Genomic DNA, 244,284 nt, shown 5'->3' on the forward strand with positions numbered 1-244,284 from the left:
TCCTGGGGACATAGACACGGGAGGCAGCCATTCTCAGGGGCTCCTTCTACCGCATGGATGCTGGTGCTGGCAGGTGCCATTGTTGAATCCTCCCTCTACCTCATTAATGCCAAGATCTGGCCCACCCGACAGCCTGTAGACACCTTCCTACCAGAGGGCCCTGGACACAGCTCCACGAACCAGTGGGCAGGTACCAGTCCCAGAAACCCCTGGACCCTGGTCCCGCCCTGCAGGGAACCTGTTCTAGCCTTTGGACCAGCCTCACCCACCAGAGGGCAGATACTAGATGCAAGAAAACCACAGTCCCCCAGACGGGGGATCCAGCCCTCCAGAAGCAGGCCAGACCCTGCCCTGGGACTAGCTGGGCCCCAGCCCTGCCCACTAGCAGGCCAACACAAGCTTCAGGACACTCCAGACCCCACACTAAACTGTGTCAGGAACAACACCCCCGACCCCACCCCAAGGAATCTGACACTAGCTCTGGGATCCCTGGGCCCTGCAACCAGACTCCAGGATCTGGCTCTACCTGCCAGTAGACTGGCACTAACTACAGGACCTGGCTTCACCCACCAGTGAGACAGCACTAGCCCTGGGGCCCTCTGTGGTTCTGCAGTCAGCTGCCTTGTGACCTGTCCACACCAACCGGCAGCTAACAGCCTCTGCACAAGGCAGGGCCTGACAACCAACTGGACCAGGGGCCAACAAAGCCAAACAGACCACCCACATAATCAGCCTGCCACAACAGAAGGACCCACGCAGCCCACATAGGGGAGAGCCCCTAGAGCTTGGGTGATGAGAAGGAAGTGTGCTTCTGGGACAAAGAGGACATCTCCTCAGAAGGCCATTTCTCCAAGGTCAGGAAGTGTACACTCTCCCAAGACTGAACCAGGAAGAAATAGAAAATATGAACAGATCAATTGCCAGTAATAAAATTGAATCTGTAATTTAAAAACTCCCAACAAACAAAATTCCAGGACCAGTTGGTTTCACAGGTGAATTCTGCCAAATATTTAGAGAAGAGTTAACACCTACCTTTCTGAAACTATTCCAAAAAATTACAGAGGAAGGAACAGTCCCAAACTCATTCTTTGAGGCTTCCATCACCCTGATACCAAACCAGACAATGATATCACAAAAAAAATTATAGGTCAATATCACTGATGAAGATAGATTCAGAAATTCTCAACAAAATATTAGCAAACCAAATCCAACAATATATTAAAAGAATCATACACTGTGATCAAGTGGGATTTATCCCAGTGCAGTGATGCAAGGATTTTTCAATATTCGCAATTCAATCAATGTGATACACCACATTATTAAATCAAAGAATAAAAACTGTATGATCATTACAAGAGATGCAGAATAAGCTTTTGACAAAATGCAACATTCATTTACAATAAAAACTCTCCAAAAAGCATAGAGGGAACATACCTCAACATAATAAAGGTCATTTATGACAAACCCACAGCTAACAACATACTCACTGTGAAAAGCTGAAAGCATTTCCTCTAAGATCAGGAACAAAACAAGGATGCCCACTCTTGCCACTTTTATTCAATGTGGTATTGGAAGTTTTAGCCACAGCAATCAGAAGAGAAAAAGAAATAAAAGGAATCCAAATTGGAAAGGAAGAGGTAAAACTGTCACTGTTTGCAGATGACATGATACTATACATAGAAAACCCAGAAAACACCACCAGAAAACCACTATAGCTCATCAATGAATTAAGTAAAGTTGCAGGATATAAAATTAATATACAGAAATCTGTTGCATTTCTGTATACCAACAATGATCTATCATAAAGAGAAATTAAGGAAACAATCCCATTTACCATTGCATCAAAAAGAATAAAATACCTAGAAGAAATCTACCTAAGGATGTAAAAGACCTGTACTCAGAAAACTATAAGACACTGATGAAAGAAACTGAAGACAACACAAACATATGGAAAGATACACTATGTTCGTGGATTGGAAGAACTAATGCTGTTAAAATGACCATACTAACCAATCAGTCTACAGATTCAGTGCAATGACTATCAAAACACCAATGGTATTTTTCACAGAACTAGAACAAATAATTTAAAAATTTGTAGGGAAACACCCAAGACCCCAGCAGCCAAAGTAATCTTGAGAACAAAGAACAGAGCTGCAAGAATCTGGCTCCCTGACTTCACACTATATTACAAAGCTACAGTAATCAAAACAGTATGGTACTGGCACAAAAACGGAAATATAGTTCAATGGAACAGGATAGAAAGCCCAGAAATAAACTCACACAACTATGGTCAATTAATCTACAACAAATGAGGCAAGAATATACAATGGAGAAAAGACAATAAGCGGTGCTGGGAAAACTAGACAGCTACATGTAAAAGAATGAAATTAGAACATTCTCTACACCATATACTACAAAAAAAAAAAAAAAGCAACCCTCAAAGTGGAGTAAAGATCTAAATATAAGAACAGAAACCATAAAACTCCTAGAGAAAAACATAGGCAGATCACTCTTGACATCAATCATAGCAATATTTTTTTGGGTCTGTCTCCTTAAGCAAAGGAAATAAAAGCAAAAAGAAACAAATGGGACCTAATTAAACTTAAATCTTTTGCACGGCAAAGGAAACCATCAACAAAATGAAAAGACAGCCTACTGAATGGGAGAAAATATTTGCAAATGATATGACTAATAAGGGGTTAATATCCAAAATATACAAACAGCTCATACAACTCAATATCAAAAAAAACAACTCAACTGAAAAATTGGCCAAAGACCTGAAGAGACATTTTTCAGAAGACATCCAAATGGCCAACAGCTATATGAAAAGATGCTTAACATAGCTAATCATCAGCGAATGCAAATCAGGGAACGCAAATTGAAGCTAAAGTGAGACTTCACACCTGTTAGATTGGCTATTATCAAAAAGAGAAGAGATAAGTGTTGGCACAGATGTGGAGAAAAGGAAACACTTGCGCACTGTTGGTTAGAATGTAAATTGGTACAGCCACTATGGAAAATGGTATTAAGTTTCTTCAGAATATTAAAAATAGAACTACCATATGATCCATCCGTCTACCTCTGGGTATATACCCATATAAAAGGGAAACAGGATCTGGAAAAAATATCTGCCCTCCCATGTTCATTGCAGCATTATTCACAATAGGCAAGATATGGAAACAAATTGTGTCAATCAATGGATGAATGGGTAAAGAAGATGTGATTGAATGAATGTATACCACCCGCCCCCCACACCTTCAGGGAGGGGAGAGGAGCTGAAGATTGAGTTGAATCACCAGTGACCAATGATTTAATCAATTATGCTTATGTAATGAAGCCTCCATAATAACCCAAAAGGATGGGGTTCAGAGAGCTTCTGGGTTGGTGAACACCAGATACAACGGAGATACAATGAGAGTGGTGCACTTGGAGAAGGCAAGATGGCTTTTGACTTTTTCCCATACCTTGCCCTATTCATCTTTTCTAGCTGGCTGTTCCTGAGTTAAGTCCTTTCATAATAAATAGGTAATCTAATAAGTAATGTGTTATCTCTGAGTTCTGTGAGCCACTGTAGCAAACTCAAGGAGGGCATCGTGGGAACCTGCAGTTGACAGCTGGTTTGTCAGAAGCACAGGTGACAACGTGGATTTGGGATTGGTATCTGAAGTGTGAGGGGAGGGGGCAGTCTTTTGGGGTTGAACCCTTCATCTGTGGGGTCTGGCACTATCTCCACATAAACAGTGTTAGAATTGAGTTGAATAGTAGCACACGCAGCGGGTGTCAGAGAATTGCTTGCTGGTGTGGGTAAACTTCCCCCCTTCCCACATTGGAAATGGGTGCAGAAGCTTAGGTATCCAATTTTGTTTTAAAATGAAACCACCAAACGTATATGTAAATACACTAACCAGTTTTTAAGGAAGAGGAGAAAATTATTGTCAATCCATTTTCCTTAATTTCAGTGACGAAGAATTTATCTTGGAGCTTGGCACATTTGTAATATTCACTCTGAGGAGGACTGCGTTCTTTTCAATTGGCAAAGACTGCCGTGATAATTTCTTAAATGTAATAAGTATTGTAGAAGGATTTGCTTATTGTTTTCAGATCGCTGGAGATCTAGTAAGCTTTATAACTTCATAATATCCAAGATCTTGTCTTCTTTTCAAAAGTTCAAGCAAGGGCTTCATGGGCTTTTGGGATGCTTATGAGCAGGCTAGAAAAAGGATCAGGATCCTTTCTATTCTGTTTTCGGCTGGTCTCTCTAACCCCAGAAATGCTTTCTGTAAGAATCTGTCCAAGTATATATTTAAAAGATGAAAGTCTAAGGTAGGCTTTTTGAATCTTGGCCTGTTACATTTCTACCAGTTTTCTAATTATTTCTCTCTGTAATTAAACAGTGACAGAAAATTCTGCTTATAGGATCTGAGTATTTAACTAAGGTATTATGGAAGTAGCTTCTTCACAATCCTTAACTGAGTCATCATATTTGGTTTTAATTTTAACTTCTTTGGAGAAGTTCTGGAATATCCAATCGAATAGTTACGTGCATCTGTGTGAATGCGCAGGATGTGATATTTCACACAATACTCTTTCAAATGATTGAATCAGTTGAGTTCCATAGTCCTTAACCTGGCCATATTAGGTTACAGCACCGATGGCCTCTGTGAATCCTATAATTGGGAACACTACCACTTAATTACAAGGTGATTTTTAATTGAGGCTTTCTTTTAGCCAATTGGATGTAACAGTACCTTCTTGGGTTTTTGGTTCAGGGAATTGTTAAACACAAAAAATTCAATTAAATCCCTGTGCTCTTCTAGCTTCTCTGTGTCTTCTTTGGCCAAATGTGCCAACAGGAAATTTGCTCCTATTCCAATATTGAAGCTCACGTACAGTGGTTTATATGTTCTCCTTGATAAATTATATTGGAATATCCTCCATAATTCTGGGCTTACTGAACTTTTCCAGGGTTTGGGGGTCATTTCTTTTTTCTTTTTTTCTGTTTTCACCTGAAGTCTAGAAGAGATTTGGAGGCAGGAATGGTGCTTCTCCTATTTGGTTGCTCAAGGAAAAATTAATTTAAATTTCATGAAATAGGCCCACCACAAGTGTGATCTAAAAACTGTTTGGATACCTAGCCGACGTTTCCCAAGAAGCTGAGAGAAAAACTTTAACCTAGAAGGGAAAATTCTGACTACATAACTTTACTTCAAAGTTGAGAGAAACTTTGAGTACTGGGTGAAAGTTAGCATTTGGCTTTTGAGAGACACTTTTTCTCCTGTCTTGCCTGTGCCTACCAAGTCCCACCATTACAGAAAGCTTTATGTAGTTCTCTATGTAGTTCTCTTTGTATCCAGAAATGTTATCATTAGGAGGTTACAGTTTTTTGTTAGAAGGTGTCTTCAGATGCCAAATCACGTGGTTTGGGATCATTTTTGCCAACTCAAATACTTTCTTTTGATGGCAGGTGACTAAATTTGTACTGTACATATTATTTTCATTCTCATCCATAGAGATGTTTAAATTGGGCCTTCTCTAAACAGTCTTGTACTACAGGTTGTTCTCTTTGAAAAACAGACTACTGAAAGCTTGACTGAGCAGAAATAACTTGTGTGATACCTGCATGTTTTTCTTTGATTGTTTTGGGTATTTGGGCTTCTTGAGATTCCGAATGAACTTTAGGATGGGTTTTTTAATTTCTGCAAAAAATGCCATTAGGATAATGACTGCATTTAGCTGGTAGAAAGCTTTGGGTAGTATTGATCTTAACAGTAATAAATCTTCCAATTCACGAAAATGGGATATTTCCACTTATTTATATCTTCTTTATTTTCTTGCATGTCGCTCTGTGGATCCTGATGAAAGGATATTTCACAATCAATAATACAAGCGGCTAGTGCATGGCTATAACACAACAGATTTCAGCCAGAGTGACAACTACTTGCAGTAGGTCAGCTCCAGGAAGATCTGAAGAGAAGCGTTGTGGCTTTTCCAGCCACTACATTTGCAAATCTCCCTCTGCAGTTTATTGGCTTGTGGAATCGTTTCCTGAACCCAGCTGAGCTGCCTAGACCCTTGGTCCAGCCTTGCCAACCTCAGACATGGATATACCATGTGAAAGCTAGAGAGCAGGTGCAAAAACGTGTTTTCTGAACATGTACTATGGAATCAAGGATAATGTAGCTCCTGCAGAGTTGCCTGTAAATGGCAGAAATAGAGACACAGATGTAAAGAATAAACATATGGACACGAAGAGGGGGAAGGGGGGGCAGTGGGATGAATTGGGAGATTGGGATTGACATATATACACTACTATGGATAAAATAGATAATTAATGAGAACCTGCTGTATAGCACAGGGAACTCCACTTCGGTGTACAGTAGAAACTAGCACAACATTGGGAAACAACTATACCCGCCCCCAAAAAAATAAGAATTAGCTCAAGTGAAAATATACTTTTTCCTTAATGATTAGGTGAGTGAGTGACCCACTGCAATCTCTCTGCAAGTGACAGGCAGTGCCAATAGGAACAGTAGGTACCTTGGGCAAGAGCTACTTTGTAGCTAACTCCACACTCATGAGTTTCTTAAAGATATTCTTACACTGCTTTAGCCCAGACCCATACAAAGGCAATATCCTTTATCTGTGTCCATTTTAAGCACACACTTATTTGTTTTCAGGGTGTTCGATGTGTCAGAGAGGCTATAGGCTTTGCATGCACACCAACAGCATTGTCCAGTGTTAATGTACACTAGAAATCTGGTCGGTATCCACAGAGGAAATTAGTTTTGCAATAGTGACAGAACTGTCAGAAACTCAAGTGTACAATAATTTGACCAATTCAGTGGTCTGATTTTAGCTGTAGAGTCCAGGTAAATTCCAAGAGTACTGTCTTCAGTGATGCCCACTTGACTCAGTTCTTTGGCCCTCCTCTAAAAGTGTATGCAAGAGGCTGGCTTAGTGTGACTGCCATCCTTAGCTGTTTGGAAGTCAACACTTTAATAACCCACTGATTTCATGCACCTAGTATGGCTGTTAATGTCAATCTGACTCTTGTCCCTTGATAGGTGCTCTGTTCTTTTCCTCTGGAAGATTTCAGAATCTTTCCTGTCATTTAAAATTTCACATTTGTTTTTCCTCCAAAGCCCAGTTTTTAACACCTGGGTCCTTTCTTAAGTCATTCTCTTATTTTTCAAGTTAAGAGAAACTTTCCCCATTATCCCTTTAAATATTTCCTCCTAATTATTTAAATTTTTCTCTTTCTGGAAAATGCTATTATTAACAGTTCTACTTCTATTCTCCTTACCTCTTAATTTTATTTTGGTATTTTCTATTTTTAAAAATCCTTTCTCGTTCCTTCCTGGGAGAGTTTGTCGATCGGATATTCCAAACTGCAAATCCACAAAGCGATAAGTATCCATTCTACTATTTATTCCAACACTTGTGACTTTATTTCCTGCCACTTGATTCTTTTCAAAGATTGTTACTGTTCTATTCTGCTAATAACTTCTCTTGGTTTTTCAGGACTGCCAAGCAGTTTCAAAGTGAATTTATAGACATGATTTCAACATTTGTTAAAGCAAACTTAGAGTCAGGATCGAGTATGGCTGTATTTTAATGTATTTAATGTGATGTGGGCTAGGATCTGCGAAGGAAAGAACGCCTACAGACGTCAAGAAATCAAACTGTTCTTGGTCCTAATAGACGCAGAACGTACAAAGGGCTAGGTAAACACGTAAAAACTAGGGGCTGCAAGATTACAGAGTGTGGCAATAATAACTTAGGGTACTAAGGAAGATTTTTTGGAAGAGTCTATACTCGGACAAGGATCGTATATGGGGTCTTCTGCATTCCATGGCTGTCTAGCAATGGCATATCCAACCATGAAATGTAGAGAAGCCACCGTGTTCGCACCAGTCTTTGCAAATACACGCATTTTGCCGCCTCCTGCGGTAAGTAATGTACTAGGAGGAACCTTGTTTGCTGTCAGTAACTTGAGCATTTTCATCCTTGCTCCTTCTCTTCACTGGGATTAGAAATTACTTCAAAAACCGCCGGCCTGGGCTTCCCTGGTGGTGCAGTGGTTGAGAGTCCGCCTGCCGATGCAGGGGACATGGGTTCGTGCCCCGGTCCGGGAGGATCCCACATGCCGCGGAGCGGCTGGGCCCGTGAGCCATGGCCGTTGAGCCTGCGCGTCCGGAGCCTGTGCTCCGCAACGGGAGAGGCCACAACAGTGAGAGGCCCGCGTACCGCAAAAACAAAAACAAAAACCGCCGGCCTAAGGAAAAGACGCAAACAAAACCAGGCACCCGCTTCATCTGAGAACTGGAACTCGCGCGGCTTTTCCTTCCTTAACTAGGGAGCGAAAGTTTCCCCCACGCCCTACCGGCCCATCCGCGGCACGCTGGGCGCGCGCGCCCGCCGCGGCCCGAGGCCGCCGAGCGCTCCGCCGGCTCTTTCCTTCCGACGCTTTCCCCGTGCGCCCCCTGCTGGCGCGCGTCTTGCTCCCGCGCTCCGCCCTCAGCGCAACGGACGTCGCTGTTGCGCCAGGGCGGCTCCAAGTCAGCGGAGCAATGTTCCTCTTGCTGGTCCTGTTCACTGGCCTAGGCGGGCTGCACGGGGGCCGCAGTGAGTCCAGAGACCGTTCCCCTCGTTTTGTTCTGTCGGGGGGCTGCCCTCGTTGGTCCAGGATCCAGGCTCAGTACTCCCTCCCTCCCCTCGCCCCTCGCCTTCACCCCCCACAGCCTCCCGACCCTTGGCCTCGAGGTCTGCAGCTAAGGAGGCAGAGAGGCAGACTCCGGGGGAAATCTTTTCATTTCCGTGGGGTGGTTTCCTTGTCTGTAAAACGGACAGAAATGAAAGGTGTGGCCTTTTTCTCCCTACAGCAGTCTGACTTTGTGTGTGTGTGTGTGTGTGTGTGTGTGTGTGTGTGTGTGTGTGTGTGTAGCGAATAAAAAGTTAAGATTTGACAAGGCTTAAGAAATTTATCGGTAAGAATGACCGAAGGACAGCAGAAAGGAAAAGTAGATGCATAGATTATAAGAAAAACTTGGTAATGTAGAGAAACAAATGAATTGAGTTTAGAAATGAATAATGCAAGATTACAAGTATCACAGTAACTGCTTATTTTTTGTTTTAGATCCTCATAAAACCTTTCTGCAGACCACAGTTCCTGAAAAGATTTCAACATCCGAGGCAATAAAACATCCAGAAACTAATGTAATTGGGAAAAAATATTTTTATTTCTTAAATTGTGTTAAGTTGCTTTTAATATCAAGACCCTAGTAGCTGAAGGTGGGCTCCAGCTCTTGGAGGCACAGCTGACCACTCAGGCCAGGTTCACAGGGAGGAGCATTTTGATGTGTATTTGTGTGTGTGACCCTGTGTGTGTGTGTTTCTGTTGAGGATGAAGGATTCTAAGGAGGATCCACCGGGGCCAGCACTAGGGAAAGGCAAGCAAAGTGCTTGACTCAGGTGCAGAATTTAAGGGAGTGGCAAAGAACTGGGATTAGGATGAGGCTGAATGAGGTTAGACCAGGTCAGATCCTGTCTTCCTTGAAGGTATTGATATTTTTTTCCATCACGGAAGTTTTGCATTAATTTTGATTGTTTAAAGTATTGCATTGAAATAGTACTTATCTTGATTACTGAGTTTTCTGGGCCCCGCCCCAAGTCCTAGGCCTGCGGATTTGCCCGCAGCTACTTACCTCAACTTTCAGTTAGGGAAGAGCTGAAAGTGATCAGTGAGTGAAAGTGAGAAAGATGAGCTGATTTTTCAAGTTAAGAGACAGTCTGGGTCAGCTTTTCAGCCATAGCTTGGAGGGGAACAATTTTCTCCGTGTTGTGTTTAGAGGCTCTAGATACCAATTAAATAAGCTTCCCACTCATTTTGCCTAGTTGTTACACTTTTTTTTTTCCCAATTGCATGTGGAGATAAACTAATTTGGGAATGTCAAAAGTTCTTCATTTTGGCCAGTGTAATTTTAAATCATCTTGGGTAAAATGGACCCATTTAGATAGATATTTACAGGATGAGGGTCCACAGGTGTTAAACATAGGGCCAGCTGGTGTTACTTCTTTGATAGTGGCAGTGGATTTTAACTTGGCACTTGAAAATTTGCTTGCAATTTTGGAATCAAAAGGTATTTCTGGTAGTTGTGCATTCAGCTAGACGTTTGGGCAGAAAGACTGCTGATACACAGAGTGGAAAACCAGTACAGTGCCTGCTACAAGTCTTACATCTTCTTCCTCTGAATTTTTCTTAATCCCCCAAATTTGTTATATGACCTTCTTTGGTACTGTAGGAGGAAACCATTTATTTTTTTTGCCTAGCTGTTAGTATGTGCTGGTTTATATTTGACTTTCCACCATTTTTGATGTTTAGTGAACAATTGCAAACTGCACAAAGAGCTTCAAAAGGACTTTTTCCTCAGTTGAGGAGTTTCTACTGTTAGCAAATTCATTACAAAATTTGCACTTGCCTTTTGACATTTTGGGGTTTAAATATACACATATAAAAATATAGGTAGTAGTTCCAAAACATTTCAAAAAGAATTGAAAATATTGAATTTGAAAATCTTGCAGCTGTGTCAGTGAAACTCACATGTTCAAACTCATAACTAATCATAAATGAGCTGAACTGTTGAAAAGATTGTGAACCTGTGAACAAACTATAAACTGAACTTGATATGTTATTTTAAAAAATGGGGAACTTCCAATTTGCCTGTAAGGGCCAGTTGTAAACACAGTCTTTCTGAAGAAAGCCAGAGTTAATGTTATGTAAGGTTTTGGGAAGCCTGGTGTCAGGGAGCCATGGGCTTTCTGAAGTGAGAGTGTTTAGGTGCTGTCAGGCTTTCAGCTGTGTTAGTGCAGTTAGTACAGGAAGAGTACTTGCTGGCCTTCTCACTTTCAGAATCCTCATCAGTGCAGTGTCAGAGGAGAGAGGCACTTACTCCTATCTAGAAGCTGTGGCTGTCACTGATTGGCTGACTTTCAGAAACTTTGGGCTGTCATTGATTTGCTAACTTGCAGAAGCTAGTTATTTGAGTATGGCTCTTCTAGCCACATGCCATTGGTAGTTTGATAGGGATTGCACTGAATCTGTAGATTGCCTTGGGTAGTATGGTCATTTTAACAATATTAATTCCTGGAATCCATGAACACAGTGTATCTTTCCATCTGTTTGTGTCATCTTCAATTTCTCTCATCAGTGTCTTATGGTTTTCTGAGTACAGGTCTTTTACCTCCTTGGTTAGATTTATTCCTAGGTATTTTATTCTTTTTGATGCAATTGTAAATTGGATTGTTTTCTTAATTTTTATTTCTGATAGTTTATTGTCAGTGTATAGAATGCAACAGATTTCTGTGTATCAGTTTTGTATCCTGCAACTTTACTGAATTCATTTATTAGTTCTAATAGTTTTTTGGTGGCCTCTTGACGATATTCTATATATAGTATCATGTTGTATGAAACAGTGACTGTTGTAGTTCTAGCATTTCAATTTGATTTTCTTTTATTTATTTTTTGTCTGATTACTCTGGCTAGGCTTTCCAGTACTATGTTGAATAAAAGTGATGAGAGTGAGGATCCTTGTTTTTTTCCTAGTCTTAGAGGAAAAGCTTTCAGTTTTTCACCATTGAGTATGTTAGCTGTGGGCTTGTCCGATATGGACTTTATTATGTTGAGGTATCATAAATGATGTTGAGTTTTGTCAAAAGCTTTTTCTGCATCTATTGAGATGATCATATGATTTTTACTCTTGAATTTGTTGATGTGGTGTATTACAATATTTGATTTGTAGATATTGAAATATCCTTGTGTCTTTGACATAAATCCAATTTGATCATGGTGTATGGTCCTTTGAATATATTGTTTAATTTGGTTTGCTCATATTTTATTGAGGATTTTTGCCTCTATGTTCATCAGTGATGTTATCCTATAATTTTTTTTTGTGTGTGATGTCTTTGTCTGGTTTTGGTATCAGGCTGATGTTGGCTTCATAGAATAAGTTAGGGAGTGTTCCTTCCTCTTTAATTTTTGGGGATAGTTTGAGAAGGACAAGTGTTAACTCTTCTTTTAATGTTTGGTAGGATTCATCTGTGAAGCTATCTGGTCCTGGACTTTTGTTTGTTGGGAGTTTATTTAAATTACTGATTCAGTTCATTACAATTCTGTTCATATTTTGTATTTCTTCTTGATTTAGTCTTGGTAGATTGTACATTTATAAGAATTTATCCATTTCTTCTGGATTGTCCATTTTATTGGTGCATAATTGTTCACAGTACTCTCATGATTTTTTGTAGCTCTGGTGTGTTTGTTATAACTTCCTTTTTATTTCTGATTTTATATGGGCCCTCATTTTTCTTGATGAGTGTGGCTAAAGTTTTATTGATTTTATTTATCTTTTCAAAGCACCAGCTCTTAGTTTCATTTTTTTTTTTAAAGTCTCTATGTCATCTATTTCTGCTCTGATCTTTTCATTATCTTTCCTCATACTAACTTTGAGTTTTGTTTGTTCTTCTTTTTGTAGTTCCTTTAGGTGTAAGGTTAGGTTGCTTATTTGAGATTTTGTTTCCTGAGATAGGCTTGTATCACTAGAAACTTCCCTCTTAGAACTGCTTTTGCTGCATTCCATAGAATTTGGATCACTTTGTTTCCATTTTCATTTGTCTCCAGGTATTTTTTGATTTCCTATTTGATTTCCGCAGTGACACATCAGTTGTTTAGTAGCATATTGTTCAGACTCTACGTGTTTGTGTTTTTTGCAGTTATTTTCTAGTTTTGATTTCTAGTCTCATACCTCTGTGGTTGGGAAAAGAAATGCTTGATGTGATTTCAATTTTCTCAAATTCACTGAGACTTGTTTTTAGCATAATATGTGATCTATTCTGGAGAATGTTTCAAGTGCATTTGAAAAGAGCGTGTATTCTTTTGCTTTTGGATATAATGTTCTGTAAGTATCTCTGCAGTGCATTTTGTAATGTGTCATTTAAGGCCAGTGTTTCCTTATTAATTTTGTGTCTGTATTATTTGTCCGCTGATGTAAGTGGAGTGTTAAAAACCTTACTGTTATTGTGTTACTCTCAATTCTTCCTTTTGTGTTTGTTAGTATTTGCTTTATGCATTTAGGTGCTCCTGTGCTGAGTGCATATACATTTACAATTGTTATATCTTCTTGTTGGCTTGACCCTTTTATCATCTGTGCCATTGGACTGTTCTTCCTATTTTGACCCATATTCCACTGCCTTAATTACCGTAGCTTTATTAGAAGTCTTAATATAAGTTAGTATACGTACTCCTACTTTTCTTTCAAAACTTTAAAGGTGTCATTCCATTGCCTTCTGGTGTCCATTGTTTCAGTCGTAGAGTTACACATTATTTATTTATTTTTTAAATTTTATTTAATTTATTTTTTATACAGGAGGTTCTTATTAGTTATCCATTTTATATATATTGGTATATATATGTCAATCCCAGTCTCCCAGTTCATCCCACCACCACCCGCCCCCCGCCACTTTCCCCCCTTGGTGTCCATACGTATGTTCTCTACATCTGTCTCTATTTCTGTCTTGCAAACTGGTTCATCTGTACCATTTTTCTAGATTCCACATATATGCGTTAATATACAAAATTTGTTTTTCTCTTTCTGACTTAACTTCACTCTATATGACAGTCTCTAGATCCATCCACACATAATTTATTAAGAATTATTTTGAAAGTAATGGGTCATTTTTCTCTTACTGATTTTTGAGTATGTTCTCTTTGTCTTTTGTTTTAAATGTTTGAGCATGACATGCCTAGGTTTACTTTCTTTGTGTTCATCCTGATTTGGAATAATAGAATATTTTGAGCCTGTGGGTTGATACCTTTCATAAGCTTTGAAAATATCAGCCATGAATTTTTAAAATGTCATTTCTTTCCTAGTCTTATCTTTATCATATTTTTTGGACTATAATTACATGAGTGTTAGACATTTTTCATTGGTCACATTTCTCTTGTTTTCTTTTTCATATTTTTCTCTCTGTGTTGCAATCTGGATATTTTCTACTGACCTATATTCCTGTCACCAATCTTATCCCCTGCTATGTCTAATATTCTCTTATACCCTTTCATTGAATTTTTAATAATAGATATTGATTTTTTCTTCTATAAAATCAGAAATGTCTTTCTGATTTTAATTCCTTTATTAAAGATTCTATACTTCTACTGAAATTCTCCATCTTCTCATTTTAATCATGGTTATTTTATAGATATTACTGTGGCTTTGTTATTATTCTCTATTTTTTATTTGTATTTTTAAAAATTTGATCTTGTTCTTTAGCATTTGTTGTAATTTTTTAATGGAAAAAATGGTGTATTCATTTACTAGAGCTTCCATAACAAAGAAACATGAACAATGTGGCTTAAACAACAGAAACTTACTGTCTCATAGTTTTGGAGGCTAGAAGTCCAAGATCAAGGTGTTCGCAGGGTTGGTTCTTTTAGGGACTTTGAGGGGTGGTTCTGCTCCAGGCCTCTATTGTTAGCTTATAGATAGATGTCTTCGTATGAATCTTCATGTGGGATTCTCCTGTTGTGTATGTCTGTGTCCAGATTTACTTTTTTTTACAAGGATACTGCTCACATTGGATTAGGGCCCACACTAATGACCTCTCCTGAACTTGATTACCTCTGTTAAGGCCCTGTCTCTGAATAAGGTCACATTCTGAGGGACTGAGGTTAGGAATTCACATGTAAATTTGGATGGAGGGGGACACAATTCCAAACAGTTGGATGCTGTGTATGAAAAGTTGTAGAAGCTCTGGATGATGTCTTTTTTGAGTTTTTCTCTCCTGTCAGTTTTGTACATTTCTTGTTAATTGCATCCTAGTTTTGTTGTTGTTTTGCTTTGTAAGACATGTGGATTTAAAACTTTATTGGTGCTATCATATTCTCCTTTATTTTTTCATCATATTTATTTAATAAGAAGGCATTTTTAGAGGGTGCAATTTTCAGGTCCCCTCAAGAGTCCACTTAGACTTTGTAGAGTGCCATTCAAATGATTCTTCTCAGAACATTTATCTGCTGCAATGAATCTTGCTCTTTTCTAATAGAAAGTTAAAGAACTGAAAACTTTTAAATGGCTACTTCTCTTGCTAAAATAAGTTTTTTAAATTAACCAAATAAATAATTTAATGAATCTTATATTTTCTGTTATCTTCTAGAGGGTTCTCTAGACGTGTCTCTGCCCTTCCTCTATCCTCTCCTACCTTCTATTCCAGAGGAATTTCATTGTTTGCATTCGATAAACAAAGTGCAATGGTACTTATTGTGTTACCTTGCTAGAGATGTAGTAGGTTTCTTGTAGTTCTATCTTTTAGGAGTGTCTCTTCCAATGAGCAGGAAAATTTACTTCCCAGGAGGTCTGGGAGTAAGCAAGCAAAGGTTTCTCTCAAGTGAGGTGGGCATCTTGGCATTTGCCTTGGGCATGGTGAATTGGTGGTGTGTGTCTAAGCCAAAAGGTAATTATCAGCAAGCTTGTCCCTCAGATATGTGAGTAACGGTGAATAGGAGGCAATTCAATTCAGAATCCTGAAGATTCCAACATCCACATGGGAAGGGAAGCACATATGATAGTTATATATTGTTCCTAATTTTGTCAGTTTTAAGAGCATAACTTGAAGAAAACATTTTTTGCATATATTATTTACACGTGTTATTGAAATTTTTTTGGATGCTCATATACAGGTTGCTTATATCATTACAATAGAAGGAAAACCATATTTTATCCATCTCAAAAAGCAGTAAGTATTTTATCTTTTCAAATTTTAATTTTTTGGTTTCTTGATTTTTAAAAATAATTACAAATAGGATTATTTCAATTCAAATGTATATTTGATACATATGTACATTTGATACCTATTGTATATCAGTTATTGGGTAAAGTCATAGGCATACAAAAGGCAATAAAACATGGGCACAGGTAAATAATTTATAATATAGAAAGATATATTCAAACACATCAATAGAGAAATGGAGAACTGTTTTATAATGCATTATTAAGATAAATGTGTAGATAGTATTCTTTGGAAATCAGAGAAGGCTTTTTGGAAAGAGATGACTTGAGCGAAGATAGTTAGCTCTGTGAAGAAGTAAGGTAGTGTTGGGGGACATTCTGTTTCAAGGAAATCATGTGCAGGTGTGAGACAGACTGGATTTTTGTGGTGTGCAAAAAGTAGTGTGAATGACTGAAGGACATGTTTATTGAGGATAGAAGTAAAACATTTTGGAAAAGTAGGCAGGAGCCGGACTGTAGAAGATCTAGAATGCCATGATAAGGGTATTAGAAGCCAAAATGTTTTTAAGCATGTACTTATATAGGTCCGTTGAGTCTTTATAGGCTGTTTCTGAGGGGGTAAAAGTGGAGGTAAGGTGTCTAATTGTATGATTATATAATAGTTTGGGTGAGTGATGATAGTGGCTTGAACAATGATCATAGCGCTGGAAAGAAAAATTCAGTAAACCTTGAGGATAGATTTGGTAGAATGATTGGGAAACAGTGAGGAATCTGGGATAATTTAGTTGTTGCTTAAGAAAATTGGTAGGTTATAGTGTAATAAAATGAGGGATATTAATGAAGGAGATATTTATGTGAGGAAGGGATGAGTTTGGTTTGCATTGCTTATAAGATATTAAAGTGGGTTTTTTTTTCCCTTAGGTATATGAATGTAGAAATTTGAATCTCTAAGGAGAGATTGGCAATAGGGATATAGATTTAGCAGTAATCAGTAGTTTGGTGTAATTTTTTTTAAATGAGAGCTTACAGAGTGCTTACAAATATACTGTGGCTAGAGACAGAATCTTGGGAAAGACCAATATTTCTCTTTTCGTTTCTACCGAAAGAGATCAAGCTAGAAGGGTCAGGGAGGTAGGAAGAGAAGCAGAAGAGTGATGTGTGATGTAAATTAAGTGATTAGAGTGAGTGGTCACAGTTTTCAAAATAATGCTAGAAGTCCAGTGCAATGATAATTTTAAAACTGTCTCTTGGATTTGACATTCTGGTGGTTATGAATCTTTTCCAGAGCAGTTCAGGGTGAGTAAGAATTGACAAAGCAAAGAAACTGTGTGTAGACCACTCTTTTGGTAAAATCTGTTGAGAATTGAAAATATGTAGGGAATAGCTAGAGGAGGACACAGGGCCAAGGGAGAGTTATTTAGGATGATAATGACTTGACAATAAACTTTTCAATAGTGTTAAGATAAAAACGAGTAGAGAGGAAGAGTTTGAAATTACAGTACCAATAAAGTATGTATCTTCAATACATGGCGCAGAATAGGATGCATAGCACAAGTGTTTGCTTTGAGCAAAAGAAGTAGTCATTCTCTGGGAATAAATATAAGGAGTGAGGATGGGTACAGGTGATCTGATGAGGTGACATGGAAGTTATTGAGATGATTGACAGGAGCGGTGTCAAGTTTCTGAATAATTACTGAGGAGAATGAAAGAAAATTCAGACCCAGGTTATTGGGAAGAATTGGTACTTAGTTAAGCTTAGTGAATATGAATTTGTAGTGATGCTAAAAAATCTTTCAAAATTCTGTCCTAACCCTACATTTTAATTTTGAGATTCAAGTTTAAAATCTGGAATTAATGAGCAATAATGACAGAGAATTGAAAGTTCTTTGTTGGAAATTGAGACCTATGTTATTTCGCTATTTGATATTTCTAGCAATTTAGGCCGTTCATTATCATGCATTTTAGTATTATGTGTCACTATAATTAAAATGCCTCCCTCTGCCCCTAATTTATTGTAAATGACAAGCATTGGGGCAATAGGATATGCCAAGATAATGCACTACTTTAAATTTCTCCCTCAAAAGGAAAATTTGTATTATGAAGAATAATTTTTCTATGTCTTCTGTTCACAATTTGACCATGTTTTGGGGATTTCTTCCTAGATCATTTTTATCTTCAGCTTCTGTTGTTTATTCTTATGACAAAGATGACACCCAACATTTTCAGCCTTTGTTAGCTCAGGTAAGACTTAGGTATTTTGTTACAGATTTCTTATTCTGGATTTTCTTTAAAAATACAAATATTATGAAAGTTTAGAATATTATTTTACACATTCACTGAAATCGAATAAGTGGACTAGTTCTTATTTCTACCTGGCACAACTTCATTGGGTAATGGCCACTCATATTAAAGTACTAAGGTAGTGAAAGTAAAAAGTATAAGTGAGATATCTGGGATGTCCATTTCAAAAAGAACTTATCCATTTGTTTTTCTCTGTGTATTTTTTTCAGATGGATTGCAATTATCATGGATATGTTGCAGGTTTTCCAAATTCTCTTGTATCACTCAACATTTGTTCAGGACTCAGGTTGTAGCCTGTTTAAAGGCATTCCATTTGCCAGTACTAGATCTTGCTAGTCTATAAGTTGATCCTTTATGTATCTTTTCTAGTTTTACAGTCACCTTTGTTATTTCAATTCCCAAAGGCGTGAACCAGAATTACTGATAAAATAAAGTGTGTCACCCTGGCAGCATCCATTCCAGATGGGAGGCTACTTGTTGATTCTAACAGGATATGCTGCTTGAGGCTTTGAGCAATCTTGAGTGTGGGAGGTGCTGATTGGGTCTCTCCATACTAATCTAGTTTTCCCAAATTCCTTATGTTTTAACTCGTGTCTTAATTTCCTAGAATGGTTGACAGTGTGGAATGCCTGAGTCTGACAGGTACTTTGGCTCTGCTCATAGTCATTCTTAGGCGCATAGCACCTTTAACTCAGCCACACAGATAAATGATTTAAGACGTGAAGTGTCAGAGGAGAGGTAGAGATTTCAAAGAGAAGAAAGGGACCTAAGACCAAGGAAAAGAGTGTCTATGGCTCCTAAAGGTTGGCTTAGAAAATCAACACCCTAGGTAGAGGTCTTAACCCCTTTAGCACATGGATGCGTGCCACTGACCTTCTTTCTTTAAGATAATCAAAATACTTTTATTAGAATATTTGTAATAAAAAGCCATTCATATCCTGTGTTATTACTGGTCCAGTTCTGGAGCAACACCTCAAAGAATAAAGAGATAAGTAGAAAAATAAACTGACTTTAAATGTAAAAAAATTTTTGGCCAACATCAACATTTCTCATAGTTTCAGTAGAATCATATCAGATTTGTTTTGATTATTTTAACATTCAGGGGAATATTGCAGTTTAAAAACATCTCATATGGAATTGAACCAATGGAAGCTGTATCAGGATTCATGCACATGATTCATGAAGAAAAAAATGATATAACTAATACTCCTCTGTTATGGGAAAATGACACTTATATCTATGATAGCTCACAGTATCAAGTCAGAAAAAGTTCAGAAGTAAGTGTGGACTGTTTAATTTTAAATTTTTCAGTATAATTTTATGAAATGAAAAATACTTTCAGAGCAAAATTTGGTGATATGCAAATTTTAAATTTGTTTTACTTTTTCATGATGGCTCTACATGACTTTTCAAATGGATGGAGAAAGAAATTAAGTTCTTTGTTATGCTTGTTATTAGATGAAAGTTTAGCAAAAACTTAGGTAATTAACCTTGGAAACATATGTGAATATAAGATTAAATAAAGCAAAAAACTAATTTTCTTGTGTGGGCATTTGGATAATTAATGTAAATTATTCCTTTTCCTCAATTATTCTGGTAATTTAGGTGAAAATAATATGTGATCTAGATTTCTAAATGAGTCTTTGTTAATGTGAGAATTCAGAAATGAATAATATCAGTGGCTTACATAAGGTACATGTAAAGCAAACTGATGAATTCTTCCTCCACAAAGACCTGTAAGCTGCCATAAATAACTTTCCTGGCTCTAGTGAACTGCCTATGATTGTAAACTTTAGTAACATTTTTCTAAACTACATTGTTTGTCAAAAGTAGTTTCTAATAATTGGTGGCAGAAAATCTGCGCACATGGAAGATTACTATGAAAAATTATCACAAGGCTAAGGAAAGGAAACTTAATATTTCTAATTTCAGCTACTGCAAAAATCGAAATATACCTGGGTTCTTGTATAGCTTGGAGTCTCATTGAAAATTCTTATTAATCACAGCATGCTTTGGACTGGAATTTTCTGAATAGTACATAAATTTTGTAGTTAAAAATCACCTTAATATTTAATCAGTATCAACTCGTCTCTCAGTTTATCTCTGAACATAATTTCAACAGAAGGCAAATTTTTGGAAATTTCTCAAGACTCATGTTGTATGTTTTTCAGACACCTGGCTATTTCAAGTTATTTCCCCAATATCTTGATATGTATATTGTTGTGGATAAAAATCTGGTAGGTTCTTTTTTTTGCATTGTTATTTTTAAATGATTTAACAATCGTCTTTAAACTGATTTCAAGGATATAATAAAAATTTTAAAACCATTTTTTGATAAAAGTTTATTTTGCTTTTGCAATGAATGCTTAAAAATTATGAATACACCAAGTTTTTGTTAATTCATTTATTTTGTATTCTGGGCTCTCTAACTGCTTTTGTAAAGTGAACTATCATTTTCTGAAGCTTGCCAGCTATTTTTCTTGTTTTCAAAAGGACTACATCCTCAATGGAAGCATAGATTAGAACTCCTCCAAACCCTACCCCTACATACAATAATATCTAATTGCCTCAGCCTAATTGGAAGGGTAGTCTACAAAACAAATATGCCACTCCTTCTAAGCAAAGGGAGAAAGCAAGTTATATGTTTTGTTCTAGCTAAGTTCTAGGGAAACAAGTTATGTTTTGTTCTCCTAAGTTCAAGGTAAATGAAATGACAGAAAATGAACAAAATTCTCATATTGAGGATGCATGACTGTACTTCAGGTCTTGTATAGGTTTGGATTTTGAATTTATACAGCATGGGCAATTAGTAGATTCTAAGCTATGAGGCTACATTTGTCCCAGGTTGGTAGATCTGAGGGCAGCTGATGGAAGCAAGTAGTATTTCTCTCTGGAGGAATGCAACTTCAAGCAGGATTCCTGCAGATTCATATCAGCCATATATGAGCTCAAAATCCATAAGAGACTTAGCCACCATGTACAAGGGTTAGCAAAACAAAAACTCATAGATTAGACCCACAAAATTTTGAGATATTAAAATTTTAAGATATAAGTTATAAAATAAAGATATTTTTTCCCATAAGGAAGTCATTGGTTCTGAAGAGGTGAATATGAGGCAGGGAAGCTGAGCTAACTCTTGGCAGAGGTGACAAAAATTGAAGTGTATGACTCATTAAAGAGTTGATAGGTTTTTTAGTGTGGCTAAGCTGACCCAGTGCAAAGTCAACACATACACTAAAATCACATTCTTACAAAATTACAAGGCAATTAGAAGTAGGAAAGCAGAATTTTAAGCATAATCAACAAAAGGAAAGCAATAAAGGGAAAGAAAAACGTACATTAAACTTTTGTTTCATAAATGTGGAACAAATTAAAAGCTAATTAAGATAAAATATTTCAACTCAGATATGTAAGTAATTATATTAGATGCAGAGGGACTAAGTACAGCAGTTAAAATCCAAAGATAAAGTTTAATTAAAAGCAAAGACAGAGTGTGATGTAAGACACACACACGTACATACTCGCTCTGCTTACAACTGACGTCAAAAATATGTCATAAAAGTAAAAGATTATAAAAAATATACCATAAAAATATTCTAAAATCCTGTTTAGCTAGATTAATATCAAAGTAGACTTTAAGATAAGTGTAAGTTATCTCTTACTGTGTAGCATACCACTCCAAAATTTAGTGGCCTAAACCAATAACCATTTATTTATTTGGTTGGTAGCCCAGAGATGTTTTTGGACTTTTATCAATCTCAGACCCTTTTTATCTAATCTGGTGGCCTTTTATTGATACAGTATCTTAAAACCTTTGTAGTCTTCTTTCTTTTCTCTTCTCTTTTTTTTTTTCGTTTTACAGGATTACTTTTTAACCACCTGTTTTTCCTCACACAGAAAATGTTCTTTACTAAGATTTCAAAGGCATAGAAATACAGTTTAAAAGGTTTCAACAATTTTTTTTTTTTTTTTTTTTGCGGTTCGCGGGCCTCTCACTGCCGTGGCCTCTCCTGTCACGGAGCACAGGCTCCGGATGCACAGGCTCAGCGGCCATGGCTCACGGGCCCAGCCACTCCGTGGCATGCGGGATCCTCCCAGACCGGGGCACGAACCCGTGTCCCCTGCATCAGCAGGCCGACTCTCAACCACTGTGCCACCAGGGAAGCCCCTGAACAACTTCTTTTAAACAAAATATACGTTGCTATGTGGTTACCAGTGGCAGGTATGAGGATTAACTGCGACCTTTGTGAAGCCCAGTAGGGAGCTTGCAAAAGAAGTTCTCCTAGTGCCTTTCCTTGAAATAGCCCACCAGTGTGAAATCACCTGTTTCTTGAATTGTTTTCTAATGAAGGAGTACAGAGTATTATGTTTTCTTAGCATAATGTCCTAAAGTTTTATCCATGTTGTAGCATGTGACAGCATGCCCTTCTTTTTTAAGGCTGCATAATATCCCACTGTGTACCTATACAATATTTTCTTTATCCAGTCACCTGTTAATGGACCTTTAAGTTTCTTCACCTTTTGGCTATTGTGAATAATGATGCAAGGAACATGAATGTGTAAATATTTCTTTGGGATCTTTCTTTTTTAAATGTTTGATAGAATTTTTTAGTGAATCTACCTGGTCCAGGATTTTACTTTATTATGTGGTTTTTGATTACTGATTCATTTTCATTACTTACTCATTATTGATCTAGTAATATCTTTAATATTTTTGTATATTTCAGTCTTGGTAGGTTAGATTTCTAGGAATTTATGTTTTTTATGTTATCCAGTTAGTTAGCATATAATTATTCATAGTAGTCTCTTATAATCCTTTTTATTTTTGTGGTATCAGTTGTAATGTCCTCATTTCATTTCTAATTTTAGTTATTTGTATCTTCTGTTTAAATTTTTTTTTTTATTTTATACTGAAGTATAGTTAATTTACAATGTTGTGTTAGTTTCAGGTGTACAGCCAAGTGATTCAGTTATACATATACATATATCTGTTCGTTTCCAGATTCTTTTCCTATATAGGTTATTACAAGATACTGAATATAACTCCCTGTGCTATACAGTAGGTCCTTGTTGATTATCTACTTTATATATAGTAGTGTGTGTATGTTAATTCCAAACTCCTAATTTATCCCTCCCTACCTTTCCCTTTTGGTAACCATAAGTTTGTTTTCTAAGTCTATGATTCTGGTTCTGTTTTCTAAATAAGTTCATTGGTACCATTTTTTTTAGATTCCACATATGTGTGTTATCATATATTTGTGTTTCTCTGTCTGACTTCACTTAGAATAACAATTTCTTCATCTATCCATGTTGCTGCAAAGGGCATTATTTCATTCTTTTTATGGCTGAGTAATATTGCATTGTATATATGTACCACATCATCTTTATCCATTTATCTGTTGATGGACATTTAGGTTGCTTCCATGTCTTGACAATTGTAAATAGTGCTGCAGTGAACATTGTGGTGCATGTATCTTTTTGAATTATGGTTTTCTCTGGATATATACGCCCAGGAGTGGGATTGCTGGATCATACGTTAGCTCTCTTTTTAGTTTTTTAAGGAACCTCCATATGTTCTCCATAGTGGCTGCACCAATTTACATTCCCACCAGCGATGTAGGAGGGTTCCCTTTTCTCTACACCCTCTTCAGCATTTATTGTTTGTAGACCTTTTGATGATGGCCATTCTGACCAGTGTGAGGTGATACCTCATTGTAGTTTTGATTTACATTTCTCTAATAATTAGCGATGTTGACCATCTTTTCATGTACCTTTTGGCCATCTGTATGTCTTCTTTGGAGAAATGTCTATTTAGATCTTCTGCCCATTTTTGATTGTGTTGTTTATTGTTTTGATATTGAGCTGTGTGAAGTGTTTGTATATTTTGGAGATTAATCTCTTGTCGGTCACATCATTTGCAAAAATTTCCTCCCATTCTGTGGGCTGTCTTCATTTTGTTGATAGTTTCCTTTGCTACACAAAAGCTTTTAAGTTTAATTAGGTCCCAGTTGTTTATTTTTGTTTTTATTTTCATTACTCTAGGAAGTGGATCAAAAAAGATCTTGCTGCCATTTATGTCAAAGAGTGTTCTGCCTGTGTTTTCCTCTTACATTTTAGATCTTTAATCCATTTTGAGTTTATTTTGCTGTATGGTGTTAGAGAGTGTTCTTATTTCATTCTTTTACACGTGGCTGTCCACGTTTCCCAGCACCACTTATTGAAGAGGCTGTCTTTTCTCCGTTGTGTATTCTTGCCTTCTTTGTTGTAAATTAATTGACCATAGGTGTGTGGGTTTATTTCTGGGCTTTCTATCCTGTTCCATTGATCAATGTTTCTATTTTTGTGCCAGTACCATACTGTTTTGATTAGTATAGCTTTGTAGCATAGTATGAAGTCAGGGTGCCTGATTCCTCTAGCTCCATTTTTGTTTCTCAGTATTGATTTGACTATTCAGGGTTTTTTGTGTTTCCATACACATTTTAAGATTTTTTGTTCTAGATATGCCGAAAATGCCATTGGTAATTTGATAGGGATTGCATTAAATATGTAGATTGCCTTGGGTAGTATAGTCATTTTGACAATATTGATTCTTCCAATCCAAGAACATGGTATATGATTCCATCTGTTTGTGTCATCTTTGATTTCTTTCTTCAGCATCTTATAGTTTTCAGACTACAGGTCTTTTGCCTTTTTAGGTAGTTTTATACCTAGGTATTTTCTTTTTAATGAGATGGTAAATGGGATTGTTTCCTTAGCTTCTCTTTCTGATCTTTTGTTGTTAGTGTATGGAAATGCAGTAGATTTCTGTGTATTAGTTTTTTATCCTGCAACTTTACCACATTCATTGATGAGCTGTATTAGTATTCTGTTAGCATCATTAGGATATTCTATGTATAGTATCATGTCATCTGGAAACAGTGACAGTTTTACTTCTTCTTTTCCAGTTATGATTCCTTTTCGTTTCTTTTTCTTCTCTGATTCCCATGGCTAGCAACTATGTTGAATATAAATGGCAAGAGTGGACATCCTTGCCTTGTTCCTGGTCTTAAAGGAAATGCTTTCAGTTTTTCACTGTTGAGAATTGTGTTTGCTGTGGATCTGTCATATATGGCCTTTATTATGTTGAGGTATGTTCCCTCTATGCCCACTTTCTGGAGGGTTTTTGATCATAAATGGGTGTTGAATTTTGTCAAAAGCTTTCTCTGCCTCTATTGAGATGATCATATGTTTTTTATTTTCACTTTGTTGATGTGGTGTATAACATTGATTTGTGGATATTGAAGAATCCTTACATCCCCGAGATAAATCCCACTTGACCATGGTGTATGATCTTTTTAATGTATTGTTGGATTTGGTTTGCTAGTGTTTTGTTGAGGATTTTTGCATCTATGTTCATCAGTGATATTGGCCTGTAATTTTCTTTTTTTGTGGTATCTTTGTCTGATTTTGGTGATGATGGCCTCATGGAATGAGTTTCAGAGTGTTCATCCCTTTGCAATTTTTTGGGAATATTTTCAGAAGGATAGGTGTTAACTCTTCTCTAAATGTTTGATAGAATTCTCCTGTGAAGCCATCTAGTCCTGGACTTTTGTCTGTTGGGAGTTTTTAAATTACAGTTTCAATTTCGGTACTTGTGATTGGTCTGTTCATGTTTTCTATTTCTTCCTGCTTCAGTCTTAGAAGGTGGTACCTTGTCCATTATAGTGATATATACTTTCTTTTAGTAGTCTGTTATGATCCTTTGTATTTCTGTGTTGTCATTTGTAACTTCTCCTTTTTCATTTCTAATTTTATTGATTTGAGCCCTCTCCTTTTTTTCCTCATGAGTATGGCTAAAGCTTTATCAATTTTGTTTATCTTTTCAAAGAACCAGCTTTTAATTTCATTGACCTTTTATTGTTTTCTTTGTTTCTATTTCATTTATTTCTGCCTTGATCTTTGTGATTTCTTTCCTCCTATTAACTTTGGGTTTTGTTTGTTCTTCTTTCTCTAGTTGCTTTAGGTATAAAGTTAGGTTGTTTATTTGAGATTTTTCTTGTTCCCTGAGGTAAAATAGTATTGCTATAAATATGTCTCTTAGAACTGCTTTTGCTCTGTCCCATAGGTTTTGGATCATCGTGTTTTCGTTTTCATTTGTCTCTAGGTATTTTTTCATTTCATCTTTGATTTCTTCAACGAACCATTGGTTGTCTAGTAACATATTGTTTAGCCTCCACGTGTTTGTGGTTTTTGCAGTTTTTTTCTTGTAGTTGATTTCTAATCTCATAGTGTTGTATTCAGAAAAGATGTTTGATATGATTTCAGTTTTCTTAAATTTACTGAGGCTTGCCTTATGGCCCAAGATGTGACCTGTCCTCAAGAATGTTCCATGTGCACTTGAGAAGAATGTGTATTTGCTGCTTTTCGATGGAACACTGTATAGATATCAATTAAGTCCACCTGATCTAATGTGTCACTTAAGGGCTGTGTTTCCTCATTTATTTTTGTGTCTGGATGATCTCTCCATTGATGTAACTGGGGTGTTAAAGTCCCCCACTATTATTGTGTTACTATCAATTTCTCCTTTTATATCTTTTAACATTTGCCTTATATATTGAGGTGCTCCTGTGTTGTGTGCACATATATATATGTACAATTGTTATATCTTTCTCTTGGATTGATCCCTTGATCATTATGTAGTGTCCCTCTTTGTCTCCTGTAACAGTCTTTATTTTAAAGTCTATTTTGTCTGATATGAGTATTGCTATTGCAGCTTCCTTTTGATTTCCATCTGCACGGAATACCTTTCTCCATCCCCTCACTTTCATTCTGTACAGGTTTCTAGATCTGAAGTGAGTCTCTTGTAAACAGCATATACATGGGTCTTGGTTTTGTATCTGTTCAGCCAATCTGTGTCTTTTGGTTGGAGCATTTAATTCATTTACATTTAAGATAATTACCAATATGTATGTTTTTATTGCCATTTTAAAAATTGTTTTGGATTTTTTTGTAAGCTGTTTTTCTTCCTTTTCTGTTTTGTTCTCTTTTCTTGTGATTTGATGACTATGTTTAGTGTTGTGTTTGGATTCCTTTTTATTTTTTGTGTGTATATCTAATGTAGTTTTTTGGTTTATGGTTTCCATGAGGTTTTGATACAGTGGTCTATATATATAAAAGTTTGTTTTAAGTTGGTTGACTTAATTTCAAATGCATTTCCAATATCCTGAATTTGTATTCTCCTCTTCTCATGATTGCTTGTTTGGATATCATATTTTTGTGTGGATGATATCTTGACTATGCTACATGTTTGCCTTTACAGGTGAGCTTTCCCATTTGTTTTCTTTTTTCTAGTTGTTGCCTTTTCTTTTCCGCCTAGAGTTTTTCCTTTAGCATTTGTTGTAAAACTGGTTTGGTGGTGCTGAATTCTTTTGCTTGTCTGTAAAGCTGTTGATTTCTCTGTCAAGTCTGAATGAGAGCCTTGCTGGGTAGAGTATTCTTGGTTATAGGTTTTTCCCTTTCATCACTTTAAATACATTGTGCTATGCCCTTCTGGCCTGCAGAGTTTCTGCTGAAAAATCAGTTGATAATTTTATGGTGATTCCTTTGTATGTTTTTTGTTGCTTTTCCTTTGCTGCTTTTAAGATTTTCTCTTTGTCTTTAATTTTTGTCAGTTTGATTAATATGTGTCTCAGCATGTTCCTCCTTGGTTTTGTCCTGTATGAGACACTCTGCCCTTCCTGGACTTGGATGACTTCTTTTCCATATTAGGGAAGTTTTTGGCTCTTATCTCTTTGAATATTTTCTCAGGACCTTTCTCTCTTTTCTCCTTCTGGGACCCCTATAATGCGAATGCTGGTTTGTTTAATGTTGTCCCAGAGGTTTCTTAGACTGTCCTCATTTCTTTTCATTCTTTTTTTCTTTATTCTGTTTTGTGGCAGTGATTTCCACCATTCTGTCTTCCAGCTCACTTATCTGTTCTTCTGCGTCTTTTATCTTGCTATTGATTCCTTCTAGTGTATTTTTCTTTTCAATTATTGTATTGTTCAACTCTCTTCTTTAGATCTTCTTGATCTTTCTTAAACATTTCTTGTATCTTCTCATTCTGTGCCTCCATTCTTTTTTGAAATCTTGTATCATCTTTACTATCATTACTCTGAATTATTTTTTCAGGTAGATTGCCTATCTCCACTTCACTTAGTTGTTTTTCTGGGGTTTTATCTTGTTCCTTTGTCTGGAACATATTCCTCTGCCATCCCATTTTGTCTGACTTTATGTGTTTGTGGTCTCTGTTCCAGAGCCTACAGGATTGTAGTTCCGCTTCCTTCTGGGGTCTACTCCCTGGTGGGTGAGGCTGTTCTAAGAGGCTTGTGCAGGCTTCCTTGTGGGAGGGCCTGGTTCCTGCCTGCAGGTGTGTGGAGCTGGGTCTTTTCCCTCTGGTGGGCATGGACATGTCAAGGGGTGTTTAGAGCAGCTTTGGGCTCAACACTACTTTAGGAAGCCTGTTTGCTGATGGGTGGGCTGTGTTTCTGCTCTGTTGGTTGTTGGGCCTGAGGCATCCCAGCACTTGAGCCTACAGGCCATTGGGTGGGGCCAGGTCTTGCTGTCAAATGGCCGCTTCCAGGAGAGCTCACCCCAATGAGTATTCCCAGGTACCTCTCTCACCAGTGTCCATGTCACTGAAGTGAGCCAGAGCCATCCCCCACCTCCCCAGGAAATGCTCCAAGACCAGCAGGTAGGTCTTGCTCAGGCTCTTATGAAGTCACCGCTTTTTCTCTCAGTCCCAGTGCACACAAGAATCTGGGAGGAGAGGCTTCCTTTTCCTGATGAGTAACTCATTGAGACTGCTGGACTCATCCATCCATCATACTCCATGAGGGCCATGGGAGCCTTTCAAATCTGTATCTTCTCTTTTTTTTAAGTAAGTAAATGTGGCTGTTTTCTTAATTTCTCTTTCTGCTAGTTCATTGTTACTGCATAGAAAGACTATAGATTCCTGTATAATGATTGTGTACCTTGCAACTTTATTGAATAGTTATAACAGGTTTTGGTGGGGTCTTTCAGATTTTCTATATGTAAAATTATGCCATCTGCAAATAGGTCAGTTTTACTTCTTCTTTCTGATTTGGATGCCTTTTATTTCTTTTCCTTGCCTGATTGCTCTTCCGCAAACTGTGTTGAATAAGAGTGTGATAGTGGGCATCTTTGTCTTGTTCTCGATCCTGGAGGGATAGCATTCTATTCTTCAGCATTGAATATAGTGTTTGCTGTGGGTTTGTCATATACGGCCTTTATTATATACATTTTACTGATAGTTTTTATCATACGGATGTTAAATGTTGTCAGAAGCTTTTTCTGCATCTATCGAAATGATCATATGGTTTTTATTCTTCAGTTTGTTAATGTGGTGTATCATGCTAATTGATTTCTGGATGTTGAACCATTTTTGTGTCCCTGGAATAAATCTAACTTAATCATGGTGTATGATCCTTTTAACGTATTGTTGTATTTGGTTTACTAATGTTTTGTTGAGGATTTTTGCATCTATGTTCATCAGAGATATTAGGCTTTAATGTACTTTTTTGTGTGTTGTACTTCTCTAATTTTGGTAAAAGGGTAAGGTTGGCCTTGTAAAATAAGTTAAGAAGCATTTCTTCCTCCTTAATTTTTTGGGAACAGTTTGAAAAGATTGATACTAAAGCTTCTTTGACTGGTAGAATTCACCTATGTGGCCATTTCACCATGGACTTTTGTTTTTTGGGAGATTTTTAAAGTTACTGATTCAATCTCCTTACTAGTGATTAGTTTATTCAGATTTTCTATTTCTTCATGGTTCAGTCTTGAAATGTTGTATAATTCTGAGAATTTATCCACTTGTATGTTGTTAAAGTTCTTGGCATATAGCAGTTCATTGTATTCTCTCATAATCCTTGTATTTCTAAGGTATCTGTTGTAACTTCTCTTCTTTTGTTTCTGATTTTCTCTGAGTTTCTCTCTTTTTTCTTAGTCTAGCTAAAGGTTTTTCTTTTTTTCCAAGAACCAGCTCTTAGTTTCATCTATCTTCTCTATTGTTTTATTAGTCTCTTTCATTTATTTTTGCTCTGATCTTTATTAATTCCTTTTTTGTCTACTGACTTTTTGCTTCACTTTTTCTTCTTTTTCTAGTTACTTTAGCTATGCGTTAGGTTGGTTCTTTGAGATTTTTCTTAATTTCTTGAGGTAATCTGGTGTTGATATAAACTTTCCTTTTAGTACCGCATCCCACAGATTTTGATATGTGGCATTTTCATTTGTCTTCAGGTAATTTTTGACTACTCCTTTGATTTTTTCTTTGATCCAATAGTTGTTCAAAGAATGGTGTTTAGTCTACACACATTTGTGATTTTCAGAGCTTTCTTCTTGTAGTTGATTTCTTGTTTCATAACATTGTGGTTGGGATAGATGCTTGATATGATTTTAATTTTCTTACATTTATTGAGACTTGTTTTGTTTCTCAACATATGGTCTGTCCTTGAGAAAGTTCCATGTGCACTTGAGAAGAATGTGTATTCTGATGCATTTAGATGGAATGTTCTGTACAAACCTATCAAATCCATCTTGTCTAATGTTTCATTTAAGGCCACTGTTTCCTTTAGGTCTGTTAATAATTGCTTTATATATTTTGGTTCTCCTATGTTTGGTACATACATATTAAATAACTGTTATGTGTTCTTGATGAATTGCTCCTTTTATCATTATATACTGTCCATTTTTGTCTCTTGTTACTCTTTTTGGCTTGAAGTCTATTTTGTCTGTTATGTGTATGGCTACACTCATTTTCTTTTGGCTGCCATTGGAGTGTCCTCTTCCATCCCTTCACTTTGAGCCTGTGTTTGTCTTCAGAGCTAAGATGTATCTTCTGGAAGCAGCATATTATTGGGTCTTGTTTCTTAATCCATTCAGCCACTCTGTGTCTTTTGGTTGGTAAATTCAGTCCATTTACATTTAGGGAGGTTATTGATAAATGAGGTCTTCATAATGCTGCTTTTGTTTTCTGGCTGCTCTGTATCTCCATTGTTTCTTTTTTCTTGTATTTCTGTCTGGCATTTTGGTTTGGTGGTTTTCCATGTCTTTGAATTTTATATTTTCTGAAGGTTGAATTTTTTCAGAATATAAAGTAAGTGCTATTTTTCAAAATTAATGAATCCTTAAAATGGGGGAACTTAATTGTATATATATTATACCTCAATAAATTTGATCTAAAAATTTAAGAGTTGGGTAGCACTAAAAAACACACACTTCAAAACAATTATATATACCAACTTTATCACTAAGTCAGAAAGAAAGAGAAAGGCAGTGTATGCATTCAGTCAGTTGGCAGGATGTAGTAGTGCCTTATTTATATAACCATATTCAGCCTCGTCCTAGTAAGAGTTAATATGCATTTTGGAAAAAAGAGTTGAACCCTGATGAATCCTCAAAATTTTTGATTTTCACCTCATAAGGGGTTAAGGCCTTTTTATATAGGTGAGTCCAGTTGATAAAAATGGAGAAACTTGTTGCACAATGTTTAAACATCTCTGAATATAAAATCCTGAAGATATAACCTTGAAATATAGACCCTCCCCACTCCAAATATTCTCTTATAACATAGCAAAAATCAAAAGGAAATACCATGAAGACATGAATAGGAAAAATAGAAAACTGTAAGTCAGCTTCATTGATTACAATAATGGAATGGATTAAATATTCCCATTAAAATGTGCAAAGGATCTCAAATTAGATGACATTTATGACACAGCTTAACATAAAATGACACTGTTAGGTATAAAACATTTCTTAAAAGACCAGCAAAAATGTGCAAGATTTACCATAAAAAAAGAAAATCAGGGGCTTCCCTGGTGGCACAGTGGTTGAGAGTCCGCCTGCTGATGCAGGGGACGCGGGTTCGTGCCCTGGTCCGGGAAGATCCCACATGCCGTGGAGTGGCTGGGCCCGTGAGCCATGGCCGCTGAGCCTGCGCGTCTGGAGCCTGTGCTCCACAACGGGAGGGGCCACAACAGTGAGAGGCCCGCATACCGCAAAAAAAAACAAAACAAAACAAAAAAGAAAATCAGGATGATATTACTAATAGGTAAAGTTCAGGGTAAAAAAAATGTAGATAGAAGAATTAAAGAAGTATTTTATATTGAATGTTACAGTTCAAGTTAAAGATGAATTTCTAATAATAAGCATTTAGTGCTAAGTGAATTATGTTGAAAGTATAAAAAGAAAACCTTTGAAAGTGATCAGAAGAATTTAACAGAAACCAAAACTATACTGGAGTACATTCAATCATTTCTGTTAGCCTTTAACAGATAGAAAATAAGTGTTAACATATAAAGATCAAATTATTTATCAGCTTGTTTTACTAAACACTTATTGACCTTTGTATCTTATGAATGGGTACCACATACATTCAAATGTCTATAGATATATATAGAAAATACATGCAAATGTAGTCATCTATAGGTCACAAGGAAAACACCAATAGTTTTGTAAAAGCAGAAACCAATTTGCCAGGGGCTTCCCTAGTGGCGCAGTGGTTAAGAATCCACCTGCCAATGCAGGGGACATGGGTTTGAGCCCTGACCCGGGAAGATCCCACATACCGCAGAGCAACTAAGCACGTGTGCCACAACTACCAAGCCTGCGCTCTAGAGCCTGCAAGCCACAACTACCGAGCCCACGTGCCACAACTACTGAAGCCCGTGCACCTAGAGCCTGTGCTCCACAACAAGAGAGGCCACTGCAATGAGAAGCCCACACACCGCAACAAAGAGTAGCCCCTGCTCGCCGCAACCAGAGAAAGCCCATGCACAGCAGCGAAGACCCAACGCAGCCAAAAAGAAAATAAATAAATTTATTAAAAAAAAACATTTTGCCAGAGCTTTATCACAGTATATTAAAAAAAAGAATAAAAAGAGATAAGGCAAAAATAATAAAATTAAAAAATTAAATACAATTATGAGTAATTTTTCAAGGCAGAAAAGGAAAACTATAGTCTTTAGCTATTTAGAAATTAATGAATTGTATATAGTGTTTTAAAAATTAGGTGGATGTGTATTAATCAGAAGAGGCTAGGTTATGCTCTCATAAGAAACACTCCCCAAATCTTAGTGGCGAAACACAGTTTAAGTTTCATTGATTCAATCAATGCCAACCATGCTCCTGGCTGACTCTCCAGGGCAGCAGTCTTCCATGTGTTGGCTCAGCACTAGAGAATGCTTAGATTTTTTGGCACGTCTAGATTGATAGTTTCTTTTCCAATTGCCAAACCGATAGAAGTGCAGACCAGAGAGACGTGAGCTACAATAAGGAAATACTTCTCAGGAATGGCATGCATCACTTTTGCCCTCATTGCATTGGCCAAAGTGAATCACCTGCCCATGCCTGAGTTAGAAGAGAACTGAATATTGGTAAATACAGATACTACCTGTTGCAGAGGATAGTATAAAAACTAAGCAGAGAGGAAATTCATATTCTTCAAATAAGTTGATATTAGAAAAATAAGGAAAAATACTTGGTATTTGTTAAGTTGATGATAAACGGAAACATTAAAATGGATAAGTAAATTCACAAACTGTTGAAAAGGCAAATAAGTAGGTAGAAAGTGTAATTAAGCAAAAAGGAAGAAAACAAGTTATGGTGTGAAAAGGGTTAAGATGGTGTAACTGTGTCCTTGGGGGAGATTAAAACAAACAAACAAATGCAAATTTCATGATTTCTCCATTGGAGATAAGAATTTAAATGAAATCATCTCATTGTACACTTTAAAGTTAACGCAATCTTATATGTCAATTATATTTCAAAAAACTGGAAATAAAAAGAATTTGAATGGGTCAGTTGTCAGTGTTAAGTATAGATAGTTTTAAAGGAGAGTTTTAAAAAATGTTTCAGGAAGATATAATTCATAAGCTAATACAATTCTAGGATGTAGAAAAAACAAGCAACTTAATTTTAGGTAGTGCTTTAATATTTAGTAAGCAACACTCATTTGCTCAGTTATGACAAAGGATGCATGCATGCACATATGACCAACAGGCCCATCGTTCTGAAATCTACAAACTTCTAAACAAAATATTATATTAATTTTGATAGTATATTAATAGAATGTAATGTTTTGATCAAACAGTATAATGATGGTTTAATATTAAGTAAAGTATTAATGAAATGTATTCCATCAGTAGGTCAAAAGACAAAAGTCATTATCATTTTGGGTATGCTTCAAAAAGGCTTTGGATAAAAATTCAACTTCATTTTTAACAAAAGTTTTATAAGTAGGAAGATTTATAAGTAGGTGTTTCTCAACATGATCTAGAATACTCATCTTAAACTGAACACCACTTAATGGTGAAATATTTGAGATTTTCCAGTGAAAACTCAGGAGCAAAGCTCACATTCCTGATATCACCATTGTTTTTTAATATTGTCCTGGCATTTTTAAGCAGTTAGAAATAGAAAGAGCTTATTGGAATTAAGAAGCATGAGTAACATGAGTTAACGTGGTGATATCAGAGGATGTAACCTAACACAGTATCCATGATCACTTCAACAGTGAACCTTTTATTAAAGATTTTTCCCTCTTTATGCATATATTTTTTGGTTTGTGATTATATGTATTATTTTAGAAATAAGTATATTTTGAAATAACATTTAAAAAATTTATGATTCAATTTTTATAAATAATGCTACAAGTGCATTAAACATTTAAATATTTTAAATGTTATCAAATATTTTTATTTATCTCATATAAAGTTATACATTTAATTAATTTATTTAAATAAATTATTATTTATACATTTACACATACAAATGTAAATATGCATTTCCTGGATTTCAGTTGGAATGTAGCCCTCTGGCTAGTTTAGTATATAGCATATTATAGATATAAAGGCTGTGTGGTATATTAATGGTATCCACTATTTTTTAATAATAATTTATCTTTTTCAGTTTGATTACATGGGCTCTGATGTAAAAATTGTAACACAGAAGGTTATTCAGATCATTGGCTTTGTTAACACTGTAAGTATTTTAAAACTACTTTTTAAATATATTCTGTAAGAGTATAGGTAATATGTATTGATATATATAGTATTTTGCTGTGCTGTTGAGGAGTTTCCACATTCAAAATATTGAATTAAAACAAATTTTTAAAAATATTGAATTAAATGTTTTAAATATACCTTTACAAAAATTTAATATAATGTTCAAATTTATTTTTAAAATTTTATTTATTTTCTCCATTTAGATGCTTACCCAGTTAAAACTGACTGTTAGAATATCTTCCATAGAGATTTGGTCAAACAAAAACAAAATTTCTACTACAAGACATCCTAATCATATATTATATAAATTTTTAGAATGGAAAACCGAATTTCTCTCCCAACCTCATCATACTGCATACTTATTTGCGTGAGTATAGTATTTCATATTTGTATAAAGAAATAACCCAAAATGATTTTATATGTTAATTATGAAAAACAAGCATTTAATTAATGTATACTGAGTTCTGTAAATTTGGTAGACACCATGGGATGGGAAGAAAATGTAGGTTAACCTCTTTGTCCTCAAGTAGCTAATGTGAGGTAAGACTTAAAATCTTTTATCAAATGACATAAAATTACCTGAAAGAAGTAAAATTACATAAAAGTTTTGAAATAACTAAAGGAGGTTAATTATGAGTGATACAATTTTTTGATGTCTCTTAGCTAGTAAACTTTTACTACCTATTATCTCTACATTCTTGTGTCTGATCTGATTATCATTAATAATACCACTGAAATGTAATTATGAGGAAAATTGTTATTTTTTTTAGCTTCCAGAAAAGTCCTACTTTTATAGGAGCCACACATCCTGCAAAAATATGTGATAAGAATTTTGCTGGAGGAGTTGCTTTGGTATGTAATTACTATCAAATTTGCTCTCATTATTTTCATGTTTCAAAATTTCCTAAATATTTTAAAGCAAGAATATATATATATTACTTAGTTTATTCTTCCTTTAATAGTATTTTTATTACTAATTAAGAGTATAAAAATTAAACTGTATATATTTGCTTTAAAAATCAGAATATTTTTAAAGTCAACTGATCATAATTTCATATTGTTTTAAAAAAATTTGGCCTTTGTAAGTCTGTTTAATTGTTTTGAGCAGTGGTATGCTTGCATCAGTAGTTATTATATAATCAGTGTGATTTTAATTATTAAACATTTTCCTCAAAATAAATAAAAATAAACAACAATAAAAATAAATATCAAAATATTAAATAAATATCAAATAAAAAATAAATATCAAAAAAATAAAATCAGTATTTTCCTCAAAATTAATAATTGGTATACATTCATGTACTTTTTGTTAAGTGACGTTCATTGTATTATTGTTTCAAGGTAACTTTTATTATTGCATTCAATTCTTTATTATGTTTGTGAGGAGCAGACTGTTGTAGGAAGGAACAGCCATCAAATATTCATAATCTACTGTTTTCTGGAAAGTGGGAATGACCTTTTTCTACCGTTATGTTCTTTTTACAACAAGCTATATAAAATGTAGCAAGGGGAGCGAACTTGACAGTGTTTCAGAAAAATAAGGCTACACTATGATTTTTATACTGACCCATTTGTATATTTAGTTGACTTTTAGTAGCATGTACAGTGATTCAAATTGTCATTGATAGATTAGACAGAATTAAAATCTGTACTGGTGTGTACTTGCTACCATTAGTATAAAAGACATATTGATTGATTAGATAAATCTAAAACCATTTCTAGGGGTTATTTGTCACCATGGCTAAAGAAGAATCAGATATTCCCTAGGAATTTGTTTTATTCTCAGTCCTTGCTGTTGGTCCTCTTTCAGCCAAAGCCTCAGGAAAGACTGTCAGCAATTGTCCAGGTCTTTGTCACTATTGTGAATCCTCCTGAAAACAATGTTTCTTTGCTGAGAACTAATGTTTAGATCATGTGTGTGTGAAGAAAATAAAGCAGATGATAGGAATTATTGAATATAAGTGGTTAGTATGTGTTTTCCTGGTGCCATTCTTCAGACTTTAAGTTTGATTGGAATTTTTGTAATAAAAATTTGTAAAGGAAAAATATATAAAAAGCCAGTATAAAATTAAAATACAACTATCAATATAAAAATACATTTTTTGTTTATTCCAACAACAAAGAGTATGAAGATTAAATTTTAAAATGATAGACACCAATCATAATATTGTAAAATTTTCTTTTTAGGTTACGAATCAATTCCTTGAATATGGTAGCTTTGTTAAATATTTTGAAATCAGGTAGTTAAAGCTATCCAACTTTGTGCTTTGTCAATACTATGTATGTCTATATATAACTTTGCATTTTCTTATAGATTTTAGAATCAGGTTGTCTAGTTCTACACATACACAAAAGCTTACTTAGGTTTTGATTGGGATGGTGTGTAATTTATGAATCAATTAGGGGAGAATTGATATCTTAATAATGTTGGATCTTCCAGTCCACCAACATGATTTATCTCTCCGTTAATTCAGGTCTTTTAAAAATTCTCTGTGGAGGTTTAATACATATACTGCTAAAATTATTCTTAGGTATTTTATATGCTCTGATGCTATTGCAACTGGTCTTGATCATTTAAGTTCATCTTCCAGTTTCTCACTGCTAGTGTATATCAATATATGGCTAGTTTTTATATATTTTTGTAAATATCCAGTAACCTTGCTGAACTTACATTATGAGATTGTTGATCTAAAACAAATAGACTGCCAGATTTCTCCAGAAATGATGGGTTTACTCAGAATCAGCAGAGAATTATGATTTGGGGTCTGCAACCATGTTTAGCCAGGTGCAGATCCTCTCATGGCAAGGGAAACAACACTTTTATAAAGGGGAAAAAGAAAGTTGAAGGGAGCTATAGTAAACAAAGTGTCCATGGCTTTTTATTGGCTGAGTCCTTGCCAGGAAAGGAGAAGAGAAGTCTTTCTTTTTCCTGTTGGGTTCTGCTATCCTCCAGGCTGTGAGAGTTCCCCTTCTGGTAGCCCGACTCTAATTGAGGTTTCTGTTTATTATTTTTTACAAGACCCACTCTTTTTTCCAGTTTTACTGAGATACAACTGATACATAACATTGTGTAAGTTTAAGGTGTACAGTGTAATGATTTGATATATGTATATATTGCAGAATGATTGCCACAATAAGGTTATATATATATGTATATATTTGATAATCCGTCATCTCACATGGTTACCATTTGTGTGTGTGTTGAGAAACTTTAAGACCTACTCTTTTAGCAGCTTTCAAATATTCAATACAGTATTGTTAACTATAGTTACATTGTATCCCCAGGTTAGAAATTTGTACCATTTGACCACTTTCACTCATTCCCACCCCCAACTCTCGCCCTGGCAACCACCAATCTGTTCTCTGTTTCTATGAGTTCAGTTGTTTTAGATTCCACCTACTGAGATCATGTAGTATTTGTCTTTCTCTGTCTGACTTATTTCACTTAGAGTAATGCCCTCTGACTTCATCCATGTTGTGTCAAATGACAGGATTTCCTTCTTTTTTTTTATGACTGAATAATATTCATATATACATGATTATTAAACACACACATCTCACAATTTATCTGCTCATTAGTCAGTGGACACTTAGGTTGTTTCCATATCTTGGCTGTTGTGAATAATCTGCAGTGAACATGGGGTGCAAAGACCTATTTGAGACAGTGATTTCATTTCCTCAGATATATACTTAGAAGTGGAATTGCTGATTCATATGATAGTTCTATATTTAATTTTTTTCAGGAAACTCCACACTGTTTTCTATAGTGGTTGTACTGATTTACATTCCCACCAACAGTGCACATGGGTTCCAGTCTCTCCACATCCTTGCCAGCATTTGTTATCTCTTATCTTTTTGATGATAGCCATTCTAACAGGTGTGAGGTGATCTCACTTGTGGTTTTGATTTGCATTTCTCTGATGATTAGTGATGTTGAGCATCTTTTCATGTACCTGTTGGCCACTTGAATATCCTCTTTGGAGAAATAGGTCCTCTGACCATTTCTTAATAAGATAATTTAGTTCTTGCTAGTGAGTTATATGACTTCTTAATATACTTTGGATATTAACCTCTTATCATATATATAGTTTGTAAATACTTTCTCCCATTCTGTAGTTGCCTTTTCATTTTGATCAGTTCTTTTGCTGTGCAGAACCCTTATATTGCTGTAGTTCCACTTGTTTATTTTTGCCTTTGTTTGTGGTTTTGTTGTCATAGTTATAAAATCATTGCCAAGACCAATGTCAAGAAGATTTTTCACTGTTTTCTTCCAAGAATTTTATGATTTCACTTCTTACCTATAGGTGTTTAGTCCATGTTGAGTTAATTTTTGTGAATAGTGTAATACAAGGGTCCAGTTCATTATTTACGTGTGAATATCCAGTTTTCCCGACACTTGCTTTTATGCCAGGACCATACTTTTTGATTACTATAGCCTTTTAATATAGGTTGAAAACAGGAACTGCGATGCTTCCAGCTTTGTTTTTCTTTCTCAGGATTGCTTTGGCCACTTGGAGTCTTTTGTGGTTTCATACAAATTTTAAGATTGTTTTCTGTATTTTTATGAAAAAATGTCATTAGAATTTTGAGAGGGATTGCATTGAATCTATAGATGGCTTTGGGTAATATGCATATTTTAACAATATTAATTTTTCCAGTCCGTGGGATATCTTTCCATTTATTTGTGTCCTTTTCCCTTCCTTCCTTCCTTCCTTCCTTCCTTCCTTTCTTTCTTTCTTTTCTTTCTTTCTCCTTTCCTTCCTTCCTTATTTTCTTTCTTTCTTTCTTTCCCTCACGGCTCATGGGATCTTAGTTTCCTGACCAGGGATCGAACCCAGGCCCCCTGTAGTGGAAGCACAGAGTCCTAACCACTGGACCACCAGATAATTCCCTCTTTTTCACTTTCTTTCATCACAGTCTTATAGTTTTCTTTGTGCAAATCATTTTGTTGTTTTATTGCTGTTGTAAATGGGATTGATTTATTTCGTTATATTCTGTTAATTCATTGTTAATATATCAAAACACAGTATATCAGTTTGTAGGTTGGTATTGTATTGTGAAACTTTATTGAATTTATTTATTCTAATAGTTTTTTTGTGAAGTCTTTAGGATTTTCTCCATAAAAGATTATGTCATCAGCAAACAGAAATAATTTTACTTCTTCCTTTCTGATTTGGTTGCCTTTTAATACCCTTTTCTTTCCTGGTTGCTCTGGCTAACTATGTTGAATAAGAATGGTGAGAGTGGGCACCCTTGTCTTGATCTTTATCTTAGAGGAAAAGATTTACCTTTCACCTTTGAGTATGATGTTAGCCATAGGTTTGTTGTATATGATCTTTATTATGTTGAGGTACATTCCTTCTATTCCCAATGTTTATCATGAAGGAATGTTGAAATTTGTCAGATGCTTTTTTGGCATCTGTTGAGATGATCATATGATTCTCTTCTTTCATTCTATTCATGTGGTGCCTCATATTCATTTATTTTTATATGTTGAACCATTTTTGCATTGCTGGGATGCATCCCACTTGACCTTGGTATATGATCCTTTTAACATGCTTGAATTTGGTTTGCTAGTAGTTTGTTGATAATTTTTGCGTTTGTATTCATTAAGGATATTGGCCTATAGTTTTCTTTCCTTGTAGTGTCCTTATCTGGCTCTGGTATTAGGGTAGTAATAGACTCTTAAAATGAGTTTGGGGGTGTTATGTCATCTTCAATTTTTTGGAAGATTTTGAGAAGGATTAGCATTAATTATTCATTAAATGTTTGGTAGAATTAACCAGTGAAACAGTCTGGTCCTGGGCTTTTCTTTTTTTGGGGGGCGTTTGCTTACTGATTCAACTCATTAGTGGTCTGTTCAGATTTTCGAGTTATACAGGATTCAGTATTGGTAGATTGTATGTTTCTAAGAAGTTACCCATTTCTTCTGGGTCATCCAGTTTGTTGGTGTTTGATCATAGTAGTTTCTTATGATTACTTGTAATTTTGTATTATAAGCTGTAATTCTCCTCTTGCATTTATAATTTTATTTATTGAGTTCTCTTCAGCTAAAGTTTTGTCAATTTTGTTTATCTTTTCAAAGAAAAAATTGTTAATTTAAAATTTTTAAAATTGATTTCCTATTCTCTATCTCAGTTATTTCTGTGCTAATCTTTACTATGGTTTTGCTTTTGCTAATTCTGGGCTTGATTTGTTCTTTCTTCTACTTCCTTGAACAGTAGAATTAGGTTATTCAAGATCTTTCTCTTTTTTTAAAAATTAATTTTTATTGGAGTATAGTTGATTTACAGTCTTGTGTTTCTGCTGTACAGCAATGTGAATCAGCTACACGTATACATATATCCACTCTTTTTTAGATTCTATTCCCATATAGGTCATTACAGAGTATTGAGTAGAGTTCCCTGTGTTATACAGTAGGTTCTTATTAGTTATATATTCTATATATAGTAGTGTGTATATGCCAAGCACATATTCCCAGTTTGTCACACCCCCATTTCCTGCTTGGTAACCATAAGTTTCTTTTCTACATCTGTGACTCTCTTTCTGTTTTATAAACAAGTTAATTTTTACCATTTTTTTAGATTCCACATATAAGCGATATCATATGATATTTGTCTTTCTCTGTCTGACTTACTTCACTTAGTATAACAATCTCTAGGTCCATCCATGTCACTACAAATGGCATTATTTCATCCTTTTTATGGCTGAGTAGTATTTCGTTGTATATACGTACCAAATGTTCTTTATCCATTCCTCTGTTGGTGGACATTTAGGTTGTTTCCATGTCCTGGCTATTGTAAATAGTGTTGCAATGAACATCAGAGTGCATGTATCTTTTCGAATTATGGTTTTCTCTGGATAGATACCTAGGATTGGGATTGCTGGGTAGCTCTCTCTCTCTTTTTTTTTTTAAGGAACTTCCATACTCTTCTCCTTAGTGGTTTTACCAATTTGTATTCCCGCCAACAATGTAGGAGGGTTCCCTTTTCTCCAAACCCTCTCCTGCATTTACTGTTTGTAGACTTTTTAATGATGGCCATTCTGACTGGTGTGAAGTGATACCTCTTTGCAGTTTTGATTTGCATTTCTCTAATAATTTGCAACGTTGAGCGTCTCCTCATGTGCCTGTTGTGCCTGTATATCTTCTTTGGAGAACTGTCTACTTAGATCTTCTGCCAATTTTTTGATTGTGTTGTTTGTTTTTTTGATATTGAGCTGCCTGAGCTGTTTGTATATTTTGGAGATTAATCCCTTCTCAGTTGCTTCATTTGCAAATATTTTCTCTCATTCTGTGCATTGTCATTTAGTTTTGTATATGGTTTCCTTTGCTGTTTAAAAGCTTTTAAGTTTAATTAGGTCCCATATGTGTACTTTTGTTTTTATTTTCATTACGCCAGGAAGTGGATCAAAAAAGATCTTGCTGCGATTTGTGTCAGAGTGTGTTCTGCTTATGATTTCCTCCAAGAGTTTTATAGTATTTGTCCTTACATTTAGGTCTTTAACCCATTTTATTTTTGTGTATGATGTTAGGGAGTGTTCTAATTTCATTCTTTTACATGTAGCTGTCCAGTTTTCCCAGCACCACTTATTGAAGAGACTGTCTTTTCTCCATTGTATATTTTTGCCTCCTTTGTCATAGGTTAGGTGACCATAGGTGCATGGGTTTATCTGTGGACTTTCTATCCAGTTCCATTGATCTATATTTCTGTTTTTGTAGCAGTATCATTACTATAGCTTTTTTTGTATAGTCTGAAATCAGGGAGGCTGATTCCTCCAGCTCCATTTTTCTTTGTCAAGATTGCTTTGGCTATTCAGGGTCTTTTGTGTTTCCATATAAATTGTAAAATTTCTTGTTCTAGTTCTGTGAAAAATGCCACTGGTAATTTGTCTAAGTTTCTCTGTGGTCTCCTTTCCACAGGCTGCAGGACCCTAGTTTCTGTTGCTTCTGGTGTCTGCACCCTGTTGGGTGAGATTGGTCCAGGGGCTTTTGCAGGCTTCCTGGTGGGAGGGACTGTTGCCTGCCCTCTGGTGGGTGGAGCTGGGTCTTGTTTCTCTGACGGGCAGGGACATGTTAAGGGGTGTGTTTTGAGGTGGCTATGAGCTCAGTACAACTTTGGGCAGACTGTCTTCTGATGGGTGGAGCTGTGTTCCTATCTTGATAGTTGTTTGGCCTGAGGCTTTCCAGCACTGGAGCCTGCAATTTGTTGGATGGGGCTGGGTCTTGTTGCTGAAATGTGGACTTCCGAGAGAGCTCACTCCAGTCAGTATTCCCTGGGGCTTCCACTACCTGTGTCCTTGCCCTCACAGTGAACTATAGTCGACCTTGCCTCCCTAGGAGACCCTCCAAGACCCCTAGGTAGATGTAGCCCAGATTCCTGTGGAGGTACTGCTTTGTGCTGGGTCCCAGTGCACTTGAGACCTTGTGTGCCCCCTCCAAGAGTGGAGTCTCTCTTTCCCCCAGCCCTGTGGGGCTCCTGCACTCAAGCCCTGCTGGCCTTCAAGGCTAGAGGCTCTGGTGGTTCTTCCACCCGATGCCAGACCCTCAGACTGTGTTGGAGGGCTATTTTACATGGGAACGTCCCTGTGTAGCCTGTGTGGATTTAATATTTTTTGGTGCGAGGGTTGTTTTTCATATAGATGTCTTCCATCTCTTTCCTCAGTGTATGCTGGCCATGTTCCCCTTTACAGGAGGTGTGACTGGTGTTGTGGTGACCAGAGCCTGCACTGGATATTGTGCAGGGTCTCCCCTTTGCTCTGTGGTTGCCACTGCCCTGGTAGGGCAGGGTCTGCTCCCTAGTTGTTGGAGTAGAGCCCCCAGATCTGCTTCTTAGCTGTGTTTCTGATCCATGATGTGAGGTAGGCAGGTTTGGAGCACTCCTGCTGGGAGGGAAGCCACTGAGTATTCCTCCTCTGTAGCTGTTCACCTGCGGGTGTGATCTGTTGTGTCACCTTTCACCCGTTGTGCGAGCTCACGAGTTACACTGTTGTTGGCACTGCTCTCGGCCCCACCTTAACTGTGGGTGTGCCGGCAGTTGGCCCTGGTGTCTCTCGGACGTTGTTTTCACCAGGCCACCCGAGTAGATCCACTGAAGTCAGGCCCCAGGACTGCAGTAATCATGGATCTGGACCAGCTGTGGGTGCTACGGGGACAGGTCAGATTCTGGCCTGCCCCAGCCCCCCACGTGTACGTGCCCACAAAGCCTACAGCTGCTAAAGCTGGACCCGTCTTGGCTGCAGGAGCGCTCGTCCATTCAGATGTTCTGTAGGTACTGAGTTTGCAAAGCTGGTCACAGGAGAGTCAATTTGCAGTTTGCTCAGCTGCAAGGAGAGATTTCAGCTTTTCTTCCTTAGTTGCACAACCCCTGGGGTACAGCTGTGGTTTCAGCCCACCTCTATGTGTGGGCCACCCACAGGGGTCTGCTCCTGAGACTGCCCTGGAGCACACGAGTTCACCCCAGTGAGAAGGGGGCATGGAGGTGGCAGCAGCTGGGGTCCCAGGAGCCCTTGTGGGGTCCCTGCAGGGACGGGGCCAGCAGCGATGGGATGTGCGGGGGAGCCAGCGGCCGCAGGTGTGAGAGAGCTGGCCCTGGCAGGGGCCCTTCCTAGTGCCTGGTGCCTTCCTAGTGCCTAGTGCCTTCCTAGTGTCGGGGCCAGCACGTGGGTAGTGAGGCTGCAATGGCGGCCCTGCCCCTTGTGAGTCACTCAACAATGGCGCTTTGCTTCCACGGCCATTGGTGTTTTCTCCACAAGAATTACTGGTTGCAGACTTCCTCATTCCCACCGCTCAGGCTATTTACTCACAGCCGGAGCAGTGCCCTCCCCCGGTCTGCTCTCCAAACCCTGTGTTCCAGCACCTATCCCCCATCTGCACCAGCGGACACATGTCTCAGGCTGGCATGCGCAGGGCTGTGGCATGGACCATCTGTGTAGGTCTCACTCTGTCCTGCCTGCCACAGACTGGTTGCTGCACTCTCCTCCAGTAGCCCCCGAAGCTCCCCTTCTGTCCCAATGATGTCCCTGCTGAGGGGCTTCCCTTGGATGTGAGAACCTCTCCTCTCCTTCAGCTCCCCTCACAGGGGTTCAGGTCCCATCCTGCTTCCTCTCCTCTTCCTTTTTCCTTCTTTCTTTTGTCCTACCCGGTTACACGGGGATCTTTCTTGTCTTTTTAGGTGTCTGAGGTCCTCTGCTAGTGTGCAGCCAGTGCTCTGTGAGAATTGTTCCATTGGTAGATGTATTCTTGATGCATTTGCAGGGAGAGACGAATCCCACGTCCTACTGCTCCTCTACCATCTTGACTCTCTAGAGATCTTTATTTTTTCTTGATGTATGCATTTATTGCTATTAACATCCCTCCTATAATTGCTTTTGCTGCATCCCTTAAGTGTTGATATATTGTCTTTCCATTTGCATTTGTCTCAAGATTTAAAAAAAAATTCTCCTTTCTTTTTTTTTTTTTATCAATTTGTTATTTGGAGTGTGTTGCTCAGTTTCCATGTATTTATAAGTTTTCAAGCTTTCTTCCTGCTATTAATTTCTAGTTCATTTCCATTGTGTTCATAAAAGATACTTGATATAATTTTGATACTCTTGTTTTGTGGCCTAACATGTGATCTAATCTAGAAAATATTCTCTGTGCAATTGAGAAGAATGTGCATTCTGCTGCCAGATTGAATGTTCCATATATATGTCTCTTAGGTCGATGTGGTGTATAGTGTTGTTCCAGCCCACTGTTTCCTTCATGATTTTCTGTCTGGATGATCTGTCTACCATAGAAAGTGAGGTATTAAAATCCCTGACAGTTATTGTATTACTGTTTGTTACCCCTTTTAGTTTTTTGTATTTGCTTAATATATTTAGGTGCTATGATATTGGGTGCATAAATAATTACAATTTTAAAATCTCCTTGATGAATTGATACCTTTACCATTATATAATGACCTTCTTTGTCTATTTTGGCCATATTTAGCTTAAAGTCTATTTTGTGTATTATAAGTATAGCTCTCCCTCCATTCTTCTGCTTACCATTTCCTTGAATATTTTTTCCATCTCTTCACTTTATGTATATATTCTTAAAGCTAAGTGAGTTTCTTGTGGGCAGCATATCATTGGATTTTCAAAAATCCATTTAGCCATTACGTGTCTTTTGATTGGAGAATTTAATCCATTTATGCTTAAAGTAATTATTGATTGGTAAGAGCTTACTATTGCCATTTTGTTAATTGTTTTCTGACTGTTTTGCCTATTTCTTGTTTCTGCTCTTGCTGTCTTCCTTTGTGACTTGATGAGTTTTTGTAGTGGTATGGCTTGACCTCTTTTTCATAATATTTTGTGTACCCACTACAGATTTTCCCTTTTTGGTTACCATGAGGCTTACATAAAATACATTGATAGCATCTTATATTCAGCTGATAACAACTTAACTTTAATAGCAAGCAGAAACTTTATTCTTTTACTTTCCCGCAATCGCATTTTAAGTTTATTGGTGTTAAAATTTACATCTTTTTTATATTGTGTATACAATAATAAATTGTTTTAGTTATGGTTATTTTTAACATGTTTGTAAACTTTTAAATGAGAGTTGTAAGTGAATTATGTATTTCCATTACCATATTAGAGAATACTTTGACTCTATATTTACCATTACCACTGAGTTTTATACATTTGTATGTTTTTATGATGTTACTTAGCATCCTTTTATTTCTGCTTGAAGAATTCCTCTTTGCGTTTCTTGTGAGACAGGTCTAGTGGTGATGAAATCCCTCAGCTTTGGTTTTTGAGAAAATCTTAAATTTCTTAAGGACAGCTTTGGCTGGTGTAGTATCTTGGTTAACAGTCATCTTTTCTTTCAGTGTTTTGAATATATCATCCCACTCTCTGTGGACTTACGAAGTTTTTGCTGAGAAATCCAGTTATGGAGATTCCCTTTTCATGTGACAAGTTGCTTTTTGTTTGCTGCTTTCTTTTGACAATTTTATCATGATGTGCCTTGGTGTAACCCTTTTTGGATTCAACATATTTGGTCCTTTTGGGCCTCGTGAATCTAGATGTCTGTTTCTCTCCCAATGTTTGGGGAGTTTTTAGCCATTATTGCTTTAAATAGACTTCTATCCCTGGATTCCCGTAATACATATATTATTTATTTTGATCATGTCCCATAAAACCTGTAGGGTTTCTTCATCCTTTTTCATTCTTTTCTCCTTTTGCTCCTCTGACCAGATAATTTCAGATGACCTATCCTCCAGTTCTTTGATTCTTTTCTCTGCTTAGTTTAGTCTGATGTTGAAGCTCTTTGTTGAATTCTTCATTTCTGTCATCATATACTTCAGCTCTAGGATTTCTCTTTGATTATTTTTGGATGGATTTATGTCTTTGTTGAACTGCTCATGTTGTTCGTGCATTGTTTTCCTAATTTTGTGTAGTTGTCAGTTCTTGTAGTTCACTGAAATTCTTTGAGGATTATTCTAAATTCTTTCAGACATTTTATCCATCTCCTTTCCACTAGGTTCAATTATTGGAGCTTTATTAGTTTCCTTTGTGGTGTCATGTTTTCCTGATTCTTCATGATCCTTGATTCCTTGCGTTGGTATCTGTGCACTTTAGCAAGCACTCTCCTCTTCCACACTTTACAGATACACTTCAGCAGGCATAGACCTTCACCACATGGGTTATCGTATGGGTCAGCTGGTAGTGTCATGGATATGCGGGGCTTGCTACTATGCGGGGGTCTCTATTTGGGTGAGGGCACTACTTGTGCTCTGTGGTCAGCAGACTTGTCACTGGCTAGACACTGTGGCTGAGTGAGCCTGCTGGCTGGGCTCTGCATTCAAGCAGGTCTACTGGGTGTGCTCTCTGATTAGGTTGGGCTGCTGGCTCTGCTGCATGGTCAGGTGGGCCTTCACTAACTGTGCTCTGCAATCACATCTGGTCAGACGAGGTCATAGGCTGTGTTTCCTTTTAAGGTGGTGCCACTGTTTGGACTCTGCCATTGGATAGGGCCATGGCTGGGCTCCACAATCATTCCTGGTCTGATGAGTTGTAAGTGTCTGCTCAGTGATTGGATCGTGCCACTGGCAGTACTTTGTAGAGCTCTAGGCAGGGCTTTGTGGTTGACAAGGCCTTAGGCTGTGCTCTGAAATTAGGTGAGGCCCAAGCTATACCCCTAAGTTTGCAGGGCCCCAGGTTAGACCTCATGATCAGGTAGGTCTCTGGCTGTGCTGTGCTGTTGGACAAGGTCCCTGGGCAGGCACTCTTGTCAGGAGGGGCTTCCAGAGTGCAGCCTCTAGAGACTGCACTGCGCATCAGAGCAAGGTCATTGTCTAGGCTTCTGCATTGGGTGGGCCTGTAGGCTATGTTCCACAATTGGGCAGAGTCACTAGCTAGGCTCCCTGCCTGGTTGAATCTGCAGGCTTTGTTCAGCAGTCAGGCAAGACGATAGGCTGGAGCTGGCCATTAGGCTCTGCTTTGCTGCTAGCTGATACCATGGGCTGGGCTTCAAGGATATCTTTGGTCATTGTTCAGGCTCTCTTATTATACAGGGCCATAGGCTATACTTAACTGTTGGCAGGACGGCTGACTTGGCTCTCTGCTCAAGCATGGCTATAGGATGGGGTCCAGGGCTGGTATGGTTTGGCTTATTGCCTGGGCACTCAAATTAGGCAGAACTGCCAACCAAGCTCCCTGGCTAGACAGGGCCACTGGCTCAGCTCTAAAGATGGGCAGAGCCACTGGCTGGGATCTCTGCTCAGGCACTGCTGCAAGCAGAACTGTGATCTGCCAAGATCTGTGCACTGGTTGCTATACACCTGTCCCCCCTCTTCTCCCATCTCTAGCTAATTACCAGTGGTCAAGCCCCACAGATTCCCCCAGTGATCCTGTGAGGTTCGACCTCATTGAATCTCCTAGGAAGTGTTCCACAATGCTGTGGGAGCTGGATTTCCAGCTTGGGCTCTTGTTTCCTCATTGGAGGATTTGTAGGTCTGGGGGGCCCTCTTGGTGCAGTGCCTGGGGAAGGCAATGTAGTCAGAGTGGAGCCATTCCTCTTTTCTTTCTCATGCTCCTCTTACCCTTCTAATGTGGTCTTTCTTAGTCTGTGCTCCAGGGACATGCTTCAGCCTCACCCCCAGGTTCTGGGATTTTCACAGTGGTGTCTTATTTAAGGATAGTTGTTAGTTGGTCTTCTTGTGAGGGGGACTGAAGTCAGGGATGTCTCCATTTTGATGACATCACTGTCTTTCTGGGGGGCATATTCCTTTAGGTTTTCATTAAACGCCCTCATGTCTGTGAACAGTTTTACTGCTTCTTTCACATTCTTTATTTACCTTGCTTGGACTTCCAGGGCAGTGTTTAATAGAAATGATGAGAAAGGACATCCTTGTGTTGCTCCTGAACTCACCAGTGAAACAGTGTAGGAAAGGAGCTTTCTTTGTGGGAAATTTTTAAATTTAGAAATCAGTTTATTGCACGGTTATGGGTATATTCAATTTGTTTATATATTCCTGTGTAAGTGCTCGTGAGTTATGTTTTTCAAGGGATGTGTGTATTTCATCTGTGTAATCAACTTGATCGGTATACATTGCTCGTAGTATTCTCTTATTCTGTGGTTGGATCTGTAGTGATATTTCTCCTCTTCCTCATCCTACTTTTAGATTGGTTTCCTGGAGGTTTATCAACTCTTTAATTTTTTCAAAGGACCAAATTATGACTTTGTTGATTCTTTCTGATGTTTGTTTTCTACTTAATTGACTCTTTCTCTTTATTAATTTCTTTCTTCTAATTTGTTTGGATTTATAATGTTTTTTTTCCTGGCTTTTAAAAACAGAAATTTAGATTATAGATTTATTTTAAATCTTTAGAAACTATAGAGATTTAAAGCTATGAATTCTTTTTTGTGTAAAATTAGCTGTATTCTGGATATTTTGATGCTTTCTAATTGTTCAGAGTACTTTCTTATTTCCCTTTCATTTCTCATTTGGCTTATGAGATTTACATGTGTGTTGCTAAATTTCTAAATATTTGTGCATTATCTTTTTGCTGACTTTTCATACTTTAATTCACTTGTCAGAGAATATACTTTGTACTACTTTAATCCTTTTTCATTTATTCAGACTTCCTTTATGCCCTAGCATATAGTGTATGTTGACCTATTTTTTCAACTGTGCTTGAGAAAAATGTGTATTCATCCTGCAGTTGTTAGGTATAGTATTCTAGAAATATTTACTATGTCTAGTTGGTTGACAGTGTTTCTGACTTTTGTCAACTTGTTCTCTCAACTAGTGAGATATTAGTGTTAAAGGCTCTAATTAATGTGGATTTACCTGTTTTTCCAATTAGTTCTATCAATTTCTGATTCATACTTGGAAGCTTTAATTTTAAGTGTATACATATTTAGGATGGCTACATGTTCTTGATACATTGACTCTTTTTTTTCATTGTGAAATGTAACATCAGTACAACATCATCAACTTTATGATGCTTGCATGGTATATAAATATTTTCCACCTTTTTACTTCTAACTACCACTACCATTTACCACTTTATACTTAGAGTGCCTCTTCTATAATCAGTGCATCTGTTTTTATTGTTACATTTGTTTTGTCAAATCCATCCTGACAACCTTTGCTTTCAATTGGAATATTTAGCCCATTCACATTTAATATAATTATTAAGTTTGGGTATAGGGCTACCATCTTGTTATTTGTGTCCCATTTGTTGCTTCTGTTTTTCTCCTTTGATCTTCCTTTCCTACCTTCTCCCTTTTAGTCCTAGTAAAATAGATGTCTTTACCATATGACTGTCTATTGGATGTGCTCTTATATCACTAAATGTAAGGGTTCTACAGTACTATAATTCCATTTTACACCTTTCCTTTTTTTGTCGAATTTCCATATATTTACTACTACATATACATAATCCCTGTAATACAATTATGATTTTTCCCCCTTTATATTGTCAAATGCTTTTTGAAGGAATTAGGGAAAGAAATAATAGTATTGTATATTTCTTTTACTCATTTGCCATTTGTAGCATTTTGCAATCTTTGTGCAGATCCAGATTTCCATCTGGAATCATGTCCCTTCATTCTGAGGAATTTACTTAATGATTTTTTTTGTAGTATTAGATCTACAGACATTGAATTCTCTTAGCTTTCATTTATTTGACAATGTCTTTATTTTACTTTATTTTTCAGATTATTTTCACTGGACTATAGAACCCTAGACTACCAAAATTTTTCTTTTAGTACAAATGCCACTTTACTGTCTTCTGGTTTGCAGTATAATCTGAAAAGTTTTATTCTCTCATATAATCATCCATCATCCCATTTCATCAGATTCTTATGAAATTTCTCCAATGTTTCTTATGGAAATATAGGCATATACTTATGTTTTACTTTTACAACAGACCATGGCATAGACTATACTGTATTTTGCCTTTTTATACTGCATAGTTAAATTAAATAATGTATCTGATAGTTTAAATACGTGGAGCCCCTTTTGGTTTTCTGCTGTCTGGCACTCCTGTTAATTCTCATTCATGCTGTATTTTTTTTTTTTTTTTTTTTTTGTGTTACGCGGGCCTCTCACTGTTGTGGCCTCTCCCGTTGCGGAGCACAGGCTCCGGACGCGCAGGCTCAGCGGCCATGGCTCACGGGGCCCAGCCGCTCTGCGGCATGTGGGATCTTCCCGGACCGGGGCATGAACCTGTGTCCCCTGCATCGGCAGGCGGACTCTCAACCACTGCGCCACCAGGGAAGCCCCATGCTGTATTTTTTTTCTTTTTGGATATGGTTATTTGTAATTGCATTTTGGCCATTTAAAAATTATTCATGTAAATAATTTAGAGTCTAGTTGCTCTTACCTTCCATCAGGGAATTTTTGTTTGTTTCAACCAGATGATTGAGGGCGCTAAACCAAGGTTATTTTTGACAGACTCAAGGTCGAGAGGAGCAAAAAGTGGGACATCAAGGCCAGTCAATGTTAAGCATCATTGTGACACTTTTCACTGAGAATTAGAAGAACTACATCCTAGAACAAGGATGAGCTGGAAATAAGACAGTTCTTGCAGAGACATCATGGACCTAGACTCATTTTTCTTTGTATTTCTCCTTTAGTGTTAGTAGGGTTTCTTGAAAATATTGCCTGATGTCTTTTATTAGTGTTGGAAAATTCTCAACCATTATAATTGTACTTCAGATATTATTTTTGTCCCATTATCTTTACCTTTTCTTGTTAGGCTCTAATTAACATACATTAGTCCTTTAAAAGATGTACCATATGTCACTGTTGTTCTTTTTTTTTTTTAATTCTTTTTTTGTTCAGTTTGTTTTGTTCTTCAGTTTGAGTATTTTCTATGATCTTTAATTCTGTTCAGTAATACTCTATTCTGCTATTTCAGATATTCCTTTTATTCCAGTTCTACAGTTTTTAATTTATTTTGTTTATAAATTCCAATGCTTTTGTGAAATTTTTCATTTTTAATCTACTTTGTCTTCCATTTATTTTATGTATATCTTATTTTCAAGCTTTACTGAAAAATAAAAAGTATATACATTTAGGTTGTATGACATGATTTTTATCAAGATGTAAAATGTGGAGATTTAATCTTTGTATACGTTTTGAAATGATTACCACAATCAAGTTAACACACACATCAACTCACATAGATACCATTTTTTCGTTTGTTTTTTGGTGAGAAACTTAAGATTTACTCACTTACCAGATTTCAAGTATACAATAAGTATTATTAATTATAAGCACATTGCTGTATATTATATCCCCAAACTTATTCATCTTATAAAGATGAAAGTTTATACCCTTTGACCCATCCTCTGGTCACTGCCAATGACCACTCTAACTCTCTGGTTCTATGAATTTGCCTTTTTTAGTTTCAACATGTAAGTGAGATCATACATATTTATCTTTCTGTATCTGGCTTATTTCACTAAGAATGATGATGTCTTCCAGGTTCATCCATGCCGTCTCAAAGGACAGGATTTCCTTCTTTTTTTTCTTTTTTTTTTTGTCTTTTTTCTCTTTATGCATGATTGAACATTTAGGTTGTTTCCATATATTGGCTGTTTTGAATAATGCTGCAGTGAACATGGGAGTGCAGATATCTTTTCAAGATATTGATTTCATTTCCTTTGGGAATGTACCCAGATGTTGAGCATCTTTCCATGTAGCTGTTGGCCATCTATATGTTTGCTTTGGAAAAATGTTTATTCAGATAATCTGCCCATTTTTTAATCTGATTTTTTTTTTTTTTTTGCTGTTGAGTTGTATGAGTATTGTATTTTGCATATTAACCCCTTTTCAGAGATATGATTTGTAAATATCTTCTCCCACTTAGTAGCCTGCCTTTTCATTTTGTTGATGGTTTCCTTTGCTGTGCAGAAGAATTTTAGTGTGCTGTAGTCCCACTTGTTTATTTTTGCTTCTGTTGACTTTGCTTTGGAGTCAGATCTAAAAATTCATCACCAAAATTAATATCAAGGGGCTTATTGCCTATGTTTTCTTCTAGGAGTTTTATGGTTTCAGGTCTTGCATTCAAGTCTCTAATACATTTTGAGTTAATTATTGTGTATGGTGTGAGATAGTGGTCCAGTTTCATTCTTTTGCATGTGGCTGTCCAGTTTTTCCCACCACCATTTATTGAAGAGACTGTCTTTTTCCCATTTTATATTACTGCCTCCTTTGGCATGGATCAGTTGACCGTGTAAGTGTGGGTTTATTTCTGGGTTCTATATTTTGTTCCATTGATCTATGTGTCTGCCTTTGTGCCAGTACCATATTGTTTAAAAAAATTTTTTTAATTCAGGTATAATTGACATACATTATATTAGTTTCAGGTGTAAAACAGAGTGATTTGGTATTTGTATATATTGCGAAATGATCACCACAAAAATTCTAGTTAACGTCTATCACCATAAATATAGAATTTAATACTGTTTTGATTACTACAGCTTTGTAGTATAATTTGAAATCAAGGAGCATGATACCTCCAGCTTTACTCTTATTTCTCAAGATTGCTTCAGCTATTTGGGGTCCTTTGTGCTTCCATTCAAATTTTAGGATGTTTGTATTATTTTTGTGAAAATTGCCATTGGAATTTTGAAAGGGAGTGCACTGAATCTGTAGATGGCTATGGGTAAAATGGACATTTTAACAATATTAATTCTTCCAGTCCATGAGTGTGGAATATCTTTCCATTTATTTGTGTCTTCCGCAATTTCTTTCATCACCATCTAGTTTTCAGTGTACAATTTTTTCATATCCTTGGTTAAATTTATTCCTCGGTATTTTGTTCTTTTTAATACAATTGTACATGGGAATGCTTCCTTAATTTCTCTTACTGATAGTGCGTTATTAATGTACAGAAACACAACAGACTTCTTTGTATTGATTGTGGGTCTAGAAACTCTACTGAATTCATATATTAGTTATAACAGGTTTTTGTGTGTGTGTGTAGTTTTAGGATTTTTCTCTGTATAATATCGTTATCTGCCAATGGTGACAGTTTTCTTCTTTTTTCCTAGTTTGGATCTCTTTTATTTATTTTTTCTTGCCTAATTGCTCTGGCTAGGAGTTGTATAATAGTGGTAATAGCTCAGATTCTTGTCTTATTCCTGACCTTGGAGGAATAGCTTTTCTGCTTTTTACCATTGAATGTGATGTTAGCTGTGGGCTTGTCGTATATGGCCTTTATTATGTTGATGTATGTTTCCTCCACACCTGAGAGTTTTTAAAAATCATAAATGGATGTTGAATTTTGTCTGTTTTCTATTCATTATCCTTGTTTCTTGTTTCTTCTTGAAATCTTCCACACTCCTTTTTGTTTTTTCTGCCTTCTGTGGTTTTAATTGCCTTCTGTGGTTTTATATTATTCCATTTTCTCTCCTTTCTAGAACATCAATTACATTAAAAATCTTTAAGCAGTTACCCTAGAGTTTACAGTATACATTTACAACTAATTTTGTTGTAATCTAGTTTGAATTGACTAGAGTAAACTAACTTAACTCAAGTAGGAGAAACTAATCTACATTGAAAGATTTTTTTAAGGTTACCTGGGATATGTTTTCATCAGGTATGGAAATACATGCAGACATGAAAATGACTGTCATTCAGGAAGAAATTTATCATACGGTTCCCTAGAAATAAGAAATATGCCATGCCATGCGGAGGCCACATAAGGAAGCACCAGGTTTGGTCAGGAAGCATAGGAGGTAGGGGGCAAATGTGGGCAAGAGCCTCTATTGTGGTTTTTTTGGGAAGAAACAGGAGAGACAGGGTAAGCAGGTCTAGGGTTGGCTAGTTTCAGCAGTCCATGATGCATAGAGGCTGTCCTTAGTTGTCTGGTACCTAGCCCTGGTGTGATTTTGGCAGGTGGATAGTGGCCTGGCGTATGTGAGTCTGATAAAGCAGACTTTATCAGACTGTCAGGTGGTAGGTATATGGGCTCTGGATCGATTGGTTTGCATATGAAAGGTGAGTTGTCTACTATCTGAAGTAATTGGATAACCCTAAGAAGGGCAGTCCTCTAGGTTGGTAAGGCCCTAGATATGAAAGCTTCGGAATACAGAAAATGGTGATGTTAATAAAGTTAGTCTTGTCGTGGTTTGAAATATGATCAAACCTTTGGCATAATAAGACACTTTTAGAGAGTAGAGCCTAAGTTTAGCTAAACAGCATAGAGAACATTTTATTATGAGAGTAAAAAGGAGAAACAGAAGTAGACGTATAAGGAATTCTTGTAGACCAGCTCATAACTAAATTTCCCATTTGTATAACATTAGCCAAGGAAATAGATCTGAAATTTCTGGAGTCTCTAAGAGCATCTTTGTGCAGTTGTAAATTGTGTTAAAAATTCTATATGTGTGTTTCTTGACAATAATATCCTGGTGTATTTTGGGGTAAAAGTGGCAAGTCAGGCAGTTTATGTTGTTGGAGAGTATCAGCTGATTAGTTTGGTAAAGTATATATAAAGATTGATGGTATTTGTATGTACCCAAAGGGAAGAGGTGGTTGTAGTCATGGTCAGAGATGCAGGGTGGGAGTAGTAGGAGAAGGGACTGGGGAGTGAGTGCTCCTCTCCCTAGGGTCCAGGGGTTCATGATACAAGGCAGGTGACTCCTAGGGAAAGCAATAATCTCCACCAGTGTTTAGAATGGCACAGAGAGACATGGAGTGTAGGGATATATGGTTTGATAGAGGACAAAAAAGTATACCCTTGTCATGGGCTACACAGACAGCTGCTCAGGAAACACAATAGAGTCCCTAATATCGAAGTAAGAAAACCAGTACATTTCTTGTGTGCAATTTGTGCCTTGGGAGAGGCAGTCCACGAGCCTGCCTGGGGTGGAAGTTTTAGTGTCTGAGGGGAAGTTGTCTCCGTGCAGGATGCAGAGTCATCTCCAACAGGCAGGTCTTAAGCTGGAGTGATGTCATCTGAGGTAATAACATCTCTAGCAGCGAGTTCCTGGGCCAGGGCAATGTTGTTTGGGGTGTGGTGCTAGGATATCCTTTTTAAGCTGATCCCCACTTGAATGAACGCAGGTTTTATTTTTGTGGCTCTGTGGTATTAAAATGGTGCTGAAGTACTTGTGTAATTTGAAGGCAATGTTGGGCCTGTGACTTCAATTTATAAATATCTGTTAACTCGAGGGGCTTGTGGGTGCACAGCGAGCAGAAGTGATATTGACATCTGTGCAGAGCCTGACTGGCACAGCCCAAGTTAGCTGTGGCTGGATCTAAAAGTGTCCAACAGTCTAGGGTTTTGCCTTATTAGGTGATGAGAAGAGTTCTGTTATAAATAGGTTTTAGATTTCATGACCTGATTTTGGTGTATGTGGTTAATAGGAGGGCAGGTTGTTTGCCATTTAAAATATTTATACCCGTGTTTAGGGCTCCATAATCATGCTGGAGGCAGGCACCCTGATTTGGCCAGCCAGTATGGGCCTTTTGCCTCAGTTGTTGGTTTGGTTGTTGACAGGCAAGCCGGCGAAGTCTTTTGGTTGTCAGGTTTGCATTATCCAAACTCAGTGGCATGTGGGCCTCAGCATTTGCCACGTCTGGCTGAAATAATGGCTCACTTGGAGGATTTGGGCCTCCAGATTGCAAACCAATAAAAACACTCAGATCAATGGTCATGAGATGAACAGTCAACAGAATGTTGTACAGCTGCACTTGAGAGGTTTTGTTTTTGTTTTTCATTTGTTTTTGTGGTGGTGGAAGTTCAGGCTCAAATGGGTCTCATGTCAAATTAGCAGCTGCCTGGACCAGGAGGAAATCTATGGTTAATAGACCTCAGGATGGTATGTACCTGGATCTGGTCTCCAACCCTTATGGGGTGGGGCAAGATAAAATATTTACAGCAGTAGGGGAGACATAGTTAAAGGCGCTCCTGTACAGTGAGTCTTCATATACATGGAGGCCAGACATAAGCCCCTTTAAATATAGGGAAGGAAAAGGGAAAAATGTTTTAAAGTTTGTGTGAAGTGTGTGTCAGACAAGGGTCCTTGAATTAAGAGACATTAATAGCTTGGCCAATATAGACACCCATTTAAGGGTCCATTTGTTGGATTTGAAAAGGAATTATTTAAGGAAACCGTTATGTCTCTCAATTGAACCAGCTATCTGAGACCTGTTGGGGACAATGAAAGTCATATTGAATGCCTTTTCCAATAGAGTGGCATTGTGTCTTCTGAGAAACGAAATGTGTTCCTTGGTTACTATTAATATTGTCTGTAACTATGAAGGGAATAAAGTGTGTCCTGGCAAGGGCTTCTGTTTGGTCCTAAGAACTGCTTTTGATCAAAAGCTGGGGTGCAGGAAGGAGGGATTGCTTGAGTTCAAGCAGTCTTCCAGTAAACAAAATTGCTCTCTACGCTCTGAAGGTGGACTGAAGTGTCTGATGCGTCAGCTGATTGTTGTTTTCTACCTCTCAGTGGCTGTGGTTGAACAACAAGCAACCCAGGGCAATATGCGGAATGGAAACTTAGAAACATCTTCATGGGTCAGTTAATCTTCTCCCCTGAACTGTGCTTTACTTGCCACTCCCTCACAATGCCATCTTGCTCTTGGTCCATCAAGTACCAACAACTTTTTAAAAACTACTATTTTTAGAGCAGTTTTAGGTTCACAGCACCATTGAGAAGAAGGTGCATAGATTATCAATGTATCCCTTGCCCCTACACTTGCATAACCTTCTTCATTATCACCATCACTCACCAGAGGGTTATACTTATTGCAATTGATAAACGTACATTGACCCATTAAAAATCACCCAAAGTTCATAATTTGCCTTAGGGTTCAATGTTGGTGGTGTACTTTCTACGGATTTGGTCAAATCATTATTGACCAAATGATATGTGCCCATCATTATGGTATCATACACAGTATTTTCACTGCCTTAAAAATCCTCTGTGCTCTCTGCCAATTAATTTCTCCCCTCCCCACCTGCAGCCATGGATCTTTTGTCTCCATAACTTTTTTTCCAGGATGTCATATAGTTGGAGTCATATAGTATATAGTCTCTGCAGGTTGGCTTCTCTCGCTTAGTAACATGCATTTAAATTTCCTCGGTGTCTTTTCATGACCTTGTAGCTCATTTCTTTTTAGTGCTGAATAATATTCTATTGTCTGAAACATGCCACAGTTTATCTGTTCACCTGCTGAAGGACATCATGGATGCTTGCAAGTTGTGGCAGTTATGAATAAAACTGCTATAAACTTCTGTGCAGATAATAGAAATGTTTCAAAGGAAAACAGCAATACCTGTTGAGGGTGTATTAGTTATCTATTGCTATGTAACTGATTGTACCAAACCTTAGCACATGAAAACAACACAGTTCTGTGGGTCAGGAATCTAGGAGCAGCTTAGTTGGTGAAAACAAGATGTCAGCTAGGGCTGTAATTATCTCAAGGTTCAACACAGAGGGGATTTGCTTCCAAGCTCAGTCATGTGACTATGGGAAGACCTCAGAAAAAGTTTCCAAGCTCACTCACGAGGACCTCTCCACAGGCCTACTTCATGACAAAGTAGCTACCTTCCCCCAGAGCGAATGAGAGAGAGAGAGACCTAGAATCCAAGAAGTCAGTCTTTTAATAACTTATCTTGGAAATGATGACCCATCACTTCTGCTATATTCAGTTAATTAGAAGCAAGTCAGTAAGTCCAGCCTACACTCAATGGAGTGGGGATACACGGGATCATAAATGCCAGGAGGCAGGGACCCATTTTAGAGACTGTATACTACAAAGAGAATGTAGGATTGATTATTAAAATAAAAGATTAAAAGCATCTTGTTTAAAATAATTCAAAGAAGCGATATAGTGTGGTGTTTAAACTCTATTAGATTTGCTAAGATAGCTGGTATTGTCATTACGTAATAGTATCTTGAAATTAAACTGTAGTGTTACTCATCCATCCGTGTTTAATAATACTTACATAACTAGTACAATTGTGTCTACGTTAAGTATCTTGGCTGCATTAATGAATTTTAAAAATGAGTTTTATGTTTGGTAGTGTATATATGTCCATGCCACTCTCTCACTTTGTCACAGCTTACCCTTCCCCCTCCCCATATCCACAAGTCCATTCTCTAGTAGGTCTGTGTCTTTAATCCTGTGGGAAGCAGCCACATAGCACAGGGAGATCAGCTCCGTGCTTTGTGACCACCTAGAGGGGTGGGATAGGGAGGGTGGGAGGGAGGGAGATGCAAGAGGAAAGAGATATGGGAACATATATATATGTATAACTGATTCACTTTGTTATAAATTAGAAACTAACACACCATTGTAAAGCAATTATACTCCAATAAAGATGTTTAAAAAATGAGTTTTATGTATGAATGTTTGATTATAGTAAGTAACTTTTTATAACTGAATAAGATTCTTAGCTAACTATTTTTCTTTTATTTTCCTTATATTTAGTATTCAGAGGGTTTATCCTTGGAGTCATATGCTCTCAGTATTGTGCAGTTGCTTGGCCTTAACATGGGAATGAGTTATGATAATACTGAGATCTGCCATTGTTCAGGAGATGTTTGCGCAATGTCACCAAAAGCTGTGTAAGATCATTTTCTTTATTAAACACACAGTATACTTAAAAATTGTTTTTTGGTTAGGGACTTTATATTTCTATAACCAAACTGAATTAATTGACAATTATAGAACACTATATCCTACACTAGGATGCGCATTCTTTTCAAGTGCAGATGGAACACACGCCAAAATAAGACCCAGCACTCCCTCAGGCCTCTCCATGCCTGGGGACATTCTCTTCCTCCTTCCTACCTTCCAGAGTCTGGCTTGTATTTTTCTCTGCTGGCTAGATTGAAGGTGCCCTCTGGGGACAAGCCATATGAATTGTGTGATTTTAGTGATTCTATTTAAAGTTAAGTGCCTTGATACTGGCATTATACAATATAAGGATGAACAGTACAATTCAAGTTAAAAATGTATCTTTTTTTAATTTAGAAAGACATCAAGTCACAAATAAGTAAAACTATGCCCCACTGAGAGAGAGACTACTGAAGAAAAAGGCTTTTTCAAGATTTTAGTATCACTGATAATACTTTAAAACAATTTTGAAATCAGGTAGTACAAATCCCCAAGTTTTTTCATCTTTTCCCAAATTGTTTTGTTTATTCTAGGTCCTTTGTAGTTTCATATATATTTTATTATCAAATTTCCAATTTTTATGAAAACTGTTGAGAGTTTTAAAAATTGAAGTATAGTTATTTACAACATTATGGTAGTTCCAGGTATACAGCATAGTGATTCAGTATATTTACAGATTATATTCCATTATAAGTTATTACAAGATAATGGCTATAATTCCCTGTGCTATATATTTACTGTATCCTTGTTGCTTATCTGTTTTATACATACTAGTTTATATCTCTTAATGCCCTACTCCTAACTTGCTCCTCCCCTCCTCCCTCTCCCCTTTGGTAACCCCTTGTTTGTTTTCTGTATCTGTGAGTCTACTTCTGTTTTGCATATGTGTTCTTTTGTACTATTTTTTAGTTACCACATATAAGCGATACCATATGGTATTTGTCTTTCTCTATTTGACTTACTTCACTTAGTATGACAAATACCATACAGTATTTGTCTTTCTCTGTTTGACTTACTTCATTTAGTATGATAGTCTCTAGATCCATCCTTGTTGCTGCAAATGGAAGAATTTCATTCATTTTTATGGCTGAGTAATATTCTATACCATATCTTTTTCATCCATTCATCTGTGGATGGGCATTTGGGTTGCTTCCATATCTTGGGTATTATAAATAGTCAATTTTGGGAGAGTTACCATCTTAACAATACTGAGTCTTTTAATTCTTGAATCTGGTATATGTCTTCATTTATTTAGGTCTTTAATTTTCCCCAGCAATGTATGGTATTTTACAGTTTACATGTCTTGTACTTGTTTTGTTATATTTATTCTTAAACATTTTATTCTTTTTTGCTATTTTGAAAAGAACTGTTTTCTTAATTTCATTTTCAGAGTGCTCATTGCTAGTACATAGAAATATAATTTTTGTATGTTGACTTTGTGTGCTGCAAACTTCCTAAACTCAACAGAAATTCCAGGAGATTTTATTTGTTGATTACTTAAGATTTTCTGTAAACAATATCTTGTTGTCCATGAATAAGAACAGCTTTATGTTTTCCTCTCCATCTATTTTTGTGTAATTCCTTTTTCTTGCTTAATTGCACTTGAAATAAATTCAGCCCAATGTGAATCGACCTGGTGAGAGTGGGTACCCTTGCCTTGTTACCAATCTTAGGCATAGTTTTTTTTTTTTTAAATAAATGTCTTCTCTTCTAAAACAGTGTCTTTTATTCCCTGTAAATTGTGTTGTTTTATTTTTCTTCATCATTCCAGTAACTATCTGACTTATTTCATATACCTATTTCCTGATGTTTATACTTTTGGCCCCTAGCAGGCACTTGGTCTACGTTTCACTACACACCAGTTGCCTAGAAGAGTGCTTGGTAAATGTTTCCAATAATGACCTTTTAGCTCAGTATTCTTATTATTTCATTTTGTCCTGTGATGACTGAATCTATGTTATCCCAAATATCTGTGAAGGCACAAAGTAGATAATAACTAAATTACTTCTTCTCTGTGTGAAATTGTTCCTCAAAGGAATATCCTTTCATCATCTTTTTGAGTGTTGTATTTATATACACTATAAAAAATCAACTTTTGAGGTACGATTTGTCTACAATAAAATTCATACACTTTAAACTTTAAGTGTACAAGTTTATGACTGATAAATATATACAAATTACTGAACCAGTGTCAGTCAGGCTATGCAACATTTCCATCTCCACAGAAAGTTCTTTTGTGATCCTTGGCTGTCCTTTTTACCTTCCATCCTGCCCCAGTCAACAGCTGATCTGATTTCTATCACTACAATTGGTTTTACTGGCTCTAGAACATTAGGTAAATTGGATGATATGCACTCTCTTTTGAGTGTTCACTCTGTAAGGCTGTAATTTCTCTGAATTATTTAATTAATTAATTGAATATATTTATAATGGTTCCTTTCAAGTATTTGCCAAATCTAACACCTGGGCCATCTCAGTGTTGCTTACTATTGACTGCTTTTTTATTGACTATGGTTTACATTTTCTTATTTCTTTGTATGATTATTAGTAGTAGTAGCATATTGGATATTGTTTGATAGTACAATAGAAAGCCTAGATTCTCATTACCTTCCTCTGAAAAGCATTGATTCTTTTTCTACCAGGCAATTCAGTTATTGGGTAATCATTTTAAATTTTATGTGCTTGGTTTTATACTTCATTAACATGAGTCTATAGAAAACTCAAGGCATTTCCAAACCCCTCTAAAATGGCAGGCCTGAACTTCCAAACTTGGTTTCCTCTGGGGATGTTGTCAGGGCTTGAGTTTAGGCTCTAACTGTTAGGACTGATACAGAGTAGATTTTAGTATAGGGCAGAGGTCAGCCAACAATGATCTATAGGCTAAATTTGGCTGCCTGCCTGTTTTGTAAATTCATTTTGTAGGCTTACTGTTTTATGTGTTCTTCATGGCTGCTTTTGCACTACAGTGGCAGAGTTGAGTAGCTACAACAGAGCATATGGCATATAAGCCTATAATATTTACTGTGTGGCCCTTCACAGATAAGTTTGTCAGCTACTGGTCTAGGGCATAGTCTTTACTCTTAAATTGTATTCTTTCTAGGGTTTTAGTTGGATGCTGATATATTAGCAGACTACTAACAACTTTCTCACTCCATTAGGACAGGTATTCCTCTTGTCCCTCCCATGGTATAAATCAAACAACAGATTCTTGTTTGAAAAATGCCTAATTACAGAGAGCAAAAGTTCTAAAATATACTTTTAAAGATAATACAGACATGTTCATATTGATATTTACAGAAAAAATACAAAAAATATTAAATAAATAAAAAGTATATTAAATACCTAGGCCAAAAATTTTAAATTCAGTTGTTTGGCACTAAGAAGGTAAATAAAGAGTAACACAGTTCCTATGTTTAAACAATTAATAAAGATTTTAGGACAGGTAAATAATTGGTCTTCTTTAAAACAGGATGAATGGCAAAAGATTTTGGATTTTTTTTTTCATTACAAGAATTTTCTTGGTGAAATTTAAAAAGTGTGTTAAAAATGTTAGTATTTTTTAAATACTTTTATATTTTTAAACGTGTGCTTATTGTTATCCATGAGAATAATGCTCTTTAAATCTCTCTTGAAAACATCATACATTAGGAGAAATGTAGAGTTATACAGCAATAATTTTTGTCATACCCTTTTTTTTTTTATATTTTAGGCTATCTGAGGGTATAAAGGATTTTAGCACTTGTAGCTTGGATGACTTTAAATATTTTGCTGCACATTCTGGCCTTGAATGTCTTCATAAAATCCTTCCTGTTGAGCCAGTTTACAAACAGAGGCAGACGTGTGGCAATGGAAAGTTGGAATCGGGTGAAGAATGTGATTGCGGCACTTTACAGGTTAGTGGAAATTTTTTCAAAAATATTTTTTACTTCCTGTATATGTGAGTACGAGGTGGAAAAGAAGACCTTGTCTTTTAGAAGAAAAATTTTGAAAAATACCTTCTTTGGGGAAGATGGAAGCCTTTAAGTTTCCTAATTTTGCCATTTTTTGAAGTGGGGAGCAAACATCCTTTAGTTAATATTTGTCTTCAAATATTGTCTTCCTAAATTCTTTAGTGTATGCATCAGCTCTAATCTTATAATTAGTGACCACAAAGAGTGTATAAGGAGTTGCAGAAATATGCCTTTAACTACAAGCAGTAACAAAAAGACAAGAACATCTAAAGACTATAGACTATATAGCAAAATGCATCGTTTGCTATTATACGGAAAAAAAGTTTTGTATGGACAGGTTATGTTTCCCTTCAACACTGCAGTGGATGCTCCTGCCATTGCAGTAAGGGAAGATAAAGAAACACAAAGAAACACACAGTGAAACTGCAGTAAGGCACGAAAAAGAAACAGTGAGTGGAAAGGAAGATTAAAACTGTCTAATCAAATTCAACTTGGCCACGTGATTGGAGAATCCTAAACAATCTGCCCCCGAAGTCTGCTAAAGCTAATGAATGAATGCACGTGAACCCAAATTCCATGGAGTTCTATGTATAAACAATGAACAAATGTAAAATGAACTAAAATGTACAATTCCATATACATTGTTTCAAAAACATGAAATAGAGATAAATTTAACAGAATACGTGCAAGACCTGTACAATGAAAACTCACATTGCTCAGAGAAATGAAAGAAGATCGAGAGGGAGACATATCCCACTTTCATGGATTGGAAGACACAATATTGCCAAGATGTCAGCTCTACATCAACACTCCACACAATCCCAATCCCAACCCCACCATCGTTCTGTGGAAATTGACAAGCTGATACTATAATATATATGGAAATGCAAAGGACCTAGAATAGACAAAGCAATTAAAAAGAACAAAGGTGGAGCACATACACTAATTTTCTGTAAATTTCAAAATTTTCTATAAAGCAGAAATAATCAGTATAATGTGGTATTGGCCAAAGCATAAATATATCCCTTAATGAAACAGTATAGAGAATCCAAATATAAAATATTTATAAGGTCAGTTGATTCTCTGCCAATCAGAGATGTTAAGGCAGTTAAATGGGTGAAGAAAACCTTTCCAACAAAGGTATTGTATGAGCTAGATATCCACGTACATAAAAAGAAAACTTTGACATCTCACCATACACAAAAACTAACTTGAAATGGATCAAAGACCTAAATATAAAAGCGAAAATCCTAAAGCTCTTAGAGTAAAACACAGGAGACAGTCTTTTTGACTCTGTGATAGGCAGAACTTTCTTAGATAAGGCAAATAAGAATGAGGTTTTAAAGAAAAATATGTAAGTTGTACTTAATCAAATTTAGAAACTTTTTCTTTTAGGCTCTGTTAAGAAAAATAAAATGATAGACTCTGAAATGGGAGATTCAAAAGCCAATTCAAAGGACTTTTATTCAAATACATTGAAATACAATTATGGTTTCTGGTCTGACATGTGAGAAGTTTAGAAGTCACCACTTAATCCTTACAAGTAAAAAGCTAACCAACTTGGAAAAGAAATAGCTCTTCTTGCATCCATCAGAGATGTGAGGTCACAGAGCAAACCACTGCCCCACAAATTGGAAAAACCAACAGGTGGATGCAGAGAATCACAACTTAATAGAGTAGCAACCCACAAGCTAAAACCTTTTGGGAACCAGTATCTGGGTAGGAAAACCTGAACTGGAATTGACAAATTTCTGGAGTCTCAGTGTGTAGAACTCTGATAGTTTAAAACTCCAGGGGAACCCGATCATAGGAAGGTCCCCACACTTTTATGAGTTGTACCTGCAGAAACTTGAACTGTTTGTCACAGTGAATACTGGAGAGAAGTCTAATGCTTCTGACAGAGGGAGGGGAAAAGGAACCATTTTGAAATAGCCAGAGCATTCTATTCTTAAGAAAGTCTGCCCTTACAAATGGAGTTGTATTGAAAAAGAAAAAAAAAACCCAAACTAGAATAACCAAACATTTGATTAAGAGATACAGTAAGAAAAAAAGCTAACAAAGGAATATTTAAACTTTGAGTACATGAATACACGAGTCAATAGATGAAATAAATAGCCTTTTAAAAGTATAATATTGCTGCCTGTGGTGAAGCTGTTCATTGAAAATACCAATTAAAAATACCAGTAAGGGGCTTCCCTGGTGGCGCAGTGGTTGAGAGTCCACCTGCTGATGTAGGGGACACGGGTTCGTGCCCCGGTCCGGGAGGATCCCGCATGCCACGGAGGGGCTGGGCCCGTGAGCCGTGGCCGCTGGGCCTGCGCGTCCGGAGCCTGTGCTCCGCAACGGGAGAGGCCACAACGGTGAGAGGCCTGCGTACTGCAAACAAAAACAAAAACAAACAAAAAAATACCAGTAAGAAAAAACACAACACCAGGAAACTCAAACTTCTAATATTGGTAAATTACAGAGTTTAAAACAAACTTGCTACTGAAGACTGGAAAAGTTGATTGAAGGCACTGAATCTTGTAAAATACAAGTACGTATGGGGCCAGCATCCCAGTGAAATCTGGACAGACCAGACTGGCTTCTGGGACCACTTTTCTGGGGGCAGAAGTTTGGGGGTTTGCCATTTCAGACAGAAGCTGAGAGTCTGCCTGCTGGCAGTGTGTAAATAGATTTATTATGAAAGCAAGAATATAGGAAAAATTTAGAAGAGAATGGTAGCTAACAAGAAATCTAATAACTATTTCCTCTAAGTTTTTGGCTCCACAGTAGTATGTTAATATTGTTCAGATTATATGGAATGTAGTGAAATGACACATTTCTTTTACAACCTACTGGCTGAGATGTTGATTTCAATAAGTCTCATGTAAAGAGTGGAATTACAGAAACTGGTTTTTAAGAAATGCTCATACTTCGTAAATAAATTCTGTATTGTAGTTTTATTTGATTGTACCTAATCATGCATGACTGAGTAACAAAGCATTTGTTTCCAGAATTGTACACATCCAGACTGCTGTGATCCTAGAACATGTAGAAAGAAAAAAAATAAAATATGTGGTTCGGGGGAATGCTGCACACGAAATTGCAAGGTAGGAGGCAATCTGTATTTTATATGTTAGCATTAAATTTCTTTTTCTTAAAAAATTTATTTATTTATTTATTATTTTTGGCTATGTTGGGTCTTTGTTGCTGCATGCAGGCTCTCTCTAGTTGCGGCGAGCAGGGGCTACTCTTCATTGTGGTGCGCGGGCTTCTCATTGCAGTGGCTTCACGTGTGTAGAACGGGCTCTAGGCGCATGGGCTTCAGTAGTTGTGGTGCCTGGGCTCAGTAGCTGTGGTGCACGGGCTTAGTTGCTCCACGGCATGTGGGATCTCCCTGGACCAGGGCTCGAACCTGTGCCCCCTGCATTGGCAGGCGAATTCTTTTTTTTTTTTTTAATTTATTTATCTATTTTTGGCTGCATTGGGTCTTTGTTGCTGCGTGCGGGGTTTCTCTAGTTGTGTCGAGTGGGGGCTACTCTTTGTTGCGGTGTGTGGGCTTCTCATTGCGGTGGGTTCTCGTTGCAGAGTACAGGCTCTAGGTGCGTGGGCTTCAGTAGTTGTGGCTTGCAGGCTCTAGAGCACAGGCTCAGTAGTTGTAGCGCATGGGCTTAGTCGCTCCACAGCATGTGGGATCTTGCTGGACCAGGGCTCGAACCCGTGTCCCCTGCATTGGCAGGTGCATTCTTAACCACTGCGCCACCAGGGAAGTCCCATCATTAAATTTCTTGAAATACTTGTTCCAGGGAGATGGAAAACATGTCACTACTCTATGCAGTCCTTCCCATCTTATTATATGCAAGCAGCATTGGAGCCCCTGTCACACTTCAGTCCACTCTGTAATCTGTCATTTCTAGGACTCTCCTGTACATAATGCCTGATGCTTCTCTCTCCTGATTTGACTTCCCATTCCTATACCACATTACAAATCTTTCCTGTACCCACTGGGATTTCTCTGTGATCAACATACACCTTGGGCAACCTTCTTAAATTCTTATTTTATAAGACCATACTTAACATAGGGACAGGAAGTTAGACTAGTTCTTTTTGCTGGCTAACTTCTCTTTACTGTCTTCTGGTAAAAATCCTCTCTACCTTCACAATTCATTCAGTTACTGTTACAACCATTCAGTTCCTTTTAATGAAAGCATTTAACGAACCCCTGAAAATTGCCCAACACCCAGCACAATCCATTGGAACCCTAAGGAGAAAGAAACAAACTCTTGAACAAAGGTAAATGCACATATTCTTAAGACAGGAGGAAGAGCATGATTTAATCTTTAAAAAAATTTCCCCCAGGTTTTTCGATATAACCAACATATGATTCTTTAGTTTAAGATGTACAACGTAATGATTTGCTCTAAGTATGTATTGTGAAATGATGACCACAATAAGGTTAGTTAACACATCCACCACTTCACATACTGAGAACATTTAAGATTTACTATCTTAGCAACTTTTAAGTATATAATAACATTATTGTTAACTACAGTAATGCAGTACATTAGATCCCCAGATTTTTTTCATTTTATAGCTGAAAATTTGTACCCTTAACCTACATCTTCCCATTTTCCTCACCTAGCACCCACTGGCAACCACCAATCTACTCTCTGCTTTGAGGAGTTTGACTTTTTTACATTTCACATGTGAGATTATATAGTATTTCTCTTTCTCTTGTCTGACTTATTTCAATTAGCATAATGTCCTCCAGGTTCCTACATGTTGTCGCAAATGGCAAGATTTCCTTATTTTTTATGGCTGAATATTATTCCACACTACATTTCTTTTAATACATTAATCTATTGCTCGACACTTAGGTCATTTCCATATCTAGGCTATTGTGAGTAATGCTGCGATGAACATGGGGGTACACCTGCCTCTTCAAGACACTGTTATTATATCCTTCAGATATATATCCTGGATCAAAGTAGTTCTATTTTTAATTGAGAAACCTCCATATAGTTTCCCATAGTGACTGTAACAATTTACATTCCCTCCAAGAGTGTGCCAGGGTTCCCTTTTCTCCGCATCCTTGTAAACACTTGCCATTTGTTGCCTTTTTGACTACAGCCATTCTGACAGGTGTGAGGTGATATCTCATTGTGATTTTGATTTTCATTTCCCTGATTAGTGATGTTGAACATCTTTTCATGTGCCTGTTGGCCATCTGTGTGTCTTTTGAAAGATGCCTATTCAGGCTCTCTGTCCATTTCAAAATCAAGTTGTCCATCTACGTCTCTACAAATGACCCCATTTCGTTCCTTTTTATGGCTCATTAATATTCCATTGTATATATGTACCACATCTTCTTTGTCCATTCGTCTGTCAGTGGACATTTAGGTTGCTCCCATGACCTGGCTATTGTAAATGATGCCACAGTGAGCATTGGGGTGCATGTGTCTTTTTGAGTTATGGTTTTTCTGGGTATATACCCAGTAGTGGTATCGCTGGGTCATATGGTAATTCCAGTTTTAGTTTTTTAAGGAACCTCTACACTGTTCTCCACAGTGGCTGTATCAATTTACATTCCCACCAACAGTGCAAGAGGATTCCCTTTTCTTCACACCCTCTCCAGCATTTATTATTTGTAGATTTTTTGATGATGGCCATTCTGACCAGTAGAGACTGTCATACAGAGTGAAGTAAGTCAGAAAGAGAAAAACAAATATCATATATTAAGGCATATATGTGGAATCTAGAAAAATGGTACAGATGAACCTATTTGCAATGCAGAAATTGAGACACAGAAGTAGAGAAGAAACGTGTGGGCACCAAGGGGTGAAAAGGGGGGGTGGGATGAATTGGGAGAGTGGGATTGACATATGTACACTAATATGTATAAAATAGATAACTAATGAGAACCTGCTGTATAGCACAGGGAACTCCACTTCTCTGTACAGTAGAAACTAACACAACATTGTAAAACAGCTATACCCCAATAAAAATTTTTTTTTAATTTTAAAATAAAAATTAAATTTAAAAAAAGGGAAAAAAATAAAATCAAGTTTTTGTTTTGTTTGCTTGTTTGTTTTTTTAATATTGAGTCATCTGAGTTCATTTTATATTTTGGATATTAACCCCTTAACAAACATATTTGCAAATATCTTCTCCCATTCAGTTGGTTGCCTTTTTGTTTTCGTGATGGTTTCCTTCATTGTGCGGAAGATTTTGTTTGAATGAGTCCCATTTCTTTATTTTTGCTTTTTATACCCTTGCCTGAGGAGACAGATCCATTAAAAATATTGCTAAATTCAAAGTCAAAGAGTGTACTGCTTATGTTTTCTTCTAGGAGTTTTATGGTTTCTGGTCTTGCATTTAGGTCTTTAATCCATTTTGAGTTTATTCTTGTATATGATGTAATATACACACATGATATACAAAAATTTCATTCTTTTAGGTGGAGGTGTCCAGTTTTCCCAACATGGCTTATTAAAGAGACTGTTGTTTCACCATTGTATACCTTCTTGCCTCCTTTGTCATAGATTAATTGACCATATGTGTATGATTTATTTCTGAGCTCTCTATTCTGTTCCATTGATTTATACCTGTTTTTGTGTCAGTAGCATACTGTTTTGATTACTGTAGCTTTGTAAAATAGAAGTCAGGGAGTGTGATAACTCTAGTTCTTTTTTTCTCAAGATTGCTTTGGCTGCTAGGGGTCTTTTGTGGTTCCATACACATTTTAGAATTCTTTGTTCTAGTTCTGAGAAAAATGTCATGAGTATTTTGCTAGGGATTGCATTCAATCTGTAGATTGCTTTGGGTAGTACAGTTATTTTAACATTAATTCTTCCAATCCATGAACATGGTATATCTGTCCATTTATTTGTATGTATTCATCAATGTCTTATAGTTTTCAGAGTATAGGTCTTTCACTTCCTTGGTTAAATTTATTCTTAGGTATTTTATTCTTTTTGATGTGATTGTAGATGAGATTGTTGCATATGTATTTAGCTCTGAGTTGAGTCTCTTATAAGTAGCTTATAGATGCGTCTTGTTTTTTTTTTTTTATCCAGTCAGCCTTTTGATTGCAGCATTTAGTCCTTTGACATTTAAAGGGGTTATTGATAGCTATGTACTTATTGATATTTTGTTTCTTGCTTTCTGGTTGTTTCTGTAATTCTTCTCTCTTTTCTTTCTCTTTTAGTTTCTTCCCTTGCAGTTTGATGATTTTCTTTAGTGTTATGTGTGGGCTCCTTTCTCTCTAATTTTTGTATATCTATTGTAGTTTTTGATTTGGGTTACCATACACCATCATATATGTTGACCTATAGCTACACCTATTTGTTTTAAACTGATAGTCATTCAAATTCAAACACAATTCTAAAAGATCTACATTTTTTACCCTCCCCCCATATACATTTTGTGTTTTTGATGTCATATTTTACATCTTCATGACTATCCCTTATATGTTTATTGTAGCTATAGTTGATTTTTACAATTTTTGTCTTTTAACCTTGATACTAGATTATTTAAGTGGTTGATCCACTGCCTTAACTATGTATTTGCCTTTACCAGGGAGATTTTTCACTTCCTATATTTTCTTATTTCTTGTTGTAGCCTTTTATTTTTCACTTAAAGAAGATCCTTTAACATTTCTTGTAAGGTTGGTTTAGTAGTGATGAACTCTTCATTTTTGCTTGTCTTGGAAAAGTCTTATCTCTTTTTCAATTCAGAATGATAACCTTGCAGGGTAGAATATTCTAGGTTGTAGATTTTTTTTTTTCTTTCAGCACGTTAAATATATCATACCACTCTCTTCTGTGGTGGAAAGTTTCTTTAGAAAAATAAGCTAAGAGCCTTATTTGGCTTCCCTTGTATGTGACTTTGTCTCTTGCTGCCTTTACAATTTTCTCTTTATCTTTAACTCTTGCTATTTTAATTATGATAATTCTTAATGTGGGTCTCTTTGGGATCATCTTGTTTGGGATTCTCTGTGATTCCTTTACCTGGATACCTGTTTCCTTCTTTAGGTTAGGGAAGTTTTCAGCCATAATTTCATCATATAAAGTCTAAAAGTTAAATTTATTCCCAAGTAATATAATGTTTTTGATACTATTATAAGTGGGATTTAAAATTTTTCTTTTTCATATATTTTGTTATAAATGGATAGAAATGATTTTAGTAGTTTGATTTTGTATCCTGCAACTTTACTCAATTTGTGTATCAGTTCTAATGGATTTTTTTTGTGGTTCTTTAGGATTTTCTGTATATAAGATCATGTCATGTGAAAACAGCGACAATTTTACTTCTTCCTTTCTGATTTGAGTGCCTTTTATTTCTTTTTCTTGCCTAATTGCTTTGGCTGGAACTTCCAGTACTGTGCTGAATAGGAGTGGTGATAGTGGATACCTCCGTTTATTCCTGATCTTAGAGGAAAAGATTTCAGCTTTTCACTATTGGGTATAATGTTAGCTAAAGTTTGTCATATATAGCTCTTATTATGTTGAGATATGTTCTTTCTATACCCAATTTTTTGAGTGTTTATCATGAAAGAGTGTTGAATTTTGTCAAATGTTTTTTTCTGCATCTCTTCAGCAGATTTATGAATTTTACTCTTAATTTTATTAATGGGGTGTATTGCATTTATTGATACCTGTATGTTGAATCATTCTTGTATCTAAGGTATAAATCCCACTTGACCATGGTGTTTGATCCTTTCAATATGCTGTTGAATTTGGTGTGCTAGCATTTTCTTCAGAATGTTTTTCATCTGTATTCACCAGGGATATTGGCCTGCAATTTTCTTTTCTTCTGGTGTCCTTATCTGTCTTTAGTACTGGGGTAATGCTGGCCTTGGAAAACAAGTTTGGAAGTATTCCCTCCTTTTTAATTTTTTGGAAGAGTTGGAGAAGGATTAGTATTTTTCTTTAAATATTTCATAGAATTCGCTTGTGAAACCATCTGGTCCTGGGCTTTTCTTAGGAGGTTTTAAAAACAAATTTAGTCCCTATAGTTAGGATTAGTCAGTTCGAGTTTTCCATTTCTTCATGATTCAGTCTTGGTAGATTGTGTGTTTCTTGGAACGTATACATTTCTTCTAGGTCACACACTTTGTCAGCATATAATTCTTCATAGTAGCTTCTTATGATCCTTTGTATTTCTACAGTATCAGATTTAGTGTCTCTTCTTTCATTCATAATTTTATTTTATTGAGGCCTGTCTTTTTTTACTTGGTTAGTCTAACTAAAGTTTTGCCATTTTGGATTTCAAAAATCCAACTCCTAGTTTTATTGATCTTCTCTATTTTCTTTTTAGTCTCTATTTCATTTATTTCCCCTCTAATCTTTGTTCTTTTCTACCTTTTGCTAACTTTGGGTTTACTTTATTCCTCCTTTTCTTATTCCTTTAGGTGTAATGTTGGGTTGTTTATTTGAGATATTTCCCTTTTTTAATGTGGACATTTATTGCTATAAACGTAACTCTTATAACTGCTTTTGCGACATCTCATATATTTTGGTATATTGTTTTTGTTTTTCTCTGTTTCAGGATTCTTTCTGATTTTTCTTTTATTTCTCCTTGATCTATTGGTCGTTCAGGAGTGTTATGTTTAATTCTGCATTTTCTGAATTTTCCACTTTTTCCTCTTTTATTGGTTTCTAGTTTCATAGCACTGTAAAATACACAAAATATTATTTCAGTCTTAAGTTTCTTAAAACTTGCCTGTGACCACCATATATCCTATTGTAGAGAATGATACATGTGCTTTTGAGAAGAATTTGTATTTTTTTCCATTGGAAATAATGTCCTATATATGTCTCAAGGTCTATTTGATCTATAATGTTATTCAGGTCTGCTATTTTCTTACTTTCTTTCCGGTTGATTTATCCAATGTTAAAAGTAGGGTATTGAAGTCCCCTTCTGTTATTGTATTGTTGTCTACTTTTCCCTTCAGTCTGTCAATATTTGCTTAAAGTTTTTAGGTGCTCCAATATTTGTTGCATGTATAGTTACAAGTGTTATGTTCTCTTGATGGATTGATCCCTTTATCGTTTTATAATGACCTTCTTTGTCTTTTGTGACTGATTTGACTGAAAGTCTATTTTGTCTAATATAAGTGCAGTAAACCCTGCTTTCTTTTGGTTAGCATTTGCATGGAATATCTTTTTCTTCCTTTCACTTTCAGCTTAGGCATATTCTTAAAGCTAAATTGAGTTTCTTGACTGTTGAATCTTTTTTTTTTTCTCTATCCATTTTCCATTCTGTATATTTTGATTGGAGAATTTAATCTGTTTACATTTAAAGTAATTATTGATAGGCAAGGACTTTCTATTGCCATCTTGTTAGTTGTTTTCTGTTTTTTAAAGTTCCTTTTTCTTTTCTGTTTTCCATTTTGATTTATTTTTTGTAGTGATATATTTTAATTTGTGTATCTATTATAGATTACCTCTTTGTGAATACCATGATGCTTATAAAGATATTTTATAGATATAACAGTATATTTTAAGCTGCTAATAACAACCCATCTTCTATAAATACAAAAGCTTTGCATTTTTAATTCTCCTCCTCCTATATTTTATGCATTTAATATCACACCTTGTATTTTTTATATTGTGAGTCCATTAACAAATTATTATAACTATGTTTATTTCATAATACTTTTGTAGTAGAGATAAATGTGATTTGTCATGATTACAGTAGTAGTATATTCTGAATTCGACTATATATTTACATTTACCAGTGAGTTTTACACTTTTATATATTTTCATGACTTAATGTCCTCTTATAATTTGATGAACTCCTTGTTGGATTTCTTATAAGCAGGTCTGGAGGTGATGAACCCTCTTACCTTTTATTTGTCTGGAATTGTCTTTATCTCTCCTTAATTTTTGAAGGTCACTTTGCTTTGTATAGTTTTCTTGGTTGGCAATTTTTTCTTTTAGTATTTTGAATGTTTCATCCCCCTCCATCCTGGTTTGCAACATTTCTGCAGAGAAATCCACTGATAACCTTATGGATTCCTTTATATGTAATGAGTAATTTTTATCTTGCTGCTTCAAAAATTTTCTTTTGACTTTTAACATTTTGGTTATAATTTGTCTTAGGGGAATATATTTTAGGTTTTTCTTGTTTGGAGACCTTTTAGCCTTCTGTTCCTAGCTGTCCGTATGTCTCCCAAGATTTGGGAAGTTTTCAGCTATTATTTCTTTAAAAATCTTTCTGCTCCTTTCTCTCTGTTTTCCCCTTCAGGAGCTCTCATGAATGTTCATTTGCTTGATAAGCTACCATAATTCAGGTAGGTGTTCTTTACTTTTTTATTATTTTTGGTTGTTGTTGTTTCTCTACTAGATAATTGGAAATAAACAATATTCAGGTTCACTTACTGTTGCTTCTGCATGATTGATTCTGCTTTTGAAGTCTTTTATTAAATTTTTATTTTTATTATTGTTTCTTCAACTCTACAATTTCTGTTTGGTTCTTTTTGATGGTTACACTTTCTTTATTCCTCCATTTTGCTCTTGCAGTTTTTTCAATTTCCTCTGGTTATCTACCTATGTTCTCTTACATTTCTTCATCAAGGTTCTTTAAGATGATTATTAAAAAATCTTTCCACAAATTAAAGCCCAGATTTAGATAGCTTCCCTGGTGAATATTACCAAACATTTAAAGAAGAAACAATAGCAATATACCACAATCTCTCCCAGAAAATATAAGAGAAAGGGATACTTTAAAACTCATTTTAGGGCTTCCCTGGTAGTGCAGTGGTTAAGAATCCACCTGCCAATGCAGGGGGCATGGGTTTGAGTGCTGGTCTGGGAAGATCCCACATGCTGTGGAGCAACTAAGCCTGTGCACCACAACTACTGAGCCTGTGCTCTGGAACCTGTGAGCCACAACTACTGAGCCTGCCTGCCACAACTACTGAAGCCCATGTACCTAGAGCCCGTGCTCCACAACAAAGAGTAGTTCCTGCTCACCACAACTAGAGAAAGCCCACGCGCAGCAACAAAGACCCAACGCAGCCAAAAATAAATAAATAAATAAATTTATTTTAAAAAAATAAATAAGAAAAATAACTCATTTTAAAGGACAGTATTACCCTGACACCAGATGAAAGCCTCACAGGGAGACTATAGACCAATATTCCTCATGAATGTCAATGCAAAAACCCTTTTAAAATTACAAACAGAATCCAGAAACATGAAAAGAATGCCACCATGACCAAGAGGGATTTATTTCAGTACTGCAAGTTTGTTTAATTAATGTAGCACACCATATTATTTAAATAAAGGAAAAGAAAGTACATGATCATCTCAGAAGATTCAGTGAAAGGATATAACAAATGTAATAACCACTCATTTATAAAATTATCCACAAATTATAAATAGGGAGAAACTTAACCTGATACAGGTCATCTATGAAATACCTACAGCTAACATCATACTAATATCAAAATTCTGAGTACTTTCCTCGTAAAATCAGACACAGAGCAAGGAGGTGTAGGCTCTCATCACCTCTATTCAATGCTGTACTAGAGACTGTAGAAAGTATAGTCAGGTAAGAAAAAGAAATAAAAGTCCAATTTGGAGGGAGGAAGTACACGTCTCTCTGCAGATGACATGATCCTGCATGTATGTAATAATCCTAAGGAATTCATCAAAAATAGCTTTGAAAGCAAATGAGTTTATAAAAGTCACAAGATACACAGTCACTATACAAAAATGAATTGAATTTCTGTGTAATTGCAGTGAACAATCTGAAAATGAAATTAGAAAAGCAATTCCATTCACAGTAGCATAAGAATACTCTTAATAAAAGAAATGCAAAACAGATTCACTTAACACAATTTTGAGGAAAAGAAAAAATCTAAGTGAAGTTGGAATATTCCATGTGAATGGATTGGAAACTCAGAATTGTTAAGATGGCAATTTTTTCCTTTCTCGGTGGTCCCCAGTAGTATCTCTAGGTTTAATGAATCAGTAGAGAACTCACAGTTCTCAGCATATAGCTTACTTGTGACTGTGATTTATTAAAGCCAAAGGACACAAAGAAAAATCAGCAAAGGCTATCTTTCCATTTACTTGTTTTTCATCATGGATTTCGTTCATCAATGTTTTATAATTTTCAATGTGCAGATCTTATATATCCTTAATAAAAATTATTCCTAAGCATTTTATTCTTTTTGAGGCTATTGTAAATAGGATTTTTTCTTAATTTGTTGTGTAGATAGCTCATTTTTATTGTAAAGAAACACAACTATTTTTGTATGTTGATTTTGTATCTTGCAACTTTAAATAATTAAGTTATTATTTTTAACAGTTGTTTTGGTGAAGTCTTTAACCTTTTCTATATATAGCATAATGCAAACAGAGACAATTTGACTTCTTTCCTTCCAATTTGGATGTCTTTTATTTCTTGCCTCATTGCTCTGGCTAGGACTTCCAGTACTAAGTTGAACAGGAGTAGTGAGAGAGGGCATCCTTGGCTTGTTAGCTATGGGATTGTCATATATGGCCTTTATTATGTTGAGGTGCATTCCTTCCTATAGCTAAGTTGATAGTTTTTCATCATGAAAATATATTAAATTTTGGCAAATGCTTTTGCTGTATCTGTTGAGATAATCATGTTATTTTTATCCTTAATTCTGTTAATGTAGTGTATGGCATTTATTGACTTGGGTATGTTCAGCCATCCTTGCATCCTAGGGCTATATCTCATTTGATGATGGTGTATGAACATTTTAATGTGCCATTGAACTTGGTTTGCTAGTATTTTGTTGAGGACTTTTGCATCTATGTTCATCAGGCTGTTCATCAGGTCAAAACTACTTTGGCATATAGTTTTCTTTTCTTGTGGTGTCCTTGTCTGACTTTGGTCTGAGGGTAATTCTGGCCTTGTAAAATGAGTTTGAAAGTGTTTTTTCCTCTTCAATTTTTTGGAAGAGATTAAGAAGGATTGGCCTTAATTTTTCCTTAAATGTTTGATAGAATTCAACTGTGAAGCCATCTGATCCTGGGCTTTTCTTTTATGGGAGGTTTTTGATAACTGACTCACTCTGTTTGCTCATTATTGGTTTGTTCAGATTTCCTATTTCTTCATGATTCAATCTTGGAAGATCATTTCTAGGTTTCTTCTAGTTTATAAACTTTGATTATAATTGTAGTCTCTTATAATCCCTTGTATTTCTGTGCTATCTGTTATAATGCCACCTCTTTCATTTTTAATTTATATCAATTGTCTCCTTTTTTTTTTCTCAGTTAGCCTAGCTAAAAGTTTGCCAATTTTATCTTTTCAAAAACCCAGCTCTTAGTTTTTGTCACTTTTTAAAATTGTTTTTCAAATCTCTATTTCACTTATTTCTGCTCTAATATATATTATTGCCTTCCTTCTGCTAACTTTGAGCTTAGTTGGTTCTTCTTTTTCTAGTTCCTTGAAGTGTTAGGTAGGTTGTTTGTCTGAGATCATTTTTTGAATATAGGTGTTTATTATTATGAAAGTTCTACTCAGAAGTAAATTTCCTGCATCCCTTTGGTTTTGGAATGTTGTTATTTCCATTTTTCATTTTCTCAAAGTATTTTTGCTTCCTTTTAATTTCTATGTTGACACAATTGTTTTTTTCAGTAGTGTATTGTTTAATTTTCATAAATTTGTGAATTTTCAAGTTTTCTTTCATTGTAGTTGGAAAAGATGCTTGATATGATTTCAGTCTTTTTAAATTTGTTAGGACTTGTTTTTGGCCTATGCTGTATCTTGGAGAATGTTCTATGTGCACTTGAGGAGCATATATATTCTGCTGCTATTGGATGGAACATTCTGTGTATGTTTGTTAGGTCCATTAGGTCTATAATGTGGTTAAAGTCCATTGTTTTCTTATGGATTTTTCTGTTATGGATGATCTAACCGATATTGAAAGTATGGTAATGAAGTCACCCATTATTATTACTGTATTTGTGACTGTTTCTTCAGTTCTGTTAATGTTCGCTTTGTATATTTAGGTATTCTAAGGTTGGGTGCATATGTATTTGTAATTGTTATAAATATTGTTTATTTAAGTTCTTAAAGTCTGTGTTATCTGATATAAATGTGGCCTCCCTGCTCTCTCTGATTGCCATTTGTATGAACTAGTTAATTCCATCCCTTCACTTTCAGTTTATGTGTATCCTGAAGGCTTAAATGAGTTTTTTATAGGCAGCACATAGTTGAATTTTGTTTTTTATTCATTCATCTACTCTATGTCTTTTGATTGTTGAATGTAATTCATTTACTTTCAAAGTAATTATTGATAAGGAAGGATTTGCTATTGCCATAGTGTTTTCTGTTTGTTTTGTAGTTCTTTTGTCCCATTTTTCCTCTCTCACAGTCTTACTTTGTGATTTTTTTTTGTGGTGGTATGCTTTGATTCATTTCTCTTTATATTTTGTGTTTTGACTAAAAGTATTTTCTTTGTGATTTTCGCAAGGCTTACACAAAACATTTTATAGTCATAACAGCCTATTTAAGCTGATAATGTCTTCAATTTCATACAAAAACTCTAAGCTTTTACTTCTCTCCCCCCACATTTCATGCTATTAGTCATATTTTTACATTTAAAACTATTGTGTATCCATGAACAAATTGTTGCAGCTACAGTTATTTTTAATGCTTTTGTCTTTTAACTTTTATACCAGAGTTAAAAGTAATTTACTATACCACCATATTATGTATAGTATTGGAGTATCTGAATTTTATTGAATACTTACTTTTGCCAGTGGATTTTATCCTTTCATATGTTTTCATGATGCTATTTGGCATGTTTTCATTTTGACTTGAAGAACCTTCTTTAAAGAGCCTTTTTTTTTTTGGTAAGACAGGTCTAGTGGTGATGAACTTCCTCAGCATAGGTCTTTCTGGGAAAGTCTTATCTCTTCTTCATTTCTGAAGGGCAGCTTTACCAGGTACAGTATTCTTGGTTGGCAGAGTTTTTTCTTTGAAAATATCCTCCCACTTTCTGAACTGCAAGGTTTCTGCTGAGTAGTCTTACAGTCTTATGTGGATTCCCTTGTGATAAGTTTCTTTCTTCTTCTGTCAGTATTTCTTTATTAAGTAAGCTTTCTGCTCTTTCTCTTTGCTCCTTCTGGGATTCCCATATGCATAGGTTGTTTCTTTCGACAATGTTCCATATATACCATAGAATTTATTTTTTTTCTTCTTTGTTCTTCCAACTGGATAATTTCAAATAATTGTCTTTGAATTCACTGTTTCTTCTGCTTGATCAACTGTGCTTTTGCAGCTTTTTATATGAAAAATTTCAGTTCAGTCATTTCATTCTTCAGATCCAGAATTTATTTGGTTCTTAAAAAAAAATTTCTCTCTTTGTTAGATGTCTCATTATGTTCATGTATTATTTTCCTGATTTTTATTGATTTGCCTATCTATTCTCTCTTATATTTCACTGAACTTATGATGAATATTTTTATTTTTTTTTGTCAGGCAATTTGTGCATCTTCATTCCTTTGGGGTCTTCCACAGAGACATATTTCAGTCCTTTGGTGGTGTCTTATTTCCTTGATTCTTTATGTTCCTTGATGCCTTGCATTGCTGTCTTCACATTTGAAGAAGTCACCACCTCCTCCAGTGTTTAGTAACTGGCCTTGGGAGAGAAAGAAGTCAGGCACCCGTCAGCCCAGCTAGAGTTCTGAGGGTCTCTCAGACCTTTTCTATGGGTGTGTGTAGTCCATTCCTCTTATTCCCTCGTGGTGCGAAAGTTTAGGATTGTATGCTTTCTCTCAGTCTTGCAAAGCCAGTATGAATGTGGAAAGCCTCCTATTTATTTTCCTTAAGGCTGTGCCCTGAAGTGTTCAAAGTTGTGCACCTTCCCCCACTTCAGCAGAGTCCAGGCAGCTGCTAATATCCATGTGTCCTCCGCAGCATTCTGCACCCTGTTGGAGGCTTACGTGCACCATCTGCTGGAGAGTGTGGGTGCTGGCTATGCGGGTGTGTGTGGAGTGCTGTCGGTGTTCTCTGGCTAGTTGTGGGTGTCCTCAGGTGAGGCATCCTATTGGTTCATATCGAGGGCTCTTGCAGGAGCTTGCGAGCCAGTTATTAGGATACATGGCTGGTTGCTGTGATCCATACACTATTGCTGTGAGCACCCATCCCTTTTCCCTACTCGTATGTGTCTCCAGACTGCCAATCCGCTCAGTGTTCTGGGTGGGGCAGGACAAAAGTGGGCCTCGTGGCCAGTGTCTCACAAGGCTGGGGAAACCAGGCTCCTTACATCGCTTTCACTTTCTCCTCTTGGAGAAGTCACAGGCCACCTTGGAGAAGGGGTGATGTGGGTCAAGAGAAACTGTTGTTCTTACCCACTTCAATGCATCTACTCTCAGATGTTTTTACTCCAAAAGGGGACTGGAACCTTTTTGTTGGATTCCTGGACTCCCATAAAGGTATTCTTGTCCATGGTAGTTGTTTCTGTGTGAGTATGCAGCCTGGAATCTCCTATTCTCCCACCTTACTGATGCCACTCTCCTCTTCTTTCCCATTATTGGACATAGTGTAGGATTAGTTATTGATATTAATAGTAACTTTAAAAATTAACCAACCTGGGGACCTTCAAGATGGTGGAGGAGTAAGCCATGGAGATCACCTTTCTCCCCACAAATACATAAAAAATACATCTACATGTGCAACACCTCCTACAGGAAACCTACTGAACACTGGCAGAAGACCTCAGACTTCCCAAAAAGCAAGAAAATCCCCTCGTACCTGGCCGTGTGCTTGACAGGGTCTTGGTGCTCCGGTTTGGTGTCAACCAGAGCCTCTGAGGTGGGAGAGCCGAGTTCAGGACATTGGACCACGAGAGACCTCCTGGTCCTATGTAATATCAATCAGCGAGAGCTCTCCCAGAGATCTCCATCTCAGTGCTAAGACAGAGCTCCACCCAGTTGCCAGCAAGCTCCACTGCTGGACGCCCCATGCCAAACAACTAGCAAGACAGGAACACTACCCCACCCATTAGCAGAGAGGCTGCCTAAAATCATACTAAGTTCACAGATACTCCAAAACACACCACTGGACACAGCCCTACCCACCAGAACACAGGCACCAGTCCCCTCTACCAGGAAGCCTACAAAACCCACTGAACCAACTTTACCCACTGGAGCAGACACCAAAAACAATGGGAACTACAAACGTGCAGCCTGCAAAAAGGAGACCCAAACACAGTAAGTTAAACAAAATGAGAAGACAGAGAAATATGCAGCAGATGAAGGAGCAAGGTAAAAACCCACCAGACCAAACAAATGAAGAGGAAATAGGCAGTCTACCTGAAAAAGAATTCAGAGTAATGATAGTAAAGATGATCCAAAATCCTGGTAATAGAATGGTGAAAACACAAGAAACATTTCACAAGGACCTAGAAAAACTAAAGAGCAAACAAACAATGATGAACAACACAATAAATAAAATTAAAAATTCTCTAGAAGGAATCAATAGCAGAATAACTGAGGCAGAAGACCAGATAAGTGACCTGGAAGATAAAATAGTAGAAATAATTACCGCAGATCAGAATAAAGAAAAAAGAATGAAAAGAATTGACCACAGTTTCAGAGACCTCTGGGACAACATTAAATGCACCAACATTCGAATTATAGGGGTCCCAGGAGAAGAAGAGAAAAAGAAAGGGTCTGAGAAAATATTTGAAGAGATTATAGTTGAAAACTTCCCTAATATGGGAAAGGAAGTCGTCAATCAAGTCCAGGAAAGGCAGAGAGTCCCATACAGGAAAAATCCAAGGAGAAACACGCCAAGACACGTATTAATCAAACTATCAAAAATTAAATACAAAGAAAAAATATTAAAAGCCGCAAGGGACAAGCAACAAATAACATACAAGGGAATCCCCATAAGGTTAACAGCTCATCTTTCAGCAGAAATTCTGCAAGCCAGAAGGGAGTGGCAGGACATATTTAAAGTGATGTTAGGGGAAAACCTACAACCAAGATTACTCTACCCAGCAAGGATCTCATTCATATTCGATGGAGAAATTAAAACCTTTACAGACAATCAAAAGCTAAGAGAATTCAGCACCACCAAACCAGCTTTGAAACAAATGCTAAAGGAACTTCTCTAGGCAGGAAACACAAGAGACGGAAAAGACCTAACAAACTGAAAACAATTAAGAAAATGGTACTATGAATATACATATTGAGAATTACCTTAAATTTAAATAAATTAAAATGCTGCAACCAAAAGACATAGACTGGCTGAATGGATACAAAAACAAGACACATATATATATGCTGTCTACAAGAGAGCCACTTCAGACCTAGGGACACACACAGACTGAACGTGAGGGGATCGAAAAAGGTATTCCATATAAATGGAAAACAAAAGAAAGCTGGAGTAGCAATTCTCATATCAGACAAAATGGACTTTAAAATAAAGACTATTACAAGAGACAAAGAAGGATACTACATAATGATAAAGGAATCAATCCAAAAAGAAGATACAACAATTGTAAATATTTATGCACCCAACATAGGAGCACCTCAATATATATGGCAAACACTGACAGCCATAAAAGGGGAAATCGACAGTAACACAATAATAGTAGGGGACATTAACACCCCACTTTCACCAATGGACAGATCATCCAAAATGAAAATAAATAAGGAAACACAAAGTTTAAATGACACATTAAACAAGATGGAGTTAACTGATATTTATAGGACATTCCATCCAAAAACAACAGAATACGCTTTCTTCTCAAGTGCTCATGGAACATTCTCCAGGATAGATCATATCTTGGGTCACAAATCAAGCCTTGGTAAATTTAAGAAAATTGAAATCATATCAAGTGTCTTTTCTGACCACAATGTTATAAGACTAGATATCAATTACAGGGAAAAAAAACTGTAAAAAATACAAACACATGGAGGCTAAACAATACACTACTAAATAACCAAGAGATCACTGAAGAAATCAAAGGGGAAATCAAAAATTACCTAGAAACAAATGACAATGAAAACACAATGAACCAAAACCTATGGGATGCAGCAAAAGCAGTTCTAAGAGGGAAGTTTATAGCAATATAATCCTACCTAAAGAAGAAAAATCTCAAATAAACAATCTAACCTTACACCTAAAGCAATTAGAGAAAGGAGAACAAAAAAATCCCCAAAGTTAGCAGAAGTAAAGAAATCATAAAGATGAGGTCAGAAATGCATGAAAAAGAAATGAAGGAAATGATAGCAGAGATCAGTACATCTAAAAGCTGTTTTTTTGAGAAGATAGACAAAATTGATAAACCATTAGCCAGACTCATAAAGAAAAAAAGAGAGAAGACTCAAATCAACAGAATTAGAAATGAAAAAATAGTAACAACTGACACTGCAGAAATATAAAGGATCATGAGAGATATTAGAAACAACTATATGCCAATAAAATGGACAACTTGGAAGAAATGAACAAATTCTTAGAAAAGCACAACCTTCTGAGACTGAACCAGGAAGAAATAGAAAATATAAAAAGACAAATCATAAGCACTGAAATTGAGACTGTGATTAAAAGTCTTCCAACAAACAAAAGCCCAGGACCAGATGGCTTCCCTGGCGAATTCTGTCAAACATTTAGAGAAGAGTTAACACCTATCCTTCTCAAACACTTCCAAAATATAGCAGAGGGAGGAACACTCCCAAATTCATTCTATGAGGCCACCATCACCCTGATACCAAAACCACACAAAGATGTCACACACAAAAAAAATCCTCAACAAAATACTAACAAACAGAATCCAACAGCACATTAAAAGGATCATACACCATGATCAAGTGGAGTTTATCCCAGGAATGCAAGGATTCTTCAGTATATGTAAATCAATGTGATACACTATATTAACAAATTGAAGGATAACACAACATGTATTAAAAACACATGTTTTTAATAATCTCAATAGATGCAAAAAAAGCTTTTGACTAAATTCGACACCCATTTATGATAAAAACTCTCCAGAAAGCCATAGAGGGAACCTACCTCAACATAATAAAGGCTATATATGACAAACCCAGAACCAACATCATTTTCAACAGTGAAAAACTGAAAGCATTTCATCTACGATCAGGAACAAGAAAAGGATGTTCACTTTCGCCACTTTTATTCAACGTAGTTTTAGAAGTCCTAGCCTTGGCAATCAGAGAAGAAAAAAATAAAAGGAATCCAAATTGTAAAAGAAGTAAAACTGTCACTGTTTGCAGATGGCATGATACTATACATAGAGAATCCTAAAGATGCTCCCAGAAAACTATTAGAGCTAATCAAAAAAACTATTAGAATGGCAGGATACAAAATTAATGCACAGAAATCTCTTGCATTCCTATACACTAATGATGAAAAATCTGAAAGAGAAATTAAGGAAACACTTCCATGTACCATTGCAAAAAGGAGAATAAAATACCTAGGAATAAACCTACCTAGGGAGACAAAAGAGCTGTATGAAGAAAACTATAAGACACTGATGAAAGAAATTAAAGATGATATAAACAGATGGAGAGATATACCATGTTCTTGGATTGGAAGAATCAATATTGTGAAAATGACTATACTACCCTAAGCAATCTATGGATTCAGTGCAATCCCTATCAAACTACCAATGGCATTTTTCACAGAACTAGAACAAAAAATTTCACAATTTGGATGGAAACAAAAAAGATCCCGAATAACCAAAGCAATCTTGAGAAAGAAAAATGGAGCTGGAGGAATCAGGCTCTTGGTCTTCAGAGTATACCAGAAAGCTACAGTGATCAAGACAGTGTGGTACTGGCACAAAAACAGAAATATAGATCAATGGAACAGGATAGAAAGCCCAAACATAAACCCATGTACATAGGGTCACCTTATCTTTGTTAAAGGAGGCAAGAATATAAAATGGAGAAAAGACAGCCTTTTCAATAAGTGGTGCCTGGAAAACTGGACAGCTACATGTAAAAGAATGAAATTAGAACACTCCCTAACACCATACACAAAAATAAACTCAGAATGGATTAAAGACCTAAATGTAAGGCCAGACACCATTAACCTCTTAGAGGAAAACATAGGTAGAACACTCTTGACATAAATCACAGCAAGGTCCTTTTGACCCACCTCCTAGAGAAATGGAAATAAAAATAAACAAATGGGACCTAATGAAACTTCAAAGCTTTTGCACAGCAAAGGAAACCATAAACAAGACGAAAAGACAACCCTCAGAATGGGAGAAAATATTCGCAAATGAAGCAACTGACAATGGATTAATCTCCAAAATATACAAGCAATACATGCAGCTCAATATCAAAAAAAACAGACAACCCAATCCAAAAATGGGCAGAAGACCTAAATAGACATTTCTCCAAAGAAGATATACAGATTGCCAACAGACACATGAAAAGATGCTCAACATCACTAATCATTAGAGAAATGCAAATCAAAACTGCAATGAGATATCAACTCACACCAGTCAGAATGGCCATCATCAAAAAATCTGCAAACAATAAATGCTGGAGAGGGTGAGAATGTAAATTGATACAGCCACTATGGAGAACAGTATGGAGGGTCCTTAAAAACTAAAAGTAGAACTACCATATGACCCAGCAATCCCACTACTGGGCATATACCCTGAGAAAACCATAATTCAAAAAGTGTCATGTACCACAATGTTCACTGCAGCACTATTTACAATAGCCAGGATATGGAAGCAACCTAAGTGTCCATCAACAGATGAATGGATAAAAAAGTGGCACATATATACAATGGAATATTACTCAGCCATAAAAAGAAATGAAATTGAGTTATTTGTAGTGAGGTGGATGGACCTAGAGTCTGTCATACAGAGTGAAATAAGTCAGAAAGAGAAAAACAAATACTGTATGCTAACACATATATATGGAATCTAAAAAAAATAAAAAAGTTTCTGATGAATCTAGGGGCAGGACAGGAATAAAGACGCAGATGTAGAGAGTGGACTTGAGGACATTGGGAGGGGGCAGGGTAAGCTGGGATGAAATGAGAGAGTAGCATTGACATATATACACTACCAAATGTAAAATAAGTAGCTAGTGGGAAAGCAGCTGCATCGCACAGAGATAGCAGCTCCGTGCTTTGTGACCACCTGGAGGGGTGGGATGGGGAGGGTGGGAGGGAGAGGCAAGAGGGTGGGGATATGGGGATATATGTATATGTATAGCTGATTCACTTTGTTATACAGCAGAAACTAACACAACATTGTATAGCAATTATATTCCAATAAAGATGTTAAAAAAAATTAACCAACCTGTCAAATACAACTAGTATAGTTATGTAGTGTCATCCGTGTGCCAAAAGGAAATATTTTTCTGCTGCACAAACAAGATTCACATGTCCACAAGGATACCTGAACAACTGCTGTTGAGACTGGGATAGTATTTATGATTCTAATTAGTTCCTGGGCCCAATTATGGAAAGGGACATAGCCCAGACGATGATTTTTCTGAAATACACAGTAATTTTTTTACTATGCTGTTAAGGCTGATATGATGGTCAGAAGCAGTAAATTAACTCACTCATCCCTGGTTCAGTTGTGTAAAGGGACACAGCCCTGTATATGAATTATACATTACACATGCAGACTGATAGTCTTGGCAAGAATAAAAATAAATTAAAAATTACGAGGAAAAACAAAATAAAAATATTTTAGGAGAAAATAATGTGGAACAAGGAGCCAGAAGGTTTAATGTTTTAGGGTCGTCTGGGAATTAGAGAGCCGTGGAAAGGAAAATAAACACACTTTAATGGAGGAGCAAGTACAGTGATAAAGCTTGGTTCAAAGGGCATTTAAGGATCTGGGTATTTAAGTATTGAAAAAGAAGTTGGGTGAAAGAAGGCACTCTAATAAGGCTATATACTCTATGATTCCAACTATATGACATTCTGAAAAAGGCAGAACTATGTAGACAGTGAAAAATCAGTGGTTGCCAGGGACTGAGGGGGAGATGAATAGGAAGAGCATGAAGGATTATTAGCGTAGTACGAATACTCTGTATGATACCACAACAATAGATACATGTCGTTATACATTTGTCTAAACCTGTAGAATGTAAAACACCAAGAGTGAACTTTAATATAAACCATGAATTTTGAATGATTATGATGTGTCAGTGTAAGTTCATCAGTTGCAACAAATGTACCACTCTAGTAATACCTGCTTTGCATGTGTAGGGCAGGGGTTATATGGGAAATCTCTGTACTTTCGCCTCATATTTTCCTGTGATCCTTAAACAACTGTAAAAAATAAAGTTTTAATGGTAAAAGAAATTAGAATAAAAGGCAGATTGCCATTTATACACATTTGTAAAAGAAAGTATATTCTGAAGAAACAAATATTAATACTTTCTCATTATATGTATTTTCTTTTGAAAACAATTTTGATTATTTGTTTTGATTTGAATGCTAACTCTATAAGCTTGGGTAACACAAGTATTGTTTTGTCTTCCCACCCATCTCTTGGAGAACTTGTGTCAGATTTGCTGCAGGTAGCAGGTACTTGTTGTAAATGAGAAAACTATCTAGAAACCCTCTTTCAGAGGCGGGGCAGTGAATGTTATATAATCTGGGTCTCTAGGACCTTTGAAGCCAGAACAAATTTGACTTAGTTTGTGTACGATAGTGATGATAGCCGTAAGGAATTGGGACTTGTGTTGAGGAAAGGGTTTGCAGTCATGGTATTTATATGTTTGTTTTCAAAAGCAGATATGCATAAAGGGAACCCCGGAAGCTATGAGCTAACAGTGAACACTGAAGAGATCAGAGATATATAATTGGACAAGTTACTTTTTACGGTTGTTTTCAATGTGGTACATGAAACAAACCTTCTCTTATGTGTCCTGCAAACTTTTTTCGAAATGTTTATGAGGCATATTTATTGTTTTGTAAATGGTTGCTGATTTCTGCTTTAAGGATGGCATATGGAGAAACCAGAGTCTGCCCATGTGAGCATATCCTTAGTGGGTTGAAAGTAATTTTTATAATAATCATTTAGCTCTACTTTCTTTTTTATAATTATGGTAGTCTGCTTATCTTTGAGTTTCTCACATCTCTCACAAGCAATACCCACTCCTTTAGCACAGAAAATTCAATCACCTAATTGTCTGTGCAATGCTTAAGTAGTTAACAAGAAGACAATGTCCTCATTGCTCTTAACAACTTAGAAAAAATGGATGGAAACTTCAAGCCTGAAAGAGAAAGAAAACTTGGGTATCATTTATATGTGAGTTTTTTCTTATGTTTCTTTTCTCTTCCAGATAAAACCAGTTAATACACCTTGTAGGCGACCAGTTGATGAATGTGATTTTCGAGAATTCTGTGATGGGACTAATGCACACTGTGTGCCTGACACTTATGCACGTGATGGACAGAGTTGTGATTCGGGCAACTCCTTCTGTTATAAAGGACGATGTCGGTCGTTTACCAGACAGTGCAGAAAATTAATTGGAGGAGGTAATGACCACTATTTTCTTCTTAGTTCCTAAATCCTGATGATCCCAAGCTCTGTTATTTAATGCTATAAAACAAAAATGTAAGTGTAATTTTAAAATAAGTGTATCCTATTTGTAGGCCTAATGTATATTAGTGTTAAAGGAAGTAAAGTTTTTTTGATTCTGAGAAAAAACTTCTGAATTTATAAGGAATCCTTATTTGCACAAGGGAGAGACCTCAAGTGGAAATGCATCTTCTTGGAAGATTATATTGACAAAATAATTAAGTAATAGTCAACCTAAGAAAGAAATAGAGAATTTTATTCAAGCCAATCTGAGGATTATAACCCAGGAGATAGTCTTCCAAAAAGCTCTGAGAACTGTTCTGCCCATTAGAGGTCAAGGCACAGTTATATATGTTTTCAAGACAAAGGGTTATACATGAAAGTAACATACTGACAGTATACATAGTCCAGATCTGCGTGTAGAAGACAAGTAGTGGTTCATCGTAAACCCTTACAGGATTGAGAAAGGAATGTTATCTCCTAAGGAGTTATCTTGCTGATGCCAGGAGAACATTGCTCTTTTTGTTTTGACACGTAAAGCAATGTGAGTGCAAAACGAAGTTACGTCAGGGTTTCTCCACCTCAGCACTGTGAGTATCTTAGGCCTGGCAGTTCTTTCTGTGAGGGGGTGTGGGATCCTGCGTACTTTAACATTTTTAGCAGCACCCATGACCTTTTCCTTCCAGACACAACGCCTGCAGGCCTTTGTGGTTTTCACAGCTGGGGTGGAACTGATGCTGGCTTCTAGAGGGTGGAAGTCCGGGTTGCTACTAAATATCCTACCATGCACAAAACAGCCCCTATAAGAAGGAATTATCTGACCCCAAATATAAGGACTTACCAGATGCCATCTCATTAATTGCTTTCTGGCTGTTTTGTATTTCCACTGAGAGAAAATATTTGCAAATCGTACATCTGATAAGAAATTAATATCCAGAATATATAGAAAACTCCTAAAACTCAGCAACAGAAAACAAACAGCCCGATTCAAAAACAGGCAAATGATGTGAATAGATATTTCTCTAAAGAAGACATGCAGATGGCCAATAAGCACATGAAAAGAAGCTCAACATCACTAATCATTAGGGAAATGCACATCAAAACTATGAGATACCACCTCACGCCCATTAGGATGGCTGCTGTCAAAAAAAACAGAACACAACAAATGATGAGGATGAGGAAAAATTGCAACAGTTGTGCACTGTGGGTGGGAACGTTAAATGGCATCACCACTATTCTGTGTATGGAGATTGCTCAGATTATTAAAAATAGAATTACCATATGACCCAGCAATTCCTCTTCTGGGTATACCCAAAAGAATTGAAGGCAGTGTCTGGAAGAGATATTTATGCACTCATGTTCATAGCAGCATTATTCACAATAGCTAAAACTTGGAAGCAACCCAAATGTCCATCAATGGATGAATGGATAAAGCAAACTGCGGTGTATATACACAATGGAATATTATTTAGTCTTAAAAAGGATGGAAATTTTGCAACAAAGTACAACATGGAGGAACCTTGAGGACATTATGCTAAATGAAGTAAGCCAGTTACAAAAAGACAAATGCTGTATCATCCACTGAAATGAGGTACTTAGTAATCAATATCACAGATACAGAAAGTAGAATGGTGGTAGCTGGGGCTTGGGGAAGGGAAGAATGGAGAGTTGTTATTCAATAGGTATAAAATTTCCATTTTAGAAGATAAAAAGAGTTATGGAGATGGATGGTAGTGATGGTTGCACAACAGTGTGAATGTACAATGAACCACTGAACTGAACACTTAAAAATAATTGGTAAACTTTATGTGTATTTTAACACAATAAAAATTTGTAGAAAACAAAACCCAATTTATTTGATATATAGTACCTACCTCTTTTAAAATTTCTTTAAAATAATCCAGCTCCATATTTTTTAAAGCTTCATTGCATAATTTCCTTACTCTGAAGCCCATTAGCAATTAGTGTTTTACCATTTTATCATCATATTTTGTATAGTTAGATCTAAATCTTTAATTTCTTGAAGCTTGGGAACTATTTCCTCCCATCCTCTGCTTTCATGAGCATCTAAAATAGAATTCATAGGTAGTAAATATATGTGGATTTTTTTTAAGCGGGGGGACAAAAAGGAAGGATCCCTTCTGCCAACACAGTGCTGATGTCACTCACTTCCGCACTTCATATATGGCAAGTCTAGTGATCATCAACTTCTTCAGCTTTTGTTTGTCTGGAGAGATTTTGTCTCTCCTTAATTTTTTTTTTTTTTTTTCCCCCGGTACGCGGGCCTCTCACTGTTGTGGCCTCTCCCGCTGCGGAGCACAGGCTCCGGATGTGCAGGCTCAGCTGCCACGGCTCATGGGCGCAGCTGCTCCGCGGCATGTGGGATCCTCCCGGCCCGGGGCACGAACCCGTGTCCCCTGCATCGGCAGGCGGACTCTCAACCACTGCGCCACCAGGGAAGCCCCTCTCCTTAATTTTTTAATTGAAGTATAGTTGATATACGGTAATAATAGATGTTACAGGTGTACAATATAGCAATTCACACTTTTTAAGTTTATACTACTTTTATAGTTACCATAAAATATTGGCTATATTCCCCACGTTGTACAATATATCCTTGTAGCTTATTTTATACCTAATTTATACCTCTTAACCTCCTACCCCTATATTGACCCTGTCCCCTTGCCTGTCCCCCTGGTAACCACTAGTTTGTTTTCTGTATCTGTGAGTCTGCTTCTTTTCTGTTATATTCACTACTTTGATATATTTTTTAGATTCCACATATAAGTGATATCATACAGTATTTGTCTTTCTCTGACTTATTTCAGTTAACAGTGACCTCCAAGTGCATCCAAGTTGTTGCAAATGGCAAAACTTCATTCATTTTTATGTGTGAGTAGTATTCCAGTGTGTGTGTGTGTGTGTGTGTGTGTGTGTGTGTGTGTGTGTACTCGTACACCACGTCTTCTTTATCCATTCATCTGTTGATGGACACTTTGGTTGCTTCGACAATTGTAAATAGTGCTTCTGTGAACATTGGGAGGCATGTGTCTTTTTGAATTAATGTTTTTGTGGGGTTTTTTTTGGATATATATCCAGGAGTGGAAATGCTGGGTCATATGGTAGTTCTACTTTTAGTTTTTTAGGACTTCCATACTGTTTCCCGTGGTGGCTACCCCAGTGTACTTTCCCACCAATAGTGTACGATGGTTCCCTTTTCTTCACATCCTCCCCAACAGTTGTTATTCATTTTCTTTTTGATGATAGCCATTCTGACCAGTGTGAGGTGATGCTGTAGTTTTGATTTGCATTTCCCTCATGATTAGCGATGTTGACCATCTTTTCGTGCACTTGATGGCCATCTGCATTTCTTTTTTGGGAAAATTTCTATTCAGTTCTTCTGCCCATTTTTTAATCGGGTTGTTTGTTTGTTTGTTTGTTTGTTTTAATGTTGAGTTGTCTGAGCTTTTTATATATGTAGGATATTAACCCCTTATCTGTCATATCGTTTGAAAATGTTTTCTCCCAGTCTGTAGGTTGTGTTTTCATTCTGTTTATGGTTTCCTTTGCTGTGCAAAATCTTTTAAGTTTAATTAGGTCCCATTTGTTTATGTTTGCTTTTATCTCCTTTGTTTTAGGAGATGAATCAAAAAAAAAATATTCCTGCGATTTATATCAAATAGTGTTCTCCCCCTGTTTTCCTCTAGGAGTTTTTTGGTATCCGTTATACATATATATTTTATTTACAGTCATCCATTGCTGAAGACTTAAATTGTTTATATATTTTGGATATTGTGAATAAAGCTGCAATGAACATGGAAGTGCAGATATCTCTTTGAGATCCTTATTTCAATTTCTTTTGATGTGTACCCAGAAGTGGGTTTGCTGCATCATGTGGTAGTTCTATTTTTAAGATTTTGAGGAATCTCATAGTGGCTTCACCAATTCACATTCCCCCTAACAGTATACAAGTTTTCCCTTTTCTCAACATCCTTGTCAACACTTGTTATCTTTTTGATAATAGCAAAAGTAAAAGGTGTGACGTGATGTCTCACTGTGATTTTGATTTTGATTTTCCTGGTAATTCATAATGTTGAGCACCTTTTCATGTACTTATTGGTCACTTGCATGTCTTCTATGGAAAATATCTATTCAGAGCCTTTGTGCATTTTCGAATCTTTGTTGTTGTTATGGAGTTGTAAGAGTTCTCTATGTGCTTTGGATATGAATGCCTTATCACATATATGATTTTCAAATATTCTCCCCTTCTGTAGGTTTCTTTTTATTTTATTACTTGTTTCTTTTGCTATGCAGTAGCTTTTTAGTTTGATGTAGTCTCACTTATTTTTGCTTTTGTTGCTTCTGCTTTTGGTGTCACATTCAGTAAATTGCTGCTGCCAAGATAAATGTCAAGGAGCTCTTTCCCTGTTTCCTCCTAGAAGTTTTACTGTTTCATGTCTTATGTTTGAGTCTTTAGTCCATTTCAAGTTCATTTTTCTGAGCAGTGTAAGATAGAGGTCCAATTGCATTCTTCTGCATGTGGTTATGCAGTTTTCCCAACAGCATTAATTGAGTAGACTCTCCTTTCCCTATTGAGTTTCTTGGCTCCCTTGTCAAATATTAGTGGACTGTGTGTAGGGGATTATTTATGGGCTCTCAACTATGTTCCATTGTTCTATGTGTCTATTTTTGTGGCAATACCATATTGTTTTGATTACTAAAACTTTTAGTGTAATTTGAAATCAAGAAGTGTGAAGCCCCTGGATCCTTATTTTTCTTTCTCAGGATTGCTTTGGCTATATGGGGTCTTTTATGGCTCCACAAAAATGATAGGATTGTTTTTTCTATTTCTGTTGAAAAATGCCATTGGAATTTTGATAGGGATTGCATTGAATCTATAGACAGCTTTGTGTAATACAGACATTTAAATAATATTAATTCTTCCAATACATGATAATGGGATATATTCCCATTTGTTTGTGTCTTCTTCAATTTCTTTCATCAAAACCTTGTTTTCAGTGGACAGATATTTCACCTCCTTGGTTAAATTTATTCCTAAGTATTTTATTCTTTCAAATCCTTTTGTAAATTGGATTGGTTTCTTTGTTTCTTTTTCTTTTTCAAATGTTTAGTTATTAGTGGGCAGAAATGCAACTGTCTCATATATGTTTTGTATCCTGTAACTTAAACAAATTTGTTTATTCTAAGAATTTTTTTGTAGAGTCTTAGGATTTTCTGTATATAAGATCATATCATCTGCAAACAAGGGCAATTTTATTTCTTCCTTTCTGATTTGGATGCTTTTCAATTTTTGTCTTTCCGAATTGCTCTAGCTATGACTTCCAGTGCTATGTTGAGTAGGACTGGTGAGAATGGGCCCTGTTGTCTTTTTCCTGATCATGGAAGAAGAGTTTTCAACCTTTCACCACTGAGTATGACGTTGGCTGTGAGTTTGTCATATATGGCCTTTGTTGTGTTGCAGTATGTTCCTTCCAGTTCCAATTTGTTGAGAGTTTTTACCATGAGAGGACGTTGTATTATGTCAAATGCCTTTTATGCATTTATTGAGATGATCATATAATTTTATCTTTCGTTCTATTAATGTGACATATCACATTTATTGATTTCCATTCGTTGAACCAACCTTGCATCCCAGAGATAAATCCCACTTGATCATGGTGAATTATTATTTTAATGTGATATTGAATTTGGTTTGCTAATATTTCTGAGAAATTTAGCATCTGTATTTATTGGGGTTATTTGGGTTACTGGTCTGTAATTTTCTGTATTTATTGGGGTTATTGTGTTATTGGTCTGTAGTATCCTTACACTTTGGTTTTTGTAGCAGGATAATGCTGGCCCCATAAATTGAGTTTGCAGGTGTTTCCTTCTCTTCAATCTTTTGGAAGAGTTTGAGAAGGATGGACATTCATTCTTCTTTAAATGTTTGATATTCACCTGTGAAACCACCTGGCCCTGGGCTTTTCTGTGTTGGAAGTTTTTTGAACCTCCTTATTTGTAATTAGTCTGTTCAGATTTTCTATTTCTTCATGTTTCAGTCTTGGTAGTTTGTATGTATTTGAAGATTTTATCCATTTTTTCTAGATTGTCCAGTTTGTTGGTTTATAATTGTTGATAGTAGTCTCTCAAGATCCTTTGTACTCTGTGGTACCAGTTGTAATATTTTCTCTTTAAATTCTCATTTATTTGAGCCCTCTCTTTTTTCTGATTTAGTCTAGCTAAAGTTTTGTCAAATCTTTCTTTTCAAAAAACTAGCTCTTCATTTCTTTCTATTATTTTCTGGTCTCTATTTATTTCTGCTCTGATGTTTGTTATTTCCTTCCTTCTGCTAACATTTGCCTTAGTTTGTTATTTTTCTACTTCCTTGTTAAGTAAAGTGAGGTTCTTTATTTGAGATCCTTATTTTTCCTTAATGTACCATTTGTTGTTGTAAGCTTTCTTCTTAGAACTGCTTTTGTAGCATCCCAGAGATTTTCATATGTTATATTTTTGTTTGTTTTAAGATATTTCTTGATTTCTTGTTTGATTTCTTCTTTGACCCACTGGTTGTGCAGGAACATATTGTTTAATATCCACATATTTGTTAATTTTCCAGCTTTACTTCTCTTATTGATTTCTAGTTTTATACCTTTGTGGTCAGAAAATATAATTACTATGATGTCAGTCTTCTTAAATTTGCTAAGCCTTGTTTTGTGACCTAACACTGCTCTATACTGGAGAATGTACCATGTGTGCTTGAGAAGAATGTGAATTCTGCTGCTGTTGGATGGAATCTTCTGAATATGTTTGTCAGATCCCTTTGGTTTAATGTATGGTTCATGTCCAACGTTTATTTGTTGATTTTCTGTCTGAATGAACTATCCATTGTTGAAAGTGGTGTGTTGAGTTCCCCTACTATTATTGTATTTTTGTCTATTTCTCCCTTCATATCTGTTAGTATTTGTTTAATATAGTTAGGTGCTCCATTGTTGAGTGCATATATATTTATGATTGTTATATCTTCTTGATGAATTGACCTCTTTATCATTACATAATGACCATCTTGGTCTCTTGTTTCTATTTTTGCCTAAGTCTATTTTGTCTGATGTAAATATAGCTACCTTTGCTCTCTTTTGGCTTCCACTTGCATGGAATATATTTTACCATGTCTTACTTTTGACATTCTGTGTGTCCTTAATACTCTACTGAGTCTCTTGTAGGCCGCATAATAGGGTCTTTTTTTTTTTCTATCCAGCCACCGTATGTCTTTTGACTGGAGAATTCAGTTCATTAATGTTTAAAGAATTACTGTTACTTAACAGTCAACTAATGCCATCTTATTTGTTGTTTTCTGGGTGTTTTGTGTTTTGTAACTCTATTTTTCTTTTATTCTTTTCTTTTTACCTTCCTTTGTAAATTAATGATTTTCTATAGTGGTATACTTTGATTCCCTTCTGTTTATCTCTTCTGTATCTACTTTAAGTGTTTGCTTTGTGGTTACCATGAGGCTCACATAAAACATATGATAATTTATCTTTGATCACATTAAAAACTCTATCCTTTTATCCCCTTTCATATTTTCGATGTCACCACTTACATTTTTTTAAAATTGAGGTATAATTGAAATATGATATTATATTAATATCAGTTGTGCAACATAGTGATTCAATACTTTTAAATATTGCAAAATGATCATAATAAGTGTTGTTAACATCTGTCGCCATGTATAGTTACAAACAATTTTTCTTGTACTGAGAACTACATCTTTTCATATTGTGTACCCACTAAAAGTTGTTGAAGCTATAGCTATTTTTAATACTTTCTTCCTCCAACTTTTATATTAGAATCAAGGAGTTGACACATCACCATATTACAGTATTAGAGCATGCTGAATCTGACTATATGCTTGTTTTTACCAGTATGTTTCACATTTTCATTTGTTTTAATGTTACTAATTAGCATCCCTTTACTTCAGCTTGTAGAACTCTTTTCAACATTTCCTGTAAGACAGGTTTAGTGGTGGTGAATTCCCTCCATTTTTGTTTCTTAGGGAAAGTCTTTATTTCCCCTTCAATTCTGATTAACAGCTTTTCTGGTTAAAACATTCTTGTTTGACAGTTTCTTTCTCTTAGCAGTTTTAATAGATCATCCCATTCTCTCCTGGCCTACAAAGTCTCTACTGAGAAATTTAGATATCCTTATGGGAGTTTCCTTGTATGAGAAAATTTTTTTCTGTTGCTGCTTTTATAATTATCTCATTGTCTTTGGTTTAGACAGTCTTATGATTATGTGCATTGCAAAAGATTACTTTGAGTTGAATTTTGAGGTGATCTATTAGCTTTATAAACTTGGATATCCAAATCCCTCCCAGGCGTGGGACATTATCATCCATTATTTCTTTAAAGAAGCATTCTATCCCTTCCTCACTCTCTTCTCCTTCTGGGACTGCAATGATGTGTTTGTCATTTCTTTGACAGTACCCCATAGGTCAGGTAGGTGTTCTTCATTCCTTTTCATTCTATTTTTTGTCTCCTCTAATTCAGTAATTTATTTTATTTTATGGAAGTATAGTTTATTTCCAATATTATGTTAGTTTCAGGTATACAATATAGTGATTTTATTTATTTATTTATTCACTCATTCATTTATTTTTGGCTGCACCATGTGGCACGTGTTATCTTAGTTCCCAAGCAGTGATCAAACCCATGCCCTGTGCAGTGAAAGTGCAGAGACCTAGCCACTGGACTGTCAGGGAATTCCTGATTTTATATTTTTATAAATTATACTCCATATAAAGTTATTATAAAATATAGGCTATACTTCCTGTGGTGTATGTTATATTCATATATTTTATTTATTTTTATACCTTGTAGTTTGTAACTGTTAATCCCCTTCCTATAATTTGCCACTCCTAAAATCCTCTCTCAACTGGTAACTAGTTTGTATCTGTGATTCTGCTTCTTTTTTGTTACAGTCATTTGCTTGTTTTATTTATTTATTTTTTTGATTTCACATGTAAGTGAAAACATACAGTATTTTTCTTTCTCTATATGACTTTCACTAAGCTTAACCATCCAGGTCCATCCATATTGTTGCAAATGACAAAATTTCAGGAGATAGAGTGAAGTTTATAGATCATGTTCTCCAACTATAAAAATCTGTGAAATTGCTAAGGAGAATTCCCTTGTCAATTAAACGTAGCGACAACAAAAGATCTCAGTTCTTATTACATGTGATTAAAATGAGCAACACTGCCTACCTCTAAATCATCAAGTCAAAAGTGATGGGGCAGCTTTAAATATCTTCTAATTTTTCATGATCTTAAAATTAGATAGAACTATTTTAAATGGCCAAAGTAGATAAACATTCACATCCTTCCTAATTTTAAAATTCAATAGTTCTTGTTTAGTGATTGTTAGGTTACTAGGGAACACAGCTGAGGACTCTAGTGTGGAATAGGAAGAGTTAAATGAAATGCTCTTTGGGCTTCTTATCAGTATCGCATTATAAATCCCATCTCTTTCCTCTTTTTTTTGTAGTAAGAGCAAACTTTTTTTTCACATTTGGTAGATAACTAAGGCAGAGCATAAACAGTTTAGAGGAATAGAGAGGCAATGACTGCTTATTTTTCTAATAGTATATAGCCATTTGAGTAATTAATCTTGATCTATCCCCAGCAACTTTTTAATGCGAGGTAGTTATAAACCTTCCTAGGGATAACATTATAATTTCCAGACTGGGTCTGTTATTTCTATCATGATAATTGGAATTGTGTGTTGTAATTTACTTACTTAAGTTTCTTTTTTTCTTTTAGCATCTAGAGGTGCTTCATTTGCTTGTTTTGATGAAATAAATTCAAGAGGAGATAAATTTGGAAACTGTGGCCGAAATTTTTGTAATTACCCGTATGTATTTAGAAAATTATAATTTTGTTTGGAATGTAGGTTGTATATTGCTAAGATTCTGGAACATATTATGTACAAGCTAAGATGCCATTTTATAACAAGTTTTCTCTTGTTTCATGATCTGAGCTGAACACTATTACCTATTTCCTACAAACAACATGTTTTCAGTGTCTATAATGTTAGAATAATGACCATAAAAATCACCTGTGTTTATTGATGGGCTGAGGTAGGCATTGTGTTAGTTCCTTTATATTCATTATATATTTATGCTATATATTATAAATATATGTTTATATACATCAAATATTTGTAGTTAGAATTATTTATCCCATTGTACTAATGAAAAAAATCAAAGACCAATGATCATTTGCTCAAATTTCAGAAGCTAATATAGACCAGATCATGGCTGTCAGATTGCAAAAATGATTAATTTTTCCCTTGCTACATTTCTGCACAAAACAAAAAGAGCCACATCATACATGAGTCAGTGTGCTCAAAAAAATTTACTTAGAGAAAATTTTTGAAATGTGGATTTAAGTTAGTAAAATACTTTAAAAATTTAGCTATATCAGCAATCTACATTATTTCTGTAAATAATAAGAAACTTTTCTTCTTCATTATGCTTCTAGCCATGTGTTATGTGGAAAATTAGTTTGTACCTGGCCTCACAAAGCTTTAGTAAGACGCCGAAATTTATCTGTGATTTATACACATGTACGAGATGACCTGTGTACATCAACATTTCTAAACACAGAGAGGACACCTAGAAATACACTGACCACAGTTGAAAACCCTGAAGACAGAGATCAAACATTTGTAGAAGATGGCACTGTGTGTGGTCCTGAAATGGTAATTATAACTAAATATTTTAAGTGTTTTAAAAATTATTTTTTATGCTTGTACTCATTTTGCCAATATACCAACCAATGCATTTTAAAACAGCCTTATTGAGGTATCATTTGCCATAAAATTCACCCATGGTAAGTGTACAATTCATTGCTTTTGATTAATTTATAGAGTTGCACAACCATCACCACGTTCAGTTTTAGACCATGCTATCGACCCCCAGATTTCCCTGTTGCCCATATTGAACACCTCACCGCTAAGCAACACCCCTATTATTAACATCTAACAACAGTATGGTACATTTGCTATAATCAGTGAAGCAATGTTGATACATTATTTTTAACTGAATTCCATGCTTCATTCGGATTTCCTTGGCTTTTTACCTAGTGTCCTTTTGCAGGATTCCACTCAGAATACCACAGGACATTTATTAAGCTCCTCTTGACAATTTCTCAGAATTTCCTTGTTTTTGATGGCCTTGACATTTTGGAGTAGAACTGGTTGATATTCTGTAGAATGTCCCTCAATTTGGATTTGTGTAATGTTTTTCTTGTGATTAGATTGGGTTTATGTGTTCTTGGGAGGAAAATGCACAGGTAAAGCGCCCTTTCATCATATCAAGTATATGTGCATGTTGACATTAACCTTGATTACCTGGCTGAGGTAATGTTTCCAGATTTCTCACTGTAAAATTACTCTTTTCCCCCTCTTTCCATTTTGCACTTTATTGAAAAAGTCACTATGTATATACCAGACTTAAAAAGTAGGAAGTTATGTTCCGTCTTATCGAGGGCTTGGGATCTACATACATTTTTTATTGAGGTGTAGTTGATTTATGATATTATAAAAGTTTCACGTATGCAGCAGAGTGATTCAACATTTTTATAGATTATACTCTAAAGTTATTATAAAATATTGGTTATAGTCCCTTTGCTTGTATAATATATACTTGTAGTTTATTTATTTTACATATATTCTTAATCACCCGTGCCTCTCTTTCCCCTCCCCACTTCCCTATCCCCACTGGTAACCACTAGTTTGTTTTCTATACCTGTTTCTGTTTTGTTATGTTCACTCATTTCATATTTTAGATTCCATATATGTGATAATATATAGTATTTGTCTTTCTCTTTCTGACTTATTAAGTGTAATACCCTCAAGGTCCATCCATGTTGTCACAAAAGGCAAAATTTCACTTGTATTTATGGCTGAGTACTACTCTATTGTATATATGTACCACATCTTCTTTATCCATTCATCTGTTGATGGACACTTAGGTTGCTTCTGTATCTTAGCTATCATAAATAATGCTGCTATGAGTACTGGAGTGCATATATCTTTTTGAATTAGTGTTTTCATTTTCTTTGCATGTATATTTAGGTATGGAATTGATGGATTACATGGTAATTCTACTTTTAGTTTTTTGAAGACCCGCCATACTGTTTTCCACAGTGGCTATAGCAAAATACATTCCCACCAACAGTGCACTATGGTTTCCTTTTCTCCACACCCTCTCCAGCATTTATTATTTGTAGACTTTTGATGATAAACATTTGACGGGTGTGAGGTGATAATCTCATTGTGGTTTTGATTTGCATTTCTCTGATCATTAACAATTTTTTACATTTATTTTTTAATTTTAATTTTATGGGAGTATAGTTGATTTACAATGTTGTGTTAATTTCAGGTGTACAGTAAATTGATTCAGTTATACATGTACATATACTCATTCTTTTCTTAGATTCTTTTCTTGTATACGTTTTCCTAGAATCTTTTTTTTTTTTTTTTAACATCTTTATTGGGGTATAATTGCTTTACAATGGTGTGTTAGTTTCTGCTTTATAACAAAGTGAATCAGTTATACATATACATATGTTCCCATATCTCTTCCCTCTTGCGTCTCCCTCCCTCCCACCTTCCCTATCCCACCCCTCCAGGCTGTCACAAAGCACCGAGCCAATATCCCTGTGCCACGCGGCTGCTTCCCACTAGCTATCTACCTTACTACATTTGTTAGTGTGTATATGTCCATGACTCTCTCTCGCCCCATCACAGCTCACCCTTCCCCCTCCCCATAACTTCAAGTCCGTTCTCTAGGAGGTCTGCGTCTTTATTCCTGCCTTACCCCTAAGTTCTTCATGACATTTTTTTTTCTTAAATTCCATATATATGTGTTAGCATACGGTATTTGTCTTTTTCTTTCTGACTTACTTCACTGTGTATGACAGACTCTAGGTCTATCCACCTCATTACAAATAGCTCAATTTCGTTTCTTTTTATGGCTGAGTAATATTCCATTGTATATATGTGCCACATCTTCTTTATCCATTCATCTGATGACGGGCACTTAGGTTGTTTCCATCTCTGGGCTATTGTAAATAGAGCTGCAATGAACATTTTGGTACATGACTCTTTTTGAATTTCGGTTTTCTCAGGGTATATGCCCAGTAGTGGGATTGCTGGGTCATATGGTAGTTCTATTTGTAGTTTTTTAAGGAACCTCCATACTGTTCTCCATAGTGGCTGAACCAATTCACATTCCCACCAGCAGTGCAAGAGTGTTCCCTTTTCTCCACACCCTCTCCAGCATTTATTGTTTGTAGATTTTTTGATGATGGCCATTCTGATTGGTGTGAGATGATATCTCATTGTAGTTTTGATTTGCATTTCTCTAATGATTAATGATGTTGAGCATTCTTTCATGTGTTTGTTGGCAGTCTGTATATCTTCTTTGGAGAAATGTCTATTTAGGTCTTCTGCCCATTTTTGGATTGGGTTGTTTGTTTTTTTGTTATTGAGCTGCATGAGCTGCTTGTAAATTTTGGAGATTAATCCTTTGTCGGTTGCTTCATTTGCAAATATTTTCTCCCATTCTGAGGGTTGTCTTTTGGTCTTGTTTATGGTTTCCTTTGCTGTGCAAAAGCTTTGAAGTTTCATTAGGTCCCATTTGTTTATTTTTGTTTTTATTTCCATTACTCTAGGAGGTGGGTCAGAAAGGATCTTGCTGTGATTTATGTCATAGAGTGTTCTGCCTATGTTTTCCTCTAAGAGTTTGATAGTTTCTGGCCTTATATTTAGGTCTTTAATCCATTTTGAGCTTATTTTTGTGTATGGTGTTAGGGAGTGATCTAATCTCATACTTTTACATGTACCTGTCCAGTTTTCCCAGCACCACTTATTGAAGAGGCTGTCCTTTCTCCACTGTACATTTCTGCCACCTTTATCAAAGATAAGGTGTCCATATGTGCATGGGTTTATCTCTGGGCTTTCTATCCTGTTCCATTGATCTATCTTTCTGTTTTTGTGCCAGTACCATACCGTCTTGATAACTGTAGCTTTGTAGTATAGTCTGAAGTCAGGGAGCCTGATTCCTCCAGTTCCTTTTTTTGTTCTCAAGATTGCTTTGGCTATTCGGGGTCTTTTGTGTTTCCATACAAATTGTGAAATTTTTTGTTCTAGTTCTGTGAAAAATGCCAGTGGTAGTTTGATAGGGATTGCATTGAATCTATAGATTGCTTTGGGTAGTAGAGTCATTTTCACAATGTTGATTCTTCCAATCCAAGAACATGGTATATCTCTCCATCTATTTGTATCATCTTTAATTTCTTTCATCAGTGTCTTATAATTTTCTGCATACAGGTCTTTTGTCTCCTTAGGTAGGTTTATTCCTAGATATTTTATTCTTTTTGTTGCAATGGTAAATGGGAGTGTTTTCTTGATTTCACTTTCAGATTTTTCATCATTAGTATATAGGAATGCCAGAGATTTCTGTGCATTAATTTTGTATCCTGCCACTTTACCAAATTCATTGATTAGCTCTAGTAGTTTTCTGGTAGCATCTTTAGGATTCTCTATGTATAGGATCATGTCATCTGCAAACAGTGACAGCTTTACTTCTTCTTTTCCGATTTGGATTCCTTTTATTTGCTTTTCTTCTCTGATTGCTGTGGCTAAAACTTCCAAAACTATGTTGAATAAGAGTGGTGAGAGTGGGCACCCTTGTCTTGTTCCTGATCTTAGTGGAAATGCTTTCAGTTTTTCACCATTGAGGATGATGTTTGCTGTGGGCTTGTCGTATATGGCCTTTATTATGTTGAGGAACGTTCCCTCTATGCCTACTTTCTGCAGGGTTTTTATCATAAATGGGTGTTGAATTTTGTCAAAAGCTTTCTCTGCATCTATTGAGATGATCATATGGTTTTTCTCCTTCAATTTGTTAATATGGTTTATCACATTGATAGATTTGCGTATATTGAAGAATCCTTGCATTCCTGGAATAAACCCCATTTGATCATGGTGTATGATCCTTTTAATGTGCTGTTGGATTCTGTTTGCTAGTATTTTGTTGAGGATTTTTGCATCTATGTTCATCAGTGATATTGGTCTGTAGTTTTCTTTCTTTGTGACATCCTTGTCTGGTTTTGGTATCAAGGTGATAGTGGCCTCGTAGAAGGAGTTTGGGAGTGTTCCTCCCTCTGCTATATTTTGGAAGAGTTTGAGAAGGATAGGTGTTAGCTCTTCTCTAAATGTTTGATAGAATTCGCCTGTGAAGCCATCTGGTCCTGGGCTTTCCTTTGTTGGAAGATTTTTAATCACAGTTTCAATTTCAGTGCTTGTGATTGGTCTGTTCATATTTTCTATTTCTTCCTGATTCAGTCTTGGCAGGTTGTGCATTTCTAAGAATTTGTCCATTTCTTCCAGATTGTCCATTATATTGGCATAGAGTTGCTTGTAGTAATCTCTCATGATCTCTTTTATTTCTGCAGTGTCAGTTGTTACTTCTCCTTTTTCATTTCTAATTCTATTGATTTGAGTCTTCTCCCTTTTTTTCTTGATGAGTCTGGCTAGTGGTTTATCTATTTTGTTTATCTTCTCAAAGAACCAGCTTTTAGTTTTATTGATCTTTGCTATTGTTTCCTTCATTTCTTTTTCATTTATTTCTGATCTGATTTTTATGATTTCTTTCCTTCTGCTAGCTTTGGGGTTTTTTTGTTCTTCTTTCTCTAATTGCTTGAGGTGCAAGGTTAGGTTGTTTATTCTAGATGTTTCCTGCTTCTTAAGGTGGGCTTGTATTGCTATAAACTTCCCCCTTAGAACTGCTTTTGCTGCATCCCACAGGTTTTGGGTCGTTGTGTCTCCATTGTCATTTGTTTCTAGGTATTTTTTGATTTCCTCTTTGATTTCTTCAGTGATCACTTCATTATTAAGTAGTGTATTGTTTAGCCTCCATGTGTTTGTATTTTTTACAGATCTTTTCCTGTAATTGATATCTAGTCTCATGGCGTTGTGGTCAGAAAAGATACTTGAAACAATTTCAATTTTCTTAAATTTACCAAGGCTTGATTTGTGACCCAAGATATGATCTATCCTGGAGAATGTTCCATGAGCACTTGAGAAAAATGTGTATTCTGTTGTTTTTGGATGGAGTGTCCTATAAATATCAATTAAGTCCATCTTGTTTAATGTATCATTTAAAGTTTGTGTTTCCTTATTTATTTTCATTTTGGATGGTCTGTCCATGGGTGAAAGTGGGGTGTTTAAGTCCCCTACTATGAATGTGTTACTGTCGATTTCCCCTTTTATGGCTGTTAGTATTTGTCTTATGTATTGAGGTGCTCCTATGTTGGGTGCATAAATATTTACAATTGTTATATCTTCTTCTTGGATCGATCCCTTGATCATTATGTAGTGTCCTTCTTTGTCTCTTTTAATAGTCCTTATTTTAAAGTCTATTTTGTCTGATATGAGAATTGCTACTCCAGCTTTCTTTTGGTTTCCATTTGCATGGAATATCTTTTTCCATCCCCTTACTTTCAGTCTGTATGTGTCTCTAGGTCTGAAGTGGGTCTCTTGTAGACAGCATATATAAGGGTCTTGTTTTTGTATCCATTCAGCTAATCTGTGTCTTTTGGTGGGAGCATTTAGTCCATTTACATTTAAGGTAATTATCGATATGTATGTTCCTATTCCCATTTTCTAAATTGTTTTGGGTTCGTTATTATATGTCTTTTCCTTCTCTTGTGTTTCTTGCCTAGAGAAGATCCTTTAGCATTTGTTGTAAAACTGGTTTGGTGGTGCTGAACTCTCTCAGCTTTTGCTTGTCTGTAAAGGTTTTAATTTCTCCATCAAATCTGAATGAGATCCTTGCTGGGTAGAGTAGTCTTGGCTGCAGGTTTTTCTCCTTCATCACTTTCAGTATGTCCTGCCACTCCCTTCTGGCTTGTAGGGTTTCTGCTGAGAGATCAGCTGTTAACCTTATGGGGATTCCCTTATGTGTTATTTGTTGTTTTTCCCTTGCTGCTTTTAATATGCTTTCTTTGTATTTAATTTTTGACAGTTTGATTAATATGTGTCTTGGCGTATTTCTCCTTGTATTTATCCTGTATGGGACTCTCTGTGCTTCCTGGACTTGATTAACTATTTCCTTTCCCATATTAGGGAAGTTTTCAACTATAATCTCTTCAAATATTTTCTCAGTCCCTTTCTTTTTCTCTTCTTCTTCTGGAACCCCTATAATTCGAATGTTGGTGCGTTTAATGTTGTCCCAGAGGTCTCTGAGACTGTCCTCAGTTCTTTTCATTCTTTTTTCTTTATTCTGCTCTGCAGTAGTTATTTCCACTATTTTATCTTCCAGGTCACTTATCCGTTCTTCTGCCTCAGTTATTCTGCTATTGATCCCATCTAGAGTATTTTTAATTTCATTTATTGTGTTGTTCATCGTTGCTTGTTTCATCTTTAGTTCTTCTAGGTCCTTGTTAACTGATTCTTGCATTTTGTCCATTCTATTGTCCATTCTATCTCCAAGATTTCGGATCAACCTTACTATCATTATTCTGAATTCTTTTTCAGGTAGGCTGCCTATTTCCTCTTCATTTGTTAGGTCTGGTGCATTTTTATCTTGCTCCTTTATCTGCTGTGTGTTTTTCTGTTTTCTCATTTTGCTTATCTTACTGTGTTTGGGGTCTCCTTTTTGCAGGCTGCAGGTTCGTAGTTCCTCCTGTTTTTGATGTCTGTCTCCAGTGGCTAAGGTTGGTTCAGTGGGTTGTGTAGGCTTCCTGGTGGAGGGGACTAGTGCCTGTGTTGTGGTGGATGAGGCTCGATCTTGTCTCTCTAGTGGGCAGGTTCACGTCTGGTGGTGTGTTTTGGGGTGTCTGTGGCCTTATTATGATTTTAGGCAGCCTTTCTGCTAATGGGTGGGGTTGTGTTCCTGTTTTGCTAGTTGTTTGGCACAGGTTGTCCAGCACTGTGGCTTGCTGGTCGTTGAGTGAAGCTGGGTGCTGGTGTTAAGATGGAGGTCTCTGGGAGATTTTCGCCGTTTGATATTATGTGGAGCTGGGAGGTCTCTTGTGGACCAGTGTCCTGAAGTTGGCTCTCCTATCTCAGAGGCAGAGCCCTGACTCCTGGCTGGAGCACCAAGAGCCTTTCATCCACACGGTTCAGATTAAAAGGGAGAAAAAGTAGAGGGAATTAGTAGAAGTATGGGGAAAGAAAGAAGGAAAGGAGGGAAGGAAGGAGGGAAAGAAGGAAGGAAGGAAAGAAGAAAGAAAGAAAGAAGCAAAGAAGGAAAGAAGGCAAGAAGGAAAGAAAGGAGGGAGGGATGGAGGGAGGAAGGAAGGAAGGAGGGAAAGAAGGAAAAACAGAAAGCAAGAAGATACAGTAAAAATAAAATAAAGTATAATAAAGTTATTGAATTAAAAAATTCTTATTTAGAAAAAAAAAGGGACGGATAGAACCTTCGGACAAATGTTGGAAGCAAAGCTATACAGACAAAATCTTACACAGAAGCGTACACATACACCCTCACTAAAATAGGTAAAGGGGGAAAAATCATAAATCTTGCTGTCAGAGACCACCTCCTCAATTTGGGATGATTCGTTGTCTAAAGGAGGGAAGGAAGGAAGGAAAGAAAGAAAGAAAAAGAAAGAAAGGACGAAGGTAAAGTATAATAACGTTCTTAAAATTAAAATTGATTATTAAGAAAAAAATTTTAAGAAAAAACCATGGACGGATAGAATCCTAGGACAAATGGTGGAAGCAAGACTATACAGACAAGATCTCACACAGAAGCATACACATACACACTCACAACAAGAGGAATAGGGAAAAAAAATCATAGATCTTGCTCCTAAAGTCCACCTCCTTAATTTGGGATGATTGGCTGTCTATTCATGTATTCCACAGATGCAGGGTACATCAAGTTGATTGTGGAGCTTTAATCCGCTGCTTCTGAGGCTGCTGGGAGAGATTTCCCTTTCTCTTTGTTCTCACAGCTCACAGGGGCTCAGCTTTGGATTTAGCCCTGCCTCTGCGTGTAGGTCGCTGGAGGGCGTCTGTTTTTTGCTCAGACAGGATGGGGTTAAAGGAGCCGCTGATTCGGGGGTTCTGGCGTACTGAGGCCGGCGGGGAGGGAGGGGCACGGAATGCGGGGCGGGCCTGCGGCGGCAAAGGCCGGCGTGACCCTGCACCAGCCCGAGGCCCGCCGTGCGCTCTCCCGGGGAAGTCGTCCCCGGATCCCGGGAACCCGGCAGTGGCAGGCTGCACAGGCTCCGCGGAAGAGGGGCGTGGAGAGCAACCTGCGCTCGCACACAGGCCCCCTGGTGGCGGCAGCAGCAGCCCCAACGTCTCCCGCCCGCCTCTGGGGTCCGCGCCTCCAGCCGCGGCTTGCGCCCGTCTCTGGAGTCCGCGCCCTCAGCCGCGGCTCGCGCCCGTCTCTGGGGTCCGCGCTTTCAGCCGCGGCTCGCGCCCGTCTCTGGGGTTCGCGCTTTTAGCCGCGGCTCGCGCCCGTCTCTGGAGCTCCTTCAAGCAGCGCTCCTAAACCCCTCTCCCCACGCACCAGGAAACAAAGAGGGAAGAAAAAGTCTCTTGCCTCTTCGGCAGGTGCAGACCTTTCCCCGGACTCCCTCCCGGCCAGCTGTGGTGCACCAACCCCTTAAGGCTATGTTCAAGCCGCCAACCCCAGTCCTCTCCCTGCGCTCCGTCCGAAACCGAAACCCGAGCCTCAGAGCCTCAGCTCGCAGCCCCGCCCGCCCCGGCGGGTGAGCAGACAAGCCTCTCGGGCTGGTGAGTGCCGGTCGGCACCGATCCTCTGTGCGGGAATCTCTCCGCTTTGCCCTCCGCACCCGCTGCTGTGCACTCCTCCGCGGCTTCGAAGCTCCCGCCTCCGCCTCCCGCAGTCTCCGCCCGCGAAGGGGCTTCCTAGTGTGTGGAAACTTTTCCTCCTTCACAGCTCCCTCCCACTGGTGCAGGTGCCGTCCCTATCCTTTTGTCTCTGTTTATTCTTTTTTTCTTTTGCCCTACCCAGGTACGTGGGGAGTTTCTTGCCTTTTGGGAGGTCTGAGGTCTTCTGCCAGCCTTCAGTAGGTGTTCTGTAGGAGTTGTTCCACGTGTAGATGTATTTCTGGTGTATCTGTGGGGAGGAAGGTGATCTCCACGTCTTACTCTTCCGCCATCTTCCTGCTCTCCTCTCCCAGAATCTTGAGTAGAGTTCCCTGTGCTACACTGAAGATCCTTGCTGGTTTTCTATCTTATATATAGTAGTGTGTGTATATTCATCCCAAGCTCCTGACTTATCACTCCCCACCATGTTTCCCCTTTGGTAACCATAAGTTTGGTTTTGATACCTGTAAGTCTGTTTCTGTTTTTCAAATAAGAATTTGTTTCATTTTAAAAATTAGATTAGACATATGAGTGATATCATATGATAGTTATCTTTCTTTGTCTGACTTAGTTCACTTAATATGAAAATTCTCTAGGTCCATCCATGTTGCTGCAGATGGCATTATTTCGTTCCTTTTTATGTCTGAGTAATAGTCCATTGTATATATGTACTACATCTTCTTTATCCATTTTTCTCTAGATGGACATTTAGGTTGCATCCAAATCTTGGCTATTGTAAATAGTGCTGCAGTGAACATTGGGGTACATGTATCCTTTCGGATTATGGTTTTGTCTGGATATATGCCCAGGAATGGGATTGCTGGATCATATGGTAGTTCTACTTTTCATTTTTTAAGTAGCTTCCATACTGTTCTCCACAGTGGTTGTACCAATTTACGTTCCCACCAACAGTGTAGGAGGGTTCCCTTTTCTCCACACCATCTCCAGAATTTATTGTTTGTAGACTTTTTGTTGATGGCCATTCTGACCGGTGTGAGGTGATACCTTTTGTAGTTTTGATTTGCATTGCTCTGATAATTAGTGATGTTGAGCATCTTTTCATGTGCTGTTTGGCCATTTGTGTGTTTTCTTTGGAGAAATGTCTATTTAGACCTTCTGTCCATTTTTTATTGGGTTGTTTGCTTTTTTGACATAGAGCTGCATGAGCTGTTTGTATATTTTGGAGATTAATCCCTCATTGGTAGCTTTGTTTGTAAATATTTTCTCCCATTCTGTGGGTTGTCTTTTCATTTTGTTTATGGTTTCCTTTGCAGTGCACAAGCATTTAAGTTTAATTAGGTCCCATTTGTTTATTTTTGTTTTTATTTCCATTACTCTAGGAGAGGGCTCAAAAAATATTTTGGTCTGATTTATGTCAAAGAGTGTTCTGCCTGTGTTTTCCTCTAAGAGTTTTATAGTATCTGGTCTTATATTTAGGACTTTAATCCATTTTGAGTTTATTTTTGTGTATGATGTTAAAGAATGTTCTAATTTCATTCTTGTACATGTAGCTCTCCAGTTTTACCAACACCACTTACTGAAAAGACTGTCTTTATTCCATTGTATATTCTTGCCTCATTTGTCGTAGATTGACCATAGGTGTGTGGGTGTATTTCTAGACTAAAGGAGACAGTAGAGAAAAATGTTCCAGACAAAGGAGCAAAATAAAAACCCACAAGAACAACTAAATGAAGTGGAGATAGACAAACTACCTGAAAAAGAATTCAGAGTAATGATAGTAAAGATCATCCAGGATCTCAGAAAAAGAATGGAGGGACAGACCAAGAAATTACAAGAGATGTTTAACAAAGAGCTAGAAGATTTAAAGAACAGATAGAGACGAACTATACAATAAGTGAAATGAAAAATACACTAGAAGGAATCAATAGCAGAGTAACTGAGGCAGAAAAACGAATAAGTGAGCTGGAAGACAGAATGGTAGAAATCACTGCCACAAGACAGAATAAAGAAAAAAGAATGAAAAGAAATGAGGGCAGTCTAAGAGACCTCTGGCGCAACATTAAATGCACCAACATTTGCATTAAAGGGGTCCCAGGATAGGAAGAGAGAGAGAAAGGGCCTGAGAATATTTTTGAAGAGATTATAGCCAAAAATTCTCTAACTTTAGCAAGGAAACAGTCACTCAAGTCCAGGAAATGCAGAGAATCCCATACAAGAGAAACCCAAGGATTAACACATTGAGACACATATTAATGAAACAAATAAAAATTAAAGACAAGAAAAAATATTAAAAGCCACAAGGGAAAATCAACAAATAACACACAAGGGAACCCTGATAAGGCTATCAGCTGATTTTTCAGCAGAAACTCTGCAGGCCAGAAGGGAATGGCTCTGCATATTTTAAATGATGAAAGGGAAAATCCTACAACCAAGAATATGCTATCCAACAAAGCTCTCATTCAGATTTGATGGAAAAATCAAAAGTTTTCCAGACAAGCAAAAGCTAAGAGAATTCAGCACCACCAAACCAGCATTAAAAAAATCCTAAAGAAAATTCTCTAGGCGGAAAAGAAAAGTCCACAACAAGAAAAAAGAAAATTATGAATGGAGAAGCTCACCATTAAAGGCAAACATAAAGTAAAGGTAGGAATTCATCCACACACAAATATGATATCAAAACAAGCAATTGTGAGAAGAGGGGAGTACAAATACAGGATATTGGAAACGCATTTGAAACTAAGAGATCAACAATTTTAAACAGTCTGGTATACATATAGACTGCTATATCGAAACCTCATGGGAACCACACAACAAAAATCTACAATAGATACACAGACAAAAAAGAAAAAGCAATCTAAGCACATCACTAAAGATAGACATCAAATCACAACACGAGAACAAAAGACAAAGGGAGAAAAAAGACCCCCCAAAAATCTAAAATAGTTGATAAATGGCAATAAAACATACATATCAATAATTACCTTAAATGTACATATATTAAATACTCCAACCAAAAGACCTAGAATGGCTGAATAGATATAAAAACAAGACCTATATATATGCTGTCTACAAGAGACCCACTTCAGATCTAAGGACACATACAGACTGAAAGTGAGGGGATGGAAAAAGATAATCCATGGAAATGGGAATCAAAAGAAAGCTGGTGTAGCACTATTCATACCAGACAAAATAGATTTTAAAATACAGAATGTTACAAGAGGCAAAGCAGGGACAGTACATAATGATCAAGGGATAAATCCAAGAAGAAGATATAACAATTGTAAATATATATGCTCCCAACATAGGAGCACCTCAAAATATAAGGCAAATGCTAACAGCCATAAAAGGAGAAATCGACAATAATGCAATGATAGTGGGGGATTGTAACACCCCACTTTCATCAATGGACAGATCATCCAGACAGAAAACCAGTAAAGACACAGACCTTAAATGACACATAGACCAAAGGGACTTAATTGATATTTATAGAACATTCCATTTGAAAGCAACAGAATAAACTTTCCTCTCAAGTGCTCATGGAACATTCTCCAGGATAGACCATACCTTGGGTCATGAAGCAAACCTCAGTAAATTTAAGAAAATCGAAATCATATCAAGCATCTTTTCTGACCACAATGCTATGAGACAAGATATCAATTACAGGGAAAAAAAACTGTAAAAAATATAAACACATGGAGGCTAAACAATATGCTACTAAATAACCAAGAAATCACTGAAGAAATCAAAGAGGAAATCAAAAAATACCTAGAGACAAATTACAATGAAAACATAATAATCCAAAACCTATGGGATGCAGCAAAAGCAGTTCTAAGAGGGCAGTTTATAGCAATACAAACCTACCTCAAGAAACAAGAAAAATCTCAAATAAATCTAACCTTACACCTAAAGGAATTAGAGAAAGAAGAACAAACAAAACCCAAAGTTAGTAGAAGGAAAGAAATCATAAAGATCAGAGCAGAAATAAATGAAATAGAGACAAAGAAAAAAATAGCTAAGATCAATGAAACTAAAAGTTGGTTCTTTGAGAAGTTAAACAAAATTGATAAACCTTTAGCCAGACTCATCAAGAAAGAAAAGCAGAGGACTCAAGTCAATAAAATTAAAATTGAAAAAGGACAAGTTACAACTGATGATTATGAATTTTCAGCATCTTCTTATGTGCCTGTTTGCCTTCTGTATGTCTTCCTGGGAAAAATATGTATTCGGGTCTTCTGTTCATTTTTTAATTGAGTATTTTGGGTTTTTGATATTGAGTTGTATGACCTGTGTATATATTTTGCATATTAATCCCTTGTTGGTCATATCATTTGTAAATATTTTCTCCCATTCAGTAGGTTTTCTTCATTTTGTCAATGGTTTCCTTGCTGTGCAAAAGCTTTTGAGTTTAATTAGGTCCTGTTTGTTTATTTTTGCTTTTGTTTCCTTTGCCTTAGGTTACAGACCAAAAAAAATTATCGCTACAATTTATGACAAAGAGCATTCTTTTATGTTTTCTTCAAGAAGTTTTATGGTTTCCAGTCTTACATTTAGGTATTTAATCCATTTTCAGTTTATTTTTTGTCTATGGGGTGAGAAAATGTTCTAAATTAATTATTTTACATGTAGCTGTCCAGTTTTCCCAACATCACTTATTGATGTCTTTTTACCATTGTCTATTCTTGCTTCCTTTGTGATAGATTAATTCACCATAAGTGTGTTGGTTTACTTCTGGGCTCTCTATATGGGTCCATTAATCTTTGTGTCTTTTTTATGCCAGTACCATATTGTTTTGATTACTGTTGCTTTGTGATATAGTGTGAAATCAGGGAGAGTTATACATCCTGCTTTGTTCTTTTTCTCAAGATTGTTTTGGCTATTTGGGGTCTTTTGGGGTTCCATATACATTTTAGAATTATTTGTTCTATTTCAGTGAAAATATGTCATGGGTATCTTGATAGGGCTTGCGTTAAATCTGTAGATTGCTTTAGGTAGTATGGACATTTTAACAATATCCTTCCAATCCGTGAACACAGTACATCTTTCCATCTGTTTGTATTGTCGTCAGTTACTTTCATCAGTGTCTTACAGTTTTCTAAGTACTGGTCTTTTACCTCCTTAGTTAGATTTATTCCTAGGTATTATATTATTTTGATGCAACTGAAATTGGAATTTTGGAAAAAAATTCTCTGATAGTGTATAAAAATGGGGCAGATTTCTGTATATTAGTTTTGTATCATGCATCTTTACTGAATTAGCTTTAGTAGTTTTTGTGGTATTTTTAGGGTTTCCTATACATAATATCATGTCATCTGCAAACAGTGACAGTTTTATTTCTTCCTTTTCAATTTGGATTTCTTTTATTTTTTTCTTGTCTGATTGTTCTGGCTAGGACTTACAATACTATGGTGAATAAAAGTGGTGAGAGGGGGCATTCTTGTCTTGTTCCTGATCTTAGAGGAAATGGTTTGAGCTTTTCACCATTGAGTGTGATGTTAGCTGTGGAATTAGCATGTATGTCCCTTATTACATTGAGGTATATTCCTTCTATTCCCACTTTGCTGAGAGTTTGTATTATAAGTGGCATTGAATTTTGTCCATAGATTTTTCTGCAGGTATTGAGATAATCATATAATTTTTATTCTTAAATTTGTTAATATGTGTATCACATTGATTGAATTGTGGGTATTGAACCATTTTTGTATCTCTGGATTACATTCCCACTGCATCATAGTGTATGATCCTTTTCATATATTGTTGGATTTGGTTTGCTAATATTTTGTCGAGGATTTTTGCATCTATGTTTGTCAGTGATATTTCCTTGTAATTTTCTTTTTCATGTGTGATATCTTGGTCTGGTTTTGGTATCAGGGTGATACTGGCCTCTTAGAATGATTTTGGGTACATTTCTTTCTCTGCAATTTTTTAGAATAATTTGAGCAAAATAGCTGTTAACTCTCTTACAAATGTTTGGTAGAATTTTACTGTGAATCCATCTAGTCCTGGACTTCTGTTTGTTGGGAGTGTTTTTAAATTACTGATTCTGTTTCATACTGGTAATTGGTCTGTTCAGATTTTGTTTTTACCCCTTATTCAGTCTTGGGAAATTGTACATTTCTAGGACTTTGTCCATTTCATTGTCATATAATTTTTGGAATATCTTTTATGATCCTTTGTATTTCTGTTGTATTAGTTGTAACTTTTTTTTCCATTTCTGGTATTGTATTTCTGTTGTATTAGTTGTAACTTTTTTTTCCATTTCTGGTATTATTGATTTGGGCCCTCTCTCTTCTTTTTCTTGATGGGTCTGGCTAAAGGTTTATTAATTTTGTTTCTTTTTCAAGGAACCAGCTCTTGTTTCATTGGTCTCTTCTATTGTGTGGGGTTTTTTTTTTTTTGTCCCTATTTTAGTTATTTTGGCTCTGATCTTTATGATTTCACTCTTTCAAATAACTTTGGATTTTGTTTGTTCTTCTTTTTCTAGTTCCTTTAAGTAACTAAAGGAGTTTAAGTTGTTTAAGTTAAGTTGTTAAGTTGTTAAGTAAGTTTAAGTTGTTTGAGATTTTTCTTGTCTCCTGAGGTATACTTGTATCATTATAATTTTCCTTCTTAGAACTACCTTTGCTGCATCCCATGGATTTTCAATTATAGTGTTTTAATTTTCGTTGTCTCCAAGCATTTAAAATTTCTTATTTGATTTCTTCAGTGATACATTTTTGTTGTGTAGCATATTATTCAGGCTCCACGTTTGGTTTTTTTTTTCCTCATAGTTAATTTCTAGTCTCAATCACCTTGTGGTCAGAAAAGATGCTTTATATGATTTCAACTAAATTTACCCGGACTTGTTTTGTGGCCTAGTATCTTTTTTTTGTGGCATGTGATCTGTCCTGGAGAATGTTCCCTGTGCACTTGAAAAGAATGTGTATTCTACTGCTTTAGATGGAATGTTCTATATATATCTATGAAGTCTCTTTGTTTTAATGTGTTATTTAAGGCCAGTGTTTCCTTACTGATTTTCTGTCAGTATGATCTCTTCATTGTTGTAAGTGGGCCGTTAAAGTCCCCCACTATTATTATGTTACTGGCAATTTCTCCCTTTATGTCTGTTAATATTTGCTTTATGTGTTTAATTGCTTCTATGTTGGGTGCATGCATATTTAAAGGTTTTCATATCTTGTGCTAATCCTTTTATCATTGTCATCATTTATATTATCATCCCTGTTTCTTGTAACAGTCTTTATTTTAAAGTCTATTTTGTCTGGTATAATTATTGCTATCCTGGCTTTCTTTTTGTTTCCATTTGTATGGAATACCCTTTTTTATTCCCTCACAGTTAGTCCATGTGTGTCTTTAGCTCTGAAGTGAGTCTCTTGTAGGCAGCATGTATATGATCTTGTTTCTGTATTCATTTAGCTACTCTGTGTCTTTTGATTGGAACATTTAGTCCACTTTCCTTTAAAGTAATTATTGATAGTCATGTACTTATTGCTATTTTATTATTTGTTTTGGGGTTGTTTTTGTACTTCTCTTTTTTGTTACTTTCTCTTTTTGCTCTCTTACCTTCTGATTTAATGACTATAGTTAGTGTTATGTTTGCACACATCTTTTTTTGTGTGTGTGTATCTATTATAGATTTTTGGTTTGTGGTTAACATGAAGTTTATATAAAACTATATATATATATATATATATATATATAATTTTAAATTGCTGATTTCTGAAGTTCAACCACATTTTAACAATCCTGCATTTTACTCCCCTTCCCCCACATTTTTGACATCATATTTCACATATTTTTGTTTTTCATATCCCTTTACTATTCATTGTGGATATAAGTGACTTTACTATTTTTGTCTTTTAACCTTCCATGTATATAAATATGTGGTTGATTTACTACCATTACTATATATTTTCATTAACCAGTGAGATTTTTTGTTTTGTAATTTTCATGTTTCTAGTTGTGGCCTTTTCATTTTCATTTAGAGAAGTCCCTTTAACATTTTTTGTAAAGGTGGCTTGCTGGTGCTGAACTCTTTTAGCTTTTGCTTGCCTGTAAAACTGTTGATCTTACCATCAAATCTGAATGAAAGCCTTGCCAGCTAGAGTATTGTTGGTTGTCGTTTTTCTTCCTTTCATCACTTTAAAAATATTGTGCCACCCCCTTCTGACCTGCAAAGTTTCTGCTGAAAAGTCAGCTAATAGTCTTATGGGAGTTCTCGTGTATGTAATTTGTTGTTTTCCCCTTTTTGCTTTTAATATTCTTTGTCTTTAATTTTTGCCATTTTCACTACAGTGTGTCTTGGTGTAGTCCTCTTTGGGTTGATCCTATTTGGAACTTTCTCAGCTTCCTGTGCTTGGATGTCTGCTTCCTTTTCCAGGTTAGGGATTTGTTTCAGCTATTACGTTTTAAAATATGTTTTCAGTCCCTTTCTCTCTCTCTTCTCCTTCCGAGATCTCTATAAAATGAATATTAGTGCACAGAATATTGTACCAGAGGTCTCTTAAACTTTCCTCATTTCCTCTTACTCTTTTTTCTGTTCGGCATCAGTGATTTCCACTACTCTGTCTTCCAGCTCACTGATCCACTCCTCTGTATCAATTAGTCTATAATTGATTTCTTCTAGTATGTTTTCTATTTCAGTTATTGTATTCTTCATCTCTGTTTGGTTGTTCCTTATATTTTCTAACTCTTTTTTAGAAACTTCTAACTTTTCACTTTTTTCTTCCAATCTTCTCCTGAGTTCTTTGATCATTACCTTCAATTCTTTGTTGGGTAGACTTGCAAATCATTTTAAACTTTCAAGACTTGTTGTTAAGCTCTTTGAAGGCATAGAGTAAATATTTTAGGGTCTAAATTTTACTTTAGGCTAAATTTGCCCCAGTTCTGAGTTGTGACCCTTCTATGGTCTCTATTGAATATTCTGTTCATTCAACATGGCCTGTACATTCACGCTGATAGGACCTTGTATGATTTCCATGTTGTGTGATTTCTGGAACTATTCATCTTATAGTTCCTTGCTAATTTTTTTCCTCTGGAAGTAGTTCTTGTTCAGTCTTATGGATGTTAGCCCTGTGCAGGTGCAGATTGTATTCAGCCAAAGACAGAAGGCAGTTCCTATGTAGGTTTATAGAACTCTTTCATTTGTAGTTCTCTCCTCTAGAATAGTCTTCCCAGCAAATTCTAGGTTCCACAGCCTCCTAACCTTCACATACTTGAATCCCCATCTCCTTTACTCAACAAGATTTCCCAACTGTGTTTGGGTTCCTCCTCACTACACCTTAATCAGGAAATTGCCTCCAAGCAAAGAGCCTGGAAAATAGGAGGGCTCACCTCATTTGTTTTTTATTTTTTTCTCAGAGATCATAGTCTTGTTCTGCCTATAGTCCAATGTGTAAAAATAGTTGTTTTCTATAATTTGTCTAGTTTTCTAGTTATTTATGGTAGGAGGGTAATGGTGGACCATTATTGAGCCTATAAATAATTGCATTGCCATAAAAAGTGAAGGAACAGTAAATGTATTGTTTCTGAATTTGAGGGCACTAGTGAGAACCAGTTCCTAGTTTTAAAATGTTTCATTTCAGTTTATAAAAGCATAGCTAATAAACTGAGGATTAGAAATGCATCAAGAAGAAAGAAAAAGGGCTTTCTGATATATCATCTGAAATGTATAACCACAGTTAATTTTTCTCATTATTTAATTTAGCCCTGTATAATTGATTCTTATTCCCCTGGATTTTGAGTTAGCAGTTTGCTTTCATATGGCATTATATTCCTGGATATAAAGGATTCCAATAAAGCCTAATTCAGCCATATGGTGTGTTCTGAAATTGTCTCCTCAGTATCAGCTTAAGCACCATATCCTGTACCTGTGAGTCTAATTCTTGAATTCAAATAGTTTAGAATACCTGATATGATCCTTTCTACATGTCAGTGAAAACCTAGTTTCTATCCTGTACCTGAAAGCAGAAACTTTAGGTAAACATTAGAGAAAAGCACAAACTACCAGTTGATCAAAAGCCTGAAAAGTTTGAATGGTTCATTTATTAGAGTCATCAATAGTATGGGAATGGAGAAAAGCAAAATCTCTTATTTTGCAGACAGGGGTGTGATAATAACTATTTATTAAGAGTTTGATCAAAGTTTCTCTTGAGGATAAGAAAATATTATGAAGAGAAGTGGACTTGAGTTTCTACAAGCATTCAATCCATTCTAGTTACATGTACAATATATGAAACATTTATGCTAAGAACATTAGTTATGCTTATATTAATAACATTTAAAATTAACCTAGGGAAGGCTGGCTGAATTTCTTTGACAGTTCTTCCTATGCAGCTCTTACATTGCTATCTATTAGGAAATAATGGAGAATATCATAAATTAGGAGTTTGGGATTACAGTATACACACTACTATGTATAAACTAGGTACACAACAAGGACCTACTGTACAGCACAGAGAACTATATTCAAGGTCTTGTAACAACCTATAATGGAAAAGAACCTGAAAAAGAAAACATATGTATATATCTGAATCACTTTGCTGTACACCTGAAACTAACACAACATTGTAAATTAACTACTTAAATTTAAAAATGAATTAAAAAAAGAAAGATATTGTAAAATTCTTCCCAACTGCAATTAGGAACAATAATTTCTCTTATTTTGTAAAAAGCCATTACAATATGATGAGTTTTCATTAAAAAACTAATATCTTACAAAAATAAATAAATAATGGAGAATACCAAACAAATTGTAATTATTTCTAGCATTCTTATATTTATGAGATAAGAGAACAAATCTGTTATTTTCTGATGGCAATCTCAGAAATCTCAAAGATAGTTTTAGGTATTATTAAAATCATGAAGAAAAAAAAATATTTTTGACTTTAGACTCTGACCTTGGTAAGGTAAAGTCACCAGAGTTGTCCAAGGTGGTTACTTAATTAAAAAGGATTATTGGTTATCTAGTAAAAATTGCTTAACTCCCTGTTAATCAAAGTGACAGTGCAAGAGCTTGCATAAAATAGGAAAAGGTACTAAAATTATAGGGAACTTTAGCTCTTTCAAAAAACGGGGAGGTTTTTTAAAAATAACCATTTACATAATACAAAGCATAGAAAATTATTCTGGTGAAATATTGAATCTCTGCCATCCAGGTAAATTTATAGAAAGTAAACAAAAACCTTGTACTACCACTGTTAAGAGCAAACTGAATACTTCACAAGCAATTTCCATGTATACAATTTTTAAAAACCCAAATTCTAATTTTGCATCAATATAGTATGAGGCTTTACGGTATTCACAAGGATATTTTTTAAATTATCTTATGAATGACCCCACCAAAATTGAACAATTGTTGCTAAATTTTTTTCAGAATCATTATTTTCTTGTGCATAGGTATTATCAACAAAACCAAGGTTACCTTGCACAAAATGTCTATAATTTTCCATATTCATTCAAGCCTTGACATTCACTGTCCTCTTTCATATTCTGAAACAACCAGATATAGCATTAGGATAAAACAGTTTTGTCTTTTGAGAAGCAATTACACATCCTATTATCCTGAGACATAATTGTCTTCTGCCATTATTGCTACTGGCATGTCCTAATTGTAGTAATTATAATTTTTAAACCAATTAAGTTATATTTCAGAAAGATGTAAAGGTAGATAATTTATTTCTGCCTCTCATACAGAAGCTAGTTAGCAGCCTAAAAACTCATACACACCTAATACAATCCCTTACAGTCACACTCATTTTCTTTTTAAAGTGACAAAAATGAACAAGTTAATACAACCCAAAGGTATAGCCATTCTGTAATATATAAACTAAGCAAAATTGTATGTGTATACACATGTGTATATGCATATATACAAGCACTCACAAATATATACACACCATGAGCAGACTTACTGACTTGGTCAAGAATCAGAAACAAAAACAAAGCAACAAAAAACCAAAATGAGAAGAAAAAAACTCAGAGAAATGGAGAATCAGCCAAGTTAAATTTTTGATGCCACTTGGGAATCACCCTACTTTAGAGGCATTAGGTGAAAGAATGTTGAAATACAGTTGTTAGGTTCGAAGTAAAATCTGCTAATGTCCTATAGAGTAATAAAACCGTAATTTCGGGTTATCATTTCAATCAGACAAAACTCATTTACATATCGGCCAGACAAAAACTATGTTAACATATAAGTTCACAAAATCTAGGCTCTTATCAGTACTGACTAGCAAGTTACACAAAGTACATTCCTTAAATAATTAAATAACCTTTAGGTTTACCTTAGATGGGTCCTTTAATGAATGTTCAAAAATGACATTGAAAAGAAATGTGGTTCTCCAATTTTCTCTATTTACAAGTGTGGACAATTTTTAACAGGTATATTAGCAATATTCCAGCAATATTTGTTTTTAATGACCTCCACACCTCTTTTTAACAGCAACATTACTTTTAAGTAATTTTTATACAGCTCATTTTTTTATGTTCGGCAATATGTAATCAAGTGCTCTTGCATGCACTATAGGGAGTAATTTTTTAGCTAACATTTGAAGATCTCATGTGAATACTAGTTTGGGGTGAGTAAGTTATTATATGATCAAGCATTTTTCCTCCTTTGGAATGTTTTTGCAACAACTTTCTTGAATTGTATTCATTGTTTCAATAGAACCTTCAAAGTTACACTGATTTTAACTTCTTATAATCAACTCTGATTTTTTTCTGATTGGTAGATGAATGTTTTAATTAAATTGAATACTATTTTTACAATATTATATTCTGCTGTAACATATTATAGTTATCACTTATGTTATACATAAGAACAAGAGAACAGTATTAACAGTTAATAATATAGCATACTATAATTTTAGAATGTTTTAGAATGTTCTAATATCCTATAAACAAACAATATATCTAACAACCATTTAATGTTCTAATGAATCCTAGAAATTATTAATCCCAAGAGCTACTCTGGAAAATTAAATAAATTTACATTTCTTTTGAGAGAAAGTCTCAAGGTTTGCTTGCTCAATTCAAATTTATTTTTATATAATGCTCTTTGGTAATAGTGCAAGAAAATAATCCAAGTATCTGTCACATCTTGCTCATTTGGAAACATATAGATACAAATAAGACCTGAGATCTCTCTCCCCTTGAAATGTAAATGATATTGGCTCAAATCTCTATTTCAGAATTCTGATCCTCTTCTTTCTGCATACCCTGTTATTATGATCCAAAGACACAACTCACCAAAGAACAAAACTCTTTCGTAAAGTATTGACTTTACTGAAAAATTTTGTATAATTGGGAAAGGTCACACAATTTAATGCCATAAATTAGGACAATGTAATTCACACATTAAACATTCCTTTTCTTAGAAGGCCTTTTAGCCATCTCACCCATGGGAGTCTCTCATTGTCCTATTACCTCATATAACTACCTGTTATCCTTGCTTCTCATTTTTTTCCCCATATGGAATAGTAATTTACCTTCCTTTGCTCCTCATACCAATGATTTTAGTACCTCAGCCTCCCACTCGATGCTTCTTAACCCTGACTGCACATGATAATCACCTGGCCCCTGGCCCCAGAGATTTTAATATAACAGTCTCAGGAGGTACCCAGGCCCGTGTATTTTTTAAATGCTTCTCAGATAATTATTGAACTGAAGGGACTAATCAAATTATTTTTCCAGATATTTCTCTTTCTAAGAGGACTTCTGGTGCTAGATGGTAAGAAAATAAAAGTTTCAACTTCTTATATAAGACTATACATTTACAATCTGAAAGCATATAGCTTATTTCACATTTATTTCAATGCAGTCACAATTATTACTTTATGTTTTGGATTTTTATGCCAATTCTTGGTAATACAAATTCTTGAATTTTCTTGAGTTTTTTCTTATGTATTATCTATGCACACAATCTGATGGTTTGACTGAATTTGTTTTTTACTTCTTTTGCTTTCTTTCAGTATTGTCTGAGATTTAAATGTGTAGAGCTTAAATACCATGTCAATGTTCAGAGTTGCAGTTCTACCAGAGATTGTAATTCAAATGGAGTAAGTAATTTCAGTTTTCATTTTAAGCAACATGCTTTGAACAATTCAATAAACAGTTTGGAGATTTAAAGAAATCATTTGAATAATTTTTTTGATCACTTTCATGCTGCTTGGTGTCATTTAACAGTTTGTAAATTATAACTTCAATCTTATCTTCTTGAGAAATCTTGCCAAACTGTTTATTAGAGAAGATAAAGTAGAAACATTTAAGATGATTCTGGATGTATAAGATGTTTGGTAAATATGTGGGCTGGATGTGCTATAAGCACTATGTGTTACCATCTAACCAAAATGATCTTATTTTTACAGAGAGAAGGCAGGAAATGGTAAATAAAGGTCATTAGGATTTTCTTGCTGGTCTTGCTCATTAATTTAGTGTCTGGGCTGTTCTGTGAAGCTAGGAAGTAAATGATAATTAGAGGCATGTTACTGGTGATTGACAATAGTTTGGTCTGGCTGTGGGGAGAGTTGAAAGAATTTATTTGGCAAAAGAATTTATTTGGCAAAAACTGATTTGGCAACAGAAGCCAGATATACTTGCTACAGTATGGGAAATGTCAAGAGAAAATTTGTTGAATTTGTCTATTTAAGGTAAATTCTCTGGAATGGATAAATTCTCTGGAATAAATTCTCTGTTGAATACGTGTAGAATATTAATTGGCCTCTATTGGAAACCATCTTTGTACATAAAAATTGTTCTATTTTCTGATTATTCTAGGTCTGCAACAATTTTAACCATTGCCATTGTAGAATGGGGTTTGCTCCTCCTCGTTGCAAGCCGATGGCAAAAGATTTTGGAAGTATTGATGATGGACACAGGAGGAAAGTTGGTTAGTGTCTTTAAAACTTTATTAATCAAAGACAATATGTAAGACAATAAATTACGGTTGTAGGTTCCAAGTCACATTGCAAAGCAACTAATGTCAACAAATACGGTTTTACTTTACTTGTAAGACTTTAAAAGACTCTAAGACAGTTAAGTTTGAACTCTTCTTTATATATCAACACTGACATTGTCTAACAAAAAGTGTAACTAGTGGTAGGAAATTTTAAAAGTAGAAATTCCCGTGCATATAATTTGATTAGTTAATTTAGATTATTCACTTTGTATTGTCTCATATATTCCTAGTTTTAAATGATGTTAGTAGTCATTGTAATATTAATGCCACCAGAATCTTTCAAGGCTACTCCTTTCTCCTGCATTTTAGGGGCTACAATCTCATCTTTAGAAATTTCCCTTTAGGATATCCCCTCTAGGGTTCCTGAGTAGTATTTTGAGATCAAGCAGGCCTGGATGAGACTGGGAACAGGTGGGGGATGGTCCCTGGTTCCAGAAGGTTATTGGAGCCCACCTAAACTAACCTGGGAGAAGAGGAGGTCTGTCTACCTTTACAAACCCTTTTTCTTTTGGGGCAATTAAATGGTGAACTCCTGGGCAGACTTATGTGTAACTTGACTATTAGTGGGGGGCATACCTAGGGTGAGTAACTTTTCAGACAGCTAAAACACAGCTGTATCAGACTGTGTATCAGACCAAAAAATAAACATAATCATTTAACATATACAACTACACGTATATTATTATTTTCACATAAATATGTTGAAAGAATAGGCATTTATTTGAAATTGTATATTATTCTGTACTGTGTACTTTTGTTACATAAATTGCTATTATTTAAGTGAAATAGCAATAGAACTAGTAAACAGTGCTGATCAATAGTAGTTTATAGAACAACCAATTAAAAAATAAAATATGTGAGCAAAAACAGCAATGCTTTATAATGAGAATATTTTATAATGTAACCTCTGATACAGCAATTTATTTTACCTCTTTTTAAAAATTCTTTACTAGATATTTAAATTTTGCATGGTTATCTTATTGTTTATTCTTAAGATACATAAACATAGGACTTTTAGAAAGGAGAAAGAATATAAATATGATAGGAATGATTAAAGATATGCTCATATTTAATGAAAATAGCATTGACATGCTTCCTTCTGTGCCATAATACAGTCAGACATATTTTTGATTTTTGGTTTCATTTTCCAGTTATACTTTTCTGAACTGCTTGCAGCCTATAAGACATTCTTCTTTTAAGTAGTAGCAAAATGGAATAGAATCAAATGTAAAATTCATTTTGACTTGAAGCTCTGTTTTAACAAACCCACATTTACTGAATTCTGGTGTCAGTCCATCATGGTGGCATTAAGCTAAGTATCTTGACAAAAGCATTTGAGCATGGGATACTTGGGTCTTATTTACTAGATACAGCAGGTTTTCAGGCTTGGAAATATTATTTTGCAGCTCTTCAAAACTCATTCTCTTTGTTTCTACAGGCTTATTCTAGTAGGCCACCTCTCTGTCAATCAGCTCCTTTGCATATTTAAATTCATCTTATAGGCTGTCCATGTCTATAAGGCCCATCATATTTATACACTCCAAAGCACATTGGATGTCATGTGTTAAATCTCTCTTTCTCAGGGAGCATGCTTTAAAGCACAGAAGTAATCTTAATTAGTGAAATCTAAGTTGAATTCCACATAAATTACAGTTTTAATAAAGGAACTGAGAAGGTCCTTCTTAACTTGCTTACCCATTTCTGGTTACATTTTTTTGAGTTCTGAAGCAGTCTTATTTCCAAAAATATGAGTCATTTTTTCATTGTATGAGTTGTCACAACCTGTGCAAATCATAGAACTACCCAGGTGCAGTCAGTGCATCCTTTTCTATAATCCTGATGGCCCCTTCACAGGTCATCAGATTGTTTTGGAGAAATAGCACATAAATTTCTGCTTCACTACACACTTTTTTTCCTATTCTCATCCTCTATGAATTTCAAAATTAGAGAAGTACATTCTTCTTGTCCAAACTTTTAAAGATAAGATTTTACATCTTAAATATTTTAACATATCTTTTATGGTCAGTAAGGAGTACAGTCGTCTTCTACACTTGTTTAAGGAAGCAATTTCTTTCCATTTTGTGAAGTTAAAAAAAAAATTCTTGGTAAGTGCTTATGCGTTTTGAGGAAACTGAAACTGACTGAAACTTTCATTATGAAAGCCTTTATATCACAGGAAAACAAATCACACTCCTTTTGGTGTTGTGTACCAGGTGTACAGGACATTTGGCAAGTGAGATCTTTTTCTTTTCTTCATTAAGAAAATTATAGACTGAACGGAACTTGCAAAAATTTACATTTGCCCTGTCTGCTAACTACACATATAGATGAGCAAAGTCTAGTTTGTATTTGAGCAAGATAGCAAAAATCTTTTTGTTTTATATGGTTTTATTAAAATTTTCATAGAAATTCAGAAGCCTATTTGAAACTCTGTTCTGGAAACCAAATTACCTAAGAGCTGGGGGGCAATATTTTGCTGCCACATTCACTTGGTAAAATGTGACAGAATCATTACTTCACTGTGAGGAGTCAACAGATGTTATCAAAATAACTCCTTTTTCTCCCATTGGGCATTTTAGTTGCAATCTATGAATCTGGAAATGTAATTTCACTCAGTTTTGTAGAGCAATCAAGAAACTGAATGAATAGATAAAACATTTTTGTTCTTGTGGTGTACCCAAACTAATTCAGTGGTAGCTATTTTTATTTGAACATTGCTATCTTTTGGGAAGACAATTTGTGTTTTTCATTTAGGAAACAGAAAAATATGATTGACTTAGAAATACTTGCTTGTCTCACTGCAGACATTTGAGATTCCATCTCCATATGTAGCTTTCACAGCTCCTTCTCCACCATACCCAAATCCAAATATTTTTAATTGAGATATAACTGATGTATAACATTACATTAGTTTCAGGTGTACAACATAGTGATTTGATATTGTATACCTTGGAGAATAATCACTGTAATGAGTCTAGGTAACAGCTGTCACCATGCATAGTTACAAATTTTTTTTTTCTTGTGTTGAGAACTTTTAAGTTCTAATCTCTTAGCAACTTTTAAATAAGCAACACTGTATTATTGAATGCTTCTGCACACTAAGCGGAGATGTCGGCACAGCCGTTTCACACTGGGCACTCTGGTTTGAAGTGTTGGGTGCAAAGCCTCTGCACTCGACACCTTATGAGGGAGTGAAACAAGACTAAGCACAAAGGGAAAAAAAAGGAGGCAGAGAAAAGATGGCTGGGTAGAAAGACGTTAGTTACCTCACCCTCTCTCACAAAAACACCAGAATCACAACTAACTGCTGAACAACCATCAACAGAAAAATACTGGAACCTACCAAAAAGGATACCCTACATCCAAATATAAAGGAAAAGCCACAACAAGATGGTAGGAGGGGCACAGTAGTGGTAAAATCAAATCCCATACCGATCGGGTGGGCAACCCACAAACTGGAAAATAATTATATCGCAGAGGTTCTCCCAAAGGAGTAAAAGTTATGAGCCCCATGTCAGGCTCCCCAGCCTAGGGGTCTGTCATTGGTAGGAGGAGCCCTCTGAGCATCTGGCTCTGAAGGTCAGCGGGGTTTGATCACAGTAATTCCACAGGACTTGGGGAAACAGAACCTCCACTCTTGGAGGGCATACACAAGGTCTTGTATGCACCAGGTCCCAGGGAAAAAGCAGTGACCTCATAAGAGCCTGGACCAGACCAACCTGCTGGTATTGGAGGGTCTCCTGCGCAGGCTGGGGGTGGTTGTGGCCCACTGCAGGGACAAAGACACTGGTGGCAGTAGTTCTGGGGCGTACTCATTGGCATGAGCCCTGCTGGAGGCTGCCATTTTCTCACCAAGACCTGGCCCCACCTAACTGCCTATAGGCTCCAGTGCTGGGATGCCTCGTGCCAAACAACAAGCAGGATGGGAGCATAACCCCACCTATCAGTGAACAGGTTGCCTAAAGTCTTCCTGAGCCCACAGCTTCCCACTAAACACACCCCTTGACATGGCCCTGCCCACCATAGGGACAAGACCCAGTTCCACCCACCAGTGGGCAGGAACCAGGCCCTCCCATCAGGAAGCTGGCACAAGTCCCTTAGACCAGCATCATCCACCAGGGGGCAGACAGCAGAAGCAAGAAGAATGACAACCCTGCAGCCTGTGGAACAGAAACCACAATCACAGAAAGTTAGACAAAATGAGATGGCAGAGGAATATATCCCAGAGCAAGGAACAAGATAAAACCCCAGAAGAACAAGTAAGTGAAGTGGAGATAGGCAATCTACTCAAAAAAGAATTCAGAGTAATGACAGTAAATATGATCTAAAATCTTGGAAAAAGAATGGAGGCACAGACTGGGAAGATACAAGAAATGGTTAACAATGAGCTAGAAAATCTAAAGAACAGACTAACAGAGATGAACAGTAAAATAACTGGAATGAAAAATACACTAGAAGGAATCAATAGCAGAATAAATGTAGCAGAAGAACGGATAAGTTACCTGGAAGACAGAATGGTGGAAATCACTGCCAGGGAACAGAATAAAGAAAAAAGAATGAAAAGAAATGAGGAGAGTCTAAGAGACCTCTGGGACAACATTAAATGCATCTCATTATAGCAGTCCCAGAGGAGAAGAGAGAGAGAAAGGACCTGAGAAAATATTTGAAGATATAATAGCTGAAAAATTCCCTAACGTGGGAAAGGAAACAGTCACCCAAGTCAGGAAGCGCAGACTCTCAGGCAGGATGAACCCAAGGAGAAACATACTGAGACACATAGTAGTCAAATTGATAAAAATAAAAGACAGAGGAAATATAAAAAGCAACAAGGGAAAAGCAACAAATAAAATGCAAGGGAATTTGCATAAGGTTATCAGCTGATTTTTCAGCAGAAACTCTACAGGCCAGAAAGGAGTGGCATGATATATTTAAAGTGAAAGGGAAGAACCTGCAACCAAGAATACTCCACCCAGCAGGGCTCTCATTCAGATTTGACAGAGAAATCAAAAGCTTTACAGACAAGCCAAAGCTAAGAGAATTCAGCACTACCAGACGAGCTTTGCAATAAATGCTAAAGGAATTTTCTAGGTGGAAAAGAAAAGGCCACAACAAGAAACAAGAAATATATGAATGGAAAAGCTCACCAGTAAAGGCAAATATATAGTAAAGGTAGGAAATAATCTGCACACAAATATATCAAAACCGGCAATTGTGAGAAGATAGTACAAATGCAGGATATTGGGAATGCATTTGAAATTAAAAGACTGGCAACTTAGAACAATCTTGTTTATATATACACTGCTATATCAAAACCTCATGGCAACCCTAAACTGAAGATCTGCAGTAGATACATGCACAAAAAGAATAAGGGATCCAAACACAACAGTAAAGTTAGTTATCAAATCACAAGAGAAGAGAACAAAAGAGGAAGGGAAGAAAAAGACCAAAAAACCCCAAAACAATTAAGAAAATGGCAATAAAAACATATATATTGATAATTACCTTAAATGTAAATGGATTAAATCCTCCAACCAAAAGACAGAGACTGGCTGATTGGATAGAAAAACAAGACCTATATATATGCAGTCTACAAGAGACCCACTTCAGATCTAAAGACACATACAGATGGAAGTGAGGAGATGGAAAAAGTTATTCCATGAAAATGGAAATCAAAAAAAAGCTGGAGTGGCAATACTCATATCAGACAAAATAGACTTTATAATAAAGACTGTTATAAGAGACAAAGAAGGACAGTACACAATGATCAAGGGATAAATCTAAGAAGACATAACAATTGTAAATATATATGCACCCAACACAGGAACATCTCAATATATAAGACAAATGTTAACAGATATAAGAGGAGAAATTGATAGTAACACAATAATAGTGGGGGACATTAACACCCCACTTACACCAATGAACAGATCATCCAGACAGAAAATCAATAAGGAAATACAGGCCTTAAATGATACATTAGATCCTATGGACTTAATTGATATCTATATATCATTCTATCTGAAAACAGCAGAATACACACTGTTTTCATGTGCACATGGAGTATTCCCAGGATAGATCACATCTTGGGCCACAAAGTAAGCCTCAGTAAATTTAAGAAAATTTAAATCATATCAAGCATCTTTTTTGACCACAGTGCTATGAGATTAGAAATCAACTATAAGAAACAAACTGTAAAATACTGTATTATTTACTACAGTCACCATGATGTACATTAAATCCTCATGATGTATTTATTTTGTAAGTGGAAGTTTGTACCTTTTGACCCCCTTCAGCCAATTTGCTCATCCCCCACCCCAATGTGTGGCAACCACCAATCTGTTCTCTGTATCTATGAGCTTGTTTTTTGTTTTGTTTTGTTTTTTAGATTCTACATGTAAGTAAGATCATATGGTATTTGTTTTTCTCTGTCTGACTTATTTCATTTAGCATAATGAAATATATGAGCCTTGAGGCTCATCCATGTTCTTGTAAATGCCAAGATTTTATTCTTTTTATGGCTGAATAATATTTCATTTTATATATATATACATATATCACATTTTTGGTCAGGATGATGGATGATTGTTTCCATATCTTGGCTGCTGTAAATACTGCTGCAATGACCATGGAGGTATACGTATCTTTTTAAGTTAGTGTTTTCATTTCCTTTGGGTATATACCCAGAAGTCGAATTGCTGGATCATATGGTAGTTATATTCTTAAATTTTTTGAGGAACATGCATGCTGTATTCCATAGTGGCTAACCCAATTTACATTCCAACCAACACTGCATGAGGGTTTCCTTTTCTCTACATCCTCACCAACACTTGGTATTTCTTATCTTTTTGAGAATAGCCATTCTGACAGGTGTGAGGTAATATCTCATTGTGGTTTTGATTTGAATTTTCCCAATGATTTGTGACGTTGAGCATCTTATCATATACCTGTTGGCTATTTGGATGTCTTCTTTGGAAAAATGTCTATTCAAATCATCTGCCCACTTTTTAATTGGATTTTTTTTTGTTTTGCTCTTAAGTTGTATGACATCTTTGTATATTTTGGATATTAACCCCTTATCAGATGTATGATTTGCAAATATATTTTCCCATTCACTAGGTTGTCTTTTCATTTTGTTGCTAGTTTCCTTTGCTGTGAAATAGCTTTTACATTTGATGTTTTGCTACTTGTTGATTTTTGCTTTAGTTGCCTTTGCTTTTGGTGTCAGATTCAAAAAATCATCACCAAGATTAAAGTCAAGGAGTTTACTGCCTATATTTTCTTCTAGGAGTTTTATGGTTTCAGGTCTTACATTCAACTCTTTAATCCATTTTGAGTTAATTTTTATGTGTTGTGTAAGATAGTGGTCCAGTTTCACTCTTTTACATGTAGCTGTTCAGTTTTCCCAACACAATTTATTGAAGAGACTATCCTTTCTAGATTGTATATTTTTGGCTCCTTTGTTATATGTTAATTGACCATATATGCATGGTTTATTTCTAGGTCCAAATTATTTTTGGCATGTTGTACAATATGCTATGTTTTGGTTACTTACATATCTAATCTAGTTGTATACGTTCTTCCATCTGTCACTAGGAACAGTCATTTAGCCTTGTTGTTCAGTGATGTCTGGGTCATGCTGGTGTTAGTATTGTCGTCATTCTGATTTTTATTATCTGAGCTCTTAGAAAAGATCACAATATTGACAATATGAAAAATTAGTGCTATCTTGACACAAAGCACAACAGTTAATCCACAGACTAAGTCAAAGATGTACTGTTCACATTAATGATTTCAATACCCTTAGGTTGCACACTTAAGTCACATCACTCAGAGTGAACATCAGTAGTCAGAGTTAAAAACAGCAACAGCAACTGCAGATAATCTATGCTATATTCACTTGACACCAAAACAATGTTGCTTTTAGTTCCTGGGTATTTTTTTTTAAGCTTCTGTATGAATTTTGTTTTGTGCTTCCAAACTTCCAAGCCAGTTTCTAAAAATCAGAAAATTTCCCATCCTGTTAATGGATGCCCCGGTATATAAGGCTTTCCTGACAACACTTGGAACAGTGCCAGGCCAACAGTCATGGTTAGTTACCCTAGGCCACTTTAGGTCCAAATGGCAGTACTGTGGTTGCACCTGAGCCTGGGCTCAGAGGAAACCTTCCAATACAACTAGTTTCTTTTAGTCAGCTGCCGTAGGCTGTATTCATCCCCTCTATTCTGGGGCCTGTAGGTCTACCCCGAAAGCCCTGGGCTGGTATGCCAGCTGACTGCCTGTTCTGTGCCCAAATTATCTCCTTGGGGCCCTGTACCCAGTCAAGGAAACCCTGGGCTGCTGATGGGCCTGGACTCCATGTGGGAGACGCCCTTGTGATGCTGAATGCATTTGGGGGCATAAAGAGTTTGAGAGGCAAGGTGATCCCAAGGAATCCAAGTTTGCTTTATATCCTCCTTTTATTTATTTTGAATATCACTGACTTATGTTAACAGTATATGGCCTGGAAAAACCTCAAATTATGGAATTTATCCTGGCCTTATTTGTAACCAGTATCTTATTGTCTTTTGTTAATATTTCATGGATATTTTCAAAGAATGTGTAATCTGTTTTTACAGCATTACATACAAAGATATAACATATGTACATAATTAAATATAATTAAATATATATGTGGTTGTGTGTATGACTTACTTGTTTGCATATTCTAGAATCTAAATCCTCATATATTTTTGTTAACTTGTCTACTTGGTATATAAAATTTATACATCAAGTTTATTTAATCTTATATTATAATTTTTCTTTTAATAATTTTTATATAATCTTAACCCCAGAAGTTAACCACTACTAATATTATATATTATTATTGATTTTTCAGGTGTTATTATCAACCTTTTAAATCTATGACAAGCCAACAGTAAAAAAATTTCCACTCGCATTTCTTTAATTTCATGAGGCTTCCCAATTATCTTATGGTTGTAGGAAATTTATAATTATTCTGCATATTTTTCTTTCATTACCCTTGACAATCACTTCTAGTGATATTTTTGACCTTTTCTAACACACATACATTTTTATATGTATATGTTTAATTGTTAAACATGCATAACATAAAATTTACCATTTTAACCATTATTAAATGTATGAATCAGTGACATTAAATATATTGGTGTACACTGTTGTAAACCCACCATCCATCTCCAGAACTCTTTCATCTTGCAGAACTGGAACTCTATATTCATTAAACGATAATCCCCCATTCCTCTCTTCCTCAACCCCTGGAGGCCACCATTCTACTTTCTGTTTCTATGAATTTGACCACTTTCACATACCTTATAGAAGTGGAATTATACATTATTTGTCCTTTTATTTATGGTTTGTTTCATTTAACATAATGTCTTCAAAGTTCACCCATGTTGTAGCATGTCAAAATTTCATTCGATTTTAAGACCATATAATATTCGGTTGCATGTATATATCACATTTGGTTTATCCATTGATCTGTTGATGGATACCTGGCTTACTTCCGCATTTTGACTATTGTGGATAATGATGCTGTGAATGTGGGTGTACAAATATCTGTTTGAGTCCATGCTTTCAATACTTTGAGTATATACCTAAATGTAGAATTGCTGGATAATATAGTAATCCTATATTTAACTTTCTGAGGAACCACCAAACTCTTTTTCATAGAGGCTGAATCATTTTACATTCTCATCAATGAGTTTTCTAATTTCTCCATATCCTCACCAACTTTTCTTTTTATAGTAACCAACCTAATGAGTGTAAAGTGATAACTCATTGTGGTTTTGATCTCTCTATGGGTATATCAGGATCTATGGATCAAAAATTGCCAGTTTAATTTTTAAGAATATCATCATTTTGTTGAATGTTGTTATCGGAAGATCTGTTGTATTTTATTATCTTTTTTTTTTTTTTTTTTTTTTTTTTTTTTTTCAGTACGTGGGCCTCTCCCGTTGCGGAGCACATGGATCACGGGCCCAGCCACTCCGTGGCATATGGGATCTTCCCGGACCGGGGCACGAACCCGTGTCCCCTGCATTGGCAGACGGACTCTCAACCACTGCGCCACCAGGGAAGCCCGATCTGTTGTATTTTAAATTGCTACTTTTTATTATAGGAAACCTGATTTTTTGTGTGTACGTTTTATCAATGGACTATCATCATTTTCAAAAGGCTTTTAGTTGATTTTTTTAGGGGGTTGATATTTTTTAAATGATATGAACTGAAGTTAATAATTTTGCCACACCTTTTTAATAATAATTTTCCTTTCTTTCCTCTTCTTCAGTTAATTTCACCTTATCTCTCTCTCATTTCATAATTGTATTGGGTAATCCATTCAGAATAACAGGAAATCATCATGAAAGAGGCTATCATTACTTCTTAGGAATACTTCTAATATTGTCTCATGAAAAGGCTGCTCCTTTTGATTCAATGTTTATCTTGTTGAGAAAATATTTCTCTCTCCCAATTTTATTTAAAATCAGGAATGTATTTTGGGCTTTATTAGATATGTGTAAGGCATCTATTGAACTGATTATATTGTCTTATATTGCCTTTGAAGATTTTCTAATACTAAACCATCTTGTCTTCTAGTCTGAAGTTCTCTAGACTATTAGGTAATGAATATCGCTAGGAAGGAAAGTGTTTTTTTTGAAGTACAGTCAATTTACAATGTATTAGTTTCACGTTTACAGCATAGTGATTCAAAGTTTTTATAGATTATAGTCCATTTAATGTTATTAGGATATTGGCTCTGTTCCCTGTGCTGCACAAATATAACCTTGTAGCTTATTTTCTACATAGAAGTTTATACCTTTTAATCCCTTTCCCCTCCCCCCTTCCCACTGTCCACTGGTAATCACTTGTTTGGTGTTCCACAGCTAGTTCTCCCTTCAATGGATGGCCTAGGGAATAAATGACCTCATCCATTCTTTCATGAAAATACACTATTAGTCTGCTTGGTTGCCATAACAAAATGCTACAGACTGGGTGTCTTAAACAATAGAAATTTATTCTCTCATAGCTGTGGAGGCTGGGAACCCATGATCGAGGTGCTGGCAAATTCGGTTTCTGGTGAGAGCTCTCTTCCTGGCTTGCATATGGCTGCCTTCTTGCTGAGTCCTCTGTGTGTGTGGAGGGAGAAAGCTCTCTGGTGTCTCCTCCTCCTCTTATAAGAACATCAGTTCCATCAGATTAGGACCCCACCCTTATGATCTCAACCCTAATTACCTCCCAAAGGCCTCATCTCCAAATACCATCACACTGGGGTTTAGGGATTCAAATCAGCATATGAATTTGGGGGAACACTATTCAGTCCATAACATTCCATCGTATGGCTCCCCAAATTCATGTCCTCCTTTTATGCAGAATGTGTCCACCCCATCTCAGTAGCTCCAAAAGTCTTAACCCGTTTCAGTATAAATTCCAAATACAACGTCTCTTCTAAATATCATCTACATCAGGAATGGGTGAGACTTGAGGTATGATTCATCTTGAGGGAAAATTCTTCGCCATTTATGAACGTGTGAAATCAGACAAGTTATGTGCTTCCAAAAAACAAAGGTGAGACAGGCATAGGATAGACATTCTTGTTCCTAAAGGGAGAAATTGGAAAGAAGAAAGGGGTGACAGATCCCAGTAAATACAAATAAAACCTAGCAAGGCAAATTCAATTCGATTTTAAGGTTGGAAGATAATCCTCTTAGGTTTGATTTTCTGCCCTCCAGGCCCATTGGGGTAGCAGCATAACCCCAGAGCCTGCAGTAGAGGCTACCCTACTCCTTCAGCTGTGGATAGAGGCCCCATCCATACTGCTCTTTGGAGTGGCCCTGCCCCTCTCAACCACTGGGCGGGGGAGCTTGGCCCAGCAGTGTTTCTGCTGGTGTAATCTCATCCTTATTCCTGAGGTGGTTCACATGCACAGTCTCTTTATCAGATGATTTTTCCATCCACACTTTTGGTATGTTCTCTCTAAAACATGTTTTCCCATTTTTTGCAATATGGATAGACTGAGAATTCTCCAAATCTTTAAGTTCTGGTACCTCCCTGTGTAACGCTTACTTCTTCAATTTATCTCCTTCTCTCACATATTACTATAAGCAGTCAGGAGTACCCAGACTACATCTTCAACATTTCACTTAGAAATCTTCTCAGCTATTATCCAGTTTCATGGCTCACAAGTTCTATCTTCCATAAAACACGAGGTTACAATTTAGCCAAGTTTTTGGCCACTTTACAGCAGGAGTTGCCTTTTCTTAATCATTTTCCTTTTCTGTCTAAAATCTCACCAGAAACAACTTTCATGTAAATATTTCTACCACCATTCTGTTCATGATTATCTTTTTACTCTCTAAGAAGATGTAGGCTTTCTCTTCTGCTCTCCTCTTTTCTCCCTGAGCCCTCACCAGAGTTGCTTTCACCGTCCATGTTTCTACCAACAGTCTCTTCAGATTAATCTAGGAGTTTTCTAAAATGTGCCTCAAAATTCCTCTAGCCACTACCCATTACGAGTCCCAAAGCCATTTCCACATATTTAGGTATTTATTATAACAACACCCTGCTTCTTGGTACCAAAATCAAAATTCTCCAGAGAAACAGGATCAATAGTATGGAGAGAGAGAGAGAGATGTTTTAGAAGGAACTGATTGGCTCATGTGATTACGGAGGCTGACAAATCCCAAGATGTGCAGAGTGAGTCAGTAAACTGCAGCTCCAGGAGAGCCAATGGTGCAATTTTTGTGTGAAGGGCAGCAGGCCTGAAGGTCAGGAAAGCTGATGTCTCAGTTTGGGTACCTCAGGCAGGAAGGATCTTCCCATATCCACTGGAGGGTCAGTGTTTTTGTTTTATTAAGGCCTCCAGGATGAGGCCCACCCACGTTAAAGAAAGCTACTGCTTTACTCAGTCTACTGATTTGAATGTTAATCTCATTTGAAAACACCCCATAGAAACACCCAGAATAATATTTGACCAAATATCTGAGGTCATCGTGGCCCTGTCAAACGGATGCATAAAATTAACTGTTACATATATGAACAGTGTTTGCTAGAGAAAGATAACAGGAGTCCCTCTCTATAAAATGTTTTTGGCAGGATATACTTATCCGTATATATAGATTATTCTAAGTAAACCTGGACTTATGGTGGAATAGCTGGCTGGAGAAACTTGGTAATCATGTAAACTGTGTAACTAACAGTGCAAAAGTGAAATGACTATTTATGAGCAATCTTGTGTCTACTTTACACAAAGCTCTCCATCTGTGTTTTCTGTAATCAGTCTGAATGTGGCACAGGGTGGAGGATAGGGAAGCTTTGGGAGCTGCCGCTGATGCATGCTGGCTCCTCCAGGGAAAAATCTTTTATTTCTATACCTGATATTTACCCATGAAGTTTGGTATGGGTAAGATCTATGTTTTGGGGAGTTTGATATGACAGTTAAACGCTTGAGTCATAAAGGCTAAGACACTTTGGGGTCATAAAAGGAAGGAGGTGAAAAACCATGAACAATAGTTAAATGACTGGATGATTCCCTGAGGCATCTTTAGAAGGAGGTAGAAGCCTTGAGGCAGATTATTGGGGACTAGTTTAACCAATGGGAAATGGAGATTCCGAGTAATTAACTTAATGAAGGTCACCAAACTGAGAGGAGAGTTAGTAGAAAATATTCTTTGTTGGCTGGTATAAATAAGTAGTGCTTGTTAAAACTAGACAGTATAAGCGAAAGAAGTGAGACCAGTTTTTCCTACTTAGACTTCCAAGGCCACCTGGGCATATATTACATTCATTTTCAAATAACCCATGTGGTATCACTGATTACCCGGAAGACTATACACATAGCTGAGAATCAATCTGCAGTATATGGCCAGAGAGGCTGATCTCTTCATCTGATTCACTTGTTTTCTAATTACAAATATCACGTAATCTTTGTCTCGAAGATACTGGGAGCCCCAAGCGCATGCACAAAGCTGACTGAAAAAGAAAATGTTGCTCCTACCTTGAACTTGCTTAAAACAAACACATGGGGGAAAAGGGAGAAGTGCTCGGACAGTAGTAGGAGAAGTATTTTGAGCCTCAGCGGTCATCCACACTGTAGCTGGGGAGTTGCTCTTCTGACCGTCAGCTCCTCCAGTGCGGCGAAGTGATAGAGTCACAGTTCATATCAAATAAAAGGAAGCATACCAACGAATTGTGGAGAAAGCAGAACTCGATACGTTATGAATCCGGAAAGGTGAATGCAGATGTCAGCTGAGAATCTACAAGAACAGATGAGGAAAATGTAGATATTAGCACTAGTCAGTCAGAAGTGGGTCAAAGCCAAGCTTAGCCATGCATTCTATAAAATAATTCTAGAGCCATTTTAACAATTTCCTATTGCTGCATATTTGATTAACGAACTTAAGTTTAGAGACTACTGATTTTTAATTTTTAGGAAAAAAATTGTAGTAATGTAAGAGAAATTAAATGCCAGATACCCCAGATTTAATTCTCACATACAGGTACAATCCAATACTCTTTGTGATATACATGTTTGAGCCTCGGAAACTCTGTATCAGAACAGAATTGAAGAAATACTTGCAAGTATTAAATATGTGGTCCATGAAAGAACATTACTACCTTCAATCAAGGAAATCACCATTGGGTGGAAGTTTGAAAACTCAAAAACATCAGTAAAGCGCTAGTAACAGCCCATTTTATATATTAGTTTAGGTTTTCAGATTTTATTATATTCACAGTCTATGTGAATGAAATTTTTAGTTTTGGGGAATATTGTTGGTAATGATACCCCTCCACCTTTTGATTTGGTTAATAAAATCTCTGACATAATTTGAAATGGATGCTTTCCATTCTAGGTAAAAAGTTATTGCTGCAGAGATCTCTCAGTCATCCAAAACACAGATTTCAACTGATTTTCTACACTTCTCTACCTGTGTTCATCATTATTATTGCTATTATAATAAACCAGAGTAAAATAAGGGAGCTATGCTACAGAGGAGAACCTGAAAGTGAGAGGTATATATATTTTAATTCTTATTAAATTAAATAAGTCAAGCAAAAAGTAGTCAGGTTTCATCAGGAATAAGCTAAAACTGTAGGTAAAACAATATGAGTATGGCCCAGGGATACATTTCAAACTAGCTTGGTGTTTTCATGTTTTCTCTGGTTTTACTCATTACTAAAACCATTCATTTTACCACCAGTATCACTTGAAGAGGAGATATGGGTGCCAAGGGTATTGTGGAGGTTTATTCGTCCTCTTAATCCACTGATTCTGTCTAAATAGTCAAATTGTCCATAAGCTTCATGAGAATAAATAACACTGCATTTAAAAAGTAAATAAATAAATAAAATTTTAAGATATAGATCCTCAGACCAGTGGTAAATAACTTTATCAGAACACCCCACTCAACTAGATATAATACCTATGAACCTGCCTGCATAATATTTATTTTCCTAATTATTGCTGATTTGTCCAGTCATTTCTCAGCTAGAAATTACATGTGTAATTCATACTAATCAGGTTAGGAGACAGGAGGAAGCATCATGGAGTGGGGAGAAAATTATATTTAGCCTCAGAAAACCTGGTTTCAACTCCTAAATCTTACATATCTTGCTAACTATGATATCTTGAGCAAGGGATTTAATCTTTATGTTCTTAAAATTATTCTCTATAACTCTACAAAATGTGAGATAATAGCTTTCCAATGTATCATAAACTTTTGGGTACACCAAATTAATAAATGAAATCACCATATTATCTGTAAACAGTTACACAACTATTTAAACATCATTATTGAGCCCCTTAGTCATAATTTACTGTATTCTTCCAGAGAGGTATTTACCTCTAGTTTTACCTTCCAAGAAGTGATATGAAGAGAAGATCTGAGTATGTTACGAGAGGATGAAAGAAATCTGTAGAAATATATGGAAAAATTAACTGAAATTTTTGACTGCTACTTTATGGTTTTGGTTTAATTTGGCCTGAGGAGTTAGTGATATCATAGAATCAGGGGGCCTATCTGTAAAATTGAGTAAATGTGAAATGAGGATGTGAGGATTTTGTCAACAAAGCAAGGTGGCTGATGGCATTTGTTCTAATATTGAGATGGTACCAGTTTTATTTTATTTTGCTGGAAGGAGACATTTTATGTAGTGAATCACTCTGTTTCTTTGAAGAACATTTTTTGTTCAAATAGTCACTTAATTGTTCAACATTTTTAAATTCCCCCACTTATTTAAAATAAACTTTATCGATGTTATAGGTCTGTGTCGGAAGAAAGCAGCAGTAACAGCAAGTTGTCACTCAGTGTAAGGTGAGTGTAGAACAAGTGATTGATTAACCATTTGGCATCATACCTTTTGATCATTATTGAAGGAGCACTTAAAAATTGTTAGCTTGAAACCAAAACATTTGTTAATAATATTCTTTGTGGTTCCCATTGTAGGTGATTTTATAATGCTAAACAATAAAACTTGATTTCATTATGTCTCAACCTCTCCTCCCTGACCTACACCAAAGGAGTGATTTTTGTGCACCCACACTAACATTTATGACCACATAAGTTTTAGGATTCTTTTTTTTTTTTTTGAGGTTTGGTAAGCAGCACTTATATGTTGATGACATTTTACTGCCACATAATAAGAGGACTGATATTATAAAAATGTCAGATGTGCTTATAGTTATAATATTATCTCAGAAAAAAATTATTGCTAATAAGATAGAGCCTTGGAGTTTTCATTCATTTTACTGTCTTAAGATCCCAAATAACAACCGAACTTTACACATCAAGGAATGAAGAAAAGAACAAACTAAGCCCAAAGTAAGTGAAAGGAAGGAAATAGTAAAGGTCAGAGGAGATATGAACAAAATGAAGAAGAAAAAAGCAATTTTAAACATCAACAAAAGTAAGCATGTTTTTTGAAAAAAGAAAGAAACCTTTAGCTAGACCATCTAACACAAAAAGAGAGAAGACTAATATAAATAAAACCAGAAATAAGAGGGGAGACATTACAAATGATACTATACAAATAATCTTTTTATAGTTTATAGTTCATGAAAGATTACTGTGAATATTTGTATGCTAAGAAACTGAAGAACCAAAAAGAAATGAATACATTCCTGGAAACATACAACCTGCCAAGATTAAATCATGAAGAAATAGAAAGTGAGCAGATTAAAAACTAGTTAAGGAGATTGAACCAGTAACTAAAACCCTCCCAACAAAGAAAAGCCCAGGACAGATTGGCTTTACTGGTGAATTCTGCCAAACATTTAAAGATGGATTAAAGCCAATATTTCTAAAATTCTTCCAAAAAGTAGAAAAGGAGGTAACACTCATTTTATGAGGCCAGCATTACTCTGATACCAAAATTGATAAGGACACTACAGAAAAAGGAAACTACAAGCTAATATCTGTGATGAATATAGATGCAAAAATTCTCAACAAACTACTAGCAAAGCAAATTCAACAGCACATGAAAAGGATCATGCACCACGAGAAAGTGACATCATGGGAGTGCAAGGATGGTTCGACATATGAAAATCAGTCAATGTGATACACCCACCACATTAACAAAATGACGAATGAAAATGACAAGATCGTCTCAATAGATACAGAAAAAACGTTTGACAAAATTCAAAATGTTCTTATGATATATTCTTTCCACAAATTAAGAATAGAAGAAATTTACAGCATGATAAAGGCCATATATGAGAAGCTAACAGCTAATATCATAGTCAAACTGAAAACGTTGAAGCATTTCCTCTAACATCAGGGACAAGGTAAGAATGCCCACTGGCACCATATGTATTCAACCTAGTACTGGAAGTATTAGCCAGAGCAATTAGGTGACAAAAGACATCTACATCAGAAAGGAAGAAGTGAAGTTGTTTTTGTTTTCAGATGTCATGTTCTTACACATAAAAAACCCTAAAGATTCCACAAAAAATTATTAGAACTAATAAACAAGATTAATAAAGCTGCTGGCTCCAAGATCATTATACAATAATCAGTTACATTTCTATATACTAAAAATAAGCTATCTTAAAATGAAGTTCAGAAAACAATCCCATAGATAATTGGATCAAAAAATAAAATACTTACAAATAAACTTAACTAAGAATGTGAAAGACTTGTGTACTGATAACTACAAGAAAGCAGTGAAAGAAATGGAAAGACATCCTGTGTTCATGGGCTGAAACAATTAATATCGTTAAAATATCCATACCACTCAAAGGTATCTACAAATTCAATGAAACCCCTCTCAAAATTCCAGTGGCATTTTTCACAGAGATATTAAAAAAATTCTAAAATTTATGTGGAACCACAAAGGACCCTCAATAGCCAAAACATTTTGAGAAAGAACAAAGCTGGACGCATCATACATCCTGATTTTAAAATATATTGCAAATCTACTGTAATCAAAACAGTATGGTACTGTTATAAAGACAGATAAAGACCAATGGAACAGAATAGAGAGCCCAGGATTCAATCCCCACATAGATGGTCAAATGACCTTTGAAAGGGTACTAAGAATATGCAGTGGGACATGTTGGTGGGAAAACTGGATAGCCACATGCAAAAGAATGAAATTGAACCCTTACATCATACACAAAAATCAACTCAAAGTGGATTAAAAGTGACCCCAAAGTGTAAAACTCCTAGAAGAAAACATAGGGGGAAAACTTCATATCATTGGTCTTCACAATGAATTTTTGGGTTGATATCAAAAGTACAGGCAACAAAAGCAAAAAATAGACAAGTGGGGCTCCATCAAACTGAAAAGGCTTCCGCACAGCAAGGGAAACATTTAATAGAGTGAAAGAGCAACCTATGGAATGGGATAAAATATTTTTAAACCATGTATCAGAAAAAGGGTTAATAACCAAAACACATAAGGTACTCCTACCATTGATACAAAAAAGAAAATAAAACCTGATTTTAAAATGGGCTAAAGACTTGAATAGATGCTTCTCCCAAAATACCATACTTAGGGCCAACAGATATAGGAAAAGATAGCTCAGATCACTAATCATCAGGGAAATTCAAATCAAAACCATATGAGGTATCACCTGTTAGAATGGCTATTATAAAAAAAAAAACCCACAAAAGTCAACAAGTGTTGGCAAGGATGTGGAGAAATTGGAATCATTGTACAATGTTGATGGGAATGCAAGATATTGTGGCCACTGTGCAAAACTGTTGGAGATTCCTCAAAAAATTAAAAATAGAACTACTGTATGACCCAGCAATCCTACTTCTGGATATTTTTCCGGAAGAATTGAAATCAGGATCTCAAAGCAGTATTAGCATTTTCGTGTTCATTGCAGCACCACTTACAATAGCCAAGATGTGAATACAAGCTAAATGTCCATCATTGGATGAATGGATAAAGAAAATGTGGTATATACATATAATGGAATGTCGTTCAGCCATTAAAAAGAAGGAAATCCTGCATTTATGACAACATAGATGAACCTTGAGGACATTATGCTGAGTGAAATAAGCCAGTCACAGAAGGACAAATAACTGCATGATTCCACTTAAGCTATCTCAAATAGTGAAGCTCGTAGAACTGAGAGTAGAATGGTTGTTGCTTCAGGCTGGGATGACAGTAAAGTGGGATGTTGCTAATCAATGAGAATGAAGTCTCAATTGTGCAAAATCTAGAGATCTGCTGTACAACGTTGTCCCTATTGTTAAAAATGTATGCTTAAATTTTTGTTAAGAGAGTAGATCTCATTTAAGTGTTCTTAAGCACAGTAGAATAAAATTTTTAAACCTTGAGGAAGTTTTGCTTCACAAAAGACACCCTTATGAAAGGGAAAAGGGAAGCCACAATGTGGGAGAAGATGTCTGTAATACATATTTCCAATAAAGAACTCATACTCAGAATATATACAGAATCCCTGTAAACCAGTAACAAAACACGGGAAAGCCTAATAGGCAAAATATTTGAAAAGACGCTTCACAAAAGATGATATCAAAGGAGCTCAAAACATGAAAAATTGCTCAACATCACTAATCATCAGAAAGAGACAAATTAAAATAAAAACGAGTGTCCCCTACACACGTATAAGAGTGGCTAAAATTAAAAGAACAGGCAACCTCAAGTGTTGGTTAGAATATCAAGCAACAAGGACTCTCACACACTGCAGGCAGGAGCATATATTTTATCACTTTAATACTTTTATTACAGTTCAGCAGTTTAGCATCTTCTAAAGTTACCAGGTTTCAGTTGTTTACAATTTTCATTTTTAAAACTATCATGCTTACATTTTATATTTACTTTATATTATAACTAAACTTTTATTTCCTAGAATTTTGCAAAGGAGATTTTCCATAAATTTTGAGTCTAATTACCTAAAATATTTTTTTCCTTTTCCATTTAATTTGAATCTGCTTGTCTTTACTTCTGTTTTTATACTTTTAACTTTAAATCTTATTCTTTTCTTTTCAAATATCAATAATCTGTATATAGGTAAGCTTCTGTGTATTTAACATAAATTCACTATTTTTTATATAAAAGGGTAGGAAAAATTGAGAAAAAGATTCTGAAATTCATATGAAAGGAAAGTAGGGATAACCAGGTAAACTTTAGAACTAACAATTAGTTAAAATTTAGATCTTTTTATTTTCAGAAAGCATCTTTCTGATTTTTAATGATTATCAAGTATTTATTAAAATATCTAAAATACCTTGATAGGTATATGAATTAAAGATAAATTTCTCATAATCACAATACCCAAAGAAAAGTTCCATTAACAATATAGATGTATATATTCTTAAAAATTTTTTCTAAAGAATAAACATAGGGCTTCCCTGGTGGCGCAGTGGTTGAGAGTCCACCTGCCGATGCAGGGGACACGGGTTCGTGCCCTGGTCTGGGAAGATCCCACATGCCACGGAGCGGATGGGCTCATGAGCCATGGCCGCTGAACCTGCGCGTCCAGAGCCTGTGCTCCGCAACGGGAGAGGCCACAACAGTGAGAGGCCCGCGTACCGCGCAAAAAAAAAAAAAAGAAAAATAACATTTAAAAAATCCATTATTATGAATATGTAAACTACTTCCAGTTTTTCTGTATTATGAACACCCTGTAATAAACATCCTTATATTATTATATAAATTATAATAGTCTAAATAATAAACTAAAGGCTATATAAATTATAGCCTCAGGGTAAATCCCTAGAAGAGAGCTTGATCAAAGCATAAATATAATATTTACACTCTTGCTTTTTGATATCTACTGCCAAATTACCTGATTGTAATGATGACCACCAATCCATTTGTGTCAGGTTGTAACCTTCATAAGTTATTTTTAGTCATTTGTACATTTGAGTGATGTGCTTTCTAGTTTATCTTAAATTTTACTTTTTCACTATTGTACTGAATTTTCTTTATTTTCCACTGTGTCACTTAGTAATAAGCTGTTTCTTAAATGAGTATGTAATAGAAAGAAAAATATGTAATATAAAAGTAAGGGATTAGAGGCATTTTTGAGACTTCCTTTAGTATGAGGGATGCTTAGTGTACGTTTACCTTTTCCCATCTCTCTCGCTCCACTGATTTTTTTTGTTATGTAAGTTGGGAGTTTAGACCTAGCCTAATGTTAATAAATTCCTGTTTTTTAAACATTATTTTCTTGGTTCCAAAAACACTTTATCATTTTCAGTTTTGTGCTGAGGTTTACAACAAACATTTGACTCTATTTTATGCTTAACTGTTTTCATCATTCATAATTCTGATGGATTATTTTCGATTTTAATGACAATAAGATTCTTTTTAGTCCGGAGAGCTTGGGATACCCAAATCTTGCCTTGACTCTCCTCTCTTGATTTATTCAATAAATTGCACGTGCTTGTGAGTAGGTGAATCATTCTGTTTCTTATTATAGCAGTACAAGTAATAAACGTTCATTTAAAAATATTCAAAAGAATAAAAAAATTATCATCATTAATCTTAGCACCTAGGATGATCATTTTAAAATATTTCAATATATATAGATGTATATATGGTGTATATGTTGGTGTTTTATCTTTTATAAAATGTGATTGTACTTAGAAACATCACAATTTTTCGTTTTTATTCTAAACTAAAATCCGTTTATATACTTAGAATGGAAATTTAAAGGCACTTTGCTTTATTGACCTAGTTACCAAAAATAGATAAACACTTAGGATATTTTAGGAAGCCACTCTAGTAGAAGACTAAGAATATTTGCAGTTGAAGGTAACAGATGATTTTTTTTTCTGGAATCAATTTTTATTTTCTTCATCCTTTCTCTTCAGTTTTCCATGCCTTTTAAATAAATTCTTGTGTTAGAAATATGTGGGCTCCAAAAAAAATAATAAATAACTGGTATTTTGTGGTGTGCTTTGTCTTGTTTTCCCTCACAGTAACAGTCTCTAACAATCTTGGCCTGAAGAGAGGATGGTACCAAATAAATCACCAGAAACTGGCCTAAACCAAGAAGGAAAAAACATATTTCTCGCTCGCCTCTGTTGTCACTGCTGAGGGTTAAATTATGAAATAATAAATCATCTGCCCCTGAATCACCTGAATTATGTCTGGTGTTTTCTCTGTATTTTCAGTTCCAACTTCCAACCTATCTACTCTAACTTGAATCCAGAAAAGGCTCTGAATCAGGTAAAAGCAGCCAAAGACCCTCACCCCATAAAGCCCTGAGGGCCTGCCAGTTGTGCCTCATGACCCCAGGGTAGAGAGCATCCCTTTTCCTTTCTGCTCTTTAGGTTGACCTGAATCTCCTCCCCACCCCCGGAAGTCTTAACCTTCCTCCTTCCTTGCAGAGCTTCTAAACTTCAGCTAGCCTGTGACTTGTCCCAGTGGCATTTACTCAGCTAGGAGTTGAATCCAGTGTTTCTCTTGTTACTGCTTCTCCTCTTTGAAAGCTGTGTACCCACTTTAGTGTATTCAGATTCCTTTTTTTTAAATTATTAATTTTTACTGGAGTATGGTTGCTTTACAATGTTGTGTTAGCCTCCACCGCACAACAAAATGAATCAGCCATACACATACAGATATCCCCTCCCTTTTGGACTTCCCTCCCATTTAGATTACCACAGTGCATTAGGTAGAATTCCCTGTACTATACAGTATGTTCCCATCAGTTGTCTATTTTATACATAGTATCAATGTATGTGTGTCAGTCCCAGTCTCCCAATTCCTCCCACCCCACCCCTTTCCCCCTCTATTCCTTATTATAGATTCATTATTGATTATTTGTGTCAGCAGTTTTCAGATGGCTTAGATTCCCGCTAAGCAAGACCTACCTATGTCATGGATTTTACTTTAGTATTTTTATAGTATGTACCAAAGAATATTTTAATTTTCATTGAATTTTCCTCTTTGATCCATGGATTAATTAGAAAAGTATTACATCAAATATTTGGGGATTTTTATATATTTATAATATATTTGTCTTAAATTAACTTTCGTTAGAGAACATAATCTGAAATATTTCAGTCATGAGAAATTGGTTAAGAGTTATTTTATACCTAAGCATGTGGTATATATCATTAAAACTTTTATACATATTTAAAATGTGTATTTTGCAGAGGTTGGGTATACTGTTCTCTATATGAGGTAGGTCATGTGTTTTCATCATATTTTTCAAATCCCTCACATATTTGTTGATTTTTCTAATTTTTTTCTGATAATAATTTCCTTTTGTGTACTGAAGTTATACTAAGATTTATAAAATATTATAATTTTTGTGACTTTTAATTTTATGTGTCACCTTAACTGGGCTAAGGGATGCCCAGATAGCTGATTAAAACATTATTTCTGAACGTTTCTGTGAGGGAGTCTCTGGAAGAGGTTAGCATCTGAGTCAGAAGACTGAGTAAAGACCACTCTCAAAGATGCTGGTGGGCAGCATCTAATCCATTGAGCTCCTGAATAGAATAAAAGGACAGAGGAAGAGTGAATTTGCTCTGTGCTTGATTTGAGACTTCTATTTTCTCCTGCTTTCAGACATTGGCACTCCTGCTTTTCAGACTGGGACTTATACTGTCACTACCCCCATTCCCATTCTAGACTTTCAGACTTGGGCGGAATTCATCATCAGCTTTCCTGGTTCTCCAGTTTGTAGATGGCAGATCATGGGATTTCTTGGCCTCCATAACCACATGAGCCAATTTCTATAATCTCATGTCTCTCTCTCTCTCTCTCTCTCTCTCTCTCTCTCTCTCTCTCTCTCTCTCTCTCTCTCTCTCTCTCCCCCCCCTCTCTCTATATATATATAATCTGTTCTGTTTCTCTGGAGAACCCTGACTGATACAGATTTGGGGACTTAAAGGATGAGTTTTCTGAATTGGTTTTGGGATTCCTGGAACTGGCTTTGTAATCTGATTAAGTTTTAAGATGCTGTTGACTCAGGAACTTCCCTGGTGGTCCAGTGGTTAAGACTTTGTCTTCCAATGAAGGGGTGTGCATTCAGTCCCTGGTCAGGGAGCTAAGATCCCACATGCCTCGTGGCCAAAAATCCAAAACAGAAGCAATATTGTAAGAAATTCAATAAAGACTAAAAGAAAAAAGTTGCTGTTTACAGAGATATGCAAAATATCTGCTTTGGATACTTCTAATCAACCACTTATTGGAAGAAAGGAGCCACGTGACTCTATATGATATTTTTGAACATTTTTGGAAAATGAAGGAATATAATGACATTGGTTGATTTCTCCTAATGTTGCTGGACAACATAGGGAAAGGAAAAGATAAGTTCAGAGACCTGAATTCCCAGGTCTAGTGTTGCGTAAATGACCTAAAGGCTTCCAGGTGTGCCCTGAAGAAAGGACTTATCTCCTATAGCCCCAGGGCTGAAATTGCTGAAAATTAAATGGAGAACTTAGTCCTGGCTGATTTATAATGCAAGTTGACCTCCTGGCCTCACAGGGTGTCTGTTGTCAAAGTGAGGGCATTCATTGGGAAAGAATGAGACCCTATAAGGTGGGATGGAGATGTGTTGGAATATGCTGTTGAAGCCAGGGACACTGAGCCCCTAAATCCTGATGAGTCCTCATTGTGGAAGAGGCCTCCCAGCCTCAGCCAAAGTATTCTCCCCAGCTCCAGTGGAATTGACCTTCTCACCCACTGTGCTGTCTCCACCCACAGTGGTTTCAGCCTTTCCACCTCAATTTGAGGGAATTAACCTTGAGGAAATGGTCTTGGACTCAAGACACTGCTGATTCTCCTCAGGACTGACCCCCACCATCCATCTTTGCTTCTAGACCTATAACTAGACTCAGTCTAAGCAGATTCCTGAAGGTGAGGTGAACTATACTCCAAAAGAACTAATTGAGTTCTCTGATTTATATAAGCAGACATCGAGAGAAGCTCTGTGGGAAGGGATATTAAGGGTGTGGGATAACAGTGGAAGGAACATAAACTTGCATCAAGGCAAATGTATTGACATAGGCTCACTAAGAAGAGATTCTGCATTTAATGCTGCAGCTTAGGAGTTAAAAGTGCTCTAACAGTTCGGTTGGTTGGCCAAAACATAGACCAAAAATAGCCATGATGAGCAAATTGTAAATGTCCAACCTCCTCTGATTTAATTTAGAGAAAGAGATTCAGAGGTTACTGTCACCATCAAGGACTTGAAAGATGTACAGGTGGTGGTTCCCACCACATACTCATTCAACTCTCCTATTTAGCCTGCAAAGAAGACAGATGGATTTTGGAGAATAAGCATGGATTACATTAAGCTTAACCAGGGGCTGACTCCAATTGCATCTGCCATACCAGTTGTGGTTTCATTGCTTGAGCAGATTAGCACGTCCTCTGGTCCCTGGTATGCAGCAATTTTTGTCAGCAGGCAAAGTCAGCAATACACCTTCACTGTCCTGCCTACCGGGGTCTATCAACTCTCTAGCCCTATGTCATGATATAGATCTTCATCACCTTTCCCTTTCACAAGATATCATACTGGTCCATTACATTGATAACATGATGCTGATTGGACCTAGTGAGTGAGAAGTAGCAACTACTCTAGACTTATCATTAAGACATTTGCTGTCAGAAGGTGGGAAATAAATCTGACTAAAATTTTGGGGCCATCTATCTCGATTTCTAGTGAAATTTCTAGGAGATCAGTGGTGTGGGGCTTGTTGAGATACTCTTTTCTAAGGTGAAAGGTAAATTTTTGATTCTGGACAGTCCTATAGCCAAGAAAGAGGTGCAATGCCTAATGGGCTTCTTTGAATTTTGGAGACAGCATATTCCGCATTTGAGTGTGTTTCTTCAACCCATTTGCCAAGTGACCCATAAAGCTGCTAGTTTTGTATGGGGCCCAGAGCAGGAGAAGGCTCTGCAACAGGTCCAGGCTGCAGTGCAAGCTGCTCTTCCACTTGGGCCACATAAGCCAGCAGATCCAATGGTACTTGAAGTGGGAAGTGGCAGATAGGGGTGCTGTTTGGAGCCTTTGGCAGGCCCCATATGTGTATCGTGGTGCAGGCCATTAGGACTATAGAGAAAGGCCCTGACATAATCTAAAGAGAACTATTTTCCTTTTCAAAAACAACTTTTGGTCAGCTACTGGTAGAGCCTTAGTAGAGACTGAACACTTGACCATAAGCCACCAAATTATACTGCGGCCTCAGCTGTTGATCATAAACTATGTTTTCTGACCACCAAGTCATAAAATCGGGCTGCACAGAAACATTCCATCATCAAATGGAAATGGTAACTGTGATCAGGCCCAAGCAGGCCCTGAGGCACAGGTAAGTTACAAGAAGAAGTGGAATAAATGCCTATAGTCCCAACTACCACCACAGTGCCTTCTCTCAGCTTGCATTTATGGGCTCATAAGGAGTTCCCTATAATCAGTTGACAGATGATTCTGCCTGGTGTTCAGGCATCACTTGGAAGTGGAGAGCAGTAGCACTACAGCCCCTCTCTTGGACATCCTTGAAGGATAGTGGTGAAAGGAAATCCTATTAAAAGGGCAGAACTTCAGGCAGTGTACCTGGTTGTGCAATTTGCTTGGGAGGAGAAATAGCCAGACGTGTGATTATATACCAATTCTGGGCTGTAGCCAGTGGTTTGGCTGGGTGATCAGGGACTTGGAAGGAACATAAATGGAAAACTGATGACAAAATTATTTGGGGAGGAAGTATGTGGCTAGACCTCTCTGAATGGGCAAGAAACATGAAGACGTTTGTGTCCCATGTGAATGTTCACTAAGGGTGATCTCAACAGAGGACAATTTTAATAATCAGGTGGAAACGATGACCCATTTTGTGGATACTAGTCAGCCTATTTCCTAGCCATGCCTTTATCGTCAAATGGGCTAGTGAATAAAGTGATCGTGGTGGCAGGATGGGCTTAGCAACCTGGCAGCACCACTGCTGAGTGCCTAATCTTCCAGCAGCAGAGGCCAACACGGAGCCCAGGATACAGCACCATTCTCAGGATGGTCAGCCACCTACCTGGTGGTGGGCTGATTACCATCAAGGAAGGGACAGTATTTTTTCCTTATTGGAATAGACACTCTGGGTTCAGGTTTACCTTCCCTATATGTAATGCTTCTGCCAAAACTGCCATCCATTGATTGACAGAATGACTTACCCACCGTCACAGTATTCTATGCAGCATTGCTTCTGATCAAGCAACTAAATTCACAGCAAAAGAATTGCAGCAGTGGCCCTGGGCTCATGGAATTCACTCGTTCCCCACCATCCTGAAGCTGCTGGCTTGATAGAATGGTGGCATGGCCTTTTGAGCACTCTATTACAGTGCTGGCTAGGTGGCAGTGTTTTTCAGGGCTGGGGCAAGGTTCTCCAGAAGACTGTCCAATATATGATGCTGTTTCTCCAGTAACCAGGATTCATGGGTCCAGGAATTGAAGGGTGGAAAGAGGAGTGGCACCACTCACTATTACCCCAAGTGACCCACTAGCAAAATTTTTGCTTCCTGTTTCCCAACTTTAAGTTCTGTTGGCCTAGAGGTCTTAGTCCCAGAGGGAAGAATGCTTTCGCCAGGGAACACAACAGTGATATCTTTAATTGGAATTAAGACTGCTGCATGGTTACTTCGGTTCCTCATACCTCTGAATCAATAGGAAAACAAGGGAGGTAAGGTATTGGCTGTGGTTAGTGATCTTGACTACCAAAGGGAACTGGACTACTCAACAACAGAGGTAAGGAAGAGTATGTATGAAATACAGGCAATCCTATGGAATGTGTCCTCATATTACCATGCTCTGTAATTAAGGTCAGTGAAGAACTACAACTCCATCCAGAAAGGATTACTAATGGTGCAGACCTTTCAGAAATGAAGGTTTGGGTCAGCAAAGCAGCTCAGGTGCTTGATGAAGTCAAAGGGAATGCAGAGTGGAGAATAGAAGAAGGTAGTTATAAATACCAGCTACAACCATGTGACTAGTTACAGAAATGCAGACTGTATTTTCACAATTATATTCTCCTTATTTTGTTATGAATACATTTGTCTGTATATAAACATATTGAGCAAATATCTTTGCTTTCTTTCCTCTCATTCCTTTATCATGTATCGACTTTGTATAAATATTTTAAATTTTACATCGTAGTATTTAAGTTATAAAATATCAGGAGGAGAGTAAACATCACGCAGGGGCTTTATCTCCTCTTCTGGAAAGGAATTAGGGCACCTTTGGTTGTATGCAGGACAGTTATATCACTTTAGGCAGAGTTATGACCTTTATTTGGAGATTAAGTATGGCTTAAGGAGATGCATATGGGTGCGAAGTTGACAAGGGGGAGACTTGTCATGGTTAATTTCATGTGTCAACTTAGGGATGTCCAAATGTCTGATAAAACATGATTTCTGGGTGTGTCTGTGTGTCTTGGGAAGAGATTAGTATTTGAATCATTAGACTGAGTGAAGGAGAGACTACCCTTACCAATTGGAGTGGGCATCATTCAATCTTTTGAGGGCTTGAGCAGAACAAAAATGTAGAGGAAGGTCAATTTGCTTTCTCCTATCCTGGGACACCCACTGGCACTCCTGGTCCTCAGGGTTTTGGACTCAGATTGGGACTTACATCATTGGCCCTGCATTTCTCAGGCCTTCAGACTCACACTGAATGACGCTACCAGTCGTTTCCCGGCTCTCCAGCTTGCAGATGGCAGATCTTGGGACTTCTTTGCCTCCAGAACCATGTGAGCCAACTCCTTTAATAAATTTCCTCATCCCTCCCACCCCCCATCTATCTATATAACTCCTATTGCTTCTGTTTCTCTGGAGAACCCTGACTCACACATTTATATTATTGTAGCTTCTTCTTAGATTTACCTTTTGCACTATGATATGTTCTTCTTTATATCTACTAATGCTTTTTGTGTTAAAGTCTACCAAGCTTTCTTTAGTTTAAAGTTCCATGGTATATCTGTCTTTTACTTTGAACCTTTATATAACTGAAATTGTCTTTTTTGTGTGTGTGTGGTATGTGGGCCTCTCACTGTTGTGGCCTCTCCCGTTGCGGAGCACAGGCTCCGGACACGCAGGCTCAGTGGCCATGGCTCACGGGCCCAGCCGCTCCGCGGCACGTGGGATCTTCCCGGACTGGGGCACGAACCCGTGTCCCCTGCATCGGCAGGCGGACTCTCAACCACTGCACCTCCAGGGAAGCCCTGAAATTGTCTTTTATAAGCAGCGTATGGTTGAAATTTTTTTCCAAATCTTTTTTTTTTAATTTTTATTGTTGTCTTTTGATTGGTTATGGGCCATGAGACTATAACACAACCACACACCATTGCGGCTTAAAATATAACAGTGGCCTTTAATCATGGTATTGCATGTATTATACACTTTCCTTACCTCATGCCTACTCATTAACAGAGTTAATGCTTACTAACAGAATTAATATGAGGTAACTTTAAAAATAAGAAATATGTAATACAAAAACTCATAAACATGCATTCCTTGCAAATAAATTATTTGTGGTATTATGTTATATATGAAAACTTTTATCTTTTCTTGACAGATGAAGACATAATGCACAGGTTTTGAATCCCAGGTAATTAGGCAAGGCATGTACGTTTTCTTTTCCATTTTTCCTGTCCATCAGAGATAATTACTCTGGTAGAATAAATAAAGGGGGAAAAGTCACCTGTATGATCAATCAAGTTAAAAATGATGATTAATTCAACAAATGGCATGAGGGTACACTTATTTTGAAGTAGAGTTCTATCATGTATCAATAATTTATTTGTAACCAACATTTTGAATACACAAATGCTAAAGAATTAAGCATTATTAGAAAAAAAGAGAAAAGATAGCACTCTAAGACATATTTTAGGTGACAGATTTACCATGTCTATGATATAGCCTCAATTTGATTTTTATTATATGCAGCTATATTACCATCTTCACTTAATATACATTTATATTATTTCTATCTATCTAATACATTGAATTTTCTGTTTGTCTGTTTCTTCCTCTCATCCTAAAATAGTTGATACTTACTGTGATACCATGGATTCTTTGTTTTCCAGGCTAGTCTTTGGTCTCACTCTCACTTTCCACTTGCCTATGTATTTAAAAATAAAAATAATCATTTAAAATTGTATTTTCCTCAAAGATGGTTCTACAAAACTCTGTACCATTTATCAGTATTGAAATAGTTTTGAATCCCTATCTGAGATCTGGGAGCAGTCACTACTTAAGAATATCTTACCACTGAGAGCACCTCTTAACTGGTAAGAAAGACTAATATGGGAAAAAGCAAAGTAATATAAGTTTATCTGGAAATGAGCTCAGATCATATTTATATCCATGACATTATTAGCTAAATAGTTTTACACTTTTTTTTACCATTCATATTCTGCCCAGTTTTTCCACAATAAAGTCATCTAATATAAGAAAATTCCTTTAATATGTTTATATATTATCTGAATTATGTGACTATTTTATGTGTTACATATTACTTCAGCAATTTTACATAAACTTTTCAAAATATTTCTGTGAAATATATTCTCTTTTAATTAGTATTATCTTATCAACTTCAAATACTTCAATAAAATTCTTTAAATATTTGAATAAAATTCATTTCATTTTAATTAAGATGGAGGTCATAGATGTAAAACTCAAAGGCAGAAATTATTTTATAGCAATTTCCATGAAAGGAAATAAACCAATTTTAATATTTATTTTATTCTTGAAGCATATTTTCAGATATTTATAAGGTTATTTAATTTAAAAAAGTTTTTTCTGTAGATTAGCCATGGCTATATCTAGATTTTTCAGTTTTACTATTATATATTAATTTCTAACCTTTTCCAACTCTGCCTGCCTCTCAATTTATTTAAGTGCCTTAAAGCTTAACTACTCTCCTAAATTTCCATGCTATGTTTTAATAAAATAGTGTATGCAAAATTCTTTGAAATATATAAATATTAAAAAGTAAAGTAATAATATTTAATACATATTTAATAATTAAGATCAAATAGTAAAAGGAGGTAGATAAACACTAACTAGAAATCATTTCTACTTAAATTTACCCTTAACACAGTCCAAGTTATTTTAAGATTAAAGAAATTTATTATTCATTATATTGATCATTAATATATTACATATTAAATTTCCATATAAAGATAAATATATAATCGGAATTATTACTAGTTATAGCACCATAATGTTATTTATTGATAAGTTACTATGTAGGCCAACTAATTACAAAAGTAATGAATCTTAAATATGAAATTAATATACTCATCGCTTGTATAGTCCTCAGTTCTCCAATTTTCATTTTGGAAATAAACTTTTACCAGTGTAGCAATCAGTACACAGAGAATAATGAAAAAAGGAATGAGTAAGAAAAATGGCCATCTCGTAGGTGTGGAATAGTAAACATTCTCAATATAGCGCCTGTCTAGGAGAGAAAACACCAGTGATTTGAAAGCAATTACCAGGAATATAGCAAAACCATTTCTGCATTTTAATATGACTATTAGAATAAAATGTTTAAACATTTAATAATTTTATAATTAACATATTTTATATGAAGTGGATAAGTTGACATCATAAGTGCTCAAAGTTAGACTCTTCTCTTACATAATAGTCCTATATTCCTTGCTTGTTTATTAAGAACCTTCTATTCCATGTAGTCTCTTTTCAGATCTGTCTCATAATACAGACGAAAGGGATTATAGTGTGATCCCAGGAAGAACTGAATTTTCCCTCAATACTCAATTTTTTTTGTAAGAAATATTGCATATGTCATAGCATTTCGGTGAAGTCCAAATTCTTTTCTTTTATTGCATTGGTATTTATTTTCATGTTTCATCGAAGAAATTAATTGCTTAGCTCAAGGTCATGTAGACATTTCCTGTGTTTCTTTCAAGAATAGTTTTAGCTTCTACATTTAGATTTATCGTCTATCACACATGAATTGTGAAGTAAGTTGTAATTTTGAGATTCATTTGGCCTTATGTGGATATCCAGTTGTTAGAATACAATGTTTTGAACTCACTTTCCTTTCCCGTTGAACTATCTTTGTACTTTTCTTGATTACTGTAACTATATACTAAATCTATATTATTCTAAATTTAATATAAGGCAAATAGACTAAGTTGTCCTTCTTTGTTGTACTTTTTCAGAGCTCTTTCGCTATTCTAAGCACTTTTGTGTGTATTTTAGAATCAAATTGTTGACACCTAAAATGTTGCATGCTTTTATGATTGGTTATTTTTATCTATAGATTTAATTTGGTGAGAATTGACATCTTGGCCATAATAAACTTTCCAATAGGTGAGCATGGCATATTTCTCCATTTACTTGTATGTTTAGCATCTATCTGCATTTTTGTTTTAGTTTCAGTCTTGCACATCTTTTGTTAAACTTATTCCTAATATTTTATATTTTGATAGTATTGTAGATGGTACTGATTTTAAGTTGGTTTTCATTTACTGCTGCTAGTATATAGCAATACTATCCACTTTTAAACATCTCCTTTGACCTTTCGAAAGGTTTTTATTACTTCTAGAAGTATTTTTGTAGCGTCCTTAGGATTTTTGATGTAATTAATCATATCATGTTCAGTCTAATTTCATCCTTTCTAATCTTCATGCTCCTGATTTTTTGTTCTTTACTTATTGCACTGGCTATGACTTAGGGTAAAATATTGACATGGTGAGAGCAGACTTCATTGCCTTGCTCTCAAATTTTGGAAAAAACAATGTATTTTATCATAAGATATATTGGCTAAAATTTTTTTGTTGATGCTTTTTATCGTATTGACGAAGTTTGCTTCTGTTGGTAGTTTGTTGCCTTTAAAAAATTCATAAATACGTGTTGAATTTTGTCAAATGACTTTTATGCATCAAAAGAGAAAATGATATACACTTAAAAAATTCTTAATTTGGTGAATTGCACTGATTGACTTTCAAATGAATGCTTACATTTATGTTTATGAAGTATATTGTTCTGTAATTTTTTCTTTGTTAACTTTCTTTCTGGATTTGGCATCAGGGATATGTTTTCCTCATACAGCGAGGTGACAGGAGTCACTTCACTGCTACTTTTTAAAATGGTATTTCTTCCTTGCAAAAACTTGCCAGAATTAATCTGTGAAACCAAATACATCTGTATTTCTTGTTGCTGTTATTTTTGTTGGTGGTGATTTTCAAAAATCACAAATGCACACATCATGAAGTTTGGGCTTCTGATTTCTTGGTTATACCCTATGATTTATAATTCCTTTTCCATAAGGAGTAGCCCTTATAACACTTTTTACATTAGAGTAGCTTTATCAGTCTACTTTTACCCATAATTGATTAGGACTTGAAGAACATATGTATTATCTTGACCGTTTTCAGTCTGACTGAGGTAATTCCTTAAAAATGTATGGATTTCTTGTGTATTAAATAAAAAATACACCCCATTAAATGAAACCACACCCACAAATCTTTTTAACATAAATCTGTCTATATTGGACTCTGGTGAGGCTGCTATAAAATAACCTATTTAACATTCATAGTAGCCTTACTGTTTAAGAGTTTTTAAGAGGCAGTCCAGTACAATACTTAGAAGGCTTTTTGTATATTGATAGATGAAGGTGTCTAAGAGGCATCACTTTAAGTTTTCCTGAGGTCTTAACAGAGGGGTTTACATACGCTTGACAATTTTTATCTGAGATCAAATTTTATTGCTCAGTATCTCAAATTTAGCTGTTAGCCATTTCTCACTTTAAGAATGTTTTGCTGGAAGAATTCAGGAATAAAAATTAATTTTATTTTCAAACCAAATAAATTCTAGCTCTTTTCAAGTAAAATAGACATTTTACTTGAAAACTGAACTGTTCCTTTATTAATAATTACTATCATCTTATATTTTATCATAGGTAACTTAAGTCACCCAACTTGGAAATCTTGCTGACCAGAACCATGAATTCTACTTTCCACATTACCACAGGCAGCAAGGATGCCACACAATTCACTACTTCATAATAAATGTCCTCATTTCTCCAACTTCTAATAACATGTTTTTAAGCTGTCTTTGAATTGCTCACCAACAGTCTTCTTGAGACAATGTCAACATATATCAGTAGTCATCAACAGTTTCCTGTTCTACCTTCCATCCACCACCCAATTCCAAAGCTAATGGCACATGTTTTAGATTCTTGTTATATAAATATAAATGCACCATCTGGTACCAAATTGTGTGTGTGTGTGTGTGTGTGTGTGTGTGTGTGTGTGTGTGTAGGGAGAGAGAGAGAGAGAGAGATTGTGCAAGAAAGTATCCCTAAATTTAGTAACTTAATCTTTTAATTTTGTGTGTCATGAATTTGGGGAGGGCTTAGTTGCATGGTTGTATTTTTATTTTTATGTCTCAATGTAGTCAAATTTCATATACAGCAGATAATTTTCAACAGAATGAGTGTTCCAATAATGAGAGTTCGAAGCATTAGTATTCTAAAAAACCCAATCAGAATCTGCAGCAAAACCATGGAAGTCTCAGAATCTCACTTCTGTATATTTTACTGCTCAATCACATCACTAAAACCAACCTGGATTCTAGGAAACAGTCTTCTTCTCACTGGGGAAACAGCATGCATGTGCATGGATAGAAGCAGTTAATTGCTGTTAATTTGAAGATAAGCTGACCGTTCCCACTAACATAGAAATAGCTTGGTGATACATAAGTATGTTATAATGTTTTTTACTTAATCTATTACTGCATGGTCTTAAATACTATATTTCAAATGCTGGAATGAATGTGGAAATGTTACGAACTAAGTCTGGCTCAAAATCTGCTTGCTTTGATTTTCTGTAAATATAGGGGTTTTTATTTGTTTTTTTTTGTTTGTTTTTTTTTTGCGGTATGCGGGCCTCTCACTGTTGTGGCTTCTCCTGTTGCGGAGCACAGGCTCCAGACACGCAGGTTCAGCGGCCATGGCTCACGGGCCCAGCCGCTCTGCAGCATGTGGGATCTTCCCGGACCAGGGCACGAACCCGTGTCCCCTGCATCGGCAGGCGGACTCTCAACCACTGTGCCACCAGGGAAGCCCTAAACATAGGTTTTTATATAAAAGAAATCTAGTCCTAAGCAACAGTGGATCTGCCAGCTTGCTCTAAAATACATCTCTACTTTGAACCAAAATATGTCGAAAATTATATTTCCTAAGCTCCTTAACCTTTGGTCTTCTAGTTAGATTTGGCTAATGGGATTCACTGGATAAAATTTGGAGGGCAAGAAGACAGAAATTGCCATGGTATTTAACCCTCTCTGTCTCCAGCATCTGCAATTGTGTCCCTGTATCCTCTACACCTTCACCTCATGCTGGAGAGTACCTCTAACCTGGGTTCTAGACCCTAGTATATAGCCTTGACCACAGTTACATGTCATGCGAGATGGCTTAGATTCGGGTTCTAGTAATAACATCTCCATTTATTGTGCCTTTAGCCCTAAGAAGTGGTAGTGGATTCCTGTGTTGCTAATCTCTGATTGCCTCACTGTTCTCTGATTGGCTTTTATCTCTGCCGTTGTGTGTTACCCCATGCCTTGTATTGAATTCCTTCTGTGTGAAAGGCTAAAGTGATTTCTATTTTCGTGCCTGGGCCTTCACTGACATACCTTATTTATAACATATATTTAATATGTTATAACACATTAGTCTCTGGAAGGAAAACATAAATTAAATAGCCATATATGGTGTATTGTTTTATGTCCAAACATAATCTAAATATAAATTGGTAGACAAAAGACTTATTTTATTAAATTTAATACATTAAAATGTTATTTTAATTATAATTTCAATTGAAATCAGTATCCATCAATACTTACCAGGTAGGCCTGGTACTGAGGGTGGAAAGTTGCCACTGTCAATACTCCCACCTTCCCATGACTCTAGTGAAGCTAGGCAGTTTGGAGGTAAATATGTAGGGTTACAGTGACAGTGCCTTTTATTATTACATAGCTGAAACAGGAGAAATATCATAAATAGCTAAAATTATTTGTGTTCACTTAAAATTTTGAAATAATAGCTAGGTCAGATAAGGCTGATTTTCTTACATGGTTTATGAATATGACTGTGTGTGTGTGTGTGTGTGTGTGTGTGTGTTTAGCTGTGCGTTTGCTTTCCAAATATCAGCCTCAGTGATTTCTATTCTTGTCTGTAGTGCTGATACTTACACCTCGATTGTGGCATTTTTCTGGAGTACAGTCGTAGTTCAAGAATGAAGAATCTACACATTTTTTATTTTTGCAAACCTGAAAAGGAGATATCCCAAAGTAAGTTAACTGTACCAACATCTGTGTTTGGCATCTAATTAAAAGGATTCCTTATTATACTGACATAAGAGGTATTCATTTAATAACAAATATTAACATACTAACAATAAGTGATTAATTCATAGTGCTACTATGTTTTCAGCACTAGATGAGACCGATTATCTGAAAATAAATAAAACAATAAAAACATCTTCCCTGCTTATACTGGGATAGGAAGTACAGACATGAAATAAGTAACAGTAAAGGTAAATGTGTAATAAATACTATAATAAAATAGTTTTATGAAATAATAAAAACACAGAATTTGTCTAATATATGAGGACAGTGAAACTTTTTTATTGAGCTCTGATGTTGAACATGACTTAATCAAGCATAGAAATGAAAGACAAAGTACTTATAGAAAAAGAATAAGTATTCAGAATGACCCTACATCATATCTATTATGAAACTGTTAAGAAATATTTAGGGAAGTTCAGTTGTTACACAAAGAACAGTCATTCAAACATTAATTAACTAAATATTTGAGTCTTACGATGTGCCTGGCCCTGAGAACACAGCAGTGAACAACAACAACAAAACTCATGTTGCTCATATTGCAGTAAAAGATATAGAAACACACACACAACAAAAAATCTATACATGATGTGACAGAGGTTATTATGGAGGGTTTGTCTGTGTCTTATAGTCTTAATCAGAAAATTGGTCTATAACCTATAAGCAATTGGCGGTGTTTAGAGATTTAATTGGAAGACGGAAAGCTGATAAACGGAGGTTTTGAAAAAGAGAATGTAAAAGGCAAGAGAAAATATAGAAAGACAAACTAGAATAACATTACAGTAGTCCAGAAAAATGACAACCATAGAGTGAAATTGAGTGGTAGTAGTGTTGATGAAAAACAGTGGTTGTGTTTGAGACAGAGTTAAATAGTTTGATCCACCTAAGTTTAGTGATAGATTGTATATAAAGGATGAAAAGAGAGATGGAGCAATGACACCAAGGTTTCTGGTATGTCTAACTTTCTTGGTTGTGGTACAAGTAATGGAATAAGAAAGCTAAGCATAAAGCTCAAAAGTTTAGAAATATTATTTTTTGAGACTTCTTTTTACTTGTAATATCAAATAATACTATGCACTTGAGATAAAATAAAAATTATTTTTAGGCACAGAAAATGTGAAACAATGTGATTCCACAAAAGTAACCAAAACCTGAAGCCAGCATTCCTCCCATGGTCATCAATGGCTAAGGATGTAGTATTTAAGTGATTATATGCACCGTACACCAGTGACAGAATTAAAAGCAGGTTTTACCAAATCCTGAAAAAATAATCTGGAGGGCAACATCAGCAAAATGGTGCACTAGGAAGTCCCAAGTCTTGTTCTCCTTTAGAGATCCTAGAATAAGAAGATGAAGAAGGAGGAGGAGGGGAAGGAGGGGGGGAGGGGGAGAAGGACTGGCTAAAGCAACCCATAGGAGCTCTGGAAGCTGTCAGAGGTCTACTGCAGCTAAGCAAATGCCCAAACAAACAAACAAAAAGCCACAATCAAAATGTTAGAAAGTTTTGTAGTATTTTGCTCAAACCTTGTCCCACTACTTTTTGGGCATGCCATAGTCTTGGTCTGGAGGAGACAGCAGCTGAGTTTCCAATTCCCTCCCTTGAACTGAATGGAGTAGAGGACACCTTATTTTCAATATTGTAACCTGTCTGGGAACTGCCTGAAGACTGGTCTCTGTTCCACCTAATTCAGATCTCAGATGGACACTGCCCAGGAAAACTGCAGGGAAACTAAGACTTGTAGACATTTGGAGCAGAGAGAATGGGTGGAAACATACAATAGACCATCTAAGGCTCCAAGGCAACCCTGGCATGAGACTATTTGGAAAAACAAGACATTAAAAAACATACATGTATGTGGGGAATAAGAAAAGCCACAAAAAGACCCAGGAAAGATGCATATTCACAGAGATCTCAGAGACCACAAGCTTTCTCCTCAGGCTACTCCCAAGGCTCAGAGCACACCCAAGAAATTAGAAAAGGACTACACTGGCACGGAGCCAGACTGCAAACAGTGGGAGAAATGGCTGTTTTTCAAAAGTCCAGTTTTTAACCAAAAAATCACATGCTATAAAAAGAAACAGGAGAAAAAGGAGGAAAGAATATGCAATGGAGATAAAACAGTATCACCAACAAGTAGTGCTGGGAAAACTGGACAGCCACATGTAAAACAATAAGATTAGAACAATCCCTCACAACATTTACAAAAATAAACTCAAAATGGTTTAAAGACCTAAATGTAAGGCCTGTAACCATAAGACTCTTAGAAGAGAACATAGGTGGGATACATTTTGACATAAATTGTAGCAATATTTTCTTGGATCAGTCTCCTAAGACAAAAGAAGTAAAATCAAAACTAAACAAATGGGATCTAATTAAACTTAAAAGCTTTTGCACAGCAAAGGAAACTATCAACAAAACAAAAAGAAACCTATGGAATCGGAGAAAATATTTGCTAATTATGCAACTAACAAGATGTTAATATCCAAAATATATAGACAGCTCATTCAATACAATATCAAAACAAAAACAAAACAGTTAAAAAATGGGCAGTAGACTGAATAGACATATTTCCATAGAAGATATAAAGATGGCCCACGGGCTCATGAAAAGATGTTCAACATCGCTAATTATTAGAGAGATGCAAATCAAAAACACAATGAGGTATCACCTCACACCTCTTTGAATGGCTCTCATCAAAAAGTCTACAAATAACAAATATTGGGGAGAATGTGGAGAAAAGGGAACCCTTGTACACTTTTGCTGGCAATGCAAATTGGTACAACCACTATGGAAAACACTATGGATGTTCCTTAAAAAAGTAAAAATAGAATTACCATACAACCCAGCAATCCCACTCCTGGGTATACATCTGGAAAAAAGAAAGACACTAATTCAAAAAGATACATGTTCCCCAATGTTCACAGCAGCACTATTTACAATAGCCAAGGCTCAGAAGCAACTCAAGTGCCCATCAACAGACTACTGCATTTAAAAATGTGATTTTTAAATATATATATGTATATATACATATTTATAAATTTATATAATGGAATATTACTCAGCCATAAAAAAGAATGAAATACTGTTATTTGCAGTAATGTGGGTGGGCTTAAAGAAAATTATGCTTAGTGAAATAAGTCAAAGAGAAAGTCAAATACTATATGATATCACTTATATGTGGAAACTTAAAAAGAATGCAAAGGAATATATATATGCAAAACTGAAACAGATATAGAAAACAAACCTATGGTTGCCAAAGGGGAGATCAAAGTGGGGAGGGACAAATTAGGGGTATGGGATTAACAGATGCAAAGTGGTATATATAAAATAGATATGCAACAAAGATATACTGTATAGCACAGGGAATTATACCCATTATCTTGTAATAACCTATAATGGAATATAATCTGCAAAAATACTGAATCACTATGCTGTACACCTGAAACTAACACAATATTGTAAATCAATTATACTTCAAATAATAAAAAGAGTTGATGGAAGGTTCATGAAAATGGAGAGTACTTATATCTCAGATTTATGTGCCTTTGATTGATTTTTCCTTTACTCTGTGAATCCTTTATTATTTTCATCACTAAAATGGGCATATGTTACTTTAACTGCCATTTTAAGTAAGTATATCAAAATATAATTCATGACATTAAAAATACTCCCTGTGTAACATGAGATAATTAATAAAACAGTTAATACATATGACTTCCATGAAAAAAGTACTAAATAGCCAATGAAATATTCATAGTGATAATATCTCATTTTCAAAACTTTCTACTTTCTTATTTTTTGAAATTAAATGTGCACTTAAGTTATGAGAAAAATACCAAATATGCATTTAAAATTTGAAATTAGGAAATTAGTTGGTAATAAAAGACTACATACCTTATTTAGACCACAAACAGTTCCATCTTTTACCCACATGTTTCCGCTGTCTTTATCATCATATGCATATTCCAGTCCAACGCAGATGTTTCCATCTATGTTGCTATACAAAACAGTGGCATTTGGAATATTAATTATAATTCCTTTGTCATATGTACACAGTAATTTTCCACATCGCACATCCCTATAATTTACCAACAAATAAAAATCATTAGTTTTCAATACAGAGAAATATTAGAATATCATTTCTAAAGCAAACAGATTTAAATAAAGCATTAAGGGCTGCTAAAAGATGTATGCAATTAATTGTGCAACACCAAAAAGTATGAGAGCCTTTCCTGCATTGTTAATAGTAACAACATCTTAGTAATTATGAACTACTTTCTATTTAGCCTTATCACTTTTTTGGTAACAATTCTTCATTCCTTTTTTGATTCTTAAACATGATTCCAAGCTTATTCTATTCTAAAAAATTAGTAAAATTTAAAAAATTACTGGTATGATTGGATTTCCTTTTGTGTTTTTCAAACATAATATGTACTCTCCACATCATGGGTCCCAAACTGACAAGACACTGAGGCATACACTCAAGAAGCAGTACATGCAATAAATATTAACGCTGAACCACTGAGATACATCACAACGATAGTGCATAAATCACAGACAAAATCATGAAAGTAACCAGAAAATAAAAAAGCATTAACAACAAAAGAACAGTAATACAACTTAAGACTGACTTTCCAAGAGAAATAATGGAGATCAGATTATTGAATGACAGACTCAAAGGTGAGACAAAACATCTAGTGTCTTCGCATTCTGTAGGTAGAGAAAATATCTTTCAAAAGGAAATATGGCATTTTCAGACAATAATTAATAAAATTTATCAATAGATGCCCCAGACTAAAGAAAATGTAAACTGAGTTCTTCCCATGGAAGGAAATTTATCTTAGATGTAACTTGTAGAAGTACAAAACACATATAGCTTTATCAGATTGAGGAAGTTTTATTCTATTCCTAATTAGATGAGAGTGTTTATCATGAGTCAGTTCTAGGATTTGTGATACATCAGGCACAAAATAAATTGTGTAGTTAAATCTTAACAAGGTGGGTAGGAGAGAGAGAAGATATAGGTAAATTATCTCCCCCCAAATAAGTATAAAACTGTGCAAATTTGTCACAACAAACATTTCAGGGCTATGGAAACTGATCAAAAGCAAACAACAAATCGAGAAGCATTTATGTAAAGTTGCCATAAAATCAGTAATAATAGTGAAAGGCTGTGGTCCTCTTGCCTGGGTCTGCTCCCATACACTCTTTCAGCTGTCGTTTTACCAGGGCAAGGCTGGCCATTAAAACCAATAAATTCAGTGCCAGAGGGATCATCCTTGATTTGGTGCAGAGAGCAAAAAGTCTCACCCAGCAGCATTTTGAGTAAAAGTAGCAAATGTATTAGGGAATGAATGTAAAACCAGCAGCACTGTTAGCCCAAGACTGAGGTCACAGTTGAGATTCGGGACGGAGTAGCTAGAAATTGGAGCCATGATTCTGGAGAGAGTGCTTCCATAAAGGCTGGCTGTCGGCTCTCCTTACATCACATCCCTAGCTGGCTGTGAGGCTCCATGTATGTGCAGGGAGACTTCACAAGTCTCTATTTGTTATAAAGCAGAAACTAACACACCATTGTAAAGCAATTATACTCCAATAAAGGTGTTAAAAGATAATAAAATAAAATAAAGGGGGGAAACACAGAAGCTTCTCAAAGGACACAGAGAAAGCATTTCATAAAATCCAGCACTGAACCATGATGAACTGTCTCATCCAGCTAGGAACAGACAGAAACTTCCTCAAATTGATAGAGCTGTATGTGTAACCTACTAGTAGTATCATGGATAAAGTAGAAAGATTGAATGCTATCACTCTACAATCAGGAACAAAACAAACATTTCTGCTTTTATCACTTTTATGCAATGAGGCAAAGATTTCGTAGGTATTATACTAAAAGCAAGATCTGTAAAAAAATGAAGGGATAAGTTGGTCTTCATCAAAATTAAAATCTTTTGATCTTCAAAAAGTTGTCATTAAGAAAAGATAGAATTAGATATTTACAATTCATATATCTGATAAAGATTCTATTCTGATACATAAAAGAATTTTCACAATTCAATAATGACAACAAAACCCAATTTAAACGTGGGCTACAGATCTACCAAGACATTTTACCAAAGAAGATATACAAATGCCTTATAATCACATGAAAGGGTGGTAATTTCATAAATCAGTAGGTAAATGCAAATTAGAGCCAGAGTAAGATACCTTTTTAGAATGACACACAAATAAACAAGGAAACAAAAAGTCATGACAATATCAAATGTTGGTGATGTAGAGAAGGATGTAGGGAAGCTAGAACTCTGATACATATTTGCTGGAAATGTAAAATGGTACAGTAACTCTGGAAAATATTTGGGAAGCTTCTTAAAATGTTGAACATATACCTGCCATGTGACCCAGCAATTCTACTTCTAAGTGTGCATCCAGGTGAAATTTTAAAATATGTGTCTACATAAAGACTTGCACCTTCACACTTGTTATAGCCCAAGAGAAACAAATACATGGCTTTACAAAGCAAACAAACAAAATACTGCACAAGAATGTTCACAGCAGCATTGTTCTTGATTTTTTTTATTGAAGTATAGTTGATTTACAGTGTTGTGTTAATTACTGCTGTACAGCAAAGTGGTTCAGTTATACGTATATATATTCAATATTCTTTTCTATTATGGTTTATCACAGGATACTGAATATAGTTCTCTGTGCTATACAGTAGGACCTTGTTGTTTTATCCATTCTCTATATAATAGCTTACATCCACAGCAGCATTGTTCTTAATGGCCTTAAACTAGAAACATTCTAAGTGCCCATTAAGTGGTACATAATTTTAAAATGTTTATATCCACACCATATAATATTACCCAGTAATAAGAAGCTACATACTACTGATATAGGCTACAAAATGGATGAATCTCAAAAACATAAGTAAAAGAAACCAGACAAAAAGATTACATATTAGAGGGCTTCCCTGGTGGCGCAGTGGTTGAGAGTCCGCCTGCCGATGCAGGGGACACGGGTTTGTGCCCCGGTCCGGGAAGATCCCACGTGCCACGGAGCAGCTGGGTCCGTGAGCCGTGGCCGCTGAGCCTGCGCATCCGGACCCTGTGCTCCACAACGGGAGAGGCCACAACAGTGAGAGGCCCGCGTTCCACCAAAAAAAAAAAAAAAAAAAAAACAAAGAACAAAAAACAAAAAGGCAACCTACTGAATGGGAAGAAGGTATTTGCAAAGGGGTTAATATCCAAAATATATAAAGAACTCATACAACTCAATAAAAAAACAGCCTCCCAAAATCAATTAAAATATCGGCATAGGACCTGAATAGACATTTTCCCAAAGGCATACAGATGGCCAACAGGTACATGAAAAGACATTAAACATCACTAATCATGAGGGAAATGCAAATCAAAACTGCAATGAGATATCATCTCACACCTGTCAGAATGGCTATTATCAAAGAGACCAAAAAAAAAAACAAGCATTGGTCAGATGTGGGGAAACTGTAGTAAACTGTCGGTATGAATGTAAATTGGTACAGCCAAATGGAAAACAGTATGGACTTTCCTAAAAAAAAAAAATTAAAGTAGAACTACCATAAAATCCAACAATTCCACTCCTAGATATTTATCTGAAGAAAATGAAAACACTACTTCAAAGAGATATATGTTCCCCAATGTTCATAGCAGTATTATTTAAAATAGCTAAGATATGGAAGCAACCTAAGAACCCAGCATTGGATGAATGGATAAAGATGTGAGATATATTTATATTATTTGTATATTATATATGTAATAGAGTATCACTCAGCCACAAATAAAAATGAAATGTTGCCATTTGCAAGAACATGGATGGACCTGGATAGTATATTGCTTCATGCTTCGTGAAATAAATCAGACAGAGAAAAACAAATATTGTATGTTTTCACTTATATGTGGAATCTAAAAATAAAACAAACAAACAAATATAACAAAACAGAAACAGACTTACAGATACAGAGAACAAACTAGTGGTTACCAGAAGGGAGAGGTGTACGGAAAGTACAAAATGGGTGAAAGGGATTAAGAAGTACAAACTACCAATGGCAAAATAAATAAGCCAAAGGGATGTAACATACAGCATAGGGAATATAGTCAGTATTTTATAATAACTTTGTATGGTGTGTAATCTATAAAAAATGTTGGATCACTATGTTCTACCTCTGAAACTAATATAATGTTTGTAAGTACTTATACAGAAATTTATAAATATATGCAAAGTTTCCATTATGTATTACTCATACTAACCAATATAAAGTCAAAAAATTGCAATGCATGCCAAAAAAGTTAAAATGTGATATAGGTGCAAATAAAGCACTAGATATCAATATCCAAATGACCCAAATATTGCAATTAGCAGAGAAGCACTTTATAGCAGCTAATATAAAAAGATCAATGATTTAAAAGAAAATATAATCCTAACAGCTAGAAAGCTTCCTTTAGTCAGTATATGCTTTAGCAGTTATGAAACAAACTTTTGTGCTTCTGGGCTTGAGCATATGAAAAAGCAACTTATGAATGTAAGATGTAGTTTGTATATATTTGTGGTGTCTGGAAATAAAATTATCACTATAAGTTCACGTTTTAAAAACAGAGATATAATACGTGGATATAGAAATAAATGTGATACATGTATGTTCTAGCTTTGTTGTCTGAGAAGACTTAGAGGTAATGGAAAACGGCAGAAATAAGCACACCTGGTTCTCAGATGTTTACTAAATACTCTTCTCTACTAAAAGGAATCTGGGCTACTTAGAGAAACAGCTGAATCCAGAACAAGGGTAGGAAAAATATAACAGGGGCCTAGAACATCTTTTTTTGTGCTGGAAAAATGTGTAAGTTTTTAAAGTGTCATACAGACTTTTGAAAAGAATATTGTGGCCAGCTAAAAGAAACTCTCACTAGCTCAAATTGAGACAATTTGAAAAAATAAGTGTTAAAATAAATGATAGTAATATATTCTATAATATTGAGTCAAATAACAATTGCTGTGTCTGAACTGACATAAATAAATACACAAACATAAATAAATAAATAAAAATAATACTTCTTTCTACAATACATTTCTAGCTTAAAGGGGGAGGCAATAATGGAGTTAGAAAATCATCAATGAACCTTAATACTAGTGGGTGAAAGTTCGAAGAAGAACAGAACATGTCCATGGTCTCAATATTAACTCTCCCCATATTAACACATTAAACACAAAGGAAAAGTGTAACTTTACAATAGAGACCTAAAGAAAATTAACGTTACCAAATAATTTAACTTAAAATATCCAACTTTGAGAGAAAATGGCATGTACCTTTTAAAAATTGCACTTGACGGTACAACACCACTTCAGTGGCAAGCTTGCCAAAATTTACGACATGAATCTAATGATGAAAAATATCAAACAAACCCAATTTGAGGAAAATATTACAAAATAATTGGCCTGTAGTATTTTTTTTTAAAAAAAAAAAAACAGGAAAAGAAATGGAAACAAAAGGAATGTTCTAGATTGAAGTTTAACAAACTCGTGACTCTGGATTTGCTCCTGAACAAGAAAAAAGACCTATAAATACTTCATTGAGATAATGAATGAAGTTTTATTGAGAACTGTGGTTGACAGCTACAATAGAGCCATTAAAAAAAATAAAAACCTTTGTTCTCAAGAAAACACAATGATTTATTTAAGGATAATGAAACATAGTAACCAACTTACATTCAAATGGTTTAGGAAAATCGTTTTGAAGGGAGGAAAGGAGAGGAGAGTTAGAAAAACAGAAGGATAAAGCAAATGCGCAAAATGTAAACCACTGAGTAAAAGCTATGTGGGAAGTCTTTTTGCTATTCGCGCAAAACAAGAAATTTTTTTTGCTATCAAACCAAGTTTGAAATAGTAACAAAGTAAAATATTATAGTAACAGTAGCATTCTAGTTCTAGTATATATAATTCTAGTTCTAGTATATATAATAATCATAGTAGTTAACAATTAACCCTCATATGTGTCAGTCCCATTCTAAGTGCTTTTCATAGAGTGTCTAAATTCCACACTGGCACAAGCCCAGTGACGTCAGTGAAATTGATATACATATTTTACATATCAGAAAAGTGAGGCACGTGTCCAAAGTCACACAAGTAGGTAAGTATTGGGATTAGTATTTGAAACCAAGATGTCTGCTTGTGGAGTATATGTACCTAAACACATTGCTTTACTTCCTGGATAGTAAAAATTCATGCATTTTTATCAGATCACTATGAAGAATGATCATCCTTTGTAAAATTAAAGTGACCGCATGCAAAATAAAACTGATCAGTCCTTCTAACTAATGGGTAATTAATGTAACTATATGTAAATTAAATGCTCTGTGGGGTGGAACAAGGGATAGTTTGGATGTGTGAGAAAGATAAGTACAGATATTCTGTACTTGAGACATTTATAATTTGATTAAATATAGTCTTACTTCATGATCAAGTGACATTTCACTTACATGTAAAGTAAATTATCTCATGGTATTTTCAAATATAAAGCAATAAATAAAGTTTCTCAGATAGATTTCCTAGAACATACTTAGGATTACACTGTGTGTACCCTGAAGCATTAGAGCCACAGTTCCCAGATGGATCAGTCTTAGAATTAAGTTGATCAAAACACTCTTGAGTACCAAAACCTGAACCTGAAAAATAAAAATTTGTGGTTAGTCATATTGAACTTACATTAATTTAAAATAATTAATGAGTACACTTAAAATTCTGAGATTGTTTACAATATTGCACAAAATAAGAGCATAATACAAAATTGAAAATAAAACCTAGTTTTAAAATCACAAAAAAACTACTTCAATGAAATATTTAAATATTGAAAGCATCTTGTCTACTATCCAAACAGATACCTTAGGATTAACTACAGTATGCAGTTTATCTTCTAATTTTTAGTAAGTCTAGAAATATATAAGTATATAAGAAACTTTTTTTAAACAAATAATTGACTTATTGGTCAATAGTGTTATCATATAAATGTGTTTTCAAGACAAATCATTAAAATAATATCTTATTTTTTTATCCTAATTTCCCCAGACCAAAAATTCTTGGAGTCACGGCTGATTTATTTTCATATTTACTATTCAGTCCACACACATTATGTGTTTAATTCTCATAAGATTCAGTCTACTTAAAGAGCAGGTTATTTATCATGACTCAATTAATTCTACTCTAATGGGAGGACTGAGCCAAAAACTTTTGATAGGGAGATTTAACTGTGAAGAAAAATGACACAGCATAAGAGGAGGCCCTGTGGACCCATCAGGATCTCAGTTGAAAGTCTTAGAGGCAGTAGTAAACTGAAAATAAGCAGTTGATTTTCATCCCAGAGGTCACTTGGAAACATAGCTATGTGTGAGAAATCAAAATTATAAGCTTAGCTAGGGAAGCAGGCCATTGGACAAAAAAAGGCCAAAGTTGGAGGATCTTTTATGACTATAGTGATAAAATTAGAGACTCGGGGGCCTCAACATATAGTATAGTCCCCTCTTAAGACATTTTCCTGCTTCTAAACATGTGAAGAGAAGGAGATTAAAATATAAGGAGGTGACTTCCAGAAAGCAGAGCATATTTTTCTGCAGTTTCTGCATTGTGATTACATACCTGCCAGGGGAAGGAGTCTCAGTAAATATACGATCTCTCAGTTGAAAGCCCTGGAGAGTTATGCCCTAGAAACAAGAGTGAACTAGATAAAGACTGAACCTAATCAAAACTCTAACTAAACTTAACAATCATTGGTTTCTGATTTAATTAAAGTGATTAGTCTCTTACTTCATATACTTAACAGAAGAAAAAGATGGATGTATCTATATAAGATTGCAGTGTCTATATGAGAGAAGCATTTAGAATGAAGACACAGTTTCTGTAAGTCAAAAATTGAAGAGGAAGACAGTGAAAAAAATTTTAACTAGGAATATGCCTTTATGTAAAATATTCAAGAAAAGATATAAAATAGAGACATCTACATGTAATTGAGTAGGAGAACCATGGTACATATATACTAAAATTAATTACAAAGGATATAAATCTTCAAGAAGGCAAGGTATCAAAAATAAATAAATTGAAATAATTATGGAGAGACAGTTAAATATAAACATAAACTGAAAGTTAAAAATCTGTATAATAATACAGTATGTACACCACAGTTCCAAGGCACTCAGGAACACTAAGCAAAATTACGTGCACGCACTCCACACAAACGCACATTCAAACAGATGATATGAGGACGGCTACAAACCGAAGACCAAAGAGTGTCTTCATGGCTCAAAGAGACACAACATGACAGATTTTTCTTCAGAAATATGAAAGCCATATGACAGCGGAGTAACCTCTTTAAAATGCTGATGGAAATAGAGGTTCCAATTCAAGATGGCAAAGTAGAAAGATGCCAAACTCACAACTTCCCACAAATACACCAAATCTACAGCTACATATGGAACAATTTCCGGTGAAGAAAACCTAAAAACTGGCGGAGTGACCACTTCACACTGAGCCAACAAGAGGAAAGCCACACTGAAGCAGGTAGGCAAGGCTGAGACACCACCTTGCTGGAAACCCGTCCTGGCAATGGCGATCCACAGTTGGGAGGGAACTCAAAACGTGGAGCTCCTCCCTGAGGGGTGAAGTGTTTGGATCTCACATCAGGCACCACAACTTTTAAGACCTGCACCAGAAAGATGAGCCCCTAAAACCTCCAGCTTTGATAACCAACAAGCACTCATGTCCACGAGACCCACAAGGCTATAGAGAACTGTGAAATGCTTCTGATGCGTGGTTTATGCTCAAGGGTCCTACAAGACTGTAACTATAGGAGACAGAGTTCTTAACTGGCTACCACACCCAGGGCACAGCAAGAGGCAGCAGTCAGAGGAGCCCAGTCTTTCTGTGTAAGAGGCCTGTCAGCTTATCTCAGTAGCTGTGGCCTGAGGGGCAGGCTTCTAATGAAACCCATGTCTAAGGACCTGCCCTAACCCTTCACAGAGACTTTGGTGGGTGAGTGCTAATGTCATGTTCTCACCCTGCCACACTCCAGAGTGCCAGTATTTCCCAGAGGTGAGCCTTTACATGCATCCTGTGCTCTGGTTTTTATGTGTGGTGCTTCCCAGGGACACCCCTAGATCACCTGGCTCTAGTGGCCAGGGGCGTTTGCATTCCTGGGTCCCCTGGGCTGCTAACAATCAGAAGTTTTTAGCCCCAGGTCACAGCACAGACAGCAGGCTAAAATGCAGGATTAGTCTCTCTGTGAGAGAGACCTCTTTGCTTTTCTGAAGCTCTGGCCTGAGGGGATGGCATCTGATTTGGGTATATAAAGATAAAATAAACAGGGTACAGGGAAAGATTCTGTTTCTCTGGTGGAATCCTGGCTGATACAGTTGTTAAGACAGAAGGCTCAGTGCTGTATTACTTTGGGGATATTTTCATCTTTCCTCAGTGGCAGGGTAGCCAAAAGCCAGCAGCCTTAGAGCTAATGAAGAGGTCTGACCTATTTTGAGCTTTGTTAAAATCACCAGAGCACAGTCTGAACATTTTCCAAACTTTCACTTACCTAGAAGATCTCTGTTCCCGGGGTGATTTTGTTATTTGGTTTGAGTTAGAGCTCGGCTCAGTGGGAAAAAGAGCCTTACACTCAGGGAATTACTGAAATAATAGAAAGATGACAGCAACATTACAGCAGTTGAGGCAAACAAGAGCCTGCTGGGAGTTTAAAAGGAAACCTTGGAGAACTAGATGATCATAAGTGATGTTGAAAACTTAACACATAACTGGGTCTAAAAAGATGTACACATGCCAAGAACAATCCTGAGGAAGAGAAGTCCCCAGTCACTCTTCTCTGGATTATATTTAGGTCCTGAACAAGCAAGAAGTGAAAGCTATGGCGGTTTTGCAAACTGCCTGAAGCTTGAAGCTATCCTTGGCATAGGGTAGAAAATAAAGAGTCAAGGCATTGAAGGGTATCTGATGGGTTATTGGCTTGGCACTAAATTGTACTAATTTGGAGTTATCCCTAGGAAGTCTGGCTTAAAAATAAAAACAAGAACTTGGGAGAAAAAAAAACAACAAACTATCAGTGGAACTATCAGAACTCAGTGGATGCACACAGCACAGAATACAGAACTGGAAAAATTCGTCCAGGAAAGTCACTAAACAAATAAGCAGATTAAACTATTACACTACAACAACAACAACAACAAACCTTAGAGAAATCTGAATCAAAATTGTTAAAATATATTGTCTAAAATTTCTAGTTTTTTAAAAAAAATTTACACTATATGCAAAAAAATGAAATTATGCTACATACCCAGAAAAAAAAAAGCCAACAGAAAATGTCCTCAGAGAGCCCCAATTTTGAATCCAGTAGACAAAGACTTAAATTAGCTACTACAAATATGTTCAAGTTACAAATATGTTCAAGTCACTAGGGGAAACCATCTCTTAAAAACTAAATGGGAAATACTAATATAGACTTTTAAATAAAAATGGGAACCATATATAAATTCTGAAGTTGAAAACTGTATTAACTAAAATGAAAAACTTCACTACAGAAATTTAAAAATCAATAGATTTAATCTGGCAGGTTTTATTGACCTGAAGATAGGTCAATGGAGATTATCTAGTATGAGGAAAGAAAGAAAATCAAATGACAAAAATAGTTTCATGGACCAGTGGGACAACATCAAGCGTATGAAATATTGGCCTATAGGGATTCCCAAACTGAGGAAAAAACAGAAAAGGGCAGTGAAGTATTTTAAGAAATAATGACTGAAAGCTTTTCAAATTTAATGTATACCTATATCTATATTTTTACAAGAAGATTTCTTTAAAAACTCCACATGGAATAATCTTAAAGAGATCCACAGATCATGGTCAAATTGATTCCACTCTTCATTAAAGACAAGGAGGCCAGGTGACAGTAGGCTGATATCTATAGAGTTTTGAAAGGAAAAGACTAAGAATTCTATATTTGGCTAAACTCTCCTCAGAAAATTAAGGGAGAAATGATAGCATTCCAAGATAAACACAGTCAGGGAGAACTCATCTTTAGCAAACGTTTCCAGCAAGACCTACTAAAGTGCATCCTTAAGGCTGAAATCAAAGGACACTAGGAGGTAACCAGGATCTACATGAAGTAACACAATGCTAATATAGTAAATTATCAAATAAAGTAAAAGAAAATATAATAGTATAAACATATCTATTGTTTGGACTCTCTTCTATAGAATTTAAAAGATAATTGCATAAAAACAATTATTATAAAACATTTTCACTAGACTTACATAAAGATGTAAGACGTTTGACAGAAATAGAACAAGGGATGGGAAAACAGAGGTATATACATGCTTTTTGTTTACTTTTGATATTAAGTTAATATTAATTGAATGTCTTAAGATAGTAATTGTAACACCTAAGCAAACCACTCAGAAATAACTAAATATATATAGTAAAAGAAAGCACAAAGAGATTAAACTATTACACTAGAAAATATCTATTCAATACAAATGAAGAGGTTATTGAGGAATAGAGGGTAAGGTATAAGATATACTGAAAACACATAGCAAAACAGCAGATGGAAATATTACCTTACTTACATGAATAGATTAAACACTTCAATCAAAAAGAAGAGATTGACAGAATGTATTATAAGACATGATCCAACTATATGATGGTTGGAACAGTTAGGCGGGTTGGGCAAGGCAGTGATCACCTAAGTCCAATCAGGCAATTATATGGGCCAAGGCTGACGTACAGTTTTATTCTGGATTCACCTCGTTATCTTGGGTGTGACCCTTGTACCCTACCAACTGAGAGCCTTGCAAACATTTATCTTCTCTTCACTGAAAGTTTGCCAGGGATAAATATATGCCCTTTAGTCTCAGCATAGCTTCCTGGCCTACCAACACAGGCAGTTCAAAATGTAGTAAAAGGGGGCTTCCCTGGTGGTGCAGTGGTTGGGAGTCCGCCTGCCGATGCAGGGGACGCAGGTTCGTGCCCCGGTCCGGGAAGATCCCACATGCTGCGGAGCGGCTGGGCCCGTGAGCCATGGCCGCTGAGCCTGCACGTCCGGAGCCTGTGCTCCACAACGGGAGAGGCCACAACAGTGAGAGGCCCGCGTACAGCAAAAAAAAAAAAAAAAAGAAAATGTAGCAAAAGGTTCTGGAGGAAGACTAAGATTTTTTTAAAGGTAAAATTCCTCTACCATTTGGTCTTTGATCATCTGTGACTACAAGAAAATTCGTAATGCCTTGTAAATTTTTTTTTTAATCTATTAAATTGACCAAGTTTCTGAGCAGCGTTTAAGTTCCAAAGATGCAGACACCTCATGGAAAAATAGCCTATGGTTTTGACAGCCCCTCCCCTTCAATTCCAACTGCTAAAACTTTTCTAGTTTATCTTTCTTTTTTCTTGAAGATCTCTAGCTAAGCCAAGCTTGATCTTCAACTTTCAGAGTCTGCATATGTCCCTAGGAACATAAATGGCTGTCAGTTGTTCCCTAAGATAGGCAAAGTTTCTATCCTGCAGAGATTTAAATTAATTGTCTTTGGTTTCACTGTACTCTAAAGCCTTTAAAAATATCATCAATGCAATACACCTTGATTTTTCTAGTCATTTTCTCGTAGTTGCATCGTCACTTCTTGCTACATCCTTTCCCTAAATTGAATATTTAACACAGGTTTTATATTTAATGTAATTGCTAAATATGTAAATATCAATACATATTACTATTTATTTTCATATCCTTTGTTCTTTTATTTACTCTGTTCTTGCCTTCTTTTGGGTTAATCAAATATGTTAATTGCTTTTGTTTTTCTCCCCTTTATTAGTTTTTAGTTTCTAATTATTATATTATTCTTCTGTTTATCTTAGATTATAAAACAAATACTTGACTTACACCAATTCTTAATTTCTCTGAGTGCTTTCTTTTATTGGAATGATTGAGTTTTGTTTCAGTTATTTTTTTCCTGGTGATACTATCTTTTTCTATTTTTATACCTCTAGAGGTTAATATATTTTTGACATATTAATAGCTTCATTTCATAATATCCTTTGTCTATTCTAATATATATAAAGATATGTATGTTAGTCAGTTTCCAGAAAAAAATATATACAGAAAATCAAATTATGATAAATACCTTCACCAAATATTTCCAAACATTGTTTTATCCCGTTCATACATTTTCCGTTCACACAGATCCATTGATTCTCTGCACATGGATGCCCATCCTGAACATAAAGGTCTTCTTGACATGCTGCAGATGTACCATTGCAATATTCAGAGAGATCACATTCATCAGTGGAAGCCCTACACACTTGTCCTTTTGCTATAAACTGGTGGGGTGAAGTAAATGATATTGAGTACAGCAGAATGTGAACATTTAAATATTATAAAAAATGATAACATTACTAATGTGGGTAATACAAAATTTTTAAAAGGCTCTTACAGCACAAGCATTACAGCACGGTCCAGTAGCACAAGCTGACCCAACATTGAGTCTACATGTGGCTTGGTTACAGCATGGGTCTGGCAGAGCTGCACAATCCTGAAAGGCAAATCAAATGCTCTGAAGTATGTTCCAACTTTTATTTACATTAAATAGATATTTTAATGAGGACAACATATTATATAATATACAGACTGATGCTTAACTTAAATGTTGGCAAACAGAAAAAAATAAAACCACTTATTCATTCATTTATTTAACATTTATTGGTCGCCTAATGTGCTAAACCCAGTGTTCTTTATATCAGTAGGTTTGACTATATTCGTAGTAGGATTTTCTGAAGTCCCAGAGTCCACCAAAGCCAAGACATCGATAACCATAAGTTTATTTGCAGGGGTCGGGGGGAGGGATAAACTGGAAGATTGGGATTGACACATGCACATTACTATCTATAAAATAGATAACTAATAAAGACCTATAGATAACTAATAAGGACCCTCTATACCCACTTTGGTAAGAGTTTTTATCATGAATCGATATTGAATTTTATCAAATGCGTTTTCTGCATCTATTGAGGTGATCATGTGATTTTTGTCTTTTCTTTCGTTGATGTGGTATATCACATTAATTGATTTGCGTATGTTGAACCATCCTTGTGAACCTGGGATGAACCCAACTTGGTCGTGGTGTATGCTCTCTTTTATGTGTTGTTGGATTTTGTTTGCTAGTATTTTGTTGAGAATTTTTGCATTTATATTCATCAAAGATATTGGCCTATAATTTTCTTGTTTGGTAGTGTCTTTTTCTGGTTTTGGTATCAGGATGATGGTGGCTTCATAGCATGACTTTGGGAATGTTCCCGCCTCTTCAATCTTTTGGAAGAGTTTGAGAAGGATCAGTGTAAGTTCTTCTTTGTAAGTTTGGTAGAATTTGCCTGTGAAGCCATCTGGTCCTGGACTTTTGTTTGTAGGGAGTTTTTTAAATTACAGATTCTATTTCACTTCTAGTGCTTGGTCTGTTCAAATTATCTATTTCTTCTTGATTCAATTTTGGTGGGCTGTATGTTTCTAGAAAGTTGTCCATTTCTTCTAGGTTGTTGAATTTATTTGCATATAATTGTTCATAGTTCAACTCTCCTATGGTTTTTTGTTGTTGTTGTTGTTGTATTTCTGCACTATTAGTTGTTATTTCTCCTTTTTCATTTCTTATTTTATTTGGGTCCTCTCAATTTTCTTCTTGGTGAGCCTGGCCAGAGGTTTGTCAATTTTGTTTACTCTTTCAAAGAACCAGCTCTTAATTTTATTGATTTTTTCTATTTTTAAATCTCTATTTTATTTATTTCCTCTCTGATCTTTATTATTTCCTTCCTTCTGCTGATTTTAGGTTTTGTTTGTTCTTCTTTTTCTAATCTCTTTAGGTGGTAGGTTACATAGTTAATTCGAGATTTTTCTTGTTTTTTGATGAAGGCCTGTATAGCTCTGAATTTCCTTCTAAAAGCTGCTTTTGCTGCATCCCGTAGATTTTGTATGTTTGTATTTTCATTGTCATTTGTCTCAAGGTATTTATTTATTTATTTATTTATTATTTGTTTGTTTTTGCAGTACGCGGGCCTCTCACTGCTGTGGCCTCTCCCATTGCGGAGCACAGGCTCCGGACGCACAGGCTCAGCGGCCATGGCTCATGGGCCCAGCCACTCCATGGCACGTGGGATCTGCCAGGACCGGGGCATGAACCTGTGTCCCCTGCATCGGCAGGCGGACTCTCAACCACTGCGCCACCAGGGAAGCCCTCAAGGTATTTTTTAACTTCCTCTTTGATTTCATCATTAACCCATTGTTTTTTAGTAGCATGTTGCTTAGTCTCCATGTAATCATTTTTTTCTCATTTCCTTTTCTGTGGTTGATTTCTAGTTTCATGCCATAGTGGTTAGAAAAGATACTTTAAATAATTTTTATGCTCTTAAATTTGTTGAGGCTTCTTTTGTGCCCTAGATGTGGTCAATCCTAGAGAATGTTCCAGGTGCACTTGAAAAGCATGTGTATTCTGGTTTTCTTTGGATGTAATGTCCTGAAAATATCAATTAAGTCTTACTGTTCTACTGTACCATTTAGGATCTCTGTTGCCTTATTGTTTTTCTGTCTAGAAGATCTGTCCATTGATATGAGTGGGTTGTGATACTATATATTGGAAACCCTAAAGACTCCACATAAAACTACTAGAACTGATAAATGAATTCAGCTAGGTAGCAGGAAATAAAATTAACATAGAGAAATCGGTTGCATTTCTTTACACTAATAATGAAATATCAGAAAGGGAATTTTTAAAAAATCTCTTTTAAGATAGCATCCAAAAAAAAAAAAAAACTTAGGAATAAACCTGACCAAGGAGGTGAAAGACTTATATGCTAAGAACTATAAAATATTAATAAAGGACACTGAAGATAATTCAAAGAAATGGAAGGATATCCTGTGCTCTTCGAAGAATTAATATTGTTAAAATGGCCATACTGCCCAAAGCAATCTACAGATTCAATGCCCTCTCTATCAAATTACCCATGGCATTTTTCACAGAACTAGAATAAATAATCCTAAAATTTATATGGAACCATAAAAGGCTCAGAATTGCCAAAGCAATCCTGAGGAAAAAGAACAAAGCAGGAGGTATGACCCTCCTAGACTTCAGACAATACTACAAAGCTACAGTGTGGTATTGGCACGAAAACAGACATATGGATCAATGGAAAAGAATAGGGAACCCAGAAATAAACCTACACACCTATGGTCAATTAATCTTTGACAAAGGAGTCAAGAATATACAGTGAAGAGAAGAAAGTCTCTTTGGCGAGTGGTGTTGGGAAAGCTGGACAGCCACATGTAAATCAATGAAGTTGGGCCATTCCCCCACACCATACACAAAAGTAAACTCAAAATGGCTTAAAGACTTAAATATAAGACACGACACCATAAAACTCCTAGAAGAGAATATAGGCAAAATATTCTCTGACATAAATCATAGAAAGTAATAGAAATAAAAGCAAAAATAGGCCTTCCCTGGTGGCGCAGTGGTTGAGAGTCCACCTGCCGATGCAGGGGACACGGGTTCGTGCCCCGGTCCAGGAAGATCCCACATGCCGCGGAGCGGCTGGGCCCGTGAGCCATGGCCGCTAAGCCTGCGCGTCCGGAGCCTGTGCTCCGCAACAGGAGAGGCCACAGTGGTGAGAGGCCCGCATACCGCCAAAAAAAAAAAAAAAAAAAGACATACTAAGGAAGTGTATGCTCAAGCGGGGAAGTATAAACCTAGGTCAACTCACCTATAGCAGGGGACCAGTACTGGTCCATGGCCTGTTAGGAACCAGGCCACACAACGAGAGGTGAGTGGTGGGTGAGCGAGCAAAGCTTCATCTGCCGCTCCCCATCACTCCCCATCACTTGCATTACCACCTGAACCAACCCCCGCCCCCGTCCGTGGAAAAATTGTCTTCCACGAAACCATCCCTGGTGCCAAAAATGTTGAGGACCGCTGAGCTATAGGGTTAAGACCTTGAAAATCACCAGTATGAATAATCTACAAACTGCTGAATTCATATACCAATATTTAAGTGTACTCATTAATATAATCCCAGTATACATCCTTAAGGTCTTTGTTGAAAAGGAAGTTTGATAAATTAGGTAAAATGGCAGTGTGATAGTATAAAAATTAACTAATAATTTTTTATGTAATTCTGGTGTGTAATCTTCCAAATTAGTACCAACCTCCTGATCCCCACAGTCACATTGTTCTCCTTCTTCGACTTTTCCGTTACCGCAAACTGCCACTTTGTATGTTGAACCTAAACGTGGCTGGTTTTGAAGACACTGGGACTGTGACTTTGAAATAAAATGCGCAAAATCTTCCATACTGCAGTTACTAAAGATCTTCACACCACTGGAATGACTAAAAATACATCAAACATCAGACTTTTATGTAACTGTCGCTTCCGTAAATTGACTAGCCTCAGAAGAAAAGTCTATAATCTAATGATAAATATAGCTAATATAAAATTACTAAATTTTAAGGCAATAGACTCAAATTCTAGTCATGTGGATTATTACAGGAAAATGTTTTTTGCATGAGGACCATGAAAAACATTAGAAATTTTTGGACAAACTACCAATTTTGGTGTTTTTTGTGGTTGCATACAGCTTGAATATACTCTTTAATTATATTAACCATAAATAATAGATTTATTATTACATTGCCAACAACTCAGATGATTTCTATCTAAATACCAGAAAACAAAAGGAGAAAAATTGATAGAACTTTAATATTATTGAGAACTAGGCAATGCAAGAGGTTTACTCTGTGTGAACTTGTTTATAGAGGGGTACACTTTCTGATAATGAATGTTGTCATTAGGAAGAGATTATCAATCATAATTATATCCAATTGGATAATTTATTTGCAGCTTGAATCCTTGCACATATTTGCTGGATGTTCTCATTCTCTATTCTCCCATTTTTCCTTGATAATAGAGCCTCTTATACATAACTTCCTTGTATAATACATTTAGCTTTTGTAAAGCTAGGAGCAGACCATTGGCCTTAAATGAAACCATAAATTTAAGTTATATGAAGTAATGTTTACAGCTGTGCTTTTATCTGCCCTTTCATTCTATTGGCAAGAGGCCCCAGTTTCTGGCCATATGGACCTCTATATAAAGTTACTAAACTGTCCTCACGATATGGCACCTAGCTTCAACCTGGGCACCTGATCAAAGAGAGAGTACAGAGAAATTTGCAAACTCTTTAATTATCTAATCTTGAAAGTCACACACCATCAACTCTACCATGGTCTATTTGATGAAAACAAGTCACCAAATCCAACCCATACTCAATAGGAGGGAAATTAAACTCTACCTCTTGAAGGGAGAAGTAGCAACAATTTGTGGATGTATTTGAAAACTACCATTCTCTTTTACTTTCATTTTACTTAAAATCAAAAAAAAAAAAAGCTATACTCTGTTCTATCTCAATGTATTTTATTAAACATTTTTTTCCTTAGTCATTGTTTCCAAAGCTCAGATATATTGCTACCTTCGAATGAGCCAAAAAAGCACAGTTTCATAACGACAACTTCTTTATCTAAAGAAACAAAGTTCCTAATTAAAATATTAAAATGTCAAAGAAAGTTGAAATTCGGAAACATATTAGGTAGCATGTCTGACTCGCTGGATACATAGACTGAATAAAACATGGACTACTGATTGTGAGCCCTCAGAAAAATGACAGTCTTTTGTAAAAAAAAATCAGTGTGGGCCATGTATTTTCTATGGATTACAGAAACAAAATAACATGTTAAACTCCTTAAGTACTTCTATTTAATAAGCCAAATTTTAAGGTTAGATTGAGGACACCTGCCTCAGAAAGGCATATGTCCTATTAGGACTCCGTCCTGTGCAAAATCACTGAATGTGATAGTGTCAAAAGGCATTAAAGATGAATAATTCTAGAAGATGTTTCCCACCAGTTTAAAGACAGCAATGAATCCTTTTCAAATATGCCCTCTTTATTCAGATTTTCCTTTAAATAGTAGATTTTCACATCATTTTTTTTGCCATTCAATGATGAATAAAATGTCTGTGTTGTCCAAAATTTTAGAATCATGCAATGCTATTCAAATGATGCAAAGCACTTAAAGATATGATTAATAAGCATTTTTTGCAAGATTGTAATTTGTCAAACTAAGCTTTTTAAAAAAGCATTTCCACAGATGAATGGTTTCTATATGTGTGTTAATAATTCCACCAATTTTATACAGGCCATAATTATATATTTTTAAGTGGAATTTCTATTTTTTTCATATCTACACAAGAATCAAAGTTATGTTAAAAAATTAATGAAAAAAATTTCAACACTCATTAAGATTGTAGGCTAAGTTTTTTGGTTGATTAAGGTGCTTTGGGGAGAAATTGGAAAGTGAAAAAAAGGCAAAATATTAGAGATAATATAAAAGAAATTAAATGTACTGTTAAATAAAATTAAATAAAATGTACTGTTGGGTTACAGTTTAAAAAAATAAAATAAAGAAAAAGTATAAGAGACTGGGTCCAGTCACTGACTGGATGATGGTTTCCATAAATCTCCTGACTATTTGGTTCTAATTCCGTAAAATCTCATAGCATATTCTAAATACTGAGGATAATAGCAAAAACTTCAGTAGGCCTTTGAGGCATGATAACTGCTGCAAAACGCCTCCTCTAATAAATCATTCTTGTATAACGAACACAAGCCCATACTTGGCTTATCAAATCATGCATTAAATTATAAAATCATGCAAGTAACAGTGATAAATGTAGAGGTAAGTCACATGAGATAGCAAGTGTGACATTAGATTACAAGAAATATTGAGATATGCAGCAGGGGCACTGGAATACATATTTTGATCTGGGGTCATTGGCCACAGTTTATATTCGACCATTAATAATTATTTTAATAGCATAGACTTTCATAAACAAAATACACCAAACTTATTTTCATATAAACTATATATGTAAAGCATATAAAAGCAAAGCATCTTACATTGCTTCTGGGTTCATTACGCAGACAGCTCCTGGGCAATGGCATTTGTTGATGTCATCATAAGTTATTCCCATACTAAGGCTCAGTAATTGAGCTAAAATAACTGCAAGTGATTCCAGACTTATGGTTCTGGGGTGCTGGGGAAAAAACCATACATGTATACATTCACATTTTAGGAGATAATTTATTTACCTGGAGTATAATGTAATTATTAAAAATAGTCACATGATAAAATAGAATAGAGACATCAGATATGTTAATCACAGAAATGCCATCCATGTTGGCCTAATATGTTACAGGTGCCATTATCAATATAAGGAAAATATGAAAAGTGAAGTGTGAAATTTACAAAAATGTAAATGTATGGTTCATTTGGCGGCATCAGGCCAAGAACATATTTGTCCCAATAACTTGTTAATCATATATAACAATAGCTATAACCATGTTTGTACTCATAAAAGAAAGTCTTTAAAGACACACACATATACACACACAGTATCAATTATAAATGAACAGTTTGTGCTCATTTATAATTTAATTATAGGAGATAATATTTTATATGCTGTTTCATGCATTTAAAAAAACATAAATTAGCTCACTGAATTAATTTATATTATGATAATAATGACTGATGATAAGAATGCTAACTCTCCACAGTTGCTTAAACTTTATTTTCAAAACTAAATGCTTTTATCACTTTTTAACAAATGTAAGATGCTTATTATAGCACACTTAGACCATATTAAACATACGATTTTTAAGAAAAATCCACAAATCACAATATCCCTTCAAATATATCTAATAACATTGATGACTATACTTCAGGATAGGTTCCTAGGGATATATTTTGGTATCTTCTGTTTGCCTCTGTCAATCAACTTTCCATTACTTTCCACCCTACTCTCCAGATCAGAAGGACTATACCAATGGATTATGTCAAAGGGTTCCTTTGCCCTCTGCTCTCACCTTGATTTGGTCTAATGGGGAGGAAAGGGTGAGAAAAGAGCAGGGTATTTATTACCATCACTTCCAGGGTACCTATGACTGTCTGAACCCTTGAGTAGAGGTTTCTACCTTCCATGTATAACCCTAATAAACTGACACTGTCCTTTCCTTCAAGCCTAGGGGACAATTACATATCTTTATTACTAGCCCTGAGGTAATGCAAAGTCCCTACATCTTGCGTACACATTGATAAATGGTCCCTTTATCAAAATAACACAGGTGAATGTACCATCCATTTTCAGAGAGAGGGGTGGAGGAGAGAGGGGGAGAGAGGGAGGGAGGAGGGAGGGAGGGAGAAGAACAAAAAGAAGAGAAGGAGGAGGGGGAGGGGGCAAGGGGAGGTAGATGAAGAGGAGGAGGAATGCTTGATTCTATGGGGAAGAAAATGACGGATTCTGATAAATTTTGCACATTTAAATAATAGGATATTATAAATAATAATATAATAAATAAGAGACTATTATGTTATCAGTGTAGTTATTCAGCTTTTCTTGTCTTCAGGATATTGTAGGAAAGGCCTGGCAATCATTCAATCAATATATCTTTACAATTGCTTTTTTTTTTTTTTGTGTGGTACGCGGGCCTCTCACTGTTGTGGCCTCTCCCGTTGCGGAGCACAGGCTCCGGACGCGCAGGCTCAGCGGCCATGGCTCACGGGCCCAGCCGCTCCGCGGCATGTGGGCTCCTCCCGGGCCGGGGCACGAACCCGTGTCCCCTGCATCAGCAGGCGGACTCTCAACCACTGCGCCACCAGGGAAGCCCTACAATTGCTTCGTTTTCTCCGTCTCTCCTGTTCCTTATTATCACTCATAGCGCAGTAAGAGGGAAATAACAACATCCAAAAAATTTCATGTGATTTGTATAAAATCCCAATATGCAACTTTTTTATTCTTTATCTTCTGATTAGTGCATATGTTCTGGTCTCTCCTTTCCTTGTATCAAAGGATCAAAGACATGGTTTTGTATTTGAGATGGAATTTCTTTACATTCCCTTTCTGACACTCTTACTTCTATTACTCAGCTTGGGCTGCCCTCAAACAATATCACAGAGAACGTTGCTCAAGGTGCCAGCAGGGTCAGTTTCTGGTGAGGTGTGTCTCCCAGGCTTCTGGAGGGCTGCCTTTGCCCTGCGTCCTCAGTGGCCCTTCCTCCTTGTGTGCTGGCTCCTCCTCTTCCCACAAAGACACGAGTCCTATTGGATTAGGGGCCCAGGCTTATGACCTACTTTAACCTTAATGACTCCCTTAAAGGCCCCTTCTCCAAATACAGCCACACTGGGGGTTAGGGCTTCAGTATATGAATTTTAGGGGGACACAACTTAGTCCATAACAGACTAGTACGAAAACCTTGAAAAATGTATGGACTGGAGTACGAGAATTTGCTAAAAGTTATGGTTATGACTACTTCTGTTATGAAAATAACATAAGGGAAAAAGTAAAATTATATTTAGCATTGGATTTTTAAAAATATTTTTAGAAAAAATTTACAACTAAGCAGACTAGTTTCTTTTGGTGAATAATGCCTGCTTAGGACAACAGTTGTCAAATAACAAGAACAGCACCTGGTGTTTGTTATGGCTTCTTATGTGCCAATCACTAGGCTGAGAAATTTCCTGACAAGTAAGTATTGAGACTTCCTTTATTGTGTACCATGTGGTCATTTTCTATAAATGTGTCTGCCATGTATGTTTTGTAGTCTCTAATTTAGGAATCAAGATTCTACATAGGCCTTTCAGACAAAGCTTATCAATAGTGTTTAAATTTTCTAAATTTTGTTCTGAGAGATTAATTATTGCTTTGTTTATTTTAGAGTTATTTAGCTAGGTACATATGAGTTCAGGTTTATTCATATAATGATAGTCAAAGTATATTTCATCCTAAATAATGAATCACTTAAAATTCATATTTATTTTACTTGAAAAACATTTTGCTATTTTATGTTAATATTGATACATTAATTTTCCTTTGGTGACATAGTCTGTTCTTTTTCTTATTCTTAAAATTTCTGTAGCATTATACATGAGTTTGAAACTTATAAAGAGAAAACAACCTGATAATTTTTAATAGCTGAAATTAAAACTTTAAAAAATCTCTTTTGATTATTGTCCCTCTGAAATTACTAATAACATTTTATTCTGTATGATGGCTTCATGCTTTTTAAATAATTTTATCTTAAGTCAAGTGTACAAATCTTAAGTGCCTTGATGCAGTTTTATATAAATATACATACATATATGTATATATACAATATCTATATACACACATATACACATGCATAATTTATTTATACATATTATTTGTGCACACATATATACACACATATTTGTGAAGTGCATGTATGTGTGCATGTGACACATACCTACACAACCACGACAGTGAATAAGATATAAAATATTTTTATCACTCAGGAAGTTCTCTCCAGCAAGTTTTCAGGAATTATCTTGCCACAAAATTTAACTTCTATTCTGATGTTTAGCAATATGGTTTATCTTTCCTACACTTTATCTTCAGAAAATGGCATACGAAGTAAAGATTCTTTTGTTTGTCGTTTCTTTTGCCCAACATACAGTTTTTGAGATCAATGGTGAGTATAACAGTACTTCTTTTTATTGCTTACCTTATATGAAGCATTACATGAAGCAATAAAAAGCACATGTTTATCAATTTCATGGATAATCAGTATTGTTAAGATGTCAAATTGACCTAAAGATTCAATTCAAAACCAAAGTCCGAGTAGTTTTTGTTGAAACTGACAAGCTGATTTTAAAAGAGAAAGTCAGAAAACCTAGAAAAGCTAAATCAGTCTGAAGAAGAAGTAGTAGGGCTTACACTATAATTTTCGATGATTTACCATAAAACTATAGTTATTAAGACAAGGTGGTGCTGGAGAAAGGAGACATAAAGCTGTCTATCTAAGTATCCATCATCTATTCATCATCATCAACTCTATCTTGTACCTACCTTTTAATATTTAAGTATATATTTATGTTTAATTATTAGCCATTGTATTAATCAGGCTTCTCTAGAGAAACAGAATCAATCGCACACATACGATAAGGAATATTATACATGAAGAGGCTTATTATAAGGAACTGGCTCACACAATTCTGAAGGCTGGCAAGTCTAAACCTGCAGAGTGGGCTGGCAGCCTGGGCACACAGGAGAGCCGATGGCACAGATGAAGCCTGAAGGTATTCTGCTGAAGAATTTCTTCTTGCTTGAAGAGGATGGACTTTTTGTTCTATTCAAGCCTTCCACTGATTAGATGAGGCCAACCCACATTATGGAGGGCAAAGTGCTTGACTCAGATTTCACTGATTTAAATATTAATCTCATCAAACCCCTCCAAGTTGACATATAAAATTAACCACCACAAGCATGTCTCAAACTTTACAGGTTCAGGTTCAAAATGAAACTTTCTTCCACCCTTATATTCCCCTCTGCCCCCAAAGCCAGCTGCCCTGCCTTCCTCTACCTAGCTTCTCAAGAAGAATGTTGAGCATAATCACTGATGTTTCCATGCCATTCATGGCATGTATCCAGTAACTTAGCAAGCCCTATATGTTCTGCTTTCATGATATATACCAGATAAAAGCTACTTCTCGCATATCCAAGAATAAAACACCAGTTAATACCATTCATCTGCAATTGTCTCCTATATGGTCTCCTTGTTGTGGATCCTCACCCCTCTACGATCACTTTTGTATAAGGTAACCAGAGAAATATTTCTCTCTGGCTTCAAAACTTCCAGTGCCTTTTCATTGCAAAGAGGATAAAATCCAAAACGATTTACCAAGATCCATAAGGCTGTATATGATTAGTCTGTTGCTTACTTCGACAATCAATATTTTCACAGCCATCTTGTTCTTGATATTCATTTCCATCTGAAAGCCTTGAATTTAATGATCATTTTCATGGGTTCTGATTTCCTAGGTCTTGCAATGACTGCCTTTGTCTCATCATTCATTCCTCTTCTTAAAAACCTTCTCCTCGAAATTTTTCTCTGATCACCCCAGCTAAAATAGCCTACCTCACATCCCATCAATTTTTATCATATTCTCCTAATGTATCTTCTTATTAGGAAATGCAAATATAAGATTGAAATAATTGGTTCCCTCAAAATTGTGTAGAATGTGTTCCTAAAAGCATTGTTTTTCCCCTTGTGAGATTTTAAAATAATATATCAATTCTTTTAATACCTTGGTGTTATTCTGAATTTCTAGTTCTTCTTGTGTAACATTTTAGTAAATTATGGGCTTCTATTAACAATATACTATTTGTCTAAGTTTTCAAATTTATTTAAGTTATAAATTGTTCTATTATCTCTTAAATGTTATTTATATCTGTAGTTCTCCATTATTTTTGTAATTTTATTAATATATTCCTACTCTGTCTTATAAAAATAGTTTTGCCAGAAATATTTTTGTTCTTAATTTTTTAAAGGCCTAATATCTTTTTTGAATATCTCCGTCCTACTGATCATCTGTCTTTCTTTGATTTTTGCTTTTATCTTCACTATTACCTGTGTTCAACAAGTTTTAGGGCAATGTTGTTTCCATCTTTCCACATATTTTAGGTTGGATAATTGGCTCACTGATTTAAAGGTTTATTTTCTGCAAAATTCACTAGATACTAATATCCTTAACTATTCTGCCTGATTCTGCCTGATATTCTGCCTGACATATTGCCTAATCAGTTTATCTACACTGCAATATCTTAACTACCATACTTTTATAAAAAGTTTATATCTTCAACTTTTACTCAATTTCCAAACTGCTTTATCTATTTTCTTTTTTTATATTTATAAGATTTTAGTATAAGCTTGTCAATTTTACCCCCAAAAGCCTGCTGAGATTTTGATTAGGAATGCACTGACATCTCTTCAATATTGTAAAAGAAAACTGAATTCTATACTAAAGAGAAAACATTTCAATAAAGTAAGAACAAAATCCATATGAACATATCAATAGCTATAGTAAAAAATCTGTTACCAAAATGGGACATTTAGAAAAAAATTCATATAACTTTAAATGGAATTAATTCCCCGTCAAAAATAATGACAGGATAAAAAAATAAAATACATTTTTTAAAGTTTAGAAAATTAGAAATGGAATTGAGCTTTCTTATTACGTTAAAGAATGTCTATGATAAACCAGAATGAACATAATACCTAATAGTACAATATTGAGAGTTTTTCCCTTGAGATCAGGAATGATACAAAAATGTCTACTATGAATTCAGTTAAACATTGTTCAACTTGAATTGTTCTTGGGATCCTAGGCAATTCAATAGGAGAAAAACATTAAAAAAATAAAAGATAGACATATTGGAAAAAAATGAATAAAATTGTTTTAATTCACATATGACAAAGTTGGACACAGAAAAATTTAAATCTAAAACTACTAGAAATAAATATAGAAATATTATTGTATACAAGTCAGTGTATAACATTCAGTTGTTTTTCAACATAACAGAAACTCATAAATTATACTTAAAATGTAGTATTTACTAATATCATCAAACAGTATAGAATTTACTGGTATGACTAGGAATAAATCAAACAAAATATTTGCAAAACTTCTACATATAAAGCTACAAACAGGGGCTTCCCTGGTGGCGCAGTGGTGGAGAGTCCGCCTGCCGATGCAGGGGACACAGGTTCGTGCCCCGGTCCGGGAAGATCCCACATGCCGCGGAACGGCTAGGCCTATGAGCCATGGCCGCTGAGCCTGCGCATCCGGAGCCTGTGCTCCGCAACGGGAGAGGCCACAACAGTGAGAGGCCCGCGTACTGCAAAAAAAAAAAGCTACAAACAGTTTACACCTGTTTGCTATCTATAGTGTATTTTACTCTAAATTCCATTTTCTCATGTTTACTTCTTATTTAACCAAAGTATGTTTTATTATTTTATATTCACCTTCACTTTGCCCTATTAATGTATTTTTTGTAAAGAACTAATGTTTGAACTTAATTTTTTTTTTAAAAATCCATCAGAGACTCCATCTCTTACTTGGTGAGTTTAATTCATTTACATTCACATGATTGTCATTATATTAGGGTATGTTTAAAACATTTCCTTTGATTATTTTCTATTCATTTTATTTTACATTATTGTTTTTAAGTTTCTTCTTCCTTGGCCATCTTTACATTTCTTCCATTAGACTATTATATGGTGTAGTTTTCTTCTTATTTGTTCTTAAGACCAACATTCATTTCATATACCCTTACTTCTTTCTAAAACATACCAATATCTTTACTGTTTTCTTAAGAAGACAAGTTCTATATATATATATATATAACAAGTTCTATATATATATAACCAAAGCGTTGTGAAATAGGAGCAAAAACATACCAATTTTAAGCACACCAAGATTTTCTGCTAAGATAGAAATGTCAATTATTGAATTTGATTCTGTTTTTCTTCACCTATGTCCCAGGAAGCATTTTGCGGCAATTGATAAATAGTTTCAAAAGTTTTATTTTAACTTGCTTCATAATTGAATCAGCTACATAATGAAGAAAATGCTCAAAATCTAAGCTTGAAATTAAAATTAGTTATTAAATATTGAGTATATTAAAAATTTATGAGCATCTTATAAGACTATAAAATAGATCACTACCATAACTTTCTAAAAGAGGGTAATTTGAACTCACAAGAAGAAAATTGTAAAAATTTTATATGTATTAAGTTAAATGTGTTATATGTGTTAAGTTAAACTTCTTATAGTTCACACATTTCTGTCAGCAGCAGGAACAAAGATCCCTAGAATCATTATGCAAATTTTAATATACTTAGCCATAATAAAATACAGAAATAGTTAATTGTATATTACTCTAAATAGCATCGTACTTATACATCTTAGCCAAGTCACTTAAACCGTACCATACCAGAGCAACACCTCCTCCATAGTATTTATCACACAGCCTCCCTTGAAAGGTTGCACCAACATAATTTGGTTTTTCTCTGTAACTTAAGTTTAAAAAAGAAGCAAATCATAAAATTTTGTAAAATTAAGAACAATTAATATTAAATTTACCTAATACTTTTTGTTTTGCATACTTATATAACAAATTCATAGATATTTCCACTTTAACACTAGGATAACAAAGCATAGAAAGGGACTAAACGTGTCTGCTTATTTTGCAAATAGATTTAAAAAACAAATAATAAACAGTGTATTATCATACGGATTTTTAGAGAATAATGAAGATATTTTTATGTAATTAAAAAATTATACTGATTCCTATAACGTAAAAATGATAAAAATAAATAAAATTTCTTAAAAGTAGAAAGCTAAGCCAATGAAGTTGACAAATGGGCAGAGTAAGCTTATGTGTTGAAGTCTCCCCTTAATCAGATAGAATTAGCCTGCCCTAGCCATGCAAAGGCATGCATATTTGTGGGACAAAAAATAACTTAAAAGATTATAATTTTATAATTATATACATGATTTTTACATAATATGATAATATATAATACATACAGGTTCTGAATATTGATAAGAGAAAAACAAAGAGATTATTAAATAGAAAGGGAGGCTTATATTTTTAAAAGTGCAGCTCACTGTGAATATAGTATGTCAGAGATATTGAAATGTACAATAGTGTTTCTATTTCATCACTATTTTGTTTTGATTTTATGGAAATAAAACATTAAAAGAAGGCCATATTACTATATTCATAAAATTCAGGTATATTTTTTCAGACAGATATTGTTAATATTTTATGTATAGTTAGGCACATTTAATGATACGTTATATACTCAAGGTAAGAAAACGTGGTAATAAGATTGAAGTGAGTTTTAGCTATAAGTCAATAAAAAGAGTAATTATATTAGTAATTCTGCTATAAAACCCGTGTTGTGAAAAATAATATTCACAGGATGTTGTACATAAAAAAATGACATAAGATTTTTTTCCCTAAGGGCCTGTCAACTGTCAGAAATCAGGTCAAATTACATATGCTTTCTAATGTATAAGATTTAGTAATGCCAAGATATACTTACACAAGTAAAAATGCCACATCATGTGGACGCAAAACAAGATAAGATTGTTTCCATTTTAAAAATCTGCGTAATAATTCATTGGCATCTCCAGTTACCTGAATTTTATTTTCATCTATCCAAAGTTCTAATGAAGATAGAATTATTGTAATATTAAATGAATCAAAAATCTAAAATTGAAGACATAAAGAAAATATGTTCAAACTACATGGTTTAAATAGATTTGGGAATTTATCTGCAAAAATAAACGCTATACTGATGTAAATATTAAAAACCTAAACTGTAAATCTGGATTGGATCTTATAAATTCTATTAGCAAGTAATAAATATCACTAATAAAACAAGTAATAAGTAACATTTTGATATGCTTGTGCTTAAGCCAGCCCAATGTCAAGTGTTTAATTTAAGCCTTACAAAACCCTAATTAGGTATTTACAATTATTATTACTCCAATTAAACAGTTAGAAAACTGAAACTTAAGATGATTATATATTTGCCCTCTTTCACACAATATGTGTATTCAGGCAGGGTCATAAAAAAAGTCTGAGAATTGTTTAAGTAACACAAATGCAAAAGCAAACACTTACAGCATTGGTCAATCCAATCAACTGGAAAATTTTTTGAGTGACAACAGTTGTATCAGAACCCATATGATTATACTGAAAAAGATAATTGCCTTTTAGATCTAAATATATATTGCTTAATATTTAATGATGGTTATTATGTTTAAAATTTAGAAGTATGAGTTAAGAAATTATTTAAATTACCAATTTATTAGTTTTTAAATAGTATTTATTATTATAGACATAATGTGTGGAAAATTAAAAATATTAAAAAAATACAAAAAGGCACTACAAACTCTTGCAAAATTAAGAGAAGAAGAAAGCCTTCTAAACACATTTTACAAGGCCAGCATTATCCTAATATCGAAACCAGACAAAAACACCCCAAGAAAAGAAAATTACAGGCCAATATTCCTGATGAATATAGGCGGAAAAATCCTCAAGAGAATATTGGCAATGCAAATTCAACAGCACACTAAAAGGATCATACATCATGATCAAGTGGGATTTATTCCAGGGATGCAAGAATGGTTCTATTTCTATGAATCCATCAATGTGATGCACACCACATTAACAAAATAAAGAATAAAAAAATCATATGATCATCTCAATAGATACAGAAAAGGCATTTGACAAAATTCAACCTCCTTTCAGGATAAAAACTCTCAACAAAGTGAATACAGAGGAAATGTGTCTCAGCAAAATAAAGGCCACGGCCAACATCATGCTCAACAGTGTAAAGCTAAAAACTTTCCCTCTAAGACCAAGAACAAGGGAAGGATACCTACTATCGCCACTCTTATCTAGCATAGTATTGGAAGTCCTGGCCAGAGAGATTAAGGAAGAAAAAGAAATAAAAGTATTCAAATTGGGAAAAAAGAAGTAAAACTGTCACTATTTGCAGCTGACATATATAGAAAACCTGAAAGGCTCCACCAAAAAACTGTTGGAACTAAGAAAAATTCACCAAAGTTACAGGATAAAAAACCAATATGCAAAAATCTGTTATATTTCTTTATAATAATAACAGGCTATCAGAAAGAGAAATTAAGAAAACAATCCCACTTACAATTGCATCAAAAGAATAAAATACCTAGGAAAAATTTAACCAAGGAGATAGGTCTTTACACTGAAAACTAAAAGACATTGATGAAAGCAACTGAAGAAGGCACAAATGAGTGGAAAGTTATTCCAAGCTCATAAATTAGAATAGTTAATATTGTTAAAATGTTCACACTACTCAAAGCAATATACAGATTCAATGCAATCCTTATCAAAATGTCAATGGCATTTTTCACAGAAATAGAACAAACAGACCTAAAATTTGTATAGAACTACAAAGACCCTGACTAGCCAAAGCAAATGTGAGAAAGAACAAAGCTGGAGACATCATGTTCCCTGATTTCAAACTATATTACCGGTACAAAGCACTGTGGGTGGTATTGTCATTAAAACAGACACATAAATCAATGGAACAGAATAGAGAGTTCAGGAAAAAACCCAATTATCGTGGGTTAATTAGTTTACAACAAATGGGGAAAGGACAGTCTCTTTAATAAATAATGTAGGGAAAACTGTACAACACATGCAAAAGAATGAAACTGGACTACTATCTTACACCATACACAAAAAAATAATTCAAAATGTATTGAAGACTTGAATGCAAGACCTGAAACCATAAAACACCTAGAAGAAAACAGGTGATATGCTCCTTCACATTGGGTGGATAATGAACAAAGCATGAATATTTTTAATATTCAAAGTTTTCTTACAAGTTGACAAGAAGGCAAACAACCATTAATAAAATGAGCAAAAGGATTAAGTTGTCAGTTCAGTGAAAAGAAAATACTAGTGGCCAGTAAACATTAAATGATGTTCAAATTAATTCTTAGTTAAGGAATGGAAGTTAAAATTACAATGAGATATAATTTTATACCCATTGGCTGACAAAAATTAAAGAGAAATATAAAACTAATCGTTGGCAGGTATGAGAGGAAAATACTACTTTCAGTTTTACCTTGGAGATGCGAAAAGTTACAGCGTTTTTATAAAGCAATGAACAATATCTATTGAAATTAAACTACATACGTATCTTTGACCCATCATCCATACTCCTGGTTACCTACTTTCACAGAGATTACGTTCCCAAGATGTAAGAACTCATGACTAAGGATACTTCATGTAGCATTATTTATAGTGACAAAGCAACATTTAAAACACTGGAAACAAAGTGAATACTCAACAATAATAGAATAAATGAATAAATGATGGTATATAAATACAATGGTATGCTGTGCTGCCCTTAAAAATGAATTAGCTATTCAGTTGATTTGAAAGACCGCCCACCAAAAAAATTAATGAGTATATTAAATAATCCAAGCAAACATCAGAGACTGACAGACTTGATTAAGGAAAAAAAACAATTAAATATAAATTGTTACAGAAGGGATGTCCCTGGTGGTCCAGTGGTTAAAACTCCATACTTCCACTGCAGGGAGCACAGTTTGATCCCTGGTCGGGGAACTAAGATCCCGCATGCCGTGCGGCATGGCCAAAAGAAAAAAATTGTTACAGAAGACATAGTACATTTTCAAGGACTGGGAAGTCCATCAGGAAGACATAAAACTATAAACATTATATGCATCTAAGAACTGAGCCTAAAAATTACACGAAACGCACAAGTGAAGGGAGAAATAGAAAATTCAACAATAATGTATGGAGATTTAAGTACACAATTTCAGTAGTAGAATAACTGGTCAAAAACTCAACACAGATATAGGAGACTAAAACTAAACCCTAAACCGACAGATATTTATAGAATATTCCACCCCAAAATGTCACAACATGCGCTTCTCAAGTGCTCATGGAACATGATCTAGGAATAGACTATACACTAGGTTATAGGATAAGCTTCAACTGAGTTAATACAATTAAAAAATACAAAATTGCTCTCTGACCATAAAAAATCAACAACAGAAAGAAATTTGAGAAATTCAAAGTATGTGGAAATTAAACAATAGATTATAAATAACCAATAATCAAAGAAGAAATCACAGGGAAATTAGAGAATACTAATACAACATAGTAAAATTTATGGTATTCAGCTAAAGCAGTGCTCAGAAGGCAACTTATAGGAAATAGCTATATTAAAAAAAAGAAGCACCATCTCAAATAACTAATTTCCACTTAGGAAATTAGTGAATGAAAAGCAAAGAACTCAAAGGAAGGAAATGGAAGAAATTAATAAAAATCAGAGCAAAATGATTGAAATATGAATATAAAAAACAACATATATTAACAAAACAAAAATTATTAATTCAGGATAAAAGAAAGGTTACAGTAACTAACCACAGAGAAATAACTAGCCTTGTAAATGAACACTGTGAAAAATAATGTGGCAACAATTTAGATAACTTAGATGAAATGAATGATTTCTTATAATAAACAGATACTGAAACTGACTCAAGAAGAAACAGAATATGTAACAAGCAAAAAGATTAAATATGCATTTAAAAAATTCCCACAAAGAAAAGCCTAGTTCTAGAAGGCTTTATTGGTGAATCCAATCAAACATTTAGAGAAGAATTAACACCAATTCGTTACAAATTCTCCTATAAAATCGGAGGGAACCCATTTCTATTCATTCAATAAGGTCAGTATTACCCTGATACGAAAACCAGAAAAGACATAACAAGAAAATAAAAGTCCAAAACCAACTACATTCCTCATGAATATTATTGTAAAAATCCTAATCAGAAAACTAACCAATTTATGCAACACATAAAAAGAACTAGACACCACGACCAAGTGGGATTTATCTCAGAAATACAAGCTTGGCTTAATGTCTAAAAACCAATAGATGTATTTCAAAACATTATAGAACAAGGAACATAATGACCAAAACCCACATGATTCTTTTTTTCCTTTTTACATCTTTATTGGAGTATAATTGTTTTACAATGCTGTGTTAGTTTCTGCTGTATAACAAAGTGAATCAGCTATACGTATACATATATCCCCATATCCTCTCCCTCTCGCATCTCCCTCCCACCCTCCCTGTCCCATCCCTCGAGGTGGTCACAAAGTACTGAGCTGATCTCCCTGTGCTATGCAGCTGCTTCCCACTAGCTGTCTATTTTACATTTGGTAGTGTATTTATGTCAATACTACTCTTTCACTTTGTCCCAGCTTCCCTCCCCACCCCCTGTGTCCTCAATTTCACTCTCTACGTCTGCGTCTTTATTCCTGTCCTGTCCCTATGTTCATCAGAACCTTTTTTTTTTTAGATTCCATATATATGTGTTAGCATACGATATTTGTTTTCCTCTTCACTCTGTATGACAGACTCTAGGTCCATCCACCTCACTACAAATAACTCAATTTCATTTCTTTTTATGGCTGAGTAATATTCCATTATATACATGTGCCACATCTTTATCCATTCATCTGTCGATGGACATTTAGGTTGCTTCCATGTCCTGGCTATTGTAAATAGTGCTGCAGTGAACATTGTGGTACATGTCTCTTTTTGAATTATGGTTTTCTCAGGGTATATGCCCAGTAGTGGGATTGCTGGGTCATATGGTAGTTCTATTTTTTTTTTCCATAGTGGCTATATCAATTTACATTCTCACCAACAGTGCAAAAGGGTTCTCTTTTCTCCACACCCTCTCTAGCATTTATTGTTTGTGGATTTTGTGGAAACTGGACATTCTTTCAAAAGACACAGAAGAAGCATTTGACTAAAGAAAAAAAAAAGCTCAATAAACTAGGGATAGACGAGAACTCCCTCAACCTGATAAAAGACATCTATTAAAAAACCACAGATAGCATCACACTTAATGGTGAAAGAATAAGTGTTATTTCTCTTAGATCAGGAAAAAGATAAGTATATCTGTTCTCATTGCTACTATCTCAGCTTTCACTGGAGGCTCTAGCCTAAGCATTTAGTAAAGGAAAAGAAACAAGAGGCATCTACGTAGAAAAAAAAGAAGTTAAACAGTCTATTAACAGACAAAAAGATGTGTATATATAAAAATCCTGGGCTTCCCTGGTGGCACAGTGGTTGAGAGTCCGCCTGCCGATGCAGGGGACGCGGGTTCGTGCCCCGGTCTGGGAAGATCCCACATGCCGCGGAGCGGCTGGGCCCGTGAGCCATGGCCGCTGAGCCTGTGTGTCTGGAGCCTGTGCTCCGCAATGGGAGAGGCCACAACAGTGAGAGGCCCACGTACAGCAAAAAAAAAAAAAAAAAAAAATCCTAAGACAACCACTAAAAAACATTAGCACTAATAAATGATTTCAGCAGAATTGGAGAATACAAGATCAATATATAAATCAATTGCATTTCCATACTCCAGCAATAAACAATCTAAAATTAAATTAAGAAAATAAATCCATTTATGATGGTATCAAACAATGATAATATGCCAAAAAATAAATTTAACAAAAGAAGTACAAAACACACACTGAAAACTACAAAACACCATTGAAAGAAAGTAAAGAAGATACAAATAAATGGAAAGTGAACCTGTGTTCATGGATTGGAAGACCCATTATTGTTAAGATGGCAATAATCTCCAAATAGATCTATAGAAATAATATAATCCCTATTAAAATTCCAGCATTGTTTTGCAGGAATTGGCAAGTTTACCTTATTATGTATATGAAAGTGAAAGGGATCCAGAATGTCTGCAAAAATTTTAAATAAGAAGAACAAAGTTGGAAGACTCATACACCCAAATCTGAAAACTAACTACAAAGCTGTAATGATCAAGGCAGTGTGCTTTTGGCTTTCGATTAGAGTTATAGATCAATAAAATAACAATTTCTAGAAATAAATTCTAACACTTATGGTCAATTGATATTTGGAGAGAGCAAGAACATTAAATGGAGAAAGACTGATGTTTTCAAAATTTTAAAATGTTATGCTTCAAATGACACAATCAAAAAATGAAAAGGTAACCCACAGAATGGATAAAAATATTTGCAAATCATGTATTGGATAAGCGTCTAGCATCCACAATATATAATGAATACTTAACTACAACAATTAAAAAGACAACCCAATGAAATATGTGTAAAGAATTTAAATAATTTCTCAAATAAAATATTCTAATAGCTAATAAGAAAGTGCAAATATTCTCAACATCATTACACAATAGGGAATGCAAATCAAAAGCACAGTGAGAAACTAATTCACACCCACCAGGATGGCTAAAGTCCAAAAGACAGACAATAACAGAGTTGAGAATTTAGAGGAATTGGAACTCATACATTTGTTCATTGCTGGTGCAATACATAATGGTGAAAATTGTTTTTTAGGGTCTCAAAATGTGAAACATTTTGAGTTACCACACAACTCAGCAACTCTCACCTTTTGCATCTACCTAATAGAAATAAAAGCTTATGTCCACACAAAAACTTGTACAAAAATAACATTATTATGATACGAATATTATTGGAAAGCAGAGATAAGACATGCCAGCTGAGACACCCAGTGGACCACCCAACTCCAAGCAAAATCAGTAGTTTACTAACAGTACACAAGTGAGGCCAGTCCAGCACAAGGAGATCTTAATGAGATCAGAGGATATTTAAGAATTGTGAGCTAAATAAATAGTTGTCCTTTTAAGCCACTAAATTTTGGAGTAGTTTGTTATGAGCAACAAAAAGTGTCTCAGAAATCTATAAATGACTAAAACAAGGAATAGAAGTAAGAATGTATGAAAATATCTAATTTTCAAGCACAGTAAAATAAAATACCTAGCAAATATGTGAAACCTATAAGAAGAAAAGTTCACAAACTAAGGGGGATTAAAAAGTTAATTACAGAGAGTGGGACTCCTGAGATGGTGAAATAATGAGGTCTGCAAATCCTTTCCACAATAAGCAATGATAAAAGACAAAAGTCTCAAAAACATTTCAAGATTCTGGCAATTGACCAAGGGCATTAAAATGAGAAATATTAATTAAAGAAAAACTATTAATCCTATGGTAAGAACAGTGGGAATCTGTGACATTTCACCTGAGGTTGTCCCCAACCACATCTCAAATTGTATTGTGTGGTAATTCTACCATGGTAGGTCAAGCCATAAAATCCAAACACTTCCCTATCAGAGGAGGATAACTTGATTTGGTGCAGAGCAGGGCAAAACTACGTGCCCAGATATACTGTCAAAAACAATAGTGATCTCTGTGGCAAATGAATATTGAAGGGCATCATCACAGATAAACTTAGGCTGTGATACTGGTTATTTTAAGCAACAGACCAGAAGATGAGCCAGAAATCTAACATGGAATTGGGGGGGGGGGATATGATAGCCATAACGGGTCTTGACAACCTTCCATATATCCTTTATAGTCTGGAATATTCCATTCATGCACCAGTTAACACTCATGCTCAGGAGAGACTGAAAGGGGTCTAAGATATCGACAAGTTCATGGCTGAACTTGTAACGTTACTCACTACCTGAGGAGATGTGAGAAAGTCCTATAAAAATCAAAACCTACCTGACTTGAAAACTGAATACTTTCCCTAACAGACAAATCCATTTGCAAACGTTAGAAGCCTACTAGCTCAAATGTTGGAGCATAGCCTCTGACCAGTCATTGGCTGACCACTAAGATATGTTCACCCAAGGTCAACCACAAAAATCCTGGCTTAAAAGTAGAAACAAGAATTTAAAAAACAGTAAGCACAATAAAACAATGTTACCCACATATTTGAAAATGCAGTCATTAGAAACTATGAGGTAGACCTTATTGGATTTAGCACACGAAACTATAAAACAACTATGGTAAACATGGAACTGAAAGGAACCATGTTTAAAGAAGTAAAGGAATGATGACATTGACTCATAAAAAAGAGAGTATCAGTAAAGAATATAAATTACACATTATAATGTACAGCTTGGTGATGATGGCTAATAACACTGCATCATATACTTGAATGTTCTAAGAGAGTAGAATTTAAATGTTCTCACCACAAAAGAGAAATGAAAATTAATTATGTGATGGGATGGACGTGGTAGCCAATACTACAGTGGTAATCATTTTGTAATTTATAAATGTATCAAGTCAACACATACACATTAAACTTACACAGTTATGTGTCAATTATATCTCAATAAACCTGAGTGAAATAGAAAAAACAAATAATAATTATAAAATTGTAAAAAAGAACTAAATAGATACTTGAGTTGAAAATATAATAACTAAAATTATATAAGCTCACTAGCAGAAAGAATAAATGAAAATAATAATGTATCAATAGAAATTATTCAACATAAAGAACAGAAAGGAAAAACAAGAAGTAAAGTGAACAGAATCTCAGACACCTGTTTGACACCATGAAGCAAATACACATTTACAGAATGAGCATCTTAGAAGGAGAGGAGACATAGAAATGATCAAAAACAAAACAAAACAAAACAAACAAAAATACAAAACTTGAGTAAATAATAGCTAAAAACTCCCAAACAATGAAAATCACTAATCTACACATTACTTAGGCTTAACAAACTTCAAGTAAGATAAAATCAAAGACAATCACACATAGACACATCATAGTTGTAGTTACTGGACAACAGCCACAAGGAGAAAATCTTTACACTGAGAAGAAAAAAGTGGTACATCACCTATAGGAGAAGCACAGCAAGGTTCAGAGCTGACTTCTCATTAGAATCAATGGAGACCAGGTGGGGTTACAAATTCAAAGTGCTACCACAAAATACTCTCAATCAAGAATTCTATACTCAGCAAAACTATTCTTCTTAAGTAAAGGCAACAGAAAGCCATTCTCAAATTTTAAAGACAGAGAGAGAGACAGAAATCAGTGATAGCAGAGCTGCTCTGCCAGAAATAATAAGGCAAGAAATGGTAATAATCAGGAAATTCTCAGGTTGAAAAGATGACACAAAACAGTAACTCATATCTACATAAGTATAATAAAGAACATTGGTACTAGCAATAACAAAGTATAAAACAATAAATATCTTGTCTTTTCTTCTCTAAAATTAGTTTAAAAAAACTTGCAAAAGACAGTAATTTATCCCTTTTGTTTTCTTTTTTGGCCAAGCGGCTTCTGGGATCTTAGTTCACCAACCAGGGATCGAACCTGGGCCCCCAGCAGTGAAAAAGCCTGCATCCTAACCACTGGGCCATCAAGGAATTCCCACAAAAGACAATAATTTAAATTTCAAGAAAGGGTGGTATAAACTCATCTCTCCCTGTTCCTCCAAGCTGATCAAAATTATAAAAAAGTAAAAACCCTGAAATAATATAACAAAAAAATCATAGGAAGTCTCTAAAAGGTGGAAGTAAGAAGGTACCTGTACAGGTATGCTAGGAATGGAAGAACAACATAGCTTCTCAGCAAGTCCCAACACCCCATCCAGTGGCAAAAAAGTAGTCCAGGTAGAAATGGAATGAGAAACCCATTAACACCGTGATGCCTAGAATAGTAACCTCTGCAACACAGCATGGAGCTTCTCATTAACGAGCTTGAGACAACAGGTGGCCTGGACCAGGAAACAGCCATTTGGTCCTATTGGCAGTATCAGCAGGGAAGAGCGAAACTCTTCTGACAAAATATCTCCACCCCCACAGGCTTGATGTCTCCTGTACCTACCTAGAAACGCTAGGCAGAATGACCCTGGGAAGTAACTCCCACCCGCACAAACAGTACTAGAGTCCCACTGGCACTGGGTGGACCAGGGAGACACTTTCCACCTGCACAGGCCCACCATCTACAATATTCCACTCAGAGGCAATAGAAGGAGACAGGGGAAGGTCCTTCCACTCCTGCAGGCAGGACAGGCAAGTATCACTGGGACCCGCAGAAACAGTGACTGAACCAAGAAGACCAAAATAGCATTATGAAGGCTCTGAGAACTTTTGTCATTGAATTTAACCCATATAATTTGGTCAGGACTTATGTGCTACAACTAAGGAGTCTGAATGAACAAAATAAAAGATTTAAGTAGAATGAAGAATTGCATAACGTAATAGTAAAAATTTCCAGAAAGCAACTGAAAACCATTTGCCATACCAAGAACCAGGAAAATCACAACTTGAGGGAGAAAAGTCAGTCAATACATGTCAACACCAAAGTACATCACTTGGTAGAATTATCTGACAAAGATTTAAAGTAGCCTTTGTAAAATGATGACAACAAATAATTAAAAATATCCTTCATGGGGAGTGAAGTCAACAAAATGGAGAACTAGAAAACACCAAGCCTTTGTTTTTCTCTGGAAACATCAAAAGACAACCAGAAACTGGCTGAAATAACCTCATTGGAGCCTCCAGAAAACCTCAGGAAAACATTCAAAGGTCTACAAATGTCCAATCAAGAAAAAAACATCTTGAAAATGACAGGAAATTTTGTGGTGTTTTTACTCCCCTATGCCCTGTTCCCTTCCCCAGTGTGGCATGGTTTAATCTGGAGGAAATGGTAGTCCATTTCCCAATTCCCTCCCTTATACCAGGTGGAGCAGAGAAGACCTTATCTGCAATGTTCTAACCGGTCTGGAAGGTGCCTGAATGGCTGTTTTCTGTGTCCCCTGGTTATTTTATCAAATGCTGAATTTTCAACAAAAATCACAATGTGTCTTAGTCAGTTTGGGCTGCCCTAACAAAAACACCATAGACTGGGTGCTCAAACAACAAATATTTATTTCTCACAGTTCTGGAGGCCAGGAAGTTTAAAGATTAGGTTTCCAGCATACCCTGTGTCTGATGAGAACATGCTCCCTGGTTCAGAGATGGCCATCTTGCCATCTTCCTGCTCTGTCCTCACATGGTAGAAGAGGTGAGGGAGCTCTCTGGCCTCTCTTTTATAAGGGCACTAATCCCATTCATGAGGGCTCCAGCTTCATGACCTAAGCCACTCCCAAAGGCTCCACTTCCCAGTACCATCACTATGCATTAGTATAAATTTTAGAGGAACAGAAACAGTCTATGTTACAAGGCAAACAAAGAAAAAAAGCATGGCCCAAACGAAGGAAATAAATTGACAGAAACCCTTCCTGAGGACATAGAGACATACTAGACAAAGTCTTTAAAACAACTGCCTAAAATATGCTCAAAGAGCTAAAGGAAAACAAAAAGAATGAAGGGAAGTCAGGAAAATGATATATGAATAAAATGAAAATATCAACAAAGATATAGAAATTATAAAAAGAAACCAAACAAATTCTGGCATTGAAAAATGCGATAACTGAGGTGAAAATTGAGTAGAAGGATTCAACAGTAGATTTAAAGGGGCAGAAGAAAGAAGCAGTAAACTTGAGAACAGGATAACTGAAATTATTGAGTCTGAGAACCAGAAAGAAAAAGGAGGGACTGGTGGGATACCATTATGCAGAACAATATATGACTTAAGGGAATCCCAGAAGAAGAAGAGAGATTATTTAAAGATATAATGGCCAAAAGCTTGCCAAATCTGATGAACCACATGAACACACAAATCCTTAAGCTTAAATTCTAAGAAGGATAAAGCCAAAGAGACCCACACCAAGACAAATTATAATCAAACTGTCAAAACCTAAAGAGAATATTAATATTGAAGGCAGCAAGAGAAAAGTAACTAACCACATAAAAGCGGTGATAATAAGATTACTAGCCGATTTCTTAGCAAACACTTTAGAGGACAGAAGACAAGGGGATGATATATTTAAAGTGCTGAATGCAAGATGAAACAGGCACTTTGGAAGACAGTCTGGCAGTTTCTCACAAAAAAATCAAACAAAAAAACCATACTGTTACCATATGATGCAGCAATCATGCTGCTTGATATTTACCCAAAGGATTTAAAATATGTCAATACAAAAACCTGTGAATGGATGTTAATAGCAGCTTGATTCATCTCAAAATTGGAAGCAACCAAGATGTCCTTTAGTAGATGAATGGATAAGTAAACTGTGGTACATACAGACAATGCAATATTACTCAGTACTAAAAGAAATTAGCTCGCAAGCCATGATAAGGCATGTAGTAAAGTTAAATGCATGTTACCAAGGTAAAGAAGCTAATCTGTAACAACTACATACTGTACATCTCAACTATATGATCTTCTGAAAAAGGCAAAATTATGGAGACAGTAAAAGATCAAAGGTTATTAGACATTATGGGTATGGGAATGATGAATAAAAATTACTAAGAAACTATTTTATAGGTAACATGTTTTAATATGTTAATTATATAAAATTTAAAATAAACTAATAGAGATTTGATTTCCAATTTACTACTGATACTAGTAATTTAAATTCATTAAGGCAGAGATAAAGCAAAAATTAAATAAAATCATTTATTGTCCTATGTTAAAAATTTATTCCAACACTTTTTATAACCTCCCATTGCTAATATAAATTAAGATAAGACAAATAAGTGAAAGTATACTTACTAAATTTTTTTCAACTACAACATGCATTTCTATATACTGAGAGAAGTCTGCAGGTGGCTGAAAAAAAGTCACAATCTTTAGATAAAAATTGAAGAATCATTTAATTATTTTAAGTAATATACTACTTCACAAATTCAACATTGAAAATTCAGTTTTCTATATGAAAATAGAAATCATTTTCAGAATATTGCCTTTGTCATGTCTTTCACACCTGATCAATCACTTAATTTACTCAGAAAATAGCTTTCCTCTACCTTCCATTCTCCATATTCTCACTGGTACTGGGCTACTCATATGATTCTTTTCCCTGAGGAAATTCTTCCCTTGACTTGCCATTATGTGTGTATTTATGTTCGTTTAATGATTCCACTATACATTATTATGCTGTATGGTTTTATCTACGGCCTTGAAAGAGTAGGGGCACATCTCTGTGTTTAGAGGGGTGGGATTTCATCTGAAGGATAAAGCTAATCCTTGTATAAATCACCGCAGAAAAAAGTGAGCAACAGAGAAACAAAATGGGTTTCTTAAACTGCACCATAGATATCTCAGTATGTGGAATCTGGTTATGATGTCATTTAATTAGACCACAGTGGTTAAATTAGGCACAAATGTGAGGCCCGATGGGCTTATGATCTGTGTGACTTACACTCTGCCAACAAGTAATAATTGTTGTAACTACGTTTAATAAAATATTACTTATGTTCATCATTATTTTTACATGAAGTTAACCTAGGAGGAATGCACTAGGGAAAACTTGGAAGACAGTCTTTGTGGGCACTTTAAGACTATAGTGCAGTTAACTCAAAATAGTTTGTTACTAAAATAGCATACCACGTATAAGCACTGGACAAATATATAGAAGCAGAAAAGGAGGATCAAATTTCAAAAATTGAGAAAACTTTTATTATGGTATTTTAATGCCTGAATTTTTTTCTTTTTACACTGGTATTTAATCCTTTGAAAGTTCAAAACTATCACATTTTTAGTTAAACCATTTTCCTTAACGTAAAGAGGAGCAATAGAGAAAAACAAATCTAGGATTTAGCAGAGAAAAGTGAAGATTGTAGTAATTTAAAGGAATAAAAGTCAATAAGGTCAGTAAGACAAATTTAGGGGTGAATGATCATTCATTTTTTCCCTCCATTTAAAAATTCTCTTTGGGATTCCCTGGTGGCGCAGTGGTTGAGAGTCCGCCTGCTGATGCAGCGGACACGGGTTCGTGCCCCGGTCCGGGAAGATCCCACATGCCGCGGAGCGGCTGGGCCCGTGAGCCATGGCCGCTGCCCCTGCGCGTCCAGAGCCTGTGCTCCACAACGGGAGAGGCCACAGCAGTGAGAGGCCCGCGTACTGCAAAAAAAAAAAAAAAAAAAAACAATTCTCTTTTAAAACCTTGGAGACTTGAGGTTTTTTTTTTTTTTTAATGCAAATGAAATCCCCTTATGGTCTAATTGGTTTATTTTCATTTCCATCCAAAAGGAAGCACTGAATGCTTCATGATAGTTTTGCTTATAGGATTCCAAAGTTTCATTGAAGTGCCTAAACAAGGAAATGAACTTTACTGGAGGAGAAAAATAAACATTTATATTAATTGAAACTAACAAAATATTAATGGTTTGAGAGATTCAAAGCTATTTCTTTGTTTTAAGCAACATAAGTGTTAGTTGACTTACATTTCCTGAAGTAATCCTTGTTTATTTTCATCTCTGAGATAGGGATTGATGATATTTAGTTGATTATAATTTATTCACTTATTTACTGGACAATAAGCTTTCATGGGGAAAAGATATAGTCTGTTTCAGCAAAATAATTAAAAATTTAAGACAAAGATGCATAAAAGAATGCCAAGAAATCTGTATATTGGGAAGGTGGGCAGATGTTAAGATTTCAGAAGACCTGAAAAGCTATTTTATTTAGTAAATGAAAGTAGCCAATAAAGAAAACCAATTTCTTGGAAATGTGCTATATAAAGTTGACATCAATTGCATGAAACTTTGCTTTGGTCAAATAAACACTAAAGAATTGGAGCTAGGGAAGAAGATTGGAGAACACTACTAAATGATCCAATTGCAATGTAGTTGGATTAAAAAGTTAAAGTTAAAAGATACCAAAGCCCACTGGTAAGAATATTCAGGAAGTGAGAGGGACATGAAGATGATGATAGATAGATGATAAATGATATAGATAGATAAATAGATAAGTAGGTAGAGAGTTAATGTGTGTGTATTTTGTTTAACTTGGGCAGTCATTATGTCCAATGTAAGATCAATAACTCAGAAAAAAATTGGAATAAGAGTGGGAGATCTGTAAATCACAGTAGATAAAGCCGTGAAAAAATATACAAGACAATATACAACACAAACAAAAACCTGAGACATAACACAAGAAATATCATTATCTAGAACATGAGTGTATAAGGAAAAGTCAGAGAAAGTGAGATAGAAAGTGAAGCAGGAGAATTTTATCAGAGAGTAAAGTGAATTGAAAGTTTCAGAAAGTTTTTATATTATTTCACCATTAACATTACACTTAATAGTGGTGGACTTTCTTCTTAAAATTGGTCCAAGACAAGGATATTCTTCTCACCTATTCAACACCATGCTAACCAGGGCATGTAGGCAATAAAAGAGAAGTTAAAAGCATCATAATTGAAAAGGAAGAACATAATCTTTGTTTAAGATGACATCATCTTGTACATAGAAGACTACAAAGAGTACAATAAAAAACTAATACCCAATTTAAACAAGTTTGCAGAATATGAAATCAGTATACAAAAGTCAATAATTTCCAAACATGAATAATGAGAAATCCAAATTTGAAATAAAATTTTAAATGTGAAATAGCATTTAAATGACAACATTTGTAGAAATAAATTTAACCTAAGAAGTTTGGCTGACAACTTGAAGACAACTATACAAAAGATTGTGGTAAAAAATTAAAGAAGACCTAAAAACAAAAAGCTGCTCAATGTTCATGGATAGGACGAGTTAATATTGTTAAGTGGCAATATTTCCAAGATTAATCTACAGAATCAACAGAATCCCAGCTTGATTTTTCAGGGAATTGAAAATAAGTGAATTTTAAAATTTATTTGGAGATTGATAGTATCAAGAATAGCCAAAACAATCTTGAAAAAGAACATTACTGAAGGATATACACTTACTAATTCCAAAACTTATTCCAAAGGTATAGTAGTAAAAAGTGTGGCTCTGGCATAAGGATAGACATAAGATCAATGGAGTATTATTGCAAGTGCAGAAATAATCCCTAACATCTATGGTCAACTGATCTTTGAAAAAAAGGGTCATGAAGATTCAGTGGAACAAACATGAGTCTTTTCAACAAATGGTGTTGGGAAAACTAGATATGCATACGAAAAATGATGAATTTAGAGCCCTCCTTCACTCCATACAAAAATTAAATTAAATTGGATCATATATTGAAATGTAAGAGATTAAAGAATAAAACTTTTGGAGGAAATATGAAATAAATTTTGTAAACCTGGTGTGATGGTTAATTTTTTCTGTGAACTTGCCTGGGCCACAATGCCCAGATTTTTGTTCAAAAATTATTCTGGATGTCTCTGTGAAAATGATTTTGGATAAGATAAACATTTAGATTGGTGGACTTTTAGTGGAGTAGATTACCCTTCATAATATGTGTGGAGCTCATCTGATTAGTTGAAGGCCTTATTAGAACAAAGACTACCTTGTAAGCAAGAAGGAATCCTTCCAGCTGACTGCCTTTGGACTTGAATACAACTCTTCCCTTGTCTCCAGCCTGCTAGTCTACAGTCTACTCTAAATTCTTTCATTCTCCCTCTCTTTGTGTGTGTGTGTGTGTGTGTGTTTACATCAAATATATATGTGTGTGTATGCACACACACACACACACACACACACACACACACACACATACATATATTCTGTTGGTTCTGTTTTCTTGGGGAAGTGTCTTTATTGAAAGATACCCTTAGCCATGTTGGTGCAGAGCTGAGGTTGAAAACCAAACCCAGAATCTCATTTTGTGAATGGATGAACTACAACACAAATTGAATTTCCACCCTCACAGGGTGTCTACTGGAAGAAATAACATCCTAAAAATTGGAATGAGCGTATATGAGAAACTCTGATGAAGCTGGGGTCACTAAATCCCTAAATTCTTTTTTTAAATAAATAAATATTTATTTATCTATTTTGGCTGTGTTGGGTCTTCGTTGCTGCATGTGGGCTTTCTCTAGTTGTGGCGAGTGGGGGCTACTCTTTGTTGTTATGCACGGGCTTCTCATTGTGGTGGCTTCTCCTGTTGTGGAGCACGGGCTCTAGGCATGCAGGTTTCAGTAGCTGTGGCACACGGGCTCAGTAGTTGTGGCTCGTGAGCTCTACAGCGCAGGCTCAGTAGTTTTGGCACATGGGCTTAGTTGCTCCATGGCATGTGGGATCTTCCCAGACCAGGGATTGAAACCATGTCCCCTGCATTGGCAGGCAGATTCCTAACTACTGTGCCACCAGGGAAGTCCCTAAACTTCTACTAAATTCTGATGAGTCTCCTTTGCCAGTAGAAGCAGTCTCTCCATCCCTGGATAAGGATATAAGGAAAATGTAATGGCCTACCCTGAGGCAGTTGCCTTAAAAGACACTAGTGATTCTTCTCAGCATCCTAGATAAGTATCTTCATTTTATGTGAATTTTTATGTGAATTTATGTGAATGTCACTTATGTTTATTATATCCAAACTTTGATATAATGGATATGGAGAAAGGAGAGCATCTGCAGACAACAAAGGTCTGGATCACAGGGAAAAATGCCACTAACAGCAGAAAATGCCATCTTGGTGTTCTGGAAAACTGAATGACTAGTTTTAAGACTTACAATAGGTTATGAAGTTTCTGGTATCACTCTCTCTCTCTTTCTCTCTCTCATATACATATGTTAATAATTTTTTATCAGAAAAAAATACATTTTTTATATTGCTGCTTAGTAATAACTATATAGCTTACTCAATTGATCACTTACCTCTACACTTTGTATTTTATAGGGCTTTTCTCTTGACTCAATATCCTTCTCAGCATATAAAGGAGCACCTGTATTCCTATGTTTTACTTGATAAATCACATGTTCAAAACCAACTGAAGGCTCCAAGGGCTCAATTCCATAACTTACATTTTCAAATTGTAGTAAGCCCCTAAAAATTCCAAAAAGTAAGTGAATAAATAAAACAGTTCATTTTTCACAAAGTCAATAAAATGACATAATCAGGGTTTTTTAATAGTATGCAGGTTATTTTCATTCTTAGCCTTATGTGGTGAAGTAAGAAAAAGTTACCGAGTATCCACAAATTTACTGAGTGGAACAGAGTAGTAATGCTATTGGTATTTACCAAGCTACTAGTACTCTGTGGTCTCCACATACACTAAAAAATCGTAATTCAGGAGAAGAGTAGGAGACAGTACAAAAGTCTCCATGCTGTGCTTTTCCAATGACAATTTCCCACTATAAGCCATGCCTCACTTTATAACTTAGCAAAGATCAAGGAAACTAAAAGCTGGTTCTTTGAGAAGATAAATAAAATTGATAAACCTTTAGCCAGCCCCATGAAGAAAAAAAAGGGAGAGGACTCAAATTAATACAACTAGAAATAAAAAGGAGAAGTTGAAACTGACACCATAGAAATACAAAGGATCATAAGAGACTACTACAAGCAATTATATGCCAATAAAAAGAACAGCCTAGAAGAAATTGACAAATTCTTAGAAAGACACAACCCTCCAAGACTGAACCAGGAGGAAGTAGAAAATATAAATAGACCAATCACAAGTACTGAAATTGAAACAGTGATTTAAAAACTTCCAACAAACAAAAGTCCAGGACCAGATGGCTTCACAGGTGAATTCTATCAAACACTTAGAGAAGAGCTAACACATGTCCTTCTCAAACCATTCCAAAAAATTGCAGAGAAAGGAACACTCAGAAGCTCATTCTATGAGGCCACCATCACCCTAATACCAAAACCAGACAAAGGTATCACAAACACACACACACACATTACAGGTCAATATCACTGATGAACATAGATGCAAAAATCCTCAACAAAATACTAGCTAACCAAATTCAACAACACATTAAAAGAATCATATACCATGATCAAGTGGGATTTATCCCAATGATGCAAGGATTCTTCAATATACGTAAACCAATCAGTGTGATACACCATATTAACAAACTGAATAAAAACAATATGATCATCTCAATAGATGCAGAAAAGGCTTTTGACAAAATTAAACACCCATATATGATAAAAACTCTCTAGAAAGTGGGCATAGAGGGAACCTACATCAACATAATGAAGGCCATATATGACAAACCTACAGCAAACATCATTCTCAACAGTGAAAAACTGAAAGCATTTCCTCTAAGATCAGGAACAAGACAAGGATGTCCACTCTCTCCACTTTCACTCAACATAGTTTTGGAAGTCCTAGCCACGGCAATCAGAGAAGAAAAAGAAATACAAATTGGAAAAGAAGTTAAACTGTCTGCAGAAGACATGATACTATACATAGAAAATCCTAAAGATGCCACCAGAAAACTACTAGGGCTCATCAATTAATTTGGTAAAGTCACAGGATACAAAATTAATGTGCAGAAATCTGTTGCATTCCTATATACTACTAATGAAAGATCAGAAAGAGAAATTAAGGAAACAATCCCATTTACCATCACATCAAAAATAATAAAGTACCTAGCAATTAACCTACTTAAGGAGGCAAAAGACCTGCATTCAGAAAACTATAAGACACTGATGAAAGAAATCAAAGATGACACAAACATATGGAGAGATATACCATGTCCTTAGATTGGAACAATCAATATTGTGAAAATGACTATACTACCCAAAGCAATCTACAGATTCAATGCAATCCCTATCAAATTACCAATGGCATTTTTCACAGAACTAGAACAAAAAATTTCACAATTTATATGAAAACACAAAAGACACCAAATAGCCAAATCAATCTTGAGAAAGAAAAATGGACTAGAGGAATCAGGTTCCCCAGACAATACTACAAAGCTACAGTAATCAAGACAGTATGGTACTGGCACAATAACACAAATATAGATCAATGAAACAGGCTAGAAAGTCCAGATATAAACCTACGCACCTATGGTCACCTAATCTATGACAAAGGAGGCAAGAATATACAATGGAGAAAAGACAGTCTCGTCAATAAGTGGTGCTGGGAACACTGGACCGCTACATGTAAAAGAATGAAATTAGAATGTTCCCTAACACCATACACAAAAATAAACTCAAAATGGATTAAAGACCTAAATGTAAGACTGGATACTATAAAACTCTTAGAGGAAAACATAGGCAGAACACTCTCTGACATAAATCGAAGCAAGATCTTTTTTTGCTCTACCTCCTAGAGTAATGAAAATAAAAACAAAAATAAGCAAATGAGACCTAATTAAACTCAAAGGCTTTTACACAGCAAAGGAAACCATCAACAAAACAAAAAGACCAGCCACAGAATGGGAGAAAATATGTGCAAATGAAACGACCGACAAGGGATTAATCTCCAAAATATACAAACAGCTCATACAGCTCAATATCAAAAAAATGAAACAACCCAATCAAAAAATGGGTGGAAGATCTAAATAGACATTCCTCCAAAGAAGACATACAAATGGCCAAGAGACACATGAAAAGATGCTTCACATCACCAATTATTAGAGAAATGCAAATCAAAACTACAATGGGGTATCACTTCACACTGGTCAGAATGGCCATCATCAAAAAAATCTACGAGCAATAAATACTGGAGAGTGTGTGGAGAAAAGGGAACCCTCCTACACTGTTGGTGTGAATGTAAATTGGTGCTGCCACTATGGACAACAGTATGGAGGTTCCTTAAAGAACTAAAAATAGGGCTACTATATGATCCAGCAATCCTACTCCTGGGTATATATCTGCAGAAAAGCATAATTCGAAAAGATACATGTACCCCAAAGTTCACTGCAGCACTTTTTTACAATAGTCAGGACATGGAAGCAACCTAAATGTCCATCAACAGAGAAATGGATAAAGAAGATGCGGTACATATATACAATGGAACATTACTCAGCCATAAATACAGAATGAAATAATGCCATTTTTAGCAAAATCGATGGACATAAAGATTGTCATACTGAGTGAAGTAAGTCAGACAGAGAAAGATAAATATCATATGATATCACTTATATGTGGAATATTAAAAAAAATGGTACAAATGAACCTATTTACAAAACATAAATAGAGTCACAGATGTAGAAAACAAACTTATGGTTACCAAGGGGGGGAAGGTGGGGTGGGATGAATTGGAAGATTGGGATTGACATATACACACTACTATATATAAAATAGATAACTAATAAGAACCTACCATATAGCACAGGGAACTCTACTCAATACTCTGTAATGACCTATATATGGGAATAGAATCTAAAAGAGTGGGTATATGTATATGTATAACTGATTCACTTTGCTGTACAGCAGAAACTAACAGAACATTGTAAATCAACTATACTCCAATAAAATTAATTTAAAAATAAAAATAAAGCTTCTGATTATAATTTTTCAAATTTGAAAATTATTTCTTAAAAATTCCATTTTTTGTAACCATAAAATTATGTATAACAACCTGAGTCCAGTACATGTGCTAACGATCACCATAGAATTTGGATAACCTTCAATATACCCTTGGTAGTAGCATAAGTCCTGAAAAATAAACACATATATTTCTATTAGAATAATTTATGTTAAATGCACTATTCTCAAATACTTAAAACACACACACACACACACACACACACACACACACACACACACACATATATATGTATGTATGTGTCAAGCACTAATTGTTTCCAAAATGGATTTATAACATCATTAGATGAACATTTGGCTCAATTTTCCAAAACTGTCCCTACGTGTCCCAAAGAACAAGTAAACTTCCATGATTTTTTCTGTTATAAATGAAACATGACAACCCAATCATTAGGATCAAGGTAAAAATCATCAAAAACTTGTTTCTTCAAACTCTTCTGACTTAATTTTTCAAGGTAGATGTAAAAAGTAAATAAACCCAAAAGATAATTTTTTCTTTTCAAGATTACTTTAGTATAATGGCAGAGTAGCTTGCACTGGATTAGCCTTCTCATCAATGACAAATGTAGACTCTGAAAAATTATTTTTTAAACTCCAACAACAAAGGCAGGCAAGAAAAGGTGAGAGAAGGGAATCAACAATAGAAAGAGGAAAACTGCATTTACTGAGTTTTGTGTTATACTGGTTTTCACCTGAGTGCCTCCCCTTGGCAGGGCAGCACAAAGTAGCAAATGTTCCAACAAAACACACAATCTTACTGACCCTGAGAACTCTTTAGAGAAAAGAATCACAAGCTCTCCAATGTATCATGGAATATCACCAGTATATGATTTAAAATATTAGATATATGAATAAAAGAAAAATGTGGCCCATAGCCAAAAGTAAAACCAGAAAGAAACTGACTTCAAAATAACACCGGATTTTGGAATTAGTAAATAAATGGATTTAAAACAGATATTAAAAACATGATGAAGGACATCATAAAGGAAATTCTGGGCATAATAAGGGAAGCAATTAGGAAATTCAGCAGAGAAATAAAATGTTACAAAAATGCCAACTCTAAATTCTAGAACAAAGAAATACATTTAAAATGAAATACACTGGATATGTTTTACTGACACTGCAGATGGCAAAAAACAAAAACCCTAGAATACAGATCTATAGAAACCATTGAATCTGAAAGAAACCTGAGAGAAAACAAGCTTTAAAAATGGAATATGGCTGCAGCAACCTGTGGGACAATGTTATCTAAAATATGTTTAATTGGAGGTCCAGAAAAATGGAAAGAGAAAATAGGTATAAAAGTATTTGAAAAATTCATGGCCAAATTTAGTGAGAAACCACATTTATAGATTGAGACAATGAATAAACAAATAGGCAATGGCCAAACCATATATAAAAATAAAACTCTGACCTGCAGGAAACCAACCTCTTTACTGACAATAAATAGCTGACTTTGTAGGAAGTCATGCTGCTATCTCCAGTAACAATCCAGGAAGCTAACCAATAACTTATACAGCAATCAGTCCCAATAACAAGGACTTGATTAAAAAGTATCAGCTGCTTCTTCCCTGGTGGTGCAGTGGTTGAGAATCTGCCTGCCAATGCAGGGGACACAGGTTCGAGCCCTAGTCCGGGAAGATCCCACATGCCGTGGAGCAACTAAGCCCATGTGCCACAACTCCTGAGCCTCAACTCTACAGCCTGCAAGCCACAACTACTGAAGCCCGTGCTCCACAACAAGAGAAGCCACCTCAATGAGAAGCCTGTGCACCGCAACGAAGAGTAACCCCAGCTCGACACAACTAGAGAAAGCCCATGCGCAGCAACAAAGGCCCAACACAGCCAAAAATAAATAAATAAATAAAATAAAATTTAAAATAAATAAATATATAAAAAATAAAATAAAAACTTTCAGCTTCCCTAATTTTTGTCCCTGCTTCCACCTTAGAACCAAGCAGAGAAAAGCCAAATAAATACTCCAATCACATAGTTAACCCTTCTACAGCAGCCCCCACCAACAACCTTCAATCAGAGCACACCTGAGGTCTTCCCTTCCTTCCACTATAAAGCTTTCCCACTCTTCTGCCTGCCTTTGAGTATCTGCCAAAATGCAAGTGACAGTGGATGATGTCCTTGCTATGAATAAGTAACCTTTGTTTATTCTCATTTGCTTGGTTTTTATTTATTTCCACAAGACCTAAGGAACCAATCATATAATAAACTGCTGAAAACCAAAAATGAAGAGAACATCTTGAAATAAACCAGAGAAAAGTAACACATAACATTCATAGGAGTAATGATGTAAATCATGGTACTTCTTTACATACACACACACACACACACACACACACACATATGTAAGGAGGCAGGACACAATGAACAAAAAAAATGCTGAGAGAGAAAAAAATCCCTGGCACTTAGAATTATATATTAAGCAAAATTATTCTTCAAAAATAAAGATATGGAGAGTTAACTTTTGGTATGACATCATGAGGAACTCTATAGATCTGATCCCTAGTGAAACTGATGAACATAAGTAAATGACAATTTAAATCCCCCAGAAGTGGACATAAGGACAAATAGTCCTAAGAGAAAATAAATAAATAGCCATACAAGAAAATATGAAAAATTCAGTAAGAAAAATGAGAAACAAAATCAAACTAAAGACATTTCCATATAAATGAAAACTTTGAGAATTTGTTGTTAATTGCCCTGCCTTACAAGTAACACTTAAAGAACTATTCTTCAGGTTGAAAGTAAGCGATCTCAGAGAGTGATTCAAATCCACATAAACATCCAAAGAGAGTTCATACAGGTTATTATGTAATTTAAAAACATAATATAAATGCGTATTTCCCCCTTTTTTCTCTTAGCTGATTTAGAAATCAATTGAGTAAAATAATATGAATAGGGCATATTATTGGGGCCAGGAAATATATTTGCCAATAACAGCATATAGGAGGTGAGTGGAAACAAAGAGGTACTGGGTTAAGGAAATGATTGCAGATAGTAAAGTAATTATAACAATGTACTGTTGGGTTTGTAACATTAATAGATGTAATATGTACAACAATAATACCATAAATGTGAGGGAAGTAGAGTTTTATAGGAGCAATGTTTCTACATATCACTGGAATTAAGGTAATATAAATCTAAATCTGCATCTGGTAAGTTAAAATGTGTAAGGTAAGCCCTAGGGAAATCACTAAAAATATAACTCAAAAATACTGAAAAATCATTAAGGAAATTTAAATTCTTCAGTAGAATATATCCACCTAACAGGGAAAAAAAAAACACTAAAATGAGAAAAAAGAGGAACAAAAACACATGAGACACATACAAAACAAAAAGTAAAAAGCAGATGCAAATACAACTATATCAATGATAGCATTAAATGTGATTGAATTAAACAATCCAATAAAAGGCAGATTGTCAGGCAATGTGAAAAGACTACTATAAACTGTTGAAAGACAACATGCTTTAAGTTCAAAGACACAGACAGACTCAAATTAAAGGAATGAAAAAAGATTATCATGTAAATAGCAACCACGAGCAAACTGGATTGACTATATTTATATCAGACAAAGTAGACTTTGAAAGAAAAAAATGTTACTAGAAATAAGGAGCAGTATTTTCTACTAATAAAAGGTTTAATGCATCAGGAAGATATAACACTTGTAAACATAGGTACCAAATATCAGAGCACCACAGTGCATAAAAAAATAGGTAGATACTAAGGGAGAAATAGAGAACTCAACACTTATAGTTGAAGGCTTCTTTTCTTCTTCTCTGCCACTTTCAACAATCGGTGGAACAACTAGGCAGAAGATCAGCAAGGGAATATAAGACTTGAAAAAAAAATCATAAACTAAGTAAACCTAGCAGACATCTGTAAAATGCTCCACCAAAGAACAAGATACGCATTCTTCTTAACGTGTACACAAAATATTTTCCAGGATAGACCATATGCTAATCCATTTAAAAAGCCTCAGTTTAAAAGTATAGAAGTAATAAAAGTATGTTTTCTGATAATAAAGGCATTTTTTTAGAAATAATTAACAGAAAACATTTGGAGAAGCTCACAGATGTAGAAATTAAATATCATATCTCTAAATAACCATGGATTAAAGAATAAATCAAATATGAAACCAGAAGATATTTAAGGAAAATGAAAATGAAGACATACCATACTAAAATGTATGGGATGCAGCTAAAGTAGTGCTTTTGATAAATTTATATATATAAAAGCATGTATTAATAAAGAAGAAAGATCTCAAAGTAATATCCTATCCAACCACATATAACACAGGAAAAAGAACATATTAAACCTAGATTAAGCAGAAGAAAGGGAATAATAAAGATTAGAGTGAAATTAATAAGAACAGATAATAGAACAAATCAATGAAACCAGAAGCTGGCTCTGCGAAAAGATAAACAAAATTGACAAATCTTTATTTAGCTAGATTGACTATGAAAAGAAAAGAATCAAATTACTAAAATCAGAAATAAAAGTGGGATATTACTACCATCCTTATAGAAGGATTATTAAGGGAATGCTAAGAATAATTATATGCCAACATTAGATGATGTAGGTAAATGGATTAAATTCCCTGAAAAACAAAAACTACCTTCCCTGTCCATGGTGCTTCTTCTAGCACCAGAACTTGTGGACTCACAGAATGCCTTATCCACTGCCATGGCTTCTGCACAGTGTTGTGTCTGATACAGAAACTTGTTTCTCAGCAAATTAAGGGCAGCAATTGGTTTATGTACGTGTGTTACCATATACTCTGTCATCTGGAAGCAGCTGGCCTAATTGAAAGGTAGACCGGGTTACTGAATACTCATTTACCATAATAGTTGGGAGACATTACTCTGAAAGGCTGGGGTTATGTTTGAATCAAGACCATTATATGGCATGGTTTTCTGAGAACCACAATACATGGGTCCAGGAAGTAAGGTGTTGAAATGGGAGTGTCTCTTCCCACCATTATATCTAATAACCATTTTGTAGCATTTTGCTTTCTGTCCCAGTAACTTTTAGCTTCTAGCCCCCAGTGGGGAATTTGTTCACCTGGGGACACAATAAAAATTCCACTAATTTGGAAGATGAAACTTGCAACTGGATATTTCGAGCTCCTTTTTGCCACTGCACAAACAGGCTAACCCAGTGGCTGGAGTGACTGACTCTGAACACAATAGGGAAATTTGTTGCTTAAAGAAGTGCTGTGTCTTGAACCCACCTGAGTATAATAGTAACCAAAATAAAATATGATTAAGGATGCAAACCCTTTGGGAGTGAAGATTTGTGCTATTCTGCTAGGTAAATATCCGTAACAAGCTTAGGTTCTGGTTGAGAGCAATGGAAATGGGGAGCAGGTAGTGGGAAAAAGAAGTCATACGTAGCAATCATGACTTATTACAGAAATGAAGACTATAGTAGCTTTAAATATTTTTCTCTTATCTTGTCATAGGCATAGGTATCTTTATTTGTAGGTGCTAACCATTTTCTTCTTTTTCCCTCTTCCTGTTATTAGTTTACATGCAGGTGGTTGGAGGTTAACTTTACAAGTTAATTTAACCTCATGTTAACGTAGTATTCAGTTGGACCATGACTAAATTTGTGGAGAACTTAATAGAGCTAGCAATGGACACAGTGACTCGTGATTGTGTGTCTCATCATTTTGAGGGAAGAATGAGAATTTCTTTACTTGGGAGAAGGTTGGCTGAATCTTGCTAAATAGAAATGTAGGGTGATTTTGTTGTTTTTACAGAGTTCAAATGTGTATAAAAGAGTGCATACAGAAAACTAAGTAGTCAAAGTTGTAGGCTCTGTCAATTATTGATGTATTGCTACTGAGCTTCAAATTAACCTTTTGCCTGCTTTGTGCAAATGAATATAAACCTCTTAATTATTTTTTCCTTTGCCAGGTGGCACTGAAGCTTTGCTAGTAACGGGTACTGGAGAGCATGGGAAGAGAGCTTTGCTATTTGGTTCCGGTGTGCTAGCTTGGTAGGCTCCTGCACAGGGTACAGCTTTTTGCAAAGCCAGGATCCCTCAGTGCTTGGAGATTCTCTAGTACCCAGACCCTTGTGTGCATGGTGGTCTCTAGCACCCATCAGCCAGTAGTATCCTCCCATCATCTAGGCCGCTCTCCTTCCATAGCAAAGTGACTTTGGTGAGACATCTTATGAACAGCTTTCCTGGCTACCCAAAGGACAGATTTCCAGAGGGTTCTAAAGAGAAATTTTACAGCAAGATCTCTTGGTACAGCACCACAGTGACTTGTCCTATTTGAAGATCCATGGTTGTGCCACTTTTAACAATCTCAAATCTGGGGCAAGGAAACTGTCTTCTTTACCCCAGTCCTGGGATTGCTGGCTGCTTCTTGTATCTGATATTGCTATGACCTTTAGAGTTCTCTTTACTTCTTATTGTTTTACTCTAATCCTTGTTACAATGAATAATTCTTTACATTAAACTTCCCATGTGTAAATTACTGCATGGTATCTTTAGACATAGACTAAAACAGTATCTTATATTTTTAAAATATTTCACTGACTTATCATATTTGTACTTTTTCACTGTGGTCCCATATACAGGTTCATCTGTATAAATCATACTTTATATAATCAAGGAAAAATACCTCTTCCTTTCCACTGCATTTCATCCACTTCCTTCCAAATGTGGTTTGTATTATCCAGATTGATAATGTATTTAATTCTTCAGAACCACCAGTAAATTATATCAACCTTATACATAAGTTGATTGGAAAACTTGGAAATTAATAAATAAATCATTTTTAGGTCAGCATAGGATAAAATTTTGAGATGGAGGAATCAAAAGTTTATTATTATTATTATATAATTTTTCTCCAGTTTTTTTCTTATTGTTATCATTGTCATTTTTGCACTATTTTCCTTTATTATATCTTGTTCATTCTTCTATTAGCACTCAAAAAAGAATGTGTATAAACTCAGCAACAGTAAGAATGTTGCTGTTGTGTGTGGTCGCCTACAAACGTTGATGAGATCAAGTTGATAGTTCTGCTCAAGGCATCAACGTATTTGCTGAGTTTCTTTCCACTTCATCTATCAATTATTGAGAGAGAAATGTTTAAATCTTCAATAATAATAATAATTTACCTATTTCTTTTTTCATTTCTGTCAGTTTCTGCCTCTTATAATTTGAAGTCTATTTTTATGTGCATACACATTTTGGATTGTTATGCCATCTGGTAATTTTACTTTTTAACCATTATGAGTATCTCTCTGTCCTGGAGAGATCATAAAGTAAACTGCAGATACTAGGAACAAACTCTTTCTGTGTCTAACTGGTTGCTTTGTTTTCGTGTAGATACATCTTTAGTTAGTAAGATAACATAACTTTTAGGGATGAGAATCATTTGTGGAATTTATGAAAAATAGATTTATATGCTTCTAACCTAATTTAATAAACTTTCCTGGTTTTTCCTACACTGACGATAGGCTTGCAGCTTTGGCAAACATGGCATTTGAGGCCAGCATTCAATAACTTATTACATCCAGGTTATAAATAAAACATCTTTGCTTTTTCTTTTGAATTATACATCTGTCTCTCATGATTACCTCCTGGGAGGTAGGAAGTAGAGTTAGGTGTTAGGTATGGCAGAATTACTTAAAATGCAGGTGCGGGATATTGCGGCCCTGTGCATCTCGTTGTCTCATTGTTTTACCTCTGTTTCTCTCCGTCTCTTTTTCACCACACTCACACACAAAAAATGCCCCCCACACACATATATTGTGTGTGTATACATAAGTATGTCTATAATATTATGTATATATGCACGTATGTATATATCATAAAACTTTTTGACAGTATGCATCATTTTTATATTTGTATAGAGAACTCCATAGATGATTCACATGTATTTGCCTACTCTGTTAGGCAAAATTTAAAGAACTCACCATACCTATTATTTCTCCTGTTAAGAGCTTAGTCTCTATAAAAATGCTTTAATTTCAAAGTAGTTGTTAATTCGCTACATAGAAATCAGGAATGCAAATTAAAAAAATATAGGAATTGGTAAGGCAGGGCAAATGTAAAAAGCAAAACAGCATTTCAGGCATGGGTATTCCTTGAAATTCTATGCACATTTCTTTATTATATTTACAGCAAATGGAAAACTTTGTTAAATGAAGCTCCAAGTAGTTGAAAATTTAATATATTCCTAAATGTGCATGAAATTTATGTGTATTTATTTGGTCCCTGAACATACTTCAGACAAGTCTTTGGATTTTCCTTTTCTTCCTAGATTTAGCTTTCCTGATTTAAGTCATGTTTTTTCATTTTAAGTATTTCACCCCATATTCAACCCTCTTGCCACAGGTATATAAACACATACATGTGCATCATCATGAAATAATAGCTTAAATGCATCACTATCATTTGTGGTTTGGTTAATCATCTGTGTCACAAAGCTAATTCAAGACACATCATCAAAGGAAATGGTTACATTCATGCCAAAACAAAACTCCAGCCTGTTATACTCTAGAGACATGTGGACCCTAAGTAAAACAGTCACAGAAACTCACATAACAAAGGTAAAACAGACAATAAAAATCATACCTGAAACTGTTGTTCAAGAGGTTTCATACTTCCTGTGCCATTATAACCATAAACCCTAAAACTATGAGGTAAGAAAACTCTGTAAAATAAAGATAAAAAGTATTTAATGGAAAATTTGTTTCCTAGATTTTATTATGAAAAGCTATTTCTTTTATTATACTTATTATAGATAGGTAGGGAGAGGAGAGAGAGAGAGAGAGAGAGAGAGAGAGAGAGAGCGCATGAGGGAGAGATTCTTTGAGTACATGGATTTAGTTTTAATTTTGCTCAAAAAATTCTAGTCTTCAGACCTCTCCTCACTCACCTTACTGTCACACTGTCCTTCCTGTTTTTTAAACACAACAGGCAAACTTTTGTCTCAGGGTATTTGCACTAGCTGTTGCCCCTTTCTAGGATGTTCTTCAACATGGCTCATTGTCTCATCTACTTCAAGTCTTTGCTTATATATCCACATCTCACTGAGGCTTCTCTTGACAAGTTTATAAAAATTTTCAACTTCCTCAATTATTAAAGCATAGGATTTCCACATGACACTTCTTAGTTTGTTCTATATTTTTGCTTAAGCATTTATCACTTTCTAACATTCTTCCTAATCCACTATTTAGCATACCATTATTAGTCTCATCTGATAAACAATATAAAATTCATATCCATTTTGTTTACTAATGCAGCTCAAGCTCTTAGAAGAATATCTGGAAAACAGCAAATGGTCAATAAGTATTGAACTAATATGAAATGAATTCAACAGATCAGGTGGAGATCTCACATTAAAATACATTGTTTGTAATATGGGAAGAATATGCTTAAAAGGCTCTACAAAGAGAAAGGGTGGGTGTAGGTATCTCATTTTCATTTTTCCAATTAGTATAGTATAAAGATTTGTGACAGCTATGGCAGTCTGGATTTGTGAAAGCAAAAGGTCAAAGAGCCAAACCACTGACAAACAGAGCAAAACTTTTTGTATTCCTGTAACAAAAAAAGAAAATAATACACAGTGGGGTGGAGCTCCAGGGAACACACAGATTCCGGGTTGAAAGTCCTATAAAGAGACTTAGCTAGTGATATACAAGCACTGTTTTTTGGCAAAGAAAGAAGTCAAATATCCATGCTTGGACCAGGGAGAAAGCTATTATTGGGGAGCCTAGAAACAAGCAGAACTTTTGGTGGCTGTGCAGTCCTGGAATAAAAATATGAATATTTAAGTTGCATCAGATTCATAGCTTCTTTCCCTGTAAAATCATCTGCTAAATTTTGAAGTTGCACAGAGTAGCCAAGGAGATTAACTTAAAAATCTCTGAAAATAAGAGCAAAGTTTTTTCAAAATTGATGATATAGACTCAGTAAGTCCTATTTTATTTGAGCATGATAAAAGCAAAGAAAAATCACCCCTAAATATAGTTTTAAAGACTGATGAAAACCAAAATAAAACCTTCAAAGTATCAAGAAGAAAACGAAGATGTTCCCTTCAAAGAACAGCAATAAGACTGATAGCTTAAGTTGTCAATAGAAACGAGGAAAGCCAGAAGACATCGGAATAATGCTTTGAAAGGACAAAAGTCATTTTTAAAAGGTCATCCTAGAATTTATTCCAGCAAAAAAGTTCTTAAGAGTAAGGTTAATATTTAACATTGAATACAAATTAATCAAAAATAAGCAGATCTACAACAGAAATATAGAGAATTCCTGAGACATATAGAAATTAACTGCAGATAGAAACAAACGCAGGAAAAAATGAAAAACAACAGAACGTGCAAATTTATGCTTAATTATAAAGGGATATTGACTATACAAAAAATAACAGTCATATCTAATTGGGGTTTAAAAGCATACAGGAAAAATAATGAAAAGGTAGAAGGTAAGTGAAATTAAAAGATTTGAAGATCTAACAATGTATGATAACTGGTAAAATAATAATGTATATTAGATTTAATAATTCAGGGATTAATACAATAATCTAGAGAAAATACTAAAAGAATAGTAAAAAGTTATATAACAAAGAATTTAATTGAGGGAAAATGGTGTAATATAAAATAATAGATTCATTAAAATGGAGACTATGAAAGAAAAAGAATATAAAATAAAAGGTACAAAGAAAAAAGGTGACTTCAGACATTATATGGAAAATTAAAGGATCAAGAAAAACAAGGACATCTTAAAATTGTTGAACAAGGCTGGGTAACAAGACCTAGTACAGTATTTAATATAGTGTGATATCTGTTCAGATAAATAGGGCTCAGGAGTAAACAAATAAAATAAGAGAAAATAGTCCAGAAAGATATCCCACTCATAAACAGTCATTTGATTTAAAACATTTCATTACAGTGCAATGAGGAAAGTATTTTTTTTTCCAATAGCATGTGTTGGATCCATTGGATGCTAATACGATAAAATATTTGAATCTTGATCCCCATGCTCATGAAACACACAAACATCAATTCTGGATGAACCCTAGAGTTGAACATGAAAGTGAAAACAATAAAAGCTATTAGAAAAAAATGGCAGCTTGGATTCATGACTGTATGAAGACAATGATTTTTTTTAAATATGAAAAGAATAATAGCTACAAAGAAAATAATAATTTGGACTGCATTAAAAGAATTTCAGACTCAGTAAAAAAAATCCAGACTGAATAAAAAATTGAAAGGGAATGACAGGAAAAATGACAGATAAAAGATAGTCTCTTTGGCAAGTGGTATTGGGAAAGTTGGACAGCTGCATGTAAATCAATGAAGTTAGAACACTCCCTCACACCATACACAAAAATAAACTCAAAATGTCTTAAAGACTTAGATATAAGACATGACACCATAAAACATTTAGAAGAGAACATAGGTAAAACGTTCTCTGACATAAAAAGTACTCTGTAGATTCAATGAAGTCACAATCAATATCTATGGATATATCTTTGTGGAAGAGTTTATTATAAAATATATGAAAATGAAAAGTAGTAAGAAAAGCCAGAACATTCTTGATGAAGAAAAGGATGGAAAGACCTTATCTTTAAGCTATCAAGATTTATAATAAAGAGACAAATTGACCAAAACTTTTAATAAAGGACCCATTTTAAAAACGACCATTACTGGTTTCATTTTTCTTTATTCCCAAATATGGTGTGCTTATTTTTTCCCAATTTCCTTAGCTGGCATGGGATTGAGTTTGGCTAATTACAGTTGTATTCTAAGTCCTTAATACATTCTGATATGTAAACTAATTTAAAGAATCACTGTTCTTTCCACTCAAAAATCCACTATGCTCTTTCAAATATAGTTGAATGTAAGAGAACTCAAAAACAAGTCATATTTATGTCGTGATAAAAATAGAAAAATATCAAAATTCATCCTCCATGAAACCACATAAATAGTCAAATAGAAACCTGATGTTGCTGGGAAGGAAAAAGATGCGAGCATACATATGGATTCAGGTCCTAGATGTTTATTATATAGGTTTAAAATGTTTTTCTTAAGCATAAAATAGGAGACAAATAGTAAGCAACTAGAAATATTTACAAATGCAAAATAGTTACTTTCTGGATAAATATGAACAATAATTATAAATAGAACAAAGACAGGTAATAAAATAATGTAGTTCACCTACTTTTGCATTAGGTTCACAGTGTATGTCTTCCCTTCAATTACAATGTTGTAGGACACCTAGCAGGAGAGTATATTAAAAAAGCAAAGAAAAGTGAGAAGAATGTTAAAAAGAAAAACTATCATTTTATATTAACAATAATAACATGCTAAAGCACACTAATACAATAAAAAAGAGGAAAATTTATAATTTAATATTGATTTATTCCAATGGAATCAGATATTTAAATATTTGCTTTCATAATAAAGATAGATGGAAGAATATAATTGGTACAGTTTCTTATTAATTTTAACACTTATGCAATAAGATAGACCCTGAAATATTGTTGACTTGCATCCAATAATTGTGTTAGCTTAATACTGAGGCCATTGCAAAATTTAAAATGGAAGAGTATAACTAAATTACCAAATAGAAAATTTATATAGTATAGCAAAGAATTAACAAAACAGAATGTTTAATATTTGTAGATTTTATAAAATTTGTTCCAAGTTTGGATGCAATACTCATGGATTTTATTAAGAAAGAATGTCTACAAATGGAAAACTTAGTCTTTATAGATCAGTTTGAGGAGCCTTGACCTCTTTCCATTATTGGGCCTTCCAATCCATGGGCATAGGATCTACTCAATTTATATAGATCTTTACCTCCTCTCACCTGGTTTTGTTGTCTTCAGTGAGGAGGTTTTGCTTTCCTTTGTTACATTTATTTAGACTTTGATTTTTATGTAGTGTAAATTATATCTTTAAAATTTATTTTAAGTTTTAAAATGTTTAAAGTTTATTTAAATTTTATAGGATTAAGAGGTTTATTTTATAGGATTAACAAAGTTAAGTTACATTCTTCTATTGCTAGGTTATTTTATCATATATGGTATTGAACTTTGAACAGTAGTTTTACTGCTCCTAATGCTATATGTATATTCATTTCCCCATATAATTCTAAAACACAGTTAATTCATTGATATTCTAAGATTCAATCATCTTAACAATTTAGATGTAAATTGCATTTTGCCATTGGCCATTTCTTTCTTTTTTTTTTTTCTTTTTTTTAATTGAAGTACAGTTGATTTAGAATGCTGTGTTAGTTTCTGGTGTACAGCAAAGTGATTCAGTTATACATACCTATGTATATTCTGTTTCATATTCTCTTTTATTATGGGTTATTATAAGATATTGAATGTAATTCTCTGTGCTACACCTTCTTGTTTATTTTATATACAGTAGTTTGTATATGCTAATCTCAAACTCCTAATTTATACCCCCCTTTTCCCCCTAGGTAACCATAATTTTGTTTTCTATGTCTGTGAGTCTGGTTTCCTTTTGTAAATAAGTTCATTTGTATCATTTTTTAGATTCCACAGATAAGTGATATCATGTGATATTTGTCTTTGTCTGTCTGACTTATGTCATTTAGTATGATAACCTCTAGGTCCATCCCTGTTGCTGCAGTTGGCATTATTTCATTCTTTTTTATGGCTGAGTAGTATTGCATTGTATATATAAACCACATCTTCTTTATCCATTCATCTCTTGATGCACATTTAGGTTGCTTCCTTGTCTTGGCTATTGTAAATAGTGCTGCTCTGAACACTGGGGTGCAGGTATCTTTTCGATTAGAGCTTTTGTCTTTTCCAGATATATGCCCAGGAATGAGATTGCTGGATCATATGGTAACACTGTTTTTAGTTGTTTAAGGAACTTCCATACTATTCTCCACAGTGGTTGCCCCAATATACATTCCCACAAACAGTGTAGAAGGGTTCCCTTTTCCCCATACCCTCTCCAGCATTTCTTGTTTGTGGACTTTTTAATGATGGCCATTTTGACTGGAATGAGGTGATACCACATTGCAGTTTTGATTTGCATTTCTCTAATAATTAGCAATGTCGAGTATCTTTTCATGTGCCTGTTGGCCATCTGTGTGTCTTCTTTGGAGAAATGTCTATTTCGGTCTTCTGCCCATATTTAGACTCTACACAAAAACTACTAGAACTGACAAACAAATTCAGCAAGCTGGCAGAATACAAGATTAACACACATAAACCTTTTGCATTTCTTTACACTAACAATGAAATATCAGGAAGGGAATGTTAAAAAAAAAAAAAACCCTTTTAAAATCAGATCCAAAAAAGTACTTAAGAATAAACCTAACAAAGGAGGTGAAAACTTATATGCTGAGAACTATAAAACATTGATAAAGGAAATTAAAGATGATTTAAAGAAATGGAAAGCTATCCCATGCTCTTGGATTGGAAGAATAATATTATTAAAATGACCATACCATTCAAAGTAATCTACAGATTTAATGCGGCCCCTATCAAATTACCCATGACATTTTTCACAGAAGTAGAACAAATAACCCTATAATTTATATGGAATCACAAAAGACTCAGAATTGCCAAAGTAATCCTGAGGAAAAAGAACAAAGCAGGAGGCATAAACTTCCCAGACTTCAGACAATACTACAAAGCTACAGTAATCAAAACAGTGTGGTATTGGCATAAAAAAAGACATATGGATCAATGGAACAGGCTAGAAAGTCCAGAAATAAACCTACACACCTATGGTCAATTAGTCTTCGATAAAGGAGGCAAGAATATACAATGGATAAAAGACAGTCTCTTTGGCAAGTGGTATTGGGAAAGTTTGACAGCCGCATGTAAATCAATGAAGTTAGAACACTCCCTCACACCATACACAAAAATAAACTCAAAATGTCTTAAAGACTTAGATATAAGACACATGACACCATAAAACATTTAGAAGATAACATAGGTAAAACGTTCTCTGACATAAAACATAGCAATATTTTCTTAGGTCAGTCTCCCAAGGCAATAGAAATAAAAGTAAAAATAAACAAATGGGACCTAATCAAACTTCTAAGCTTTTGCACCCCAGAAGAAACCATAAACAAAACAAAAGACAACCAACTAACTGGGAGCAAATATTTGCAAATGATGTGACCAAAAAGGGCTTAATTTCCAAAATATACAAACAACTCATACAACTCAATAACAAAAAAACAAACAAGCCATTGGTCATTTCTTAATACTTTGTTATATTAGATTTTCTCATATTTCTTATGTTTGCCACATATACTCATGAATTCATTCAGTCCCAAATTTTCTTTCTTATATTACCCTTCTTTGTTTTTGGTGTCAAGGTAATATTGCCTTTATGTATTCAGCAGTATTAACTCTTTTTCTTTTTGCTGGCTGAGTTTTTATGAGTTTTAATTATGTCTTTCTTAAATGTTTGGTTGTATTTATTTGTAAAATAATTTAGCTTTTGACTTAGTTTTAATGGTTGTTTTTGTATTTTTGAGGAGGGAGAAAGAGACATTTATATTCAGATTCAAATTTTTTAAAGTGTTGGGCATTTTCATCTTTCCTTATATCCCAAGAGTTTGTTTTTCTATGAAATTGCTTATCTCCTCAAGGATTTTTGAATTTTTTGACACATTTATTCATTGTATTATTCATTTGTTAAATTTCTGCTCTATGTATCACTATGTCCACTTTTTTTCATCCCTATTAAAATCTTTCATACTTTTATTTGTGTTGCCTTACAGACAACTTGTGCCTGATAAAATATGGCTTCCTATACTAACTTTACTATTTGCTTTGTATAATTTTTCTTATTTTTGTGCTAGACCTTTCTATTCCCTTGTGATTTAGGTGTTTCTCTTGTGGTATATATTTTTAAATTCAATTTGAAATATATGTAATTTCTGATAAATTTAATCAATCAAAAATTTTAACAGTTTTATTTAAATTATTTTAATTCCCTATTATACCAAGATTATATATGCTTTATATTCTTTTGTTACAGTTACAATTGTATATTCAATATGTTTTGTTTTGAGGTATACATATTCATACTTTTTAATCAATTCCAGCTTTTATGTTATTCTTTGTCCCAGTTTCAATTTCTAACTGCTGAAGTACATTATTTAAATTATTTTCTTCTCTTGTAATCTGAAAAGTGTTAATGTACTCTAATTTTTATTTATTCTGTGTTGTGATACCTGATCTCAGTTCATCTATGTTTAATATAACCTCTTTTCCAGATTTTTTTCTCTATTTTCCAGGAATTCTAATTGCTCTTTACTTAAGCCTCTAATTCTCTCCTCTTTTTCCTTGAGCTGTTTATATGTTGCATCTGTTTAGTTTCTTCAGCTGTCTCTGGCTACTGTTAATTCTTGATTTTACTCTCATACTATATTTTTCATGTACAGAAGTTCCATTCAGTTATTTTTAAAACCTCCTAGTCTTTTTAAGTTGAATATTCTCTTGTGGTATATTCTTTATTAATTATAATAATTATAAACATACACTTTTCATATTATGTTTGTTGCATTCGTTAAGTCGGTAGGTACAATAGCCTTATCAGTTCAAAAAATACTATTAATCCTTTATTATGTAGCCAGCACTGTTCTAGGCACTGGAGTTAGAGACATTAACAAAATAGTCAACATTTTTCCCTCATGAATTTGACAGTTGAGGACAGATGATTTTTTTTTTTACTTCTCTTATGAGAATTACTCTCATAGTATCTGGTGAAACCTGGTTGAAGATATTTCCCTCTAAGTAGATTCTGTGTACATTTTCTAATATGACCAAGTAATTCCATAGATTTTTCCATTAAAAAAACAAAATACTCTTAAAATGCTGTTAAATGTCTCACCTCTTTTTTTCTATTTAAATGATTTAAAGTTTTCATAAATCTTCATTCCCTTATAAATTATATATTGAAAATTTTAAGCTTGTGATATCTGTATTAGTGTGACAACTAGGTAGCTGATAAGGAAATATTTGCATTCAAATTATCTAAACATTTACTACCAATCAAAAAGAAAATTAAGGTGTGGTGTTTTAAAAAAACACTTCACTTCTTTAGAAATGATTCTAGAAATTAGTAAAACAGATAAGAAACTTTCTAATTAATTCAAAGAATAAAAAGGAGAAAACTAATACCTGAACCAAGATACACTAAGATGGCATAAAAAGAATTCTTAATGATGAACATATTTTCAATCAAGACATAAAAATTATTCATACAACACTTCATTAAATCAAATGATTGCCATCCCCTATAGGGATGCCATAGGCTTACTTAACAACTACTAAAAATCCTCCAAATATTGTATGGTGAATGAGTGACAAGAGACTGTAAATGGATCAGGTCAGGTATTATTCAGACGCTCAGGAGGGAAAGAGATTTAGAACCATTTAGATTTAGATGGGCCTTGGGGCTTTGATAATAAGCATCACTGCACCATATTTCTATGAAACATTGTTAATCTTGGTTCATTTTCAAAAGGGCTCTTCCATTTAAGAAAAATTGGGTATAAATATAAAATTCAGAAAGTGTGCAGAGATGAAAAACACCAGGTTTACTTATTAGGAACAAAATAGTCACATGTTTTTTAGTTTGTGAAAAATGTTAGGGCTTAATTACGTATGTTTCAACTCCTCCACTTGACGTTGACCGTATTTTCTCTGGAACTGTAATTTGCACACGTAGTCTTTCTGAATCTGCAAGGTGCAAAATGTTTTACAGGGGCAACACTCACCACCTCATAGCTTCCTTCATTATTTCCTCATCTAAATCCATAATATTCTATATGCCATCCCTCATTTTTACTCTTTTCAAATACCCTCACCTCAATACCCACTTCTTTCTAGAATTACAAACCGTTTAAAGAGAAACAGGTATACTGCTTTAGAAATATTGCCCCGTGGGCAGGTTCTGGTAACCCTGAGGTAATAGGCCCAAGTGCTCTCAGAACAAATAAAGTCAGGTCCTTTGGACCTTCCAACTACAGAATCCACATATCAGAAATGCAGAGCAGTATATGAAACTCTAATCTTAAGGGATCTACTCAAGCCACGGCATCTCCCATCTTTACTACGGTCCCAAGAAGAGTGGGAAAGACCCTCGCAACCAAAGTGGATTTTGATTGGGAAAGGTGGCAATGTGGGAGTGGATTCGGGCTTACACAGTTGGAACTCCCACCAAAAAAACACTTTTAAAGGGATATCCAGCCTCTCAGAGGGAAACAGAAAGGAGACCTGACATTCCCTAAAGGTCAGAAGAGGGTTTTAGTACTTACTATCGTCTGTCTGAAGCCCGATGAGCCCCAGAAGCAGAAACAGAAGGCACCACATGGCTGGACGTCCTGGATGGCAGCCCGAATAACGGCCGTACGCTTGACTACAGGGCAGTTGGGGGCGCGAGGAGACCCCTCCTGACCGCACACACCGCAGGAGGCAGGCGGCTGGGAGAGCAGCGGAGGGTCGAGAGGCTGCCTGCTGTGCGCCGTTCAACGTGGGCGTTCTTGGCCGCTAAATCTATGCAGGAGGCTTTGACGCCTTGTGACTCCGCTTTCCGGCTAAGAAAGCGCAGAATCACTTCCGAAAGGCAAGGCTGAAGAAACAGCTAATGAACAGGAAGATTCATCTACACTTAAGTGAACTTTTATGTAATATATATAAATATTTATACTACATATGTTATACATTTATGTATAAATATATAATATATATAGGCACAGCTCAATATTCCACTGAACAAACCAGTGTAATTAACACCTAGATTCAGATCCAGAAATATAGAACCACTAAAGCTGCCAGATTGTCCCCTGACAATCACTACTTCTAACACCATAGATTACTTTTGTCTGTTTTTGAACCTATATAAATGGAGCCAATCACCATGTATTCTTTTTATGTTTAAGTTTTTTTAACATGATGATTAGGAGATCCATCCACGTTGTGAGTAGCAATAGTTTTTTTTTTTTTTCCCTCTTGTTGCTGTATATCACACATTGAATATGTCCATCTGTTTTTCTATTTTACTATTGATTAGAATTTTGTTCATTTATAGTTGGAGCTATTAAAAAACGTATTTGGCATAATACCTTCCAGGTCCATCCATGTGGTTGCAAATGGTATTATGTTTGCTGAAATAAGTCAGACAGAGAAAGACAAATACTGTATGTTCTCACTTATATTTCAAATCTAAAAAATAAAACAAACAAATGAGTATAACAAAACAGACTCACAGATACAGAGAACAAACTAGTGGTTACCAGTGGGGTGAAGAAAAGGGGGAGAGGCATGATAGGGGTAGTGGATTAAGAGGTACAAACTTCTATGTATAAATTAAATAAGCTACAAGGATATATTGTACAGCACAGGGAATATAGCCAGTATTTCATAATAACTTTAAATGGAGTGTAATGTATAAAAATATTGAATCACTACGTTGTACACTTGGAACGAACATAATATTGTAAATCAACCATACTTCAATTAAAAAAAAAGTTTTGGATCAGTGAAAATAACCAAAAACCAACCATGTTTGGCTATTTTATTTCCTTAATTACTATCAATTTTTGATTCTTCTATTTTGAGGCTATGTTACTTTTAAAACTTTTTATTTAAGCATAATATTCTCTAGGTCCATCCATGTTGCTGCAAATGGAAGAATTTCATCCTTTTTATGGCTGAGTAATATTCCATTGCGTATATATGCTGCATCTTCTTTATCCATTCATCTGTCATGGACACTTGGGTTGTTTCCATGTCCTGGCTCTTGTATGTAGTGCTGCTATGAACATCGGGGTGCATGTATCTTTTCAAATTAATTTTCGTCTTTTCTGGATATATGCCCAGTAGTGGGATTACTGGGTCATATGGTAGTTCTATTTTTAGTTTTTTGAGGAACCTCCATACTGTTTTCCATAGTGGCTACACCAGTTTACATTCCCACCAACAGTGCAGGAGGATTCCCTTTTCTCCACGTCCCCTCAAAAATTTGTTATTTGTAGACTTTTAAATTCTACATTCTATCAGGTTTGAGGTGATATCTCATTGGGCTTTTGAGTTGCATTTTTCTAATAATTGGCGATGTTGAGAATCTTTTCACTTGCCTGTTAGCCATTTTGTATGACTTCTTTGGAAAAATGTCAATTCAGGTCTTCTGACCAATTTTTGACTGGCCTGTTTGTTTTTTGATATTGATTTCTATGTGCTGTTTATATGTTTTGGATATAAACCCCCTGTTGGTCATTTGCAAGTATTTTCTCCCATTCCATGGGTTGTCTTTTAGTTTTGTCAATGGTTTCCGTTGCTGTGCAAAAGTGTTTAAGTTTAAATAGGTCCCATTTGTTTATTTTTGCTTTTTGCTTTAGCTTTGTGAGACAGATAAAGATAAAATACTGCTATAAATTATGTCAAAGAGTGTTCTGCCTAGGTTATCTTCTTAGAGTTTTAAGGTTTGGGGTCTTACCTTTAGATCTTTAATCCATTTTGTGTATGGTGTGAGGAAATATTCTAATTTCATTCTTTCACATGTAGATGTCCAGTTTTCCCAGCACCAGTCTTTTTGAGCCCCATTCTGCCCCATCTCTCTGACTTCACCTGGAGAATATTCTGTTTCTAAGGGCTCATGAGATTAGATTGGACCCACCCAGATAATCTAGGATAGTGTCCCTACTTGAAGGTCCATCACCTTAATGACTTCTGCAACTTACCTTCTACCATGTAACATACATATCCACAAATTCCAGGGATTAGAGTGAGGACGTCTTTGAAGGTCCATTCTGCCTACCACCAAAGCACTGGTATGGGACGTTAGGGAAGGGATGCATGCCAACACGTGTGAGTCTGTGAGCTGGTTACTGCTCCTGTAAGATAAAACTAAATCCCACAAGCAGCTCTTGGAAATGCTATAGAATAGGGTACAGCAAACATTTTCTGTAAAGAATGAAATAGAAAATAGTTTCAGCTTTGCTGAAATAGTGTGCCATATGGTCTCTGTTGCAACCGTTACCAACCAAGGTTCTTGGTCTCCTTAATCAATAGAAATTGGTCAGAGGCCAGACAAGAAATTCAGGCAAGGCTTTATTGGGGGCCCTGCTGCAAGCAGAGGTGGGGGAGTGAAAACAATCAACAGTTTCCCTTGCTGGCTCGCTCCCTGAGGTGGGGGTGGGGGGGCAAGCTTGTTCCTTATATGGGGTGAGGGTAGGGGTGTGTCCAGGGGTCAGGCCAGAATGGTGGCTTAGGTGGTTTGCTCACCCCTTAGGTGGTGTTGTGTGCAGGGGTCATGCACAGTACCTGCTTTTGCTCCAGGCTCTTCAAAAGCGGCAGTTGGGTGTTTCTTTTTTGGGGTCTTTTTGTATCTTTTGTCCAGAATTTGTCCCAACTCAGCATGCACACAGTTATTTTCAGTCCCATACAGCTTCTTTGTATTTTGTTGCTCGAAGAGAGATTTGTCCAAGTGGAAGCACTGCAGCCACTGCAGCAAAGGGCCCCAGGTCCCAGCCTGTCTCACAGCTATTCAACTACCTTCATATCTATCTATTTACCCTCCAAACACTGTATCACAATAATTGAATATGCCCAGCTCTGATAAAAGCCAGTCCCTTTTTTTACGTACCAGATCCTCTCCTCTCTAGTTTATTCCATGATTTTGCTCTTAAGTCTTCATTATATCCAACATCATCATCTTTCCCCCATTTCTTTATTTCTAAAAGTCGGTAGACAATATGTAGTGTCTCCCCAAAATAAAATCCCTTCTTTGATCATAAATTGCACCTCATAATCCCCAAAAGGTTGTCTATGTTTACCATCTTCATTTTATCACTTCCCATAGAGTTTATCAAGTTCCTTAAAAAATAATCTAAAATATAGATTGGGATTTTACTGAACTTATAGATCTCTTCTGGAAAAATTAGAAATTTTATAATAGGCATCCATTTTCTGAGTGTTTTCCAAGACTGATCATCCTGATGAATTTTTTGATGTTGTTGTTCTAATTGTAAACTGATTCTGTTGATTTAAGTAGGTAGTTAATCATAATTTCTGCAAATGAGGGCAATTCTTTTTCCTCTTCAAATCTTTCCTCCTTTTTATTTCCATCAAAATAATAGTCAAAGCTGCCAGTTCTTTGTTATATTTTTAAGCAAGATTTTAGACATCTTTGCCTTGGCAATAGATACTACAACAACAAAAACAGAAGTAGTATTATATTTTATAAAATATTTCATAGTCTTCATAAATATTTAAATTTTCCCTCTAATTCCCTTGAGTAAATATTTCATTATCATGAGATTTACCACCTTCTGGAGTCTTGTATCATTTGGACAAATCTGTGATATCTCTTCAGGCACAACATACCTTTCCAACTTTTGATGTGGAACTGAGTATAAAGAATAAGAAATTCACCATGTCTTGTAAACAACCTCACAAACGTATGTGTGAAATTAATTCAAATGAAAAACAAGGCTTATACTGCTTCATGATTCATTATGCATGTAGCTCTTGGACAGGAACACTTGTGGATGTCATCATATGTTAATCTTAACTTAAGGCCAAATAATTGAGCTATAATAACTAAAAATCCCTCCAATGTTATTGCACCTGGATACTAAAATAAAGAAGATTGAAGAGAACACCATTATGTAAGAAGAAAACAAAAGCAAGTAATGAATTAAAACAGTTTTGATCCTATAAAATTTTATACTTTAGTACTTTATGTTGAGCACATATTACACTTTATTTTGATAAATCTTTGATACAAATATCCATACTAGTTAATTGATTAAGAAGCATGAAACAATGGAAAAAAGTAATTAAACTACCAATGTTCTCTGGTGAAAACTTTGGCATGCCCAAATTCCATAGCCTTAAACACACTTAGTATTTCTGATGCAATCAATATAAAACACATTTATTTAACTTTCTTATTAAATCAAATCATTCAATTTGCAAAACTAATTCAATATACATACATGTCAGGCACTACAATAGAAAATAAGAATATAGTGGCATACTGGGGACTTCCCTGGTGGTCCAGTGGTTAAGATTCAATGCTTCCACTGCAGGGGGCACGGGTTCAATCCCTCTTGGGGAACTAAGACCCCACATGCTGCATGGTGCAGCAAAAAAAAAAAAAAAAAGAAGAAAACAATATAGTGGCACATGTGAAAGAAAGGGACTGTGTCCACACTTGGAGCTTATATTACAGAAGAGGAGAAAGAAAATTAATAGGAAATTAATGACAAACTTCCCCAATATAAAGAGGTCGTGAAAAGTGCTCTGAAGAAATGGAGTGCTCGAATAGAGAATTTTGAGGAGGGGTGTGACCATATAGATAAGACAGTTAGAAAAACCTATTTGTGGAATTGATGTTTTGGCTGAGATAGAAAGTTTGGGAAATGATCTAGCATTTTGAATAGCAGTAGGGAACTTGTATGGGAACCTGTTCAAAGCCTGTAGTGTAATGAGTGAAGTGAAGGAATGACAAGATGGAAGTTCTAAATATAGGCAAGGCCATGGTAAAGAAATTTAGAGTGAGATATTACCAAAAAAAAAAAAAATTGGGGGTAGTATAGAGTGGCATTTCATATGATTTAACCTTGATAAATAAAATGATACTTTTCTCATCTTTCTAATCATTACAAGCTAAATTCTTAGAACTCTTAGAACTTCTCTAATTTTTCTATCTCAATAAAAATTTATAGTGAGTAAAATTTAATTTATACCTCAAAGAAAAATATTGTGTGTATGTGTGTGCATGTGTGTGAATGAAAACATGGAATATTATCTAGCACCATGGAAAAATGGGTTAGTAGTTACCCTCTCCTGTTATCCTATAAGAGCTAAGCTTGAAAAAAAGGGAAAATCCCAGTATCAGAATTTGAAAGAAGGTTAAAGACAAATCAGAACATGAGAGATGATATCTGGCTAACCACCAGGTTTTTTGTTTTTTTTTTTTGTTTGTTTTTTTGCGGTATGCGGGCCTCTCACTGCCGTGGCCTCTCCCGTTGCGGAGCACAGGCTCAGGACGCGCAGGCTCAGCGGCCATGGCTCACGGGCCCAGCCGCTCCGCGGCATGCGGGATCTTCCCGGACCGGGGCACGAACCTGCGTCCCCTGCATCGGCCGGCGGACTCTCAACCACTGTGCTACCAGGGAAGCCCTAACCACCAGGTTTTAAGGCAAGATGTAGGAACCAGAAGCTGGACTTCTAGTGCTCGCTCAGAGAAAGGAAAAATAGTCTTCTACTTTCATATTTATATAGTTGAAAATAAATCCCCTGGATAAAGACATGCTACCGAATAAAACAAGTCCTTAGTTATACTGTGAAGGAAGAGAAGATAGAAGACCTAAATGTAAGAATTGAAGCCATAAAAGTCCTACAAGGGAACATAGGCAGAAAACTCTTTGACATAAATTGTACCAATTTTTTTTTGTGGGGGGGGGGGATCAGTCTCTTAAGGCAAAATAAATAAAACCAAAAGTAAACAAGTGGCATCTAATTAAACTTAAAAGGTTTTGTACAGCAAAGGAAACCATCAACAAAACAAAAAGACAACATGTGGTCTGGGAGAAAATATTTGCAAACAATGAGACCAACAATGGCTTAATATCAAAAATATACAAACAGCTCATACAATTCAAAATTCACAAAACAACCGATTAATAAGTAGGAAGAGGATATAAATTGTTGTTTTTCCAAAGAAGATACACAGATGTCCAACAGGCACATAAACAGATGTTCAACCTCACTAATTGTTAGGGAAATGATGTAAATCAAAACTGGAATGAGGAATCAAATCACCTTATGCCTTTCATTTTTTTTGTTTTTCTTGCGGTACGCGGGCCTCTCACTGTTGTGGCCTCTCCCGTTGCGGAGCACAGGCTCCGGACGCGCAGGCTCAGTGGCCATGGCTCACGGGCCCAGCCGCTCTGCGGCATGTGGGATCTTCCCGGACCGGGGCACGCACCCGTGTCCCCTGCATCGGCAGGCGGACTCTCAACCACTGCGCCACCAGGGAAGCCCACCTTATGCCTTTTAGAATGGCTATTATCAAAAAGGCAAGAAGTAACAAGTGTTGTAGAGGGTGTGGAGAAAAGGGAGCCCTCATACACTATTTGGAGGAATTTAACTTGTAGCCACTATGAAAACTAGTATAGAGATTCCTCAAAAAATTAAGAATGGAACTACCATGTGATCCAGCTGTTCTGCTTCTGGGTATTAACCCAAAGAAACTGAAAACATTAATTCAAAAAGATATATGCACCCCTATGTTCATTACAGAATTATCTATAATAGCCCAGATAAGGAAACAACCTAAGTGACCACTGACAGATGAATGGATGAAGATGCGGTATGTATACACAATGGAATAGGAGTCGTAAAAAAGATGAAATCTTGCCATTTGTGACAATATGGTTGCACCTTGATGGTATCATGCTAAATGAAATAAGTCAGGTGGAGAAAGACAAATACTGTATGATTTCACTCATATGCAGAAAAAAATAAATTAAGAAACCAAACCAAAGCAGAACAAACACATAGGAGAGAACAGAGTAATGGTAAGCAGAAGGGAAGAAGGGTGGGGGATGGAAACTAAAAATTTGGTGGTGGGCACACTGAAAGAAGTTGAAAAATGTGGTACACATGCAACTTATACAATGTTAAAAACCAATGTTACCTCAATTAAAAAAAAAAAGGATATTGGACTCAATTCTGCATGAGACAATAAAAAGCACAATTCTTCAACTGTGTGCCTATTCTTACAATGTTAGATTATAATCTGTTGAGGAAAGGGAAAGAAAACTTTGAAATGGAACCTTAGTGTATCTTGTTCACAGTTACTGTTAGAACCGTAAAAAGGAAGATTTAGAAATGGGGAGGCCAGCAAGACAAACTCAGAGGGGAAAAGTGACACCACTGCAGAAGACAGAACATGTAATTGTCTTTGAATTTTCTGACAAATATCTTAAGCTACTCACGCTCTAAACCTAACTCAACTTCTGCCTGCCACTCACCCACACCTTCCTTTATCCCAGTACACTCCACAGCAAGGATGTGTTATAACAATAGTTGCAAAAATAAACTCTGCTCAGGTCTAAAACTTGGACCTGCTAGGTGGTAGTACTCCTGGGAAACTGATCCTGAGAAATTATGATTAAATAAGGCAGGACAGTGATCATAATGGCCCCAAATAAGATAGTGGCAAAGGGGATGAGGGAAAGTTACGGTAGAATCATCCCGATGTGTATTATTTTTACCACAGAGTTCACCCACTTAAAGCACACAGGTGAATGATTGTAGGGTTTTTAGTGTATTCACAGATATGTGCAACAATTACCACAGTCAATTTCAGTTCCCTCATCTCAAAAACAAGTCCTCTACCCTTTAGTTATTACCATCACCCACCCCAGCTTTTCAATCCCCACCCCCACTTTCAGCAGTAAACAACCACTAATCTTAGTCTCTCTAGATGTCCATGTTCTGGATGTTTCATACAAAGGCATAATACATGGTTTTTGTGACTGGCTTTAGTCACTTAGCATAACGGTTCCAAGGTTCATCCACGTGGTAGCAATATCAGTGCTTCCTTTTTGTGGCTGAATACTATCCCATTGTATGGACGGACCACATCTCGTGTATCCATTCATCATTTGCTCATTTGGAGAAAGAAACTCTTGGTCTTTGTGATGAGATGCTCCCACCCCTGACCCAGGAGCACCTTCATTTATATGGATGGAAATTCTGTAGGTCCTAATTAGACTCCAGGTAGGCTGATGGATCTCTAACCCACAAATAATGCTTTGAGGTGTGCAGAAGTGCACCCATCTCAGGAAGAGGGAGATGAAGAGAGGGGGCACTGAAGCAAGAAACTGTCACCCAGAAAAGCTCAGCTTCAGTCAGGAAAGAGCAGCAAGTCTGGGTTCCTTCAAAGGACAAAGAAAGATATATTCTAGAGCTCAATTTCCACGAGGGCAGGGAAGTATCACCTGGAGACAGAACAGTTATCTATGACCAGGAACTCAGTGTGAGCAACTCCTTGAAGATAGAATGGATGCTAGTGACTCTCTGAGGGCTCTGGGGCTGACCTTGTGTAGCAACCCTTCCTCTCAATATCCCGAAGCTTGGAATGGGTAGGGGATGAGAATCATGAACTATCGCAGAGGTGCAGATTCTAGGTGTCCCCTCTTGAGATGGGAGCGATTAGCAGGGCCATGGGTATCTGAGGGCAGTCGGTGGCAGGAGTGCACAATGGAAAGTTTTCCGTTGGGATGCAACAGCCTCGCAGGTTCAAAAGAGGCCAACATGCCTATTTCCTACTAGAGGATCATGGCGGTAGAAGGCTCCCTGTGGGTCCTCCTGGGCACAAAAGCCTTTCCGGGTCCCCAGCTTCCAGTTTGTCGGAAAAAAGGCTTTCAGCTTCCTAGACTTTCCCTGAGCTCCAAAGGGCGTATTCAAACAGTTACTAATCAGGGAAGTGAGGGAAGGCAGGAAGAAACGACAGTGCAGCATGGGGCCTGGTGCCGTTCCTCCTCGGGGACGTGCAGAACCATCTGACGCGTATGTCTGAGCTCTTCAACAGGAACTAGGGCCCCCTCAAGCCAGATGCAGGAAGTCACTTGAGGCTGAGCACAAGCGTGTGGACCCACACTGGCAGGAAAGGCTGATGACTGAGATTCCTGGAACAGCGCCCTGTTACCTCACCACCAACCAATCAGGGGAAGGTTCCATACCCTGCAGCCCTTGCCCCAAATTTTGCCTGTAAACACTCTTCCCCAAGAGCCATCAGGGAGTTGGCATTTTTGAGCATGAGCTGTCCGTTCTCCTTGGCTGGTCCTTGCAATAAACCTTAATCTGCTCCAAACACTGACGTTTCCCTTTGTTTGGCCTCGGTGTGCATCGGGCACACAAACTTGGGCTCGAGAACAGAATGAATTGACACAACGCGACATACTTTCACTCACAGGATTTACTTTTGTTTTTGAAATTGAAAGCTTTAAGCCACCACAAAAGGAGAGAAAAGCAGATTTTTTTTTTATTCTTGAACCAGCCCAGTTAATGGTGTGTTTCTTGGCAATATCTTTTCTCCAAATTATGGCTTTTGACGGTATTGTTTAGTTACCATTCTAAAAGAAATACAGAAAAAAGAAATGCTACATTTTTAATGGTTAATAAAAGCTGTCTAATTTTACTACAAAGCTATAGGTATATCAATTAATTAATATAAGACAGTTGATACTGTCACAACTTATACCTGTGCTCTACAGAATCTG

The 244,284-nt window shown here is 35.6% G+C and overlaps 2 protein-coding genes across 2 annotated transcripts; one reads left to right on the plus strand and one right to left on the minus strand.

Annotated features, from left to right (window-relative positions):
• Window positions 1-8,570: 8,570 nt before the first annotated feature.
• On the plus strand, window positions 8,571-152,608 carry LOC309838896 (disintegrin and metalloproteinase domain-containing protein 5-like; the record flags this gene model as incomplete). Its single annotated transcript, XM_082680312.1, has 22 exons — window positions 8,571-8,625; window positions 9,137-9,216; window positions 15,725-15,780; window positions 17,936-18,014; window positions 18,284-18,360; window positions 19,177-19,351; window positions 20,246-20,311; window positions 35,022-35,093; window positions 35,320-35,483; window positions 35,887-35,968; window positions 60,046-60,182; window positions 63,944-64,127; window positions 67,181-67,276; window positions 89,456-89,651; window positions 99,509-99,599; window positions 100,229-100,448; window positions 123,527-123,613; window positions 124,332-124,443; window positions 139,380-139,539; window positions 140,790-140,840; window positions 147,120-147,174; window positions 152,495-152,608. The coding sequence occupies 22 exons, from the start codon at window positions 8,571-8,573 to the stop codon at window positions 152,606-152,608; spliced, it is 2,409 nt and encodes an 802-aa protein (XP_082536438.1).
• Window positions 152,609-155,022: 2,414 nt separating this feature from the next.
• ADAM2 (ADAM metallopeptidase domain 2) lies at window positions 155,023-228,311 on the minus strand (the record flags this gene model as incomplete). The annotated part of the gene is given in 19 exon segments (XM_082680371.1): window positions 155,023-155,056; window positions 156,238-156,397; window positions 160,810-160,942; window positions 161,158-161,235; window positions 165,206-165,389; window positions 171,900-172,005; window positions 178,498-178,693; window positions 178,807-178,905; window positions 182,559-182,739; window positions 185,364-185,500; window positions 193,256-193,337; window positions 194,373-194,539; window positions 194,957-195,028; window positions 207,336-207,392; window positions 212,351-212,519; window positions 216,019-216,095; window positions 224,596-224,674; window positions 228,190-228,245; window positions 228,249-228,311. Coding segments are annotated over 19 exon segments (2,130 nt in total).
• Between the last annotated feature and the right edge of the window lie 15,973 nt (window positions 228,312-244,284).

Source organism: Grampus griseus, assembly GCF_964374135.1.
Source record: "Grampus griseus genome assembly, chromosome: 21".
Classification (NCBI taxonomy): Eukaryota; Metazoa; Chordata; class Mammalia; order Artiodactyla; family Delphinidae; genus Grampus; species Grampus griseus.